Source organism: Haliotis rubra, unplaced genomic scaffold (assembly GCF_003918875.1).
Source record: "Haliotis rubra isolate DU_JTF1 unplaced genomic scaffold, ASM391887v1 Scf109, whole genome shotgun sequence".
Taxonomy (NCBI): domain Eukaryota; kingdom Metazoa; phylum Mollusca; class Gastropoda; order Lepetellida; family Haliotidae; genus Haliotis; species Haliotis rubra.
This window is the reverse complement of record NW_025764992.1, coordinates 3538-291895: the sequence shown is the minus strand read 5'-3', so window position 1 is coordinate 291895 and position 288358 is coordinate 3538. Positions and strand designations below refer to the sequence as shown.

Here is a 288358-nt window from a genome sequence, read left to right as displayed (position 1 = left end):
CTTCTTCATAATTTTGATAGTAACAAATAAACCCATTTAATTGAAAAGGAGCCCCAGTGAATTAGGAGATTAGTCCCTGAATATATATAATTTTGATAGTAACAAATAAACCCATTTAAATTGAAAAGGAGCCACAGTGAATAAGGAGATTAGTCCCTGAATATATATAATTTTGATAGTAACAAATAAACCCAATTAATTGAAAAGGAGCCCCAGTGAATTTGGAGATTAGCCCCTGAATATATATAATTTTGATAGTAACAAATAAACCCATTTAATTGAAAAGGAGCCACAGTGAATTAGGAGATTAGTCCCTGAATATATATAATTTTGATAGTAACAAATAAACCCATTTAATTGAAAAGGAGCCACAGTGAATTAGGAGATTAGTCCCTGAATATATATAATTTTGATAGTAACAAATAAACCCATTTAAATTGAAAAGGAGCCACAGTGAATTAGGAGATTAGTCCCTGAATATATATAATTTTGATAGTAACAAATAAACCCATTTAAATTGAAAAGGAGCCACAGTGAATTAGGAGATTAGTCCCTGAATATATATAATTTTGATAGTAACAAATAAACCCATTTAAATTGAAAAGGAGCCACAGTGAATTAGGAGATTAGTCCCTGAATATATATAATTTTGATAGTAACAAATAAACCCATTTAATTGAAAAGGAGCCCCAGTGAATTAGGAGATTAGTCCCTGAATATATATAATTTTGATAGTAACAAATAAACCCATTTAAATTGAAAAGGAGCCCCAGTGAATTAGGAGATTAGTCCCTGAATATATATAATTTTGATAGTAACAAATAAACCCATTTAAATTGAAAAGGAGCCCCAGTGAATTAGGAGATTAGTCCCTGAATATATATAATTTTGATAGTAACAAATAAACCCATTTAAATTGAAAAGGAGCCCCAGTGAATTAGGAGATTAGTCCCTGAATATATATAATTTTGATAGGAACAAATAAACCCATTTATATTGAAAAGGAGCCCCAGTGAATTAGGAGATTAGTCCCTGAATATATATAATTTTGATAGGAACAAATAAACCCATTTATATTGAAAAGGAGCCCCAGTGAATTAGGAGATTAGTCCCTGAATATATATAATTTTGATAGGAACAAATAAACCCATTTATATTGAAAAGGAGCCAGAGTGAGTTGGGAGATCCTGAACCTGGGGAAATCTAGACTTGCTTTATTTAGGGCTTTAGCACTGCGGAGAGGTCAAGGCAGTAGGGAACATAATGTGATTCAGGGTCTGTGAGACAGACAAGTTGACAGGCTGTGAAAAACTGAAATATTGTTCAAGGTGGCGTCACATCAGCATAAACATCTGAGGAAGCTATGGAACGTTAGTCGCGGAGAGGTCTTATATGGGAGAGCATGTTCACTGGCCACTGAGAGAGTTTCTAGGGACGGCCCTGTTCCACGTTGTTCCACATACAATGCAAATGGTGTCTCTCTAGGCAATTGAATTTGTTCGAAATATGCCTCTGTTCAGCCAGATGGGATCCAGGTAGAATGAGATGACAGTATGACTCAATCTTCCAGCACACCAAAGGCACTGGGACTGAGAATGAACGGGGCAAAAAAGGGCTTCGAACGTATTATTCTGCGTGGAAAAAGAACATAGAAATGGACTGTTATCATTATTATATACCAAACGATGAATTCGCTTTGCAAAGTGGCTAGAAACCTGTACTCACTCACTCACTCACTGTCTTGACATCCTTTTCAATGAAACGAGGCTTTGGGAGCTTGTGAAATTGGCAAGGTATTTCGCGACAATATGTTTAAGTCTGTTTTTCAAGTCTTATTTGAATCCCATTTAATTGATCCTGGACATGTCTGATTCACAATACATTGATGCATCGACAAAATTCTCAAATGATACAAGACTAACGGGATCGGGTGGTCAGGCTCGTTGACTTGGTTGACACATGTCATCGGTTCCCAGTTGCGCAGATCGATACTCACGCTGTTGATCACTGGATTGTCTGGTCCAGACTCGATTATTTACAGACCGCCACCATATAGCTGGAATATTGCTGAGTGCGGCGTAAAACTAAACTCACTCACTCATTCAGATGATACAATACGCGATACACATGTACCTGTATCGACTGATATTTTAGTCCGTTTAGTCTCGTTTCATAGACCTCTTCAGTCATTATATTTTTCATCAAAATTGCCAGTAATTAAGTATCACGATACAGGTATGGTGTCGGTAGATCTCCGTATCATAACATTCCTGCCGAATACATCACACTTCCAACAACCCTTAACCCTTAACCCACAGACTTGGCTCTTCACGGCTACATGTATGCGCATTTATTATTCGAGTTCGATCCCTGACTATTTCTGTTCTGCTGAATTTCAAAATTTTGCGCATGGCTGAGGTAGATTGAACTCAGAACAACTCAGTGCCAAGACGGGTCAAAAATATTTTGAAATAGATATATGCAAAACATCCAAAGCTGTAAAATCTACTACACCTAAACCGTCCCAAGGAAGACTTCACTATGTGGGTTCTTCTGTCCTCTCTTTGTCCGTTGCCAGTCTGTCCGTCTAACCGACCTGAGGCCAATGAAGCTATAATTTCGTAATGATCATCGTATCAGTGATATCCGGACACAACATGGCTGCCATTGGTAGACACGTTGCTTTTGGCATTGTTTCCCAAAAACTAAACCATGTGTGCATGAATCACTACGAAATGTTCATGCCTTAACTCCATCGAACTTATTCCAGTCTCACATAAACACATGCATACTGCGTAATATCTCAGTAACTAAATATTTTTAAAACAACAGTGTTGCACTAAATCACATTTGGGACCATCACATTTATGCGCGCTGAAAACTTACTTCTTTCTCTTTGGTTTGATTGGTCGTCGCCAGCCCAGTTCGTATAAACGCGCGCGCAGCTCATCAGTACATGCCACCGGAAGGAACAGTTTGGGGCCTTTCATCGGGAAAGCGTGTGGTTGTACTTGTCCCTCTGGGTCGGCCATGCCATCCCCGGTGTCAGCCACGCCGTGCACTGCGTCGGACGCCAGGCTCACAAGATCTGTTGCCGCAGCTGCTGACGCAACGTCAGTGTCAACAATATGAAGCAGCGGTTGTGAATGTGGGAGGCCCGACTGGAATCTATCCTGGGGGTCACACACCTTTACGTTACTGTCAAATCTGACCACAGGTCGCTGGAACATGGCCACGGCACGTGCGTCGTCGAGGACGTTGATGTTAACTCGTCTTAACAAGGAAAAACCTGCATTGTTTACCTGAACGCCGTCGTCTGAGACGACGGCAACTGTTGTATCAACGTTCAAACCTCCCTTCCTGTTTCGCGAATCTGACTCCGGAAGTCTGTATGAATCCCGGTCATGCGCAGTATGAATAGTATCGTAAGTATTGCGCGGAGAGAGAGCGCCTTCAACGGAGTCCATACACTGTTTCTGGAAGGTTGTCATCTCACGATGTCGGTCCAACCTCCTACTGCTCCGGGCAACGACTGTCGAAATCCGGGTGGAGATAGGGTATCGACGGTGACCCAAAAATGCAGATCCCGTCCGTTTTGGTATGTCTGGGTCGGGTGCAAGCAAGCCTGGGTCGCCAGCTGAATGGCAAACAGTTGCACGTGCATTATAGGACGCGTGGGTGCTTTTCTGCCTCTCCCGTGGGTCGTGGCTGGGCGCTCTGAAGACCGGGCGAGGGTGGGTGTGAGATGCCCTGTGGTCCGGGGCTGACTAGCCGTGACGGAAGCGTTGTTGGTGGCGATTGCAGGGTCAGCGGTTACCTCGGGTGTGGTCGTTTCATCATTGTCCCCCTCTGGTGTGTTGTCGCTCAGGACATAGGGGTTGTAGGACCTCCGGGAAACCAGGTTGCTGAGAATCAAACACTGACTAGCTGTCGGCATGTTGGACAACAGTCTACACACATCTAGATCTGATATTCCAGTGATAGCGGTCAGCTGTACAAATCAGGGGCAACACTACCATACCCCAACAGTAACTCAGATTTAGAACATGCCGTGATTCCGATGTAACATCCCTCCCCAGTGTTTAAGCATAAATGAATGACACTTACACATGGTGCCTAAATACCAACACCATTGCCTGACTGCAATTAATTATTGTTGGGGCCAGATTGGTTTAAGGGAGGTTAGAAGTGCCCAATGAATGATTCACCACGCCGCGTGTGGAAAATACATCTCTATTCGGCGGCGGGGATGGGCTGCGCATATTACTCCATCAATTATACATTGGATAATATAAGTACCTTACCTTAATGGCTAAATACGACAGGAAAACAGGTAAAAAATTGCCTGTGGTCCGTCTCCCCAAAACAAGCAATATGGCGATGTCCGATCCCGTGACGACTGCATCCTGATTGGTTGACTCATTAAAGAGGCTAGGTAATTGGCTGTTGCGTTTGTGCATGTGACGGTTTTCCCTGCAACGTCTGTTGCGTGACGTTGGGTTCTTGACGTAAATTATTTATTTCACGTTGGCACCTGGTATTGATTATAGTGGCGTGAAACGTGTCTGCCCCGACCGTATGCAGGGCAGGGGAGGGTCCAACTGCCCGGGGTATTGCGTAATTACACGTGTTGAAAACACACACGCGCTGATCAGACAATTGGAAAAGGGAGTTTCCATGTCTTTGAGTCTAGCTTTTGCATAGTCTTTGTCATAAGTTGAATACAATCAACTACTGGTCGAAGAAAACTAAAGTCAATACGTTGGACACAAAGAACATGCCTCGACTCACGGCAGAACAGAGAGACGAGCTATTGGGATGTTGCAGCTGGGTGCTTCTCACAGTCACGTTGCAAGAATCATGGAGTTGCAGCAAGAAAACCATCACCAGACTGATGACACGCTTCAGAACAACAGGTCGGACTGCAGACAGGCCTAGGACAGGAGACCACCCGTAACCACCCCTCAGGAAGACCGCCATTTACGGGTGCTTCACTTGCGCAACAGATTCCTGACTGTGACGTCATCAGCAACAACCAGCCTTACCCATCCAGTCAGTAGAAGGACCATATCCAGACGACTCAGAATCAATCAGCCGATTCGGTGATCAATGGAAACATCGACGTCCGATACAGACCATTCCGGGGCGTGACGTTAACGCGTGAACATCGACGTCGTCGATTGGCAAAATACTCCAGTGGGCAAGCGTAGAGTTCGGCAGTGGAGATTTGAAGTTGTTCAGCCGCGGAACTGGCGCCGGGTACTCTTCAGTGACGAGAGCCGCTTCCAGTTGAACAAAGCTGATGGTCGGGTAGGAGTCTACAGACGTCGGAACGAACGCACACCACGTTGTTGCGTTCAGGAAGTTGAGACGTTTGGCGGCGGTAGTGTGATGGTGTGGGGGGGAAATTGTGGCGAGAGGAAGACTGACTTGTTGGTGATAGAGGGAAACCTGAATGCCCGTCGATACATTGATGTTGTTTTACGACCTGTCGTGTTACCCTTCCTCCAGCAGAATCGAGGCGTGTTGTTTCAGCAGGATAACGCTACTCCCCACACTGCTGTTGTTACCCGGAACTTCCTGAACAACAACAACGTAAACGTCATTCCTTGGCCAGCAAGATCCCCGATTTATCACCTATTGAGCACCTATGGGATCATCTCGGCCGTCAGGTGAAGCAACGTCAACATCCCCCACAGACAAGAAACGCTTTGGCTCAAGCTCTACAGGAAGAATGGCGTCGCATCCCACATCACGTGATCAGACGTCTTGTGCACTCTGCACGACGTCGTGTGTGGCAGCATGTATCGCTGGAGGTGGACACACTCGCTACTGAGGAGTTGGACACTCAAAGCCACTCTGTCAGTACTGATGTGCATGTGTTGTCATGATCGAAAACCGGACATTTGAACCTCCTGTGAAAAACGTCACAAAAACTCTACTTACAGCAAATTGTTTCAATTGTTCTGTAATGACAGTCTGCATAATATGTTCAAAAATTATATCAAACATTTTAACATTGAATTGCACGTGTTTGTATCATTTTATGATACAAAAATGATCGGGGACGTTTCTTTTGCCCCTCAGTTTATTACGTTATGTACCATAAGATCACATCCCTATACACTTCGCGATGTATTTGTTTCTTTGTTGTATAACGCCGCACTCAGCAATATCCCAGCAATATGGCGGCTGTCTGTAAATACTCGAGTCTGGACCAGACAATCCAGTGATCAACAGCATGAACATCGTTCTACACAATTGGGATACGAATACATGCGTCAACCAAGTCAGCGAGCCTGACCACCCGATCTCGTTAGTTGCCTCTTACGACAAGCATGGCTTACTGAAGACCAATTCTAACCTGGATCTTAGAGTGGTTTCTACCCCATGCACACATGCATTTGTGTTTACAAGGGACGTCTAGCCTGTATACTGGTGACAATAATCTACATACACTATTTCAGTGCCTATGTATGCACATGTGTTTAGATTATACCAACCCCTTGCACTAAGAAACCCAACTATAACAAGAAGTTTGTTAGCGTATGTCTACGCAGCCAAAGCAAAAGCGTCGACGATGGCACGAGGGGGTTGGAGAAGAGTGTAGGTGTGAACGATACAAAGACAGTCTGAAAACACACACCGAGTTTCAGTATTCCGTTTAAGTATTGGTTCTGTTGTCACCACAGTTAATTGAATCATCAACTTATACCAGTAACACGTTTATATAAATTTGCCAAAGGCGTTAAAAGTAGGGGTATACAAATCCCAAATATTCTGTCTATATGTCTAGACACAGTATATAAAGCCAGCCACACCTCTCAATACACGCAGCTAGGGAATAAAAACACTATCAAACATATACACAAGACGCGACAAGCCCAGCACACGTCGCAGTGTGGAGTGAGTCAACAATATCTTCTTTGCATGATCAGAATCGCCTGCTGGTTTAGTGGTACCTGTCGTAGACGGGTGTTAGCATGGCATAACTTCAGGGACGTCTGCAACTACTACCAGCACCAACGACATCGGAAACACTGTTGGCATACTACGGCGGTATTGGCGTTAAACGTGGAAGAAGCGTCACTTTGGATGTACCTATTCCTGGTAGCAGCACTTTAACAAAGGTAAATTGGTAAAACAATACAGGGCGAGTCTGCGTAAGGCTTATATGGATGCATTGTTCTGTATATATATATTCTGTCATATATATTTGCATCCTTATGCAACCATTGGCGGTGTGGTAGCCTGGTAGTTAAAACGGGTTCAATGTGTGAAGCCTATTTCTGATGTCCACGTCGTAACATTAGGGGTATGTTTCTGAAAGTAAACAATACAGAACACCACACAAGAATTACGTCCCTTGAACAGATGACGTCAGTTTCTGCATTCCCCCTGTGCCTGCTGGGTAAAATACTGTTTTATCATTTCGGTTTTATATTGGAGGTTATGTGAATTAAGACAGCGTTGTCTGTCACGAAAGTGAGTAGTTACGCCGCTTTTAGCAATATTCCAGCAATATCACGGCGGGGAACACCAGAAATGGGTTTCATACATTGCGCCCATGTGGAGAATCCAACCCAGATCTCCGGCGTGACGAGCGATCGCTTTAACCACTAGGCTACCCCATCGCCCCTTCACGAAAGTAATGATGTGACGTCGTCTGTGATCGTGCATCCTCTGGTATTAAGGGCATTATATCCTCACTCATTATATTGAGTCTATTTGATACTGAACTTCATCCGACATTGGAAGCACAGTACCACAAGCTCCAAAAGGCCCGTATGAGCACACTGAGATTTAACCGTTCAAAACTTAATTACAGGATGCGACTTGGTCTGACAGTTGGCCTATATGTTACCAAATACGTTACTATGTATGATATGGTCGTTATGGATTCTCGCCTTTTCATCATCTATTTATCCTACATATGTGTGAATACTGTGCCACTTTCGCTTCTTGTTTTCCTGAATTGGGTACCGATACAACATGAACTGTCGGGGAAAAGATAGACCAATGATCGGTGGTGACTGAGAATTAAACGAATGGTTATACAAAAGCTTATTTGATGCTGGTATTATAGTTTTGTTTGGGGCCTGCATTTTTTAAATTAAGTAACGTTTTGATAACATTTTATTTTGGGTGTCAAATCTCATTTTAAGCGTAAACTATTAAAAGCATTGAGACTACTTAGGGTTTGGCCATTTGATGGCTGTGGGATTTGTTTATATTTGGTTCCTCCTCCAATCTAAAGCGCATGTATGTTTTGAAGCAGTAGCACAAACATTCCCCAAACCACGTATTTTCACCAAGAGCAATAAATGCTTTTATTGAGATTGTGACTTGTACTGGCTAGAGTATACACAGTGGAGGGGTCAGGTGGTGTTGTGGGTGGAGCTGTAGGACAAACACAACACATGTAACTCTTGTCCGAGGCGGTTTGTACAATCAGATAATCAGGCGTCACGGGTCGCCCACAGCAAACAAGTCCTCGCTGATGACAGGGTTCAGCAAAAAGTGGGAATCAATAACACAGATGAATACATTATCCCTTCTGTGCTTAATGTGGTGTTAATGTCTGACCCTCATTATAAAGCGATCACGCCGTGAGTCGCCTCCCAGTGAGAGACCCATTAAGGGGTTATGTAGGACTTCTATGGAATCCATGGTGACTGCGAGTTATTGCTCTCGAACTCTGTACCTGAAGGACAACCACCATAAACTTTACTGCAGTTAGAGTGCTAGCAAAATGTACACAAGTTGTCCTAACTTTTAACATCGGACTCACTTCAGGTGAGAGCGGCTATAAGGTGAGAGTGTGCTTTGGATAAAAGGCTGATTGAAATGTTACCTGCCGTTTAATGACAGGTAACCAGGTGTTGTGTAGGTATAGGTGTTTGGTTTGTTTGATGTTTCATTTTATCGGAACTTGTACACAAGAGCAATCAAGGGGAGTATGTGAAGAATTGTGATGTTAACCGTTAAAACCCATCTACAGGATGTGAGTTGGATGAACAGTCGGCCTCTACGTCACCTGCTGCGTAATTACAGGTGAGCAGATCCAGCCAGGTGTCAGGTGTGTTGACGTTTGTTTACAATTTATTTCAGTGAAGCAAACTGATGGTTCGAAACGATATACTACTAATGCATGTATTGCGACAGACATTGAAATGGTGCAATCTGAAGTGCTGAATTTATTCGTGGCGGGTTGCAATATTCGTGTTCCCGCGGACGGTCCACATCAGTTGCAACGACACGCAAACAGACAGGAGGACATTGATGATTATAGTTTGACACGAGACTCTTCACCTTTCACGTTGTAGACATGGCTAAGTAGACATGAGAAAATGCTTATGATAGAAAGTCAGACAAACTATTATTTGATATAAGACCTACGACCATAAATATATTCAAAGCAAATGTTTTATATGACATTGCTTACATTAACGATTCCTGGTGTTAAACAGTTCGTTTACCTGGTGTAAATATCAGGCAGTGGTTCAAATCAGACCATGTTATTGTTCTCTGTGACTGAACGGCTTGTTATAGTGGGTTAGTTTCTACTTATAATAACATTCAAAGGTTGTGAAAAGGTCCAACTGTCTTCAGGGTTGTTAGGTGTATCATAAATTGATTTCTAATCATTGACCGTGTTAGGTAAATATGGTGCGGATTCCTTTGGGTACTCTGTGGTAATGAATTATCTGCAGCTATGGTGATGATTTGGAATTGGTCCTTAGCAATCTATATTGATCTTGAGGCGCGACTAAATGGATCGGGTGTCGATCACTGGATTGTCTGGCCTCGATTATAGAGACCAATTATAGAGACCGACATCACATTGCTGGGATATTGCTATTTGTCGTTACACAACAACCACCGTCAAATATGGCTATTTGAAAATAAATGAATTGTAATTTATTGCATGGCTAACCTAGGAAATGTTTTGTGTTTGTGTTTTTAAACCGACAAATATACGCCGCAGTCACTCAGGTCTCCTTCCTTTCTGACAACAGTATGGGCGAGGCTTTCGTGTTGGTATCAGCAGGTTTACAAATCAATACAAATTACTTCATTTATAATGGCAGTACGTTTTCGAGGACAGGGCAATTACATTTGCAGGATAAGATATGAAATCAGTGGCGATGACAATAAAGTCAGTGATGATAATATTTACCAGCCGTAACACTAGTCAGGCGTCAAAAAACAAGCCTAGGCTGGATAATAAAGACGACTTTTCACTCCCAGTTTAATAAGCATTTATGTTGTTGAAAATGTCTCATTTTGTTCATTACACAACCTGTCCCTCAACGGGACGATTCCAAGCGATTTCCAGGAAAAGGGCCCCTTCGCGCCTTGTGTTCTTGCGCGCCAAACAGTTCGGTTTTAAAACGCTTATCAGTCGTGATGGAATGAAGATAAAGCTACTCTGTTTTCAATTTTGCGGTCCTTTATCTTCTAATTTAAGACCGCTAAATGTTTAATTTAACACCTCACGCTTACGCGTTCGGTTTATAAATTACATTTAGCGGTTTTAAATCAACGATAAAGGACCGCAATATTGAAAACAGAGTAGCTTTATCTTCTAAGTGCATCATAAGCGGATGGAATGAAGTATCCTTGGTCTCGGTTGATGGTGGGCTTTTGACGTTTGATGTGGATGGCTTCGGTGAACTTGCGTTTAGTGAAGTCTGTTTGTTTGTTAGCGAGAATGGTGATGTCAGACCACTCTATTTGATGATTGGGGCTTGCTTTGATGTGGTCGGAAATGGCTGATTTACTGTCGGAATTGGTAACAGAGGTCTTTCTGGTTACCTCCTGCATCCAACTCCAGACCACTGCATATATACAACCTACCCATACGGATCAGTACATCCACTACAACTCCAATCATCCACCTAAAGTTAAGACCGGCATCATCTCCACATTAACCAGAAGGGCCAAGAACATCTGTTCAACTAAACTACAAGATGAAATCGAACATCTCAAGAAAGTCTTCGTAGAACTTAACCACTTTCCATCCCAAATAGTCAACAGAACCATTGCTGCAACCCTGTCACCTCCTACCAAAAGACCCAAACCAGATTCAGCCCCCATCAAGATATCCATCCTCTACATTGGCAAACCGTCACATCAAATCAGCCGTCTCCTAAAACAACAAGCTGGCATAGATACCACCTTCTCCGCGTCCTCCATCCTTAACGACATTCTCCATGCCAATGGAAGAAAACCAGCCACCGTCAAGAACAACAACCCAAAATGTGTCATCCACAAAATAAACTGTGATTGTGGGCAGAGCTACATAGGCGAAACTTCCCGACCCATCAACACCCGAGTGAAAGAACATCAGACCTCTGTTACCAATTCCGACAGCAAATCAGCCTTTTCCGACCACATCAAAGCAAGCCCCAATCATCAAATAGAGTGGTCTGACATCACCATTCCGCTAACAAACAAACAGACTTCACTAAACGCAAGTTCACCGAAGCCATCCACATCAAACGCCAAAAGCCCACCATCAACCGAGACCAAGGATACTTCATTCCAACCGCTTATGATGCACTTATCCACCAAGCCCAATCTACTGTATAAACTCTGCTGTATAAACATCTCATTATTATTTGTACATCATTGGCTTCCACGCCTGTCCTTTGTCTGTCTCTGGCTTCATCAGCTTTCTGCCTAGCCAATTATATTAATTATGTTGTTTTTTTGTTACATTGTTACATCCAGTATATATATACTTCTCCCTTCTACATGTTCCATTAATGCTTGACAACGGTACAAGAATCTGTATCGAAACGTCCCACTCACGAATAAAAAGAAGTTGTTATCCATAACGTTTGTTCTATAAAGATACAATGTACTACAATTACAACCTTGTTCAAAAGTACTTCAGTATGTGTTTGCGTTTAAGGATTCTGTTTAATGTAAAGAGGTGTAAACGTGATGTTTTTTAACGTTTTCTCTCCATTTAACGTAAACAAAATATATATGACTTCTAGAACGATACACGGTGTTTACTATTCGTCACTTAAATATGACGTCACAATAGTAATGCCTCTATGACGTCACACCATTGTCGCAGTAACATATAGTAGAGAGGATCACGGTGTTACGGGTAGCTAGATATGAGGCTGTTGTCGTTCTTAGGCATGTAGTCTACGTGTTTGTTACAGATGCCGACGTCCAGCCAAGCCCTCATCCTCATCAAGACGGACAGTGGGCGGCTGTCGAGCTTCTACAAGACCCGAATCACGCCAGATGTGACCCTACCGCTGTCCCGGGTCAACCTGACTGGAGACCCTGCTGCCCGTGTCCCGTATACCAGCAGACCAAAGGGGATGGTTCACAGTCACAGCGAGCCATTCACGCCAAGCAAACCCCTTGAGGGTGTAACAGTTAACGGTTTCCGTGGGGTGCTGTCCTTCGACCCCATCCTGAAAGCATTCAGGTGGCAGTTGCTTCCCGACCCCACGGATCGTAAGGTGGGTGTTCCTGCACCGTGCAGTAACCAAACGTCTCCGGATCTGGACGAGAGTCATGTGAGGGAAGAGGTAGTGCTTACCAACCTGGACGACCCCCCGTCACCGATTCCCCCATCCCCCGGAGGCTCCATCGACAACTCCTACCGTCGGCTACTCAATCTCGGCTTCCCGACATCGTCATTTCGGGGACTGAACCCATCTCCGAGCCTAGAGCCTTGGGATAGCGGGATGTCGGGGCTCGACCTCAGGAGAGCCGCCTCTCACAGACCGATCACAGGCCGGGGACGCTCCCCAGAGCATCTTGCCGACAGACACATGTCAGCTCCAAGCATGGACGTTCAGTCTCGATTGTCACGGGATGATCGTGATCCAAGGTAGGTTCAGATGATTCTTCAAACGCCCGACACAACAAATATACCGAAAATACAACGGCATGCAAATAATCGAATCAGGGCCAGACAATCCAGTGATTATGAAAGCCACGGCTCACGCCGTCTGCAGCCAAGAACAATACTAATCCATCCATAGATCGACTAAGGTTACCATACACAAGACTTATTGGGGACCAGTTCTAACCGGTTCTATCTCGTATAATATACTGGGAACCACTGACATGACACCGAGTTATCCGTATTTCGAGGTTGGCGGAGTTCCCTTATTACACCTTAGAATATGATTCCTGCAGTCAGAAGAGTAATGTTTCGTTGTTGTGTGGCTGTTACTACGAGTTCTGACAATTGTTTTGTTTTTGTTGACACATGACAATTTGTAAAATCTCTGACAACATTTCAGTGAATTTTCAGCAAAATCGTGAGTAGCAAGAGACAAACACGTGACACAAAGGTGCCAAGCATCCTGCACCATACGTTCCCCACTGATCTACCTAACATTGTCTGACTCAAACAATTGTACGCGTCTTGCCCTTAGACCTAACCACGTCGTCATATGAGCGAAATATTCTCAAGTACGACGTTAAACCCAATTCCACCACCACCACCTTAGACCTAACCTACACTTACATGTTTACAGATTGTGCCTGGCTGTTTGTTTAACGCCACACCCTGCAATATTCCAGCTCCATGATGTAAATAATCTGGACCAGACAATCTAGTGATTAACATCGTGACCATCGATCTACACATTTGGCATAAACTAACATTCTGGGTAACACAGTAATGTTGTGTGATATAACCCACTCCCACTGCGACCGCCTCCGTGGTGTAGTGGTTAGAGCGTCCGCCCGGAGAGCGGAAGGTCGTGGGTTCGATCCCCGACCGCGTCACACCAAAAGACGTTAAAATATGGTACTTGTTGGTTTCTGCCTGGCGCTCGGCATTAATGGGTACAACAAGGACTGGTCGGCTCGGAGTCAGTATAATGTGTCTGAGTGGGGTATTCATGCTTCACTGCGGCATGGTATCTCAGTGGGCTAGCGCTATAAAACCAGCTTCAGTCTGGGCTAGTACAAGCAGCCGCACATACACATACACACGCATGCACGTCGTCATATGAGCGAAATATTCTCAGGCACGACGTTAAACCCAATTTCACCTCACCTCACTCCTACTGCCAGTAAGCTCCTGCAGTTATGGGCTCCAAGTTTCACATCAACACCCCGATCCCCTTCCATAGGTCTCAGTCCTCTCCGCTACCTGTATAATCACAGCGACATGGGAATTGCCTTCCAGGAATGACACTACTGAAATAAATACTACCTAAATGCAATACCACTAACGGACTTGTACATTACCTTAATGTTTAACACAAACGAACTTTTCACTGCTTCCATGAAAAATGCTAACGACATCTGTACTGCCTCAATGCATTAGCTAATGACATATCTACTGCCTCCATGTATAATACTCACGGAATGGAAAGGTAGCCTGGGTTAAAGTGTTCGCTCGTCACACCGATAGTCTGAGTTCGAGTCCTCACATGGGTACAATGTGTGAAGCACATTTCTTTTGTCCCCGCCGAGAATGTTAGTAAAGGCGCCGTAAAACCCAACACACTCACACACACTATAATACGAATGGCCTGTTTGCTGTCTCCATGTAAAATATTTACGGCATATTCACTGTTTCCAGGTGTAATACTTACAGCATGTGTTCTGCCTCCATGTATAATACTAACGGCACATGTACTGCCTCAATGTATAATACTAACGGCACATGTACTGTCTCCATGTATAATACTAACGGCACATGTAATGGCTCCGTGAATAATATAGGAACGACATTTGAACTGCTTCCATATATGATACTAAAGGCACAAGTACTGCCTCCATGTATTATACTCACGACAAGCGTACTGGCTCTATATATAACTAATGGCATGTGTACTCGCTCCGTACAGAACATTATCATCAAAGTATCAGTGACTCCATTTATAACACTAACGGCACGTGTACTCGTCAAAATTCATTAAATAACTTGTTGCCCAAATCTAGTAACGTTGTTCTTCTACACGCTTTCATTATGTTTGATTTCTACAATAAAGCCTAAATTATCTGGAATAGAAACCAATAAACGTACGTAACAGTAAAAGATCAAAATGTAACTGTAAGATGAGACAAAGACTTCCAATGGGGTCCGGACAACAGATACTATCTAAAGCTATCAATGTATAAATGGGTAATGTTTGTAACGCTTTGTAACGCCACCTGTATTGACCTGTATCTAAAGTCAAAAGTCACAATTGATGCTCTCTGATAACATATCGCCCAGTAGTTTCTCACTCCCGCCTGTAGCTCGCTCAACCAACTGACGGACACAAGGACCACAAGACGAAAGATAGCAATTCCATCTGTAGCTTCCAGGTACCAACTGTCATGGAAACCAGACTCCAGCACCACGCCCGAGCACCCCTTTGCGTTGCCTCATCGTCGTTACCACGTGATCTTACCTCCGATTGAGGAAAGGAAGCGTAATTTGTTTGGGTCAAGGTCACGTCGGACCCGACCTGCAAGGTTGGCAGTGATTAAGACGTATTATACTGCCAGTCCATGTAGAAATATTGAATGTTGGTGAATGACATTTGTCGCTATGACGACCTGGCGTATTTTATTTTTCTCCTATATGAATTGGTCTGCATTGATTTTGTCATTCATAAGGTGTAACGTTAGTCCGTTATAACAACTTGAACAGAAGCCACGATCTGCGCCCATAAAGTGGACCACCTGTGGCAGAATCCGTATAGTGTGTATTCAGGCGTCGGTTAGTCAGGATGTGGGTTAAGCTAGGTCAAATTCATGCTATGGGGCTTATTGTTATGCATCTCACGTACAGCAAGCGCTTTGTGTCGATTCTGTCAATACTACCGGCACGGTACGACGACCCTTCAACATGAAACAGATTTGCAACTTATCATTTATATCCAACATACAACACTTCTTAAACTTCATTTATGTTACGTCTTGTTTATAATAAGTATGTTTTCACACTGTCGTGCGGGGTTGCGAGGTTGCGGTGCTGTGAACAGTACTTCAGCCATATCATGTTGTCCTAGGAAATTACAAAGTGACGAAGGTCAAAGACGAAACCAATGAGCATGGTAATGTGCTGACAGAACGAGGATATCTGGCAGCCCGGTCTACAGCCTCAAAGTAAAAAAAACGATCAAGAGAAACGTTAAACCCGGAAAGATATATATTAATATTTGTTGCGCCTAAGAACAGCTACCCCTGCTTCCTTAAATATTTCAGGACGTTTATGATGAAACTATTAATCTTGTGTTACAGATCAGACAAAGACGTCACACCAGAGCTTTCTCCAAGCAAAGAAAAGGCGTTCATTGACAATGTCAAGAAGGCACAGAAACGGAAGAAATCGAAGTTGCCCTTCATTCGCATGCGGCGAGAGTTGCCGCCACCCGCACCAAATGCCTTGTGTTTCTGTCTGAAGAACAAACGTAGCTTCTCCCATGAAGAAATCAAGACGATTTTAGAGAATCAGCTAGGTACCTCCATAACAACCCTGATGTTTGATCCCCTCTACGTCCACCTAGGAGTGGAAAATACCGATGGTGCCTGTCTATGGGTCTTCTCACTAGCAGATGACTCGCTCAGAATCCACTTACTGCATCAAGGTATAATATTCGAAGAAAACCGTTTGCGCGTGCGTCGCTATGACGACGTGTTGTTCGATGAACATGAAGCTTACCGCCTGTACCGCAGCGTGGAAGAGGAACATCAACGTCTGCAGCTGGTGCCATCACAACGGCGGCACTCACAAAAATCGCTGGGGAGTGAGCTCAAGATCCAAAAACATGTTGCCTTCACAGGCTCTTTTTGAATTACCGTTATGTATTATCCTTTAATGGGTCATTAATCACTTCATATTTCAGGTTCTGTTGAAAATGTATGAATGTTGAGTTTGCATAAAGATTTGTAAATGTACCTGTTCAACCAAAGTTCTATTGCACTGCATCATTATAGTCCCTAATCAACACAATAAAAGTATGCTATTCGTACTTCATGTTTTCATGTTTATCTAAGATCATGTCTCACATGAGGTGCCTCCCTGCACCTGCGATTGTGGGGATAAAAAATTAGCTGAACTTGGGGGCCCCATGTACTTGGCACCCATTTATAAGTGCTGGTGTCATGGTAACTTGAACCAGGTAGTAAAGTTGTCTATCAGATCTGGACCCCTGGGTTACTTGCACTGGACCAGGGTTGCACAGAGACTTAGTTGCTTACCTGACAGAAATAGTCAGATCAGTAGATGAATGGTGATATAGTTAAATTTGCTGCCAGAAATGGGCATCACACATTGTGCCCCTGTGGGGAATCGAAGCCAGGTCTTCAGTATGACGAGCGAATGCTTTAACCACTAGGCTACCCCCACCCTTGAACAAGATGAAGTGGCCTGATGGAGACATTACAGCAGCTCCATCTACTCCATACCATACAAACACAACACAAATGACATAGTACACCATTTTATTTTCACAAAACTAGAACCATCTGTTTTTTCTTCAATAAATTAACTAAAATCACCTGCCTCTAGCAGAAGAATAAAATTTGTACCATTGCTAAAACAGTGCATACAAACAGAAACATACATTCTGAACATACAGATGACGATGATGGTAAGATGTTAATGATGATATGAGAGCCAGTTATCAGAGCTACAACTGCTTGTTACCAAAGTTGTTCTCATTCCCATCGGTAACAGGGTCACAGTTCTGTAGTATTTGGATAAAAGAATCTGTCTCAAAGTTTGTTCTATTAAAAATTCCTAAAATGGTTAAAACATGAACATTTTAGTTGTATTTTTAGGTAAACAATATGAAATATTTTTGTCAAAATTGATTTTAGAATATCCGGAATGAATAAACTTGATGTTTCCTTAAAAATATGTACATTTCAAGTTTCACTTAGACACTAATTTGTAAACGTATCCTGATAACAATGATATTACATCTGTATTTGTTATCCATCTACCCTCTCTTGGTACAGGAAGTATGATAAACATGAGATCTATCGAGACACTCCACAGTAGACAGTAAACATGTGACACCTAGCCATCAGGGGTATCATACCTATTCCCTAATTGATTATGCTAACCCGATAACCAAAATGAAGGAAGAGAGAAACCCAGAGTTGAGTGATACATTATGCTATAAATAATGAGTGAACACTCTCACTACATCACACCAATATGTACAATTGAAACATTTCTTTTTATAAATACACAAATGATTTATGTTAAATTTTATGTGTTTTCATAAAGAATAAAAGTAAAATTTGAAACGTAATTCAGTAAACTAAAACCATGACTTTCAAGATAATATCTGTATGAAAATGATAATTTAAATGATACACGATAAAATGGCCATTAAACTATTTCTTTGTTAAATATGTCACATTTAAAGGAGCGACTCTCATGCCAGTGTTGATAAAATTATAAATGCAGGATGTTAAAACTGTGATAAAACGTGCCCGGTTTCATCAAAGCCATACATATTTGTGGCTAGTTGCATAAGCCATGGCAGATACATCACTTTCAACTTACTGGGATAAATAAATTCCAGTCCTGATGGCTATAGCTATCTATGTATGACAGAAAAGTAGCACCAGTTGGGTGCTGGTAAGTTAGTAAGAGTTAGCTCCCCTGATAGGGCAACATGCCATCTGAGAACCAGTTGACACTGTTAATTTAAGCATGGCACATATCTCAAGACAGGCGTTACTGAAGATGCAGGATATTTTGGTAAATTGCCAACTGTCACATAAAATAGAATTATACAGGATGCATTGAGTAAAAACTTTGCATTTGATGTGCACGTTCATAATATCCGCCAAACCATATGGTTTGTATGACAGCAATGATAAATGTAAAAAACAGTTAACACATAAAATATAACACCTGTACATCTCCACTGCATCACAGTCAAACATGGCTCTTCAGATCTATCTCACCTACACACACTCTGACCCCACCTGCCTATCAGGGCATTTCACGTGGGCCACGTGGTTGGCTGGTGTGCGGTGTGTCTAGGTATCTGCTGGACGTCTAGCTACCTGGTTTACTCATGTCAATCCTCTTTCACGAACAGCGCTCGCATGTCATTGAGGGACCTCCTCAATTCAATGCCAAACTTCTGAGAATTCTGTAAATATGAATAAGAAATTGATAATCTTCTATTCATCTAAACTGCCCACTACAAACCTGTCACACATAAATCTTTTTTGAGAATTATACAAAGGAAGATCTGTTTCAACTATCATACAGATTCTCTCAGTCTAATACTTACAGTAAGTGGACAGGACTTCTTGGAGGATATATGGAAGAAGATAGTGTCCTCTCCAGCCACAACATACGATACTCCATATCCATCATCAGCAACCTGTAACATGAAACACATGTAATAAATACATCTCAAATACATACAGACTTTTACATTTCCACACATCTGCTCTTGTATTTGGCATTGAAAGAAGAATACAAATATTTTCACATATCACAGAAAATTCTTTTCTGGCTTGCCTTCAATGTAACAGCATTAGAACTAGTTTATAAGGTGCTTCAAATATTCAAGTAAGTTGACATACCGGCCCAAAGCCACCTCCTGCACAGATTCTGTCTGGGAATTTCTTCAGGTCCAGCTTGTCTGTCTGCTGGTGAGGAGTCTGCAAACAACACTCACATTTCAGTCTCCACATGTACACACTCTTATAATGTCCTTAGGTTTACAATGCTGACAACATAAATAAGGCATACTCCTGGCCCACCTGCACATACACATGCTTACCTGACTTGTGGACAGCCTCCAGGGCTCACTGAGAACTTCAGCCAGGAATGGAGAGTCAACACCAAGGTATTTAGAGACGACATACAGACAGAAGAGATGCCTGTCAATACCAAGTCCGGTCATGCACTCCCTGTATGCATGCTGATGAACCTCTGCTGCCTGCTTCAGCAGGTTGATACGCCCAGCATTCTGGAAAGCAGAAAACACTAATTATCATCTATTTCTTTATAGGTTCTGGGCACTGATATAGCAATATATGTAACTGCACTTACAGTGTTATTCTTGTCATCCATTGCTCTCACAAATGCACAGGACTCCACAGTGCATGATCGGACAGTCTCAGTCCGTCCTTCTCTGAACAGTCGGGTCATGGAGGACTCGTAGGTAAGACAGAACTTGTTGGTAGACTGTAACATATTCAAAAAGTTTTTAATGAAACCCACTGCTTTAAAATGTTCCTAAAAGGATATTACAGATTTCTAACTGAATGGCAAAGGAAACTGTACTTGGCATAGATATTTTACTCTGGTATAGGAGCTGCAACCCTAGATAAGATTTTATCTCGTGGTTGATATTGAGTTTTAGAGCAAGTCTTTACCATACAATGCATTGTGTGATTGAGTAAATGATGCATAAAGCTATAGTAAGCAATATCATAGTAGTCTGGACTGATCAAACCAGAGACTAAAACTCTGAGCAACAATTCATGTTTATAGGTTGTAACTACACAGGAAACAGCTTAAGTTACAGAGCCTAATCACTCATTCACTTAAGTTGATTTTGTAAAAATTTCAGAATAATTGAAAAAATTCGCCACAGGGTTATACGTGAACTGAAGAGCTATTCCAAAATCTTGTAGAAAAGGCCTACCCTGTGATATGTGAGCTGCAGAGCCATCTGAATGAAGGCATCAGGAGACACTCTGCACTTCTTGATGAAACCTTTACCATAGTCTTTGAACATGAGCACATTGAGATCAACATCACTGATGATCTGGCGGGCAATCTGCAGGCTGTTTTCTATCACTGAGTTTGCCTGTAATTGAATGCAACACATAATTACTGATTGTCATTTCTGATGAGTAAAATTGATATTTTATACTTATCCTGACTCATGCTCTTTTTGCTTGTCTTCTTCTTCTTCAAGTTATATTTCTGACATAGTGGAACACTTGTATCTCCCTAATTGAAGCTCCTTCAATTTAAAATCACTAATTAGTATTCACCACGAGTTACCTCCCTTTCCACAAGCCTTCGGGCGAGGGAACCACCTCCCTCTACCCATGTGCCTCACTCTCTCCTCATATACTGAGCCCAACATTTGAATTTACAGGGAAATCCAAAGTGTTATTTGGGGAGGATGGGAGGGCTGACCTCATGAGTCAGGATAAGTATAAAATATCAATTTTACTCCAAAAATTACATATTTTTCCTTATCCTGACTCATGCTCTTTTGCTTGTAGCATCCTACACAGAACGGAGGTGGGAATATCTAATACTTTGGATTTTTAATAATTAGTGATTTGAACTGTGATGATTGTAATAACCCTATGGGAACTTCATAAAGGCACTGAACTGATGAATTCCTGCTGCTAACTTATCAGCTGCCATATAAAAGGTTATTACCATGTACTTATTATGATAAAGTATATATAACATTAATACAATGCTTAAGACTAATAGACTTAAGCTTGTTAATATGCTAGTATAAACTCCTTAGAGTTTGTTAGCTAAAATACTTTAAGATATAACATAGTACTAAGCTTAAGATATGATTAAACTTAAGCTAATTATATAATAGCAAACTCTTTAGAGTTTGTTAGTTAATATACTTATATGATATAGATATAATGCTGAGCTTAAGATATGAATAAGCTTTAGCTACATATATAATAGCAAAAACTCTGTAGAGTTTGTTAGCTAATATTGTTATAATAATATATTTTTATAATATGAGTATATATACTCTGTAGAGTTTGTTAGCTAATATATTTTTATAATATAAGTATAGTACTGTGCTTAAGCTATAATTAACTTAAGCTACATATATAATAGCCAAACTCTGTAGAGTTTGTTAGCTAATATATTTTTATAATATTAGTATAGTACTGAGCTTAAGATATAATTAACTTAAGCTACATATATATAACAAAACTCTGTAGGGTTTTGTTAGCTAATATATTTTTACAATATGAGTATAGTAGTGTGCTTAAGATATAATTAACTTAAGCTACATATATAATAGCAAAACTCCGTAGAGTTTGTTAGCTAATATATTTTACAATATGAGTATAGTAGTGTGCTTAAGATATAATGAACTTAAGCTACATATATAATAGCAAAACTCCGTAGAGAGTTTGTTAGCTAATATATTTTACAATATGAGTATAGTATTGTGCTTAAGATATTATTAACTTAAGCTACATATATAATAGCCAAAAACTCTGTAGAGTTTATTAGCTAATATGTTTATAGTGTAACCATAGTACTAAGCTTAAGATAAGATTAGACTTAAGCTAAATGTATATAGCAAAATAAACTCCTTAGAGTTTATTAACTAATATACTTTTATGTTAAAAACATAGTACTGAGCTTAAGTTATGATGAAACTTAAGCTATATATATATAATAACAAAACTCCGTCGAGTTTTTGTTAGCTATCTGCCTTTATAATGTAAACATACTGCTTAAGATATGATGAAAACTTAAGCTAATTGTATAATAGCGAAAACAACCCTTTAGAGTTTGTTAGCTATGATATAAACCTAGTATTGAGCTTATGAAGGAAAACTTAAGCTACATATATAATAGCAAGAACTCCGTAGAGTTTGTTAGCTAATACATGTTATAATGTAACCATAAAGCTTAAAATATGATGAAACTTAAGCGAAATATATAATAGCAAAACCCTCTTTTAGAGTTTTGATAGCTAATATACCTATATGATATAAACATAGTACTGCTTAAGATATGAATAAGCTTAAGTTACATATATAATAGCTAAAACTCTGTAGAGTTTGTTAGCTAATACATGTTATAATATAACCATATTGCTTAGAAATATGATGATACTTAAGCCAAATAGCAAAAAACTCTTTAGAGTTTGTTAGCTAATCTACTTATATGATATAAACATAGTACTAAGCTTAAGATATGAATAAGCTTAAGCTACCTATATAATAGCAAAACTCCTTAGAGTTTGTTAGCCAATATATTTTAATAATATGAGTATAGTACTATGCTTAAGGTATAATTAGCTTAAGTTACCTATATAATAGTAAAACTCCGTAGAGTTTGTTAGCTTAATTAACTTAAGCTATGTATAAAATAGCCAAAAACTCTGTAGAGTTTGTTAGCTAATGCATTTATCATGTAACCATAGTATTACTCTTAAGATATGAATAACTTAAGGTAAATATATATAATAACAAACTCTGTAGAGTTGTTAACTTATATATTGTATGATGTAATAATCATAGTACTGTGATGATAAAAGGAACTTAAGTAAATTATATATAGCATGAAGCTATTTAGTATTGTTATAAGATAAGTAAAAATCTGTTAGATTGACTTATCTTCTCCGAGGAACTGTCAGCTGTTGTGCGAGGACCATGGGATCGAATTGGTGTATACCTGAGACGTCCTCGGTGGTGATATCTCTCAGATAATGGTTTGCAACCACCATATCGGATTTCCAGAAATAAACCCTCCATTATTTCAATCACATTTGTGTAGAACAATTGTAGAAGTTAGCGCTATAATATCATGAGTATTAAGCTCATGGAGGGTCGGAATAGGTCCATCCGCATATGCACGTAGTATGACAGTTCTGATCCAAATGGAGATATAGTACATGAGACTTCACTCTGCGTAAGTTGATGATAGAGGAAATAATCTGTTGCATTTTTTCCTCCTGTTTGGTTTGGTGGAGATAAATTTACAGTGCTCTTGCTGGCCATCTTGATAGAATCATCGTATCATGGGGTCCAAGTATGTCATCCAGGCGTGTTCATAAACCTCACTTGTGAGGTGTTGGAGCACTATATTCATATCCCCAGGTTGGGCGTGAAATTTCCGTTTTATTCTCCAAACAGAAGTTTAGTAGGTTTACTAACCATCTAGTTGTGTTAGTCGCTTGATGAAATTCAGCTGTAGTCTGAAACGCTGTGGATTTAGATCCACTTGTATCTTTCGTCTAGGTAATTCGCTGCGAAGTCCTTGACGATGTAGGTGCACAACCAGGTGTGTCTGTCCTCGTTGAACTTTATGTAAAATCGCCTGACTGCCGATCCCTCGTCTTAACTTGACAGGGGAGGTCTCTAACTTGAAGAAAGGCAGTCTAATCATGAATGTTCAGGTTAACTGGACTGTAATGAGGCTTGCTCGTTCACTGATATATAGTTGTCACTTGTGACGTAAGTCTTGAACTGTGAATAGAGATCGACCTCTGTGTAGGTCGTTGTCCCTCGCGGTCCAATCAGAACAAGGCATTTTGATTCTGTATAATACCCGCGCTGTGATGTCACCGGTGTAGCGGGAAAAAACCCACCTTGAATAAATTCTTGTCGTCGTTGATATTAGCATAAACGTCGGTCTTCACCGTAGCTTCCCGAAGTTATCCGAGTGACCACGTGTTTCGAGGGTTAATGGTAATCGCGCGAAAACCTCCGGCGCGAAATATCTCGCTCTGTAATTTTATGCTGGGTAGGTTATTTTCCTGGTTGTCGTGAAAGTAATTTCAGTTTTGAATATAATTCCGACTTCCTTATATATAAGGGTATAAACAACTTGCAAGTTGTGAGCTTGTAGACTGTATACATGAATGTATCGTCATAATTGTAGAATTAACGTTGAACTTGTTGTACATATTTCTTCTCAGAAACTTTGACGATTAAGAGTTATACTCGCTGTAACAAGGCTGCTGTTCAATTTCGATATTGAATTGTCTGCAGATATGCGTAATGGTCACGCATGTAGATAATCGTATCGTCGTCCGGGATTGTATATTAGCAATTTATACGGAATAGTTGATTTCTGTGAAGATCTATGAAATGTCGTTGACTAATAATACAGCGACGTTCTGTGTTGTAAATAGCCTGAGCAATTATCTTCGCGTAGGCTTATAGACGGCATCTGGCATACAGTTGATAATCAACTTATGCGACGTCTTGAACGGACTGACGAGTAGCTATATATGACGAGTGGCTAGTATATGGAAACCTTGGAGGAGACTTCCTCGGTGAACGCCGGAGACTTCGCGAAGTTCTCGAAGTATCCCTTCTAGATCTTCTGGGTGAAGTAGACTTGGAGCCACTTAGCCTTCGCGACCATCGCGAAGGTGTCGAGTCAAAGCCCGATTAGTATATATATATATATATAAATATATATATGAGCGCTTGCTTCGTGAACAGCCTCTGTGTTTAACAGGATGTGGGATCGGCGAAGCGCTTGCCTAAGTAGGGCCGCATGGATCATCTTATCATATTCAGAAGTCGTGTTACGAAGTCTGGTGATAAGTGTCTAATTGATCGTTCTAGATCTATTTAGGCCAGCGAACATACGTCTCGTCATGGATTCAACAGAACCAATATACGATTGTAGTTCTTATACTTGATATCGATGATCAACTTGTCTATGGGTTGATCTTCTCGGAGACTTGTGAGGGGAACGTTGATAGTTTCGCGAAGCTCTTGTATAGTCCCTCGATGTCCTTCTAGATGATGATGATCTGGATTCAGGTGTCCTTCGCGCATGCCTTCGCGAAGCTTCCTCTGCGTCCGGTCCGGGGGGAACGACGATATGACCTTCGCGAAGGCTTCCGTGATGTCTGATGGTCGAGTCCACATCTAGGGATGAAACCGCATAAGGTGATGATCTATCCTGCCTTCGCGAAGTCCTTCGCGAAGGCTGTACATCTAGGTTCTTTCCGCCTTCGCGAAGGCTGTACATCTAGGTCCTTTCCGCCTTCGCGAAGGCCTTCGCGAAGGCTGTACATCTAGGTCCTTCGTCAAGGTGGTCCGTGACTTCCTTCGCGAAGGTGACATCGTCCTGGCTGCTACGTTGACGGGGGGTGCCTCTGGGGTGCTGTCTACGTTGGAGCCTTCGCGAAGGCTCGGACCCTGCTACCGCAGATATTGGTCCTCCATGATGTTCATAATTTGTCGCATCATGTCTTCTGGGATGGTCTGCGACGAGGTCGTCGGTGCTTTATCTGCGGTGTTAATGGAGGGGTCCACCGGAAAATCGTCCGACATCAGTGTAGAGGCATCAGGCTGCATGGTGATCTCTGCTGATGTCGTTGTAGCTGTCACCGGTCGTTTCTTGTGGCGTACGTCGGGGATGATGATCAGCTGATCATCGTAGAGGTCCAGGTCATCGGCTGGAACAATCTCGGTTGAGAAAGTCCTAGTAGACTTCGTTGATTTTCCCTCAGAGGTCGACGCTGCCCTGGGTGTGCGACGTCTGCGTTGAGTGTTGGTAATGATGGGACCCTCAGGACGATCATCGCATATCTGCGTTGGTACATCAGGCTGCATGCTGATCTGTGCCGACATCGGTCAATCTTTGATGTACATCCGGTATGATGACCGGCTGATCATCATACAGGCCCAAACTTCGATGGGAACGGTCTCGGTTGTTGAGATGTAGTAGAAAAACCCTCTAGTCTTCTGCTGCGACGATGGGATGTCTGGGGAAGCAGGATGCTTCTTGGAGATGGCGGACTACGTCCCACACCTCTCCACCACTCTAGCGGAACACCACACGGGAGGGGAGTCGGCCAACAGCAGTAGACTGGCGAGGGGTTCCGGTGTATCAGTCATACTAGACTCTGCATACGCGACCTATCTGCTGTGCGTGCCAAACGCAAAGTAAATATTAATAAAAAGGTAGAATTGGATAAATTAGTACCGCAACTGCAATGTGAATATAATAAACATGGCGCCGTACATCATATTAAAGGCGGATCAGCAGCAGCATAAAAAACGTAATCTGCAATAGTACAGAATTTTCATCAACGTAATCCACTGAAACAAACACGGCGTCCCGTGAATAAACTGTAGAAAAACGACTAAATATCAATATATAATCGTTGAAGGATACTAGCTAAACCTCTATAGATGTCTATACGAGGTAACTAACTAAATATAATTCAAAGGATATAGTGTGTCGGGAGACACAGGCGCTCTCACGTCCAGCTCACTGGGCGAAGAAGGAGAGAGTGAGGCACATGGGTAGAGGTGGCGCCCTCGTTCCCGCGCTTGTGGAAAGGAGGTAACTCGTGGTGAATACTAATTAGTGATTTTAAATTGAAGGGAGCTTCAATTAGGGAGATACAAGTGTTCCACTATGTTCGCAAGAAGAAGAAGACAAGCAAAAAGAGCATGAGTCAGGATAAGGAAAAATAAGACATTTACACTTAATTCTATCGATCTGTTAACAACTTATTCACATTTCATTGATTACCAAATTTATAAATATCTGTAGTCTATCAAAAGGTTTTATATTTCTGTATTGTTGGTATGAAACTGGGATGATGTTAGACAAGTTAGTTATGTGTAAGCACTGACAGTTAGTAACCTTGTTAGTCAGAAACTGATGACTGTGAGTGTTTGAATTATTAATACATAGAACTAGCAATGCAGTGAACATCCATATCAACTGCAGCAAGCTTGACAACACCAATGAGACACATGCACTCAACCCACTTGCCAGTCTGGCAAACATTAAAGCATCATGTGTCACACCAAGTATCTGAGAGGAAGAACGATGTACCATCAGGATTATATTTGTAGTAAGAAAAGGAACATTAATTTTCTTGTTAAGAAGACTTTATCTGATTAGAAAGTTCTTTTACATCCTTGGTCTAGGTGTCCCTTTATGAATAACTAGCCTACAGCTTTGGCTCTCTATAAGTTTCCTATGCGAAATTTGTTACTGTCTTACGTAACTGTTCTTCTAGGGCATGTCCTTGCCTGTCCTGACCTGGTACGGCTAAATATTTCAGCGGTCCTTTCTTATGGTTCACATGATGACTTTGCTTTCAAGCGAAAGATCAATATAACCTTTACTTCACTCAATACGAAATAAGCACATCTTTCCTTTTGATCATAGATCATACATATGAACAGCATACATATACCTGGTAAAGACATTCCAAATTATCCATCTATTAAACTTTTGTTTGCAGTTTACTGAATTTCATTGTTTAACAAGAAAGCTTTATTAGTGAATATTTTGAATACATATTTGAAAGGTTACATTAAACAGGCCTCTTCTTATTATTAAAGGGGCATTGATCCAGAGCGAGTCAACAAATTTATTACATGGTCTAGCTGCCAGGTGGGCAGCACAGGGACTGGGCAGCTGTTTACCTTGGCAGAATATCTTCAACCTAAACATTGAAAGAATAAGAACGGTGGATGCCCATCAGATGCAGTTATTTGAAAATGTCCCCTGTAGTTATAGTCTGATTGTAATAAAGTATTCCAGCAGTGTGAGCTTTTTTGGATTTTCTGATGAGTTGATGGTATGATGACCGTACAAACTGTTCTGTTCAAATCCTCAAAACAGCATCAACCTTTAAGGCAAAAATATATAGGCGTACATTGACTGTTTTCTTTCAATCCTAACATTTTTACCACTGGCAGAAGAAGAAAAACTTCAAATTGTTTTCATTTTTTATCACGATAATGAAGATGGAAACATCAATGGGTACAAAGATGACTTCAATTTCCAATCAATTCCAAGATGAAGTTGTATTTCATTTATGTTGATCAACATAAGGATACGCTCTATACTACCAATTGCGCTTGCAGGTTGCACAGCAGAGATCGAACCCCAGTCAAGAATTCTGGGATATCCTATGGGTAGTCATGGGGGAAAAACAATAACAAAAGCAACAACCAGTCCCGGGGAATTGCTCTGGATCAGTGTCCCCCAGACTGTTACACAGGGACAAAATCACTAGATAGATGCAGACAATGACCAACACAACCAACCATCTGTTGTTTTCACCCTCTTTGACTGATTAAGTAATTCAAAACTAAAAGTATATGCTCCCCATCTGAGAGTAAGGATCAATTTATACTCAAAGGCAAAAGTTATTGTGATTGACTTTTAGATATGTGAATTAACAACAGATATTTATTTTATGAGACTTTTTATTATTGCAAGAAAACTCATTCCACAATAGGATTGCAAATGGTACACTTTAAACTTTTCTGGTGGACACATGCTAATGAGGTCACAGAGAGATGCCGGGCAAAATGAAATTAATCCACCATGAGCATTGATGCATGCTTGACACCTGCGCCCCACAGAGCCAAACATCAAACATCACAAGTCGTCTTGTGGAATGGCATTCCATATCTGTGGGAGCGCCTGGCAGAGCTCCTAAAGCGTGACTGGGGGATTTAGAACATCTCTTCTCCTCTCCTGTCTCCTCTCACATGCTCTCCACCACAGATGTTGTCAGCACCACTGCAGTGGTAGACGTTGGTGATGCAATGTCAAAATTTGACGTCTGGAAGGACATCTAGCATGTATCCTGTGTGCAGCCCGACGTGGGCGAATGGTCCTTGGCGATATCCTGTTGACACCAGGAACACCGGGCTGTCAGTGTGGCTGATTTGGGATCTTTGGTGTGGATGGGTGGTTCAAATCCAACAATCATTACATTGGTTACAGGTGGAGGACCACTTTTGGGGCAGTCTGCAACGACAGTGTTTCGTTGATAACATCTCCACAAGTGGCATATGGTGTTCCTGTGCACGTTAAACTGCTGTGCAACGTTGTGCTGGGGTGTTCCGTTTTCAAGCATCCCAATGGCTCACCATCTTTCATTTTCAGTTAGCCGTAGCATAGAGAAATGCAAGCAGATTCTTCCAAATTTGTGTTTTACGGACCCATCAACATCTAAACAATGATTTGGGTGACAATGATTCAAGGTGTAGAGTCACACTGTTTAAAGGGCACGTTTTATGCCTTTTCTCCACAGACTTCTTGAAAGCATGAAAAACGCATGCAAAACAAAAACTACCGACAGTGCCCTGTTTGGGTCATGAACTATGTGTATTATAAAGAATATTAAAATGCATTATAAAAATGTTCCATTTATATAAACAAATATGTTGATCACAATAACTTTTGCCTTTCAGTATATATAGGGTTACAGTAATATACACTTACAAAAAAAGTAGGGTAACTTCATTTATAATTTACGATTGAAAAAATTGGGAGATAAATCGGAGTCAATCAATGTTGATATGATAATAATGAATGTATTGAGAATGCATCACCAATTACACTTCCTTATGACCATAGTTGTTTGTACAGTAATCGCTCTTGAAAGATTATTGGTGTATGACGTGAAATTTGCATGTGTACGATTTTCATTTTCAAACAAACAAAAAAGCTAGAAAAAACACTAAGAACTGTGTGATGCAAGATGATTGTCAAAATTAATGGTCTACAGTGATTTATCGACCTTCTTGAAAACCATCAAAAATTAAGAGTGGCACCTTATGCACATGTATGGGGCTACAGAGTTGTGCATGTGCATCCCATGCATTGTCATCATATATAAGATGTCTGTCTTTGAAAAGTTTGTTAACGCTTACACTTCCTATCTAAAGTGAAAGTTTAGGTTCCCCTACTTTTTTTTTCAAGAGCATAATAGACACTTAGACATAGAAAGCCATGTTACCCGAGGTTCCAGACTTCCGCCAGCAACATTTCCCACAGCTGACCCATGATGGGTGCATCAGCCCTGTTGTCACGGTTACAAAACGGTCACATTACAAACAGAGGGTTGACAGGTTGAACACACACCGGGTTAGTTCACAGAGGAGTGATTGGGTGGGGAAAGGAACAGACAAACAAATAAGACAATACAACAATAAAAAAAAAGAATACAACATCCATAAGTGAACAAGAACCACAATGCGCATCAAAGCAACTTCATCCAACCACATACAATTTCCAAAATGGCAGAAGCCAGGGACACAGTGACCTTGTCATGTAGATGAGCCATGGGGGACAGACACAGCTGTTAGAGGCTTAAAGATATCTTGGTACATCTCCTACCATGAAGGCAAAGGGGAGCATCAAATGTTTCCCTGTTCAGGCACATCTAAATGAGCAAGGTCACCATGGTCATACCTGTCAGCTGAGCCAGCCAACATGCACCTAGTGAGGTCACAAGCAACCAGCAGACAAGTGATGGAGTGAATACAGATATTGTAAGCAGGTGACAATGGTGATGCCGCTGATGTTAAAAAATTACCCTGCATAATGTACTTCGCCACTGATTGCGTACTCCCACATATGAGCCATGATTGGGGCATCAGCCCTGCAGGAGGAGAAGTCAGTCAGAAGATGCAAGAATACATTAGCTGCTGCTGCTGCTGATGGTGGCACCGACACCAGAAACAATACTTACCAGGTCAATAACTGCCATATCATACTGCTGTATCTCAACAACTATAAGAACCCTTGTTGAGATACACATTGAAGGTCTACTACCATTATTGTGTTACACACATGGGCAGTGTATATGATACATTGGAAGTCTAATAAGCAGCAGAAGACAGTAGGACATAGTTTTCATGTTTCACAAGCATACACTTTCTCAACATGATGACATAGATATGATCAAAATATGCACTAATAGTGCTCACTTGACAGAAGGCACACTCTTTTTCCAGAAAAGTCCAGAAGTCAAGGCATTGTGAATGTTTTGAACACATTTCTTCCAAAGCATCCTCCTTTAATGACATTTATGTCCCATGCCTCCTTTCTGAATCATGTTTATAGGCTGGTATATCCAATTCTAATGGAATGACCAGGACCCTTAATTTCAGTTACTTAAATTACTCATTATTTCTAGTTGGAAACATGGTTGCAATCACAAGACTTCAAAATAATCTGAAAGACAAAGCATTGTCAAACATACTTCATGATCAACCCTCACTGTGACATTGACATTAAACACATATATCACTCAACCTCTTCCTATGATGATAGGAACCAAGTTTCAATTGCTTTGAGAGAGTGTGAACAGTTTTACCGTCCAGATGAAGAACTTACCCTTGACATAACTGATTAATGTCTCAAGAAAATCTCCCGCAACCAAGCATAGATACAAACGATATGATATCCCTGAGACATCCAATCGATTTACACAGTGATGGCAAACACCAACAAAGTCATCAAGTCTGACCAGCTGATCTCCCTTGTTGCCGTTCCACAAACATGGGTTGGTGAGGACCAATTCCAACTCTAAGATGTGCTATCGTGATTTTCAAGATACAAAATCTTCATTCTACTTAGATGACTATCAACAGAAATGTAATAAATTTTATCTACATTATATTTTTTTTTTAAAAATCAAGATTTTTCAGTGGCTACTGCCACTGTACCCATAGTTCTACAGAAACAGTGTTACTACAGCAGAAGGTAGGGGTGACTCACCAGGAATGTTCTGCATTGAAGCCAATCTGCAACAACAAGTAGGATCACATTACTCAGTAGATGTCTTCACTAAAACACTAGATCCATAATGGATAGTGTTGGTACACATTACATGTTTTATCAAAACTACTTCAGTGGGTTTTTTTTTATGTTTCTGTTTTATTCCCCTTGAGTGTGTGAGTGCTAAAGTGTGTGAGTGAGTTTAGTTTAATGCCGCACTCAGCAATATTCCAGCTATATGGCAGCAGTCTGAAAATAATCGAGTCTGGACCAGACAATCCAGTGATCAACAGCAAGAGCATGGATCTACACAATTGGAAAACGATGACATGTGTCAACCAGGTCAGCGAGTCTGACCACCCGATCCCGTTACTCGCTTCTTACGACAAGCATAGGTTACTGAAGATCAATTCTAACCCCAATCTTCACGGGTATATTCTCCTATAATTATAGACAAATTATCAAAACCAAAACACATATGTGAAAAAAGGAGAATTGAATGTTGTGATATCAAAATGGCCAGAACAATGGGTGTGCCCTCCCTCCATTACTACTTACATGTCCATTTGAACACACAACCAGAGTGAAAGACTTGTCAAACCACCGGTCATAGCCTTTTCCATGAAGCATAGCTTTTCCAAACCTGTCCAGACTGGATGGATCATTCTGCAACATACAGATGTTGTTATAGTCAAACAAACCCACCTGTGACAGGCAGGAACAGCTACAAGAAATCTATACTTCACTTCTTTTCAATATTCTTTAGGGATACAGCTGACACACTTATCTTAGGTGATGCAAATAATCATAAAGAGTTGCATCCCTTACTTGGCCAATAATGAATCCAAGGATGATGGGATCAAATCACAGATTTGTCTTATAGTCTTTCATGGTTTCTCATCAGCAAACACTGCTGCATGTGAATGTCAATGTCAAAGAGATGTATCACTTTCCTCCAACATTGATACAATTGACCTACTGTTCAAACTTAATCAGTGTCTCACTATCTTTTTCTTAGACACTTCAAACATGACAATGAACAAATCCTACATATACAGTCGTGCCTAGTGTATCCGGACACTTGTGTTTTTCTTGAAATTGTCCGGATAAACAAATTTTCGGATATCTGAATACGGACCATATGTAAAAAGACATACAAAGAAACGAACATAATAGACCTAAGATGTAATCTTCATTGATAAGACATCAACATAAATATCATCTTGTCAAATAAAGTAGTCAAGTCAGAAACACTTGCGAACATGACTGTACATGCATCTGTCTGTGAAATGCTAGCAACCAATCACGAAACAGTTCTGATGTCATCCATGCATTGCATTGTCAGGGCTCGATTTTGTGCTTTGTTACTTGCACTGGTGCAACCCAATGTAACAAAGTGCAACCCAGTAATTTGTCTAACTTGCACCAGGTGCAAGTCAATTGTTTAGAATTTTATCAACAAAAAATATAACATTTAAGCATAATTATGTCAGCTCATTTTTCTTCTAAACTTTAAATACTTCACTAACATATTTCTTTCATTACATATTGCAATAAGAGCAGTGCAGCTGGAATTTGGCTGGTTGCATGTAGGTTTTTTATCTCAGGTTGCACCTGGTGCAAGTAGGTTACCATCTCTTAAATCGAGCCCTGATTGTTCCTGGACCTAACATAAACTTCCAGATTAAAGTCACTACCAAAACAATGGGGACATCTAGCCTTACCAATCACAACTCCAAATTAACTCAGTGTCACCTTGCTAATTACAGGTAGTTAATCCTCTCACGCTTCAAAGACTGACGATTTCTTTTATATAAGGGCACGCAAAGCCACTCAGTAAAATGCGCGTGTAAACATACTGACAGGTGCTCAGCCATCCGGATATATGAGCAAAAAATGCATATAATTTAGCGTTTTGTATGTGAAAACGACCGTCCGGTTACGGAAACCGGATTTCCAGATAAGTGAGTACTTTAACATTGTGAATTCGTTTTGAGGAATTTTCGTTCGGAAGGCTGAGTTTTCCAGATATCTGAGGTTCGGATAAACGGGGCACGACTGTAAATCCATACGTTTAGCATAGTTGTCTTCGCAGGGATATGCATCATCATAACTCCTCATATCTGGAGAGGAGTCCTACACAATTCCTCATCAACAACACTTAAAACATCTCACCGCTTCATAGCCATGTGGTTCTTCATCCAATGCCACAAAAAAGGCAGCCTGAAAGTAGAGGAAGGATTATATCTTGTTCCACCAGACATTAACAGCACCAACAATTATCCATGTGTGAGCCATGTACACACACTGTTAAAACAAATAGAACATAATATTCCTCTTCTCAAGCGATCAACTAGAGGTGGTGGTTTGCAAGTGAGCATCAGGGATGAGTGGTTCCCAGTACCTGCCACTAGTGCCAGTTCTTTCGGTGTGACACACAAACTCCAAATAAAGATGAACGATTGGTATCTGGCAAGTCTGTAGTCTCACATTTACCAGAATGTATCTAGGGTATTGTATTGTGACACACCTACCTTCTCAATAGCATCCAATGAAGCTTTGTTCTTGCCCTTTGAGAAAAACTCCTTTCTTGCCTTAGCCCAGTTGACCCTCTCCCCGCAGTCAGGGCAGCCAGATGCTCCTCACCATATGATGGCTCAGAGTTGTCATCAAAAATCTTCTGCAGCATTCTGCAGCACAATCTCACCATACAGTTTTTAAAAGCACCAGTCTGTCAAGACTGTGTAAGCATTTAAGCACAATATGTGCTGACGAGAAACAAACCTTTAACCATAGGTTACACACATTTCTGAGGTTATCAAACTTGCTATATGTCACTTAACCTATGATAGTTCATTATGGCAAATTCATTACAGCAGTAATTCCAGTGTCTAGGATAAAACTTTGTGGCATGGGATATTATACAATGTCTTATGTCAAACAGGTGATCAGTTTTACCACTTGGATCTATATCTTTCAAACAAATCAAGATGTCTTATTTGATGGGATGATACCAAACAATTAAATCCAGATATCAAACAAGTCTTCATTTCCTTTATCACAAGCACTATATCATGAAACTTACGATTCAATCTGAATGGGTTTGAGTAGCCTGCCCTTATGCCTGATGTAGACTTTAAAGTATCGGCCACGGTAATACACAGCTATGTGGTTACTGTCCTTGTGATGTACCAAGGTGTCTGCAACACAAATGTCCAGTTAGTCACTTACTGGCAAAACATTAATCTACAAGCATCTGTCTTAAAGTGTTCACAATATCAGAGTGTCATGATATCCATCTTTCATTAAATCATAAAATGTTGCATTATGTGCATCAGTCTCTAAGTCTTTCAGGATCAGTCTCATGAACTGACAATCATATGCTAAAACAGAGTGAGTGAGTGTAGTTTTACGCCGCACTCAGCAATATTCCAGCTATATGGCAGCGGTCTGTAAATAATCGAGTCTGGACCAAACAATCAAGTGATCAACAGCAAGCTAAAACAGAAGGTGGGACAGTAGTGCAAGGGATGATGACGATGATGATGTCGATGAAGACGGGGTGGAGGAGGAGGAGGTTTATCTTGCATTAATTGCATTTATCTCTAATTTGTACAGTGATAACCATTGCACCCTTCCTTTTCGAAAAGATATGTAAGTGTTTTGCAGTCTAAAGCATGAATCTCACCTGTTTCGATGCCAGGAATACGTGTCGTGTTGAACTGCCTCTCGTACTGTGCGGAACACAGTGGAATAGTCTTGTTCAATAAAATCTACAACACAAACAAAAATCTTTGAAACTCTTCACAAAATTGTTTTGACAAAAGCAACAAAATATATACAAATAAAACATGTGACAATGATCACATTCATGGAATGCCAATATTCCATCTGCAATCTATAAGTACAGAAATGATACAATCTCACAATGCCACATGTACATGGATCGAGAAAGATTCCACCCTATATGCCATCTATTTTCCTGATGTGGATCACTAAGAATGTGTTTTGTATTGGCACAACCATTTAGAATCAAACCCAGAGTGGGCATTCATACCCACACACCCCTCATACCCAACATATAAAAGAGTTGATAGCATCAATGGAGAGTTACCGGCATGAGCTCCTCCCTGTCCACCTCACGTCTGTACTGCAGGATGGCGTAGATGATGTTGGCTGCACGTGATACCTGCACACCTGTTGGTTTCTCCAGTACAGCATCCTGGGAAAATTGTATGGAGCATGATCAAGCTTTTAGTGTAAAATGTACTCAGATCATTTATATCACAAAGACTATTTCACAGTAATTTTTTGTGATGATCACACTAACAGTTTCAAAATTTCAAAAAATCTCTCTGTTGGTGGGAGTAAAAACCAAACTGAATTCAACAGCCAGAATTATGATTTCAGGTATTCCGATTAAAGTTTTCCTTTCAGCTATTTTTTACTATTTATTTTAAATAATTCAAATAAAAACTGTGTATTTTTCATTAGTCTTTTGTCATAAGTGCTATATTTCAGGTGCTCATTCATTTACACTATTTAAAAGGAAGTCACACTGGACTTACGATTCCATAGAAGTTGCTGTTGATCATGATAGGTGAACGTCCACGGAGGTAAACATACTGTTCCCACCAGTCAGACACATAGTTTGCAGACCACCATGACTTGAGCAATAGGTAGCGCTGTAGTTTAGTCCCAATTCCATTACGGAACTCCTTCCCCAACTTTTCCATACGAGCATACTTCTCATCATCCAGCAGAGGTTGAACCGACTTCAGGTACTGTAAGGCAACAGTGTCATGTTACATACCATTCAGTAACTGTACTCTTGTGTCTGTTCGGCATCAAAGCAAAGATATTCTGGTGTTGTGAACTGATGGTAATTCTAAAAGATAGTTTAAAAATTAGTAATGTTTGTTGCTTAAATCCACACTTAGCAATATTCCAGCCATATGACTGTAGCCAGTAAATAGCTGAATGATGACCAAACAATCCAGTGAACTATAATATTATCAACTATCCACACAGACAGAACATGACGACATGTAATCAACCATGTCACTGAGTCTGACCATGTGATAGATGTGTCACCAGTATAGGTTGGTGGGAACCACTTGCAACAGAGACTCCCTATTTGGTTAACCTCCTTGGCCAAGATGAATGATGACAGTGACTTCCATGTTAAACTTACCCTTGACAATGTGCCATCCAGAGGTGGGACAAACAACTTTGGCAGAGAACCCTGGTAGCTGTTAAGAAGAGGGTTTCGACCTCCAAACACTCGCACTAGGCCCTGAAACACAACAAGCATAACAAACTTAAACAAGGGTACTTTGCTTTCCTTGCCAACTTAACAAAAGATGCCAAATTTTACTTCTCATCCATAATCATCAAAATACTATTTCTGTTGCATTGAAGGGTGCAACATCAAGCATATGACTGAAAACAGAAGTAACAGCCTATAGCATTTATTATGATTATTGATCTCAAACTATATTGCAAATTTTACAATAAATTTAGCTAAACCTGTAGAGGTTTCCAATTCTTTGAAGAGAATCGGCCTTGGGGTACATATATGCATTTTCTGCGGCTGAAAATGTCATGTGACAGTTGTATCAATGTTTTAATAAAATATTGTACAATAAATAAAAATCTTTTTATTTATTATACGGCCCCCACCATGTGGAGTTACCTCCCTGCTACGCATGCGCAGCCAACCAGGTAAGCACCTAGGCCCGTATCATCATTCCTTCTGCTGAATAAATCAGTGAACAGAATTGCGGGGAGGTGGGTGGCCCTACCCCAAGGATGATTCTCTTCAAAGAATTGGAAACCTCTACAGATTTGGCTAATTCTTTTTCATAGAGATCGTCCTTGGGGTACATATATGCATTAACTCAGACTCCCAAAGACCGGAGGCTAGGAGGAGGGAATTCCATCAAAGTACACATAAATAGCGATCGTTAGGAAGAATGAAACAGACGCCACAACGCTCACCTGTCACGTGTTCCAAAACTTCCGCAAGAGGCATGATGGGAGGGTAACCGACAGGGAGGAAAGTACTGAGACCCGATCTCACAGGTTAAGCAAAGCAATACGCACACTGTGCGAAAGTAAAAAACCCCGCCCACATCGTGAAATCTATTAAAGAGCACTGTAAGGGGGAAAACCAACTCACAACCGACTATAATCTCATGAGAGAAATCGAAAGTAGTTAGATATGATAACAGCGGATATATCAATTATACACAATTGAAAGCAGTGTCAACTGTCCAGATAACCAAGACTCACTAGGTCAGGGTGGCAGGACACTGTACACTGGAGAGAACAGAACGGCCAAAACGTGCACGATCACGAGAATGTGTATCGAGCTGATAGTGCCTGATGAAAGTGCTAGGCCGGCTCCAAATAGCGCCAGAGCATATCTCTTCAATGGGCAGTGCCGATGCAAAAGTCTTTGAAGTGGCCACTGCCCTGACCGAGTGAGCCTTCAACCCCTCAGGGAGAGGCTTGCCCTTAGCCTGATAAGCAGCACAAATGACCGATACAAGCCAGCGTGATAGGGTCTGTTTGCTAGCCGGCATGCCAGCCTTCCCGCCACCGTAACAGCAGAACAGATGGGTACCCGTATGACAGCAGGTCGAACCCAATCCACGCCAGCTAAAAAGCGCTGCATAAGAGGGTGCTGCCCCAGAAGAGCACCATCGACAGGGGTGTGGAAAGTGGAAATAGTGGTGGAGTAGCCACGAATGGTTGAAGCCGCCAAACCTTCTTCCAAACGACCTTGCAGAAACTCCAATACTCAGACTAAATCAGCAGAAAAGGGATCTGCAATCCCCCTATCTGAACACCAGCGCGCATAGGGGGACCACCTATCCTCATATTGAACATTTGTTGAATCCCGCCTGAAGCCAGAATTGTGTCTGGAGGAATTCCGCATGCTTCGAGGCTAGACCAGACAGAGGCCAAGCCACCCACTGAATCCTTGGATTGGGGTGTGGCGCCGTTCTGAGTGAGAATGTCAGAACAGGAGGCTGAGCCAGAAACCTGAAAATTACCGGAAACCAGCTCTGTGATGGCCATAGCGGTGCCAGTAGCACAAGTAGCCAAGCTGGCTGGGTGGACAGCTGGGAGAGGACCCGGGGAATGAGTGGTACAGGCGGAACTCCCACAGCACCTCGCCCGTCCACTCCAGCAGGAAGGCGTCGGAAGCCAACGCCCTCTGGTCCGGTATTCAAGAGCAGAACACGATCGAGCATCCACTCGAGCGGGGCCAGGATCCGGCGAGAGAGAGCGTCTGCTCGCACGTTCTCCAGCCCCGGGAGATAAACAGGAATCACCTGACAGTCGCACTGGTCGCACCAGAGGAGAAATTCCCACGTCTCACGAAGGAGCTCTAGGGACACCGTGCCGCCTTGCTTCAGGACGTATGTCATGGCCATACGGTTGTCCAACTGAAGACAAACCACGTTGCCCTGGACATGCTCCCGGAAGCGCTCGAAAACCAACCGCACAGCTCTCAGTTCTAAGACATTGATGTGAAGGCAGGCTTCGGCTTCGGACCAGAGTCCGGACACCGACAGACTGCCCAGAACACACCCCCAGCCCGTGAGGGACGCATCGGTTTGAGGTGTAAGAGCTGGCGTCGGGATTTCCAAAGGGACCCCCTTGGAGAGATTCCCGACATTGGTCCACCACTGAAGGTGAGGAGACAACCACCCGGGGACTGTGAGACACTTCTCCAGATCCTCCGAGTGAGCCCACAGACTCGCCAAAGCTTGCTGTATTGGGTGCATCCTCAACTGCGCCCGCCACACGACAGAGATAGTTGTCGCCATATGACCCAGTAGACGGAGCCAAGTCCGCGCTGGTGCCTGGGGTTGGGAGAGGAACGAAGACACCATCTCCCATACTCTGGTGACCCGGCTGGGCGACAAAGAGACAAGACCCTTGTGAGTTGTGACCCGCACCCCGAGAAAAACCAAGTCCTGGGTGGGTACCAGGTCGCATTTCTTGAGGTTTATGATCCACCCCAGTCGAACTAGAATTAGAGCGCTGAGCAACCAGTCGTCGAGGTAAGGGTAACAACGCTTTCCTTGTGACCTTGCGAGGGTAGCCGGCAATAACATCAGCTTGGTGAACACCCTGGGGGCAGTGGATATGCCGAAGGGGAGCACCGTGAATTGGTAACACATCCCGTCGTAAGAGAACCGGAGGTACTGCTTGAATGATGGATGAATTGGCACTAGTAGATACGTATCCTTTAGGTCGATTGACATAAGCCGATCGCCGGGCTGAACAGAGGAGATCACTAAGCGAAGTGTCTCTATCTTGAAGGATGGAACCTCTAACATGCGATTCAACCCCTTGCGGTTCGGAAAGAGGAAGTACGTGGAATAAAACCCTGCCTGTTCTTCGCCCGGTGGTATGCGCTCTATTGCGGACTTGTCCAGCAAAGCCTGAACTTCGGCTCGCAGTATACCCTCCTTGACCGGACAGGACGGCACCGGAGTGTGTCTTATGCCGGTGAACTCTGGCGGGCCTCGCTTCCACAGTGGTAGATGACCGACTCTGACGGTGGATAGCACCCAAGTGTTGCTGGTAGCCTTTTCCCACTCTGGTAGGAACAGAGAGAGGCGGCCCCCCACTGGGACATGTGGTAAGAGTAGAGTGAGTGAGTGGTCCCCTGCAGATGAACTGGCTGGGACAGACCCACGGCGACAGCCTGCAGGTTTTACGGGAGGTCGGGGCGGAACCCCGCGACCGCTAAAAAGCTGCTGGGAACCAGACGAAGGGGCCTGCTTCTTGCCCTTACCTTTGTCAGGACGGCTCCTCCTCCTACCTCTACCCAGCGGCGGAAGCCGGCCGGCAGACTCGGACGTAGGCTGTGCCCCAGAGGAAGAACCCGCTACAGAAGTGCGAAAGCGAGAAGCCCGCTGTTGCTCCAACAAGGCCTTAGAGTCCTTGAAGGAGGTAGTTGCTGCAGCAGCCTCCCGTATGACCTGCTGAGCCCCCAGAAACAACGTTGCTCCCAGCTAAAACGGAAGGGCCAGCAAGGTCTGCTGTGTTGTTGCCGAATAACGGGATGTAGACAGCCACAGCTTGCGCATCCCCATGACTGCGCACATCACCGTAGACGCGGCAGTCCGTAAAGAGTCCCGCGTCAGGTGGGCCTGTACTTCGGATAGTTGGCGGAGCAGAACAACATTCGGGGAAACGTCACCAGTGCTCCCTTCTGCCTCCAGAGCCAACCTTTGTATCGAGGAAAGGTATGCCTCGTGGACCACGACCTGCACCTGCTGCATGGCATTCCCGTAGACTTTCTCGTAAGTCTGGTATGCCTGCTGCAGTGGGGTGTCTGCTAGGGCAAACGGTGGTACTAACCGCCTTTGCTTGGCAGCCGGGGCTGCACCTGAGGAGCCGAGCTTCCCCCGAGGGCGACCGAAGTAAACACGCACTCGTCAACCACCGGCACAAAGAACAGAGAATCATCTCCAGCTGATATCTCTTAACAAATTCGGGTAGATCGAACCGTAGGTGAGAACCAACCAGGAGGGGGTCCATCACGTCCTGCACCAGGGAAGGCAAGATACGGAGCTGTGTCTGAGAGGGTTGCCTAGGGGCAAACGCCACATCCGGCAGGCGGAACTCAGTTGAGTCCGAGCAACATGTCGGCACCGCGGTTTGGGGAATATACTCAGCAATATGTTGCCTAACCTCCCAGAGAGCTGACGAAAAATGGAAAGTACCCTCCGACTCCTCGACCTCCCCAACCTCCATAGACTCGGCACCTGAGCCCGTGTCAGAATTCGTATCTCCACGTGAAGAGGAGCCGGACCCCGACCCAGCTGGGAGGCCAAGCCACAGATGCCGCGGGAAGGGAAGAGCCAAAGGAACTCTCAGCTCCGGCCACCGACACAACAATCTAACCCCGGTCCCGAGACACAGGAGGAAGGCCGGACAGAACCGGCTCCTCCGCTCTCATGGGGCGGGGCGGCGCAGGGACCGGAACCCCAGGAATCCTCAACGGACCCTGAACCCTCCCCCTCCGGGGTAGCCGAGGCATCCGGACCCAAAGCCAAAGGCAAAGGATCGACAGACGCCTCCAGGACAAGGGATCCAGCCGAGCTCGCCGATCCCACACCCGGACTTCACAGAGTCCATATGCTGCTGAAACAATTGAGTGATAAGTGACATATCAAAACCACTGGACTAGGGCTTCCACGGGTACTCGAGTACTCGAGGACGAGTCGGGTTTAGCTGGACTCGAGTCCATTTCCAAGGACTCGAGGACTCGAAAAGGGGAGATAACTCGAATTATTGACGTTGACGGACTGTCTGCCATGTGCTAAGCATGAGCGACCGTTAACGTCTAATATTAAGATAAGATATAACTTTATTATCCCGGAGGAAATTCTCATACATCCAAACTGTCTCAAAATGAATATATACACAGTTCACAAAAATATACACAATAATTACATGCTCAAAACGAATGCTATTTACAAATAAAACTGACATGATATAATTCAATTAACAACATAGGTAAAGAGGCTGAATAATTCTCGTTCTAATCACATGATGGTGATTCAAAATATTTGTTGCATTCACGAATACTTGATGGTATGAAAGACTGTCGAGCTCTGTTTTGAGGGAAGGTAATCGACAGCAGCGCCCAGAAGGAAGTAGTTCAAAATGGTGAGATCAAATATGTCAACTATCAAATCTAAGTTTAGCTGCCTTTTGACTATACTCGAAATACACTTCAGAAATTTTGCAAGCAGTATTAACAATTTTGAAAAGTCTGTTTTTGTTGCGATGAGACAGATCCCCATACCAACATAGAAAATTGTAGGTCAACACACTTTGAATGAAGGTTTGATAAAAAACTGTCATTACGGTTTTGTCAATGCTTTGACGATAATACTGTTCAGAATCAGAAATTAGGCCAGTAACAGTGGCGTCATCTGCAAATGTTACAGTAAACAAGTCATATATTGACAAGTAACAGTCACCGGTATACAAAACGAAGAGTACGGATGAAGGAACACAGCCATGTGGATCTCCAGTAGAGGTTGAGAGAAAAGACTGACTGAGTTTGGTTTTACGCCGCTTTTAGCAATTTGAGAGAAAAGAAGATTGATAGCCATTGACACTGACAAACTGAGTTCTATGTACCCTGAATTCTTTAACCCATCTGATAATGTTTTTATTAACACCTAGATTAAATAGTTTACTCCTCACAAGGTGTGGCTGTATGGTATTAGTTGTTACAAGTCTGCAGATGAGAGTCAATATTATACATCGATTGAGATTTCACTTCTTAAAATGATTAGGTAACTATCTTGACAATTGATCGTTTGCTTGAAAGGTATGAATTTCGAGTACTCGGGTCCGAGTCGAGTCTCACCCCTCGAGTACTCGAGTCCAAAAAAATGGACTCGTTGAAGCCCTACACTGGACGGAGGCGGAGAGTGTGACCTATGTGAAGACTTAGATCTAGTTTGCTTAGCCTTTTGGGCCTTGGACGGGGGAACCTCCTGGGTCAGGTCCCCTCCCGCCTCCCGTAATTCCTTATAAAAAAGGAAGTCAGCCGCCCGTCTCTTCTGGACCCAGGGGGAGAAGCCCATGCACAACTCACAGATGTCAGGGTTATGCCCTGCCTTCTCCAGACAGCATCAAATCAAAACGAATAAAGACCATACATACAGTTGTTGAAGTCTCAGACATTCTTCTACAAGAAGTAAATCAGCTAGTAACTCTTGGGTAAATACGTGTGAACGCTAGAGTGACAGCAGAAGGAATGATGATACGGGCCTAGGTGCTTACCTGGTCGGCTGCGCATGCGTAGCAGGGAGGTAACTCCACGTGGTGGGGGACGTATAATAGATAAAAAAGATTTTTATTTATTGTACAATATTTGTATTAAAACATTGATACAACTGTCACATGACATTTTCTGCAGCAGAAAATGCATATATGTACCCCAAGGACGATCTCTATGAAAAAGAATGTATATTTATAATAATTTTCCAGACTCATGTTCTGCATTAATCACTCCACAAAGTTGTCCAACGATTATTCTCAGTGGCAAAATACTGGATAACCTGTATTATTGACAGCAGTGACCCAACTCATCACACTTAATTGTTAGACAACTTGGCAGAGTGAATGATGCAGGAAGACAAAAAAACATCATTAATAAACTAAGATATACTGTTTGAAAATGTAATCTTTGGATGTTTTGGAAAAATTAAATAATCTTTTCCAGTCTGAAAATATTTGCCTATGTTTAACCTCTTACATAATCTTATCATTTGACAGGAAGGACAGATTCTGCAATCAGTGTTCAGTGATGAACAACATTTTGCATCTTACTGATAGGCATACATACCATCCAGATTTTGGTCCTGAGTGAGATGGGTCCACGCACCTCATATATCCAGTTGTGGTAGGTAAGGAGCAGACGCAAGGTGTACTGTATGGCAAAGATTACCACCAGCCACAGAAGTGTAGAGAACAACACACAACTCACATATAGGCACATGGACGTGCTGGCTACACCCAGGCTGAAGCATGAATCATTTAGCAATCATAAGGTTACCAAACGAAATAAAGGTCTTGTCACACAGACACAAAAAGGTAACATCAATATCATGGTACATGTTATCCATTTGATGTCAACGACAAAACCTATTGCAGAGTTTGAGGAAAATGTTGGATTTCATTTCCATACACAAATATTCAAAATTACTTGCATCAAGTGACCCTGTAATTTACAAGCATGTGTGCAAACTACTGTCAGAGTTTGGGATTGGCATATTAAAATAGACAGGGATGGGTCAGAATATACCAGCCTCTTCAATTGTTTTGGACCTTGTTAAGATAATAGCAGGGATAACAAGAGTCAACATATGATGACAAATTACCCCTGCCCCAACATATTTGAAATAACAAATCATCTGACAGTTTAAGTCCAACTTGATTGTTTTTAGACTAAGTCCAAATGGTTTCTGTGGAAATCATGAAAGATATAACAGACTGTAAATAGCAAAAGGCACCACTTTGGGATCTGTCTCATATATCTGCCAAGTTCTGTTGAAAGATACTGAAAGGTTTTCGAGTTGTGCTCCACAAACAAAGCCCACCCCTCCCTTTTGAGACAAAGTCCAAATCGTTTCCATGGAAACCAAGAAAAATATAAATGACAAAATCTGTAAATACAAAAGGCACCACTTATGGTTCTGTTTGATATATATACCAATTATTGTTATGTATCAAATCTGTTTCAAAAACTATCACAAAACGCTACATTTGAACTGCGACATAAGTTTCACAATTGTGAGTAGAGTGAGTGAGTGTTTTTTATGCCGATTTTAGCAATATTCCAGCAATATCACAGTGGGGGACACCAAAAATGGGCTTCACACATTGTACCCATGTGGGGAATCGAACCCAGGTCTTCGGCATGACAAAGGCTTTAACCACTAGGATACCCCACCACAACTTCACAAATTCCTGTGATATTTCAGTAAAATTTGAGGTAAATAACTGTGAAAGGTACCTAGACAACACTTACAATGATCTGGAATGCCATATTATGCAAGCTTTGTGAATTCTATATATTTCTTATGATAAGTACCATATGAAAACAGCAAATTTCTTGATGTTTGTTGATTTCATGTGCTTTAAAGCCAGTGCCATTTTTATCTCCAACCTGAGCCCAAACCTCTACAGGTCCTAACTCACAACTCCAGTTTAGTACATTTTATGCTATTATCATGAAGTTGATTAAATGGGCTATTATCAGCGGTCCCAGTATTAGTAGTGGTTACCAACCTCAACAGAATTTCAGTACAAGTACACAGGTACAAGTTTACCATTTATATAGTTGACATCAAAGCTTCTCTTCATATAATGTTTGCATAGGGCAAAAAGGCCCAACGGTTTGATTAGTATAACATAACATTCGTAACTACTCATGTCATTATGGCAAGCCAGATGGCGAATCATACCCCTCTCGTGGCCATGTTCACGACTGGGCCTTGTCTAAGCATAAACGGGCACCAAGATTAAAATAGTCTTGGACTATTTCCAAACATGTCTACTACTAGAAAACACCAATTAATTTATAATGCAACACGAAAGTCACTTTAAGTAAGTTTCTTATGTCGTTAAGAAATATCAGTAACAACATAATTTTATAGTCACGGAAAAATAAGGAAAGTCGATAACAGCAAAGAAAGTATTTGAATTCATTTCACATTTTACTATGCACAATTTGATTGGTTTGCCACAATTCTTGGCAATAATGGCGTACTATACAGGTACAAGTCTTCTTGTAGGTCACGGAAAGAGGTGAGTAGTTACGAATGTTAGGTTTGTATGATTTTCGTTGAGGGAGATCAAATATCTGATCAAATACATGGACAGGAGGTAACCTAACTTTTGCAACTAAATTCAAACAATATTGTTCCTTTAAGTACATTTATTGTTTGTAGTTGTTCATGCTGTTTCAATCCATTCTCAGAAATCCTGGAGCTATGTACCATAGGCCTGAATATAATCTAGTCTGGACCAAGAAATCCAGCAATCCTCAAATGGCATCAAAAGTTTAACACATGCAAAGTCTGTGAGTCTGATTTCCCAGTCTGTTTATCTGCCTCTTATAAGCCTAGGTTGATGGTGCCCTGTATTCAACCAATTAACCTTTATTCTGTACAGAGGCCGAAAGAGGCCACAGGCCCATTGTACATAAAATATACATACATTTATATTCGCCCAAGTAGTAACTTTTGCATTGTTTCAAATATTACTATTTTTCTTTCTTTGTAATGTTGCATGGAATATAAATATTGATAAATTCTGAAGTATTAAAATGTTTGTACTTGTTAGTAATGATATAAATTAAATAACGTTTGGATATCTATAAAAATGATTTGGTAAATATTTTCTTCTAAGATCTGAGTACAGTGGACAAACAAAAAGGAAATGGTACTCATCCTCAACAGTATTTAAATCACATTGTTGCCATAGTCTCTCTTGTCGATAAATATTAGTATAGCGTCCAGTTTCTTTAAATAAATCATGATGAGATGACCATTGAAAATGTGATAATGCAACTCGGAACTTCTTTACTATTAATAGCGTTATCTTAGAGAAGTGCCACTCCAAACTTATTTGCGCTTTAAAAAGTTTGTAATAGAAACATTTGCTTGATAAAGTCAGTGATTCAAACCATGTCTGCTCATAAATATCTTTAAGTCTTTGAGTCAGTGACATGATAAAATTAGGGTAGCAGCTAACGTTCAGTCATACCATGCGTTACTAAAACCAGTTTTAAACAGAAATGTTTTGATATTCGTTACGCAATTATTTTTCCATTATTGCCATAAACTATCATTATGCTGTAACACATTTTGGGAAATCTATGTGCAGGCATGATCAACAATCTTAACCAGTCTTTGATAGCCTTAACTTGAGAAAATATATGTGCCCTGTATTCTTGATCCTTAAAAGTTAAAAACAATAGTATATTTATTAACCAGTCAAAGAGACAATATCAAGACTTACAGTGGTATATGTGCCTGGATGTAGGAGATACAGCCATAGGAAGGGTCATATCCTCCAAGGACAAGAGCCAGTATCAATGTAAGGGTGAAGATCAGTGAGACCGGGGATGCTGGGTAAACGCCATTATGGAAGTTGTTCTGAAGTTACAACAGTCATTTCAGTTAAAAACACTCACAAGCCAATAGGCATGTCACGATACATAAGTTTCATGAATCGATATGTATCACGATACCCATGTCATGATTCAATATGTATCACGATACCTATTTTCGCAGCATTATTGCCTAAATTTAGTTACATTTTGAACATTAATATTACAGATTTAATAGTTGTCCATGAAAAGATTAACATTTTTTTATTCTCAGAGATTATAAAGTTCTAATTTCTCATCTTTGTGCATGAAAAATAATCATTTATAACACTCATAACATAAAAAAACACGATACAATTGCAAAATGTAAACGATGCAAAACAATATTTATACCAATACTTTGAAAACTAAATATCGATACAGTTTTGAATGAAACGATAATTGTATCGTCTTAGAGAAATGTATCGATGTATCGTGGAATCCCTACAAGCAAAGCTTGACTTCCTTTGTTTCTTTATCATTAATAATGTTCATCTCAATCTAAAAACTCTTAAATTAAATGCAGTGATTATTGTACTAGTGGTCGCATCAATCACTTTTCAAATCTACATCATTACTTTACAATGCTTATTTCACAACTATTCGATCAAACAAGAACAAGAAACATTATATAACCCCCAAAACCAATTTCATTAACACCCTGTTGACAAGGATGTAACTTCATGTAAGAATGTGATCTGTGAACCATGAACCAAATTAAGGCTATTGTCAGCTGATAATTTAACCGTAGAAAGTGACTACTTTTAGTCTGTGCCTTCAGGCTACATAAACAACAATCCTATGTCACTACGGTCCTGGAGTCTGTTGCTGAAGGCCAGCTATTATCTCCTGCACATTGACAATGACTACAAACAACAGCCAAACCCTTTTACACTGATTTTTACATATTCTGGAAACCAAGCAACAGGGCATCCTATCTATTCATGTTATATTCAGTTCATATTTATGCACTGTTAATTTCGTATGCTGGCCTGAATAATTGCATTTATTGTATTGTCACAATACCACTTCTATTCAACACCTTTTTGGAATCCACATGCTCATACTATAGAGTGAACTTACCTTCATACGTCCCATTCTCTTCTTCCAGGACAGTAAGCCACTGTCCCACACTGCCTTGATAGCCTCATGGTTGAGGTTGACATTGACTCCATCTGGGGTGACAGTGAAGGAGAAGGCAACAGCGGCATGAGCTTCCGCCATTATCACAGCGCAGAAACCAAGATGTTATTGCCTGAAAGACAAGGAGCATCACATTTTACTAGTAAAATAACAGTATCAGTATAATAAGGCAAGAGTAGCCTGTCTGTCCATGAACCTTTCAAATCTATATGCTCCACTAACAGGACCACAAGTTAATATTCCAAGGAAATATATTTTGCTGTTTGTAACAAGCCCAAGGAACTTCATACTTACTGATAGAAAAGATTTGATTGAAGAATGGACTTTGGGCTGATGAGTTGAGGCGCATAATCATGATAACAGAGATGGAATTTGACATAAATGCTTGCTGGAGTCGCGAGAACATGTCATATACATTATGCATAATTAATCCATATGTCAATGATACTTTTAACGCTAGATAAAGAGACTTTGCAAGCAGGATATTGCATATTTTACCCTAAGATAAATTACCATGAAAAACAAACAAGATACTGCTAGTGGGAAGCAATTACCACAAACATTATTTTCATGGAGAAAACAGTTGTTGCACTACAGATGTGACATATTCAGTGATACACTTTTAAAGTAAATGTAACCAAAACACTTCAGAGGGCAGTATTCCTTTTGTGACCTTGATCCAGTGACATTATTTATTGTCATATCATCAGAAGGAACATTCACATCAACTCAGGTTATCGGTGAAGTAGGGTCAGAGGAGGAGATATCTCTGAGAGAGATAAAATGGTAATATTGACAGTAATGGTGACCTCGTCTAGATGAAAACTACCAAGCCAGCTGTTGTTCATTTCCCATGATTGAGCGTCAGTATGTCACATGATTACATTGGCAATTCAGCTGAATGTTACAGAACCTTCAATATTTTGCTCATCATGGAATTTGTTAATGTGAGGCAATGTCATCATCACTTGATGAACATCAACATATACAATCCTTAAATACTGACACTAGTGACAGGAGGAAGTGACGTTGCCTGGATGAACACTACCAAGCCAGCTGTCATTCATTTCCCAATGAACATCAGCATGTTTATGGGATTACGTTGTCAATCAATCAGAGAGTAACAGAATTACATTTGGGGAATCCCTCAATTCAAAAAATTAATGTCTGATTGGGACAATATCATCATATCACCTTCAAATAACTCATACACATGAGCATTTATTAAGCAGCACCTGAATTCAAGGGCAATCATACCTTAGCTTTTAAGGACATAAAGTTGTATTTGTTGACATTCTGAGCTAATTCCATGATGCCCTCGTGTGATTCAAACAGGCCTCAAACGTTTGCAGAAAGATCCATTTTCAACAAAAAACAGGTCTAGATTTCATTCCAATTCCATTCCAATAACACTAAGGGATGTCACCGTTCACACATCTCCTAAATGATGCTATAACCATGTTCCTGTCCATGGGATGCTTGGTTGCCATAGAAACCATATTTGAAAATCTCCTTTTATCCATCTTTTTTTTCACCATTTTTTCACCATCGTTCTAGTGTATGAAGAGGATTGGATAAAATAGGATTGCAGGGTAATATGTGGTTGGATCTACACATGTTTAATATAACTTTTCCAATTTGGAACACTCAAAAGATGTCATCATTACGACTAAGAGGAACACATCTGCCCTATTTCAGCAACATCAGTCCAATAATTTCACAAATACAGATGTCATCTACACTACCAAAAGACTGAGTTACCTTCAGGTACTTGAGAAATAATCAGTTTTAACAAGAGTCAAGGGCAGGTTAGATATCATGTAACACATATAACATCAGGATGTCCATACGGAAGCTACTACCAGTACCAGATGCTGCCATCATGTTCATAGTCATAAAACTGGAGTGGCAACTGTAGCAAACATCTACATGACAGTGCCTGCTTATCAATATGATTAATGCTTGTACACACCTAACATATTGTATAACATACTGTATGTGAGTAAAGACCAGGAAGCGACATGTATGCCAAGCAATACAGATACAGTCAGAGTAGGAAGTGGTCAGCTAGTCACGAACTTACATCACACAAGGTTCAGCTATTTACATCATCACACAATACATGGGTGTCCATGTGACCTTGCCATAATTCATGGGACTGTTTTTCCACATCAGATGCAAGTGACATTCAATGAGTCAAGTTATGATGTTTTCCAAAGGTGGCTGCATAACACACACATCCTATCACTGCTGTTCATGACCAAAAATGGCTTATCTCAGTCAATTTGATTTGTGTTCTATGATTATCAGCTGCACTGTGTCATGTATTGGTAATAGAATGACTTCATAATGTCCCTAAAGCACTTCCCACACACAAGAGTTCAATGTGTAGAAACAGATTTATACTGGCACAGTGGCAGACATGAGTTAAAGAAACAATGTATCAGTTTTACACAGGCGCTTTCACAATATACCTAACAGACTGGAAACTGGCACCAGAATATAGGAACATAAGGACTCTTTAACAAGGTTGTGCATTAGTATAGTTTAAAAAAGTTTCCAAACAATTTCAGACACCTCACAGAATTCACTTAACAGCTTAATCTTTCAGACACTCAAGAGTAGTAGTACAGGATATCTGTGGCCCGAATACCACTATTACCAGTTTATCAGGCATCACACAGATGTCGGTGACTTCCTTGACCTACATCAAAAGGCAAAAACTGTCCAGTGATACATTTAGCCTCATGTCACAGAAAAACACCACTGAAACTAACACATACATATCTGATGTAATTACGCAGACGTGGAGAGATAGTTAACAGACTGAAGGTCCTTCTGTAGGTTATCAACATCATCAAGCTGTCTAGGTCAGAGTAATAACGCGCACTTACTGATAACATTCACTTGTTACAGCACACCTGAGTGTCCGATACACATTGATACAAGCCAACACACTCTAGTACAATGACCTGATTAAAGTTACATTGAAGTGACATAATTGTCTACTAGTGCCAAGTAACATTCTGGTGAAAAAAGTTCAGGTTTCCTTAATTTGCTGCCCCAAACAATCAAATATGTAATACCACATAGCTCTGGTAATACCTACTGTAATAGTGAGTGGGTGAGTATGGTTTTATGCTGCTTTTAGCAATATTCCAGCAATATCTTGGCAGGGGACACAAGAAATGGGCTTCACACATTGTACCCATGTGGGGGAATCAAACCCGAGCGGAAGCTATAGCCATTAGGCTAGCCCACTCCTTAAAGAGGACTGATACAGACATTGACAAAATCTTAAGAACAAGCAGAAAGTATAGATTATGACCAGTCTGTTCCAAGTGGATTCATTTTCTCAGTTCCATGGAAAAACATTTTCAACATTAATTGACAAGGAAGTTGTAATTAGTTTATTCTTTAGCCTAGTTCTTTAGTTCTTTTTCTGAAAAAGGGATGAAATAGGCTTGGTTTCCTGATCAAGTTGAGACGTCATCTCTGTTACCATGGTGACTATATTACTGTGAGGTCATCAACAATGGATGTCTCACCATAAACCATCAGCAACAATCTGTTCATAATGTTCACATGGCATCACAATGCAGTAGAAAAAGTCAAACAATGAAACAAACATTGTAATCATAATGCTTCAGGAAAGCCCAAAGTGGAGATTCATATTTTGCTTTGGTGAAATCCACTAGCATGGGCATGCTGCTAACAAACCTAGAAACACAATCAAGGGGAACCAGCATTCGAACCCAGAATTACAGGTTCCTAGTATGCAAAGTAAATAGTTTCGCCACAAACTGACTGACTGAGTTTGGTTTTACACCATTTTTAGCAATATTCCAGCAACATCACAGCGGGGGACACCAGAAATGGGCTTCACACATTGTACCCTTGTGGGGAGTCGAACCCGGTTTGGGCGTGACGAGCCAACGCTTTAACCACTAGGCTACCCCACCGCCTTCGCCACAGACAACTGGGCCACCCATGCACACTTGTATCAGGAAAACGTATTGGTTCACTGAAGTTTCACAAACACTCAGTATCACATAGAGCCCTGTTAAATTTTGATTACTACATAGCAATATGATACACTGAGCTGTCAGCAAGGATCCTCAAAATCTTTTCACAGGAAAATATATGAAAAGAAACAACAATCAGGGCAAGCTGAGGAAGTCCAGTAAAACTTTACAGCAATATGATACACTGAGGTGACCCTGATACACACAGTGACCACCTGGACAGTTATAAAATTCCCCTTATCAGTACAACAATACTGCACTATGGACTCGGTAAGCAAGTGTCAAGGAATGTGAACAGGGAAACCTGGTCAGTGATGTCATGAGGGCCTGTGATCATGGTGATAGTGAGGTATAGAGTTGACTGTCATTGCCATATGATGGGACTTGTAACGCTAGGGTCATTCAGTGATGGACTGGTCACAGGTGTCATTCAGTGATGGACTGATAACAGACAATATCATGATCATGAGCTGATGGACTGCTCATCAACGTTATGTGCTGACAACTGTAGTGGTCAGTGATGAACAAAGTCCATCCAATAAATCTTTTTGATCACTACAGAACTACAGACTTCAAAATTTGCACTGGTCACTAGCTTGTGGTGAGGACAAGTAAATATCCGATGATGATATAGACTATTAGCATTTGAGGGCTATAATTCCAGTCTGTGCCAAAACGTTGTGAGTCTGTTACTTGTGTTAGCCTGTTCTTTTCATTTCGGCATCATTAGAATATTACATAACTTAGGCTTCGGACAATTGAATCAGACTGTAATTCTGAACCAGCTCAAAAGACTTCAATTTTGTAACAAATTGGAACTTAATACACCTGATAAAAAAATGTAAACATTGAAAACATATTTATCCTGTTTAATCATGACTCACAACAAACTAGTCCTTAAATAAAAATAGACATTAACAGGTGCATAATCAGTTTCCACATAATGGAGGTAATGGAAATGTAACAAAAATGTCATTTTATGCCAGAACTTTCCATTTTCTGTAGTGAAAGTCAACATTGTATGATGCTGATCACCTACAAAGACCAAGAAATAAGATACTACCGGATTAGTTGTTTTAGGGTGGGCAAGCTAGTGTCAAATTCATATCCTGGTACATGATAAACAATATGCAACAGAAGTAACTTCACACTCTTAAATGTAAATCCAGTCTCATGTATTCACATCCCATGAACCTCCCCGATGGGCTACACATAATTTCTAAATTCACATTTTTTTAAAAATGGAAAACTTTCAGTTTTATTGCTTTAATAGAATGAGATCAGTGTCAGTCTTTCATATGTCCACAAGATTTATTTTGTGCCAGTATGATTTATTCTGAGGTCATGATCATAAGTTGATTTATGTCTCCGAAAACATTGCACAAAGAAGTGACAACAGGAAGCAGGGATATGTAAAACTGTAAAAAGAAAAAGGATTTATATCAGATATTTATAGATGAATGATACAGATCCATGCCTTTAACATGTTTACTAATCTCATAAAGTTGTGAACTAAAATACACAAATAACATTTTGTTTAAATCTGAAACCTGGAAAAAATATCCTGTTCATATTGGAACACAAGCAATTTCACTCACTGATCATTTTCCTAGATAATTGCTGTGATTGTTATTTTTCCGGATCAGTAATCATAATATTGGGTCTCATACCAGGACCTGTTAATGGGCAGACATTCAACCCAAAGTCTGCAGCATTCAGGAGAGTAAAATCCACTAACTGAATTACCGATTTTCAAATTTCCCAGAATTACAAAAACGGAACATTCATAAATCCAAATTTGGACATCACAATAGTTTTCCCAAATTGCCAATCAAAGGCACAAACCTTCAAATCCTTGATCAAATGTTGTGATAAATCCCTGAACACAATACCACGGTAAAGAAAATAATGAAAGTCAAGTTAGGGTCAACTGATCTTGAGACTCAGGGAGCCGGATACTCTTGTCTGAATCAACTGCTATCCATCAAATATAAGGATTCATACTGAGATGTAAAACCAGTAATACATCCCAAACAATGAGCCAGAGCAACCATGGCAATTGTGGTGATCACCAAGCACAATCATCTACAAAACTTATACATGTATGTTGTCACCAATATTTAAGCAAAATCTTGAAAATGACTCACGATTACTCAATAACTTGAGTAACCATAAGCTGACAGTTTAATGTTTTACTTCCATTTCGATAAAAGAGGACATATGAAAGTAACCCTGTGCCTACCTGAGCTTATGTGACCGACTGGTAGGTGTGCTGGTCTGAATGCAATTAAATGAGGAGAGTGAGGTAACAATCAGGTATATAGGCCTTCAAGGGGCAAAGTCCACTATGCAGGCGAGATCAGTGCCTTTACTGGCTCACTGACTGGGACGGAAGTAGGTCATATCTCACTATTTATATCTCAGAGGTAAACACTGAGCAGTGGGGCGAAAAAGTCCGGACTCCTAGCAACAACACACATGACTCCTCTACAAGGTGTCACGCTTCAACTAATATCACAAATTAATTCTGGACACAACATAGAGCTAGTATCATATTCGTTCAAGAGATATGTCCCCGAACTACATACAGCAAATATTGCCGATATGTATCTTCTCAAAACAACCTAAAGACATCTCAGAACTCTGAATAATAGAGAATGTATATGATAATACATACAACAAAATGCTGTGGATTCTAACCGTTACAAGTCAGTTCTAACCTGAGTTGCCGGAACTGAATCTTGTCCCAGTAAACTGAAATTGCTGAAATTCCACACCAGACATTCAGAAAGTAGGTGCTCTCTGTGACACTACAGAAATATCGATATTAAACTGAACAATATACAGGACACATTGATCATGTTGATGAGGAGTTGTTGTGACATTCTGGTTAATTATTGTTTTTATGTGCATCATTTAGTCAACCTGGCAGCGGCCATTAGGAGGAACACCATGGCTGAACTGTTGACCATACACTTAATAAACATTTCCTTTTGTATAACATGTTAATGATATTTTGCTAACAGCTGGTTGGTGGGTGAACACAAAATTTAACAATGAAGTAAAAAACATGGAGTAACATAATGACTTTGCTGGACTGTCAACCACTGACAAAACTGTTGGTTTTTTTCTGTTTTTTGGTTGTTTAACGCCACACTCAGCAATATTCCAGCTATGTGGCAGTGGTCTGTAAAAAAATCGAATCTTGACCAGACAATCCAGTGATCAACAGCATAAACATTGATCTACGCATTTTGGATATGATGTTTACAATCCAAACTCCAAGTTAGGTCGAATTTATGATAGTCCTTATCATCACGCTACACTAATGACAAAGTACATGTATCAGGTTTCTTATACTATAAATCATGACATCAACTAATCTTTTTCAAGCAGACATAATACCATACATACCATAAGCTTACTTGCCTCTACAGTCTTAGTGAATTCAAAGTTCGACCTGTTTAGTTGGGCTGACAACATAGACCCACATATATGCCAATTACAAAGAGAAGTAACTTTGACCAAAGAAATAGTCCCTGCCTGAATAAAGACTTAAGTTTGTGTTTTGTAAGTGTAAACTGAAACTGTATTTTATCACAAGTTCATGAAAGATATTATCAATGAAACAATTTTCATATCAATAATGGTCAATCAGGTCAATAATTCTTGAAACACGATCATTTTAGCCAGTCCTATTGTTTAGCATGTTCAATGAGTAGATACACATAATATAAGGTCCACATATTGCTAAATTACACTTCATATTAGGCCACGTGACCCATACTCATAAAAGTCTGTGTGAGTGGAAGTGTGGAAAATCAGCCTTGTAAAGTAGTGGTGGTCTGATTTATTAAAATAATCGAAGATTGGTCACAGTGACCAAACGACCAAGCAATCGATCGTGTTTTCTCATAATCGAACACAAACAATTTTGGAACACTTGTTTGCATTAACAATATTTTTCACAAGGTTGGTTTTGTGTCATTAAATTTACATTTCATAAGCACTACAAGCTTGTTCCAAGTCATGTAGGATTGAATTTATCTCAAAGACTCCAAGAAATTTATGTTCCTAACATACTAGTAATCCTTTAAAGATATGAAAATTGCATATGTATTTTGTACAATTTGAAAAAAAAAAAATGTTTGTGCATTAACAAACATAACAGGAAAATTTGATAAATGACGCAAACCAATTATTTTCGATGATTGATCGGTTGTAATGAACCAATCATCAGCTATGAGATTTTAACCAATTCCCAACACTATTGTAAAGGATGTTGTTCATCTTTGTCAAACAGAGACTAGACCTTACTTTTTTAAATGATGAAAATTAACCCAAGTCAATTTTAATAGAGATTACCACCACAATTAATAAGAATATGAACCATCCTGTGTCTTGATGGACTGTACAGAGAAATTCTTCACAGGCATTTAGAAGTTGGTAAAGTGATACAAGATAAATGTTATGGATAACAACTTTTTTATTTGTTTCTCACGACATTTCTGGGCTAGTTCCTGCCCCTTCTTCAGCTGGGATGTACAGAGAAATTTGCAAAGGAACATGAAGGTTTTCTAAGGAGGATGCAAAATACAAACCCTCATAAGAATTTTGACAAACTGGATGATAATCTGTGGCCAGTATTATCAGGGCACTTCCCTGATGATAATTACCCTTTCCAGGATGACAATGCTCTGTTTATCGGGGCCCATATCATTAGTGAATACAAGGAAAAGAAAAATGTCAGGTGTCTGACCTGGGTCAGCACAGTCACTGGAAATATCATAGAAAGTATTTGGCTAAAAAGGAAAAGAGCAATTCAAACCAGAACAGTGGACATGAGGACAAAAGAATTGTTTGACGCAATCAGGGACATATATGTCAACCTGACCTCGGATTCTATTCAGACACTGTATATGTTGATACTGGATCACAGTTTAATAAAGCGTGACCTGTTATGCAAAATGACATCACCAACTCAGAAGTGACGAATACTTTTGCCACAGGTCTGTATCTGGCAGATGGATTATTTATACTAACCCAATGAAACACAAATTCTAAGTATTATTCAGTTCATTTTAAATGTATAATTGGGTTTCAACACACACCACATGAACTTAGTACTTTCGTCAATATAAAGAAAATAACATCCTTTGAAAATATCTACAGCTGCTTATAACTGAAAGTGATGTCAATGTCTCCCTGGATAATTGAGTGAGTATGGTTTTACGTAGGGATGTCACGATACATAAGTTTCATGAATCGATACATATTACGATACCCATGTCACTATTCGATATGTATCACAATGCCTAATTTCAGGGCATTACTGCGTAAATTTAGTTACATTTTGAACATTTATATTTCATATTTTATAATTGTCCATGAAAGGATCAACATTGTTTATTCTCAGAGATTAAAAAGTTCTAATTTCCCATTTTTGTGCATAAAAAATTATCACTTATAACTCTCATAACATCCAAAAACATGATACAATTGCAAAATGTAAACGATACATAAACATATTTAAACTGATACTTTCAAAACTAAATATAAATACAGTTTTGAATGTATCAATAATTGAATCGTATTAGAAAAAGTATCGATGTATCGTGGCATCCCTAGTTTTACGCCGCTTTTTGCAATATTCCAGCAATAACGCTGCAAGGGACACCAGCAATGGGGTTCACACACTGTACCCATGTGGGGAATGGAACCCGGGTCTTCAGCGTGACGAGCGGAGGCTTTAACCATTAGGCTATCCCATCGCCCTCCTTGGATAATATGAGACTACACGATGTACCAGGAATAGTAGGATGCAAGCCATATTTGTACCTCATCTAATGCTGATAAGCACAATTAGTAATATAACATCAGTGATGGATCTAGAAATAGGATGATCTGGGACATTTGGGGCCATGTGTATATGTATGAAGAGAAATTTGTAAAAAAACCATAAAACTAAAGCATTTTTTCTATTTGAAATCATTCTTTTTCTAAAAAAAATTTCAGAGAAAAAAAGGAACAAATAAATACTGTGAAAAGGGGTGTTTCTTTCAACACACAATTCATCAGATAAAAGTGATAAATAGGGGGAAGGATCACAGAAAATACATGTTTTACATTCAAAAGGTATGAGTCATGAAAATGTTTTGTCAATAAAATAATTCCATTATAATTCTAAATTAAGTCAGTGCTGTGAAAGCACATTTTGTAAAATTGTCCTCTGATTTAAGTACAGGTAATATGATGCATTGCATGGTTATTGTATTAAGTGGAGTTATTTGGATTCAGGGTACACTTATTTGAAAAAAATATTGTGCCATCTATGACTTGTATGAAAATATTTTGGGAGCATTTTACAAAATTGTTGTCAATGCTGGTATTCCACCTCATGTAAAACCTTGATATGGGGGAACATATGGGGCTTGTGGGAATGAAATTTACAGGATATTTTATATTTCAGTGTGCCATTGACAGAAGGCGCACTCTAGATGCATTGCTGTAATCTGTAATAAAACATTTTCAAGTATGGGTAAATAGTTGCATATGTTGCAACAGCAGCATTGGTGAATACAAGAAGCTTAACAAAAACATGCTTAATTACATGACAAAACTGTTCACACTAGGGCTGCAACGAATACACTATGTGGCGAATATGATACGTATCATGAACACTGGGTAACCAATACGAATAATTATTCACAAATACAATATTGTAGTTAAGTGATTGATGTAGAATATGGAATGCCCATGTTGAAAGTTTTGATATGTCACAGCAATAACCAGTGATGTCACGACACTCGAATTTGGTTTGTAATAGTTATATACAACAGTACCTTGTGCTGTCTTGGCAAACTAACTTGTCACTACTGCAATGCTAGTACGTATTCGATTCTTGCATATCTCACTTTGGAAATGACATAAGGGTTCAAGTAAAACATGCTCCCTTAAAAAAAAATCGTAAATATTCATTGATATTCGGTTCTGGTGACCACGAATAACGAATTGAATTCATGAAGGGCTACGGTTCGATTCACCGAATATGCGAGTGAATCGTTACAGCCTTAGTTCACACAGATGGCCTGTTTGATTAATGCTTAATCTTAAACAGGGCGACAATGACTTAGATTCACCTACTCAGAAGGTACTAGATCCTACTCACTTTAGGGATTGAGTTAGTAACAAATAAATAATGCATAAATATTAACATATAAATGTTACAAGACATATTTAATTTATTTGTGACCAATTTGAGAAAACCGAACAAAGGAACTGCGTGAGACATCATGATACAACCAGGCGCATTCCATGTGGTCCCACACCTGTAGACTTTGACCCTAGTGATCCAAAATGTGGCTGGTTTAGACTGGGCATCATGCGATTAGTGTGTCTGGGTTATCAATGTTAGGTTAAGCAATAACACATTCATTGTATTCCAATGTGGGTATTCAGAGTGAGAAAATAGGCCTCCAGCAACATATTAATGTTGTAAGAGGTGACCAAAGTCACCAGGTGGTCAGACAGGTGACTTACAGGATTTAGAATTTAACACAAGCCCCTGAGTTCTGGGCTGGTTCAAATTCTTGCAGGACAGTACTAATTTCCTAATTTAACAACTGTTTTAACATTACAAGCGATTTTCATCTATATCAGGACTAGTAAAGCCTTGGAGTTGATTTCTACCCCTGATGTGGGCAACTGCTTATGAAATGTATCTTGGTTAAATATTATGACTGAAATATCCACTTTCAAGACAACAGAACATTTCTAGGAGCCCATTTGTCACAAACGACCAGTCCATGTCCTAGAAAATTAACCATTTTGAACCCTGTACAGCCCATTCTTGTCCCATGATCTGTTTTGGCTACTATAGACCACAGAATTCTTTATCATGTAGATCTATAACTGATGTGTATATTGACTCAGAGTACAATGACAATACAAGAACAGTAAATATAAGACACATCAGCTGACCTTAAAATGACCCTGGACATGGCTGACCATGAAGGGTTGCTATGCATATATATTTGAGAGAAGGTACATTTAGGCAAACACGTATAGATTCTATTCACGTCTTTGATTTAGGCCTACAATGTTACATGACAAATCTGATTTTCATTGGTGATTGGAAGTATTGTTCTCAGAAGTGCTAATTTCATGATAAGGTTGCTAATACTGTCAACACAGCCTATAGTGTCTTGAAAGAATAAGGCTATATATAATCCCAGAGCCCAAAAATAAACTGTATCTCATCAGCTGCCAGGTTTATCGGTACAGTACTCTAGAATCGATAGGTATCTGCATGTTGTTAGCTTCTGGGTTGAATGAAATGTGCAGAATGATTGTTGTCTTGACGCAGTACGAAGCTGACAGAATATGGCACGGATGTTTATGGAATTACAAGTATGATGCAATCAACATGTTATACATGTCTCACTACTTCACTCTGCCAATATATTTCCGGATAGAAAATAGATTTCTAGTAGGCCTAGCTGTACCGCTGAATCAACGGTAGGCCAAGTCATCGGTCCGAGGGTAGAAACGCATGAAATCTTTTTGGGCTACCAACAATATTGACAAAACACGTATTCTAAATCGTAATAACAGTTTATGTAAGATATTTGGAAGGACAATTGGTCAAAACTGATTCATCTGTAAATATAACTGACGTGTTGTCTATGCAATAAATATAAGCCAGCAACCAAGCAGCCCAACATGCCTTCCACAACACCTGAAACAGGCAGAGAGAAAATATAAAATGTTCTCATCCCTACGACGGAACAAGATGATCTACAACTGTATGATGCTTACCAAATCTTGATGTGCGTTTTGTTTTCAAACGTGTGCAGTCCAAAATCAAAGCAATAAGCTATTTATTCCGACAACAACACGACGTGAATCAAAACGAACCAGCGTCCGAGTGATCTCGTTCTGGCCTTTTGCCAAACTAGGAAGTCATGTGATCAAGATGGTCACGTGACTGGGGGTGTGTCCTCTGTACCACGAAACCTAAATATCAACTCGAACTTCTGTTGAATTTAACTTTTGCCCAACCATATGATATGTTTTGGCAAATGTTTGTCTGGAATTTTAATGTTATATTTATATAGATTTATTGTATTTCTCAATTGGAGATTTGTTTTCCCAAAATTTCCGGAACGGATGCAACATTATTTCATTATTCTTAACACGTGGGTCATCCTGAATAGTATTTCTTTCAAATGCCTCTGTCAGAGGGTACCGGAGTGAGTGACAGGAGTGAGTGAGAGATTGAGTTTAGTTTCACGCAGCACTCAGCGATATTCCAGCTATATTCAAATAATCGCTGCAGACAATCCAGGGATCGATATCTACGCAGTTGGGATACTGACATGTGTCATGTCAGCGAGCGATCTGTTAGTCGCCTCTTACGATGGGTAACTGACGATCAATCGTCTAACACGGATCTTCCCGGGTCAGAGTGACAGGGAGGCACATCAACATTGGTGCATGCAACAGCATCTAGAAAACACTTTTAAAATCTGATTCAAAATTTTACGTCAGTTAGATAGTCAGAGGACGATGACATGTGTCAACCATATGTCAGCGAGCCCAGTGACCACCCGGGAATCCCGTTAGTCGCCTCCATCAAAATATCTATTCCACGACAAGCATGGGTAATCAAGACCAATTCTAACAGTTTCATATTGAGATCGGATCTTCACTGGTTGAGGATATCATTCAAGGTTTCCACATATTAACCCCGTCAGCAAGCTCACAAGGTAAGCATCTGTGGGATGACTCCACGCCCTGCTTGGCAATATAGTGAAACCAAGTCAGCGAGCCTGACCACCCAATCCCGTTAGTCGCCTCATACGACAAGCATGGGTTCGTTCTAACCCGGATCTTCACTCATTCATGCTATGAACCCCTCATGCTACTCTTTGACGATAGCATGACACTCTTTGCAAGGAGGGATAGATTATTTATTTGCAACTTTTATATTTTAACGTGGCGTCCACTCGTCACCCGGGTTATATTCCCTACATGGGTACAATGTGTGAAGCCCATTTCTGGTGTCCCCAGCCGTTATATTGCTAAAAGCCGTGTAAAACTCACTCACAATAATGTAACGTTGACACTTCCTTCAAACCCAAATTATCAACATGAATCACTCTGAACTGATTCTGTGTACTTAATGTGTAGCATGGTTCAGTTCAGTGTGCCCCTTCCCTTATCTTTAAACATGTGGACTTTGACCAGTCCTTGTCTAACTTACTGAATTTATTATGTTGTTTTTCAACTTAAATATGCATACCCAGTATTTTTGTGTGTGTGTGTGTGTTGTTTTATTCATAAAGAGACCAGTTGTTGCCTGGACATTCCAATGGTTAGCCTTGACATTTTAACTGAAAACTGTAATGTCAAATGCTCTGAAGCAAAAATAATTCTATTTTCAAGTTCAAGCTTCCAGATTTGCTATGAATTAGGTTTAAACTCACTTATAGTTATTCACTCGTTTTTTGTCATTCATGTAAACACTGTTGATTGAAATGTTTATAAATGTAACAAATAATTTACAAACATAAGTCTAGATATATGATTAACATGTATATATAACCAGTATGGGTATCGAGTAGATGAACACAGATTACATCATCCCTTTGATGGTGGTAGCGGAGTGACCCAAAACAAACAAGCATGGGTGTTGTCGGGTAAGTGGGACGCAGTACTGCAAGTGTATTTTCCACTGATGGTAACTGGAATACACAGAAGCTGGATTTCCGGGTTAAAAGAAGCATTTAATGTTGTTGTTTGTTTTGTTTTGTTTTTGTAAGCATTTAATGTTGTATATATTTCATTTCACTTTTGTCCAAAATGTGAGGTTTCTGAATAAGTAGGGTTCCACTGTACGGATATGGTTGTCCCTTTTAGAAACACCACAGCTATTATTATTCACCCAGTGTTTCAGCTTAATAAACCTTGTTTGAGATGTTGAAAACTAAACGTGGTAACAGACCTACTCTACTGGAACAAAGTAACTGCATTATTTGATGTTATGCTATTTTTTTAATGCAAAAGGGTAATAACATGATTTGTGGTGGTTTCCATAATCACTCTTTAACTGTTGACAGGATAATACCAAAATCTGTATGATTTGACACTAGGCATCATGACATGCCCTTGAAGAGATGTGTCAAAGTCAGTTCACAAATTCAGTATCCAGTATTCAAATTGTCCTGTTGAACAGGTTCCTGAACTTCTGTAGTGAACTTCAGTAACTCATGCTTGTCGTAAGAGGCGACTAACAGGATCAGGGTGGTCAGGCTCGCAGACTTGGTTGACACATGCCATCGGTTCCCAATTACGCAGATCGATGCTCACACTGTTGATCACTGGATTGTCTGGTCTAGACTCGATTATTTACAGATGGCCGCCATATAGCTGGAATATTGCTGAGTGCGGCGTAAAACTAAACCTACTCACTCACTCTGTAGTGAAGCCACACAGTGGTGAGAACAAGATTACAATGAGATGAGGTTGTCTGATATATATAGTGCAGGTTCATTGATCTGACCTTTTGTCTATGACAAAGTATGTCTTTAAAGAAACCCAAATAGACAGCATGTTGACTTGTGCTGTTTTGAGTTTTTGGAGTTCTATTATCAGGGTATGAAACTCCCATAAATTTCAGCCAGACCACAGGGCTGGCTAGATGTAAAACTTGCCAGCCCTGACCAATACTTACCTGCCCACAAAATATCTTCATATACATGTCTAAATTTTAACCCAACTGTCCGGCAGGTGAATTTGAGAATCTGTCAGTCTGTGTTGAAAATAACCCGTCCTGGGCGGTTGGGCAGGCAGGTATTTCGAACAGCAACTTTTACCATCAAGATGAATATTACATGAAGACTTGTGTCCTAACATTTTTAATGGAGAACTGAACAAAAAACAAAAAGACCCATACAGCTAACTAAGACTGACTTTATTGACAATCATCAGTATTGCCATGTTATACAAAAATACAGAGGCTTGCTACTCACTCACTCACTTACTCATTAAGCTGGTCAGGCCTAGAGACTAAGTCAGTGCTGCTCAGCTACAGTTTACCAGCTCCACACTTTCCTGTATTTCATGATGACAGCTTATGGAATTTTCTTACTGACAGAAACAGACATTTTCTCGCATAGCCAGACATGACCCAATGACTTTTACAAGCTTACTCCAATCATAACAGCTACTTATAGACAGATACGTCTGGGGAGATCTGGCAGTCCAAGATCATCGGATAACATTAAAACCCCACTTTGTTAAAAATGTACATCAATCTAGGACATAACAAGCCAATAGGAAAAGACAGCCTACCAAAGAAAAACAGCAGAAGGCTCTCAAAGTTATGGAAAATGTAGAAAGTTTAAGAAGAAATGGCCACACAACTTACAAATGAAACCATAACTTCAATAAAGTTTGCAACATAATGAGAGGTACCTGGTCTACATGTCATTGTTACCTAACACAGTATCATACAGACTGCCAAAATGTTTTAATGATGACACAAACTTCATAGGGAGTTTCGCCACATGATACATTCTACCGTTTGTCAGCCTTCTGCTGGTATTCTTTGGTGGCCCTAGAAAAGGAGGCTAATACGTCCAACATTTTATACAGTTTGGGAGCCTTATTCTGGTATTAATGGATAACCTGGACAAGGAAGCTAATACAAGCCACATTTTTACAGTTTGGGAGCCTTCAGCTGGTATTCATGGGTAGACCTGGACAAAGAGGCTAATAAACCCCACATATTTTACAGTTTGGGAGCCTTCAGCTGGTATTCATGGGTAGACCTGGACAAAGAGGCTAATAAACCCCACATATTTTACAGTTTGGGAGCCTTCAGCTGGTATTCATGGGTAGACCTGGGCAAAGAGGCTAATAAACCCTGCATATTTTACAGTTCGGGAGCCTTCAGCTGGTATTCATGGGTAGACCTGGGCAAAGAGGCTAATAAACCCTGCATATTTTACAGTTTGGGAGCCTTCAGCTGGTATTCATGGGTAGACCTGGGCAAAGAGGCTAATAAACCCCACATATTTTACAGTTTGGGAGCCTTCAGCTGGTATTCATGGGTAGACCTGGGCAAAGAGGCTAATAAACCCCATATATTTTACAGTTTGGGAGCCTTCAGCTGGTATTCATGGGTAGACCTGGGCAAAGAGGCTAATAAACCCCACATATTTTACAGTTTGGGAGCCTTCAGCTGGTATTCATGGGTAGACCTGGGCAAAGAGGCTAATAAACCCCACATATTTTACAGTTTGTACACTTGTGCACTGGCCCAAACTATTGCCTTTACATTTCCAGTATATATCACACAACACATATAAATGACCCAAAGCCACCTGTTTTTTCTAGACATGGTGATGGCAGTTATAAATATGTTGGAGATAGAGGTTGCTAGAGTAAGGCAAGGTGGAGGACAAACACCCTAAGTTCATAGATACACTCCTGTCAGGGGGCAGTGACACCTTATGAACTGCAAAGGATATGCATATACATTGGGTTTTCACACATATAAGAGACACAACTGAGACAACTAATACCTATATTTCTACCAGTGTCTGATGCAATTACTGCCCTTAGTCTGATGAGATGCATGATCTGAATAGAGCTTCACTATCTGAATCATTATATCAATAAAGCTTTATCACATGATCCTTGAGAGCACAGGATATATCTTAGGGTGCCGTTGTACAAAACAACCTTAGTGCTAAGGCCACCTTAAGCCTATGTTAAGGTATGGCAGTTACGGTCACCTTAGCGCTAAGATCGCTTTGTACAACGGTACCATGGTCCTCTCTAGTCAATGAAATCAAGGACACTCCACTTCCTCAGAGGAACTTTCATAATTTGTCGCTGGAAAATAACTTAGATCAGACACTAACTTGCTACATAGAGAAATCACCTGAGTGAGATATCAAACATATCAACATCTGTGAAAACTCTTCATCTTCAACTCTGAGGCTTGTTGATGAGTGTTGATATATTTGACATAGAAAGACACTCAGGTTGGATTCTATTAACTAAAATTATTCTTCCAACATTTTCAATTTGTAAATAGTTGTAACTATTCTCAGGAGTGATAAAGTACAACTAACCAGCTCTAATGTCATAGAGTTGGTGATGTGATTTAAGTGTGATGTCATGGTAACCAATGACATCACAATGAATGGTGATGCGATTTCATTGTAGTCATATATCCTTGGAAATATTGCTTGACATTTCTGGAAGCCAGCATTGGATAAAGTATCCACACTACCATCATTTAACTACACATATACCATGACTTTTCATATGATGTACCACACAAGGGAATGAAGGGCAACTCAGCATGCTTCCATGGCCCCTATTCATAGAACGTTAATGGTGTTAGGATATTCATAAGCCTATGATAAACTAATAGCATCAAGAGAGAATGTAAAGCTTTGTGGATCGAGAAGCCGAGCTCTAACTTGCAGTAAACAAAGAACAGGAAACTTGACTATTTTGTCTGTAATGCCATAATGTTCAAGAAAGGGCAGTTCAGAATGTATATTGAAGGGGGTGATATGGAACTTTTGTGTCAAAGTCTGACTGGTTCATGATGCCACTTACCTTCTAATACAAAACCCTCAATTATCTTAACTTTAACATTTCAAATGAAACAAGGTAGGAAGTAAAATCACCAGACACTTTGATTATTCCTTGTGTGATGGAGTGTGCGGGTGAGTTAGTATGGTTTTACAGCATTTTAGCAATATTCAGCAATATCATGGCAGGGGACACCAGAAATGGGCTTCACACATTGTACCCATGTGGGGAATCGAACCCGGGTCTTCAGTGACGAGAGGACGCTTTAGGCTACCTCACCATAGGCTACCCAACCGCCTCTATGCAATGGAGTTGACAGTGTATTTATGCAAGTTCTCAATTTGTACTATCAGGGCTTGACTGGCAAACCACAAGATGGATGTCAGGAGGGAAACAGAGGAAACTGGGCTCCTGTATGGATACAACCTTACAGTTGTCAGGTAGCAGGTCACTAATACCATGTGTTTCCGAAGCAGCCAGTTTAGTAGTTAACACAAGCCACTTGTTTATCATAACCATGTGACATTGCAGAATAAAGTATTCATAAAACCATTGTGTAATACTTTCGTGTACTTACAAGCAAGCAGGAGAATGTGACAGAATATTGGGACATACCTACACTTACAAGATCATGTATACCAGAATGACGTGAAGGCATATTAGAGGTTCCCATGCTTACAACACAATCTTCTTTCTGTACAGCAAAATGATTTGAAGACATTTTGGAGGTACCAAAGATTACTGCAAAGCTATTGTACAGCAGAATGACATGATGACATTTTGGAAGTGCTCATGCCTACATCACAAGCTTCTGTAGAGAAAAATGATGAGAAGACATTTTGGGGTACCCGAGACTACAACACAAGGTCCTGTATCGCAGAATAATGTGATGACATTTTGGAGGTACTCTAGCCTACAACATATGGCCCTGTATAGCAAAACAAAAAGACATGGTCATCAATATCCCCCGCCATAGTGTTCTGTTCCTGTTTGGTTCCTGTTTTTTAACTCCACCATGACATTCATGTCCTGATGTCAAGAAATGCAGGACAAGGGCCATAACTCTGTAACAAATTGTAACAGTTTCCGTTTTCGAACTCCATCAAGGCATTCATGTGTTGAAAACACATATCAAATTTGGTGTCTCTCTCTTTAAGGTTTTTTGAGAAAATCTGTCCCCACCATCTCGGGCGGATGGAGCTCAAACCAATATCACCCTCCCACTTTGTAGTGGGGGATAACAACGTGATGATATTTAGGACATGCCCACACCTAGACAGGGCTCCAGATAATTTTTCATGATCAGGTGTACGCAATCCGTATTTTTTCAATACAGGAGTACTGGAAAACAATAAGAGTACATTTAGAGTACTGAATAGAATTTAATGGAATATAAGTAATCCTGTGTTTCGTTTCATACATGCACCACAACATTGCTACTCTTGTGTGAACAGGTCAATGAACAATAAAACAACACTTTTTCAGATAAATACGTCTGTGATTCTAAGACCGTACACCATTGCTGTGGTGCGTATTTGCTACGTTTTATATATTATTTCCTACCATATCATACTTATTTTATATCCGTACATACGCCGATACAGGCCCTTATCTGGAGCCCTGCCTAGAGCACAAGCTTCTGAATGATGTGAAACAATCACTGGTACCTATGCCTATGGAGTAAGTTTTTCCACTGCAAGACGATGTTCAGGTTCACACAGCTAGAGTTACTCCATATCAAGAGAAAAATGTGAAGGCATCCTGGAGGTACGAGGTAGGAATATACAAGCACTCTCAAATACATACTTTCTAAAGCCTCAAATAATATTGAGAACAACACATTCAATCTTCCAACTTACAAAAACTGTCTGACCTTTAATCTAAATACACATATGTTAACAAGCAAAAACATGGACACCAGTCATACATACTCCTAAATTCAGCCATTCACGCAATCTTTCATCAAAACATGTTTTTCAGATCAGTTATTTACAGATGGGGAAAGCACCCTTCAGCACCCTGACTACATAATCAGATTCATTCTGTCCAAAAATAGATGTGCTATGTCTGATGGGTTGGTCGTGACATCAGGGAGCTGCTGTAAGTCAGGCTCCATGCAGTGTGAGTGTATCCCTGTGATGAGCCATGAGGTCAGGGGTCAGCGAGTCTCTGCCTTATGTTTGGGGGGACGGAAAGCACCCTTGGCTTTCTTGCTCTTGCTGCCCTTCCAGCTTCTCCAGCTGTCCACTCTGTCTGTGCGGCTTTCCTGAAGATAGTGAACAATGGATCAGTTGTACTTTGTATAATTATAGATAGATAAGTACAATGGCCTGATTGCAACATTATCACAGAGCGTATTTAATAACATGTATTTATGATAGAGTGTGGTGGTGGTGATATAAATTTAGCTAAACCTTAGAGGTTTCCAATTCTTTGAAGAGAATCGTCCTTGGGGTACATATATGCATTTTCTGCGGCTGAAAATGTCATGTGACAGTTGTATCAATGTTTTAATAAAAATATTGTACAATAAATAAAATCTTTTTTATTGTACAGTATTAACAGTATGCTTTCCCACCACATGATTAACCCCCTTACTACGCATGCGCAGCCAACCAGGTAAGCACCTAGGCCCGTATCATCATTCCTTCTGCTGAATAAATCAGTGAACAGAATTGTGGGGAGGTGGGTGGCCCTACCCCAAGGACGATTCTCTTCAAAGAATTGGAAACCTCTACAGGTTTAGCTAATTCTTTTTCATAGAGATCGTCCTTGGGGTACATATGTGCATTAACTCAGACTCCCAAAGACCGGAGGCTAGGGAGGAGGGAATTCTGTCAAAGTACACATAAATAGCGATCGTTAGGAATAATGTAACTGACGCCACAACACTCACCTGTAACTTGTCCTGAAGCTTCCGCGAGAGGGAGGAGAACCGATAGGAGAGCACCGAGAGCTGACCTCACAAGTTGAGCAAAACAATTCACACACTGTGCGAAAGGTAAAACCCGCCCACATCGTGAAATCTATAAAAGAACACCAATAGGGGGAAACCAACTCACAACCGACTATAATCTCATGAGAGAAATCGAAAGTAGGTAGATATGACAACAGTGGCTATATCAATTATACACAATTGAAAACAGCGTCATCTGTCCAGATAACCAAGACTCACTCAATCAGGGTGGCAGGACACTGTCCACTGGAGAGAACAGTACGGCCAAAACGCGCTCGATCACGTGAATGAGTATCGAGCTGATTGTGCCTTATAAAAGTGCTAGGTCGGCTCCAAATAGCGGCAGAGCATATCTCTTCAATGAGCAGTGCCAATGCAAAAGCCTTTGAAGTGGCCACTGCCCTGACTGAGTGAGCCTTCAACCCCTCAGGGCTTGAAGCCTGATAAGCTTACAAATGACCGATACAGACGCGAGAACGTTTGGACCGGCACAGCTTCAATCATAGCAGCAGAATGACAAATCCTGTATGAAGTTTGGCTGGTTTGACAGACAGGGTCTTACGGAACCAACGGTGATCCATTGCCAGCCCGGATGTGAAGCCGCCAGAGTAGGAAGGTGCTAGCCCTGTCACATGGAGCACCATCGACGCCAAGTGTGGAACCGCCACCAGAAATAGTGGTGTTAGATGAATGGAAATAGCCGACGAATGAGTCGAAGGACCGACAGCCAATCTTCCAATCAGGTCGAGCTTGCAGAAACTGCAATACTGCTGACTAAATCCGCAGAAAAGGGATCTGCAATCCCCTATCTGAACACCAGCAAGCATAGCGGAACCACCTATCCTCATATTGAGCGTTTGTCGAATCGAAGCCAGAATTGTGTCTGCAACTGCTGCAGGAATTCTGCGTGCTTCGAGGCTAGACCTGACAGAGGCCAAGCCACCCACTGAATCCTTGGATTGGGGTGTGGCGCGCCGTTCTGAGTGAGAATGTCAGAACAGGAGGCTGAGCCAGAAACCTGAGAATTACCGGAAACCAGCCCTGTGACGGCCATAGCGGTGCCAGTAGCACAAGTAGCTGAGCTGGCTGGGTGGACAGCTGGGAGAGGACCCGGGGAATGAGTGGTAGAGGCGGAAACTCCCACAGCACCTTGCCTGTCCAATCCAGCAGGAAGGCGTCGGAAGCCAACGCCCTCTGGTCCGGTATTTGAGAGCAGAACACAGGTATCTGATTCGTCCTGCTGGATGCAAACAGATCCACCTGGAATGATCCGTACAACTGGGAGATAACTCCGAATATCTGCCGGTCGAGCATCCACTCGTGCGGGGCCAGGATCCAGCGAGAGAGAGCATCTGCTCTCACGTTCTCCAGCCCCGGGAGATAAACAGGAATCACATAACAGTCGCACTGGTCGCACCAGAGGAGAAATTCCCACATCTCCCGAAGGAGCTCTAGGGACACTGTGCCGCCTTGCTTCAGGATGTATGTCATGGCTGTACGGTTGGCCCAACAAGACAAACCACCTGGCCCCACCGTGCTTGAAAACCAACCGCACAGCTCTCAGTTGTAAGACATTGATGTGAAGGCAGTCCTCGGCTTCGGACCAGAGTCCGGACACCGACAGACTGCCCAGAATACCCCCCAGCCCGTGAGGGACGCATCGGTTTGAAGTGTAAGAGCTGGCGTCGGGATTTCCAAAGGGACCCCTAGTGGAGAGATTCCAGACATTGGTCCACCACTGAAGGTGAGGAGACAACCACCTGGGGACTGTAAGACACTTCTCCAGATCCTCCGAGTGAGCCCACAGACTCGCCAAAGCTTGCTGTATTGGGCGCATCCTCAACTGCACCTGCCACGTGACAGAGAGAGTTGTCGCAAGTCTGAGATATGGCCCAGTCCTGTAGACTGGAGGGTCCTTGTGAGTTTGGAACCGCGCCCCGAGAAAAACCAAGTCCTGGGTGGGTACCAGGTCGGATTTCTTGAGGTTGATGATCCACCCCAGTCGAACTAGAACGTCTATCACTGTGTGGGTAGAATCTCGGCTCGCTGGCTGAGTTAGAGCGCTGAGCAACAGGTCGTCTAGGTAAGGGTAACAACGCCTTCCTTGCGACCTTGCGAGGGTAGCCGGCACTAACATGAGCTTGGTGAACACCCTGGGGGCAGTGGATATGGTAACCCATGCTGTCCTAAGAGAACCGGAGGTACTGCTTGAACGAGGGATGAATTGGCACATACGCATCCTTTAGGTTGATCGACGTAAGCCAATCGCCGGGCTGAACAGAGGAGATCACCGAGCGAAGTGTCTCCATCTTGAAGGATGGAACCTCTAACATGCGATTCAACCCCTTGAGGTTGAGAATGGGACGGAACCCGTCGTCCTTTGGAACGAGGAAGTACGTGGAATAAAACCCTGCCTGTTCCTCGCCCTATGCGCTCTATTGCAGACTTGTCTAGCAAAGCCTGAACTTCGTCTCGCAGTATACCCGCCTTGACCGGACATGACGGCACCGGAGTGCGCCTTATGCCGGTGATTTATGGCGGGCCTCGCTTCCACAGTGGTAGATGGCCGACACTGACGGTGGATAGCACCCAAGTGTTGCGTGTAGTCTTCACCCACTCCAGTAGGAATAGAGAGAGGCAGCCTCCCACTGGGATGTTCGGTAAGAGTGCGTGAGTGGCTCCTGAAGATGAACGGGCTGGGGTCGGGACAGACCCCGCGGTTTACTCCAAGGCTGCTACCCAGCGGCCGGGCCAGGGACGGCAGAGGCCTGCTCCTTGCCCTTATCTTTGGCGGGACGGCTCCTCCTCCTACCTCTACCCAGCGGCCGAAGCCAGACGGCAGACTCGGGCGTAGGCTGCGCCCCAGAAGCCCGCAATAGCCCCAACAAGGCCTTCGGGAAGATCGAACCTGAGGCGAGAACCATCACGTCCTGCACCAGGGAGGGCAAGATGCGGAGCTGTGTCTGAGAGGGCTGCCGAGTCAAAGCTACATGTCGGCACCGCGACTTGGGGAATATACTGGGCAATACGTTGCCTAACCTCCCGGAAAGATGACGAAAAACGGAAAGTACCCTCCGACTCCTCGACCTCCCCAACCTCCTTAGACTCAGCACCTGAGCCCGTGTCAGAATTCGGATCTCCACGCGAAGAGGAGCCGAACCCCAACTCGGTGGGAGGCTGAGCCACAGACGCCGCGTGAAGGGAAGAGCCAAAGGAACTCTCAGCTCCGGTAACCGACACTACACTCGAACCCCGGTCTCGAGACACGGGAGGAAGCCCGGACAGAACCGGCTCCTCCGCTCTCATGGGGCAGGATGGCGCAGGGACCGGAACCCCAGGAATCCTCAACGGACCCTGCGCCAACACCGAGAGAGGGACTGGGAGCGAACCCTCCCCCTCCAGGGTAGCCGAGGCATCCCGACTCAAAGCCAAAGGCAAAGGATCGATCAGCCCCCCGATCAGAGTGGGTGAGGAACTCCTGCCGGAGACCTACAACCGACTCGTGAACGAGTGACTTCACGGGGTCCATATGCTGTTGAAACAATTGTGTGATAACGGACATATCAAAACCACTGGATTGAGAATGAGAGTGTGACTTATGCGAAGTCGACTTAGATTTAGCCTTTTTGGCCTTGGACGGCCTCCCGCCTCCCGCAAATTCTTGTAAAAAAGGAAGTCAGCCGCCTGTCTCTTCTGGGCCCGGGGGGAAAAGCCACTACACAATTCACAGATGTCAGGGTTATGCCCTGCTTTCTCCAGACTGCATAAGCATTTATCATGCTTATCTGACCGAGGGATATTTTGCAGTACACCCCGTAAACGCCTGAAAGCAAACACGCAAGCATGTAGCTAACGGTGTAACACAACAGCATAACTATACACGTACAAAACATTGAAAATTACGTGAATGCGACAACGCGACATGAAATACTTAATAACGCAATATTTCAACCACGTGGCACGCTAAACTTCCCGCCATGGAATAGCAACACGTGCGTAAACCACGGGAAAGCTAGCGTAAAAGTTTAATATAAAGTCACATAAATGAGAAATAACGGACTGCAAAGTCCAGAAAACTTTTCTCAAGAACGAATAAAGACCATACATACAGTAGTTGAAGTCTCAGACATTCTTCCGATAAGAAGTAAATCAGAGTGACAGCAGAAGGAATGACATGTGTAGCAGGGGGGTAACTCCACGTGTTGGGGGGCCATATGATAAATAAAAAAGATTTTATTTATTGTACAATATTTTTATTAAAACATTGATTCAACGGTCACATGACATTTTCAGCCGCAGAAAAATGCATATATGTACCCCAAGGACGATCTCTATGAAAAAGAATGGTGGGGGAGGGCTCCGTACAGGATGAATATAACCTGTACAATAGTGGAGCAGGGCAGCAGGGTGGTAGTACTCTTTTGAAGATTTATGCCACAAGTGTCTAAAAGGTACATTTACCTCATAGTTCTTCTTCCATTCAGCTTCCACTTTCTTTTTCTCTTCATCATCTGCCTCTTGTTCTGCCTTTCTCTTCCTGGAGACAAAGATTGCAAGTTACATTGAGCAGAGACCGCAATATCCCTAGTGTGAGCAAGAGAAACGACCTCATTATCCCCAGATTCAGCCTCATTACCCCAAGTACTGGAAAGAGATATGACCTCATAAACCCAAGTATTACAAGAAATATGACCTCAATGTCCTTGATATTAGCAAGAGATACAGCCTTATTATCCCCATTGTTACAAGAGATATGGCCTTATTATCCCCATTGTTACAAGAGATACAGCCTTATAATCCCCATTGTTACAAGAAATATGACCTCAATGTCCTTGGTATTAGCAAGAGATACAGCCTTATAATCCCCATTGTTACAAGAAATATGACCTCAATGTCCTTGGTATTAGCAAGAGATACAGCCTTATAATCCCCATTGTTACAAGAAATATGACCTCAATGTCCTTGGTATTAGCAAGAGATACAGCCTTATAATCCCCATTGTTACAAGAAATATGACCTCAATGTCCTTGATATTAGCAAGAGATACAGCCTTATAATCCCCATTGTTACAAGAAATATGACCTCAATGTCCTTGATATTAGCAAGAGATACAGCCTTATAATCCCCATTGTTACAAGAGATATGGCCTTATTATCCCCATTGTTACAAGAGATACAGCCTTATAAAGAGATCCCTTATTATCCCCATTGTTACAAGAAATATGACCTCAATGTCCTTGGTGTTAGCAAGAGATACAGCCTTATAATCCCCATTGTTACAAGAAATATGACCTCAATGTCCTTGGTATTAGCAAGAGATACAGCCTTATAATCCCCATTGTTACAAGAAATATGACCTCAATGTCCTTGATATTAGCAAGAGATACAGCCTTATAATCCCCATTGTTACAAGAAATATGACCTCAATGTCCTTGATATTAGCAAGAGATACAGCCTTATAATCCCCATTGTTACAAGAAATACGGCCTCACTGTCCTAGGTATTAGCACGAGATATGGCCTCATTATCCCCACTATGAGACACTATTATCCCCACTATGAGACACTATTATCCCCACTATGAGACACTATTATCCGCACTAACCTCCTCTCGTGCATGTCTTTGGCCTCTCTTTCCTGCCGCATGCTCTCCAGATCAGCAAACAGTTTACATGTCTGCACATACACAGAATGCTTGTACTGAAAGAAAAGGCAGTCAGTGACAGTGACCTGGGGTTAATAGTATATTCATTGAGTGAGTGATACATACAACTTTTAAATTGTTCAAAGTGTACTTTCTACTATTTGGACACACACACTCACACACGCGCACGCAGGCACACACGTGCACACAGGCACACATGCACACACACACACACACACACACACAGAGCAAATGTGCTGTAAACCTTACCTTAACATTATCATCCTCGGGGACCGCTGTTGGTTTGCCTTCTTTCTTTAATTGTTTTCTCTTCTGCCGGAGCTGAAACACAAGACACACACTAATTCAACCCTAAACCTTTACACTCACTAACCATATCACACTGCATTTATTATGTAAAGAGCAATATTTCAGCTATATACAACAACAGCCTGCAATTCTGAGTAAAATGAGAGAGTGAATTTCATTTTATGCCGCTTTTAGCAATATTCCAGCAAGAAACACCAGAAACGGGCTTCACACATTGTACCCATGTGGGAAATTGAACCTGGGTCTTCAACGTGACGTGCGAATGATTTAACCACTAGGCTCTAGGTAACATGAATACTACCAGGACATAATAACACGAAATTAGCAATGTCACTGCGTATGACCACCTGAGGCACTATTACAGTTGGTTCTTTGTAAAAGCTAACAGAGTACAGAGCCTGTAACAAACATCCTGTGTAAAGAAGTTTTCATAACCATAGTTCATTTCAGTTGTCCCCCGTTATAATGTCACTGGAATATTGCTAAAAGCGGCGTAAACCCATACTGAAAGAATAACACATTCGCATCTGAGAAAACAACAAGCAGTCTTTCACCCACAACAGGCATCATCACCCACCATGTCATCTGTCCTTATTTGGGCCTCCTCTACAATCTCTTGACATCGCTTCAATCCTTCCTCATTCTCCAGGGTCTTGTAGGCTTTGTTCAAAGCTGAAAATAAATTCAGTGATTTTGACAGAGACATTTCAACAATGCATAAGTTCGAGTGCACCAAACAGTTGCCTGTCGGCAAGTCTTCATTCTTACATCCAGGAAATTTTGAGAAATAAATGGATAATGATTGAGTGGGTTTATAGACAGTCAGCAATATCACAGTTGCCCTCCCAGCAATCTGTAAACTGTAGACCCATGAAGATCTGGGTTACAATTGGTCTTCAGCAACCCATGCTTGTCATAAGAGGCGACTAACGGGATCAGGTGGTCAGGGCTTGCTGACTTGGTCGACACATGTCATTGTATCCCATTTGCGTAGATCGATGCTCATGCTGTTGGTCACTGGATTGTCTGGTCCAGACTCGATTATTTACAGACCGCCTCCACATAGCTGGAATATTGCTGAGTGCAGCGTTAAACAACAACCAAACAACCAACCAACCAACTGTACACTGTCAAACCAGAGGTGGATAGTGTGAGCATCTATCCACCCCTTTGTAGTATCGGAGACAATGTTTCTTTCCTGGCTGGACTGGCATGCTTAAAACAAGACAGCCACCAGCCCACCACATGTGAATACTTGCAAGCGTACAAATGACTAGTCTCGCAAGACATGTGGATGAACAAAGAAAATCTGATAAGGTTTACTATAAAAATTTACTATAGAATTTGAGATCTATCTTCAGTGATCTACATAAGATCAATCATTTTTGTCCACATCATATTCTGTATTTTACAGAAAATAGTAAAATTGATGAGATTCATAATTGCCCACTAACTGTTATTAAACCATTTCAGTTTCACCATGTTCTCTGACATCTGACACAAATGTATTTATGAATGAATTGTGTCTAACACAACTGTCAAATGCTCCAGGTCTGTCACACTGGTCTTAATAAGTCTGGGCAAGGCAAAGCAGAGCTTGACAGTATGAGAAAAAATCCTGTTGATAGACTACCTTGTTTCTACAGAAAGGAAGACAGTCTACCATATAAAGGGGGGATGGGTGGTCATAACATCTGTCATAGCAGCCTGAGTACATAAATTAATATACAGAATATTCAGATACCTATAAATTATTACTATATTTATGTGACAGAATGACATAATAACACAGACTGGTAGAGGGGGGCTTACCCCATCTTCTGGGTGAGCGGATCTGGTGCATGAGTACTTGCAGTTGAGGGTGTATCAACAAATCCCTAGTTGTACAGAGACATGAAGGAAGTAGGAAGACCAAATATGGTCGACAGGCTTGCTAATGTCCTCAGCCCATCAACTGAACATGATTGAAACCTTAAGTATGCTAGTACCTGTATCTATTGCCAGGGGAAAGGGTCTGTGTTCTGCTCGGCCGAAATAAAGAGGGTCAGACTTATGAAATCCAGTCGCACATTCTACTGACAGTAGTATTTCTTTGCAAATATGGAAACCGAGCTCCAACAACAGACCAGTTTATAGCAGGCATGGCTCAAATTGGTGATTTGATCATTTGAGCACTAAAGCAATTGTGCATTAAAGAATGCAGGACTCTCGCTGATGTTTGTTCATGAAGTGTTGATATTTTACCGTTGAAAAGGTAAAAGGCTGACCACAAGTTGGACTTCAAGTTGATGCCCAAACCTGGGAGGAGACGATATTCCTTATGCTGTGGGACATTCCATACTAACCAAGACCCACTGAGTAGGTGTGAACTAAATACAAAAAGGGCTTTCTAAATCCATGTCTTTTATGGGGTAGCCTAGTGGTTAAGGCATTCACTCATCACACTGAAGACCTGTGTTTGATTCCCCACATGGGCGCAATGTGTGAAGCCCATATGAGGTGTCCCCTGCCATGATATTGCTGGAATATTGCTAAAAGCGGCGTAAAAACTAAACTCGCTCACTCACTTCCATGCATACATTGTTAGTGTGAAACAGCATGTTGAGACATGGTGATGGAAAATTATAAATTGTATAATTCAACATGACTTGTAACTGGTGTAAACTTACAAACCTTCAAATGCCTTCTGGGATCGGTCCTTGTCATCCAGGTTCTTGTCAGGATGAACCAAGATGGACATCTAAAACACTCATCAGATTATTGCACTTATAAACCAGTGTGTGTGCGTGGGGTCGGGGGAGTCAAGCTAACCAAGATACCAGTTTGTCAGTAGACAAGCCAGTGATGGAACTGACAATTCCAATATGGTCAAAAATAGGTGACAGGAAAAGTCAAGCCCCATACTGCCCTATGGTGTATTGCCCCATACTGACCATTGCTGACCCTATGGTATATTGCCCCATACTGACCACTGCTGACCGCATGGTATATTGCCCCATACTGACCATAGCTGACCCTGTGGTATATTGACGTGTATTGCCATGTACTGACCCTATGGTGTATTGCCAAATATTGACTCCTCTGTGCATTACCACAGACAGACCATACTGTGTATTATCATCATAGTCCTTACTGTGTATTACTACAGTCTCACCCCGCAGTGTATTGCCCCAGTCTGACCTCCTGGTGCATTGTCATACACTGGTTACAGCCAGTGATGCTCACCTGTCTGTACTTCTTCTTGACATCTGCAAGGGGAAGGTCAGGGTCAACTTGAAGGACCTGTGAAAGACAGCATCAATGGAGATCATGAAGAACCCAATTAATGAACCTTGGAATATCACTTCGGGAACACACTCAGAGGGGCAACCACTCATCAACAAATTATTCTCACTTTCTTGATGGTATGATCTGATTTTCACTATTACCTGGTGATAATACAGATGGCATTACAGATAGTATCACATGTTTATCATACAAATATGTCATAAATAAAATTAGTATCAAGTGAGAGTGATTCATAAACACATGCTTCAGATACACATTCATTGGAAATCATACAATGGAATGTTTCATATGACAACAGGAAGGGTTATGTCACTTTGACTAAACATAATAGCATGAACTCAGAAATGTCAATTTCCAGATTGGGCCACTCAGAATTACTTTTGACTCAGGGCTGAATATCAGCCAATAACATAATAACAATGTGTCCATTTATATAGCGTAGAACTCCACACTAGGTATGCTCATAGCGCTAACAATCAAGGCACAGCACATTATTACCCCGGATAACCCAAGCTGCCTGTTAGGCGCTAGAAGGTTATAGTCACATGACTTTTTCCACTGGGTACCCATTTTCCTGCTGGGTGAACAGAGGCAATTTCGAACAAACTCACTTGCCTAAGGTGAGACTACATGTATCACATGTGCTTCATTGTGGGGCAGGACTTTAGTCCTAGAAACTCTCATGAGTCAAGCCGCCAAACACGGTCACCCATCCAAGGACTCTCCGAGCTCGATGCTGCGTAACTTCACTTATTTGTGACCTGAGCTTTGTGCACAGGACCATGCACCACCACCAACCTGAATCCCTGCATAGCTATGGTGCTGACATGATAATGGTCTTAATCAGGATGACTTGTACTCAAAAACAAATAGTCCTGGCTGAGCTTTTTTCAACACACCCACATCCACCCTCAGTTTACTCACAGAACATGATATTATATACATGAAATTGATGATTGGTACATTGCCACCGATCAATCATCGAAAATAATTGGTTAGCGTCATTTATAAAATTTGTTAATGCAAAAATAAGGAAAAAATCATGTACTTTCTACTTAGGTTTGTTTTTTGGGGCAAAATTTCACATCTTTAAAGGATGACTAGTATGTTAGGAACTTAAATTTCTTGGTGTCTTTAAGATAAATTCAATCATGATTTGGAAAGAGCTTGTAGTGCTTATGAAATGTAACAGACAAAACCAACCTTGTGAAAAATGATGTTGATGAAAACAAGTTTTCCAGAATTGTTTGTGTTCGATTATGGTCACTGCGACCAATCTTCGATAATTTCAATTAATAGGACCACCACTAGTTACCATGACAACAAATTTTACTCACATAAAACCTTATTGCTTGTAGAGCTATGGCATTATGGTTTGGTTCATGAAAGAAACATACAAACAATAATGAAATTTTAACCAATTCCCAACACTAATGGTAACCGGTGTATATTTACATCAAAAGGGTTGAGGTTGAAGTATGTGGAGCCTGGTCTGTTGAGGCGGTCTATCTGCTGCTTTGGGGTGAGCACCGAGTCTCTGTGCTCTATGGCTTTAACCTGCAAAGCAAATACATGAACAAATTATAACCTCTTGTAAACAAATGTCAACTTGAATATATGGATAATAAACTATTTCAGTCAAACGTACAATGAGTATTTGTCCAACACATAGTGAATTTGTGTTAAAGAGGCGTTGATCTATAGCTCCAACATGGAAGTCTAACACTGCAACCTAGGTCATATAAGCTGCTGTGAGGCGATGTGCCAGTGGAGTGAGTGAGTGAGTTCAGTTTTACGCCGCACTCTGCAATATTCCAGCTATATGGCGGTGGTCTGTAACGTGCCAGTGGATGCAACTGAGTGTGACATGAGACTGAGCTACTGTCTCTAAGGACAACTGACATAAACTTTGAGACAATGTTTATACACATATATGCATAGCATAATTAGTTTCGTCAATCTAAACAAGAAGACAAAAAGAACAGTGGAAGCCCATTGAAGCCGTTATTTGGAAACATCCCTGATGGTTCTTTCTTATCTTAATAACATATCCTAGCAGTGCAAGCCTTTTCTGATTCCAGTGCATGGATGGTGTGATGACTCATATGCATATGGATCCCATTTTGTGTTTAATCATATCATGAAATAATGTCATGCCAAATGGCCTACAAAATTGATACCACAGATTTCATGTATTTGAAGATGTAAGTTGTAACCTACATAACACCCATTTTGACATTGCTATTATTTCAGAATCCACTTTGGTAAATATAAATATACAATAACTAACTTGGTTATTATAGCAAATGCATTTAGATGTTATTTATGCAACAATAAAGTTCTATTCGTATCCCCAAAACAGTAATAACCCTTTTTAGGCAACTAATTTCCATACCATACAATAATTACTACTCCCTTGTTGTCATCCATGTTTGGTGGTATGAATCTACACCTGTATACTACTATTTGTCATCAATCATCTGATGCTCAGTTAATGAATTTGTAACAGGCATAGTTAGTGGTAACCCCACTTAGATTAATTGTCAAAAATTCCCATTTGTCATTTTTTATGTCTGGGGTAATCACTCACATTTATAAATTCAGGTCTGATGTTGCAAAGGTACATGTTATATAATATGCACATGGAAAGATTAACCAATAATACATAGATTAATCACTGTAACCTAACACAGTGGATTTGTTAAAAGTGTTTATATATGAGGTTAACTACACACATATCCATATCAGAACATACCCAAAAAGTTGTAAAGTGCCTTTGTAAAAAAACATCCTTTGTTTAAATGATTTCTGGTGTACACGTGTATCTGTACAATATGATTCACTTAGGCAATTTATATGCCTTGATCTTTCTGCCATTTCACACACTGACTGAAATAACAGATTCACTAAAATATTAAGTTCCAAAGTCCACAAAAACATGATAATAGATTAATTAATATTTTTTTTACAAATTGTGAAAGATGGAACATATCTGTTGACTACTGATTTGAACCTTGGACTCAGGTGAATTCAGGTGTTATCACTGAGGGAACAAGCAAGTAACGATTAAGCTACATTGATCCTATGGTTTCAGAGATGATGTTGACAATGAACATGGTGAAAGGAAATGTAATTGGAGACAATCTAGGAGAAATGGTCAATGTGCAAAGGTCAAATTAAGGTAAACGAAAGGTAAACAAGGATATTCTCATATCAGGAACTATGTCTAGTAACAATGCTTTGTTCTCATCGTGGAGGAGGACAAGTCATCAGTGATGATGTCATCAGCTATGTCATTGCCCGAGCTAGCTTGTATTGTTTACTTTGGAACTAATCACAATGGCAATCTACTGCAAGATTCATACATCTTGAACACGTTGAACAATGTTAGGTGCAATCATTCATGGTAAAAGGTACATGAAGTTTTGATGTCATGAGTCTAATGGTTTCAGAGATGTTTAATACTCATGATACGCGATAGATGCCACGCAAACAGGCTACACTTAGTTTACACTTCTGTTACTATTACTTGGTGTAGTCAAATAACACATTTAAAATGCAAACACACATTTTTGGTCTTTACAGTATTCCATGGTACAAAGAGTTATTTTGAGGCATGGTTTAACATGATCTTCTGTCTTTCTTTGCATTTGTATACGGATTAAGCTGTACACTCAATAACAAAGCTTTTGTCATTCTGACCTATAAACATACTGCAAAGAAGTTTAAACAGTCTATATTATGACTAAATCTTCTTCAAATGATGCATTTCACAGGCCAACTCTTGTCATATTGATACGAGTTTCAGCTCCTTCCTAAATAATGGTTTCTAATTTGTACATGTAGTAGGATGTAATTTTTACCAATCTTTGAAACAAACCATCTGAGCATACATTGGCTTGACCCCAAAAGTAAATCTTAGTAAGTTTTCTTTTTAATTACCAAAGTTCACGAAAAATGATGCCAGAGTAAGACCCTGGCTAAAAACCGGTCAACATGATATATGTGATAGCCTGAATCTACTTCTGAAAATGATGCCAAGGTTTACTGAAACAGGGAGGCCATTTTGTCACGACACTGGAGTCATTTCTTCCTCAAAGAGTGAAACAAGGCCCCTGATCTCACTAACAATCTGGTAGATTGCATCTGAGACAGTCTCTGCTAATTTGAAAGTGTAAATGACAGTGACCAACCAGCTGACGAGGTAATTCATACGAATTACCTTGACAGGTCTGGATCAAAATATGCAACCAGCAAGTATATGTTTACCTGCTGGTAAAAGTCATCAAATATTTCTCCTGTTTGTCCTGCGCCCTCGGTAGGATTAGGGGGCTCCGCGGGCGGTGTTTCAGAAGGTGGCTGCGAAGTGGGTGCCGCCATTTTCACTGTTTGTAAATAAATTTTGGGAAACAAACTGCACGCGATGATACCAAGGGAGGTAAGTTAGCACGAAGAAGTAACCGCGAACATACCACTAAAAATTAAGCCGTTCTGGCCTTGTTTTGTAACAAAAGACGAACCGGTATAAAATACTGGTTACTGTCAAACTACAAGTTAACATCAACACATGTTTCTGATTTTGTTCCATAGATATTTAAACGTGTCAAAGGCATTTTAAAAGTGTGCTTCCACATGTCAGTTAAGCGCCTGTCGATCGATACTCGTAAGAGGCGACTAACGGGATCCAGTGGTCAGGCTCGTTGACTTGGTTGACACATGTCATCGTATCCTATTTGCGTAGGTAGATGTTCATGCTGTTGATCACTGGATTGTCTGGTGTAGACTCGATTATTTACAGACCGCCGCCATATAGCTGGAATATTGCCGAGTGCGGCGTAAAAGTAAACTCACTCATTCTTTGTAGATACAGGGAGAGATAAATGTGTTTGTGTTGTTCTTTACTGGCGTTTGTCTGTTTGGGATCCCGTGTTTTTTAGATAGTTTGTTGAGATACCCGTGTGTTTGAGTTGGTTTGTCCAGGCACCTGTGTGTTTGAGATGGTTTGTTCAGATACCCGTGTGTTTGAGATGGTTTGTTCAGGCACCCGTGTGTTTGAGATGGTTTGTCCAGGTACCTGTGTGTTTGAGATGGTTTGTTCAGGTACCCGTGTGTTTGAGATGGTTTGTCCAGGTACCTGTGTGTTTGAGATGATTTGTTCAGGTACCTGTGTGTTTGAGATGGTTTGTTCAGGTACCCGTGTGTTTGAGTTTGTTTGTCCAGGTACCTGTGTGTTTGAGTTTGTTTGTTCAGATACCCGTGTGTTTTGAGATGGTTTGTTCAGGTACCTGTGTGTTTGAGATGGTTTGTTCAGGTACCTGTGTGTTTGAGATGGTTTGTTCAGGTACCTGTGTGTTTGAGATGGTTTGTTCAGGTACCCGTGTGTTTGAGATGGTTTGTCCAGGCACCTGTGTGTTTGAGTTGGTTTGTCAGGTACCTGTGTGTTTGAGATGGTTTGTTCAGGTACCTGTGTGTTTGAGATGGTTTGTTCAGGTACCTGTGTGTTTGAGTTGGTTTGTCCAGGCACCCGTGTGTTTGAGATGGTTTGTCCAGGTACCTGTGTGTTTGAGATGGTTTGTTCAGGTACCCGTGTGTTTGAGATGGTTTGTCCAGGCACCTGTGTGTTTGAGATGGTTTGTCCAGGTACCTGTGTGTTTTAGATGGTTTGTCCAGGCACCCGTGTGTTTGAGATGGTTTGTCCAGGCACCTGTGTGTTTGATGGTTTGTCCAGGCACCTGTGTGTTTGAGATGGTTTGTTCAGGCACCTGTGTGTTTGAGATGGTTTGTTCAGGCACCTGTGTGTTTGAGATGGTTTGTTCAGGCACCTGTGTGTTTGAGATGGTTTGTTCAGGTACCCATGTGTTTGAGATGGTTTGATTGTACAGGTACCTGTGTGTTTGAGTTGGTTTGTTCAGGTACCCGTGTGTTTGAGATGGTTTAATTGTTCAGGTACCCGTGTGTTTGAGTTGGTTTCTTCAGGGTTTCTTCACCCGTGTGTTTGAGATGGCTTTTGTTCAGATACCCGTGTGTTTGAGATGGTTTGTTCAGGTACCTGTGTGTTTGAGATGGTTTGTACAGGTACCCGTGTGTTTGAGATGGTTTGTTCAGGTACCTGTGTGTTTGAGATGGTTCGTCCAGGTACCCGTGTGTTTGAGATGGTTTGTTCAGGTACCCGTGTGTTTGAGATGGTTTGTTCAGGTACCTGTGTGTTTGAGATGGTTCGTCCAGGTACCCGTGTGTTTGAGATGGTTTGTTCAGGTACCCGTGTGTTTGAGATGGTTTGTTCAGGCACCTGTGTAACCCATTCACTGTTAGTAAGCTTAGTCATCATGCCATAAATGACGCTTTTTTCGGCCACAATAAATTTAGTTTTGGTTTTTAAGATTCTGCAAAGGACTTGTATTTTCATCATACTCATATCATTACCTCGTCTACAAACGAACGTAAATGTGAAAAGGTATCGATATTTGACAGTATGCTTTACTTTCGAAGTAATCTGTTTAAGGAGACACCACATTTGCTGCTTATTGTGATATAAAATAATTTAAATTCCTTCTTCCTATTTCCAATTTAGTGGGCTAAAATAATAATAATATATTGTGAGGTGGTAGTGGCCTAATTTACTGATCTGTCAAAGTAACTCCATCAGACTACAAGCATAATGGTAATACATGGGCGGATACAGATGTTTTGAGGGTGTGTGTGCATACTCTTGAGAAAGGGTGGGTGGGGTGGGTGCAAACTTCATTTTCACATTTTACGAGAGTTTATGTGTAGTTTGTAGCTAGATTGGGAGGGGGCGCACCCTGCTCACACACCGAACATCTCTCCCCTCCCCACCCCCCCCCCGATCATACTATGTATTAGTGGCATATCTGATGTGCTGATTTTATAGGTTTTTAAAACATTCGAGCATATATTTCCAAGAAAACAAAATCCAAGATCCAAAATCCAGATATAATTTCAATATAATCAGGGCATTTATGGACCCTTCGGTAACCACCATTTTGATTCCTTTAAGGAAGTAAGAACTTCAATGCATTCATGATGCAGTTTGTATAAAAATCAGCTTTTTTGTTATTGTCCACTCATTCTATTCCAGTATTTTTTGTTCTTCATAAAATGCCAACCCAAATTGGAGGAACAAACTGAGAGAGAAACTCTATTCCACCGCGTGCTACGTTCGCTTTCCTGTGACAGTGCATGGAGTTTGGCTTGCCAGCAACCAATGTAAGCTCTTTTCATTGCATAGGCCTCGCATCCTCGACAATGTTGTGCATACACAATAATATACAGCGCTTAGAGCTTTGGGAAGCTTGTTTCAAAATGGCGGAAAGTTTAAGACAAGCACCGACACATTTTTAGTTTCGTTGAATTGTTTGGAGTTAAAATCTTGTATATATTTTCAAACTTTTGTGTCAAATAGTAAAGGAGTCATGGGATACACTCAGCTGGAACGTATTTAAAACACTCACTCATGGAAATAATTCACCAAGCTCTTTTGTGCTGTGAAATTCACGATTTTGACATTTTCGTATAAAATCAGAAAATAAATAGATTCACCATGTCACGAAGATTCACAAAGGAGGAATTAGACGATCAGTTTGAAGCTTTCCTGAAACAGGTACGCCTTATACACGATCATGTCATAGTACTGAGGTTAGATACTGTTTACGATAACAATTATATACAACTTTGAACTTACAAACATTGGTGGCAAGGGCTGCATAGTGAGATATGATTAATGTTTTTTGAAAACCTTTTAGGGTAATTCTGACTAGGTACTTAGTACTCTATCGTATTGTAATGTAAATAATGCTCTTTTATTTAATCATTGTTTATTGACTGTTTTGCAAGAACATGGCAATAAAGCTAAGAACCATCCCCACACTGAAGACATGATATTTTACTGCCATCTGATAAACTGCTCATCCACCGCATTTCATAAATACACAAACACATGATGGATTTATCAATCACATATGTATTTACAACAGGATACATATATAGTTTAGCCATTCATACCCAGGACAGTGTGTTTTATTGATTTGAATTTCCTTTCAACAGATGATTCACTGGCTAGATGAACAATATACAGTGATAATGCCCTAACCATGTTAATTGTAGTAAGGAAACACTTTTGATATTCATGATACTACCAATTTTGAAAGGAAACGGAGGTAATTAAACTGAAATGTGACTGATAATTACAAAGCATTTTTGCAGTATCTGGAAACATTACTTAGTATCAGCTTCTCCAATTTTCAGCTGATCAAGCTAATGTCCCAAACATTGTTTTTGTTAATTTAAGATAAAAAGTGAGCCTGTCAAAACATATACTTTGTGAAGACAAAATCTGACTACTGTTTAGTCGTCTATTGCAATAATGTACAATTTTGCAAGTTAAATATGTTAAATCACTGTCTAACAATGTTGCTTACCAGGATAAGTATTTTTGACATACATGCAAAACTGTCTGTGGAGGTATGTGTCACTTCGTCATGCAAGGAACTTCGAATAATTGCTTGAAATCAGATTTACCTAGAAGTAGAACCTTTCTCTGGCAGCATGATGCCCAGGCTATTTCAGTGTCACTGAAGGGATGAATGTCTGGCCTGTCTTACCTTGGTCTTCCCTTCAACGATATGCTGACATGCCTTGACTTCAACCCTGTTCAGGGGCGGTGGGGTAGCCTAGTGGTTAAAGCGTTGGCTCGTCACGCCGAAGACCCAGGTTCGAATCCCCACATGGGTACAATGTGTGAAGCTCATTTCTGGTGTCCCCGGCCGTGATGTTGCTGGAATATTGCTAAAAGTGGCGTAAAACCAAACTCTGTCAGTCAGTCAGTCAACCCTGTTCAACCCAACTCAAGTTAAACCCAACTTTTTCATTTTCAGTCTGTTTCGTCAGATGAGTCATTTGAGACCTTGCAGAAGAAGTCTGCCAAGATAGCTGAAGCGAGGAAGAAGAGGGAAGTGAAGCCATGGTGGCTGGATGATGATGACCAAGACAAGAAACTTGGCTCAGGTCATACACAGGATACTGTTTCTCTGTACTTTTGATACAGTATTGTATCCCCATAAACACAAAATAAACTGATACAAATTTCTCAGATTTGATAACCATTCATTCAGGGTTTTGATTCACATGCAAAAGAACATGTGATCAAATCATCACATAGACATACTGTAGATCATGTTGTGACTCATGTTGCACCTAATGCTTCTCTTGCCAGGATTTCATTGTATCAATATTAGTATCATTACAACTCTAGTGATGTGTGAATGGAATTTATCTGTCAGATGGAGTAACTGTAGAAAATCTGTGATCTTATCTGTGACAGTCAAAATATTTAAAGAATCTGCTGTCCCTTTCTGGCTTCAGTTTTAGTATATATTAGTCCAGATGATACTCATTATCCTGATTTAATAATTATGGTATTAACTGTAATTAGATGCTTTGTAATGATATGATATATAGTAAGGTTAGGATACCTTACATGATAAATGAGAACTTCATTTCAGAAATTGTATACTGGAGTGTCATTTTCAAAGGTCCAGATTTGAACTGAAGCCTACCCAAACTTGCAGAAATGGCTTGTGAGTCACCACACACAGGCTTGACTTATATCCTCCACACTACAATGCATAGTTCTAATAGCTGACTACTTTGTGTTATTAAGGAGTATTATCACTTATAGGATTGACATCGAGTGGGAAGAGTTTCCTGAAGACAAAGAAGAGTTCAGATAAAAAGAAAGTATCTGAGAAGTCAGTGAAAGGTACGAAGGCCGGAGTTGGGAAAGTGAAAGTGAAGTCCAAACAAGAGAAGACATGTTAGAAAGAAAGATGTGAGTTTTTGTGTACATATGTTTTAGCTTATTCATCAACATCCTTGTGCCTGGGAGAACCAAAATTATAAACTGTCATAGTCATGGTAGTTTCAGTTATGAAATTTTATGATAAAAATAGAATATGAATACATGTAAACTATTAAATGGTATTGGTAATACAAGTATTCTGCTTTAGGTGTCCCCAAAACGTGCTGGTCGAGGGAGGACAGAAGCTTCTATGAGTAAAGACAGTTTGGAAGACAGTAAGTGTGTATCATGTTTAGCGAAAAACATTACCCTCACTATAAGTTGGTCTTAATTACACACATGACATGAATATGGTGTGGTGTTCATATGCTGGTCAGTTGGCTGGAGTAGCCCAGATGTCACGTCAATGACCCAAGTTCACTTCCCTCCATCATACATGGATGGGTACAAAGTCTGAAGCTGATTTCTTGTGTTGAACATGCTGGTTTATACTTGTGGTCCTGACATCCTCATCTTGTTTACTTGAAGCCATGCCTCATCTCATCTCATTTGTCAACATGACTCTGTCAGTGCTGTGTATTTGCTCATAGTTACTTCTTCAGAGGTATGGGGCGGTGGGGTAGCCTAGTGGTTAACGCGTTCGCTCATCACACCGAAGACCCAGGTTCAATTTCCCACATGGGTACAATGTGTGAAGCCCATTTCTGGTGTCAACCACCGTGATATTGCTGGAATATTGCTAAAGGAGGCATAAAACTAAATTCACTCACTCGCTCTTCAGAGATACTAAACATGTTGAAAGAGTCATTTGTGTCAGCTTGTTTACCATTAGACATGTCCAATAATGATACATGTTGTTAACTTTAGCTAACAGGAAAAAGAAATAATTTCATACTATGTTTACAGTGTAAACAGATGAAAGAGAAAGGCCTTACAGTTTGTAGCTAGGTGAAAAATTTGTAATCTTGTTTCAGTATCGGAGAAGTCCGAGGAGAATGACGCAGGGGAAGCTGCCAGGTGAGTGTGTTTTCAGGACTACATAAAGTTTTTGATAGTTTAACAGTAATTGCTTAAGACAAATACCTTGAACATTTGTACCTAATAATGTGTTCTTTGTAGGATTGTTGGCCTTGATTCCAGCCTGGACACAACACGAGAGAGTTACACAGCAGGTGAGGCGTGTGCATATGCTGTCATACTTCCTGTAGACCTTGTTATTGCCATATACATTTACAACAGATTTATTGCAACCCTCCTGGACAGGATCATAAAATATAGTTTATTTTTCCTGTACACCTTGTTATTGTATATATACAATAAATTTGCTGGTAGTATTTCAAATTTTAGGTGTATATTATCATTTAAATATGTTTCTTTGACAGTATGTCTAATTGGTGGCCTGCCATTGATATTGTAAGTTGTATTTATGAATGAAGCCAGATCGCCATGGTAACAGGTGACTCTGTAAGTCATGTCACTTTAAACAAACTTACATGATAAGTCAAAGGGATTGTCCAGACAAAGTATGGGCCACTGTACCAACTATATTTTCAGACGGGTAATTATGAAAGTATTAGAGCATGGTCCCTGTGTATCTTGCGATAATAGCATGCATCTTCTTCAGATATGTTAACTGACCGACAAGACAGCCCAGAAAAACTTGGCATGGACACCCTTGATGAACTAGCAGATAAACAGAGGTTCTATAATGTGAGTAATCCCTGCTGGTGAGATAATGGGTAACAGTGGCTGATCCAGGCTTCACAAACATTGTATGATGTTGTGAGTTACCTCCATTGATGAGTTTGTGGACATACAGAGGTGCTATATTGTGATCACAAGTTGTGGTGAACTTCAAATGATACAGCAGGCATTGTTTGTTGCAGGAGGTAGAGACTGATGGTACAATAGATTACGGACAACTGAACCGTGATCTGAGTCAAACAGCAACAACACTGTCCCCAAAGTTAGCTGGTGTTCAAGTGGATGACTCTCGCAATACAGCCATGCACGATAACTCCAGGGTGTCTGGTAGCCAGGGAGGTCCAACAGAGAGGGTAAGTCTTCAATCACTGTTATGCCTGAGAGACATCGCCATGCGTGTTGGTAGACATTGTCATGCTTGTTGGGAGACATTACCATGCTTGTTGGGAGACATTGCGATGCTTGTTGCTAGACATTGTCATGCTTGTTGAAAGACATTGCCATGCTTGTTTGAAGACATTGTCATGCTTGTTGGAAGACATTGCCATGCTTGTTTGGAGACATTACCATGCTTGTTGGAAGACATTGCCATGCTTGTTGCTAGACATTGTCATGCTTGTTGGAAGACATTGCCATGCTTGTTTGGAGACATTGTCATGCTTGTTGGGAGACATTGCCATGCTTGTTGGGAGACATTGCCATGCTAGAACATTATCATGCTCGTTAGGAGACATGTTGGGAGACATTGTCATGCTTGTTGGGAGACATTACCATGCTCGTTGGGAGACATTGTCATGCTTGTTGTGAGACATTGCCATGCTTGTTGAGTGACATTGCAGTTTGCATGCTTGTTGGGAGACATTGTCATGCTTGTTGGGAGACATTGCCATGCTTGTTGGGAGACATTGCTATGCTCGTTGGGAGACATTGTCATGCTTGTTGAGAGACATTGCAATTTGCATGCTTGTTGGGAGACATTGCCATGCTTGTTGGGAGACATTGCCATGCTTGTTGGGAGACATTGTCATGCTCATTGGGAGACATTGTCATGCTTGTTGGGAGACATTGTCATGCTTGTTGGGAGACATTGCAATTTGCATGCTTGTTGGGAAACATTGTCATGCTTGTTTGGAGACATTGCCATGCTCATTGGGAGACATTACCATGCTTGTTGGGAGACATTGTCATGCTTGTTGGGAGACATTGTCATGCTTGTTGGGAGACATTGCCATGCTTGTTGGGAGACATTGCAATTTGCATGCTTGTTGGGAAACATTGTCATGCTTGTTTGGAGACATTGCCATGCTCATTGGGAGACATTACCATGCTTGTTGGGAGACATTGTCATGCTTGTTGGGAGACATTGTCATGCTTGTTGGGAGACATTGCCATGCTTGTTGGGAGACATTGCAATTTGCATGCTTGTTGGGAAACATTGTCATGCTTGTTTGGAGACATTGCCATGCTCATTGGGAGACATTACCATGCTTGTTGGGAGACATTGTCATGCTTGTTGGGAGACATTGTCATGCTTGTTGGGAGACTTTACCATGCTTGTTGGGAGACATTGCAATTTGCATGCTTGTTGGGAGACATTGCCATGCTTGTTGGGAGACATTGCTATGCTCGTTGGGAGACATTGTCATGCTTGTTGGGAGACATTGCAATTTGCATGCTTGTTGGGAGACATTGCCATGCTTGTTGGGAGACATTGTCATGCTTGTTGGGAGACATTGCAGGTTGCATGCTTGTTGGGAGACATTGTCATGCTTGTTGGGAGACATTGCCATGCTCATTGGGAGACATTACCATGCTTGTTGGGAGACATTGTCCTGCTTGTTGGGAGACATTGCCATGCTTGTTGGGAGACATTGCCATGCTTGTTGGGAGACATTGCCATGCTCGTGGGAGACATTGTCATGCTTGTTGGGAGACATTGTCATGCTTGTTGGGAGACTTTACCATGATTGTTGGGAGACATTGCAATTTGCATGCTTGTTGGGAGACATTGTCATGCTTGTTGGGAGACATTGCTATGCTTGTTGGGAGACATTGTCATGCTTGTTGGGAGACATTGCAATTTGCATGCTTGTTGGGAGACATTGCCATGCTTGTTGGGAGACATTGTCATGCTCATTGGGAGACATTGTCATGCTTGTTGGGAGACATTGTCATGCTTGTTGGGAGACATTGCAATTTGCATGCTTGTTTGGAGACATTGTCATGCTTGTTGGGAGACATTACAATGCTTGTTGGGAGTCATTGTCATGCTTGTTGGGAGACATTGTCCTGCTTGTTGGGAGACATTGCCATGCTTGTTTGGAGACATTACCGTGCTTGTTGGGAGACATTACCATGCTTGTTGGCAGACAGTGTCATGCTCGTTGGGAGACATTACCATGCTTGTTGGGAGACATTACCATGCTTGTTGGCAGACATTGTCATGCTTGTTCGCAGACATTGTCATGCCTGTTGGCAGACATTGTCATGCCTGTTGGGAGACATTGTCTTGCTTGTTGGGAGACATTACCATGCTTGTTGGGAGACATTGCAATTTACATGCTTGTTGGGAGACATTGCCATGCTTGTTGGGAGACATTGCTATGCTCGTTGGGAGACATTGTCATGCTTGTTGGGAGACATTGCATGCTTGTTGCATTGCCTTGTTGGGGAGACATTGCCATGCTTGTTGGGAGACATTGTCATGCTTGTTGGGAGACATTGTCATGCTTGTTGGGAGACATTGGGGAGACATTACCATGCTTGTTGGGAGACATTGCCATGCTTGTTGGGAGACATTGTCCATGCTTGTTGGGAGACATTGCCATGCTTGTTGGGAGACATTGTCATGCTTGTTGGGAGACATTACCATGCTTGTTGGGAGACATTGCCATGCTTGTTGGGAGACATTGCCATGCTTGTTGGGAGACATTGTCATGCTTGTTGGGAGACATTACCATGCTTGTTGGGAGACATTGCCATGCTTGTTGGGAGACATTGCTATGCTCGTTGGGAGACATTGTCATGCTTGTTGGGAGACATTGCAATTTGCATGCTTGTTGGGAGACATTGCCATGCTTGTTGGGAGACATTGTCATGCTTGTTGGGAGACATTGCCATGCTTGTTGGGAGACATTGTCATGCTCATTGGGAGACATTGTCATGCTTGTTGGGAGACATTGTCATGCTTGTTGGGAGACATTGCAATTTGCATGCTTGTTTGGAGACATTGTCATGCTTGTTGGGAGACATTACAATGCTTGTTGGGAGTCATTGTCATGCTTGTTGGGAGACATTGTCCTGCTTGTTGGGAGACATTGCCATGCTTGTTGGGAGACATTACCGTGCTTGTTGGCAGAAAGTGTCATGCTCGTTGGGAGACATTACCATGCTTGTTGGCAGACATTGTCATGCTTGTTGGGAGACATTACCATGCTTGTTGGGAGACATTGTCATGCTTGTTGGGAGACATTACCATGCTTGTTGGCAGACATTGTCATGCTTGTTGGGAGACATTACCATGCTTGTTGGCAGACATTGTCATGCTTGTTGGGAGACATTACCATGCTTGTTGGCAGACATTGTCATGCTTGTTGGGAGACATTGCCATGCTTGTTGGCAGACATTATCATGCTTGTTGGGAGACATTGTCATGCTTGTTAAGATGAATGCATCTGTTGTTACAAGTTATCATTGCTGAGGTACATTGCTATGATTCTTACAGTTACAATAATGGTTGAGTCGTAACAGATGTTTGTCTAGTTTATAAATTGTACTTTGTCAAGTTTACTTGATCATAGTTTGTTTAACAATTATCTAAAGGTGATAATGATTAATGAGATTACATTGTCATGATCATTGAGATTACTGTCATGTGTTGAGACAGATTCTAATAATTGTTATACCAGTTGTGATAAGCTTTGTCTTTTCCCCAATTCCAGGACTCATCACAACAAAAGCCCAGTATGCTGTCCAAAGGTATGTTGCTGATCGCTTGGTATTCAAACTGATGTGTAGAGTGAGTGAGTGAGTTAAGTTTTATGACGCACTCAGCAATATTCCAGCTATATGGCAGTCTGTAAATAATCGAGTCCAGACAATCCAGTGATCAACAGCATGAGCTTCGATCTTCGCAATTGTGAACCGATGACATATGTCAACCAAGTCAGCGAGCCTGACCACCCCATCCCGTTAGTCGCCTCTTACGACAAGCATGCATTACTGAAGATCAGTTCTAACCCGGATCTTTACAGGTCTGAAGTGTAGGGACATTTTTAAGTCATAAACTTTGTTGATATGTGATCACATGGAAGTGTATACAATGCAGTCAGTGAATCTGATGATAAATATTAGACAGCTGTCACCAACCACCATCTCCACATGCTTTACATGCTGTATATCTCGTGTAATGTGTCTTCCCCTGCAGTTTCGCTTCTTGACTCCCTTGACTCCACCCTCAACACCACCACCTCTCCAAAGGCCAGCGTGCCATTTGATGGCAGCAAGGATGGTAACCATGACAACCTGGGTCAGACATTTCCTGACACGCTGAAGACACGGACAGGCACCGGTAACTACTAACTGTGCACATTCCTTGACTGTTGATGTCCAATGAATTGATTTGTTCTATGGTGGTATGTTGTCTAGATACAAACAGAGACATGGTGTTTACAGTCGACATGATCTATAGTGTTATGCAATGTTTAGTGAGATTGAATCGTGATTTATGACATGTAATGACATGCATGCGTTAGTAACAGTACACAAAATATAGGAGAACTAGGGCTGTGTTGAAAAATTTGACACAAAATCTTGCCTTTCGAAATAGCTCTTCAAAAATCAACAAACCAATATTCTCCATCACAGGACTATAGCAGTGAAAGCAGTGAAAGCCGGTAACATAAATGTGTACATAGTGAACTCAGAAACAGCTAATCGAATGGTTTTCGAACTCCATGCACTGCATGCGTCATATTATGACGTCATACGATTGTTAGAAATATAGCTTCTCGGTGGAGAGTTTGGCAGTTACCGTGGCAGCGGGTAATTTTTTTTCCAGTTGTCACCCTCCTGGGAGGGGAGACATGGGGGAAACTTGTTACAGCTCCATTGATCAATGAAACTGAAGTATTTTAGATGAAGGTAAGATAAGGAATGATACATTGTAGTGACATGTAATGGGAGCAAGATAGATACATGCTGTTGTGTATCTAGGTATAATGGGCACCAACACCAGCAGAGAGATGGAGGCCCTTCAGGAAGCGCTGCGAGAGGTAGGAATGTCTCCCACCATCAAACAAGACGACCCGCTTACCGGCATCCTGGGACAAGGCTCTTACTCTGGGATCCTGGAACATGACTCTCACGCCAGGAACCTGGCAGACCAGGTTGAAACAAGGCAGCAGCAGGAGGGGAGATCAGGTACTGGATTGTATTTCAATGTAGGACTAAATACTGGAATAAGGTGCATTTGAAATAATGAATGTAAGCCATGGAGTCCTTCTAGTAATCAGAATAATCCTATGGTTTATGTAAAGACTTAAAAGTTGCCAAGATTAAATTTCTTAGGTCCATAACAACACAAGTGTACCAGATAGTTAATCATACAAGGGGTTAGCATACTGGTGTCTGTTTGAGGGTAAATCTGTTCTTGTCATAATAAATGAAACCGGTTTTAGTGTCACCTGCTGAGGTTGTATGTCCACAGTACTGCTGAACATGGGCTATGTTCACCCCTGTGAAGTAGGAAGAATGAGTTTGTCGATCATTGGTTGCAGACCGGACAGTGGATGATATTTTTCGGGAGATGGGTGAGCTGGAGAAACAAGTCAAGGAGAAGGAGCACAGAGACGATGATGTCCGACTTATGAGTGACTACCGTAGTCATAGCTCTGGGAGCCCCAACAGTCAGGGGAAAGGTGAGTACAGAGACGATGATGTCCGACTTATGAGTGACTACCGTAGTCATAGCTCTGGGAGCCCCAACAGTCAGGGGAAAGGTGAGGACAGAGACAGTGATGTCCGACTTATGAGTGACTACCGTGAGGTCAGCTCTGAGCCCCAACAGTCAGGGGAAAGGTGAGGACAGAGACTGATACTTATGAGTGACTACCGTAGTCATAGCTCTGGGAGCCCCAACAGTCAGGGGAAAGGTGAGGACAGAGACAGTGATGTCCGACTTATGAGTGACTACCGTAGTCATAGCTCTGGGAGCCCCAACAGTCAGGGGAAAGGTGAGGACAGAGACGATGATGTCCGACTTATGAGTGACTACCGTAGTCATAGCTCTGGGAGCCCCAACAGTCAGGCGAAAGGTGAGGACAGAGACGATGATGTCCGACTTATGAGTGACTACTGGAGTCATAGTTCTGGGAGCCCCAACAGTCAGGGGAAAGGTGAGGACAGAGACGATGATGTCCGACTTATGAGTGACTACCGTAGTCATAGTTCTCGGAGCCCCAACAGTCAGGGGAAAGGTGAGGACAGAGGGGAGGATGTCCGACTTATGAGTGACTACCGTAGTCATAGCTCTGGGAGCCCCAACAGTCAGAGGAAAGGTGAGGACAGAGACGATGATGTCCGACTTATGAGTGACTACCGTAGTCATAGCTCTGGGAGCCCCAACAGTCAGGGGAAAGGTGAGGACAGAGACGATGATGTCCGACTTATGAGTGAGTACAGCAGCACCCAAAATATCTACTGTATCTACAGTTGTAGTTTATACCTAGTTCATGTCAGCATTATTCTTGTTCTCTCAGGTCTATCACGTCGACAGACTACGGAGGAGGATACCAGACAAGGAGGCTTCGACCACTCCCACACTGACGACACAGAGGTGTATCAGCCTGTCACTGCTGTTGTAAGTTGCTCTGTATTCAACAACAATCTTAACATGATAGAACTTGTAGATGACTGTTTTTGTTAACGATTATTTGTTTACAATATTCTGTTATATGTTATATCTGTTTGTTTACTGTATAAACCCTGTGAATATTGAAGGGACCGAGGGGCCGAAGTATCCAACGCCTGTATGTAAGTACTGCATGTGTCGCCAGAAGCTTCATGTCTGTGTGCAATGCATGGGTTTTACAACACTGTCCCCATCATGTCTACATACCATGTGTGCGTGACCAATGGGTGTTGGTTGTTTAACAACACTTTCATTCATGAAATGTTTAAAATTTGCAATCGTGTGATGTTTAACATTATTTTCATCGTGGAATGTGCAAAATTGGCATCGTGTGTTCTTTGACATTCATTTTATTGTGGAATGTGCAAGATTAGCAAGTGTGGGTTGTTTAACATTTAACATTGTTTTCATGTATGGATTGTGCAGGATTATCAGCATGGGTTGTTTGACATTCTCTTTCTTGTGGAATGTGCAAGATTAGCAAGTGTGGGTTGTTTAACATTGCTTTCATTCATAGAATGTGCAAGATTAGTAAGAGTGTGTTCTTTCACGACATGTTCATTCATGGAATGTGCAAAATTATCAAGTCTGGGTTTATAATTTTTGTTCATCTGTGGAATGTGCAAGATTAGTAAGAATGTCTTTTTAAACATTCTTTTCATATATGGAATGAAAAGGGTTAGCAGCATGGGTTGTTTAACATATTTCTTTTTTTCATGGAATGTGCAAACTTAGTAAGAGTGTGTTGTTTTACAATTTGTTTCATTTGTAGAATTTGCAAGAAGTAACGGTGTGGGTTTTATATTACTATTGTGATTTGTGGATGTGGTTAGTTCAAAGGTCATGAGGTCATTGTAGGGAATGTGCAGTACATAACATCACCTGAATTTGAAGGTGTTTATCTCTGTCAGACATCCCTCTATCCATGAAATCACCAGGAGTGACATGAGATTACAAACATGTATATACCACATCTGCATCTTTCCATCATATTTCAATGGAAAAGTTAAGAAGTCAAGACTTGTATGGTCCCAGTATGAATTGGCTACTCCATGTCTTTATTGCAGATCATTTTTGTAAAAGTTGCATGCTGGTGCATGCTATCAGAAGAATAATTAAGGTCATATCACAAATACCATCTAACATTAGCTCAACTGACCAGTCAGCTTCAAGAAGGTGCAAAAGTCACAATGACTCACAATCGTTCAAGTATTATGATTATTTTGTAACATGCATGCCTTCCAATATGATGTGACATATAAATGCAGTCTAAGTAAACTTAGGCTCATTATTATTCGTTACACTGCTATACGGAGTCTAACAAACCCTAGTAGAAGGTCGTGTCAGGTAACCTTTGAGCGACCTATGACCGTCCAATCAACTGCGAGATGGCCAACCGGATTTAACCAATCAGATGACTACTTGTTAGTGTTCGGCAGGACTTACAAAACAGTTTTGGATTTTCTCTTCCCTGGTCGCTGACACTGATCTATCAACAAACGAAAATCTGCATAAAACACAGATATTTGACCTGCAGTATATACACTTAGGGGTTCCTAATGACATGGTTACTGTTAGCTTATACTGAATATTGACAAAAACGCTATGTTCAACTCTATTTACTCATTCAGTCCTCCATGTGTATCACTCGGAAGTGATCATGCGGAAAATAGCATTCGGAATCGTTCGAGTTTTTTAGGTAAAAGTTCAAACGGTATGTGCGAATGTTAACTTTAGCGATTTGGTAAGCTGTGGTCAGATTGGTCAGTCCAAAGGGTTAGCTGACGTGACCTTCTACTAGGTTTTGTTAAACTCAGTATAGTAGTGTAACGAATAATACTGAGCCTAAGTTTACTTAGACTGCATTTACATGTCATGTGACCTGAGGTCCATGTATGTCATCCAGTATGTTAGCCTCATATGCCATGCAGCACATACCTTCAAGACTATATACTACATGTCTTGTATAGAACCAATAGACCATGTTTAATATCCTGTATAAAGCATGTGTGCCAGATAGAGTAGATAGTGTCTTCGAGCCTATAACCTGTAGAACAAACACAAGTAGTATATGCTATCCACTGTATTACCTTTTGTCCTGATATATACCATCCAATATATCATTGACCTGGGCAAAGTTATCTTACTGCTTTGACTGTCGTAAATCTATAGGAGTTACGATCATCTTAGTGCTAAGATGGCTTTAATTTGTATGGAGCCATGATCATAGCGACCAGTTCCAAAGTTCAATGTTGGATACAAATCTTAATTCCTTAAGGTTAGGAGTTGGGGCATAGGTGGATCCAGAGAGATCCAGGGGGGCGTTCACACACACACCCTTTTAGTCCTAAAAGTTTATTAAGTGACCATTGAAACTCTTGTGAAAATGGGTGAAAATAAACTGTGAACTGAACTGTGCACCCGTTCCTTTCTCAAAAAGCTGTATCCGCCCCTTGTGGGGGATTAATGACTCAGCAGGTTTTCAAAAATCAACTTACCGGTACCTTACTTCTGTGTCTTATCACCTCACTGACTCCATCATCAGAATATTTTTACACCATCTATACAGTGGTATAGAAAACATATAGAATAGAAATAAAATATTTTTGTCATTTTTTTTACACCATCTATACAGTGCTATATTGAATCGTATAGAATAGAAATAAAATATTTTTGTCATTTTTGTTTTTTAGTATTACAAGGAATGCAACTTTTATAGAATTAGGTTTTGGGTGGGGGAGGACCTGGTATGTCTCAGAACCTTAAGGAATTATTTTTTTTATCCTGTACTGAACTTTTGTATTGTTCCCCCAGACTCATGCCCCATGACTTACGTCACATAGGCCTCACTGAACCCTCACATGTATTGTCACAAATCTGGTTTGCTGTGTATTGTTTGCTAATGTCAGCAGTTGCTGTCTAACACGACTAATGTGTGTCATTGATTAATGTTGTCTATCAAATCATGAGTGAAATAGCTGGTTAACATGACATTATGATCTAAGACACGTCTCCTATATGAGCTGTTGCCACCTCAGAGTACAAACATGAAGGCTGGTTCCTAGTCTAGTATATAAGGATTCAGGATGGCGGTATGCAACAGGGTTACACATGGCTACTCGTCCTTAAGCTTGAGACCAGTGAAAATATGGTGAGACTACTGAGATTCACCCCAAATCAAGTTGTTGTCTTTAGCCTCTAGGTAAATAATGGGCTGTGGACTAGCTGTATTTGATCAAGGGTGTCTAGACCTGAAAAAGGCAAATGCAATATGAACAATGTAAAGTGAGATTAACCTTGTTCTGATGCTTGCTTCTATACAACATATTCATGTTTTATTAAACCTGAGATGAATGAGTAGAATGTAGTCTAAACTTTAGGAATATTTTAGCTGAATTTCTTATTGGAATTGAGTCCAAAGGTTTTCGTTCTGGACTAGTGGTTACAGCCACATGCACACAGAAAGTAGTGGTAGGGTCAGACGTGGTAGTGCTTACAATGTGTTAATCACTCACTATGTCTGGTAAGTTTGGTTAATGTATCATGCTTTAAACTTGTATGATCTGTCTTTAGATGTGTTAACTAATACAATTATCTTGATCACCAATGGCAACCTTTGAAACTCATGCTAGTCTGCTTGTCCAAGACTGCTAGTCACTGTGAGCACCATTGATTACTAGCAGTTGAGGGCTATAATTCTCTTCCCAATGCTTCAAGTTTGCTGCAAATTGGAGCTGAATAAACTGACAAAATTGTAAGCAGAGACAGTTTTGTATCTTTCCAGCAGGGGGCGGTGGGGTAGCCTAGTGGTTAAAGCGTTGGCTTGTCACGCCGAAGACCCGGGTTCGATTCCCCACATGGGCACAATGTGTTAAGCCCATTTCTGGTGTCCCCCGCCGTGATATTGCTGGAATATTGCTAAAAGCGGCGTAAAACTAAACTCAGTCAGTCAGTCAGTCAGTCTTTCCAGCAGGATAGTCCACCGACAGCAGAGCTAGTGAAGTAAGGTTTACAATCATCCCCTGGACTAGTCTTGACCAACACAGCTTTATGGACGGAACGACATATGACAAAGTACACTTGTTCAATGATAGAAACTGTATCTATGTAACACTACATGTTGTGTCTTGTGTCTTGGCAGTCTGTGCAGGAGAAAACAGATGGCCCCAGTGGTGACTTCAATTCCAGGACAACTGAGGTTAAAGGTCAGTTAGGTTACGAAAGTTACTGTCATGTTTAATCTCAATATTTTTAAACTTATCCTATCTCACGGTATGCACCTCTCTTCTTCTACGACCATGTGTGGAAACGTGCTGTAGGCTAAGTTGAATCAAATCTTACTGAACTCTGACCCCACTCCGATATCAGCACATGTCAATCATCTCCATAAGTGTGCAGCTCGCTCAGATGATCACGTGACTACCTGTGCCTGTCATTCTCTTTCTTGTCGATACGTCATGTGGACGTGTGCTTGTCTCTAAGAAAGTTTGATTGTTGTTTCAACATGGGTAAATCGAATCGTAATGGTTCTAAGAAGCGCAAACATTGTGACAATTGTAACAGTAATTTCTCGGCGGCAGATCCACATGCTTTATGTGTAGATTGTTTAGGTCGTTGTGATTGGTCTCAACGTTGCACTTTTTGTGCTGGCCTCGATGACGATGCTTTCTCTGAATATCGCCAGGTAGCTTGTAGACGCATGTCAGATAGGGATCGTTGCAAAACATCTGAGGGTCCGTCTTCGTCTAAACGTCCTAAGGCAGAACGCCATAAGAAAACTGCAGTTCGATGTTCGAAGTCCCCGTCTCCTAAATCTGCGTCAACTTTTCCGTCCACATGCATCCAGCCCTATCACTTTAGAAGACTCCTCACCACCTAGGGTTGTCGTTTTATCTACATCTGCTGTTCAGCCCCGTCCGTCTTCGGTGGTAACTGTTCCTCAACGCCCCTATGTTCCTTCGGTGGGAGTTTCTCATGCGGCGCTTGGTATGATTCCTAACATTACCTCTCAAGCGACGCTTGCTTGTAGTTCGGCGCCTTCCACTTCGGTGGTTGATTCTACATTTACTTCCCATTCGGTGCTTGTGTCTCATGTGACACTTGGTTCTGGTACAGTGGATAGTTTCGGTTCGGCGCTTTCTCATCCTCCGTTGGGGTCGACAAGTTTGCTGATGATTCCCAGTGCGACTTTTTCCACATATATCCCTTATCCTGCACCATTTGGTTACAGACCACCACTTTATTCTAGTGCGTCGTTTACCTCCGAAGCACCGCTTACATCGGGACAGGTACCTGGTTGCAGAGCGCCGCTTGGTCATGATTCCACGCTTTCATTCAGAGCGCCACTTGTTTTCCAGTTCGGCGCTCTTGCTTGCCCCTGGTTCGGCATTTACTCACAGTGCTCCCGTTTTGGTGCTTAGTGTATCCAGTCCGGCGCTTCCTCATAGAGCACTGGCTTCAGTGCTTCCTCACAGTGCATTCGGTTTGGCGCTTGCTCAGAGTTCAGTGCTTACTTCCAATGTGTCTGGTTCCAGTCGCTTACACTCAGCTCAGCTCTTGCTTTCAATGCTTTAGTGTAAAGTTCGGCTTGCTACCTGTTCGGCTTCGCTTGTTTCTTCTGCTACATTGGTTCCTCATAGTGCCTGCTTATTCCCAGTGCGTTTCAGTGCTTATTACACCTTGTGTTTCCTCATAGAGCTTCAGTGGTGGGAGCACTCACTTTCCATGAAGTACTACTGTTTCTTCCTGTGAAACTGCTACATCTTCTTGGTTATTCCCACCACCTCCTATGCATCTTCAGTGGTGGGAGCGCCACTTTCCATGAGTACTACACTTCCTGTGAAACTGTCACAGCGGGCTTTTTACCGGTTTCCTGGAATCCGGGGCTGAGGGTTCGACTTCTCAACCTGTTGATTTTGACTCTATTGTACAAGTGGTAGCCTCGGGCTTTACGACATCAGACTCCAGCATCTTACCTCTCGCTATTCAGTCATCTGGTCCTCGACCACTCCAGCTCAACACTTGGAGGAAGTCCATCATTCGCCACGCATCTTGCCTCTTCAGATGAGTGCGTCGCTTCGGATGTTAGCGTTGATGCTGTTGACACACCTCAATTGTTAGTTTGGATTGCCGATAGCCTCCGACTATAGGCGTAGTAGTTAGTAGGTTATCCAGTTTTGAAGACTGATGGATTACCTTATGCTCCCAACTCAGGGTGAGGCGTTGGTAACCTGAGGAAGAAGGTTAAGGATGGGTTAGCGACCATCTTTAGGCAACCCTGATGATCCAAACAGAAAGCCTCCACGTTGTCCAAGGGGTTTCAGCTGCCGATCATCGGGGATCCACCTCTGACTTTCTTTTAGTGACGTCACAGCTATATCGCTGTAGGGGCCTTCGGATCACAGAGCCACCAGAGTTGAAGTCAAGATATTCCAAGTGTCTCCAGCAAGCGGCTGTTCTCCAATCCACAATAGACACCTTCGGGCTCCAGAAACTTGGGATGACTTGCTGGACAATCCCTGGGTCATCAAGGATCCACCCTCACAGAACGTATCCCGCTCAGCAAACGGCTGTTCTCCAATCCACAATAGACACCTTACTCCCAGAAACTTGAGATCGAATCCCTGGGTCCGGCCCCGATCGGTTCAATTCTCAAATCTTTCTGGTTCCCAAGAAGGATTCGACACAAGTTGAGACTAATTTTCAACATGAAGGTCTTCAACGAGATGTTTCTGCAGCTCCATTTTCGCATGGTGTCGGTGTCTCTACTCAAGACCATTATCAAACCGGGAGACTACATGGTCAGTCTCGATCTCCAGGATGCGTACCTTCACATCCTGATCTTCCCGGCTCATCGCAAGTTCCTTCGGTTTGTCTTCGAGGGCACCCACTATCAGTGGCATGTCCTCCCGTTTGGAATTTCTTCGGCCCCGTGGCTGTTTACACGGGTGACAAAGCCTATCACCAGCTTCCTCCACCGCAAGGGGATAGCTTTTGAAGCTTACATTGATGACTGCATTCAGGCGCAGACCGATCATGCCCTTCTGCTTTGTCAGATGCAGTTTGTGATACAGCTTCTTCACCAATTAGGCTGGTTAATCAATCTGCAGAAATCGGAACTTCAATTCATTGGAGCAGTGTTCGACACAGAGGTCAACAAACTGTTTGTCCCGAGGGATCGTTTCTGCAAGATACAGCACTTGGTGTCCCTTGCATTGGCGCAACCTAGGACGCTTTGTCAATGGCAGGAGCTCCTGGGCCTCTTGACGTCAGCTCAGGCACTGACCCTCAGGGGTCAACTGCAACTTCGACCCTTGCAGCTCTTTCGAGCGCCTTACATTAGAGTGGGCGATCCGGTTGCCTTGATCGCTCTACCTCCGGAGCTCCATCCCCATCTCCTGTGGTGGATGGAAGAGTTGAACGTTTGCGGCGGAGTTTGCTTAGGGCCGTTTGTTACGTCTCACCACCTGTATGTGGACGCGTCTCAACACGGGTGGGGAGCTCATCTTCTCAATCAGCAAGTGGCAGGGCAGTGGTCTCTCACAGATCGCCTGTCACATCAACGTTCTGGAGTTCAGGGCAGTGATTCTTTCAATCATTCACTGGCAAGATGTCCTACGAGCAACTTCCCTCATGGTCCGATCGGACAACGCAGCAGTGGTATGGCATATCAACAGGATGGGGTCAACAGGGTCTACTCAGCTCCTGCAGTGGACTCAACAGTTCTTCGATCTGGTGGACTCTCTCAACATCTCTGTGCGAGCCAACCACATTCCGGGGATGAAGAATGTCATCGCAGATTCCCATAGGCCGAGTCGTCCCTCTCCAACGGAATGGAAATTACATCCACAGGTGTTTCAGACCTTCTGCTTTCCGTTGACACCGCCGACAGTGGATCTATTTGCCACTCGGTTCAATCATTAGCTGCCTCTGTTTGTGTCACCGATTCCGGACCCTCTGGCTTGGGATCACGATGCTCTAGCCATTCCGTGGGACGACCTGAACGCTTACGCGTTTCCGCCAGTGGCCCTTTTCTCGCATAGTAGTGAAACTGCGCGCAACTCAGCGGATGACACTACTTTTGGTCGCACCCTACTGGCCGGCCAGAAGTTGGTTCGTAAATCTTCAAGAACTAGCCGAACCAAATCCTGTACCACTTCCCGATCGGCTCGATCTACTGGTTCATCCGCACTCCGACCAACTACATTGGTCCCCGCTCACGCTTCATCTTCACGCTTGGTGCATTTACATCGGTCGCTAACGGCCAAGGGCTATTCGAAGCGTGTTGCTACTGCCATCACTACAGCGCATCGCACCTCCACTAGGTCACTCTATGATGACAAGTGGAAGAATTTTGAAGCGTATTGCAGGAAGAAGGGCATAACATCTCCCACTACGGCATCCCCGCAGATGGTAGCAGAGTACTTTCAGCATCTTCGAACCTCCAGAAAACTCAAAGGTTCTACGCTATCTACTTACCTGGCTGCCCTTAACACGGTTATTGCGTCGGCCTCGGGTGTGAAGGTGTCCACTGTCCCTGAGCTCCAGTCTCTCCTCAGGTCTTATAAACTTGCTGACCAATCCCGGAAGTTCCGGCCTCCAGCTTGGGATCTTTCCGTTGTACTTGCTCATCTCACGTCAGCTGATTATGAACCTCTGGAGGAGAAAGATTTCGAACATGTCTCCTTTAAGACCTTCTTTCTCCTGGCCTTGGCCACTGCTCCGTATTTCGAAGTTGCACTTGCTCTCGATGTCTCTCAGGTACAATTTGAGAGGTCTAGACATGCTAGAGTTTTTCTTGTTCACGATTCGCCCGTTGTCCACTATCTTGGGCCCAGATGACATAGAAGATCTTTCCTTAAGCCCGGTTCGAGCATTACATGGATTTATCTAGCTGCCTCGCGAGCAGGGATCGCCGCGAGACTGCGTAAGAGATCGTTCATTCCATTATCTACTGTCTCCGCCTCGAAGTCTCTCACACTACCTTAGCGTTTTGGATGAGAACTACGATCCTGCGTGCTTATGCCTTTGCTGACCTGCCTCCACTGTCGGCGGCGAAGCCTCATGAGACTCGGGCTCTCGCTTCCACCATGGCGCTTCACAGGACTTGTTCCCTCCAGTCCATCATGGAGGGATGTTTTGTGAAATCAGATAATGTGTTGGCCTCACACTACCTGCGGAATCTCTCGGTTACGGACGTGGAAGGTCTACATCAATTCGGCCCCCTGGTCCTGGCGCAGCAATTGTCATTCTCACCTTTGGTAAGTTAGGGGGATTGGTACTGAACGTTAAACTAGTTGAGCAACCGGGCTATTCCCTCTTTCACGCCTTCCAGCGTGTGTCTGTTGGGGGTAGTTTCAAGCAGGGACTGTCCAGATTAAGGTCTTCGACTTTAATTCACTGGGGTCACCTGATAAATCGCAGGGAGGCGGGGCCTACTTGCCAAACTGTGTCCTTTTGCTTGTCAAAAGTTGCGGCTGAAAACCACATTAATTCGGGGGCGCCCACTCCCTAGAGTATTTGTGCTGTGTAAGCCAAGGGGTTACCTGAAAAAAAACATCACAAGTTTGGAGTCGGGAGTTGGTGCTTTCTCCTGGTCTCCTTGGTTTATGCGTCTTCACGGTTGTAAGTATTGACAGGGTAATCTGCAGCCCTCCTACCAACCGTGGGATTATGCACACCGTGAGATAGGATAAGTTAAAAAATTTGAAAATGTTACTATTTATTGTATATTTATATACTTATCCTATCTCACGCGTTGTATACCCACCTGCCCTGCCCCACATCACAGATTACTGGAAGCTCCAAGACGAGAATGACAGGCACAGGTAGTCACGTGATCATCTGAGCGAACGCACGCGTATGGAGATGATTGACAGGTGCTGATATCGGAGTGGGGTCAGAGGTCAGGGGTGTCAGAGGCCAGAGGCCAGTAAGATTTGATTCAACTTAGCCTACAGCATGTTTCCACACATGGTTGTAGAAGAAGAGAGGTGCATACCGTGAGATAGGATAAGTATATAAATATACAATTTATAGTAAACATTTTTTTGGTAAACATGGTAAATGGGGCGGTGGTGTAGCCTAGTGGTTAAAGTGTTTGCTCATCACACCAAAGACCCAGGTTCGATTCCCCACATGGGTACAATGTGTGAAGCCCATTTGTGGTGTACCCCGCTGTGATATTGCTGGAATATTGCTAAAAGTGGCATAAAACTAAAGTCACTCACTCACTTTCTGGTAAATCCTTAATCAATTCAGAATACGCTGTGTAAAACACATCACTTTTCTTATCTTGTAAGATGTCGTTCTGATATGACTCATAAGAGATGTCCTCAAATATTTGTTTAGCAGCAGCAAAACCTAAAATGTGGTTTCTTTTAACAAAATGTAATGTAAGTCAAAACAAAATAGACGATTGAACATCTCACAAAGATTTGAGATCACGTTGCAGGGACATTTGTATAAAGAAGAAAATGTGTAGGTGCACTACTATGTGTAAGAAGATATTCGACATGGAACCACGGTATCATGACTGTCAACTTCTGTGATTTGTTGCAGGTAAGAAGTCTCGATCCAGATTTTCCCACATCCAGAGTTCAGGCTATGGAAAACGTTCCACCAGCCGTTCACCTTCACGTTCACCGTCAAGGTCACCTGGCAAACCAACAAGACCTGGCAGCAAGACCTGGTCCCCAGCAGACGTCAGCAGACACAAGTCAGGTAATGGTGGTGTGTCAAGCATCTTTGTAGCTCTGACTTCCTCTTACAAAAATCACAGGTAATGGTGGTGTGTCAAGCATCTTTGCTGGAATATTGGCTCTGACTTCCTCTTACAAAATGAGAACATCATTACATGCAATATTTCAAACTATGTTTATTAGACATTCTCAGTGTTCTTCTGTATCTTCAGGCGGCGTGTGGGGTAGCCTAGTGGTTAAAGCGTTGGCTCGTCAGTTAAGATCCAAGTTTGAATCCCCACATGGGTATAATGTGTCAAACTATTTCTGGTGTCCCCATTGTGATGTTGCTGGAATATTGCTAAATTTTAAAAACCTAACTCAGTCAGTCAGTCAGTCTGTATCTTCAAACTAACTTCCATACATCCATGATATGTTAACCACCTGAGTAAGTTTACTGAGTAAGTTAAGTAAGGCAGGGTCACACTGTGCACTTTTGGATCTCTGTTGCTGCTGTTGTGTAACTACCCGTGAAGGTCCGGGTTAGAATATTGATCTTCAGCAACCCATGCTTGTCGTAAGAGGCAACTAACGGGATCGGGTGGTCAGGCTTGCTGACTTGGTTGACACATGTCATCGGTTCCCAATTGTGCAGATCAATGCTCATGCTGTTGTTCACTGGATTGTCTGGTCCAGACTTGATTATTTACAGACCGCCGCCATGTAGCTGGAATATTGCTGAGTGCGGCATCAAACTAAACTCACTCACTCACTGTAGTGTAAATGTTTCTTCAAGATGGGATCAATAAGGGGTATCATAGCATAGCATGAATCAGTATCCTGAAACTGAATCAGTTTAAGTCGAGTGAGTGAGAATGGTTTTACCACTTTTAGCAATATTCCAGCGGGGGACACCAGAAATAGGCTTCACACATTGTACCATGTGGGGAATCAAATCCGGGAGTTTGGCGTGATAAGTGAAGGCTTTATCCACTAGGCTACCCCACCTTCCCGAATCAGTTTAGAAAGCTGATGTCTAATTTGTTAAAGAACAAACGCTCCTATCATTAGATTTGTTCATGTTCTAACGGGTGTCCTCAGATCCTCACACAGAGAGTATTATTGTCGTTAAATTAGTCAGAATAGGTCCCCAGCACCTCATGGTGACTAAAACTCAGGTTTTCTCTATTCTCTGACGTGCACTGAAACAAGCTGGACTGAGTTTGTACCATGTTTTTTGTACTGCCAGGCACCCAGTCTCCAAGGACTGCTCGCCACAATCTCCAAGGGAAAGTGCCCGAGACGCGTCTGCTGCAGTCTGTTGAGTCCTTTGCAAGTTACATACGAGACCATTTTACAGGGAAAGGAGTCCCAGAGGTTGGTTTGTAGTCCTGAATTTTGAACTAGGGCTCCATACTTGTTATGTTAGTAAGTGGCTAGTGCTCTGCTCTCCACTCCACTCCACTCCAATCCACAATCCACACCCCAATCCACACCGCTCCAACTCCAATCCAATCCAGTTCAAGTAGACCCTCCTGCTGTAGTGTTTTAGCTGGTAGTGTTTCGATCGGAATACCAAATGGTATGAATGCGTGTTGGTCCCTGCCTGCTTTCGACATGAATGGGTACAACAAGGACTGGTATCAGTATCATGTGTCTTAACTTCAAGCTTCACTCATGCATGGTATCTCAGTGAGCTAGCACTATAAAACCAGGTTAAGTCTGGGCTAGCAAAAGCAGCCTCACATACACACGCCTGCACGTCATCATATGAGCAAAATATTCTCAAGTACGACGTTAAACCCAATTTCACCTCACCTCACCCAATTCAAGCAGAACCATCTGATGTTGTTTAAAGAGGCTAAGAAGGAAGCTAGGGATCCACTCATGTAACAGGGAATTACAGTTCCATGTATGTAGTAGTAGGAAGTTAGCTCTCCATTAGTGTGGTACATAAGCAGTTATTGCTCCATACAAGAATGTATTAGAATGTTGCATGTTGCTGGTATGTGTTTAAGACATTTGGATGGGTTATGATAATCAAACATGACCTGTTATCCACTGCCTGCTACAATCGACATGCACACATACACACATACACACATCAACATACAGCTATCACCTGTTGTCAGGTGAAGTACTCGTCCGACGAGCCTTCAGTGTCAGCCAGTTTGCGGGTAGAGAAGACATCCAGTGTGGAGCGGCAGCTGCAGCAGGAGCTGGATGAGGAGAGGAAGAAACTGGCACAGCTGCAGGGTAAGTCCAGGTTCCCTGCTTACCCATGTGAATACAGGTTATAATTACCTGTTATCCCTTCTTGTCATCCTGGTTATATAGCCCTCCTTGTTCAAGTGAAATATCCTTGAATATCATCCTGGTTAAATATCCCATAATGTTATCCAAATTATTAAGCCTCCATATTATCCAGATGCTCATCATGCTATTTGGGTTAAATATCCTTCCATGTTATCCAGATTATATAATCCCCCCAAGTTAACAGTTAACATTTCCCATCACATTATCCATGTAATACTTATCTCAGTGTTATCCAGGTGATATTTCCTGTGTTATGTTGTCATCTCTGTTACCAAGGTGATATATCCCTTGTGTTGTTATCCAGGTGATATTTCCTGTGTTATGTTGTCCTCCCTGTTGTCAAGGTGATATACCCCCTGTGTTGTTATCCAGGTGATATTTCCCGGTTATGTTGTCCTCTCTGTTATCAAGGTGATATATCCCCTTGTGTTGTTATCCAGGTGATATTTCGTGTGATATGTTGTCCTCCCTGTTATCTAGGTGATATATCAATCTGTGTTGTTATCCATGTGATATTTCCTGTGTTATGTTGCCTCCCTGTTATCCAGGTGATATATCAGTCCCGCTCCCACTCCACTCCAATCCACACCGCCCCAATCCACACCGCTCAACTCCAATCGCTTCCATCCAATTCAATCCAATCCAGTTCAAGTGTTTAAGAGCCCGGAGACCACCTCCGCTGTTGGTCCCTGCCTGGTGTTTAGAATGGGTACAACAAGGACTGGTCGCTCGGTCAGTTAATGTGTCTGAATGGGATATTCATGCTTAACTGCGGCATGGTACCGCAGTGAGCTAGCACTATAAAACCAGCTTCAGTCTGGGCTAGCACAAGCAGCCACACATACACACGCCTGCACGTCATCATATGAGAAAAATATTCTCAAGTACGACGTTAAACCCAACTTCACCTCACCTCACCCAATTCAAGCAGAACCATCTGATGTTGTTTAAAAAGGCTAAGAATGAAGCTAGGGATCCACTCATGTAACAGGGAATTACAGTTCCATGTATGTAGTAGTAGGAAGTTAGCTCTCCATTAGTGTGGTACATAGGTAGTTATTGCTCCACCATACAAGAATGTATTAGAATGTTGTACTTGCATGTTGCTGGGATGTCTTTAAGACATTTGGATGGGTTATGATAATCAAACATGACCTGTTATCCACTGCCTGCTACAATCGACATGCACACATACACACATCACACATCAACAGCTATCACCTGTTGTCAGGTGAAGTACTCAAATCGAGGAGCCTTCAGTGTCAGCCAGTTTATGGGTAGAGAAGACATCCAGTGTGGAGCGGCAGCTGCAGCAGGAGCTGGATGAGGAGAGGAAGAAACTGGCACAGCTGCAGGGTAAGTCCAGGTTCCCTGCTTACCCATGTGAATACAGGTTATAATTACCTGTTATCCCTTCTTGTCATCCTGGTTATATAGCCCTCCTTGTTCAAGTGAAATATCCTTGAATATCATCCTGGTTAAATATCCCATAATGTTATCCAAATTATTAGGCCTCCATATTATCCAGATACTCATCATGTTATTTGGGTTAAATATCCTTCCATGTTAACCAGATTATATAATCCCCCCAAGTTAACAGTTAACATTTCCCATCACATTATCCATGTAATACTTATCTCAGTGTTATCCAGGTGATATTTCCTGTGTTATGTTGTCATCCCTGTTACCAAGGCGATATATCCCCTTGTGTTGTTATCCAGGTGATATTTCCTGTGTTATGTTGTCCTCCCTGTTGTCAAGGTGATATACCCCCCTGTGTTGTTATCCAGGTGATATTTCCCGGTTATGTTGTCCTCTCTGTTATCAAGGTGATATATCCCCTTGTGTTGTTATCCGGGTGATATTTCGTGTGATATGTTGTCCTCCCTGTTATCTAGGTGATATATCAATCTGTGTTGTTATCCATGTGATATTTCCTGTGTTATGTTGCCTCCCTGTTATCCAGGTGATATATCAGTCTGTGTTGCTATCAAGGTTATATATCAGTCTGTGTTGTTATCAAGATGATATATCAGTCAGTGTTGTTATCAAGGTTATATATCAGTCTGTGTTGTTATCAAGGTGATATATCAGTCTGTGTTGTTATCAAGGTGATATATCAGTCTGTGTTGTTATCAATGTGATATATCAGTCTGTGTTGTTATCAAGGTGATATATCAGTCTGTGTTGTTATCAAGGTGATATATCAGTCTGTGTTGTTATCCAGGTGAGATGCGGACACTGCAGCAGGGGCATCAAGAGGAGATGGACCAGATCAAGGTGGAACACGAGCAGGAGATGTTCAAACTGAAGCAGGAAAACTTTGTCCTGGCTGCCAAGGTGACATGACATCCTGATTCAACTTATATTTAACCTGTTTAAGCTCCGACATTACATATTTCAGCTTCAATATCCCTTGGTTCAGTTTAGAACTCCAAGTTCAGCACTGAGACCTCCAAGTTCAGCATTAAAACCCCAGTTCAGCATCAACCAACCTATATCGGCTTTAAAAAACCCTAGTTCAGCATTTAAACCTAGTACCAAATTTCATCATTGACACCCAAAGTTCAACATTGAAACCTCCTACTTCATTATTGAAATGCCCTTGTACAGCAATGTCCTAACCTAGTTCAGTCTTGTATGTGACTGTCACATAATAATGAGGATGTATATGAATACATTCCTATTTCCCCAGCTAAATGAGGGTGATGGGGAGAGCACTGCCAGGAAGAAGCTGAGTGAAGTATTGAGTGGTGATGCTGTTACGAGGGAGCAACTGACCATGTTGGAGCGGGAGATCAAGGACCAGGAGTCTCTCATAGCGGGCTTCCAGACAGAGAACCAGCGACTGTATGGCGAGATGAAGGCTCTCCGTGCTAACACACGCTCAGCAGAGGAGAAAATGTTCTCAGAGAATCAGAGACTTATCACGGAGGTCACCAATCTAAAGTAGGTTTGAAGAGACATCTGTTGATGAGACAGTCAAGTTGTGTGGCCTATGTGCCTGTTAGACATGTAGAGTTAACTGTGGTCTATGTCTTTATAGTCAAAAATGTCTTTCAGTCCTGAAGAGACATCAGACAAAGCCTGTCAATCCCAGTATGAACTATGAGTCTAAGAGCCCAAAATGTCTTTCAGTTCTGATGAAGCCCATTTCTGGTGTCCCCGCTGTGATGTTGCTGGAATATTGCTAAAAGGGGCGTAAAACCAAAACTCAGTCAGTCAGTCAGTCAGTCAGTCTTTCAGTTCTGAAGAGACATCGGACAAATCCTGTCAATCCCAACATGAACTATGTGTCATAGAGCCTAAAATGTCTGTCATGTTTTGAAGAGACATCAAAGTCTGTAGATCGATATCCCAGTGTATTGTTAACACCTGTAGTACATGCACTGTCTGTCATCAGTCGTTGTGTTACATGCTCTGTGTGAATTATCCCAGCTAACCCTTGCAATCTGTGTTGTAGATCCCAGCTTGAGCAGAAGGACCTTGCATTGAGGAACAAAGGCATCATTACAAGTCTCGCAGCACAGCAGCAGATAGCTGCTGGCAATGCAGATGCCAAGCTCGGTGCCAACAAGCTTGTCCAGCTACAGGCTGAACTGACGGAGGCTAAGGTGAAAACACATTGAGAGCATCCTGTTAGACATGTTAATGAGATCAGTCATTATCAGTTAGATGATGTGTGAGCTGTACTGTGACCCAGTGTGTGCTGAAGCACTGTTTTATGAGCCTGTGTTTATACTTATAGACAGAACTTGCTTCTTCAAGTAAACGTTATTTGTAAGCATTCATTAACATGACTGACACATTCCAATCTCTTTCACACATTATGACAACAACACATACCTGCCACACAAAACGACACTATACTTACAGCAGACACAGGTCTGATTAACGATAAGCTTTAAAGAATAGGTGTTTCCTGAATGAGTTATCTCCCTTACCACAATACTGTCATGTCTGTGATCAGAGGCAGAGTGAAATGCAGCAGAGGGAGATGAAGGTGTTGAAGCAGACCAAGCAGGAGCTGGACCACCACATTCACCAGTTGGTGCGGGAACGGGAAGATCTCAGTCGTGACCTCGACGCTGCAAAGAAGATCACCCCAGAACAGGCAAGGGTGAGTGGGTTGATGGAAGATCCCTTTGTGGGTCTTGCTAGAAAGATGTTCTTTGAATTGGCCAAGATGAGATGGTTGGAAAGACATTAGTGAGCGTCTTTTGAGAACTAGACCTGGTAAGATAAGTCAGGGTCTTGTGAGAAAATTGTTTTCCTGGAACTGGGCATGGTGAGATGGGTTTGGAGGAGGTCTTTTGAGAAAGATTTTTCTAAAATCATCCAGGGTGAGATTGGCTTGGAAGGATATCAGTGAAACAGGCAAGTGAGGTTGGAAGACCTTCTTATTGGGAAGTCTACACAGGTTAGTTGAGTTTTGGAGGACATGTGAGGGGCTTGTGAGAAAGGTGTTGCCAGGTTAGCTGAGTTTTGGAGGATATGTGAGGGGCTTGTGAGAAAGGTGTTGCCAGAACAGCATGATACTGTGAGGACATTAGTGATGGTTTAGGGGATGAAGCTCACAGCAAATACGCCTGTTCAGGCAATGATGGATCTCAGTCAGTGTATTTCTAAGGAAGGTCTTACTAGAACAGCCAGGGTTATTTCGGGGGGGTGGAGAGATCTTGCCATTAGGATCACAGAATGTCGTTTGTGAGTTAGTGATGTGAGCTGCAAGTAGACCTCTGTTGTATAGGAGCTGAAGGCCCAGCATGAGGAGGAAGTGACTCCAGTTGAAGAGGAAGCTGAAGTGGTATGCAGAGAACCAGGAGCTGCTGGACAAGGGAGCGGCAAGCATGAAGAAGAAAGAGGAAGAGATCAGGCAGCTCAAGCTGAGACTGGAAGGGCTCACAACAGAGGTGAGTGATTACAGTGGGAAGATAATATAGAGGACATACTATAGGGCATTAGATGAGGATCACGGTTGTCCTAGTTGACAGACTGTAGGTGAGGACATAGTGGAGAGATTCATAGAGGACAGAAGGGCCTGAGAGGACAAAGGTGACAGACTATAGGGGTTGATTGGTAGGTAAGGACAGAGGACTGACTGAAAGGAACTGTTTGGATGTGGAGGACAGACTGGATGAAACATGTCAGATGCGTGAGGAGCAATGAGTGATGGACTGAAAGGGACAGATTGTTGGTGGTGCCTCAGCGGACAGTCTGTAGAGGATTTTTAGGATGGTGAGGACAGTCGGGTCAGGCAGAGGTGAGGTGAAATTGGGTTTAATGTCGTGCTTGAGAATATTTCGCTCATATGACGACATGCATGCATGTGTATGTGTATGTGCGGCTGCTTGTACTAGCCCAGACTTAAGCTGGTTTTATAGTGCTAGCCCACTGAGAAACCATGCCGCAGTGAAGCATGAATACCCCACTCAGACACATTATACTGACTCCGAGCCGACCCGTCCTTGTTGTACCCATTAATGCCGAGCGCCAGGCAGGGACCAACAAGTACCATATTTTAACGTCTTTTGGTATGACGTGGTTGGGGATCGAACCCGCGACCTTCCGCTCGGGTCAGGCAGAAAGGCGCAAATGCCGTCTGAGTGAGGACAGTGCCTGTAGGGAATTAACTAGGTTTGTAGATAAGGGAAACAGATTGGTTAGTGAGTTACGAATGCAAAGTGGAAATGTGGAAATAGCTTCAATGTATCTATGTGTGTGATAGCCTTGTCTTGTTTGTAGACTGGGCGCAAGTTAGAGGAGAACAAGCTGAGAGCCAGAGAGCGAGCCTCTGATGCCAAGAAGATTCAGGACCTCCAGAGACAGGTATGTTTCAATATATGTCTTTATTACTGGGTAGCACAGGAAAACTTCATCAATTTTGATATCTCTAACAGAGTAGTTGGTTCAGGTTCTGTTTTGTTAAGTTGGCTCTAGCCAAGTCAACAAAAACAGGCAGATGTATCATATTATCCTCAGATGGAAAATAACAAAGCTTTTGTCATTCAGACTAATCAGCATTAACTGGTTACTCTATGCCCTGCTTTGTGTTGATATTATTATGTGTCTTTGTTAAACCAAATGTGTTTTGTGAGTCCTGATTGTATGTCACTGCTGTTATTCCAGCTGGATTATTCAGAGTTTTCAGCAGTAATTAAATGTCTCTGTTTCTGTTGATGTAGGTGAAGGAGATGGAGCAGATCATCCGACGCCGCCACCCCAACTCCCTCCCTGCCCTGATGATGGCGGCAGCTGCAAGCGTGGGTGAGGAACAGGCTCCCCCTGTGAAGTCAGCGAGTGTCACAGTGCTGGAGAAGCGCATCAAGAAGCTGGAGGAGGAGCTGGCCAGCAAGGACGAAGCCTCCAACACCCTGCTGCGGGCCATGGAGCAGAAGTACAACAACATCAAGGTAGTGTTCTTCAGAAGATCCTGTTGTTGTTTAACATTGTGGTGCATTGGTAGAATGCAGTATTCAGATACAGAGGTGGACCATTTACATTTAAGAAACAGCCATGTGCATTGAATTCTGAATCTTTAACTTCACTGGTGTGACTGTATGTGTGAATGTTGGTGATTTAGTATGTATGTGTGTGTGTGTGTGTGTGTGTGTGTGTGTGAGAGAGAGAGAGATGTGTGTGTGTTGGTGAATGTGTTGGTGAATTAGTATTGTTTGGTGTGTGTGTGTGAGAGAGAGAGAGAGACTATGTGTGAATGTGTTGGTGATTTGGTGTGTGTGTGTGTGTGTGTGTGAGAGAATGTGTTGGTGGATTTAGTGTGTGTGTGTGTGTGTGTGTGGTACTATGTGTGAATGTGTTGGTGATTTAGTGTGTGTGTGTGTGTGTGAGTGTGTGTGAGACTGTGTGTGTGTGAATGTGTTGGTGATTTAGTGTGTGTGTGATGTGTTGGTGGTTTTAGGTGTGTGTGTGTGTGAGAGACTGTGAATGTGTGTGAATGTGATGATTTAGTATGTGTGTGTGTGTGTGACTGTATGTGTGAATGTGTTGCTGATTTAGTATGGGTGTGTGTTGTGATGTGTGAATGTGTTGGTGATTTAGTGTGTGTGTGTGTGAGACTGTATGTGTGAATGTTGGTATGGTGTGTGTGTGTGAGAAGACTGTATGTGTTGGTGATTTAGTATGGATGTGTGTGTGTGTGTGTGTGTGTGATGTGTGTGTGTGATGTGTGTATGTGTGTGTGTGATGTGTGTATGTGTGACTGTATGTGTGTGTGAAGTGTGTGTATGTGTGAGATGTGTTGGTGATTTAGTATGGGTGTGTGTGAATGTGTTGGTGATTTAGTGTGTGTGTGTGTGTGAGAAGTGTATGTGTTGGTGATTTAGTGTGTGTGTGTGTGAGATGTAAGTGTGTGTGTGTGTGACTATGTGTGAATGTGTTGGATTTAGTGGGTGTGTGTGTGTGTGTGTGAGAGAAGAGAGAATAGAATGTGTTGGTGTGTATGATGTGTGTGTGAATGTGTTGGTGATTTAGTGTGTGTGTGTGTGTGTGTGTGTGTGAGAATGTATTAGTGATGGTGGTGGGACATTGGGATGTTATTGTCAGTCACTCAGACTTCTTTTGTTTGTCATATATCCATGTTATGGCTGCACTCAGACTTCTTTTATTTGTCATTTATCCATGGCTGCACTATAACAGGGCTGTATAACATATTTGAATCTGGGCCACACAATACAGTCACTGACATCATGATCAAATCAGGATATGATGTCATGCAATCATCATGTCACCATATCATACCCTCCAACAGATGTTTTGTTCCTTTAGAGGTTAAACCATATGAGTTATCTTGGAGATTCTGGTGAAGAGAAGGTTCCAGGTCAACCTATGCTTGTATTCAGAGTAGTGGTGTTCCGATTAATTGAAATAATCAAAGATTGATCGCAGTGACCAAACGACCACGCAATCGATCACATTTTCTCATAATCGAACATAAACGATTTTGGAACTACTGTTTTAGTCTTTGAAATACTTGACAATGGAACATATCGTTGAAGTTGTCAGGGCATGAAAACGTGTTTAATTCTTAGAAAACTCACTTCACTAACTGAAAAGCCATGACTGAATGTTTCTCTAAGACTCAAGGAAGTTTATGTTCATGATATATTAGTCATCACTTTAAAGTAGCAAGCTGCATCATGTTATACATATCTGCAATAACAACCTGGATAGGAAAATCTGAAAAAATGACGCTAACCAATTTTTTTCGATGATTGTTCGTTGGTAATGAAACAATCATTAATTGTGAGATTTCAACCAATTCCCAACACTAATTCAGAGTGGATTGAGTGGTTCAGTGACTTGATGACTGCATGCCATTGTTCTGTAGCAGAGTACATCATTGCTTATTATATCTATTTCTGGATTGCCTGTTCTAGATTAGATTATGTACAGGACACCATCAGAAAGCTGAAATATTGCTTAGAGCTGGTAACTAGCTTTCTGGATGCACAGGTGGTTCGAGTACAGAATACTGAAATACTGTCAGCACGTTTTCATGTAGTGAGATCATTTGTCAGTCTCCATGGAGATCATGTGCCAGTCCCCATGGAGATCATGTGCCAGTCCCCGTGTTGCAGTACAAGTTTGAGTCAAGAGTGTCTGACCTGGAGAAGCAGCTGTCCATCTATCAGCGAGTGGATGGAACAAACGGTGATCTTCCCATCACCCACGCTGCTGCGATGGAGTTGGAGCTGAAGGAGGTGCGACAACGGTATACACGACAGGTAGCCGAGCTGCAGGCACAGGTGGATCGTCTCACCGGGGAGCTGACCAAGATCAACAAGAACCAGCACAGTTAGTACCAGTACTTCCACAGCCTCACAGAATGTTACACACCCAGAGCAGTTACATGCAGAACATAACACTCACACAGTCTTACACATAGTCTCACAGAGAACTACAGACACAAAGCATTACAGTGAGACCCCAGATAACCAGACACATTCGTTTTTGCATAAATCGTGTAGTAACTTAATATCTGGATTTTATGTCATCCAGGCTTAGGTGTTGAAACGGTAGCGAGCATACACTTCTGGTTTAAAATCACTTCTAAAACAGCATGGTCGTTTTGATTTGCCAATTGCAATTCACTCAGTGTCAGGTAGGCCTACTAATCACCACCAATACCCTGCTGATCAGTCATTAATCCGTATTAGCAGACCTTGTCTTGTGTCAAGAAACGTGGGAATTTCGTGCTTCACTTCACACGGTCAGCAGAAGATCAAAGCTTCGTGCAGATAAGAGTCAATTTTGTGTTGATTTAGCTGGTTGGTTTGTAATATTTACCGTCCGGAAACGGACTTTAATAGAGTTTTTGTGAAAAATGACCGGAAGGTGAGGTTTCCCGATCCGGGGTCCAGGTATCTGGGGTTTTACTGTACGTACAAAAGGATATTTCTTGTGTTGAAGAAGGGGCATGTTTTGTCATTGCTTTATCCCTATTTAGACCTGATGAAGAACGACATCCCTCGACCCCCCTGAGTCTGAACTCAACCAGCAGGTGGCCCTGCTGCAACAGGAACTGGATGAGAAGAAGCATGACCTCCATGTCCTCCACACATCCCTGGAGAAACTCCGCAAGGAAAAGAATGGTGGTGAGCAAGGCTTACTTATAAAAATGAGTGTTAAGTTTTATGATGAGGTCCGAGGAGCAACATCCAGTAATATCTTTTGAGCTTAAAGAGCCATCAGTTCTTGTGGTATAATATGATCAAATAGCATTGAGCATTAGCAGTGGAGTGAGGTTAAAGGAGTCATTAGCTTGTGTAGTAGAGGTGGATTTTTTGGATAAGGTTAAAAAGGGCCATCAACATTTTTGGTATAAGTTAGGAATTTTAATCAGTATATTTGGTATGATTAGGTTAAAAAACACCAGCATTAGCAGTATGATGAGGTTAAGGAGCCATTAGCATTAGCAGTATGATGAGGTTAAGGAACCATTAGCATTAACAGTATGAAGAGGTTAAGGAACCATCATTATTAGCAGTAGTATGAAGAGGTTAAGGAGCCATTAGCATTAGCAGTATGAAGAGGTTAAGGAACCATCAGCATTAGCAGTATGAAGAGGTTAAGATTAAGTATGATGAGATTGGCATTAGCAGTATGAAGAGGTTCAGCATTAGCAGTATGAAGAGGTTAAAGAGCCATCCATTAGCAGCATGAAGAGCAGTTAAGGAGCCATCAGCATTAGCAGTATGAAGAGGTTAAGGAGCCATCAGCATTAGCAGTATGAAGAGGTTATGAAGAGGTTAAGGAAAGGAACATCAGCATTAGCAGTATGATGAGGTTAAGGAGCCATTGGCATTAGCAGTATGAAGAGGTTAAGGAACCATCAGCATTAGCAGTATGAAGTATGAAGAGGTTAAGGAGCCATCAGCATTAGCAGTATGAAGAGGTTAAGGGAGCCATTGGCATTAGCAGTATAGTGAAGAGGTTAAGGAACCATCAGTATTAGCAGTATGAAGAGGTTAAGGAACCATCAGTATTAGCAGTATGAAGAGGTTAAGGAACCATCAGTATTAGCAGCATGATGAGAGGTTAAGGAACCATTATATGAGCAGGTTAAGGAACCATCAGGTTATGATGATAGCAGCCATTGGTGCAGTATGAAGAGGTTAAGGAACCATCAGCATTAGCAGTATGAAGAGGTTAAGTATGAAGAGGTTAAGGAACACCATCAGTAGCATTAGCAGTATGAAGAGGTTAAAGGAACCATCAGCAGTATAGCAGTATGAATGAGGTTAAGGAGCCATCAGCATTAGCAGTATGATGAGGAGGTTAAGGAACCATTAGCATTAGCAGTATGAAGAGGTTAAGGAACCATCAGCATTAGCAGTATGAAGAGGTTAAGGAACCATCAGCATTAGCAGTATGAAGGAACCATCAGAGGTTAAGGAAGGAGCCATCAGCATTAGCAGTATGATGAGGTTAAGGAACCATCAGCATTAGCAGTATGATGAGGTTAAGGAACCATCAGCATTAGCAGTAGCAGTATGATGAGGTTAAGGAACCATCAGCATTAGCAGTATGATGAGGTGATGAGGTTAAGGAGTTTAATTTAGCAGTATGAAGAGGTTAAGGAACCATCAGCATTAGCAGTATGAAGAGGTTAAGGAACCATCAGTAGCATTAGCATTAGCAGAGGTTAAGGAACCATCAGAGCAGTTAAGGTTAAAGAACCATTAGCATTAGCAGTATGAAGAGGTTAAGGAACCATCAGCATTAGCAGTATGATGAGGTTAAGGAGCCATCAGCATTAGCAGTATGAAGAGGTTAAGGAACCATCAGCATTAGCAGTATGATGAGGTTAAGGAACCATCAGCATTAGCAGTATGAAGAGGTTAAGGAACCATATTAGCAGCATTAGCAGGTATGATGAGGTTAAGGAAGCCATTAAGGAGCATTAGCAGTATGAAGAGGTTAAGGAACCATCAGCATTAGCAGTATGATTAGGTTAAGGATCCATCAGCATTAGCAGTATGATGAGGTTAAGGAGAACCCATCAGCATTAGCAGTATGAAGAGGTTAAGGAACCATTAGCATTAGCAGTATGATGAGGTTAAGGAACCATCAGCATTAGCAGTATGATGAGGTTAAGGAGCCATCAGCATTAGCAGTATGATGAGGTTAAGGAACCATCAGCATTAGCAGTATGATGAGGTTAAGGAACCATCAGCATTAGCAGTATGATGAGGTTAAGGAGCCATCAGCATTAGCAGTATGAAGAGGTTAAGGAACCATCAGCATTAGCAGTATGATGAGGTTAAGGAACCATCAGCATTAGCATGAATTAAGGAACCATGAGGTTGAAGAGGTTAAGGAGGAACCATTAGCATTAGCAGTATGAAGAGGTTAAGGAACCATCAGCATTAGCAGTATGAAGAGGTTAAGGAGCCATCAGCATTAGCAGTATGATGAGGTTAAGGAACCATCAGCATTAGCAGTATGATGAGGTTAAGGAACCATCAGCATTAGCAGTATGATGAGGTTAAGGAACCATCAGCATTAGCAGTATGAGAGGTTAAATTAGCATTAGCAGAGCATTAGCAGTTAAGGGTTAGGAACCATCAGCATTAGCAGTATGATGAGGTTAAGGAACCATCAGCATTAGCAGTATGATGAGGTTAAGGAACCATCAGCATTAGCAGTATGATGATGAGGTTAAGGGAACCATCAGCATTAGCAGTATGAAGAGGTTAAGGAGCCATTAGCATTAGCAGTATGAGGTTAAGGAGGTTAAGGAACCATCAGCATTAGCAGTATGATGAGGTTAAGGAACCATCAGCATTAGCAGTATGGTGAGGTTAAGGAGCCATCAGCATTAGCAGTATGATGAGGTTAAGGAACCATCAGCATTAGCAGTATGAAGAGGTTAAGGAACCATCAGCATTAGCAGTATGATGAGGTTAAGGAACCATTAGCATTAGCAGTATGAAGAGGTTAAGGAACCATCAGCATTAGCAGTATGATGAGGTTAAGAGCAGTATGATGAGGTTAAGGAACCAGGCATTAGCAGTATGATGAGGTTAAGGGGAGCCATTAGCATTAGCAGTATGATGAGGTTAAGGAGCCATTAGCATTAGCAGATGATGATGAGGGGTTAAGGAACCATTAGCATAAGCATAAGCAGTATGATGAGGTTAAGGAACCATGAGCATAAGCAGTATGATGAGGTTAAGGAGCCATTAGCATAAGCAGTATGGTGAGGTTAAGGAACCATGAGCATAAGCTGTATGATGAGGTTAAGGAACCATCAGCATTAGCAGTATGAAGAGGTTAAGGAACCATTAGCATTAGCAATATGAAGAGGTTAGGGAGCCATTATCATTAGCAGTATGATGAGGTTAGGGAGCCATTAGCATTATCAGTATGAAGATGTTAAAGAGCCATTAGCATAAGCAATATGATTAGGTTAAAGAACCATCAGCATTAGCAGTATGATGAGGTTAAGGGAGCTATGAGCATTTGCAGTATGAAATATTTTATTCACAAGGCTGATGATTGGTTTGTTCACAGATACCACAAAGAAGTCCAAAACTAAGGGCAAGGGTACCAGGAAGAAGCTGAGCCCACCTGAGTCACAGTTTGATAGCTTCCCGCCATCTGTGGACAGGAGCTATGAACCCCACACGTTCGCAGACTCGGACATCACACAAGTCTTGCATGAAAACCAAGATCTGAGAACTACAGTAAGAATGGTGTTGCAAACAGAGGTTGACTAACATTATAAAATAAGTCCACTTATATGGCACTGAATTCCACGCCGCACGGGCATGCTGTAAGTGCATACAACTAAAAAGCTGATCAGTTGTCAGCAAAGTAAGGAAAAGATGGGTCTTTAGGCCAGATTCAAAGGCAGTCATGTGAAGTAAAGGGGAAGAGAGTTCCATACCACAGAGTGTTTGAATATCTGTGTCATCTTTCAGGTTTGTTCAGGATACTTTGAATATTGCTCACTTATAACATATATTCTCTCCAAGCCAGTAACCTTTGATATCTCCTGCATTAGGTGGAGAGACTACAGCTGGAACTAGACCAGCAGAGAGTGGATCTCCGTAAGTCTCTAGCAGAGACCGAGGCTGTGGCCCGTAAACACAGTGAGGACTACCAAGATCAGGTGAGCATGTCTTCATGTCTTCTGTCAGATGTAGCATGACCTTTAGGGGAGGGGAGGACATGCCGATACCTTTCACAAACACCGGGTGTCACCACTGGTTGTCAGTTATCTGTTCACATAATTTGAAACTGTTTTGCCTTTTACGCCCAATGGAATCTGTTTCTGAAGGTGATCAAGGCAGAGTATTCTGTGATGTTGATGTTCTGTATAGTTTGTTATACATTCTTTGATTTAAGATCTGATATTATCATTGGTAATATGATGTAGTAGTAGTAGTAGTAGTAGCAGAAGCAGTGTTAGAATTTGTAGTAAATTTTAAGTGTGGATTTAAGGTTTTGTATATTTTATAAAAGATTCTTTCGTTTAAAGTCTGATATTACCAGTCATGTTATGATATACTGTTAGTGATATAGTAGTAGTAGTAGTAGTAGTAGTAGTAGTAGTAGTAGTAGTAGTTAACTTGGGCCACAGACAGGCCTATTGGAGCCCAAGTTTGTTCCTTGTATTTAATGAAGAGTTAACTCCCTTGTTTCAGATTGACAGTCTGCGGTTGTCCCACCAGCAAGAGATGCAGAGAGTCCTCAGTGACCAGGTATTTCAGCACTCCTCCTCCAAATTGGCTCAGCTACACAGCAAGTGTGACAGTCAGGAGGTATGCCCATCCTTCAATACATGACATATTCGAACGTGTACACCAAACACCTCACCTTCCAAACTTCACAACCATAACCTAGTGTTGACATCCCAAACACATTCAATCCACTGAGCACTCCCATAAACAACTCTCTACCTGCAAAACTGAACACTCCACTAAACACTTAACTACTTTTAAATCTGAAGTGCATCCCTCTGTTGCACAACACATGTATTGATCAACGTCTTCCAGGGCATGGCACAGTTGTCTCCCCTGTTATTTGAGTTGTTCAAGAACACTGCCTCAATCTCCCTTCTGTTCTAGGTGATGATCCAACACCTACAGCAGCAGCTGGCCAAGTCAGAGGTTGATGCTGAGCAGATATCCATCCTCAAGATTCGAGAGGCTTCCAAACAGAATCAGATAGAGAAGCTCCAGGATCTGCTTCAAGAGGCCAAGAAGAGTCACTCACCTGTAAGTCATGGGCACTGTAGCAGTGAGGACATCAGTGAGGCAGATCAGGATGACATGTCTAGCTGGTTGCTGGTCCACCATCGACCGCCTCCGTGGTGTAGTGGTTAGAGCGTCCGCCCGGAGAGCGGAAGGTCGCGGGTTTGATCCCCGACCGCGGAATACCAAAAGACGTTAAAATATGGTACTTGTTGGTCCCTGCCTGGCGCTCGGCATTAATGGGTACAACAAGGACTGGTCGGCTCGGAGTCAGTATAATGTGTCTGAGTGGGGTATCCATGCTTCACTGCGGCATGGTATCTCAGTGGGCTAGCACTATAAAACCAGCTTCAGTGTGGGCTAGTACAAGCAGCCGCACATACACACGCATGCACGTCGTCATATGAGCGAAATATTCTCAAGCACGACGTTAAACCCAATTTCACCTCACCTCACCTCAGATTTGACTAGATTAGGCTTCTGGGTGTGTCAGCACCTTACCATTGCTTGAGAGTTTCACAATACATAAGGAGGCACAGGTGGTCGGTCCAGTCAGCTAAGGCTGTGCTTTTCAGTGTGCAGAGTTGTGTCCCTTGGAGGGAAGCAACCTATGATTGTGGTTTGAAGCACAAATGCCAGGATCATGTTTATAGATTTGTCAGTATCATTCCTATATGTGGGTTTAACAAAAGTGGTAAATGTCCATTGCTTGGGGTTTTACTTCCACATTAGGTGTACATGCCATGATCTAACCAGAATACTGTTCAAAATGGTGTAAAGCCCAACTCACTCACTAGAGTGGTAAACATCTGAAACCTGAATGACTTCTTGCTGTCCTCCTTCAAAGGAACATTTAACCAAACTCACTATGCTATTTTGATCACCTTTGACCAATTCCCCCACTGATGCTAAGATGGACAACAACTAAAATATGATGTTTTATCTGTTACAGGAGATGCGTCATTTTGAGTCCCTGCAGGAAAAGATTATTCAGATGGAAAATCGCCACGAGCAACGAGAGTCTGAGCTGAAACAGATCATAGCCAACACACAAAGAGTTGCCTCCCTTGAGCTTGGTCAGGAAGAAGAAAAATGGAAGAAGATTGTTGAACTGAAAAACAAAGAGATTGAGAAGTTTCGGGCAGAGCTGGACTCAATATTGGACGTTCTGCGTCTCCTACAGAAACAGGGTGTCATGTTACCTGTCAGCTCCATCCACTCATGACATCCACAGACAAGTCATGACATTAGCTCAGGGTTTGATGACAAGGTGTTCTGAGGAATACCAGACTTTAATCTGTGATAACAGGTGCAACACATAATCTCAGGCAGCCATGGTACGCAGTCAGTTCAGTACCATGGAAGGGAGATAATCATACCTCTTGCTGTTACCAGCTGAATGAAATTCTGACTCTCAAAGTGCTGCAGTAGCTGGTAGGGACTTGCCACACTGCTTGTATCAACAGACAGCAGTGTGTTAGATGTCTTCAGTGAGAAACTGCGAGTGAATGATGATTAACACCAAGTCAAGGATAGTACCTATATCATGGTGGCATGGGGTTTTGAGATCTCCCATTGTATGAGGGGCGGAGGGGTACCTTAGTGGTTAAAGCCTTCACTCGTCACACAGAAAACCCGGGTTCGATTCCCCACATAGGTACAATGTGTGAAGCCCAATTCTGATGTCCCCTGCAGTGATATTGCTGGAATATTGCTAAAAGCGGTGTGTGAAACTAAACTCACTCACTCCCATTGTATGAAAACCATGTCACATGATGTTATAACAGCAGGACGGTCAGTGGCTGGGTACACAGACTGGGTGGTAGATGATATATATTGCTGCTTACCAACCAGTCCAAAGTTAATGGTATTGATACCATAAGACAAGTCTTTACAATGATAAGGCAGTTGATCCTGATTAGCCAAACTCAGTATGTATATTACTAATATATATTATGTATTATATATAGAACTATATTTATTTTGTTATAATAAGCATTTATAAAGTAAACATGAAAACCTATTCCGTTTCGTGTTATTTGTACAAATTATATATGTATTATTGAGTAACATTTAAAGTCTTTTCCAGTTATAAGTAACATATAACTTTATAAGCCATGTGTCTCTAGATGAGCTTTATCAATATATAGTTGTATTTATAACCAGTGAGTGTTGGGGGTGCAAATCTTGTCCCTCCTGTAATTCCTGTCCATGTGAAGAGGTGGATATAAAATAACAAGTCTACTAATTAGAAACAAATCTTGGTTTATTGCAGCTCTCAGGAATGTTAGAAAGCACCTAAATTTCAAGAACATGATTTACAAGATCTCAGTATTTTTCAACAATTATGGAACATGACATTTTGGAAATATCTTTAACAATAAATACTGCGATACTGGAATGTTATTTTTCTCATGCTTAACATCAAGATTGCAGACTGCATTCAATCAAAATATTAACAAGATATTTGTGGAGAACAGTTTCAAGGCACTTATCACAAATTGTAGGAATGAGGTAACATTGAAATTACATGTACCTTAGCAGGGGTGGAAATAACTTTAAAATTGATAGTGTACTCCGGTACAGTAGCACATGTAAAGTCACTTGCCCTGATAACTTTTCCACTATACCGACCGTTTTCTTGCTGATTTTTTTAAATAAACAACATAAATAACATTGGAAAGTCAACTGGACACCGGTACAGTTATATACAAATTTGCTTGCCCGACAGAAATAAAAACTGGACTCGGACGTCGTGCAATGGGTTATTTCCACCCCTGGACCCTGAAGCTGTTATAGGTGTTACCATGGTTACAAGGCTGTCTGGGATATGGTTTATCTAGCTAATTTGTAGACAATATTACAGTAAATTTGAACAATAAATAAACTGCAGCAACAAAATAAAAACTTCACTATGAAAGTGGACGGAATGATACTTTGGCTTACAATAAGACAACTAGAATTGATTCATAGAAACAATCTGTCAACAACATAAATATGGACAAACTTGGGAACGTAACAATGTAAAATAACATGGACGGAGTAAATCTGTGATATGATCTAAGCTGATCATGCTGTAACTGCAGTAAAGCTTGATTATGTAAATACTTTGTACATTTTAAATTAATCAGAAGTAGAGCGCTTTTACCCCTGACAACAAATGTGGTGCTTCAGTCAAGGGCATCCATGATCTGCCCTGCACAGTGTTGTATCAAGGAATATCATGGAACCATCTTGAAAGTAGCTTCTAGTGCCTGAATCATTGTCAGAATGTCGATAAATTTGTTTGGTAACTAGTAAATTCATTTGGTAACTAGTAAAATGGAAATAATGAAATAATATTAATAAATTATCACAGATCTTGGCCTGATGTACCACAGCGACATCAGCCATCTTGAACAAGCCTACCACAGTCATGTGCTGATAATGGACATGTACAAAAGCAGCAGTGTCCAGCTAATTAACAGTGGCATCTTTACCGTTACAGTAGCTCCAGCTCCTAGACAAATACTGCTGTATTTTACAGAGCTACTACAAGGTATAGCACATTACCAGGTCACATGACCATGGATCCAAAAAACATGAACCATGAGTGGTTATAACGTGGCTGAGTTTTATAGGAATGTCCATCCTAATAGCCCCTTTAATCTCATCTGGAGAACTAGTCAGCTACAGCGTGGTGGATGCAGTGGCACGCTCTAGTGGTAGTGTCTGGCTGATTGGACCCTCTGTCGTGTACTGTTGCCAGGAGTGTGTCCACGCTGTGGCTGCGAAATTGGTAGATGACCTCGAAACCCTCCAGACTATAAAAGAAAGTTGTTGATTAGGACCATACATACATGGATTACACAACAAACACCAATAATGATGAACACACAACATACAATTATCTGAAATATTGCCAGTATTAATCGACTGAAGTGAAAATCACAGCTCACAATCTGGGCATCAACTCAAGCTCTAAGTGAGATAATATGCTCCATGCTGATATCATACTTCAATCATGCTTCATAATGATGCCCCTTCGATGTATAGCACGCTTCACAATGTGTGGAATTGAATCCAATGGTTTAAATAGAACCTTTCTGCAAAATGTATTGAATTACATCAAGCTTCATAAAGTATTGATGTGTATCATACTTAACAGTGTATTGAAATGAACCATTCTTCATAATATATTGAAATGTCATGCAACATACACAGTGTACTGAAGAGAGAAAGGTTTCCACCCATTCCGTCACCTCCTTTACTCCTCCGTTACCCATTCCATCCAATGTCCAACCCCTTCCATCTCTAACCCGACCCGTTTCCTCCATCTCCTGCCCCATCCATTCCATCTCCTCTTTTACCCTACCATCTCCTTGCCCTACCATCTCCTGCCCCATCCATTCCATCTCCCTTTTACTCCTTTCATCTCCTTTACCCTACCATCTCTAACCCCACCCATTAAATCTCCCCTTTACCCTACCATTCTCAAACCCCATTTCATCTCTCTTTTACTCCTTTCATCTCCTCCTTTACCCCTACCATCTCTAACCCCACCCCTTTCATCTCCCTTTTACTCATTTCATCTCCTCCTCTACTCCCTACCATCTCTAACCCCACCCCATTCCATCTCCCCTTTACTCTCTTTCCATCTCCTCCTCTACCCTCCTTTACCATCTCTAACCCCACCCTTCCATCTCCTTTATACTCCTTTCATACTCTCCACATAATGATCTTTACCCCTACTTAAAACTACCATCTCTAACCCCACCCCTTCCATCTCCCCCTATATTCCTTTCCTTAAAACACACTACATACTACATACACTCCTCCTTTATCCCTACCGCCTCTAACCCCCCCCTTCCATCTCCCTCCCCTATACTCCTTTCTCATCTCCATCTTTACCCTACCATCTTACTCCATTCATTTCCTCCTTTACCCCTACCATCTCCTGCCCCACCCATTCTATCTCCCTTTACCCCTTCCATCTAATGTCCAACCCATTCTATCTCCACCTTTACCCCTCCATCCTTCCAAACCCTACTTTTAGCTGTGAGGCAGGGGCATGTGCACCAGAGTGACTACCTGATCCATCAGCTCACACTACACACTACATACACCACATAAAACACACACTACATACACCACTTAAAACACACACTACATACACCACTTACAACACACACTACACACACCACTTAAAACACTGCATACACCACTTAAAACACACACTACATGAACCACTTAAAACACACACTACATACACCACCCTACATACTACATACACCACTTAAAACACACACTACACACTACATACTACATACACCACACAACATACTACATACACCACTTAAAACACATACTGCATACACCACTTACAACACACCACATACGACATACACCACTTACAACACCCTACATACTACATACACCACTTAAAACAAACACCACATATGACACACACAACTTACAACACACTACATACTGCATACACCACTTAAAACACACTACATACTACATACACCACTTAAAACAAACACCACATACGACATACACAACTTACAACACACTACATACACCACTTACAACACACTACATACTACATACACCACTTACAACACACTACATACACCACGTAAAACAAACACCACATACGACATACACAACTTACAACACACTACATACACCACTTAAAACACATACTACATACATCACTTAAAACACACTACATACTACATACACCACTTAAAACAAACACTGCATACTACATACACCACTTACAACACACCACATACTACATACACCACTTAAAACATACACTACATACTACATACACCACTTAAAACACACACTTCATACTACATACACCACTTACAACACACTACATACACCACTTACAACACGCTACATACACCACTTACACCACACTACATACTATATACTCCACTTAAAACACATACTATATACACTACTTAAAACACACACTACATTCTCTACAAGAAACCAAACACTACACACATGCTAGAATGTTTCTACAATTCTCTTCTGTGCACACGCATCTAGCCACACGAAAACACCTGTAAAATAGCAGAAAGCAGATGCCCTGTCACAACAACAAGCAGTGTGATCAGTGCAGACACAGACAGAGAGGCAGTGAGAGAGACAGAGAGACATGTGAGGAGGAGAAGTAGCGACACAGACAGAGGACATGCAAAGACATACTTGACATCAGACAGGGGGGCGACCATGGACCTGAGAGAGAAATAGGAATCACTAGGATAATGATTACATTTAAGAACTTCAGATCACTGTAACCGGTACAACATGCTTGACTGTAACTAGAGAACTTTCTGATAGAAACAACTGACTAAAAATACAAGTAAAATGGTTTTGAGTATGAAACTATTGGACATTACCTGAAATGTACCGGTAGCCTGAGTTCCGTCATGGACAAAGTGATGTTGACCGTGATTGGAGTGACCATGAGAGGCTGTGCTGCCAGGCTTGTGCTTGCTCTCTGAAACTATAAACAGAACATCACATATATACTTATGAAGAAAGATTGTCCTCAAACAAAATGTTATCTTGCACTGTATACTGATGTTACACAAACCAAGAGTCATCAGCTGATGTTATATTCCCTGAATCTAAACATGTAGACGGTAGGTATCCCCATAATGTTAACATCTGATATCCTGGAATCAGGTTAACAAAGAGAGTCTGAAGACAGAGGGGATGCCAATGTCTCAACTGTTTGGAAAATATTTTCCTGGTGGTAACTGTTTGAATGAAGGACTAGGTTCAGGCATACTGGCAGCACTAACAACTCCATCATACAACACTTCGTAGGTCTAAAAACTCAAATTATGCAATGCATACTAAGATGTGGTTTAAGACACCCTAACTAATTCATATGATGATGGTTAATCTGTAATGTCCACGAGTTTTACTATATTCAGTCATACCTTTATCTACTTTCAAACTGTATATATCAATCTACCAGTTAAAGTTTTGCTTTAAACATATTTTATTCATTCAAGAAAAGGACTGGGCACAAGTTATCCAACTTAGAAAAGCCCTCTCCCAATAATTACACAATTCATCTTACAACAAAGTACACAAGTGACAGACATAGGCTGTGATATGTACAACAGAAGTCTGACAAAACGTTTTGTTTGAGAGATATAGATATGTACATATTTGAAAACATTCTGGTTTTCAGTGAATGAGATATTAATATCAATCAGTGTTCTATTTTTGACAATATGTTCTAAAGATTTTTACAGTTTATGTCTTTGAATAGTATACAATGGAGTTAAAGTTTAACCTCATTTTAAAGAGACAATGTCAAATATTAATAATATATGAAGCTTCAATGTGTTGATCTGGACAGAAGAAACAAAGCATACAGCATGGTCCCTCTTCCAACATATTAAACATCAACTAAACACTGTTGAGAATGCAGATGCTGCTGTGAGATACCTACTTTGGAGTTTATCATCCAAATGTTCCAGAGACTCCAGCAGCTTCTGTTCCTCTAGAGACAATGCTGACGGACCTGTTCGAGATAAGACCATACCTACAGTCCTGTACTACTGTACACATTTCTGACAGTGATAGCTAAAAACACTTTAGAATTGTCTTACAGATACAACTAAAAGCACTGTATATACCACTGGTTTAGTTATAATTACAACACTTCATAAGCAAAATGAACACATATGAACACTGGAGACTTAGTTATCCAACACTTGTGTTACCTGCGGTGCCTCGTGATATAAGTGTGCGGATCTCCTGCTGCCGTCTCTGTGCCTCCTCGAGAGCCAGCTGCACCTGACTGTCAGACATGCTCTTCCCAGCAAAGTGCTCTGCAGCCAGAAACGTTGCCATACTCTCGGTCACTGGAGGAAGATCATGCAACTATTATACCAGTGTGTGTTGTTTTGGTTTGGTATGTTGTTTTATGCCGCACTCAGCAATATTCCAGCTATATGGCGACGCTTTGTCTGGGCCAGACAATCCAGTGATCAACAGCATGGGCATCAATCTTATACCAGTGGGACACAATGAACTTATCAATAATGTTGATGTGCACAGATATCAGTGAAATTATCTAAAGAATGTAATCATGTACAACAATCTTAATCGATAAGAATGCTTTGCTTTTTGTTGTTATTTATTATGATAACAATTGTAATTTTGTGGATCTTAGTTACCACCAAAACTAAATAACAAACTAATAGACTAGATTACAAACATAAGTCCACATATGCAAACATGTCTAATTACAAGACAGTGTAACTACAGGATTAACGTGCATAATTCCATACAGATTTGTTGATGTTCGCTATCTCCTGTGACATGTACGTTGGTTTCTTAATCTGAATGGAAAACAGTTCAAAACTCTAGCTCACAATTTTGTCTCTTTAACATAGTACCAAAGTTCTGTAACAGAAGCAAATAATGTAACAGAATCTATAGAATTGTGCCATGGATTCCTTCAGTGACTGCAAGAATGACACAAAAGAATTTTCCAATAATCGTGGTCTGTACTCACCATTAGGCTGGACTCTGTCACTCTCCTGTGGCTCCAACTGGCTGAATGTAGGCGGCTGTGTGTTCCTCTTTGCCGAGTTGGACTGATTTTTCCGCTGCTGCAACATACCAAACTTGCGCATGTAGCCTCCGTTGTTAGCACTAGCCGGCTTCTGTCTGCTGGCCATGTTGTTGATGGCTCGGTGCTGCACTGTGTTACTGAACAGAGCGGTGTTCACCCGGGTGTTGCCGGTCAAACCAAGCGATTGGCCATCTATGTACTTGTTAGAGACAGGTGCCGCCTGGCGACTCAGGGAAGGATCAGCAGCTATGAGACTCGCAGTCGTCTTCTTCTCTGATGGGGTCGGTTCACGGTTCAGACATGTCCTCACCTTCTCCCAGAGCCAGTTAATTTCATCATCAGTGGGAGTTCGATCAATACGGAGACCGTTCTCGTTGTAAACTGGCTGGTTTTTGTTCAAGGCATCAGATGCGGGTGTCTGGAGTCAGGTGGCTGTTGATAGGAGCTGCCACATACTTGGTCTGGTAGGCAGCAGCCACGCTATCAGCCTTCTGCAACACACTTGTCACATCTCCGGTCAGTTCAGTGTAGGCATTGGTAGCTGTGTAGATGACACCCTGGGAGGAAGCGGACGTTGCTTGTTTTGGTATTGCCACAGGGACCTTACCCATGAAGTTGTTGGTTGTTACTGTAACCTTCTTGCCTTGGTTGCCACTGAGGTAGTCGTTTCCTTCTATTGAGTGAGCTATGATGTGGGCCACAGCTCGGGGTCGATCCTGAGCATGTTGTTGCTGGCCGGGTCTAAGAGTGCCGGCACTGGCTGCCCGAGTCAGTCGGTTTACCCTATTGGATCCTGAAACCTTGGCTGAGACTGGGCGTTGCCGCAGTGCAGGCTTAGAGGCACCTTAGATAAAGGATCGTTTTGAACATTAACACATTGATCACATTGATTTAGATGTGCATGTACTACAAACAATGTGAGCATCACATGCAATATGTGTACCTATCACTATCACTAAGGAACATTAAACTGTTGTTACACTTAGAAAATCAATTACTCATGTTTTTGATGAGTAAATATTATGAGGCCTCACGTGAGTTTCAATGGTCATTTAATAAACTTTAAGGACAAAATGGGGGTGCGCACATCTGCACCCCCTCTGAATCTATCTATGCCAATAGACACATAACCTTAACAGGACCAATGATTTATGCATTTCACATGAAATAGAGGATATTATATGAGTGCCAATGTCATACTATGTTTACGACACGAGTGCCTAAATGTTGGTATTTCCCGAGCGAAAGCGAGGGATATACCGATATTTAGGCACGAAGTGTCGACACGAATATAATATTCTGTTTATTACCGAGTCGTTAAATTGAGGAAAATAACTCAAATCTACTTTCAAACATGTAGAACGCAACGTCACAGAAGAAACGTGATGTCATAGCATTGTTCATGACGTCACGTCACCATGGCAAAGTGATATTTTGCCCTAGAGCATCGTATGAAAAATATTAACCCCGATATGTTCGCCCTCTGTAGGTAATAAATGTCTTTACAATATTTTCTACCAACCCTACCTGACGTCATTAAGTTGTTGAGAGACAGTTGCTTGTACCTAAATGTTATATATTCAGATAACATGCCCTGTTTGCTGCCTGCCTACCTTGTCCAGTATTTTCATTGTTCTGGGTGACCTTCTTGACTGGTGTAGCATTGTCGGTGTTGCTGTCTACACTGTCATTGTCCTCGGGGACATCTTCGTCATAGTGCAAGTCAGCAAATCTCACGCTCTTCTTTCCTGACTGCAACAATCAGGTCATCACAAAATGATTTCCTTTTGCACGTTTCATGTCACTATTGTTGGCTTAAGGAAACTGTCTGCACTAGTGTGACTCAAAGATTTTCAGATATAACAAATTGATAGTTATAAAGATCTTATAGAGAGAAAGGACATGAAGGGTGACACGTCCCACATCTCCAGGCAGGTGATGCTACTTATATACATTATACCATGAATACCATTATACCACATACTACCAGTTGAAGCAGGAGTCAGTGAACGTAGCCTCTACTGTATAGAACATAGAGTGAGAGGACTCATTATCACTTGCTTGATAACGGTGTTAGTACCTACGCCGAAACGTCGCATTCATTGCAATAAAGAAGTTGACTATCTATAGAACTTGGTTTTCCTTCAGGACTCATTATGTTGATACACCTACTGTGCAAGTTCAAGGGTAAAAGTGCCATGGTAATACAAAAGGTCAGCTTCAAAAAGATCACTCACCCCTCTGCCATTTCTGCTTTGATCAGATCTGCGGTTACCCCTGGCAATCTCGATGCTGTCTTTCACTCGTAATCCAGTGGTATGCAAACTGCCTGTGGATGCCACCTTTTTCAGTTTGCTGGATTCTGGCCTCTTTAGAATGCTCTTTACCTCCCTAGGTTCAAAATCTGATGCAGATTTCTTCGGCATTGTTTTGGATCGCTGGGTGGCTTGTTGCTTGCTTGGCAAGTTATCATTGGCTACTGCTTCAATATTAGCAAGAATTGCCAGCTTACCATGAACCAGTCCAAGAGTTCCATTAACAATATTCCCTGATTCTGTGCCCTTTGATGGTGCTGTGTTGTTGACGTTGTCTTTACTTCCTGTTTGTGTGACAGCTGGAATGGGTCGTGGGCGTGAACTTGTAGTGGACACAGTTGCTGCCAATGTACAGGAAACCGTCGCTGGGTTTGAAGGTAGAGAGTTGGCAGTGCTGGCAGAGATGGCTGCAGGTGGAAGGGTCTGCTTGGAGACAGTTGCTGGGATGTATGATGGACCGGCCTGACTGATGGGATTAGTGAGGGAAAGTGTTGACAGAGTGGTAGCTTGGGAGTAATCACGTTTCTCCTTCACACTTGAAGGTAGAACATACCCAGCACTTGTACTGGGCTCGGTCTGCACCCCTGTGTTATCAGGCATGGTGGGTTGGGTGTAGATGGGAAGGTAGGGGGGCACATGGCTGGGGAACTGGGACAGCTGTCCTGGGTAACACCCTCCATTTGCTTCATGCGCCATCTGATGCATCTGTTGTTGCTGCCCTATCTGATGCATCTGTTGTTGCTGGCTCATCATCCCTGCTGAGGAATGAGGGGCTCCCTGGAGATGAGAATGAAGAACAAAAGACTGTTCCTGATTTATATTACTCACAATAGGCCCAATAATTGCACCTCTGTCATAATTCGTTGTAGGAGGTTTTGCATCATGATACTCCACTTGGAATGGTTTGGACTCTAAGGAGTCATCTGTCATAGTAACGCTAGCACTATTCGGAGTCACTCTCCCAACAAGGGGTGTGGCCTTAGGTTGGACAGGTCTAGGATAAGAATTGGACCTTGTGGCTGTACTCGCTGTCTGAGGTCTGTCTTTTCCAAATGACTCTCGTGAAGCATCTAGACTGTCAACACTTGACAAACTGTCACTACGATTCATCCAAGACATTTCTTCTCCAACTTCTTCAGTGCCCTCCAGTTTGGCATCAGCATCCATCTCACGCTGAATGGCCTGGTTAAAGATGTGGAGGGACTTCTTCTGATCCTCCAAAAGAAGCTGTTGATGCTGCTCTAGCTGCTGCTCAAACAGAGTCCGGCTGTCGGTGTAGTTCCGCAGTGACTTGTCACGCATATCTGCATGTTCCTGGGCACGATCAGATGTAGACTGTGGCCTCAAATGCCGACTTGAGTACTTGTTAAAGTAGGGTCTACTTAGTGGATCATGGTTGTATGTCCCGAAAGCTCGAGGAGAGGTTCTACCTTTATGACTGCCAGTGGATGAGAGGCTGTTCTGTCGTGACAGAGGTGGGGTTCCTCTGATGAGCCTCAAGGCTTCTTCTATCCCAGTTGTTGTGTGTGGGTGGGTGAGGACCTGCGACTGCTGGATCTACTGGAGGGGATGGTAGATCGCTGGTACTTCTCTGTAGCCTTTTGCTGTTCCTCATGACGTCGGTGTAAGATGTCCTGTCTCCTTTTCTCCTCTCTTTTTAGTTCATGTTTCCTTCTCTGGGCCTGCGCTCTGCAATGCAAATAATGGTAACATAACAAAGGTTACTGCAATGAAATTGCTGTAACACAAGTTTTTGAAAAAGGAAAACTGAACTCTTGTGTCAATATTACCGACAGCTTGCCTTTCAACACCAGCAAGTAATGATAGGTCTGGTGCTGCACTGGGCCATGGGATGTTAATTACACTGTCTGGTCAACAACAGTCCTGTTCACTGTCTGGTCCTGAATCAGGATCCCATCCCACATAGCCACCATAGAGATAAGACCATTAATATCATGATTACTACCCCACTGTAATCATCAAATTGAGACAACCATAGGCTGACAGCACTTAACATGATACTCCTGTAATGCTCATTTATCATACTATTTAATGAGCGACTAATGTTACAATGCCTTAATTCATATTATTTTTGCTATAATTGAAAAATTCAGCAAAATTCCACCTTAATCGAAATAAGTGCTATTATATCTACTATTACTTGTTTCAGCAAACTAAACAAAACAGAAGTATAATAGACTGACTTTGGAGTAGTGTAGTGGCCTAAATTCACTGACAAAACAAGCCATGCTGTTGGTATGCAATGACACAATAAATTCACATACTGTAACCATTCAATTTATGACAAACTTTTATGACAAACATGGAATACTAGAAATTCTTTAAATGGCATTTAGAAGCCGTTATGACGAAGAAGAACAATTTTTATGGATAAACAACCTCTTGTTGCTATTGATGTGACATTGTGGTGAAGATGCTAACACTGTTATCAAGCAAATGATTGCTTGATGTTTGATAATGGTGTTAGCATCTACACCTTTTCATGGAATACTAGAGACAAATTTAATTGTAATCATGATAATGGAATCATTTCAATTCATATTTGCATATTGTCATGACAAAGCTGGGTACTGTAACACACTTGCTGACACAGTTGACTTACTTCCTCCTCTTGTTGGTCTCCTGAGTAAGTCTTCTGGTACGAGCGATGATGTCTCCCTTCTCCACCTGCTTCATTGTCTTCAAGTGATCAACCTGCTCTCTCTCCAGGGTTTGGTAACGCTTTCTAGCAGAGTAGTTAAGGTGATGACAGTGGTAAGGTTGTTATGACAAGAAACTAACTGGTCTCAAAGACTTTTGGCATTAGATCTTTACCTGAGGACCAACAAATTCTTTACCCACTTGTCAACCTGTGCTACCATATTTGAATTCATGTTCTCCTTATTTAGTTCAAAAGTTTTATTAAAATACTTTGAATGCATCCCTTCATGAACTCAATAGTGTTTTTTACTTGAACTTGTCTGTTTAGCAAGATATACAACAAGGAATGTACACAAGCCATGAAGTCTTGAAACTTGTGTCTGATGGGATGACTTAACACTCTATTACATCCTGTTACACTTACAAGTCTCATTAAGTGTGTGATCAATGCTTATATCCATCTGTGGATGCCTGCCACTCTAGCTTTACACTTGGTTAGGCGTGACAGCTGCACCATCAATTAATTAATGACCATTGTCAAATAGCTACAATACTGCTAGGGCAACATTAATATGGTTAAACCACAAACACACAAAACAAGACTTGAAAAACACCATTATCCCCATATCACCAGACTCACTTACACACAGTCACACTAAAAGAGTTACAGATTCAAGATCTAACACCTTTACCTAAACAGGGTCTGGCTCTGTGTCTGACTAACAATATAATGTATATGTAGTCTATAGTATGAATTGTTCCCCAAAACTGGAAAAGATTACTTCTTTTTCTTGAACTTGGATAAGGTATCAATCAACCTACACTGTGTGTTTAGTGGAAAGATAGTAAGAGCTAAGATGGCAATATTATAACTTTATAATGTGCGAAATGATAAAGGGAAAATTACTTGTCAATGGGATGAACTACTAACCGATGATCCTCATGACTTATGAATGGATTTCATTCACTATCAACACCATCGAAGACTTGTAAGGATACGAATAGCCACCGGCTAGCATATCTTCTGTTTTGCTTCTATGTGGAATCCAAAAGAAACACAGAATTCGAAAATGTCAGTGGGTTTCCTCATCCGTTCGCTTAAAATCCCATATTTCACACGTCAACTCCATCGCCGTTGCTTTCACTGGAAACTAAGGTCCGCCATTATTGTTTTGGGTAACAACATGCGCAGGCATGCGCAAAAATTATTCAGGTGCGCATAGACTGGATTTGTCTACCTTGCAACGTTTGCGCTCCACACAGCACACTGGACTCCGTCTCTCATCGCGAGCTGACGACATAAAAGGGAGCCGGGAACCAAAACTGTGGAGCTCAAGACAGGGTACCGGTCTAATGTGCAGATCGGATAACTTCGATTTCGAATGAATATTTGGAAAATATGTCATAATGATATTTCACCTCTAAAAAACTCTATATATAATAAGACCAAACTGACCACACAGAGATGGAGTGTTTCTGTTGTTTAATTCTTCTTCTGACTATTTACAGATATACAGATGTCCCCACTAACATCAGAAACATTCAAGATGTTGCCACTTTCCAGAAACATCTCAAGACATATATGTTCACCAAAGATGTGTTTGAATAGACTCCAGTCAATGTAGAATTCATAGAAGCGCTTTTGAGCAGTGATAACTGGATACCAGCGCTATATCAATCCAAAGTTATTAATATATTATTATTATTTGCTAATTCTATTTGCTTGCGGGAACAACAGGCAGGCTAAATGATAGGTATCCATTAAAAAGAGCACCCATGTTTATATTGTGTTAATTAGTATCTTTATTGGTTGCCTTTGATAGTGTATTCCATTCCTTGTCTCATTGTTTGGGTAATTATTGTTCACGTAGTGTTCCTCCCAACACACTACTGAAACAAGGCACAAACTTCTAATTAATCGCTTTCAGTGTGGCATGATATCAAATGTTGAGAAATAACCAGAATGATATTTAAAAGACATTGTCTCACTAACGGAAACCAGGAGGAAACTGTCACTGATTGGTGATATGTAATGGAGAACAGAAAGACGGGGAAAGTATATATAGTACTGATTTTAAATGGCAATAGATATATTTCTGTCTTTCATTTGTCTATGGTAACCAACAACCTGAAAAACACACATTACTGTCGACGCACTGCCCCTTTAACTGTGGGCTTCAATTCGTAAGTTGCCACCCGTGTTATCTTATTACATTTGTTGTTCCCACTCACTCACTCACTCACTCACTCACTCACTCACTCACTCACTCACTCATTTCATTCATTCATTTATTTATTTCACTCGATGAATGAACTTGCATATAATTCAAATGTTGTGTTCCTGGATGATAAAGAGGTAGAGGTAGCTGGCCTGCTTAGGTAGTACACAATTTATGTAAAGTCCTTACAACACATGCTTTGTCAATGTGAATACGGAATACATGCTTTAGCGTGTTTATAGACCTAGCCTCTTGAATACATTGTAATAGTCCTCTACTTAATAAGCGCCCTTTAGTGTCGAATACATATACCATAAAGCCACAACAGAATGTAAGTAAACCCACAACACTATTTCCATTATCATGCTGAATCTCTGACAAAGGCAGAGTCCATTGTACGATTCCAACGATATATGAAGCATGAACCACTATCAAATGGTGACGATACCACATGTAAAATGGAGCATATCCCACCCACCGTTAGCAACAGCCACAAACACACGCTAAAGACAAGTTATTTGTTCATCTACAAGCATACACAAACGGAAGCCAAGACAGGGTCATCAGTTCCGTCGTTGAAGGGACAAATTTGTAATGTCCTCCACAAGGCTACCGTAAAAGTTTTTGAAAGCGTTACAAAGGCCTTGTATGTTCACTATGTTGTAGCCCTGATCAAACAACTATTATATAACAAATACAGAGTTTGTAGTCTTGGCTCAACATACATTGGTACAATCACTCTTTACAACAAACCCTGCAAGACGCCCCACCCCTCTGTGTCACCCCTACATTTAGGCCTGTGTACATATGAACAGAAGTCTCTTGGTGTATACTCCTGATATATATGTTGTTTGTTTGTCGCTTAACTGTACTCAGCAATATTGCAGACATATCACCGCGGCTTGTCTGGATAAAATAGACTGTCTCCCAGACTCTTGAGAATCAATAAGGAGTCCTACTCACGTCAAGAATACTTGGCAAGTGTAGATTGCTCCAGAAATTTGGTTTGGTAAAGAAATACTGTTAAATAAGATAACTAAATGTTACTCTATGGACAACACAAAGAAGACGGATACTTTGTGTACAGGACTTAGTCTATTCCAATCTATACACATGGAAAAAGTATAGCAACACTTTGGATTACTAACCCCTATATAGCTATTAATATTTAGATAATTATGTTTGTTGGAGTGATTATTTTGACCCTTCTGTCGCACCATATATTCATTTTAGATATCACATGCTATCACAGGCGATCATCACATGCAATACGTGTACCAAATATTTGATAGCACATATTAGTTTCAGCTCGATAACCTGAAAAATCAATTGATTTCTCCTCAACTGCATGACAACTGCTCAAAGATGGCAAGCCATTAACTGTGCGGATTGCTGTTATGTCATTGAGGACTATCAGCCGATTGGCCAGGAAACATCAGCAATGTATTAACATTAAGGGCAGTCAGCGTTCAGGCCGACAATCTTGGGGGTGATAGAGCCCATCTGAGAATCACAAGACTTCATTCGTTCATGTCAAGTGGCTTCCACGTCGTCGTTTGTCCAACAAAACGGTCCGAAATTGTCCCAAAGCGGCCGCAGAATACGCCAGAGAATATCGTGGTTTATCGGAATGATGTTCAAGAATGAAACGCAGTACCTCAACGTCAATTTCAACGACGGCTACGGTCAGTGATGAGGAGGGTGAGGGATGTTATTGCAGTTTGCGGGCATTACACCAGATATTGGTATTATGCTCGCCTATTGATACTTAGGGACCGTTCATAATTTATGGCTGTGTGTGTATGTGTGTGTGTGTGTGTGTGTGATGATGATTTTTATGGAGAAGCATGTACAATGTGAATGACCCCCCTAAAATTCAGGTACAAAATAAGTGATCCCCTGCATGTCATGTACAAAATCAATGACCCCCCCCCCCTTCCCCTTCCCATCATTTCTAAGCATAATTGTAAACATATTTCTATGTACAAAATTGCTGACCCCTAGTATGTGTGTACAAAATTGCTGACCCCCTTTTGCTCCCCAGAACAAAATGGTGTCCCCCTAAAATCATCAACCCCCACCCCACCACCCTTAGCCATAAGTTATGAACGGTCCCTTATGTCATTTCTTGAGGACTATTTGCCAGAATCTTGAAAAATCTTGAAATCGCACTTGTTAACGTCATAAGACCATAGTTATCAGCACAACAAAATTAGTCAAGTTAAACTGAGGTTTGCATAAGATATTTGCTGTGGATAACGGTAATATATTGAGATTGTGGTTAATATGGAGCGTTGCTATACTTCTTTCCATGTGTATATTACGTCACCGTTCCTGGCATTAAGTTGTTAATTTCCAGAAGCATCGGCTTCTGGGTGGAGGTTCACTGCCCCCTTAAGAGTTTGCTGTAAAACGTACATTGCCATTACTTGCAGGTTGCATTTAAACCACCTACACAACAACGCAGCATATTTTTGCAGGGTTCATATGGACCAGGTATTCTCTGCTGATGAGAGGCGGTGGGGTAGCCTATTGGTTAAAGCGTCCACTCGTTACGCTGAAGACCCGGGTTCGATTCCCCACATGGGTACAATGTGTGAAGCCCATTTCTGGTGTCCCCCGCCGTGATATTGCTGGAACATTGCTAAAAGCGGCGTAAAACCATACTCACTCGGTCTGCTGATGAAAATCGACATCGTTTTCATCAAATACCACTTGCAGCCATCCACGCCAATATGGTGTCAACTTTGTTACTGTTAAGAGATGAAGAAGGGGAGAGCAACATAAGAGGTGAGGTGAAATTGGGTTTAACGTCGCGCTGGAGAATATTTCGCTCATCTGACGGCGTGCATGCGTGTGTATGTGTAGGTGCGGCTGCTTGTACTAACCCAGACTTAAGCTGGTTTTATAGTTCTAGCCCACTGAGATACCGTGCCGCAGTGAAGCATGAATACCCCAAACAGACACATTATACTGATTCCAAGCCAACCAGTCCTTGTTGTACCCATTAATGCCGAGCGCCAGGCAGGGACCAACAAGTACCATATTTTAACGTCTTTTGGTATGACGCGGTCGGGGATCGAACCCGCGACCTTCCGCTCTCCGGGCGGACGCTCTAACCACTACACCACGGAGGCGGTGCAACATACGAAGAACGAGTTTCGAGGTAGAATGAAAATCAGAGGCCCTTCAGCTGTCAACACTAAAGAAGACATTGATAAAATACATGGCGTGTTTATAGATGCTCGACGTCTGCCTGGTGTCCAGCAGCCAATATGGTAGGCATCTGTAGTGAGACAGTCCTGAACATTCAGAGAAATGACTTGTGTGTAAGAATGGGGCTCCGGATTCCAAGATTTCCGACTTCTGATCAGGACACGCGCATGATTTATCATCAGTCGTCAGAAATTAGGCCCTTTTTAAGCTGACCTGTGTTGAGCGATGTGTAACTATAGATGTGACTGTCAGCCAGAGATTACACAACGGTCACTGCTCAGTGGAAACATCGGACATCTGCTCCACCAAAGACAAAGTTTGTTCCATCGTCTGGTAAGGTGATGACTTCGGTTTTCAGGGATTCCGAAAGAATATTTCTTCTGGACTAATGTGTGTTTGTGGTTTAAGCCGTGCAAAACACACTAAATACTTTCTGATAAGACCAACTGTGCACAAGGCTTCTTGTCGTCATGGCTGCAATGAAAGTGGCTTTGAAGTTATTAAATATCCTTCGCATTCACCAGACTTAGGACTTAGATTTCCACCTCTCCCCAAACCTGAAGAAATAACTGTGTGACAAACATTATACAAATGATGATGATGATGTAATTTCCTCTTTTAACCTTTAAAAGGATGAAACGGAATTGGGTACTGGTCTCAAATGTTCACCACTTTGGTGAAACCAAGAGTGAGTGAGTGAGTTTAGTTTTAAGCTGCTTTTAGCAATATTCCAGCAATATCACGATGAGGACACCAGAAATGGGCTTCACACATTGTACCCATGTGGGGAATCGAACTCGGGTCTTTGGCGTGACGAGAACCACCAGGCTATCCCACCGCCCGCGGAACCAACGAATATAAGTATGGTTGTGATAAACCTCGAAACAGAATCTGGGTTAACTGGGATTTCAAATTATCATCGCAGGTTTCATGGCTGGTAAAAGGTAGGCAACACCACCCTACAAAATGTGGAGATTTGTATGACTGGTCCACCCATATATAGGATGAAGAAAACAGCATTTTTCAAGTCACAGATATGGAATAACATACAGAGGTTCCTCTGTTCGCCATTTCAAATAATTTACAAGTCCAACGAGTTCAATTGTTTATTCAGCCAATTCACTCATAGTGCCATCCCTTTGTACAACACATGCACAGAAGCATTGGGAGAAGGGCTCTCGCACAGTGCTGGAGTGTACAGTCATACATAAACATGTACAAGAATAATCAAGTGTAATAGTAACAAAATCTTAAACAGTATAGTAGTCATCAGAAGGCGCACATAAAACTGATATAACTCCACTGCAATAGTGTAGGATATATCCCAACTACCCAGCTTACAGAAACCTCCATTGTTCCACTGTCTTGAACAATCCACAGAACCAGGATACTGTATCACCTTCTGTGGGGGACAATGGCAACTGGTTATGATGCCAACCGAACCTGCTGGAAAAGGTCCCGGAGAGTGTTCAACAAAGTGATATCAGTTCTAAGATGATCATAATTCCCATACCAATGAATTATGACAGTCAAAGCCCTACAATCGTGACCCAAGGCATTATTCCATATAGTTACAGATTTATGTTAAATAACTGCTTTCAGGGATGGCAACAGGAAAATCTATTTTCAGCTGAAAACATAATATTGTGTCATCGAATGGCGGGTTCAGAATGCTCAATTTGAAATAAAATCGGCGGAAATCAGCGGATCCACGGAAAATTGCCATCCCTGCGCTTTTCCAGCAATATCAACTGAGTCACAAGGGATTCTGGGCAATCTCCAACTTCACCTGAAGGAAATGCTTCCACTACAATGCTATCCCATCCCCTGCAGAGGGGACAGGGGTTGATACAAAATACTCTTCAGGCAGGCACGACTCAGGCTATAATTGCCTTACACCTCACCAAGCTGTGCTGAAAAGCAATACTATTTGTATATACAGGCAGGGCAAAGCCTCATAGTTACAAACACCTTATTGGAAAGAGCCTAGAATAAACCTACAACAATACACAGATATAGTTGTCATATCACATGGTGACAAAAACATGGTTTCAAACGGAGATCAAATTATTAAGATACATTTTATTAAAAAATAATTAAAAACTCCTAATACATACAAAACACATTGGGACACATCATGACACTAGACATGTTTATAGACATGTCTCATGACACCGACACCTACTCAGATTTGTTGAGTGAGTGAGTGTTGTAAAGTAGCTAAAGGAATGAGACCAAGACAGAGAAATGGAGTAGACTCCCTTCAGGAGTAACAATGTCAAGCTCCTCACAGCAATATCTTGTTCCTGAGCTCTATACTGAGAGGGCAGCAAAAGCGTCATATGCTGTACTGGAGCTTGGTACTCACGCATGATCGTTTGAATGGGTGTTCATGCTGCTAATTAGAGTGGACAAACATTATTACTTTGGAAATTCATCCTACTGGGCAACGGACTACAACACTGCCTCTCAATACTGGGGCTTCTCAGTCTCAAACATTGTGTTTTGTTTACAATCAAAATCTGAATCAATCATTTTTGCAACATGCAAAATAAGATGTGAAGCATATAATTTCTAAAAAAATACCAGGTTAGATAAAACTCCTTATTCTTATTATGACATGAGATGATTGAGCACCTGCAGTCCTCACAGTGACTGCAACAACTACAGCATGGTTTACACCACCATCAGCAATATTTCCCAGTATCAAGGTGGACCAATGTGATATTTGTGGGGAATTAAACTCTGAATTTTGCCATGACCACGAGGTCACATTTTCCTCTGAAAACCATTTCAGTCCGAAACAACTAAAGCATAGAATTCCTTGCTGACTAGTATTACTTGTGGGATACAAATCGAGATCATGTAAAAATGCTTAAATTTTGCTACTAATGAAAAACATATCAGAATAAAACTGAAAGAAAATGTAGGCTTAGTAAACAATTCAACCAAGACTAGCTTAAAACCCTGGGCCTAAATTTACGAATTTCTCTAAACGCTAAGATAGTCGTAAGTGTCATACATTAACATACGACTATCTTAGTGCTAAGAAAACTTAAAAAATCTAGGCCCTGGAGAATAGTCTAATCAGGTCTCCACTACTCCTCTGGACTAAGGCTGCTTACAGCAATGGCTACAGTTGTAACTACTGTAGTTTCAGAACCTGTCCAGTCATGTCAGCTGCAGCATTCGCAGCATTCACAGCAACAACAGTTTCATTAACTACTGCAGCAACGTTGACCACATCAGTCACAGCAACAGCGTTGATTCCAGCTACTACAACAGCCACAGCAAACAAAACCTGCTGTAAGCCATTACATGGCAGCCAGAGACAAATGGGTGTCACATTGCCACAATGAGAAGCAAACAGAGGCCAACTGCACTGACAAGCACATGTCCCACTGAGCTAGGATACTGATCTACTGCATCACATGACAATCGTGGTGAGTCAACAGCAATCTGATGAGTGTATACAAAAGTTTTTCTGGGAATATATAAGTGAACTATACCTCCATTTAATTGACAGATTTTTACAGCAGGTGACAAAATACAAAATTATATATGGTAAATATACATGAACAAAGCTTGGAAATCATATCTCATTATAGATCTAAAACACAATAAATAAAAAAAGTTGCTTATAGGTACATGTATATGTAACAGATCATGGTGCTTAAAGCATAGCTTCTTACTCATGTTTGGCATGTGATAACAATGGACCTGACAAACATCTAAATATATGGTAATATTTACAAGCTGTACAATGATTACAAAGAAATCATCAGAATTTTCAAAACACCTTTATCATTATTGAAATCAGTCTTGAAAACAATTCATTCACTTTTGTCCTTCAACTGACAGTGAACCATGTTAGTTCCTCTCTTTATACAGGAGTGAGTGAGCTTTTAGCAATATTCCAGCAATATCACAGCAAGGGACACCAGAAATGGGTTCACACATTGTACCCACGTGGGGAATTGAACCTGGGCCTTCGGAGTGACGAGCAAATGCTTAACCACTAGGCTACCCCACTGCCCCACAAGGAATAAAAACATAACCTTTTTGCATAACTTTACGCAAGGAGTAAGAACCCGTTAATCTGGAAACTGGTTAAACCTTGATGATTTTACTGGGAATGATACCCCAACTTATGGGGTGATTCACTATAGCTAGGATTTGTTTGTTGTTTAATGCCGCACTCAGCAATATTCCAGCTACAAGACAGCAGTATGTAAATATCAAAGTCTGGACCAGACAATCCAGTGACTGACATGACCATCGATCAACACAACTCTGATACAATGACAAGCATCGACCAAGTGTGTCACCTCTCATGTTAGTCGCCTTTTACAGTAGTGAGTGAGTGAGTGAGTTTAGTTTTACGCCGCTTCTAGCAATATTCCAGCAATATAACGGCAGGGGACACCAGAAATGGGCTTAACACATTGTATCCATGTGGGGAATCGAACTCAGGTCTTCGGTGCGACAAGCGAACGCTTTAACCATTAGGCTACTCAACCGCCCGTTTACAGTAGTGAAAAATAGAAGTACAGTACATAACTCCCAATGAAACTTTATTTACAACCATCTGTACATTAGTTATATACTTAACAACCCTTTCATCGTCATCTTCTTGGAGAGACTGTTTCACCTGATCAGTATGGACATTGGCTTGTCCGAACTGTCAATATTGCATATACATTTGTATATGCAAGAATGGAGATTTTATTCAGATTTTCAGAAAACAACAATGACATATTTTTTCCCAATTATTAACATCATAAAATATTTTTATGATAATAAACATACCACAGATCGGTAATACTTCAGTTTGGTAATCTTGAGACTAATTGTGATGAGGAGGTTATCCTGTGACTCGCAGATCAAACAGACTGATACTCGCTGTGTCATAATGACAGTGTATCACTATAGATATCGATAACCACTTCTTTTCATTAGGTGAATAAGCATAATGGACCACAGTTATGGAGAGGATCAGGTTAAGCCAAGGGAGGTAATCCAGCCTTTTCTCTACATTTCTGAATCAATGCTCGTAGTAGGAACTGTTTTCTTGACAACTCTCGGACTTGCTGTAAGAGAATAGATAAATAAATAAACATTAGTAAACATATAGATTAATACACCTATAGAAATAATGCCAGGGCACTTTAGCTAACCTGTATACAGTCAACAGATTTTTATGTCAACAACCACGGAACAAAAGTTACCAGCATTGCATTCAAACAGTTTCTGCATAAATATTGAGGACTTCAAAATATTATCACCAGGCTGACATTGTAGAAACGAATTCAGCACAAAGGTGATCCTAATTTCCATACCTAAACAATGGCTTTTGTGAGTCAAAGTGCAAAGACTGCTTTGCAATATTATACAATTACCAAAACAAGGTAAATGTGCTTTTACTACAGCATAACACACAATAAAAAACATCTCTTATGATCCTGTTTTTCAAAATAAGATGTGATATTTATTGAAACAAAGGGTTCAAATTATTTGCATTTTAGGAAAGCTATACATTATTATCCTCTACCAGTTCCAGGGGACTTTGATTATCCTGACATTACCTTAAGAAAGACTTCTAAATCAACTACATTATTATCCTCTACCAGTTCCAGGGGACTTTGATTATCCTGACATTACCTTAAGAAAGACTTCTAAATCAACTACATTATTATCCTCTACCAGTTCAAGTGGACTTTGATTATCCTGACATTACCTTAAGAAAGACTTCTAAATCAACTACATTCTTGCGCAGCGCCTCTCCCAGATAGTACACTGTGTCCTCTATAGCTTGCTCCTCAGCAAAGGCATTCAATAATCTGCAACACACAGAGATATGTCGAGATTTGAACAAACAGTTCTACAGTATGTTTCTTGTTTAAAGCCAAACTCACCAATATTGCAGCTGCTTGACTGAGGCCTGTAAATGTAGAGTGTCGAACAGGTAACCCAGTGGTCGATATAGTAAGCAACAATCCACAGTGTCTGGCAACAATGCTGGCTGTGAACCAAGTCTCCATGCCTGACCAACCAATCCACCTGGTCACATTTCACAACCAGCATAGGCCCATTATAACAGCTTGTATGTTTGTTTTTAACGGACTAAAAATATTCCAACTTTTTTACAGCAATCTGTAAATAATCAATACAATACGGTGATTGACATCATGACTACTGATGTATGCCATTGGGACGCGATGACAATGGTCAACGAAGTCAGCAAGCCATGTGATCCTGTTAGTCGCCTCTTATGACAAGCATGGGTTCCTAAAGATGAATTCTAACCCAGGCCTTCATGGGTAGAGACCTACAGGATCGCTGTTAAATGATACATAACTTTATGTGTGTTTTCATGCTACAGTGTTGAGACATTGCTGATTCATAGTTCTGTCTTAAGACATTGGCTCTTTAATACACTTGCATAGGTGTCGTTACAGTCTGTGACGTCAACTACCAGCTGGAGTCCAGGTACAATTAACAATCGATTTGTTTCGAACTTAAGCTTTCATAGAAACAAAGATAGTGAGTTTGGTTTAATACTTCTTTGAACACAATTCCGTCATATCATGATATGTTGGCTTAAAGTGGGAGGAACGTCAGAAGGGTGCAGTTTTAAAATGTTTACCACTTCTGTGAAACCCACAAGTAAGAGTATGGTGCTGACAAGACTAGAAACAACACTGGGGCTACCTAGGATTTGAACCCACAAACAGGTTTCTGGACAGCCCAAGGGATGTAACTCTGCAAAAGTCATTACAGCACCTTAGACAACTTGGCCACCCTTACCCCCAAAATAAAGGTGAGCTGCAAGACTTTGAGTTTTGCTGCAAGTTGAGAAGGATTATCACCATGATGGAGCAGTTCTTGCCTTTGAGGACACAAGGTAATCAGGAGACCATGTAGGTATAATTCATTTGCAGAGTTATGTCCCTTTGTGGAAACTGGATCTGCCTGGCCACGGATGGCAACTACATCACTTGTAGCACATCGCTTGATGTCTGCGTAACGTTTGTTGTCATGGCATCAATGATGTCATCAGTGCACACTATCAGTGTATTGGTGCTGCCATGTCAACATCTTTCACTGCACAATCATGTAAGTGTGTGTGTTGTCATGAAAATATTCTCAATAGCTAGTGGCAAACAAGGATAAGCTGGACCGGCGCAGAGAACGTGTTTACGAGAAGTAGGCGGTGCACGGCAATGAGCAAACCCATTTGGTTTGTGAAAGGTAGAGCAGATGTAGGCTAGTGCACGTGCAGTGCATGACAATGAACTTGATTCCGAGCGTAGCTGCACACGCCTTGCTCATAAGACTCTCATGTGGTCGGTGTAGCACTACACTTGATTGCAGACAACCTGGGGCCCCTTCGCTCACAATGGCAAACGCCAGTGGGCGGCACTCATACATGCTAATACAGGTCAATTGTCAGGTCGGTGCTCAACTTATCCTTGTTTGCCAGTACATATTTCATATTTTTTCTATGAATAGACAATAACCTTGACAGTAAAATGCCCTTATCCATACTCACTGTCTGTATAGTGGTGTTGTCGTGACAACAGCATCGTCTATGTCTAGTTGATCATTGGACTCCAGTTTGCGCAGAGCTTCCTTCACCTCACCATCCTTCTGGTTCAGGAGCTGGACATTCTGATCAATCTCTTCCTACAAACATGGACACATTAGAAGATTATTATCTATCATAATTAATCTCATCAACTTATACTGTGTGTGTCTCTTCAAATAAAATATGAACCCTTGTCATATTTGGTCACTTTGTGTTTATACACAACATCAAACACACATGTCAGAAAACATGGCTGATGTGACCTACTCTGTTGCCTTCATCACTGAGTGAGTGAGTGAGTCAGTATGGTTTAAAGCCGCTTTCAGCAATACTCCAGTTATATCATGCCAGGGACACCAGAAACTGGCTTGACACTGGATTCAAACCTGGACATTTGGCCTTCTCCTTAACCACTGTGCCATCATTGTCAAGACATGGACCCCAACACAAAGCCATATTGGTGCTTATGTTAAAGTTAGGGTATAATGAACTTGGCACTATCTGCAAGTAGCTCTTGCAGCATGTCTGATGGAAGTCACAATATGGCTGAAATATTGCCGACATGACTATAAATGTTAACTCACTCTGAGTCACAACTTGTTGCTGCACCTGTTGGTCATTTACATGTACTTGAGAGTCATGTGACATAGGAGACCAGTATATAGGGTAGATATAAAGTTTGAGAGAGACTGTTATCAATGAAAGTATTCCATAAATGACTGACTGACTGACTGAGTTTGGTTTTATGCCACTTTTAGCAATATTCCAGCAACATCACGGCAGGGGACACCAGAAATGGGCTTCACACATTGTGCCCATGTGGGGATTCGAACCGGGTCTTCGGCATGACGAGCCAACGCTTTAACCATTAGGCTACCCCACGGCCCCCCCATAAATGAATGACATGCAGTATTCACCTTCTCTGTCTCAAGGTCTCGCACCATCTTCTCCAGCCTCTCCTTGCCAGTCATCAGGTCTGACTGTGTCTTCTTCAGCACCTCCATCTCCGCCTGCAACATCAACAAGGATACTTGTGTAGTTCTACACATCAGAAGATATTCCTCTACTGACGTATGCTACTATGATCATCATTATGACAACCAGCACCGACAATGAAGTTTCTTTTAGCCATGTGCATCTTGCTTATCAAAGCATGGGTTGCTGAGGACCAGTTTCTTCTTTAGCCCTGTGAGCAAAGTTTCCCTCAGCCTCCTGCTATCTTGTCTTCCACTCAGAGCATGCCCGGATGTGAGCCTCCGAGGGTGCAGTCCCGGTACCTAGCTGTGCTAGATCTTAACATACACGGACATTACATACATACATACAAATACTTGTATAGCCAATATCCGTTCCCTCAAAGGCGCTCTGGCTCTAAGATGGTTAAGATGGTCTAGATATCACATAGAGTTCAAATGCTTCAGCAAAGAGACACGTCTTCAGATTTGATTTAAAAACAGCTAAATCTGGTTGTGTTCTGAGGTGAGATGGAAGTTTGTTCCAGAGATGAGGGCCAGTCGTCTCGAGTGACCTGTCACCATATGTTTTTGTCCTAGTCACAGGAATTGTCAAAAGACACTGGTCATTTGATCGGAGTGAACGTACAGGAGTATACTGAGGAGCTAGACCATGTAAACTTTTGAAAACAAGGAGTAGAGTTTTATATTTTATGCAGTAGTGGACGGGAAGCCAATGAAGTGAGTGCCAATTAACGAACATTAGCGTGAGCCAGTTCGTTCAGGAATGACACAGAAATAGGAACAGCCTTCTGGATTCACTTTTCTGATTCATCTAATACCTGAACAATCTAACAAAAAGGGAAAAGTCAGAAATGGGTTTGTAAAATTTCCATCTTTCAATCTGGATGAACCCAATGTAATCAGCAAAAGAAATGCAATTACTTATGACTGGAATAATAATCTGTTAACATCCAAAATGGATTTGAAGATAAATAAGCAGTTTTTTTATTATTTGTTAATCAGTTTTACACAATTTACACAGAACATGTCCTGAGTAACATGGCAGATCCTTTTCTAAACAGGGGACATAATCACATATACAAAGTATTTGACTCACTTGTCGCTGCAGATGTTGCTGGGTACCCTGCTGTTGTGGCAGGGTAGGGAGGGTTGGAACTGCTGCCATATGAGAAGGGGGGATACTGGCCTTGACTCCCACCCATATAACCCTGTCCTTGGTTGGGGTAGCCCTGGAACCCCCCGTAGTTCTGCCCACCCTGAGGGGGGTATCCTCCACCCCCTGCTGGAGGATATGGGGGGTAGCCGGTACTTGGGTAGCCGGGTTGCGCACCTCCGTAGTTGGGGTAGGGGGGATTGCTCCCTCCATGAGCTGCACCAGGCATTGGCATGTTCGCTACAAAATCACATTACATCACCTTATGCTATGGTTTAACAAGCAATGTTATGCAGAAATACTTGACTCTAATTTCTACTTTTTCAAAGTTTGGTTCTAGAAAGAGGGCATAATCCCCATAACAACACACAGTAAACTGTATCATGCACATAACAAACAGAGAGAAATAACGGAATATTTTCAGGTGTTTACTACTTGCATTATATATTAATCAAAATGTATATATAACGAACTATGGTTAGAACAACCTACAGTTGGTGGTGAGTTTGAGTTTGTCAAAACCATAGTTTAATGTGCAAGCTATTTCCTGGTTACATCATGGGTGGTGGCGTTATACATACCTTGACCTGTGGGGTATGGGGGTTGCCCTCCCATCATAGGTCCTCCCCACCCTGACCCATGGGATATGGTGGAGGTTGTGATGGGGCATGTCGTGAAAACACTGGACACTCCTCTCCGAACGTGAAGATAAGAATCTGGATGAGACTCAGCAGATCAGATCCCGTCTGGAGATTAAACGTAAAACAGACCTTAGTGACAGCCTCGACTGTAACATCCAGAAATCAATTCACTACTGATATGGGCAGGTGGGTTAGCCTAATGGTTAAAGCATCTGCTCGTTAGGCCAAAGACCCAGGTTCAATTCACCACTTCGAGACAATGTGTGAAGCCATATCTGCTGTCCCAGCCGTGATATTGCTGAGAATACTGCGAAAAGCGGCATAAAACCATACTCACTCACTACTGATATTCACGCTCATGGCAACACTGAAAAGCAGCTTAACAGAAAATAGTTGAGAGAATATAATCAGGCAATATAATCAATGAGTAATCCCATGCATTCATGGTGGGGGACACTAGAAGTGGATGGCTTAACCACAAGGCTACCCACCATCCCTGTTCATAATGAACTCCCAGCAGAGACAAACATTTTGTAACGTCCATACTTTAACAGCCTGTGAACTTAGGTACTTGTCTGAAGCCAAGTCTTGCAAAATGTCTTGTGGTGTGGTAAAAATATGCTTATGTAGCTCATATACTGATTGGGGTTAAACTATTCAAAACATTACAGCCAAAATACAATTTACAAGGACAAGTTTTTGGCACAGACTGCTTTAATGACTAAAGCAAACAAGCAAGCCTATGTATTTCAGTTTTGAAGTTTGTTTTGAAGTTCCACACTTTCTTTCATTCTCCTCAGTATCTCAGTTCTGAAAATAATACATGTACAATTACAGTGAAACATGACAAAACAAAACTTGGGAAATAACTCAGAGCATGAAATTCATTCACTCACATATTTCCACTCCCTGAGGTAGGGTAGATCCACCTTGCCATTGGCATCCACGTATCTGTTGGGTTTGATCTGCATGGCGCTGGTAGGGCGGACATACGCCATGGGTGGGTTGTAGGGGTGGGTGTCCATGATCCAGATACACAATGGGATGTTGTACGTGTTTCCTGTACACAAACAAGGTAGATATAATCCTCTTATACCGCTAGAAGTTTTAAGTCCTTAGTTTCAGATATTGGGTGGATATTCTTCGTAACGCCCCCTACACGTGACTTCGTAACGCCCTTGAGTTTGAAAGATTTTATTCAGATGACAGTGGCGAAAGCATTGGTTCACAGTTTTGTACAATCTTGTAAAACACATCATTTTTATAGCCCACATTATAAGTTGGTTAGCACCTCCAGGTGATATGGACTTAAAAGCTCTTGGATAATGTCTTAACGCTTTTTGTTTAAGTGTGTGAAAGTCGGCATTTCCATTTAGAAGACAGGAAACATACATAACACAGTTCAATGATAACATCCCTTTCAACAATATTCCACCAATATCACTGTGGTCTTTAAATAGTTGAGTCTGGATCAGACAATATAGTGATCAATATTAGGAACAACATTGTGAGGATATGATGACATGCTATTAACAAAGTGACCATCCTTGATGCCCCAATTTCTCACCCTTATATTTTTTCACACCCCTTCCATCACACTCACCTTTATATGACACTGGAATCGTTCCCTCCAAGTTGAGCAGCTGTCTCTGAGTGCCATCGTTGAACACTGAAACACAAAGTCAAAATCAGTTCATAATGTTCTTGTTTTTCAGTTTGGCGGGAACAGAATGTGACATATATTGCTAATGGCACCTCACTGTGTGGTATCTGTGTTTGATGGTCCACAACTTACCAAAGTTGTCATGGCTGGGTCGGAGGTCACGGTATTGCCCAAGGACATTGGTCACCTCCCTCTTGGTGGCATCTGGGTGCTTGTACTGAAATACATATATAATGCAGTGAGGATCAGAGGGAAATGCCCAGCATTCTCAACATCACTAGTATTCATTACAGTCCGTTTGAGACAAAATGATACTGATGAATTGCAATTTAACACGAAAACAAATAGACATAAAAGAATCAAACCAACGTGGACTGCAATAAAAACAACAGACCAACTGTAGAATAAAAATGCATAATTTTTGTCAGAAAAATAAAAAAGTTGCTTAAGAAACTGTCATCATTTATTTGTGCGTTTTCCAAGTTTGTTACAAGGGTGCAGTGGCAACTAAAGGAACAGCGCGAAAAGCGAGATGCACGCATTAGTGAAGTTAGAGACATGTGATTACTGCTGATTGACAAAGTGAGAGAAATGAAAGTCTATAATTTCAAGGATGAAAATGACAGGGGGTGACCCAAGTATGCAGTTACTAAGTACATACAGCACCCTGCCTGTGCAGCTGGCGTACGTGTCATCTCTCCAGCTCAAAAAACTTTTGAGAACCCGTTGACGCTCGTTCATCTCCCTTTTTCACTGTTCCTTTAGGTGCCAATGCGCCCTTGTAACAAACTGGGATAACTCACAAAGAAATGATGACAGTTTCTTAAACAACTTTTTTATTTTTATGAGACAAATTATGCAATTTTTTGCTAGAGTTGGTCTGTTGGTTTTTTGCAGTCTGCGTTAGTTTCATTTTTTTGTGTCTATTTGTTTCTGTGTTAGATTGCAATTCATCGGTATCATTTTGTCTCAAACGGACTGTACACATGTGAGTGAGAAAATTTTACGGCGCTTTTAGCAATATTCCAGCAATATCACGATGGAGGACACCAGAAACGGGCTTTACACAATGTACCCATGTGGGCAATAGAATCCGTGTCTTTGGCGCGATGAGCAAATGCTGTAAATACAAGGCTAAACCCCCCCAGTACATATGTACTAAGGGGAGGAGGTAAACAGGATCATGAACATGTAACACGTTTTGATTCATAGGAAGCACAAAACCTTCTTTTGTTTGGATTTGGTTCTGTCTGGACACACAAATGCTGGAATGCTTTCCCTCAAAATTTAGTACCATGGTTACATACATCATTATCATGATTATTCAGGACATGTGTCTTTGCTATCTCTCAACAAGGTCAAGCCAAATCCCTGATTATTACTGCTAAAAAAATATCATTTCTGAATGTGGCCATAAGGCAACAGGACCTTATTTCACCTGTTAAATTTAACAATAACTGTAAACTAACAATTAATTCAAAGTCTGATTGGTGGTTATTCTTTTGTGAACAAAGTTCCCTTTCAAAAGTTGATATAGCATTTTGGAAAAGAGGGGCACATTTAACATTAAGCAAGCTCAATGAATAAACAAAATAAAAATAAAAGTCTACCACCAAATGATCAACTATTGTTATATATCTTCACATGATCTGCATGTGCATGAGTGTACTTGTTCTGTTCTGCACTATTACTCTCACTGATTTTACGAAAGAAAAATGGCAGTAGGACATTTTCATGAAATTATCAACAGGTGATTCTTCAGGAAGGTCATGACAGTACAGATGGCAATTGGGTATGTTTGAAAGATAATATGTTACTTGTTAGCATTTACTCTTTATGAAATGTACAAGAACACAACAAATTGTGATTACAGGCTATGTTATATTGTCAGATCATAGGTTATTGGAAGTCCAGGGGTGGAAATAACCCATTGCCCAACATCCGAGTCCAGTGGTTTTTTCTGTCGGGCAATCAAATTGGTATATCATGCTGTACCGGTGTCCAGTTGACTTTCCACTGTTAATTATGTTGTTTATTTTAAAAAATCAACAAGAAAACGGACGGTATTGTGGAAGAATTATCAGGGCAAGTGATTTTACATGTGCCACTGTACCGGAGTACACTAGCATTTTAAAGTTATTTCCACCCCTGAAGTCATACATATATGACAGCAATAATCATTTCTGCTGGATTGTCTGGTGAAGACTTGATTATTTACAGACTGCTGGCTAGCTGGAATATTGCTGAGTGTGGGGTAAAACTAGACTCACTCACTTCACACAAACATTGTATATTCTTGAATCATGGCTTTTGTTTAGGATAAAGTTATCTTTTATAAGCTAGTGACATGTTTTACAATTGTTCTAAATCAAATGGACAGCGACAACAACAGATGTTCCTAAGAGCCCAAACCCATAACAGCAGGATAAAGATATACCAGAGGAGAATCAAACATTTTTAACAATGTCATCGTGGAAAAGGAAACCGTTGATTGACATGAGGGAAAAGGCCATAATCATTGATAATTATGATGCATGTTGGGAGGTAGAACGGAAACACTGGTTTATTACTTCTGTCCTTACTGTCATTTACACAGATTAGTTGATAATATGTTGTCAAACTGAAACATTGGAAAATATTAACAATTCATTAAAACAATTTGAACACATATTCAAAAGTCAAGTGTACACTTACGTGTATGACGTCTATAAGCTATGTTCTTTTATCCACAAACTCTCCCGATTAGCACAAATTCTCAGTTCAGTCAAAACATTATCGAGACAAAAAAATAGGCCATCAAAACTTACCTTAGCCAGATAGGTTTTCAAGGAACTTTCGTAATTTGTTGTCATTTTGCTGGAAGAGTCTTTCAAACATGTAATGGCTGTAAGAAATTGTCCCGGGCGTTATCCTATCGCCCGCAGGTGATCATTTGTTGCTCAATATTTGTCTGTGACGAAAACTTTTGTCGCCGCCATATTGGAATGAAACATTTCCTCCTTCCGTCCTGAAGAGTAACGAGCACTTGCACTTGTTGAATGATCACAATAGACACAAGAGTGGTTATGTTTCACTCCGATTGTAGCAGTGAAGAGATAACATATGTTACGAAGCTTGCAATCAGATAAGATCAAATCTAAACAAATTGTTTCAGTGTGTCATTTGCATGAAGTCGTTGGTCATGTTTCTATAAATAGACCTCATCCCGATGACGTCAAATGCCATTCGGGGATTCCCCTCACAGTTTCTTCAGCATATCAAATGACGAAAAGATTTTCTTGAAAAGTTTATTTACTTTAGATTTTAAGTTTTTGATGGCAACAAGTTTATTTACAAAATCTTCACGTATATATTACGAGATTACGTGAATGATAACTATATTGCACCTACTGACGCAAGTTAAAAAACAACCATATATGCACTATAGACAACTGCTCCGTGTTCTCCCTTCAGGGAATTGGGAATACTCTGAACGCCCATACTGCTGCAGTTATCTCAATACGCCGATGTCAGATAAGTATATTAGTCATACAGCGAAACAGACCTCTGAGCGTTTGTTTGGGTTTTTTTTATATCTTGAACCAAATACATTTCAATGGAAATATCACGGTGCATGTACATGTAAACATGCATCCTAAAAAGATTACGGCCTAATCCGTCCAATTTTGAACAGTCAGCAGTGCCGATCCGTCGAATCATGCTTGAGTGGTTCTGTGCTATTCGGTCGAATTTCAGACCGTGTTACACAGGGGACACCTCACTGTGCCCGCTGCTTTTGTTTAGGTTACTAGTGCAAGCAACCATGGTTAACAGGCAGGCAATAGAGGGATTAGTTAAAGTCTGTTCTGAAAATACTTATAAGTTCAAAAAATTCAAAAATTCACAGACCTACAAAATTACACGCAACATCAACATATGCAAACAAAGTCTTTCTGTAGATTGTCCTTCTCTTACAGGGAACCATGGAAATCCTGAATCTTGCCAATAGATTCTTGTATTCTTCCTGGCCTTGATACGAAATATGTGTCCATTATAAACTAAGTTCTGTCCACCTTGAGAGTTGGCAACAAATCTCACATTAGAATAGTAGTTCTAAATCGTCGAATTCTGTATCATACGGGGAATGTGGAAGCTATCCACTTTATGTTTCCTGTCATATTAATTGTATTACGTATTGGCTACGATTGATAGAATGCAACGCCAAAGATATGCTTTCCAATGTTTTAATATGTCGTTGTCCATTTTTTAGAGAAAAAGGCCAAGTTGATTGTTAAATCTTGCTAAATTTCTTAAGGCCAGACCAATTTTATTTCTTGTTTTTCGGATCAGCCTGTCGTATTTTTTCAAGAATAAGAAAATATATATATATTTTTTCCCGCTAAAAAATAAATCCTAATGTTTTTATTGGCCAAAAATGTAAACATACAAGAAATTTTGTTTTTAGATTGTTTTTTTTTCCTATATACATTTCAAAATTTGTCAAAAGTAACATAATTTGGGTATTTAGAAGGAATATTACTTTGACTGGTGATTTTTTTTCCCCTCCTGCCTTTAGGTTTTCTGAGGACAAAAATCCGTAAAACAAGAAATAAAATTGGTCTGGCCTAAACATGTATTGAATGTATAAAACAAAACAAAAATAACTTTGCAGCATTGTATGTTATATCATTTGTACTTTTGTACAAATATATTTCTTAAATATTTAATCTTGAATATTCACTCATAGGTTATATTCAGTTATAACATAGACATGAAGAGCTTGGATCACAACTCATGTCTACTGTGAACAGACTATAACTACTCGTGGGCGACCGTTAATCCCTTGTTAAATCCTCAAAACAACATTTAGGGAGCGGGCACAGCGAGGTTAAACCGTTACACACTGGGAGAGTCTAAGTTCATTAATTAAGGGGCCGGCTTGTATTGGATTAGACTACATGTTTTCGTAAATAGTTTGGCGTCCACTGTGTGCCAAGCTTAGTTTCAGCAAACTTATTTGTCAAATTTGACAATATCATCAACAATTTCAGGACAGACATACAAAGTGAAGGCTTCCACTGGATTTCGATTGATGACTTTTCCATTCAGCTGGCGAATAATATTTCTCTGAGGCGTTCGAGCTAATGGCATTTGGTCCTTGAACCACTGTCCTCCATCACGGCTGTAATACCTGTCAGGAGCTTGTCTTTGTTCATCAGTCTCATTGTCACAGTTGGATTCCGTGCTTTCAGGATCCTTCAGATGGTTGATAGGTTCATTCGCACGAAGGCGAAGTTTTTCGGCGTGTATAAACATTGAGCGAATTTCGTTTTCGCCTTCATGCGAATGGTGGTCCTTTCCCAATTAACACGAACAATAGGGGACTGAGTGTTTGTTTAAGCTCCCTCGATGAGGGCGAAGGGATAATTCGAACAAGTTGAAAACCAAACTACTATTTAGTTAAGATATTTTATTCAAGGTTACAGATCTTCATTTGTTCACATATTGTACAAATTAAACTACATACATATACAAGCACACACTCACAGATCGCCATATTTATGTTATGATATATTTGATATATATTATGTTATGTTACATTGATTAAAAAATGGACAAAATATTCTTACTTATTAAACATATATACAGATGACTAGATTAACTTTAAAGATTGGAAATACTAAATGGACAAATATTCTAACCATATACTCATTTAACAATGTACAAATCACAATATTTAAGCAAGTTTAAGAGCATAAGATGCTCTGACAGCGTAGTCGAAGACGGCGAGGTCTTGGGAGTCCAGCCTGGTTTTGGGGTTGGAGGCGTTGCCCTGCCATGTACTGAACCAAGTGCACAAGTTTCTTAACTCGCCCATGCCAACCCTCCAAATTGTTGTTGGTTCTTGGGCCGAGGGTCAGGTAATGGTTCCATGATGTCATCGGGTCGTCGGCCAATTGATGACATCGGTCGTCTTGCGGCATATCAGCTAGGGTTTGGAGCCATACATCTTCAACCTAAAATAAAAACAATGGTATAAGAAAAACGACCTTGTAATGTAATAAAACGTCATTATTTACAATACGTATGAGAATTTGAATAATACAGTTTATTATAATGCTATTACTAGAAGATATATCGAGATGAAACTACTTACATAAGCCAATGGCACCAGAGGCAATACAGCACAGAGTCTGAGGAAGTGGTTGACGTCGGGCTTGTTGCTGTACTCAACCTGCAGTCCAACTTGTTGCGTCTTCCTCCATATGCACTGGGTAAAGTGGAAAAAACAACCTTTCCACTCTATACCCGGGAAAACGACCTCCACGGCATTCTTAGCTGCCACTTATCATATATTGCATAATTAATATGGCAATTCAGTTGTTCACCAACAACAGTTCACCAACATGACAAGATGAGAACTGTTCACCAACATGTTCAGGTGGGTAAGGCGTTAATCCTTCCCTAATCCCTTGTGCCAACAATGTAAAAACAACACCAATCATCAAAGAGTACCGCTTTTCGCCTTCCGGCGAATAGCCGAAATTAAAAATTCGACTTCGTGCGAATACCCCGGTTGATAATCTTCATCAGATCCACCCGTTGCTCCAGTTGCATAAGTTCAAATTACAGTACAACCAGAAATTATTGAGAATTTAAAGATTGTAAATTTTTATATATTTTTTCACTCATTACTCACGTATTAAATGTGAATATTAGCAGAACATAACTCCAGATTCAAAGACAGGTGAACAGTTAGTATTTTGTCAAGTCACCATGGGCAGCAATGCAGGCTTCAATGCGGCGGGGCATACTACTGATCAAAGAAGTTAGAAAGTCGTAGTCCATGCTGTCCCAATATCGGACCACCTCTTCTTTCATTTCAGCAATATTTGTCAGATTTTTCTCATTGACACTTTCTTTCATAAGTCCCCAAACATTTTCTATTGGATTTAGGTCAGGGCTATATATAGCTTGGCCAATCTAATAATGTCATATTTTGGGTCCGAAACCAGGCCTGTGGATGCTTTGAACGATGTTTTGGGTCGTTGTCCTGCTGGAAAATCCAAAATTTCCATAGAACACGTGAGCAGATGGAAGTAAATGTCCCTCGAGAAATATCTGTGTACCGCTCACTGTTCATATTCCCTTCAAATACACAGAGGGGCGTTGCCCCTAACACAGATATGCCACCCCACACGTTAAATTTCGGACTGTACTTTGGGCGCTGATACAAAGGTTTTTCAGTTTGTTTGGTCCAGAATGTCAGTGTATTAGGAAACAAAATCACGTTGTCCCAGTTAAAATTTCTATGCTGTAAGCACCAGTTCAACCTTCGCTCCTTTTGTTCAGGTTTCATGATCGGTGATGCAATTCCTCGACTTTTCTGCCAACCCATTGCATGGAGCTCAGTTCTAATTGTCTCCCTACAGACAGCCACAGTTCCTCTATCAATCATATCCAGCCTTAAGTTTTCTAAACTCCTTCGTTTGTTTTTAGAAACAAGAATGCCAAGCCGCCTCCTGTCACCGACAGTCAATTTTCTGGGCCTACCTGCGCCTCCCTGGTGCTCAATGCCATATCCATTTGCAATATTTTTCAAAACACGATAAACAGTGGACAAAGGGATGCCTGTTCTACTTTAAATCACTTTGGCTGATCTGATGACCTTGTTATAATTCTCAAAAATCAACTTCCTCTTCTCTAAATCATCCATACTGAGGATCACTGAAAATGTCGTCTGCTAGCAAGTAAACAAAGGGGATAACTCTTCACAAACTAATGAAAAAGGATTAACGGAGTTGTCTCTCTTGAATGAAACCAAGCACTTGATAGCTGGTCAAGGTTGTTTATACTAGAAATCCAATTAAACATATTCCTAACATCCTCAATAATTTCGGGTCATACTATAGAATGTGCTCTAGGCACACAAGTCACAGAAGACCCCAAAAAGGTTCAATGATCTGAGTGATTCTATCACAATATTTATAGCCTTGGGGTCCATTTGGACCCCGCTCCATAAGACAAGGGTTAATGCATCAATTTCAATTTTTTACAAAAGTACAAAAATAAAGATTGTCCAAACATATATTCATGCATCAATTTCTCATTGTATCATATGAGTAGGCAAAGATAAGTACAAAAGTACAAAAATAAAGAGAGTCAAACCATCCAACACCCCTTGCATCGTTTTCTTGTTATGATCCAATGTTTTGATAAGTAATTAGTAGTTAAGATCACAGTGCTCATCCGTCGAATGCATTTTAGTACTTTGAAAGCAGAAATTCGACGGATCGGTACAATCGCCAATGAATCTTTTATGAGTTACTGTGCTGCTGCCTATAAACGATGATGATAGTATTACGCAATGTCTTTTAGAAAGGTGCCTGATCGGTACACTTTTGTGAGAGTACACATTCTAGTACTATTTATGTGTTTCAATAAGTGAAGACTGTCTTTAGACTTCATTTTATTACAATTTATAGAGATGATTTAGGAATTGCCTTTTTTCTACAATGATATGTTCATTTCAGAGGCAAGACGTTATTCTAGGAGCAGGGTAGGATACGATTATCGCAGCTACCAAAGTGCCAATTAAAGACCCCTGGGAAAACATGTGGCTCTACTAGAAGTCTACATAGGGATTCGCCGTTATGCATAAATGTCGGATATTAAGCGTAAAAGATAAACCATGTTTTAGGATAGTTGGTGATACGGTAGCCGCGGTATCCGTTGTGATAATAAGCCTATATACACAGTGGTTGTGGATGCGTCAGCAGGTGTAATACATAACCATATCTATATATACCGAGATAAGACATGACGTGTCCGCCCTTATCGAGTATAGAGTCTCTTATATGTCGCAACGAGCAAACCGTCAACACGTGGGCCTGGTGTTGGGATGATCGTGGTGTATAAACCGGCGGTGAATGTTCATTTGTGAACGTGCTAACTTCTAGTTAATAACTATGCAAGAATAGACCCTTTATACCATCCCTGATACGTGTGGAGGCTGACCGAAACAGAGAACACGAATTGTGGACGGAATAAAATGTTTTTCGTGGAATTATACCAAGTTAGACTTATACTTCCAGTTACGTCATCCTATTGTTTCCCAATCAGGTTTCCGTACAAATGTAACCTGCGAATTTCCCTCGCTAGTCATTTACTAGTATTTTGCATTAGAACACATTGTCGATTAGGAAATTTTCGGAATGGTGTAAAATCAAACGAAGAATGTTTTCCTAATATTTCAGTGTCTGCCGATAAATCCCAATGTATTGAAGAATTTCATGTTCAATCCGTGTACAGAAGCGGATCCAGGAATTTTCAAAGAGAGGGGGGGTGTCTTTGCGCCAACAATGCAAAACATTAACTTCAAGATGGGCTTTAGTCATTTTCAAGGGGGTGGTGTGTGTGTGTGTGTGTGTGTGTGTGTGTGTGTGTGTGTGAACCACACACAGTGTGTGTGTGAGTGAGAGAGAGAGAGAGAGACAGAGAGAGAGAGAGAGAGAGAGAGAGAGAGAGAGAGAGAGAGTTTACGCCAGAGAGTTCCTAGAAGGTTCATGAGGTTCGAGACAGTATGTGCGAAACATAAAATTACTGATAAATATTCTTTCAAGTTCTATTTCGGTTTACAAGTTTAAAGTCTTCCTTGGGATACAACCTCTCAGCTGATACCAATCGGTTTATGTTTTAATTCTGATGAAAATCATGCTCATATTTTAGCCTACACACGGCTGCCCCAGAACTCCAAATTCATATCAGCATCTGTCTGGGATCATCACATCAAAGGCAAAATGCTGTATATATTACATACCATATCCTTATATCAGGTTTCAAGCTGTCTTTCTCACAGTAAACAAACAAACATCAGACAAACATCACTAACGTTACAGGCATGTGGGACATATCAGTGGTTTACCAGAACGTGAATACTATAGCCAGTTGTGGCTTTGTGGTAGTCAGATAGGTAGGCTACCTGATTCAGCTTTACAAGTGAGTGAGCGAGTTAATGTGATTTTACACCGCTTTTAGCAACACTGCATCACTGGCATCACGACGGGGAGAATCGGATAAAACCTTCTCACATGTTAGCTCTGTGGGGAATCGAACCCTGACCCAAGTCGTCACGAACGATTGCTTTAACCACAAGGCTACCCATTTGCCCTCACATGCAGTAAAGATAAGGAGCTCGCGTACCCAATGGACAATTCTCGACTATGCAGTGTTCGTCTCCACTCTGAAAGGAGTGAGTGAGTTGTACGCCGCTTTTAGCAATACATTTGTAATCCAGCAACATCACGGCGGGGGACACCAGAAACGGGTTTTACACATTGTAACTATGTGGGGAATCGAACCCGGGTATTCGGCGTGACGAGCGAACGCTTTAAGCGCTAGGCTACCCCACCGCCCCATCTGAAAGGAAGAATAACAGAATGGAGATATATCAGACGGGATCATCGGGGCTGTCATTAAATCAACTCATGTGTCAGTCCGACAGCCGTGGCCATGCACTAAATTATTTGATTCCTTGATCCCCAGTGACATTTTCACCGTGTCCTGCTCTGTACAAGGATGCGCTGACAGAGATATGAGACGGGCGTCACGGCGTATTTAGGAGAATGTAGTTGTCGGTTTACCTGTACAGGTAAATCAGCCACATACAAATGTCAGCCTGTGGCTGCTGACCTCCCTACCTGACGTCGGCGTCTGTCTCCTCCAACATCCTGGGAGACGTGGCGTGAAATATACTCGTCCTGAATAATACAGGCGGGAAATAAATGCTTTTACATTGTTCTCTAAGGCAGACATTATAATTATATTCTCACAATATGTGGAAATTCTGTTTAACAAACGGAAAATACAACTGAAATATCATTAATACTCCCTGGAGAGTTATGAGTGTGTGAGTGAGTGATTGAGTATGGTTTTACGCCGCTTTTAGCAATATTACAGCAATATCACGGCGGGGGACACCAGAAATGGGCTTCACACTGGAGAGGTTAGTCTGTCTCACAGTCCCTGAACCACATTAATTTCCCTACTGCCAAGTCCTCTCTGCAGTGCTAAAACCCTAAATAAAGCAAGTCTAGATTTCCTCAGGTTCAGAATCTCTGGTCTCCCTGGGGCTCTTTTTCAATTAAATGGGTTTGTTTGTTACTATCAAAATTATATATATTCAGAGACTAAGCTTTAGTCTATGGAGAGTTATGTGAAACAGTTTATTGAAAAGTATTAATTATATAGGGGTACATGAGCTGATATATGAACACACATACTTCCTTCGTCTCAGTAACATTGGTTTTGGCGGAAAGAAAACGCAGTTTAGAACAACCGAACAAAAAAGTCCTGTTGATGCGCTGTAAAACAGGCTATGTGAACATTCATTTGTGTCGCTTGCATCAAAGCAAAACAAAAGTATATTCCCAGTTTCAATGGTGTATAAAACTTAAACAAACAGGAATGGTTCTTCGATCGTGATGTAAAGTATGCGAAGCCTCATTCTACTGCTGAAAGATCCTGAGAAAAATGCAGCATCTCCCAATGGTTTGATATCTTCCTTATGTATGACAGGACACGCGAAGATCCGGGTTAGAATTGATCTTCAGCCGCCCATGCTTGTTGTAAAACAACAACGGGATCAGGTGGTGACACGCTGACTTGGTTGACACGTCATCGTATTCCATGTAGATCGATGTTCATGATGTTCATCTCTGGATTTTCTGGTCCAGACTCGATTATTTACAGACCGCCCTTATATAGCTGTAATAGTGCTGAGTGCAGTGATAAACAACAAACAAACAAACAAATATGACAGTAAATCTGTTTTGTATAGTAAAAATACTGTAGCCTATATGATCACACAGGCAGACTGGTCACACCAGGGCTCCAGATAATTTTCAACATCAGGAGTACGTACTCCTTATATTTTAAATATAGGAGTACTGGAAAAACTTTAAGAGTACTGAATTAAAACTTAATGGTGTATGCGATCTTGTGTTTCGTTTCACATATGCACCACAACATTGCTACTCTTGTGTAAACAGGTAAAAACAATAAAACAATACTTTTTCAGATAAATACGTCTGTAAATGATTCTAAGACCATACACCACTGCTGTGGTGAGTATCTGCTACTGTTTCTAAATTATTTCCTACCGTATCTGTACATACGCCGATACGGCCCTTATCTGGAGCCCTATCACACATAATGATTATGTGCATGGATCAAATCCTATGGTGTCCACAATGTAATCCTGGAATATTTACATACAGTCAGGGCGTTATAGCCTTACTTACACCTCCTGTTCGTATACACCTGGAAATGTCAGTTGGCTCATATTTGCTGGTGTAATTAGTACACGCGAGTTTGGACTGATATACATTCACATTTAAATAAGTTTTGAACTTTATAATATGTATACAAGGCGCGAACGGCAACCAACGAGATGACCAAGTCAGCACAAACACGAGTTGTGTTTGAAGTGTTCGTAAAAGGTTCTGTTTGAATTAGGAGTTGTGTAGGAAACAATCATTGCGTGATTGTGCCACACGATTCCTCACTCCCATACCACGTACCACCCCAAAACAGGCAATGTACCTCTTCACAACCAGTCCATATACCACCTCCTCATCAGTCGATGCACCCTGTCCTACCAGACCTTGTACCACCTCTCACCAGGCGATACACCCTGTCCTACCAGCCCTTGTACCACCCAAAACAGGCAATGTACTCCTTCACTACCAGATAATTTACCATCTCTCACGAGCCCTCGTACCACCTCTCACCAGGCGATGTACCACCTCCCACCAGACCTTGTACCACCTCTCACAAGGCGATGTACCATCTTTCACCAACCTTGTACCACCTCTCACCAGGCGTTGTACCATCTGCCACCAGATCTCGTACCACCTCTCACCAGGCGATGTACCATCTCCCACCAGACATCGTATTACCTCTACCAGGCAATGTACCATCTCCCACCAGCCCTTGTACCACCTCTCACCAGGCGATGTACCATCTTTCACCAGACCTTGTACCACCTCCCACCAGGCGATGTACCATCTCCCACCAGACCGTGTACCAACATACGATTTACCACCCCCCAACCAGACCACATATCACATCCCACAAGCCCATGGCCGAATTCCCCAACCACCATGTACCACGTACGTCTAAGCAGGCGATGTACCGCCTCAATTCTATTATAGAAAAAATACCTATACCGCTTCATTAAGTCCATGCACATTTTTCCATCAGGGTCATTTTCCTCTTCCCTAAAACTACGGGAACATTTTTCATCAAATACCACATACCACTTTCCATAAGCTCTTGGTGCCACTTCCCTGAAAATCCCACAACAGTATGTATCACTACATAAGAGCACTTCACTTCTCGCCAAGACGATGTACCATTTCCAAAGAAGGCCAATTTCCGATGGGGACCATGTACCCGGGTGCCGTTGTACAAAGCGATCTTAGCACTGAGGTGACCGTAACTCCCATACTTTAACATAGACTTAAGGTAGTCTTAGCGCTAAGGTTGTTTTGTGCAACGGCACCCAGGTCAATCTACCATTTCCATAACTTCCTGACCACCAACTAGCCAGCATCCTCGATAATCTCCAGGGTATACGTTCCGATAAATCTCCACTATACCCTGGATGCATCTGAGGCTCCCTTGGTTGGCTTGTTATCCAATCAGGTGTCTACGCTGGGAAGTTGACCGTACCAATCACAACTCACTTTCGCTTTTTAAATTATCTAACCGATTAAACTTGGCAACACCTGTCAATTTGTCTGTATGTTTTTCCCCAAAATCTGAGTCGCACTGCGAACAAACTTTCGCGGCTGCGACCGCTATCTTTGTTGATAGTGGCATGCTCGGTTGTAACGGCGGCTTATCTGATTGGCTACTGTGAGAATGCGGAGCCAGCAAAGGGAGGTAATAAAATCATCGGCTCGAGCCGTAGATGCATCCAGGGTATAGTGGAGATTTATCGGAACGTATACCCTGGAGATTATCGAGGATGCTAGCCAGAAGCAGCATGCACAATATCCCTATATGTACATGTTTTCCCACTTTCAAACAAGATCATGTACATTTCCCCCATGCACCATTAGCCCAAGTCTGTCTCACAGTCCCTGAACCACGTTACTTTCCCTACTGCCAAGTCCCTATTACTGCAGGCCCAGCCCAAGTCTGCAGTCCCTGAAAGCCCTAAATAAACAAGTCTAGATTACTTCAGGTTCAGAATCTCTGGTCTCCCTGGGGCTCTTTTTCAATTTAAATGGGTTTGTTTGTTACTATCAAAATTACATATATTCAGAGACTAAGCGTTAGTCTACATTAGCCCGTGCATCACATGTAATAGTTTCCTATCTAGACCATGTATAGGACGTCCTTTAAGATTATAATGAGCCATTTCCCCATTAAGACTATGTACCTTGTACTAAAATTATGTACCATTTCTCCACTTGGAATATGTATCAATTTACCAGAAGGCCACGTACGATTTATTACCCTAATCACGAACCACTTCCTTAGATATAATGCATCTTTTCCCAAAAGGGTCCGTGTATCATTTTCCCATCAAGACCATGCATCACCTCCCAAGGTGACTTTTGTACCATTTTACCTTCTTGACCACGCATCACATCCCTAGACGACAACTCCTAGAAGTCTTGTACCATATTCCCCACCTAGATCAACCAGCTCTTCCCTAGAAAACCATGAACCATTTTACTACCTAGACCATGTACCAGTTCCTAGAAGACCTTGTTCCACTTTACCTCCAAGACCACACACCACATCCCCAGAAGATCATGTACCATTTTACCTCCTAGACCATGTACCATACTCATAAAAGACCATGTACCATCTTACCTCCTTGACCATGTGCCATTTTCCCTTCTAGATCAAGCTTCACTTCCCTAGAAGACCATGTGCCATATTACCTCCTAGACCATGTACCACATCCCCAGAAAACCATGTACCATTTTCCCACCTTGATCAAGCATCACTTCCCTAGAAGACGATGTACCATTTTCCCACCTTGACAACAGATCACTTCCCTAGAAGACGATGTACCATTTTCCCACCTTGATCAAGCATCACTTCCCTAGAAGACGATGTACCATTTTCCCACCTTGATCAAGCTTCACTTCCCTAGAAGACGATGTACCATTTTCCCATCTTGATCAAGCATCACTTCCCTAGAAGACATGTACCATTTTCCCACCTTGATCAAGATCACTTTCCTAGAAGACGATGTACCATTTTCCCACCTTGATCAAGCATCACTTCCCAAGAAGACGATGTACCATTTTCCCGCCTAGACAACAGATCACTTCCCAAGAAGGCCACGTACCATTTTCCCACGTAGACTTCTCACTAATATTACGCCCAAGAAGACAAATATGGATCTAGATGCTCCATTTGCCAGAAGACAATAAAACCTTTTCTGAAGAAAACCATTAACTTCTCTCGACAAGACCATATGTGCGACTTCCTTTGAAGACCATGTGCCTCCTTTCGCCGTGACTTATTACTCTCACCATGTTTAACTTGAAGCAACAAGGGTCTGTCAGCTCACTGATTAGTTTCACAACACATTCAATAAACCACGAGTGATTACTTTAAAGTATAACATGATTATCGGCAGAAAGGTGTACCACGCTGGAGTTGACTTCGGTCGCCACACTATAGTCCATCAGTGCCAGAGCGAACGAGAAAGATCCATACCACATTTATCACGATGAATGACAGAAGATAAACCATATATATTTAATGTCCAAACCTATCTCCTGAGGCGCGCTTTAATCTCACTGAACTTTCTAGGCATCAAAGCGTTACACCGGAGAAGCCAAGATAATTTCAGGTCATTTCTACTTTTAGTGATATGCTGTCAAATCTGATTCCGCATTCCGCATCCGGTGTGAACCCCTACTGTTACGGGCGCGGACACCCGATACGGTGAAACTCAGACACACAGGCCGTTACTCTCAGAGTAGATAACGCTCGATGCGGCAGTCGCTGTAACAGAGGGATGCTGCTTGGAAACTAAGCTCTTTAGAAAGGTAAGCGTTGTGTTGTGGAATCTGTATGCAAGTATTGACGGTGGCATTTTACTGTGTCTTGACAGAACAAGTGACAGCGATCAGCTGTTTACCAGCTGATTATCCACACTTGTGGAATCAACAGCTCTGTTTTGTCCGTGACTGAAAGATTGAAAACCAGAGTCGGTCAGAAGGATTCTTGACCGCACGTTGCATTCATTACAAAGCAACATCATAATTCTTTAGTTTAATTATTAATACCAACTATATTATCTTACATAGTTATTCACACATAATTTTCGATTATCAATAGTGGTTCATAAGTGCTGAAAAACTACTTAAATGCTTACTCTATAACATCTGTAACATGAAGAGATGTGGAAGAAGCTTGTTTTCACTTGGCAAAATGAAGAAAATCTCAAAAGTTTATAATACATCGCCACCATGCTTATCAATGTTTATAAAAGCTGTAAACATTTGATGCTTGTGAGGTTATATTTGGAACAAGCACACTGTTTTTGTTGTGGTAAGAATTGCAGTGTGAGATCCAACCACATCTGCAAATCGGGCTTATCAGGCAGGCCTGATTGTAGTCTTTGTTCTGATGCAGCTGAGGAAACATGAGATGGAAGGGGGGTCGGAGGGGGTGGGGGGTGGCCAATGATTGAGTAACACCATGACATAAGAGGATGTTTGTTGAAACAATACCACATGTTAGATTTCCTTCAAGTGTGAAGTATCCATTAAGTGATGACACGCGTCACTTGCAGTGTACCTGGTATCTTAGATCTCTGAAGGAACAGCAAGTTGCATTTCTAATTTCCTGTCTTTAGAGGTCTGTATATTTGGAGAATTTAACTGTTTTTAAGAAGGTAATTTAAAAATCTTGAAGATATCATCTTAATTTCCAGTTAAAAATATTTAGGGGTTTGTTTGCATTCTTTTGCACTTGATGCTCTTATTAAATGTCATGCCAGTTTCGTGCTTTGCTGACCCTGTAGGGAAATCACATGTCTTCTCAACAATTGTCCATTATTGTAAACTGCTTGGTAAAAGAAAGTATTTGGACTCCATAAAAAGATTGATAATCAGTAGTGTGGTAATGGGAAGAATTATTAATGATTATCAATTGAAAATTGTGTCTATGATAATATAGTACCTAACCTTTTGTGATTGAATAGAATGTTAATTTACTTACACAATATACAAAGCTATGTCAATATTCATGGACTGCTTGTAAATTATGATCAGGATGCTGTTTTGTTTGTATCCAAGTATGATTATCATTGATTATGTTACCACTCACCAGTGATGTGAAATATGCCGATTCTTTCAGATTTTTTTTTTTTTTTTTTCATTGTGGCCCTAAGTCACTTCTACAATGTTTATGGGGCGGAGGGGTAGCCTGATGGTTAAAGCGTTGGCTCGTCACGCTGAAGACCCGGGTTCGATTCCCCACATGGGCACAATGTGTGAAGCCCATTTCTGGTGTACCCCGCCGTGATATTGCTGGAATATTGCTAAAACTGGCGTAAAACCATATTCACTCACTCACTCTACAATGTTTATTGTTAACAATTATCAATATCCATGATCTCTATCGATAGCCAGCCCAAGAGAGTATAGACCCATACAGTAAGTTCACGAAACAAAAGCAATGGTTATCCAATGGTGATGTATTTGATATTTGATGTGTGTCATTTTGTTTTGGGACCCGTGAATGTCTGGGTTAGAATTGATCTTCAGCAACCCATGTTTGTCGTAAGAGGCGACTAATAGGATCGGGTGGTAAGGCTCACTGACTGGGTTGACACATGTCATTGTATCCCAACTGCGTAGATCGATGTTCATGCTGTTGATCCCTGGATTGTCTGGTCCAGACTCAATTTTTTACAGACCAATTATTGTTCACCAATCCCAATTCATCTTCATGAATAGAAATATGTTTAAATCAATTATTTACAGACCGCCGCCATATGGCTGGAATATTGCTGAGTGCAGCAGAAAACTAAACTCACTCACTCACTCATTGTGTTTTGAACACTGTTTAAGTCTTTTTCCGACTGTTTTCAACAAACTAGCAAAATTTTGATGGTGTTTGAAATATTTTGGTCAGTTACAATTGTAGGTTTGTGTTCTTTTGCCCTAGAAATTATGTGAAGCCACAGACATCATAGGAAACCATTTAACCTATATTGGAGAGGCACATGAAAACTGATGACCTTCTTAACTACTTGTCCACACACCCCACTGTATGAAAATAATGAAAAGGAAAAAATGATGTGTTCTAAATTACTTCTGCCAAGTCTGTACTTCATGGTGAAATGCCATAGGGTTGGAAGATAGCCCCCAGCCAGGGTCTCTCGATCTTTAGCGGTAATTTCATCAATGGAACTGGTATGGTTGACTGATGTGTTGGGGAAGCTCAGTGAATCACAACATTAACTGCAAGAATAAATAACTTTATAAGTGCTCATTTTGCTCGCTCACTTTGGTTCCAAAGAGCACACTCATCTTTCGAAAAGCCCCATGCCTCAGCAGAGAATTATTCATTTATATCCCACACATTGAGGTTATGTTGTACATTGTACACATGGAGCATGTTGTATATACCTCTTCACTGGTGTACTGTTGTACATTGTATCTTTATCTGAACTATTATATGGTATAGATAGTAGATACTAATGGTTAAAATGTCCGATATTCAGGCTGAAGCCCTGGGCTCGATTCCCCATTTCTGGTGTCCCCTGCCGTGATATTGCTGGAATATTGCTAAATGTGGCATCAAACCAAACACACTCACTCACTCATTTTACAGTATGGTCTGTCTGTATTGTCATTGTAATTTATTATGTTTTGAAAATTCAGACTGTACACAATATTGTAGTTATTTTTAAAATTGGTAATTGAGTTATTAAATGTGTTCATCATTAATCTCATCATGAAAGGATACAATGTGTGAAGCCCATTCTAGTTCCCTAGACTTGTACAAGTCTCTGAGGTAATAATTAATAGTTTAAATGATAATTTCTAAAATATTATAAATTAGATTAATACATTGTCCCACCAACAGACTGGCATCCTTGTACTGTCTGCTTTTCTAGACTTGCCTCTTTAAGAATAGAATTACTATATATCCATGGGTTTAAAATTCAGTACAGCCTTGGAGCAATTAGCTACTCCTTCCCCTGATATTGCTGGAATATTGCTGAAACTTACTCATCATGAAACGCACTAATGACTAGAGGTGTGACGATACAGAAATTTCACGATACGATCCGATACGTATTGTGATATCTTGGAACGATACGATTTGATTCGATGCATATCACCATATGCTACCTTTAGTTATTTTCTTTCAGAATGTATATTTTGATAGCAAGTAACAGTGTAAATTATGACATAACCATCAATTTCTGGTGAAAATTGATAATTTTAAGGTCAACAATACATATAACGATACGAAAAAAAGTATCGATTAATTTATCGTCAGATAAAGTATCACAATTATCGATATATACTACGATATATCGTCACAGCTCTACCAATGACTCCAGTAATGTTGTTTAGTGTTAGAAGATGACAAAAGACTTGAATATTTTACACCCAGAACATGATGTGTACTACATATGAATGTTATGTAAACCTACAGAATCTGTGTACTTTCAGGTGCAAGTTGTGAGAGTTTTGGACCCAGTGTGAGACAATGTGTTGCTGGGTGTCCCCTGGATACCTTTGGGGGTGTGGCCTTACCCTAGTGCTGGCTGTGCTGCTGTGTGGGGGTGAACAGGAAGATCAGAGGAGTGCAGGTCAGTTGGTGGGGAGGGGGAGAAGAGGGAGGTGGAAGGGAGGTTGATGGGTCTGTGTCCATTTCATTTGTGCTAGTCAGTCTGGACCAGACAAACCAGGATAGCAGTTGATTTGAAATTTTAGTATTCCTATCAGTCAACAGCAGGATTAAATTTGAAATTTTAGTATTCCTATTTGAACTTAAATATTCATTATATATCCATGCTCAATAATAATAACATTATCAATTACCTATATCAACCTGCAAGTTGGGTGAGAGAGAGGTACAGGGAGGTCTAGGCAAGGGTGAGAGGGGAGGGTAAGTGGGCACCGTCAGGTCGAGGTATAGTTTGTCTCACAGCCCCTGAACCATATTATTTTCCCCTTCAGCCTGGCCCTCCATGCAATGCTAAAGCCCAACATGAAGCAAGTCTAGATTTCCCCAAAATCTCTGGTATCCCTTGGGCTCCTTTTCAATTTAAATGGGTTTATTTGTTACAATCAAAATCATATATATTCAGAGACTAAGCGTTAGTCTAGTCTAGGTAAGATGTGGGGGATAGGGGAGGCAAGATAGTTAAGGGGACGTCCAAGTTTAGATGCAGGGGTGAGAGATAGGTACAGGGGGGTCAAGGTAAGATGTGGGGGTGAGAGAGAGGTATGGATCAGGGGGTTCTCGTAAAATGTTAGGATGAGAGACAGTTGCTGTGATGGAATAAAGGAGACAGTGTAGACCATTTGATATGACCCAGTGTTTGGGCCTTGTTCCATGACCCGGTGATAGCACCACCTCACACAGACTCCCATACATCAGTATGTCAAGGAGGACAGGCTGAGATGCTGTTAACACTTAATGGTTTATGTGACTGCTTGTTGGGTATCCATAAACACCAGATATTGTGACTGGTGCTAATGGGTTAATGGCCTTTGAGGTTCCAATGTGGCCAGAGATAGGGTCATAACTGTCTAGTTGGTCTTAGATCAAAGCAGATTGGTGGCAGACCGTGTGGGTGTGTGTGATGTAATGAGGGCTTATGGCTCCACATGTTCTATGTTGACACTCTACCTCATCAACTGTGAAGTCAAACATTATATAGAAAGATGTAGTCTGTTTCACAGTCCCTGAACCACAGCATGCACAATATCCCTATATGTACATGTTTTCCCACTTTCAAACAAGATCATGTACATTTCCCCCATGCACCATTAGCCCATGTCTGTCTCACAGTCCCTGAACCACATTACTTTCCCTACTGCCAAGCCCTCCCTGCAGTGCAGCCCTAAATAAAGCAAGTCTAGATTTCGTCAGGTTCAGGTTTTGAATCTCTGGTCTCCCTGGGGCTCCTTTTCAATTTAAATGGGCTTGTTTGTTACTATCAAAATTATATATATTCCGAGACTAAGCATTAGTCTAAGAAAGATGTTATGTCTTTGAATTTCCTGTCCTACAATGGATCTGTATGGAGTTTGTGCTTCAAAATATATTTCAAGGAATGTGATGATTCTACAAATTCTTGTCTTCATTGTCAGTGTAGAAACTGTTATCTGTATGCTGGTCACTTTCATGCTAGGGTCTGGAGTCACTTTAGTCAAGGATCTAGAGTCCTTTTCAGCCAAGGTTTTATTGTCACTTTGTGCATAGAGTCAAGAATTACTTTTAGTCAAGGGTCACCTTAGTCAAGGATCTGGGGTCACTTTAGTCGAGGTTCTAGGGTAACTTTAATCAAGGATCTAAGAGTAAAGAATCACTGGGGTTAGTCAAGGATCTAGGGCATAGAGTAACTTTAGTCAAGGATCTAGGGTCAAGGGCTAGAGTCACTTTAGTCAAGGATCTAGAGTCCTTTTCAGCCAAGGTTTTATTGTCACTTTGTGCATAGAGTCAAGAATCACTTTAGTCAAGGGTCTAGGGTCACTTTAGTCAAGGATCTAGGGTAACTTTAGTCAAGGATCTAGGGTTACTTTCAGTCAAGGGTGTAGAGTCACTTTAGTCAAGGATCTAGAGTCCTTTTCAGCCAAGGTTTTATTGTCACTTTGTGCATAGAGTCAAGAATCACTTTTAGTCAAGGGTCACCTTAGTCAAGGATCTGGAGTCACTTTAGTCGAGGTTCTATTGTCACTTTGGCATAGATCGAGGAAACATTTTCAGTCAAGGGTCTAGGGTCACCTTAGTCAAGGATCTGGAGTCACTTTAGTCGAGGTTCTATTGTCACTTTGGCATAGATCGAGGAATCATTTTCAGTCAAGCGTGTAGTCATCTTAGTCAAGGATCTACAATCACTTTCAGTTTCTACCTTAGCTTCATGGAATGATCCTCCCCCCTATCTGAACACTGGACAGTGTGAAGTATATCTGTGACACTGGCAGTGTGACACTTAGTCTGCCCATGCCACTGCCTGTGCTCAGGTGTTTCAGCTGGGTTGGTCCTGTCTGTCTTCTCATTAACTCTATATGTTACCATACAGTGGCAGTCTGTTTACAGAGATCATTTCTAACCCTGGGGTTTGAGATAGGCTGGGGAGACCAGGTGGTTCTGATTATAGTGAGCAGGGCTAATTGGTGAAATATGTTTACACACACTTGCAGAACTAGGGGAGACACAAAGATTATGTGAATGCCTGGATGATGAGTGGATATTAGTAGGGCAGCTGGATATTAGAGAGGGTTGAATCAGGGTGCTTAATAGTAACTAGCAGCTTGCAATGGGAAGTGGATTGAAGTGAGTTGAATCTTGCAGTAGTGAGAGTGGCTTGTGTGTGGATTCAGATGGTAGAGGCTTGTGTGTGGATTCAGATGGTAGAGGCTTGTGTGTGGATTCAGATAGTAGAGGCTTGTGTGTGGATTCAGATGGTAGAGGCTTGTGTGTGGATTCAGATGGTAGAGGCTTGTGTGTGGATTCAGATGGTAGAGGCTTGTGTGTGGATTCAGATGGTAGAGGCTTGTGTGTGGAGGTTCAGATGGTAGAGGCTTGTGTGTAGATTCAGATGGTAGAGGCTTGTGTGTAGAGGTTCAGATGGTAGAGGCTTGTGTGTGGATTCAGATGGTGAGGTTCAGATAGTAGAGGCTTGTGTGTGGATTCAGATGGTAGAGGCTTGTGTGTGGATTCAGATGGTAGAGGCTTGTGTGTGGATTCAGATGGTAGAGGCTTGTGTGTGGATTCATATGGTAGAGGCTTGTGTGTGGGATTCAGATGGTAGAGGCTTGTGTGTGGATTCAGATAGGTGTGGATTCAGATGAGAGCTTGTGTGTGGATTCAGATGGTAGAGGCTTGTGTGTGGATTCAGATGGTAGAGGCTTGTGTGTGGATTCAGATGGTAGAGGCTTGTGTGTGGATTCAGATGGTAGAGGCTTGTGTGTGGATTCAGATGGTAGAGGCTTGTGTGTGGATTCAGATGGTAGAGGCTTGTGTATGGATTCAGATGGTAGAGGCTTGTGTGTGTGGATTCAGATGGTAGAGGCTTGTGTATGGATTCAGATGGTAGAGGCTTGTGTGTGGATTCAGATGGTAGAGGCTTGTGTGTGGATTCAGATGGTAGAGGCTTGTGTGTGGATTCAGATGGTAGAGGCTTGTGTGTGGATTCAGATGGTAGAGGCTTGTGTGTGGGATTCAGATGGTAGAGACTTGTGTGTGGATTCAGATGGTAGAGGCTTGTGTGTGGATTCAGATGGTAGAGGCTTGTGTGTGGATTCAGATGGTAGAGGCTTGTGTGTGGATTCAGATGGTAGAGGCTTGTGTGTGGATTCAGATGGTAGAGGCTTGTGTGTGGATTCAGATGGTAGAGGCTTGTGTGTGGATTCAGATGGTAGAGACTTGTGTGTGGATTCAGATGGTAGAGGCTTGTGTGTGGATTCAGATGGTAGAGGCTTGTGTGTGGATTCAGATGGTAGAGGCTTGTGTGTGGATTCAGATGGTAGAGGCTTGTGTGTGGATTCAGATAGTAGAGGCTTGTGTATGGATTCAGATGGTAGAGGCTTGTGTGTGGATTCAGATGGGTGTGTGTGGATTCTTAGGAGAGTGTATGGAATCAGATGGTAGAGGCTTGTGTGTGGATTCAGATGGTAGAGGCTTGTGTGTGGGATTCAGATGGTAGAGGCTTGTGTGTGGATTCAGATGGTAGAGGCTTGTGTGTGGATTCAGATAGTAGAGGCTTGTGTGTGGATTCAGATAGTAGAGGCTTGTGTATGGGTTCAGATGGTAGAGGCTTGTGTGTGGATTCAGATGGTAGAGGCTTGTGTGTGGATTCAGATGGTAGAGGCTTGTTGTGTGGATTCAGATGGTAGAGGCTTGTGTGTGGATTCAGATAGTTGAGGCATGTGTATGGATTCATATAGTAGAGGTGTGTGGATTCAGATTAGAGATGGTAGAGAGCTTGTGTGTGGATTCAGATGGTAGAGGCTTTGTGTGGATTCAGATGGTAGAGGTGTGGATTCAGATGGTAACTGGTGTGTGTGGATTCAGATGGTAGAGGCTTGTGTGTGGAATTCAGATGGTAGAGGCTTGTGTGTGTGGAATCAGATGGTAGAGGTGTGGATTCAGATGGTAGAGGCTTGTGTGTGGATTCAGATGGTTTGAGGCTTGTGTATGGATTCAGATGGTAGAGGCATGTGTGTGGATTCAGATGGTAGAGGCATGTGTGTGGATTCAGATGGTAGAGGCTTGTGTGTGGATTCAGATGGTAGAGGCTTGTGTGTGGATTCAGATGGTAGAGGCTTGTGTGTGGATTCAGATGGTAGGAGAGCTTGTGTGTGAATTCAGTGAATGAGAGCTTGTGTGTGGATTCAGATGGTAGAGGCTTGTGTGGATTCAGATGGTAGATTGTGTGTGGATTCAGATGGTAGCTTGTGTGTGGATTCAGATGGTAGAGGCTTGTGTGTGGATTCAGATGGTAGAGGCTTGTGTGTGGATTCAGATGGTAGAGGCATGTGTATGGATTCAGATAGTAGAGGCTTGTGTGTGGATTCAGATGGTAGAGGCTTGTGTGTGGATTCAGATGGTAGAGGCTTGTGTGTGGATTCAGATGGTAGAGGCTTGTGTGTGGATTGTAGATGGTAGTAGAGCTTGTGTGTGGATTCAGATGGTAGAGGCTGTGTGTGGATTCAGATGGTAGAGGCTTGTGTGTGGATTCAGATGGTAGAGGCTTGTGTGTGGATTCAGATGGTAGAGGCTTGTGTGTGGATTCAGATGGTAGAGGCTTGTGTGTGGATTCAGATAGTTGAGGCTTGTGTGTGGAATCAGATGGTAGAGGCTTGTGTGGAGATAGTAGCTTGTGTATGGATTCAGATGGTAGAGGCTTGTGTATGGTGGATTCAAGATGGTAGAGGCTTGTGTGTGGATTCAGATGGTAGAGGCTTGTGTGTGGATTCAGATGGTAGAGTCTTGCAGATGGTAGAGGCTTGTGTTGAGGGATGTGGTAGTGGATGGTAGAGGCTTGTGTTTGAATGGAAGCTTGGAGTTGTGAGGAAAAGACTTGTCTCAAGAGTCTTGACATTGTCATAAAATGAAGGGTTTGAGAGTGAGTAGAGTCATATTGAGGTGGGAGATTCAGCCCTGAACCTGAAGAATATCTGGGCTTGATGATTTACGGCTTTCACATTACAAAAAGGGCTGGGCAAAATGGAAAATGATATGGTTCAGGACTATGAGACTAGGAAAGTTACAGTTCCATGAGAGTGCAAGGGGGCTATCAGAAGACAGCTTGAGTCCTGCAGAGGTAACCCAGTACGGGAGGTGAAGTGTGGTCAGCTTGGCCACTCAACACCTGGCACATGTAGACTACCTCCGACCAGGAAGTGGGAACAGGCTAACAGGATCTCTGCAGGGGAGGGGGATCGCACACTGGACCTCTTAGGGGAGGGGGAGGGGGGTTGCACACTGGTCCTCTTAGGGGAGGGGGGATCACACACTGTTCCTCTTAGCTCCCCCCACACTGGTCCTCTTAGGGGAGGGGGTCATACACTGGACTTCTTATGGGTGTGTGTGTGTGTGTGTGCACACTGGGACCTCCTAGGGGAAGGGGAGGAAGAAGTAGTTCACTTGTATCTCCGGTAGGAGGTAGAGGAGGGGTCTGTCTGTTCATTGGATCTCTATGGGGGAGGAGATGGTACTCTAGAGATTTATTGAAACAAGCTGGAGAAATAGGCAGAGGAAATTTTTGTTTACATTACAGTTATAGTGTTTACAGTTGAGAATGTGGAAATGTTAAGTTGGTATTGCCTGTCAATGATGGTAATCTTGGTTGAAGTTCCAACTAGGGATTGACTCTCCTGGGGTTTTATATATGTCCTGATGATAATGTTTTTGTACATATATCATTGTGTAACATAGAATGTATTTGTTTCACCTATTCCTGACTACCGGTATATTAACTTAGTTTTAATATTCATGCATTATTTGGCTCTCATCAGTAAGATTAACACATTTTTCACTGTTTATTGAAGACAACAGAAAATAGGCTTGAGTTATTAGAGATCTATTTCTTCCATCACTATGAATAATATCCGGAGAATGGCAGTTTACTTCATTAATTTGAGATGCAATATTTTGGCTGGTATGTCACACATATGTTGTGAACAGTTAGTTTTGTGGGGAGATTATGAAAAAGGTATTTGATGTTCGTATGGTACATTTAAAAAAATCTAATATATCTCAGCCAATCAGAATCTGCCAGTTATTTGTAAGGTAATGTAAAATATAATCTGACCAAACAGTAGATTGAAGGTAGTAACAGTTTGATGTCCTTTTTTGTAAATATGGCTCCTCCTTGTGTGGTTGACAAGAACTCTACTCAGATTGCAGTTGGGTACCTGGACACAGAGTAACTGATGTTAACAATGGTACTTGTTGTTTCCCTGCCTGGTCCGGTGTTTGAAGGGACTGGCCAACTGGAAGTCAGGACACAGATCTCCTCATATGGTGTCCCTGTTGTGATATTTGGGGAATATACTAAAAGCGACATAAACCTCACTAACTCACTCACTAACTCACTCACTCACTCACTCACTCACTCACTTGATACACTGGGGGTGGGATTGAGTGAGGTATCTATGTTTAAGTACAGCACAGTATCTCAGTGGGCTGGCACTACAGAAAGGCGCCGCAGACACATGTATACAATTCACTATATACGTAAAACAATCGTGAATGCAGTATTAAACCCCATTTCACCCCACAACATAATCTTGTTCTAGTATGAACCTTCATAGTATCAGCACCATCCTGGTTATATATAAATATATATATATGACACTTCACTTTATTCAGAATTGAAGGCCATGTGGCCAAGAGTACAACAGGTAATACAACATTTTAATAGCACATGATGCAGTTTTTTTACTGAGTAACAGAAATCTTTTATAGTACTCACTATGAACCTTTTCAATACACGTTCCATAAGTATAGCCCCAAATTTCACTTCCATAGGTTAGAATTGGTAGTATTTTACTGACAAATATATTATTAGCAATAGTTAAAGACATACTTTGATACTTGGTGAACAGTTGAAACAGAGGGAAACATGCACGTTTGGCTTGTAAAGATAGCGTTTCACATGCTTTGGACCAAACTAAACGAGATGAAAATACAATTCCTAAATATTTATAATAAGGGGTGGCCTCTACAGGTAGACCTTTAAAACCATTTTTCATTTCTCTTAGCGTCCTCCGTTTGAAAAACAACCACCTTAGATTTATCCAGATTTACTTCAAAGCCCCGTGTTACAAAAATCTTCAAGAATGTCTAATTTTCTTTGTAAATCAACAATGCTATCTCCTAGTAGTGCAACGTCATCCATGAACAGTAATATCTTAATAGCTTCTATGTATTCATTTACATAAATTCCACGAGTATTGCCATGATGGAGATCGTCTGCAAGTTTATTGATGAATAGGATAAATAGTAGCGGACTGAGCATGCAGCCCTGACGAACACCATTATTGGTTGAAAAGAAATCTGTTCTAGATTTACCAGAACGAACGGAGGCACATACATTTGAGTACATGTTCTCAATGATTTTATACATCTTGCCGTGTACACCCTTTTCAAGTAGAATATATAACATTTTTTTTTCTATCAATAAGATCGAAGGCCTTGCGGAAATCGATGAAAGCTACATAAAAACGATGTTTTGCTTTACGCAGGTACTTATGACATTATATGTTGTAGCATTATGGTGAGGGTATACAGAGTTTCAAATAAATTATTTATTCTTCCTCGAAAATATTTATACCCTGTTTGGGTGGTGGTGTATGGTCGTGCACAGGGCATACATGGTAATTTGTTCAAGGTCGCTTGAGCCAATCAGAGATGGACATTGTTACATGAGGTAGGAAAATGCCCTTGGAGATAACGCTACCATGTGTTACCATTGTGATATCATTATTTCCATGACATCACAATCAGATCACTTCACCAACCCTGGTTAGCTGTACTGTTCACTGTCATGATGATTTGCGAAGTCAAAAAGTTGGATAGATGATTTTGACTGATAAATAGAAGCTCACCCTTACTGGCATGTCTCGTAGGATATTTCATGAATTATGTAATATGATTACATAATTATATGATTATATCATGAAATGTAATCCAAAACCATATTGCAAAATTTTCCCCCAAACAAACTATTATGTTCGGGTTTCTCAAACCATCTACAGTAATACCCTTTGTACATGGTGTAGTGTGGTTACAACAAATAGATTTTAGTGATATTCGACATAATACATTGATTAAAATGATCAACACAAATTGGAGGGATTTCCAAACTTTCGTCCCTGAATGTGTGACGATTAAATTTTCACCATTGCTGATGGCTTGGGTGATTACTGAAAGGGGATAATAAAGATGTGATTACACTGGTTGAAGTGACTTCCTAAATCATTGCACGGTGTGGGTGACGGCCACTGTCTTGGCACGTAGTTCCCGTGGGCATTCAGATAGTTCACAAGGATGCTCCTTTGAAGGCATTCTATCATGGACATGAAACCAAGACTTTGACATTTTACAACGTATGCAGTGATCTCATTTCCAGGTTAAATTGTCAGTGTAATCATAAACATAAAGATTCTGTATTTATTCACGCAAAGGAATCCCAAGAGGTTTCTCAGGAATATGGAAGTAGTTTTATATGATTTATAGAACACAATCTCATGGAAAAAGAATGAACAGCAGCAAAGCGTTTGTGATCATGTAACCATGGTGACCAGATTCTCATCCACTATCAAAGGTGTATGGTTTAAAATTATTTTGATGTAACATCATCTATGAAATAAGAATACCAGATTGACAAGGCATGCTTTTTTAAGATTTAGTAGTGTACCTAACTCATTTTCTTTCTTAAAGTGAAAGTAGGTTAAATATTGAATAAGCCAATGAAAGCCCGGAACTATGGCTGTTGCTTCTACAATGTTGCACATTCCTCAACAAATCCCTGGAACTTTCATCATTCATTCACTTGGGACAGATACCAAATGTTTATTGTCTGCTGCAAAAAGCTTTCCGTAATCTGGTGATACTCTCTATTGTATAATTTATTGATGGATGAATATTCCATATTACATTTCATTTGATGTATTGATACTAAAATCAATTACAACCCTAAAGCTATAAACGCAATAACATTCAGCGAAAGGCCAGATGATAGATAACAGGGTTGTTATAAATCAACTGGTAGAAATAAAAGTATGTGCTGAGATGAAAGTGTTCATTTTAGTAAGACAAATAACAATTCAACGAAGCAATACAGACCATTGACCAGTTTACGTATGTGCTGCTAGCCCCTTTTGCTTGTTAGCAGAAGGAAAATAAATTTTCAAACATAAAAAATGGACATCTTGATCAGATTTAATCTCAGCAGCAGTTGCTGGTGAAAAAAAATTCAGAGTAGAAAAAAGGACCTGTTTGACCAGCAATCATTGCGTCATTCATTTGTCGTCAATTATAGAAGCTTGACTTCAGCTGCCAAGTACCTCTCTGTTTCATTACAGCGGAGTGTTATTCAATGTGCCAGCTGAGGTGATAGTGTTATTCAATTGTCCAAATGGACATGGTAAGAATGGCTAGATAATGCGGGCGTGTTTGGCTCGGCGTTACACGAGCGAGCTGCATGCTGCACCTGATCAATAATGTGTGCTGGTGTACATGCTGGAGGTGAGGAGAAAAACTGTTAACACTTTATGAGTAGCGTCTGTAAGTGGAAGACAGAAGGAGAAATGTTCCAAGGGAGAGATTGGCAGAGAGAGAGAAAGATAAATGGACAGGGTGACCCTAGACTGAGATATTGTGACAGACAGATACACAAACACAGACACACAGAAAAAGCTTGTTTAAGACAGACATACGATAGACAGATAGTAAAATAGATAGAAATCATGGACAGATTTTGCAAAACATGCAGACAGACATTGTGCAAGAGAAATTGAGAGAGAGAGAAATTGAGTGACAGAATGTGCAAGAGAAATCAAGACAGATTGTGTGTGACAGAGATTGTGCAAGAGAGGTCTAGAGAGATTGTGTGTGACAGAGATTGTGCAAGGTAAGTCAAGAGAGATTGTGTGTGACAGAGATTGTGCAAGAGAAATCAAGACAGATTGTGTGTGACAGAGATTGTGCAAGAGAGGGCAAGAGAGATTGTGTTTAAGACAGACATACGATAGACAGATAATGAAATAGATAGAAATCATGGACAGATTTTGCAAAACATGCAGACAAACATTGTGCAAGAGAAATTGAGAGATGGAGAAATTGAGTGACAGAGAATGTGCAAGAGAAATCAAGACAGATTGTGTGTGACAGAGATTGTGCAAGAGAGGTCAAGAGAGATTGTGTGTGACAGAGATTGTGCAAGGTAAGTCAAGAGAGATTGTGTGTGACAGATTGTGCAAGAGAGATTGTGTGTGACAGAGATTGTGCAAGGTAAGTCAAGAGAGATTGTGTGTGACAGAGATTGTGCAAGAGAGGTCGAGAGATTGTGTGTGACAGATTGTGCAAGGTAAGTCAAGAGAGATTGTGTGTGACAGAGATTGTGCAAGGTAAGTCAAGAGAGATTGTGTGTGACAGAGATTGTGCAAGAGAAATTAAGAGAGATTGTGTGTGACAGATTGTGCAAGGGAAGTCAAGAGAGATTGTGTGTGACAGAGATTGTGCAAGAGAGGTCAAAAGAGATTGTGTGTGACAGAGATTGTGCAAGGGAAGTCAAGAGAGATTGTGTGTGACAGAGATTGTGCAAGAGAAATTAAGAGAGATTGTGTGTGACAGAGATTGTGCAAGAGAGGTCAAGAGAGATTGTGTGTGACAGAGATTGTGCAAGAGAGGTCAAGACAGATTGTGTGTGACAGACAGGAATTGTGTCAGATAACAGAGATTGTGACAGACATTGTGAGTTTGTGCAAGAGCATTTGGAGGAAACTGTGCATGACAGAGACAAACAGACAGACTGACAGAGTTTGTGCATGACAGACAGATTCAGCTTTATCATATCAAGTCTATGGTGGAATGAGACTATGCAAAAAAGTAATTCATTCCAGTTTGCCCTTCACTAAAATAGTCTAATGGTTTAAGTAGGGACTCTGGTGGGATGTATGTGGTGAATCATTTAGATTGATGTATATTTCAAATTCCAGATTAATTTTGTTGTGTTTTTTTGAAGTGATGAATGTCTGTGACATTCATCACTTCATCTTTCCTTCCACACTGACATACAGCGATATATATACCGGAAATAATATGCAAAACAGAGCTGAAGTCAACTCATTCATTCAAAGGACTTACACAGTAGAGAATCAGAGAGCATGTAAATGTACTGTCCTTTATGACATATCTGTTGTAAGATATACCAAAAGGGACTTGGGGGCAGTGGGGTTGCCTAGTGGTTAAAGCGTTCTCTCGTCACGCCGAAGATTCGGGTTTGATTCCCCACATGGGTACAATGTGTGAAGCCCCATTTCTGGTGTCCCCCGCCGTGATATTGCTGGAATATTGCTAAAAGCAGCGTAAAACCATACTCACTCACCCACTCAAAAAGGACTTAATGGCCAGACTAATTGACTTAACGTGATCTATATAAGACAAGTATATGGATGACCACTTCTTCTTTATTGTATAACACAACGTTTCTGGGCTACTTATTGCCCCTTCTCCAGGTGATATAAAGACAGGAGTACAAAACATACTATATATACCAGAATTTACAGGAAGACAGAGAAGTACATGTATATACAATGAATGAGAGGACCGGTGAAAAGCAGTTATAAAAACAATGATAATAGGGATAAAGTAAAGCCAGTTGACACAAACAATGAGGATAAGGAGATGTGAATACAGCTAATGAAGTGATAATTAGATTTACAGGAAGCCAGAGATGTGCATCTATATACAACCAATCAATGACGACAGATCAATTAGAAGTTATAAAAACAATGATGATAAGGAGATGTGTACACAAAAGAGTGATATACAGCTAATTTAATTACAATAGAGGCGGCTTTTGTGATGTTCCAGGCACTAGGGAGATATACACCTTCAACTCTATTAATCTCTGGGGTTAATCTCCTGATGTTGATGGCTCCTAGTATTTTCCTTTTGCGCCAATCGTGAACATTGGTAGCCAAGATGCTAGTCTGTTGCCAGTCAATGGAGTGGGTGGGGTTGTTAGTTATATGCTCTGAAAGGGCTGATTTGTTGTCGGCTTTTTCAACAGATGTTTTGTGTTCTTTGAGTCGTATATCAAAGATGCGTGATGTCTCTCCAATGTAGCTACTGCCACAGTTGCAGTTTAGTTGGTATACGCAGCCTCGGGGTTCGTGCATAGTCTGGTTGCTGGTACCTCATCATCATTTGCCTTTAGGATGGTCTTCAAAGTTTTGTCCGAATAAAATGTCACGTCTATGCTTGCAGTTTTTCTGAGAAGCCGGCTGATGTGATGACTAATCTGACCTTGGTAGGGGATGCTGATCCTGATTGGCGATGGTTCATTTTTGGTTGGCGCATTGGTTTTGCTGGTTGAGAGTTTTAGCTATGGTCTGCTCAACAAGGTTTTTGGGATAGCTGTTTAGGGTGATGAAAGTTCTCTTGAGGTGATCTATCTCAGCGCATAGTTTGTTGGGGTCACAGATGGATATGGCTTTTCTTGTTAGAGTTGATATTATGGCGCATTTAATCTGGGGGTGATGATTGGACAGGTAATGGCTGTATTGGTCGGTGTGGGTTGGCTTTCTGTAGACTGATGTAGTGATCTTGTCATCAACTTCTAAATGCCTCTCAAGAATCTTAACGTGATCTGTTTGGCATTTTGGAAGCTGAGAAAGGTAGGATACTTTATGAATAACAACGACTTTTGTTTAAGAGTGTAATCATGTCCCAGTTGCTCGGAGTGATTATCATCATGTCAATCACTGGCTTGTAATGCCCAGACTCAATCATTTATATTATCATATGGATGTGTGTTGAGTGAGTGAGTGAGTTGGGTTTTATACCGCTTTTAGCAATATTCCAGCAATACACCAGAAATGGGCTTTGCACATTATACTCATGTGGGGAATCGAACCAGGGTCTTTTCCATGACAAGCCAATACCTTAACCACTAGGCTACCCACCGCTCCTGCTGAGTGTTGTGTTAAACAAGAAACAAACAAATATAATACATATCATTTACATTGTTTATGATTAATAAGGACAGAACAACCAACATAGTTTCACTGGACAGTTTTACTGGCTCAACATGGTCTAACATTAGTAGTTGATCCAATTTGTGCTTATGTACAATCCAAGATGAGGCGCCCTTATTTCTGGTGACTTGTTGTTTTTAATGAATATAATTTTAGACATAGGATAGACTTGAGTTTTATGCCTTGTTTGATTAAGATATAAATGTTTTTCACAACTTGTGTCTTCTCAAATATATACTTGGCTAATGAACTGTCATGTGCATTAACCCTGCCGTGATATTGCTGGAATATTGCTAAAAGTCGCTTAACACCATGTTTGCTCACTCACTCACTCACTCACTCAATGCACTCACTCACTCAATGCACTCACTCACTCAATAAGTGTTTAAAATCATCCTTAAATCACATATGGTTATAAATGTGAATTTGATCAAGATTTTATGTTTGAAAATTTTATTTTAGACAGGTGAATCTGAAGTTTCAAATTACCATTACCTTCTTATTGAAACAGCTGATTTGGCTGTATATTTGGTTTCAAATACATTTTGAACAATCAAATATACTACTATCATGGTACTACATATGCAGAACATTAAAACACCAACATTTACATGATGTTTTGTCAAACAACCTTTCCCTTACTTCATGCCCATGTCTGAAATTATAGTGATGATGTGATACAGGAAAAACACAAAAAACTTTCATGCAATTTAAGATGATTTGTTCCTTTCAAATGTATTTTAGGAGATAATTTTGAAACACATTTTTACAGTCATTTTAATCTTTCTTAGCCTAATAACCTCAAGTTAAGAGGATATAGCTTCAAAACAAGTAATTAAGATGGGCAAACATGCCATCACTCATGATCATGATTAGAAAGCCAGCATCTGTTCCTGACATCAATTACAACCATCCTGAATGTACCCACAGGCAAGCACCTGCTCAGTCTCTGACCATGGCAGAAGGTGAGGGAGGGCAGTGGCCGGTGGTCAGATGGGAAGGGGTTAACTCGACTGTAATTACTGCCAGCCGAAGTATGGGTTCCAACAAGGAAGGGTTTCAGCAGATAAAACATTTGAGTCATTGCATAACATTGATGGTTCCAGCATGGATCTGGTTTGAAAGGGATTCTGGCCAGACCTCTGACTCATCCTATGCACATTGATCTGTGAAGAAGACAGGCAGTAGGGTTGTTAAAGGGGCTATGCCACTACCTGACAGAGAGTGATTTGTAAAGTCTTCAGTGTCTTTACTTCTTTGTGGGTGTTAAAGGGGCTGTATCGCTGCCTGATTGAGATTGTTTTGTAAAGTCTCTAGCATCTTTATCTTTTGAGGTAGGGTGTTAAAGGGTCTGTATCAAGTACTCACTATAGTACCCCACCATGCTGAAACATGCAACCACCCTGTAGACTCACCCGACCACCTTCTAGACACACCCTACCACCCTGTACACACACTCTAGGCACACACCATAACTCTGAAGACACATCCCAAAACCCTGAAGACACACCCTACCACCCTAAAGACACACCTGACCACCCTGTAGACTCACCCCACCAGCTTACACACACCCTTACCACCCTGTAGACATACTGTGACACAATGTAGACACTCCTTACCACAGTGTAGACACACCTCATCACTTTGTAGACACAACTCACCACTGTGTAGACACACTGTAGACACCATGTAGACACTCCTTACCACAGTGTAGACACACCCCATCACTTTGTAGACTCACCACCATGTAGACACACTGTAGACACCATGTAGACACCATGTAGACACCCCTTACCACAGTGTAGACACACCCCATCACTTTCTAGACACAACTCACAACTGTCTAGACACTGTAGACACCATGTAGACACCCACCACAGTCACTTTCACTTTGTGTAGACACAACTCACACTGTAGACACCATGTGACACCCCCTTACCACAGTGTAGACACACCCCACACTGTAGACACCATGTAGACACCCCTTACCACAGTGTGTACACACACCCCATCACTTTGTATACCCCATCACTTTGTACTTGTAGACACCATGTAGACACCCTTACCACAGTGTAGACACACCCCATCACTTTGTAGACACAACTCACCACCACCTTGTAGACACACTGTAGACACCATGTAGACACCCCTTACCACAGTGTAGACACACCCCATCACTTTGTAGACACAACTCACCACCATGTAGACACACTGTAGACACCATGTAGACACACCATACCACAGTGTAGACACACCCCATCACTTTGTAGACACAACTCACCACCATGTAGACACACTGTAGACACCATGTAGACACCCCTACCACAGTGTAGACACACCCCATCACTTTGTAGACACAACTCACCACTGTGTAGACACACTGTACACCATGTAGACACACTTACCACAGTGTAGACATACCCCATCACTTTGTAGACACCATGTAGATGCACACCACAGTGTACACTTTGTGTAGACACAACACACCCCACCACACCATGTAGACATACTGTGACACTGTAGACACACCCCATCACCCTGTAGACACACCTCATCATTTTGTAGACACAACTGACACCAGTGTAGACACACACCCTGTAACCTGTACACAGTGTAGACACCCCCATCACTTTGTAGACACAACTCACCACTGTGTAGACACACCCTCGACACACCCCACCACACTGTAGACATACTGTGACACAATGTAGACACCCCTACCACCCTGTACACACACCCCATCACTTTTTAGACACATCTCACCACAGTGTAGACACACCCTACACAACCCACCACACTGCAGACATCGTAACCACTTTGTAGACAACACCCCAAAACTAGTCCTGTGTACACCCTTCACCCTTTAGCAGGGGTGGTTGGGTAGCCTAGTTGTTAAAGCGTTCGCTCATCACACCGAAGACCTAGGTTTCATTCCCCACATGGGTACAATGCTTGAAGCCCATTTCTGGTGTCCTCTGGTGTGATATTGCTGGAATATAGCAAAGCAGCGTAAAACTAACCTCACTCACTCAACCCTTTAGCAACAAGTATTTTGTTGACAACATGCAGCACAACATATCACAGGTTCATTAAGATAAAACATTATACCTGGCTTGTCAGGCTTGCAGTACCATCACTGATTACCCTGATGTTTGTCCAGCTCACCCTCTCTCATTAAAGTAGCTGATGCTAAGCTGGGGTAATCCCTGCATATAGCTGTGGCTTTATCCCTGATATCAACAACCCAGGCTCACTGCATCAAGCGCAATTAGACCATGGCCTCTCATTGGCTGAGACTCTGGCAGAGGTTGTATATCAGTTTGTTAATCCCCTTGAATATAATCCTTGTGTGATTATGGTGTCACAGTGTCCAGCTGGGCTTCAGATTAGAGGTATAAGATTGTGGTCGCTGTGGCAGTAGCTGTTGGCAACTGTAGATTTGTCCTATCCTGAACTTGGTGGGGAATAAGTACCTCGAAGGACATCTTGTGAAAATGTTTACTTAAATGGTTTAAAAACTTTGCTTCTGGAAAGAATTCCCCAATAAATACACATGACATATTTGGGATGTCTTTGATAATTTGTTATTTTCATTATAAGACAGGTGGCAGTGATACTGTAACTTATTTCAATCTCAATCAATTTCTTCAATTTCAATCTCAATGTACTTATGATGAAATAGACTTTGGATCGTATCCAAGTGAAGATATGTCTTAAGATTGTGAACTCGTTCTGTGAACCACACAGGCTGTTTTTGATCATTCTGTCTTTGTGACCCTCAGATTGAGCTATTAGATCATCTACTCTGTGAAGTCTTCCACATGGAGGTCGTTAGATCATGCAGTCTTTGTCATGCTTCAGTTGATGCCATTAGAGCATCTACTCTGTGTAATCTTCACATGGAGGTCGTTAGATCATGCAGTCTTTGTCATGCTTCAGTTGATGCCATTAGAGCATCTACTCTGTGTAATCTTCACATGGAGGTTGTTAGATCATGCAGTCTTTGTCATGCTTCAGTTGATGCCATTAGAGCATCTACTCTGTGTAATCTTCACATGCAGGTCGCAGATCATGCAGTCTTTGTCATCCTTCAGTTGATGCCATTAGAGCATCTACTCTGTGTAATCTTCACATGGAGGTCGTTAGATCATGCAGTCTTTGTCATCCTTCAGTTGATGCCATTAGAGCATCTACTCTGTGTAATCTTCACATGGAGGTCGTTAGATCATGCAGTCTTTGTCATGCTTCAGTTGATGCCATTAGAGCATCTACTCTGTGTAATCTTCACATGGAGGTTGTTAGATCATGCAGTCTTTGTCATGCTTCAGTTGATGCCATTAGAGCATCTACTGTGTGTAATCTTCACATGGAGGTTGTTAGATCATGCAGTCTTTGTCATTTCAGCATGCCATTAGAGCATCTACTCTGTGTAATCTTCACATGGAGGTTGTTAGATCATGCAGTCTTTGTCATGCTTCAGTTGATGCCATTAGAGCATCTACTCTGTGTAATCTTCACATGGAGGTTGTTAGATCATGCAGTCTTTGTCATGCTTCAGTTGATGCCATTAGAGCATCTACTCTGTGTAATCTTCACATGGAGGTTGTTAGATCATGCAGTCTTTGTCATGCTTCAGTTGATGCCATTAGAGCATCTACTCTGTGTAATCTTCACATGGAGGTTGTTAGATCATGCAGTCTTTGTCATGCTTCAGTTGATGCCATTAGAGCATCTACTCTGTGTAATCTTCACATGGAGGTCGTTAGATCATGTAGTCTTGTTGTGCTAGGACTTATTTTGTTAGATCATGCATTTAGTCAAAGAAGATACATTACAGTTAAATTAGTCCTTTCATCATTATTCTTGTCTGTTCCAGGTGTTGACGTCCTGTCTGATGTCGGCGATGTTGCAGCAGTGAGGGGGCTGCGGAAATTGTCACCACAGGGCATGCAGGTCACAGAGAATTTCCCAGGGTTCAACATCAGTCAGCAAGTAGCATCAGAGTTCCTGAAGAGGATCTATGGCGAGATCAGCATATCCTTCACAGCCCATGCAGAGGAGGCCCACAAGATTCGTCTCCTGGAAATATACCAACCTGGGAAGAAACTGCCATATTTGGAGTCGTATCTCAACTTGAAGAGCGGGAATGTGGTTGTCCGTTATCAGGGAACCAAATCGTTCCAGCGGGTTGTGGTCAAGAAGGTTCTCCCTGCATGGAAATGGAGTTCTCTAGAGCTGAAGTTAAACAGAAGCAGTTTACAGGTGTCTGTTGACTGTGACAACACACATGTGGCGTCGCTACGGCAACCACTTGCGCCACCGCCAGAGGAAGCTGAAGTGTGGGTTGTGAGAAAAACGGAGACTGATAAACAGATGAAGGTACAGTACCAATATGGATTTGTTGTGTCACATGTTAGTTGTGGAAGGAAAGTCTGTTGGATTTGGCCATCTTTTTTATGTTAATCATTTTATATTTAATGTGTCATCTGTGTTTGATGCGTCAGGCAGGTAGTGCTGTAACTGTGGATCAAACTATCGATGGATTGCAATTGTTGAGTCTCCGATAGCAATTAATCAATGGTAGAAATGAAAAACTATCAATGCGCTGATAGTATGTGTGTGACCATCTATAGTTTAGTAATAGACTTCCGTTGATAAATGCGCAGAGCAAAATACATGAAGTACCAGATTTGTTATCCCCCGCAACGCGTTTTGTGGGGGGTATTAAAATGGTAGTGCTCTTTTCTGGAGCAGAAGTTTAAAACCGTTCAATATTTCTTCACCAAACTTGGCACATACATAGATCTGATGGTGTACTGGTGCCTTTTGGTAGTTTTGGTATTCTGAATTAAATATTTTTGGCGTTTCCATGGCAACAAGTTTGACTTGGACTGAAACTGGTGATAGTGCTCCTTTCTGGAGCAGAACTCTAAAACCGTTCAATGTTTCTTCACCAAACTTGGTACATACATAGATCTGGTGGTGTACTGGTGCCTTTTGGGAGTTTTGGAATTCTGAATAAAATATCTTTGCATTTCCATGCCAACAAGTTTGACTTGGACTGAAACTAGTGATAGTGCTCCTTTCTGGAGCAGAACTTTTAAAACCTTTCAATACTCTCCTTCCACTTTTCTATATACACACCAAAACATATGACATAATCATAACTCGTAGGCATATTCATGAAGAGTATTTTGCCATTGCGGGGGATATTGATGACTTTGTCTTCTTGTTTACTTTGATTTAGAGTTATCCACCCTTGTTACCTCTTAAACAAGCATTGCGGCAAACATGGCATGCGACTTGGAGTTAACAATAGGTTTATGTGTTAACTGTTTACTTGATCTGGGTTTCAAGTTTCTTGTCAGTTATTAAAAGAGTCTGAAACTACTTCAACTTAGGTGCCTGACTCTGAGGGTGTGGGTTCGAATCCTGGATGGGACTCAACCCAACAAAAAGTACTAGAATCTGTACTTTACAAAGAAAGTGTAATCCCAAATATAACATATGTTACATTTGACCACTTTCTAAATGGCATTGTGTATTTCCTAGCTTTCGGATGTGGCAGCCGTGCCAATTAACTTTTATCAGAGGGGTACACAAAGTCTGCAGTGTAGACTACCAGTTGTCCGTTTCCATGTGTCAGGTGTGGCTGAATGACTCAGGTATGTGACTTTGGTGCTGGCTATCATGTGCCTGACTCTGAGGGTGAGGTTTACTTGCCTGTCTGACTCAACTTGTCTGTCAGTACTAGAATCTGTACTTTACAAAGAAAGTGTAATCCCAAATATAACATGTGTTCTTCAACTTGTTTATAATCATATAAACTATACATTCATTTGTCAAATGACTTCAAATGTCAGGTCAACTTTCATGGAGAAAAACACTATTGCAATAGTTGTCACAATAGACTATCGCTATTGCAATTTGTCTGTGATATTCAATAGTTGGTCACAATAGACTGTCACATCGAATCAGGTGTTTTGTCTCAACAATAGTCACCCCTTTGTCCGCGATGTCCAATGTGTCAGATGTTTCATGAATCAGGTGTGTTTGTCTTGTCAGGTGTGTTTGATTTGTCCGTGATGTTCAATGTGTCAGATGTTTCATGAATCAGGTGTGTTTGTTTTGTCAGGTGTGTTTGATGTGTCTGATGTGATGTTTCAGATGCCATGTCAGGTGTGATTGTCTTGTCAGGTGTGTCAGATTTGTGTTTGTTTTGTCAGTTTCAGGTGTGTTTAATGTGTCCATGATGTGTCAGATTTGTCCGTGATGTCAGATGTGTTTCATGAATCAGGTGTGTTTGTTTTGTCAGGTGTGTTTGATTTGTCCTGTGATGTTCAATGTGTCAGATGTTTCATGAATCAGGTGTGTTTGTCTTGTCAGGTGTGTTTGATTTGTCCGTGATGTTCAATGTGTCAGATGTTTCATGAATCAGGTGTGTTTGTCTTTGTCAGGTGTGTCAGGTGTGATTGATTTGTCCGTGATGTTCAATGTGTCAGATGTTTCATGAATCAGGTGTGTTTGTTTTGTCAGGTGTGTTTGATTTGTCCGTGATGTTCAATGTGTCAGATGTTTCATGAATCAGGTGTGTTTGTTTTGTCAGGTGTGTTTGATTTGCCTGTGTTGTTCAATGTGTCAGATGTTCCATGTGTCAGGTATGTTCGATGTACCAACTATGTCTGACATGTTTTGATGAGTTGTTTATTGTCCCTCTCCCTGAGTGACCTTTTCTCTTTCCCCTACAGGGCATTGTGTTTGATGTGAGGCTGTACCCGTCAACAGGTGATCACACAGACAGGTGTAAAGACTTCCTCCACACAGGTGAGACAATATGGCTGTTTTGTAATGACCAGGTCTTAATTCATATCAGCTGTGACTGGTACATTTCTCCAAACACATCAAATACTCAATTCCTTCTTTTAACATAGGAAACTGAGAATTCAAAATGTGATGCTCACAACTTATAACCATGAATTGCAAGTTTTGATTGTCAGATACTTTCTAGGTACATGTATTTACATGACTCACATGTGATATGCACATTGTAGTGAATCTAACATGTTTTGTATGGTCTACAGGTATGCCACAAATGCATGAAGATGTAACAAGTCCCTATCTGATATGTCATCTGTTATTTACAGGTGTGACACAGGTACAGCCAGATGTAACATGTTGTTGTGTTATTTACAGGTGTGACACAGGTACAGCCAGATGTAGCATGTTGTTGTGTTATTTACAGGTGTGACACAGGTACAGCCAGATGTAACATGTTGTTGTGTTATTTACAGGTGTGACACAGGTACAGCCAGATGTAACATGTTGTTGTGTTAATTACAGGTGTGAGACAGGTACAGCCAGATGTAACATGTTCTGTTATTTACAGGTGTGACACAGGTACAGCCAGATGTAACATGTTCTATTGTTTTTTACAGGTGTGACACAGGTACAGCCAGATATGACATGTTCTATTAATTGTTTACAGGTGTGACACAGGTACAGTCAGATGTAACATGTTGTCCTGTTATTTACAGGTGTATTTACAGGTACAGTCAGATGACACAGGTACAGCCAGATGTAACATGTTGTTGTGTTATTTACAGGTGTATTTACAGATGTAACATGTTGTTCTGTTACAGGTGTGACACAGGTACACAGGGTACAGCCAGATGTAACATGTTAACATGTTGTGTTATTTACAGGTGTGACACAGGTACAGCCAGATGTAACATGTTGTTGTGTTAATTACAGGTGTGACACAGGTACAGTCAGATGTAACATGTTGTTCTGTTAATTACAGGTGTGACACAGGTACAGTCAGATGTAACATGTTGTTCTATTATTTACAGGTGTGACACAGGTACAAGCAGATGACAGTCAGGGAGCAGGCCGCAGCAGGGGACCCAGTGTCAGGCGGGATGACAACATGGAGGATCGGGTGTTGCTGCTTGAGAGACAGCTAGCACAGATTGTCATCACCATGGATACACTCAAAGCTCAGGTATGATGTTGTTAATTATAAATAATGAGTTATGTTTGAATCTATAAGTACTGAAATATTTATGGCAGGTGTGTTAGAAAATGTTTATTTTTACATGATTAAATTTTGAATGTGCATTTTTTCGGACCTAATTTGAGGAAATATAAGGAACGGTCTAAGATGTGATGGCCTGTTGTGTGATGATTGTAATGTTCTTTTATCTTCAGAATGTAGACCTGAGTAATCGCGTGGGGTACCTGGAAACATGCGAGTGTCGCCCTCTATGTTCCCACGGTGGAGTGGTGTATGGTGAAGGACAGACCTGGTCACCTGACCTGTGTACAGTCTGTCAGTGTGTGGTGTGTACTTCATTCTCAACATAGCTAAATACTTATTACGAAAATGTCATTTGAGTCATAATGATACATAAAACAAACATTTGCTTTTAGATTGGAAAAGTTAAATTATTTGTAAATATCTATGAAGTTCAGCTGCATGTCTTTTTGTTGTCGACCCTTGAACATCTGGGTTAGAGTATTGATCTCCAGCAACCCATGCATGTCGTAAAAGGCGACTAACGGGATCGGGTGGTCAGGCTCGCTGACTTGGTTGACATGTCATCGTATCCCAATTACGTAGATCGATGCTCATGCTGTTGATCACTGGATTGTCTGGTCCAGACTTGATTGTTTACAGACTGCAGCCATATAGCTGGAATATTGCCAAGTGCGGCGTAAAACTAAACTCACTCACTCACTCCAGTTGTCTCCCTTTGTCCTGTTTGCAATGTAATCTCAAGAAACATGTTTGTGTTTCAGAGTGGCCGACCGGAGTGTAGTGTTCGCCCAGACATACCATCCTGTCAGAGTGAGTGAAGATAATTCATACTATCGCACATGTCACCTCAATCCATTCTTAGCAAACAGTAGATATCTGTGAAGTCCCTAGCTGCATCAGTTTATGAATTAAATTTTTCTTGAAATTTGAATTTGGCTTTTTGTTTTTAATTTCAATATTTTTTAGCACACTTTGTCAGTGTGAGCTTATGTTATGTTTCTATATCTTTTGTCCCGTAGCTCTGAAAATTGAAATAATTTTCATCTCCAAATCTACCAAACATATCAACATTGTTTTCACTTGTTCAAAATGTCTCCAGCTATACAAAGTAAACTGTTGATTTTGGAAAATTTAAAATGTTTGCCACAGTGTCTGGATTAGTAATGAAACAGCTTCTTGCAGTCTGGTCTCCTAGGAAACCATTGGCCATATTTTTTAAATACTGAGAGGATGTTATGAAGTCCTTCTTTACAATGACGTAAGGTTTCTCATGGTGTTTTTAATTCTCTCTAGTCCTTACTGTGTGTGTCAGAATGTACATGCTCGGGAAGGGCCAGTCATCAACAGTTCTGGGTGTTTCTATTTCATGTGGGTCGGTGGGGTAGCCTAGTGGTTAATGGGTTCGCTCATCACGCCGAAGACCTGGGTTCGATTCCCCAACATGGGTACAATGTGTGAAGCCCATTTCTGGTGTCCCCCACCATGATATTGCTGGAATATTGCTAAAAGCAGTCATAAAACCATACTCAGTCAGTCAATTTCATGCAAGAAATTTTTACTGAGTGTGACCTCACATCTGGTGCGTGCGATTTACACTTCTCGAAGTGGAAGTGGACTCTTCCGGAATGTTCGATTTGCACGCTTCTCTTCTCGGAAGTACTTTCAGCTCTTCTCATTCACGAGCAGAAGAGCGAGCATCAGAGCAAGCAGAAGAGCGTGGTCTTTGGCTGTTCGATATAAAACCCAGAAGACTCCTCTTCTGGAACAGGTTTCTCTTCCGAAGACGTATAATCGCAAGCGCCTATGTTCAGTTCAAGCAGTTTTCAATTCCCAAACCAAAACAAGAGACCTCCACAACAATCCAAGCACTGGTTTCCATCATGCCTTTCATCAGAGGCAAACAAGAGAAAACTTGTGTGCTGTTCTTGAGGATGAGTTCAAAACACTCATTACAACACTGGCTTAGAAGTCAACGTTTATTTAGCCTATATGACAATATACTCATATAATGCTATGGTCGTATGAAGCAATTGACCCTCCCAGACAGAGTGCCTTGCAGCCATCTAGTTGCTCTGTCACATCACATCTTGCACAGTCAAAAACAATATTGCAGCTGTTTTTCATTTGTTACATTTCTGACGAGTCTGCACATTTTGCTGAACATTCATTTTGCATGCTTTTTGTTTATAAATTCCATAACTACACATATTGTGATATGATATCCACCCAAAGAGGAACACCTGACTTCACCTGAACCAGTGTTATGTGATGTTGATGAAAGTTAACTCATGATAGATATAATGTTGCATACAGCAGTAATATGACTGGTGCTGTGTACTGCAGTGTAATAGCTAAATATTGCATACTGTTGTCATATGGCTAAAATGTTGCAAACTGCTGTGATATAGCTAAATGTTGCATAGTGCTGTGATATAGCTAATTGTTGCACAGTGCTGTAATTTAGCTAATTTAGCCAAATTTTGCATACTGCTGTGATGTGGCTATAATGTTGCACATTCTGTGATGTAGTTGAACATATGTTGCATAATGCTTTGATATAGATATGATTGCTGTGATACAGGTATAATATTGCACACTGCTGTGATGCAGCTATAATATTGCACACTGCTGTGATGTAGCCAAAATGTTGCACACTGTTGTGATGTAGCCATAATGTTGCAAACTTCTATGATGACTGTATTATTGCTAAATCTGTGATGTAGCTACAATGTTGCCTAACAATGTCACGTGACTACAGTTTTGAATGCTGCTGTGAGTGGGTGAGTGAGTGACAGCGGGGGACACCTGAAATGGGCTTCACACATTGTACCCATGTGGGCAATCAAATCCGGGTCAGCGTGACATGGCTACAGTGTTGTGTACTGCTATGACTATGCTGTAATGTGGAAACTGTAGGCAGGCTACTGTGATGCCTATATTATTATTATAGGATATTTATATAGCGCACATATCCATGCACTAGTGTATGCTCAAGGCGCTGGTATTTTTCTCTCGATAATTGGATGTCAATCTAAACGGCACATCGCATTATCAATCTCAACTCCCTGGGGAGTATACAACTCTTTCAGCCACTAGGCGAACGAAGTTATTGTGGCTATATAAGTGTTGCTGTAGTGATACAGGGGCGGTTGGGTAGCCTAGTGGTTAAAGCGTTCGCTCGTCATGCTGAAGACATGGGTTCGATTCCCCACATGGGTACAATGTGTGAAGACCATTTCTGGTGCCCCCTGCCGTGATGTTGCTGGAATATTGCTAAAAGCGGTGTAAAACCATACTCACTCACTCACTGTAGTGATACAGATGTGCTGTAGTCAATATTCCGATCTTCAACATCTAACTCTTGCTAATCACTGACACAGACATGCAAGCTTTTATTGGACATTGTAGGCTGTCGCTCAGCACGGCACTCACATTCTCTCAAGTGGTACATCTGAGATGTAGACATATTCAAAACTAAGGGTTCCCTTAATGCCACCAAACATCCATTATTTCTGGTTATGATTTAGCAACTATTGAACATTGCAATTTCTAATACCATATATTTTATGATATGTGTCATAGCTAAAAACAGAATCTGACTGCCAGTGTTTGCCACTTTGACATCACAATGATCATTGTGACATCACCATGACTGTGACATCCCAGGGACTGTGATACCATGAGCATATAATGAGACCCCCAAACAGGACTTTAAAATGTGATACTGACAGCAATGGCTACAAATAAGGAAACATTGTAGTCTCTTGAGACGAATATGTCAGATTTTTTACGCCTCTTCATGTGGTTAGTTTGTCTGCTTTACCTCTGACTTACTGTCTCCACAGCTCCCTGCCTGAGTTCTCCTTGCTCTGCACACGGCTCCTGTCATGACCTTGACCCCACTGCAGGCACCTTCCAGTGTCAATGTCAGCCTCCGTATGATGGCCCAACATGTCAGACTCGACGGAACCCATGTGTCTGGGGCCCAGAAATAGGATCCTGCAACCAGTCCATCCCACGCTACTTCTACAACAGGTTCTCCCAGGGATGTGACACTTTCAACTACACGGGTAGGGATTTTATACCTTTAAGTACACAGGTAGGGATATACACCTTTAACTACATAGGTAGATATTTGCACCTTTGACTATAAAAGGTAGATATTTAACTACACCGGTAGATATATACACCTTTGACTAAACAAAGGTTGGGATTTATACCTTTAACTACAAAGGTAGGCATTTATATCTTTAACTAGACTGGTAGGGATTTACACCTTTGACTAGATAGATAAGGTATTATACCTTTGACTACACAGGTAGGGATTTACATCTTTAACTACACAGGTAGGGATTTATGTCTTTAACTACTCAGGTAAGGATATATACGTTTAACTACAAAGTTAGATATTTTCACTTTTTACTACACAGGCTGGGATTTTAATCTTTAACTACATCGGAAGGGTAGTGAGGCACAGGTAGTGACTTTATTCCTTTGACTCCACAGGTAGAGATTAAATATCATCAACTACATTGGTGGTTATGTAATACCTTTAAATAAGAAGGATTATGACAATTCTCCTTCATCTAATATATATTTTGTCATTTGTAGTTATTGGTTTTACACATGTACACATGTATTGTGTATTACACTAAACATGTTATGTAGTGGAAAAACGTCATATGACTATAACCTTCTAGCGCCTAACAGGTAGCTTGGGTTATCCGGGGTAATAATGTGCTGTGCCTTGATTGTTAGCGCTATGAGCATACCTAGTGTGGAGTTTGGCGCTATATAAATGCACACATTATTATTATTATTATTATTAGTTTACACAGATGCATGGTCTTGGTAATGAGGGTTTGCTGTAGTGGAAACACGGGCTTTTGTTTAAGGTTGTGGAGGCAACATCAACAACTACCCCACCATGGATGAGTGCAATGACACCTCAATGCATGGTGCCTGTTGCTATCGGCGATATTCTACAACACTGGAAGACATTGTGCAGAGTGACCAGCAGTTAGAGATCAGATGTGAGGTATGTATAAAGACTAGACACCTACTGTGAGGTATGTATAAAGACTAGACACCTACTGTGAGGTATGTATAAAGACTAGACACCTACTGCGAGGTATGTATAAAGACTAGACACCTACTGTGAGGTTTGTATATACTGTACATCGACAAAGTTCCCCGTCGTCAATGTTTTGCGTGATCAACAACCCAGCCAGTTCTATGTCGTGTTTGTTTTGCGAGTCCTCCTCTTGTAACAACAAGTCGAATTGTTGACAATACATAATATCACTTCGCGTGGACGAACATACAAGAAAAGACCAAAGACGCGACAAATTTGCAATTAAACATCGCCAGAAAAGATTATTTACCTATTCAGTTCTAATTTGTTTTTGCTAGGCATTGTCTTATATGCAGTGATTATGATTACCATGTGTAATTGTCTCGTTTACAACGCTGGAAATAGCAATCAGCTGTGCAGTGCACATGTTCCCCTACTGATGATTTGGTTAAAACGTACCCGATAATATACCGAGATGAATTGTGATGCAGTGATCTTAAAAAGATAGTATCTAAAACTATTGTTTTATAAAGAGAAATACATTCTAGTATTGTGTCATTTTCATTGCAGGTTGTGCTCTATAAATGTAAAATATTTATAATCATAACTAAGGTAATGCGGCAGTTTTTTGGTGTATTGACGGATAGTTTTTTTGCATGGAACAATTTAACCTGTGACCGATGAGGTTTCTCGCGATGTCGCTATTTCCACTGTGAAAGCAGTTTGTTGAAATGTGATCGTCCAGCTACACTAATTATGGCTTTTGGTGAAACAAAATGTATCCATTTACTGTCAACTACACTTCATTTCGAGACGTGAGTAGACGCAATATGTTAGTGATTGCTGTGAAGTAAGTACATTGTGGTAAGGAATATTACTGGTAGACGAACATCTGGACTTCTTGACATTGTTTGATCACATAATTACTTAACAAAATGAGAGACGCCATTATGCCTGGAAAGTTTTGCGCCCAAAACTTTGTCGATTTACATAGGTGTTGAAGGATGAAAAAGGCTTAGTAACAGAGTGTGTGTTTTTCAGAAACTTCATATTGGCGCCTGCAAGTCTCTGCATCGTCAACCAGATGGAGACTTTGAGACGGAAGTGATCAGCTTCTACCCCGGGATGACGTGTGAGGAGGCTGGGTGCATGACAGCAGGTGCTTGTGTGGTGGGAGGGCTTATTGAGGCGCTGGACTCGCAGTTCCCTCTTGGATGTGAAGACTGTTCCTGTAAGCCTGGAGGAAGGGTGGAGTGCAGGTGAGTGGCTACAACAGGTAGGACACACAGGAGTGAGTTAGAGACAGGTGCTTGTGTGGTAGGAGGGCTTATTGAGGCGGTGGACTCGCAGTTCCCTCTTGGATGTGAAGACTGTTCCTGTAAGCCTGGAGGAAGAGTGGAGTGCAGGTGAGTGGCTACAACAGGTAGGACACACAGGAGTGAGTATGAGACAGGTGCTTGTGTGGTAGGAGGGCTTATTGAACCTGTAAGCCATGAGGACAGGTGGAGTAAGTTTGAGGACAGGTAGAATTTAGCTGAGTGGATGTTGAACAAGTGCACTTCAGGTGAGTGGGTACAACAGGGAGAGCATACATAAGTGGATGTCGGTATGTGAATGTAAAAGCTGGTAAAGTGGAGTTCAGTGGGCCTGAACACAGGTAAAATGGAGGTGAGTGCAGGTAGAATACATGTGATTGTGTGATGGACATGTTGCCAGTTAATCATGTTCATTACTCAGAAATGGATCTGGAGATAAGGTGAGATTATTGTTTGATGAATCATTTGACAAAATGAATCTGTCCTCACTAAAGTACCACAGAATTGCAAGCATGAGCATGTAAATGTTTTGCGTAAAGCTAAAACATGCACAACAATAACTTTGTTCGTATGACTTCAGCTGTAAGCACCGCAGTGTGAGGAAAGAGATCCGGGACATGACCAGGATTGAGATGGTCCATTTCCAGAATGCAGTCCGCATCCTTCGCGAAGACAACACCACCAGCGTGTGGGAGACATTTCGTGACCTCTATATGACTCACAGCATGCATGCCAGTGGCGGCGCCTACTTCCTTCCCTGGCATCGCTACTTCCTGCGCGACATTGAAAGGAAGCTGCAGGAAGTTGACTGTGACATCAGCATCCCATACTTCGACTTCACCACAGATATTGGCAACATGGCCAACGCAATTGTTTGGCAGCCAAGTTACTTTGGCGGAGATGGTGAAGGGTTAGACAACTGCGTGTCAGACTTACCGTTCGGTGACCGTGGGACGTGGCAACCATGTGTAATGAGGAGTTTTAACACAAGTGTCAATCTGCCGTCACAGCTAGAACTGGCATTAGCTCTGGCCAGTGAAGACTACATGGAGATGAGCCTTTGTCTGGAGACCTACATCGCCTATCTCCACACCTTCATTGGTGGCGACATGGCGACCACATCCAGTGTGTATGATCCGGTGTTCCTTACTATTCATGCTTACATCGATCACCTCTACTGGACCTGGCAACTGAAGGATCAGAATATGTTCAAGTTCCCGGCAGCCTTTGGGAGCATTCCCATGATTCCTTTCAATGTAGCACCTCGGGATGTTTTTGACCTTGACAATCTGTGTGTGACCTATGCTCTCCCTACTAAAGGTCACCCATGTAACAAGACTGACCTTGTCCTGAGACCATCAAGGTCAGGCGTACAACGAGGTGACATCAACCCTGAGCTGGCCTATGGTGTTGACAGCTATGACCAGTTTGGCTACAATGAAGATGGATATGACAGAATAGGATATGACATATTTGGTTATGACCGAGATGGTATGTTTACAAAAGATGACTTTTGCATGGCTTGACTAATTGTCTTATTTTCATTTTATCAAAATTCTTATTCTTAGAGTTTGATTATGATAAGGAATAATTTTTGTAGGATACACTTTAAGAATAAATAAAAATAAAAAATAAAATATATATACTATTTATTACCCTTACCTGTGAAAAGGTATTCGTGAGATTCTTTGTTGCTGAAAACCAACATTATTCAGGCCTTATAATCCAAAGAACATGAGAAATACAGTCAATGGTTTCAGGATTTGATGCCTGATGGTTGTGTTATATTCTTCAGGGTTTAACAGAGATGGTGTCAACAGATACGGATATGATGTCGATGGAATTGGAAGGTTTGGCTTTGACCGTGATGGATATGATCTCCATGGTTTCAACATTGACGGCCTAGACAGGAGTGGTAACCCAGACACATCAGGGAGGTTTGGCAGGGATGGACTGAACCAGTGGTGTCTGACACGTGGAGGTGAGGGCTGTACTCACCTCTCACAGAGGTTGGGAAGAGGGAGATATATGTTTGCTGTCTGACGTAGTTGAGAGGGGTAGATACATACTTGGCTTCTTATAAAGGTTTGGAAGGATCAGAGGTATACACTGCAGCTCTAAAGAATTGGTTTGGGAGAGAACGTTCTTGACCCCTTAGGGGTGGTCCAGGTCTATGCACTGTCATGTGAATGGAGATTCTTGAGAACAAACTCAACAAGTGTCATGAAGGAAAGATAATGTAGTGAAGTGTTTTTCATCTGAGGAGACCTATCACAATGAGTACAGCAAAAGATCAGAAGTATTTAAAGCTTGGAGTCTTATGGTAACAGAAATCAGAGCCCCTAATAAGCTTTTGGCCATGTGGGTATCATATCCATACTTTTGAAACTAAGTGGGTATTTCCAATTTCAAGTGGGTATCTATCCTTTTACATACCCACCACCGGGTATTCAGTTCAAATAAGTATAAGTGGTGTGACATTATTTTATTTGATAATAAAATAAGACAAAATCCTCCTAACAGTGCTAAATTATAGCTAATAGCTATAATACTTTAAGTTTGATTGGCTTGAATTGATACGATGATCAAGATGATTTTGATGTACTTTATCCACTTGTGCTGTAAGAAATAATACATGCCTTACTCTACATCCGATGTAACACCCATTTCTTCACTCTAACAGGGAATTCTGATTGTGAAACACAGTACTTGCCTATTAATTCATCTAGTCCTCTAATGAAGTTGTTTTCTGTTTGTAAAGCATAAAAAAATACATATTTTACTTTGAGCATGTTGAAGCTTTCGACCACACTTATTGATTTGTTTACAGGACATGCAGAAAGAAAACAGCTATTTGATTGGTCGCTGTTTATAGATGGGCCAATCAGTTAAGGGTTAACAAAACTATGATTGGTATTCTATCTTCGTTGCACATTTTAATTGCGTTTAGAATTATTCAAGATTGTTTTAATCGCAAATATTCAGAGATGGAAAAACTTTAAGTTTGAATGGCTTGAATTGATACGATGCTCAAGATGATTTTGATGTATTGAGTAAATACGCATTGTTATTTTGACATAGCGTAAATATAAATATTTAGTGTTTTTTCATACTGTGGCATTTATTTTTCTTGCGTGTTTCATCTTTTCTATAGCAAATTATATGCAAATACGCAGCTTATCTGGAGCTCTGGAAATATTACATGGTACTTCATTTCCTGATAGGTTTGAACCCAGATGGCTTCGACAAGTATGGCTTCTCTGTACATGGGTACGATGCCGAGTACTGCAACTACCTCAACAATGGCCCATATGCCACCATCTATTCCCTGAAGATCTTTGACATACTCAAGCGACAAGGGAAGGGATTCTTGATGTCTCTGCCACGGATCTGCCCAGGACTCGAACCCTTGCCTTCCCAGTGGGTTGAGCAGTATTGGGCCACCAACATCAAGGATGTCACAGGTAGTTCATATTACCATATATTCAAGGAATAATCTTGTATTAGTTTCAAATTATGGCAAATGCTTCAGATTGCTAGCCCTTCACCACCCAGAGATTTACAATAATTGTTGTGTTGTATACTGTACAAGGTAGCTAGTGTTTCCTCCATAACAAAATAACTGATTTGATCAAATGTTTCTCTCCTCCAGGAATGGTTCCTGTCAACATGTCTATTCAGACATCATTGCCATCAGCACGATTCTGTTTTGACGTGGACCAATTCATCAGCCCATGTCCATGTGACAGGCCCATTGCGACGTGCACCTCCAACCCCTGTGCAGGAGCCACGTGTCGGGCATTCCCTGGGGCCCAGTGTCATGTCAGCTTTTGTGGGGAGTGTTCTGCCCAGTGGCTCTACAACAACATGGTGGTGGACTGCCAGGAGGAGAGAGGTAGGGAACATGTGCAGGTCATCACTGACCAAGGGGATGACATAGTGAGGCCATCACTGACCAATGGGTCATGACTGAACTCACAATTAAGATGCTAGTGAGGCCATCACTGTTGAGGTCATCTGACAATCATCACCAAAGAAAAGTTATGGTGGGGTGGTCACAGGTAACCTAAAGGAAAGTTATGGTGAGGTCATCACACTTAACCCAATGGAAAGTCAAAGGAAAGTCATGGCAGGTATTCACAATTAAGCCAAAGGAAAGTCATGTCATGGCAAGGTATTCATTAAGCCGAGGTCATCTGCAATTCGCACTAAGCCAAAAGGAAAGTCATGGCAAGGTCATTCACAATTAAGCCAAAGGAAGCCAAAGGACTGACTGACTGAGTTTGGTTCATTACGCTTTTTAGCAATATTCCAGCAACATCACGGAAAGTCATGGGGGACATTGTACCCATGTATGGGATTCGAACCCTGGAAAGTCTTGGCGGTATGATGAGCCAACGCTTTAACCATTAGGCTACCCCACCGCCCTCCAAAGGGAAAGTCATGGCAAGGTATTCACAATTAAGCCAAAGGAAAGTCATGGCAAGGTCATCACAGTTACCCTAAAAAGAAATGTGTCATCATCATCACAGTTTCCCTAAAGGAAAGGTGTCATCATCACCCTAAAGGAAGTTGACTCCAGGGATTGTTCTGGCAACTGACCCTACAGGCAGTGTTTGTAGTTTACTTAGTCAGTGGAGATGTATGTACATGAGCCTCTCCTTGCAAGCCTCTCTGTCGGCCTCTGTATCAGACTGTCAGGGAGCCTCTACAAATCTTTCACAATGTATGATTACAAATCTTTACAATGATGTGGACTTTTTTATAACATTATTTATTCCAGATAAATCAAATTTGTTGTCTTGATGCATGCTGTTGAATGTCATTGATAGCATATCCAGCAGTGTCTCACATATGCTATTTTATCTATCACATATGATGTTTTCCAGATTTCTGCAACCCAAACCCATGTGAACATGGTGGAACCTGCATGGAGTCCATCTGGATCAACGAGCCGCACCAGGTCACGTGTATCTGTCCCCCGGGATATGATGGCCATCTTTGTCAGTATGAAGTGGAGGACACCTGTACACTGCCCATCTCTACTGGTAGGTCTCCTGTTTACTGCAATCAATAGTACAAGGTCTCTTGCAGAGTGTCCTCAATAGTACTGGGTCTCCTGTTCACTTGCCATCTCTACTGGTAGGTCTCCTGTTTACTGTAATCAATAGTGCAAGGTCTCTTGCAGACTGTCCTCAATAGTACTGGGTCTCCTGTTCACTGCCCATCTCTACTGGTAGGTCTCCTGTTTACTGCAATCAATAGTGCAAGGTCTCTTGCAGACTGTCCTCAATAGTACTGGGTCTCCTGTTCACTGCCCATCTCTACTGGTAGGTCTCCTGTTTACTGCAATCAATAGTGCAAGGTCTCTTGCAGACTGTCCTCACTAGTACTGGGTCTCCTGTTCACTGCCCTACACTACTTGGTAGGTCCCCATAGACTGCCTGCAGTACTGGCAGGTCCCCATAGACTGCCGGTACTGGCAGGTCCCATAGACTGCCCGCAGTACTGGTAGGTCCCTCATAGACTGCCTATACTTGCGCAGTACTGGTAGGTCCCCATAGACTGCCCTTCACCACTTGGTAGGTCCCCATAGACTGCCCGCGAGTACTGGTAGGTCCCCATAGACTGCCCGCAGTACTGGTAGGTCCCATAGACTGCCCATTGCTACTACGGGACCCATGGTAGGATCCACTTAACACCTGCCCGCAGTACTTATAGGTCCCCATGGACTGCCCGTAGCCTGGTGGTCTCTTTTTACTTCCCATTACTACTATCAGGACCCATGTAATCCCCATGTATGGGCACAATGTGTAACACCATTTCTGGTTTCCCCCAGTTGCTGGAATATTGCTAAAAGCGGCGAAAACCAAACTCACAGTCAGTCAGTCAGTCAGTACTCTCCACTGCCCCTATATACCAGAAGGTACTAGATATTGGTACACTATATATAAGTCTCTTGTAGACTGCATACAATAGTGGGAGGTCTACTGTAAACTATATATATATACTGAGAGAAACAAATAAAGGAACACAGGAATTTTCCAGTTTTCATCACCAGCTTTGAATAGTGCGGTGGAGGAATCTGAGAATAAATAAAGGAACACTGCCATGAAGTGGTGTTCCCTTATTTGTTTCCCTCAGTATATATATGTCAGAATGTTCTGTGAGTTAAATTCTATCTGTTCCATTATGATTATTGTACAAAGAATGGAAACGCTGTATGTATGTTAGTGAGTACCATCAGACTCCTTGTGCTGTTGTCCTGTATAGCTGAGTTCCTGTAAATACTTCCAGGTGGCTGCAGTGCCAGAGAGACTCGCTGGTACTTCGACTACCGACAACAGAAGTGTCTGGAGTTCATCTACACTGGTTGTGGCGGCAACAGTAACAACTTCGCCAACATCAACTCCTGCCAGGCGCGTTGCCTCATTGGTGCATGCTGCTACCGTGAACCCCTCTTTCCAGAGAGGATCATCGGCTACGACAGACAGGGATATGACAGGTCAGGGGATACCTGCTTCATAGGTTAAAAGAACTTTCAAAATGCCTATATGTTGAATGATGTTTGTTTGATGGGGATTATTTGCAGTGCTGTTCATGTGAAATTAGAATATACTTTCAACTTACTGTTTCAGATATGGCTTCAACATTGAGGGACTTGACCGAAGTGGGCGCCGACGGACAGTCAACAATGGCATTTTCACAGCCCGTGAAAGATATGACACTGAGGGTTTTGACTTCCAAGGTAGGAGAACCCATCATTGCAAGCAGGGATTATACTGTGATTCTATTACAGTTAGGACAGTGTCTCAGAGACGCATTATGTCATGTATAAATACATTGATTTCATTGATGTAGATGCAAGGATCTGTTTTGGAGTGAGTGAGTGAGTGATGTCAGGGTGGATCACCATAAATTGGCTTGACACATAGTAACCATGAGGTGACTTGATCCTAAACCTTCATCAACCTTTAACGAATAATGTGTGAAACGCATTTCTGGTGTCCCCCATTGTGATATTGTTGGAAGCTTAAAGCAGCATAAAACCATACTCACTCACTCGTAACGAATAAATGTTTTAACCACTAGGCTACCCAACTGCCATGTATCATTAAGTATTGCTGATTGAAGGTGTGGTGATGAAATACTATATGTCTGAAAATTAATTTTTTAGTTTGAATGTTGCATTTAGCAATTTTATTTGTATTATCTAGTTATTTGATTTTATTTCTTAAATTTGTTCAAAATATATCCATGTTATGAAACAGTATTTTCCCACTAAGACATTTTGTGTTGTCCAGGCTATGATCTCTATGGATATGACGATGAGGGCTATGACCGCCAAGGGTATGACAAGGATGGATTTGACAGGGAGGACTTCAACAGGACAGGGTACAGCCGCATCGGCGAGTACGACGGTATCATTGACTACAACATGGATGGTTACGACCCGGAAGGATTTAACAGGTGACAGAAAGTTTTGTCCTTGTTGTTAATGATTGTGTCAAAAATGAGTGAGTGGGTGAGTTTAGTTTTACGCTGCACTCGGCAATATTCCAGCTATATTGCATCGGTCTATAAATAATTTAGTCTGGGCCAGACAATCCAGTGATCAACAGCATAAGCATCAATCTACACAATTGGGATACAATGACATGTGTCAACCAAGTCAGCGAGCCTGACCACCCGATCCCTTTAGTCGCTTATTACGACAAGCATGGGTTACTGAAGATCAATTCTAACCTGGATCTTCACAGGTTATGTGTCAAGAATGATAAGTTCCACATTAACTTCATCCTGAATAAATATTGACACTGAAAAGGAATTGTGGAAATATTTCCTAATAAAAGCTGCAGGATGAACTACATCAGACGAATATGGTACAAAAATAACAGTTTCACTTTAGAAACACCTACTTTTTGACAACTGTGTTTCTGTGTGTCAAATAGCATTCACAAGCAGACATAATTGTCAAATATTACTCACAGAAAAACTATATAGGTGCACTTATTTTCAGTAATTCTCATTGTGCATTGTCATTTTGGCTTTGTGGTGTTTGGATAAATCATTCCAAGTGTTTCTATTGGTTGGAAAGCAGCCAATAGCAATGTGCCGTCACATCAACGTATTGTCACATTCAAGTTCATGATGTAATAGATTGTTTTGGATATGTTGTTTCAACGATAGCTGAATATATCCATGTCAGAAAACGGTGACTATTTATTCCAAAATATGGCTATGAGTAATGAACAGAATAACCTATCTACTTGTAGATAACAGATTGTCTGTCCTTCACGAAATAGTGTTAAGACTACCCTTAAACAATAATTCAATTGGGACGGATAATCCGTATTTGCTGGTTATTTTCTGTAATTTCACAGAGCCCATTTTGTTAAAGAAACTGCATATTAAACGGAAATTTTGCCAGAGTACTATACAGATGATCCAGACAGGCAATATTCACGGCAGCTTCATTTATTGATCAAACATCAAACATGTACATCAAACTACTTTGACATATTTCCATTGTAGGATTAGGGTTAATGAGAAAATTCTTTGTTGAGAATATCTTGGAATCCTTAATGAATGGGAACATATTAGTAACTGCAGTGAAACCTGTCTAAACCGGCACTCCATGGGCCCGAAATGAAATGCCGGTTTAGGCAGGGTGCCGGATTAGACAGTGACGATCATTTTCCACACATGGCTGCCATTTACACTCATCAATCTCTTTATCTCTATAATGCTGTGCGTGCCGAAAAGAATGTATTTGATTAAGGGACCTTGACTGGACCGCTCATACCCATGCCGGCTTAGAGCGTTTGATTCACCGTGCAAGCAATCACTACTTCCTGATTATCTTGCGTGCCAAGAGGATTAATTAGTGTATTGGATTATGGGTCCTTGATTGGACTGCTCATACCCATGCCGGTTTAGACAGTGTTAATTACAGTTAAAATTGCTTGTTGGGACTGGAAAGTCGTGCCGGAATACTGAATAGACAGGTGCCGGATTAGACAATGTTTTAATGATCATAATATCATTGTAAAATGGCGGGACCAAAATTTTATGCCGGTTTTGACAGTGTGCCGCATTAGACAGGTGCCGGTGTTGGCAGGTTTCACTGTATTTCCTTTTTGTTCCAGAGCTGGCTACAACTGTCATGGCTTTAACCGAGAGGGCCTGGACATCTACGGTGTGTCTGCTGGATTCATGTACAGCTGTCGGTCAATGACGCTTCAGAAGTGTCAGGCAACGGAGGCCCGCAAATGTTCAGGTGGTGCAGTTCACGCCAGGTAAACGCTGTGAGGAGGTGACCTGTGGGGAGACCTGCGGATGTATGTACAACAACCAGACCTACAAGCCAGGAGACATGTTCCGGTCCGGCTGTCAGACGTGTTCCTGCACGGAGAAGGGAGTGGTGGTCTGCGTGTGCGACACCCCTGTGAGGAGGAAGGAGGTGAGGGAACTGACCCGAGAGGAGCGGGAGAGATACCAGCTGGCCATCCGGAAACTGATGGTTCAGACTGGTCGTCCATCCAAGTGGCTCCGTCTAGCCCAGATGTATGCTTCACATCTACCGCAAGCTGTGGGCAATGATGCCTTCCTTCCGTGGCACCGCTACTATCTGTGGCATGTAGAGCAGTCCTTGCAGGACATTGACTGCAGGATAGCCATACCGTACTACGACTGGACAATAGATGCTGGAAAACCTGAGAGATCACTCATCTGGGGCGCTAACATGTTTGGCGGTAATGGCATGAATGCTTCCGACTGTGTCACATATCATCCTTTCAAGAACTACTTTCCTCCTTACTGGTCTCCATGTCTCAGACGTAGATTCGACACATCCATCAACTTGCCAGACCTTGTCAACGTCCAGCTGGCACTACGGGAACCATCCTTCCAGAAGTTCCGGCTTCGGATGGAGGTGTACACCAAACTATTCCAGACGTTTGTTGGAGGTCACATGAGCACGGCCATGAGTGCCTATGATCCAGTCTTCCTGTCTCTCGTGGCCTTCATCGACACTTTGTGGGACACATGGCAGCAAACACACAGCGATGGTTTACTCCGATACCCTCAAGGTCGTCGGTACCTTCCCATGATTCCCTTCAAGGTCACCCCAGACAATGTGATGGACCTCCGCATTCAGATGTGTGTTGAATACCTCCCCCTCACACAAGGGGCTCCATGTAATGAGACGGAAGTGCGTAACTATGGATATGATGTAAATGGATTTGATCGCCATGGCTACAGCAGAGCAGGATATGACGTAGATGGTTACGATGTACATGGTGTTAGTATAGACGGTAATCTTGATGATCGAGGGATATATGATATTCGTGGTTATAACAGACGTGGATATGGTCGCTCGGGGTATGATATGTCTGGCCTGGATGAGTTCGGTTTCTATGTTGACACATACAACATGGATGGCTTTGATGCGCTTGGATATGACCGATCAGGGTATGACAGATATGGTTTTAACAGAAGTGGATTAACGCCATTTGGCTTCCACAAAAATGCCTCCTACCTGGGCATGCAGGAGATCAATATGGATGCATTTGACTCCTATGGCTTCAACAAATATGGGTACGACAAGTACGGCTTTGATCGCGAAGGATATGACCGTTTTGGATTCGATTCAAAGGGCTATGACCGTCGGATATGCAACTTCTACAATCTGGGTCCTCTGGGCATTGTGGTCAGCCATTATGTCAGGAATAAGTTGAACAAATTCGACAACGAGACCCTCCGGGACATCAAGCGTATATGCCCACCAGTGACTTCACTACCAGACTGGCAGGTGACTAACAATTGGCTAGATCGAGGAGACCAGGTTCAGCTGATTGAGACGATAGAGAGATCGGATGCTCGCTCCCAGGAGCCTGGTGTTATAGTCAGGAACTACACTGTGGATAAGGACTTGATATGGGTGCCATTGCCACCTGATGAACAGTGAGTACAGTCTTGGTCATGAGAGCAGATTTGAGTGAGTGAGGATGGTTTTACACCACTTTTAGCAATATTCCAGCAATATCACAGTGGGAGACACCAGAAATGGGCTTCACACATTGTACCCATGTGGGGAATTGAACACTGGTCTTCAGTGTGACGAGTGGATGCTTTAACCACTAAGCTACGCCACCTCCCCTCAAAACTAATTTGAACTATTTTTAAAGTTTTTTTATGGCTAAAATAATAACATTATTTGTACATTTATTAAAATGATTTGTTGAGAACTCATTTAAATAATGCCTAGCTCTTTGTCAGTTAGGATATAAACATCATGTGTTGGCCAATTTCCGGGTGTTATTGACTATTTGAAGCAGGGGAATTCATTTGGAACTGACAGCCTTAGCCTGCATTGACCAACACATGATGTTTATCGACATTGTAAACACAAAAGTAAACCAAAAGGCCCACATGGGTTTTACTGTCTGCACTCATTGACATCGAGTACAGGTACAGCAGTGAAGTGTCATCAGCTGGCCGTTTTAGCTGGTTCCCATGGTAGCATCTTGAACTGCTCATTTGTGATGTCATTCCGACTTAACTTCACAATATGATTTGAATGACGTCACCACTGCTGACGATGAACAATACGTAGTGAATAGTCTTGCAATTTCCTGGAATCGAATACCATTTGATCATGTTTTTCAACCAATCAGATTAAAGAACATGGTGACTTTTGGTTTACAATGTTTCTTTAACTCACTACATGACCTACATTATCTCACCATTGAGACCTGACATATTTTACTTTTTAAATATACTGTTTGATTTTGCTTCATGAAAGGTCTGAAACATGTCAGTCAGTATTATTAATTGTGCAGTGTTTACTGAAGCGTCTCTTGTGAGAAGCTTCCAGGTGATGTTAAGCAAGAAAGTATCAGAAGGTCGTGACATACTATCATGATTCTGTTTTTCAAAATATCCACCTTGCTCTGTGTCTGAAAATGGCAAAGTGAGTGTGTGAGTTGGGTTTTATGCCGCTTTTAGCAATATTCCAGCAATATCACGGCGGGGATGCCAGAAATGGGCTTCACACATTGTACCCATGTGGGGAATTGAACTTTGGTCTTTGGCTTGACAAGCCAACACTTTAACCACTAGGCTATCCCACTGCCCCAAAAATGGCAAAGAAAACAGAACCTTGACCAAGGCCTATCACCTTCTCTTATCCACAACCACCCACCCAGAGACTCCCACCCTCGCTGTTACAGATTGTGCCTGGTGACCCATGTGTACAATGACTGCCCCCTAGACAACCCTGCCGTCCTGTGCCCAGATGACCTCTGTGAGGCGCGTAATTGTCCAGGTAGGATATCACGAATATCGTGCAACCACCTTCACAAGGGCAACCTGCTGCCCTAGGGCAACCATAAAGAACATAACACTTATTCTGTCTTAAATATAGTACTAAAGGACTTCAAGAACGCCTGATATTTACACATGACTATAGCTCATGTGTCTCGGACATGACACACAAGGTGGTATGTATAGTAGGGGTGGGTATTGCACAGAATTTTCATATTGCGATATATTGCGATGCAAAAGCATATATTGCGATATGTATTGCAATATATTGTAAGAAGTATTTTTTAACAAAAAAACTACGTATAATCGAGTTAATGGTTGATTTATAAAGCATGAACACAACAAAATCACTATGCTTGATTAAGCTTTAATAAAAACTTTTAATCATGACAAAATAATAATGTAAATAATATTTAGCATAAATGAAACAAGGAAATATCTGAAGATTTCCGAGTGTTTGTTTTCCGAATGCAAGTCAAAATACCGGTTTTCAATCAGCGTATCGCAATACGTATCGTTTTCATGTCTGAACCGGTAAGCCAGTTATATTGCGCAGCCCTAATATATAGTCACATGAAAGAATTAAGTGATGTTAACTTCTTTGGAGAAGAATGGATCTTTAGCTATAAGATTCAGGGCAGAATCTTTGGTTATAGTTTATAGTTTTCCAGTTGACTGATCTTTGCTTTAAGAATGGGACAAAATATACAAAGGACAAGACTTCAAATATTATGTTGCTCTTTAGGTGGTTATCTGAATTTGTCGATGTGTGGGCTATGTTAAGCTTTCCATGTCTCTTTTACAGTTCAGTATATTGTATACACACTAGCCATAGAGAACATGTAAATTTGTATAAAGGGTAATGGTAAGACCTTACCTTCCATAATGTATTTTGTACAAATCAGTTTGATTTGGGTAGATATGGCCTCATTCCACTATGCGATCTTAACAATATGGGTCTTTTAAGCCTCTGTTGAACTATGAGATATGTAATCTAAAACCATTTTGTTTGGAAAAGGGATGCATTGCATTCTCGGTGTGAATGATTGAGTAATTTCTCATGTTTGTTATGTATGTCTGTTTCCTCACAGCCCACCCGACAGCCGTTTGTAGGACAAGCAGTTGTGGTTACTGTCATCATGAGTGGTACGATGGTGTCACCGGCAACATGCTCAACTGTTCTGGTGGGTAGCTCTCCTCTTTATGGCTTTCTAGCTTTCTGGTTTGACATTTTGTAAATTGGACATGATTAGCTTTATATTCTATGCAAAATAATTTAAAGAACACTCAAATTTTTGTTTGACAGTAGTAAATCTGTCTGGCTTGTTGGTATAGCAACAACCTTATAACTGTGGTGTATACTGTACTGTAAGCTCAATAATGCAGCACAAGCCACACTCATTGTATTATCAAGGAAACAGCAGTTTCTCATTGGGTCTAGCTTAATTGTTTTTAGCTTTATGGAAATGCACATACATTGCTAGGTTAGGCCATCAAATGCCCTGGAATCACTCACAGGCTTTCTATTTACATGTGTTCATGATATGGCTGGAATGTTGATGGACAAATATAGCATTGTGTGTGTTTAATTGGTACAGGCTGCTATGATGAGGATATCCGTGGACGACGTGAGGGTGAAACTTGGAGTAATGGCAGGTGTCAGATCTGTATCTGTCTGGTGAGAACAATGGTTTCACATCCGTTTTGTGTCATGAGAACAATGGGGTCACATATGTGTATGTGTCAGATGAGAGCAATGAGGTCAGATGTGTGTGTGTCAGATGAGAACAATGGGGTCAGATGTGTGTGTGTGTGTCAGATGAGAACAATGGGGTCAGATCTGTGTGTGTGTGTCAGATGAGAACAGTGGGGTCAGATGTGTGTGTGTGTGTCAGATGAGAACAATGGGGTCAGATGTGTGTGTGTGTCAGATGAGAACAATGGGGTCAGATGTGTGTGTGTGTGTCAGATGAGAACAATGGGGTCACATATGTGTATGTGTCAGATGAGAACAATGGGGTCAGAAGTGTGTCAGATGAGAACAATGGGGTCAGATGTGTGTGTGTGTGTGTGTCAGATGAGAACGATGGGGTCAGATGTGTGTGTGTGTGTCAGATGAGAACGATGGGGTCAGATGTGTCTGTGTGTCAGATGAGAACAATGAGGTCAGATATGTGTGTGTGTGTGTCAGATGAGAACAATGGGGTCAGATGTGTGTGTGTGTCAGATGAGAACAGTGGGGTCAGATGTATGTGTGTGTGTGTGTCATGAGAACAATGGGGTCAGATGTGTGTGTGTGTCAGATGAGAACAATGGGGTCAGATGTGTGTGTGTGTGTGTCAGATGAGAACAATCGGGTTAGATGTGTGTGCTTGTGTCAGATGAGAACAATGGGGTCAGATGTGTGTGTGAGAGATATATGAGAACAATGGAGTCAGATCTGTGTGTGTGTGTCAGATGAGAACAATGGGGTCAGTTGTGTGTGTGTGTGTGTCAGATGAGAACAATGGGGTCAGATGTGTGTGTCAGAAGCAAACAATGGGGTCAGATGTGTATGTGTGTATCAGATGAGGACAATGGGGTCAGATGTGTGTGCTTGTGTCAGATGAGAACAATGGGGTCAGATGTGTGTGTGAGAGATATGAGAACAATGGGGTCAGATGTGTGTGTGTGTCAGATGAGAACAATGGGGTCAGATGTGTGTCAGTGTGTGTGTGTCAGATGAGAACAATGGGGTCAGATGTGTGCGTGTGTCAGATGAGAACAATGGGGTCAGATGTGTGTGTGTGTGTCAGATGAGAACAATGGGGTCAGATGTGTGTGTGTGTCAGATGAGAACTATGGGGTCAGATGTGTGTGTTTGAGGTGAGGACAGTCAGGGTAAGTATGTGTAGTGTGAATGCCATTTGAAAACAATTTGGTCAGATGTGCATGTCAAATCAGGACAATGTGTTATGTACCAACATATCAGGTGTGTCTAGTCTTAAAAATGGTTTCATGTCCGTGTAGTGGCAACAGTGGGGTCAGATGTGTGTGATGTGTGTAGAAGGGTGTCAGGTGTGTATACTGAGAACAGGTGGCTCTGATGTGTGTATGTATGTGTTTTTATCTGTTTCTCTCTGATGGGTCAGTAGATCAATGCTCTTGCTGTTGTTCACTGGATTGTCTGGTCCAAACTCAATTATTAAAACTAAACTCACTTACTCACTCACTGATGGGTCCCAGATGGGACTTAACTCAAAACAAGTACTGGAATCTCTTCTCTATTCAGAAAATTTAATCCTTAATATAACATAGGTTGTAAGATCCTCCTCTATTGAAATATGGTGTTTCAGGAAGGACTGATTGAGTGTACACCCAAGGAGTGTCCGCCCGCCACATGCCAGCATCCCATCACCATGACAGATGCTTGCTGCCTATCGTGTGAAGGTAGGTATTGCACTCTCTGTGAATTGGTTTGTAATAACTGATGCAATATTTGTACTCAGTGAAGGTTATATGCTTTCCATAAGTTTCAAAGGATGTGTTCTCAGTGAAGGTGTTTTGTTCTCAGTGAAAGTGTTTTATGTTCAGTGAAGGTGTTTTATATTCAGTACAGGTGTTTTCTTCTCAGCGAAGGTGTTTTACATTCAGTGAAGGTGTTTTGTTCTCAGTGAACGTGTTTTGTTCTCAGTGAAGGTCTTTTATGTTCAGTGAAGGTGTTTTGTTCTCAGTGAAGGTGTTTTATGTTCAGTGAAGGTGTTTTATGTTCAGTGAAGGGGTTTTACATTCAGTGAAGGTGTCTTATGTTCAGTGAATGTGTTTTGTTCTCAGTGAAGGTGTTTTATGTTCAGTGAAGGTGTTTTACATTCAGTGAAGGTGTTTTATGTTCAGTTAAGGTGTTTTGTTCTCAGTGAAGGTGTTTTATTCTCAGTGAAGGTGATGTCCTCAGTAATTCTTTTTTGTTCTCACTGAAGATATTGTTTCCTTGATGAAGATGTTTACAGTGAATCTCTTGTTCTCAGTGAAGGTGTTTTACATTCAGTGAAGGTCTTTTGTTCTCAGTGAAGGTGTTTTATGTTCAGTGAAGGTGTTTTGTTCTCAGTGAAGGTGTTTTATGTTCAGTGAAGGTGTTTTATGTTCAGTGAAGGTGTTTTGTTCTCATTGAAGGTGTTTTATGTTCAGTGAAGGTGTTTTATGTTCAGTGAAGGTGTTTTGTTCTCAGTGAAGGTGTTTTATTCTCAGTGAAGGTGATGTCCTCAGTAATTCTTTTTTGTTCTCACTGAAGATATTGTTTCCTTGATGAAGATGTTTACAGTGAATCTTTTGTTCTCAGTGAAGGGTTTTATATTCCGTGAATGTGTTTTGTTCTCAGTGAACGTGTTTTAAAGATTTTGTGAAGTTTTGTTGTAGGATATGTGTACACAACTCTCAAGTTCTTAAAACCCCCCAGGAAATATGTCTTCAGCAAAATGTTAAAACATTCCCCAAATATACAGGTTTGAATACCCAATGCCAACATAAGATTGTTGATAACAGTGTTTGAAGCCCATGTTGTTTCTACCTGTACCATGCCGATTGCAGCTGGTTGCAGCTTCAAGGATGGCAAGTACCTGACAGGGACCCGCTTCCCGGATCCAGAAGATGCCTGTGTCAGTTGTGTATGTGAAAAGGGCAACGTGAGCTGCACCGTGGCCAGCTGTCCGAACCTGGGAGACTGTCAGAGTCCCACCCAGCTGGAGGGGGAGTGTTGTCCTGTGTGTCTTGACTGCGGAGCTCACGCTAATGCAACCAAGTGGTACCCAAGCCGATGTCAGGAGTGCTCCTGTGTGGTAAGTGCTGGCTTTTTAAAGTTTTATTTATCTTTATGGAATTGACTGAGTGTCGACATGACACATAAAATATGTATATATGTATATTGTTCAGTTTTAACTATTTAAAAGACCACACAAAACATTGCATATATTGTAATAATGAAGTTGTATATCCACAGAGCTATCTCCCTTGTTGAAAATGTAACTGTTTATCAAAGCATTCTCTGATAGAAGTAGATACTTTCAGTGCTTCTGTGAAAGTATCTGCTATGACTGTGAAAATATTCATTATCTTTTCATTATTTTATTTCACTACCGTATGTATAACCTTCTTCTGGGACCTATAGCAAGACAGTTGCCTCCCTTTCAGAATGGTGAGGTGTCTTGTCAGCGAGTGAAGTGTACTGATGTAGAATGTCTGTTCCCTTACACCCCTGATGGTTCCTGCTGTCCAGTTTGTGTGGGTAAGGCATCACTTTCATACACTGCGGTATGTCAAACTTATGTACGAGATTTAATTACAAGTCTGTGATTGGGTACTCCATGGTGATGACCTGAGGTCAGATTAGGGACAGTTTATAAATTACAGCAAGCGGGGTTGATGATGATTTTTATGCAGAAGCATGTACAATGTGATTGACACACCACACACGCACGCACACGCACGCATATCGCATACGCGACCTGCGCACACGACACCCCTTGATCGTTTATAATGGACATGTTCCTGTGGAGGGTACCTAAGAGTTGCATCCCTTTGTTCTGACAGAATCTTGTGATCTCACATTTGAATTCCAGATTTGCCCCCTTGTAAATCTCTACAAGAACAATTTGCTAGAAAAGCCTTTTACTGTAAGTGTCTGTCACTAGAAGGATCTGTCACTATAAAGATCTGTTGCTATAAAGGATCTGTTGCTATAAGGATCTGTCATGCTGTCACTATAAAGATCTGTTACTAGATCTTTTTAGGATCTGTTACTAGTAGGATCTGTCACTAGAAGGATCTGTCAAAGAATCTGTCACTATAAAGACACTCATCTGTTACTAGTAGGATCTGTCACTTAGGATATGTTAGAGTCGATCTGTTACTGCTAGAAAAAGGATGCTTTTTCTCACTATAAAAGATATTATATTTAAAATTCAGAGGTATTTCATTATTAAATAACAAATCATCTACCTAATGTAGGCCGAGGGAATAAATTTTGAGACATGCTCTAAAATGTGTTTTTACTGATTGATGAAAATACCAAAACTTAGAAAAATAAGGGTAGTGGGGCGTTATTTGATACAAACATTAACTGCCTGTGTTACGTCATTAGCATGCCACGGTATCGACGGGTCAAATTGACACCTGAGCTTAAGAACCGTTCTCAATAGATGTCTTTGCAAAATGTTGAACCTAGGTTCATCATAGTATAAGAAAGGTCTAAGTAAGGATCACCTTTGTGTATGTGTGTTTGTTTTGACTTTCATAAGCATACCTAATTACTGTAGATGATCTCAAGAACCGTTCACTGGATGTTATCTTATCGATTGATTGTAGAAATGTGCAGCTTTTAATAAATGTTTTGCATGTCAACAGTATATTTCATTGAAAAAAATATGGATGTAATTTGGTCAGTTTAATTTAGTTGTGAACATTGGCCAAAGATTTAGCAAAGACTGGTGTAGCATCTTCGAATATATATATATTCTTCTTCTCATAAAGTTTGGTAGACAGCCCGTCTAAGCACTCCCTTGTCAAAGTTGTCAAGGATGGTTTTATCGTCAGTAAGTGTTGCTTTTGAGAGCGGTCCCTGTCTTGTCTGATTTGTTTACAATATTGTAAACTTGTTGGTAAGACATACCAACAGCTCTACAAGATTCTGTAATAAACCCTTTCTAAACTAATGAAAGGTTTACCTCTGTCTTTTCAAGCAGAAACAAATTATAAACCTTTGCAACAATCTATTACAAATGGGTTGGCCATAGTGGACGCTGTGATAAAGATGTGCATGCATATGCATGACGGGAAACTTATTTATCAAGACTTAACATTTATATTAATTTTTCTTTAATAAAGAAACGATAATTAAGTAAAGTAACACAAACATTCAACGTTTATTTTGTTTAGGAAAAACATTAATTCATATTTTTACACCACCTGTATTATTAGCATAAATGTAAAGACTATTTCAGATTTCTGTTGTTGAACTCTGAAAAAATCTTAAGTTGCTCTTTTGGTACCAAATTCTCTCCTGTAAACTGCCCTTTGAATGCATGGGAATGTTAAACGATTGAAATAAAAAATAGGTACACTATAGGCGAGTTGATATATTGACAACATAGTACATTTATCACCTTTATAAAGATATTACGGCTAAAAAGCATTTTTCTAGCATTTCCGACAGTACTTTAGTAGGATCTGTCACTAGTAGGATCTGTTACTAGTAGGATCTGTCACTAGTAAGATCTGTCACCATAAAGATCTGTTACTATTAGAATCTGTCATTAGAAGGATCTGTCACTAGAAGGATCTGTAACTGGAAGGTCATGTAAGGTATTTTCAGCCTTATAAAGCTGACATGTCGCGAAATACATCCATTCACCCAGAGGCAGTTAATATCAGAGTCCACCAAGACAATCTGTAGGTGGTGACAATGAGTGTGTTGTACTAGTACCATCTTTGTTATTTGTTTGGGGCCATAGTTAATAACATTCTGACACTCATCATTATGGTGCATTTAAAGAGGCCAGATTTGATTTTCTTATTTCATTATTTCTTATTTCTTGGGTACAGTAGTACCTTTTCTTCATGGTGTTGGTCAAGATGTTCTGTATATTTTCCAGACTGGGCCAGTAAGTGTTGTTTATGTTCCTTACATGATATTTTGTAGCCTGTTTCTATGAGGGTGCTATCTACCAAGATGGAGAGAAGTTCAATCCTGATGCCTGTCAGACATGTGGTTGTCACCGTGGAAACATTATCTGTGATGTCAAGGACTGCCCGGCAACCAACTGTCCTGCTCCAGTTACTCCGGCCAATCAGTGCTGTGCTGTTTGTGATAGTGGTTAGTTATTACCCTTGCCTGTGTACAGGATCCGCATCTGTATGTGCTTCTTATCACAAGGGTCTTTAGCAACTAAATCTGACTTTTTGATAAGGGTATAGAACCTATTGGGTCATTACTACTGAATCTGTTATCTGTTACAACGCGTTGTATTGCTAAATAGTTAAAAGCAACAACCAGAGTCTGTAAATCCTAGGGATCGTTGCTACAAAGATCTGTTACTAGAAGGTTCTATCGCATATAATGTCTGCTACTTCAAAGGTCTGATACGAGAATTATCTGTTACTGCAGTAGTCTATGAGAAGAAGTGTACTTCGATCCACTCTCTTACTACATATTAGTGTTGGGAATTGGTTGAAATCTCACAATTGATGATTCAGCGTCATTTTTTAGATTTTCCTATTCAGGTTGTAGTTGCAGATAAGTATAAAGAAAAACATTTGGTTCTCTGTTGTTGTTTTTTGAAACTGCACAAATTACATTTTCAAATTTCACATCCAGTGTAAAATGATTCAGTTCCAGTGTAACATAAACTTCCCAGATTCTTCAAGAAATATTCAGTCATGCCTTTTCAGAAAGCGAAGTGAGTTTTCTTAGAAATAAACGCGTTTTCAGGCCCTGACAACGTCCTAGATATGTTCCATCATCAAGTATTTCAAACTCTATTACAGCGGTTCAAAAATCGTTTGTGTTCAATTATGAGAAAATGTGATCGATTGCTTGGTCGTTTGTGCCACTGCGACCAATCGATTATTTCAATTAATCGGAACACCACTACTACACTTTCAGATTGTGAGTATGAGGGTTCTGCTTATAAGCACAGGACGACCTTCACCCCATCGTACAACCCCTGTCTCCAGTGTTCCTGTGACAACTCCATCGTCAGGTGTAACTCCATCTCCTGCGCACCACACAACCTTCCATGTCAACGTCCACTCATCGCCCCCGGAGAATGCTGTCCATCTAGGTGTCCTCGTATGTATCAGGTTCTCTTGTCCCATAGTGAAAACAAGATTTGCTGATAATTAACAGTGAATAAATATTAACGTTTTAATGGTGCCATGTCAATGATATTGTCTCACCCCACTTGGTTTCTGGGTCTTCATTGACCTTTGCTGGTCAAGAAGTGGCATAATGCGTCAAGGACGCTTTGATCATTCAGATGAAAAGTCATTTTGACGTGACTTGTAATGGGATTTCCTCAGTTAATGGCCATTATTCCTAATTAATACTAACTAATTTAATATAATTGAATGCCATGCTGATAAATATTTTGGACAAACTAGAGATTGATGTTATGAGCAGTGTCCATGTGCAAACAGACAAAGACCTATCATGGAAGACAACTGGTTATAAAGATTAATTTGCTGTCTTGGTCTGTTTCTAGAGTGCAGCCATGAAGGTTCTCAGTACAATGATGGAGAGACCTGGTCTCCAGCTGGCATCCTGTGTCAGGTGTGTCATTGTCGTAACGGCATCGTCACGTGTCGCACCCGTGAAACCTGTGCCTTGGAGTGTACCCACGGTCTAGTGAGGGATGGAGCTTGCTGCTCTGCCTGTACAGGTAGGAGTCATGTGACACATGAGTAGGCGTCACATGACATCATGTGGGGGATGAGGGCTGGTTGAGGACACATGAGGGTTAGGTCACAGGACCTCTTTTAGGGGTCAGGACTTGGTAATAATAATAATAATATTAATAATAAATAATAATGGCACTTATATTGCGCTATATCCACGCCATGAAGGTATGCTCAAAGCGCATTGCCTCAAACGATGGAAACAGAGGCAGTTGAGTTCTCCACAGTGGTATGAGTTATGTATCTTTTAGGTATAGTGCTTGAAAAGGTAGGATTTAAGACTGGATTTAAAAGTTTCAAAAGATGGAATCAACTTCAGTGATTTGGGTAGAGAGTTCCACAGAGTAGCGGCTGAGACAGAAAAGGTGTGTGTGTTAACTGGTGTGTTAAGGTAGACGGTATGTATGCCGTCTGTTTATGTACTGTTTGATGTCATCTATTTTCAGACTGCATGTATGACAGCAATAGCAGACCGTATACATGACACCTATTGATGGACTATGTGATGGCATCTATTTTCAGACTGCATGTATGACATCAATAGCAGACCGTATACATGACACCTATTGATGGACTATGTGATGTCATCTATTTTCAGACTGCATGTATGACATCAATAACAGACCGTATACATGACATCTATTGATGGACTATGTGATGTCATCTATTTTCAGACTGCATGTATGACATCTATAGCAGACCATATACATGACATCTATTGATGGACTATGTGATGGCATCTATTTTCAGACTGCATGTATGACATCTGTAGCAGACCGTATACATGACATCTATTTATGGACTATGTGATGTCATCTATTTTCAGACTGCATGTATGACAGCAGAATAATCCAGGATGGAGAGACGTTTGTGAGGAATGGGTCGCCATGCCAACAGTGTCAGTGTAAAGAGGGGAACATAGAGTGTCAACTCGGAGGGCTTTGTCCCCTGCTGCCCTGCAAGAAGACTGAGACACCACAGGACCAGTGCTGCCCTCGCTGTGCAGGTCAGTAGATCATGTGACCTTGTCATGAAATAATGAAAGCATCAGGTGGCCATTGTAATGGTAGTGACTCCTGTAAGCATTCAAATTGGATAGGATCCTGGTTATCTGGTAAAATGTTCCTGTCACACCCAACATAAGTGCATGAGATACTGCAAGTAAGATGCTGCTGTTTATATAAGACATCCAGGAGTAGGAGTTATATTTAGGGTGAAATATATTTAGTGACAGGATTCTTACATTGTTACTGGTCCTGACTCCTACGACCGCCTCCGTGGTGTAGTGGTTAGAGCGCGTCCGCCCGGAGAGTGGAAGGTCGCGGGTTCGATCCCCGACCTCGTCATACCAAAAGACGTTAAAATATGGTACTTGTTGGTCCCTGCCTGGCGCTCGGCATTAATGGGTACAACAAGGACTGGTCGGCTCGGAGTCAGTATAATGTGTCTGAGTGGGGTATTCATGCTTCACTGCGGCGTGGTATCTCAGTGGGCTAGCACTATAAAACCAGCTTCAGTCTGGGCTAGTACAAGCAACCGCACATACACATACACATACATGCACGTCGTCATATGAGCGAAATATTCTCAAGCACGACGTTAAACCCAATTTCACCTCATCTCACCTGACTCCTAGACATGGCCAAGGTATTTGTGCATCAGTAGGTCTTATAGTTGTGTAGTACTGGTACCAACAGTAAACCCAACAGCGACCCCAACAGTGACCCACAACAGCATCAGAGTCACAGTGATTGAGGAATTCTCCTTTCTGATGAAAGCTATTATCTGTCTGTGCTCATGACTGTGTAATGGCTGAGGCATTCTTCATGGTTTCAGAGTGCACATATGAAGGGCGGACCTATCGCTATGGGGAAATGATCACGAAGGACAAGTGCTCTCACTGCGTGTGTCGTGAAGGTCAGTATTTGATTCGGGTCGGTGGGGTAGCCTAGTGGTTAAAGCGTTGGCTCGTCACGCCGAAGGCCCGGGTTCGATTCCCCACATGGGCACAATGTGTTAAGCCCATTTCTGGTGTCCCCCGCCGTGATATTGCTGGAATATTGCTAAAAGCAGCGTAAATCTAAACTCAGTCAGTCAGTCAGTATTTGATTCAATTAAGTAAATATTATTTTTTTAATTTGCTGCTTCAGTTTGCAAAAATCTTGCACGAAAAACTACTGAAAATAAGTATATTATTTCCTACACTTGCAATCATGGTGTATAAAACCTGACTCTCTCCTTGTTGTAGGCCAGGTGACGTGTGATCGAGTCCCATGCCCCCAGTTGCGGTGTTCGGACCCACAGACAGTTCCAGGAGCGTGCTGTCCTGTCTGCTCCAGATGTGAATACTTCTCCAAGTTCTATGAAGATGGACAGACATTTGTCTCACCTCGAGATCCTTGCGAGTCTTGCCTGTGCAAAGTAAGTTGGGTTCTTGTGTGAGCAAAGTAAGGTGATGATCCCATTCTTGCAACTTTGATTAAGTGAAATTCTGCCTACGTGAATTGATGTCACATCCTTTTCAGGGCCTGCACTGGCGGACCCAGAGAGGGGAGAGGGTGGTTCAGTCCCCCAAAATGACTAAAGACCTCTTTGACGATTTTTTGTTGCATTGGCGGAGCCCCCCCCCCTGTATGTTCTAAATATGTGAGATTAACATCGTTGTTACATCTTTTCAAGTTCCACTCACACACTAAAAGTAACAGAAATGTTATCTTCCCATATTGAGGATGATACGACTGAAGCTCTAGTATATATGTGGTGCTGTCATTGTGTAGGATGGGCAGGTGGCGTGCCGCAGCATCAAGTCGGACTGTCCGGCCGTGCAGTGTACACATCCTGGGTCTGTACGCAACCAGTGCTGCCGACAGTGTGACAACTGTATGTACCTACGTCGCATGTTCCGTAACGGCCAGAAGTTCACGCCCCCTGGTGGGGACCAGTGTCAAACCTGTGTATGCAGGGTAAGTTTCACATGTCTGTGTGTCTGAGTCTTGGGGTTTGCTGATTGTAACTAAAGAATTGAATTTGAATTCCAAATTGTGCCTCAAACTCCATCCACAATTAGTACTATAGGCATAAATTATCACTTCTGATCTCTCTCCTAAGCTTTTACCATATCTTAGTGTTAAATGTGACCTGGTTGTTTGTGGTCAGGCAAGTTCTCCCATGTCTCAAGTGTGTTTGTATGTCAAGCAAACGTTTCTTAGGAATTTGTTTGTGGAGAATAGTACTTGATGACATGTATTGTTCAAAACAGTGAACAAATGATGATGATGATGATGATGATGATGATGATGATGATGATGATGATGATGATGATGATGATGATGATGATGGTGATGCTGCTGCTGCTGCTGATGATGATCAAACGTTTCGTAGGAATTTGTTTCTTTGGAATTTGTTTGTGGAGAATAGTACTTGATGACATGTATTGTTCAAAACAGTGAACAAATGATGATGATGATGATGATGATGATGATGATGATGATGGTGGTGATGATGATGATGCAAAATTGTCATTGATTAAAAGATATTTTTGCCAGAATTCTATGATAAAGGGTTCAGATTCCAAAAATTTGTCATGATTTGCTTCAAACTTTGTCACTACCATATCTGTGCACATGGATTTCACCTGTGGTAAACAGGTAAACATCTGAGATATGTGAAACAATGGCCAAGGCAATGTGAAAGTCCCTCACTCACTCAGAGGGAAGTGTTTGCAGTGTTACATCATGTTGTTGATCGTGTGGTGTTGCAGGATGGGAGCGTGACGTGCAACAAGCTGGAATGTCCAGAGCTCAACTGCCTCAACTCGTACACCCCTACAGGCCATTGTTGCCCGATTTGTCGCATGTCCTGTGAGTATGGAGGCCGAGAGTATCGGGAGGGTCAGACATTCCCCAACCCCCGGGACGAGTGTTCAGTGTGCACCTGTAGGGTGAGTAAACAACAGTTGCATATGTATTTAATCGTGTGATATATAGCATCCTTCTTATTTGAAAAGAAAGCTTGTGTTTCCACAGAAATCCCTACATCCTTGAGAACAGAGTTTTTATGGTTTCTGTACATATCTTTTTCCCATTTTAACTTAATAACCACATATATTAGTAGTTTGTCCCATGTATTCCATTAGAGCTGTTAAAGTGGTGGCAGGTCACTAGATATTTTACAGGTGCTTCATTGAATTGCTGCCACTAACAATGCCTGCAACAATGTCTATAATGACATTACAGTGTCACTAATATAACTGCATGGGTATATTTTAAGAAAGGGAGAATAGATTTTGCATCTGGAAGGAATATATAGGATGGGAGATTTAGGGAATGTCCAAATATTTTTCACAAGTGTTGATCTAAATGATTGTGGTTTTCAAAGATTCTTGGAGGGAATCGATGGAATGGGAGATTTAGTCAGTCAGAATGTTGGCAAAATATTTTGTAATTACAAGTTTGATAAAGGTTGAATGATGGTAATATCTATTAATGTGTCCCATACCAAAAACTGATCTCATCTTTTCCAGGACAGTCGTGTAGACTGTGCGAAGCGCAAGTGTCCATCGTCCATGTGCCTGAGCCCTGCCACTCTGCCCGGGGACTGCTGTCCCAGCTGTGAGTTCTGCCTGTATGACCGCCGCATCTTCCTCAACCATCAGCACTTCATCCACCCCAGCAACCTGTGTGAGGAGTGTGTGTGCAACGTGAGTCTACTGGTTACTTATTTACTGGCTCCTCTTAGGACATGCTTACAATACATCACTGGTCGCAGGAGGCAAGATGGTTGGGTGACTTGTTTTTATTTAAGTAAAGGAGAATATATTTTACATTTGGAAAGAATGGCTATCCACCTGAAGAAGGGGCAAGAATTAGCCCAGAAACGTTGTAAAAAAATAAATCAAGAAGTTGTTATCCATAGGATTTGTCTTATAATGATGGAAGGATTGGAGATTTTTGCAGATGTCCAAATGTTTTGTTTTTATGTTTTGTTTACAAAAAGAATTGTTTGTATTTTAGTATGCAAACTTTCATTTAGCTAATCACAATGACATGTTTCTGTCGATTATTTTAGAATGGATAATGAAATTTTGTGTTAAATACTTTTGAAATGATGCTTAATTATTTGATGGCACTGGAGTCAGTATATTATCCAGAGTATTGTATTTATTGTAAGGAGAGTTATGATATTGATTTCGTTTTCTGACAGAGTGGGTCTGTGATGTGTACAATGATAGACTGCCCCAAGCCCCCGTGTGACAACCCAATGCCCATGGCGGGACAATGCTGTTTTGTGTGCCCCAAGAGCTGCACGTACCAGGGTCTATCCTACGAGGATGGACAGACGTTCCGCAGTCCACGAAACAAGTGTGAAGAGTGTCTGTGTCGTCAAGGTCGTGTCCAATGTCAGCGTGACTCGTGTGCACGAGTGTCATGCCGACATCCAGCGGAGGAGGGTTGTTGTCGTGTGTGCAACAGTAAGTGGGGGAGACTACACTCAGTTTACAATCTGTTACTGGGTAAAGTGGAGGAATAATATATCTTTGAAAATAAACTTTAGTTTCTTTGAGTTTTCGTAAAGTGTTCTGGCTTTCTTAGGAATTCATTCATGGAGAATAATATGTATGGTATGTATTGACCATATTTGATATGCAACTGAGGTCGCAACCCCAAGTTTACCCAGCGTATCAGTCTGTTACGAGAAATACCCAGGACAGATTTACCACATTAGCCTATTTTTGAGGCTGCTTTTAAACTACCGAAGTTAAATGTGCACTGTTCTTTCAACTCTCAATCTGCACACTGTGTACTATGGACAGAGTATATGAAACCATTTCTCCATGCTTGTCCCAATCCAGTTAATGTTGGGACCAGATGGTTTCAGTGTGTGAGTTTGTTGATTGTATTTTTTTGTCTCCAAATGCCCTGGATTTCACCTGACATTTGATGTTTGATACTACCAAATAGTATGTTCAAGGCACCACAATTTTAATATTGTTGACAACTTAAAAAGAACAGATTCTTGTTTTTGCAGTTCCAAGTTTCTTCAAAGAAAGCAGCCATATTGTAGAAAATGAAACATTATGAGCCATTCATAGTTTTGATAATTTCCTCAGAAACCATTGAAGCTGAAATACACATACAGTACTTATTTCGACCAATGAAGACACCCAAATGTGCAAGCGGTTCAACTTTTTAAAATAATATTCATGACCAGTACACTGTCATTTTTTTTCAGAATATACTGAAATTGGTATGTTTTAGTCATTTGTGGGGTCCATCACATATACAAACACTGTTCTGTTGAAACTGACGTCACAACTGAAAAATCATAAATAAAATAAACTGTATGTTTGATACATCAAACAAAGGTGTTTGACTTCTGTTTTACATGATATTAAATGTTTTTCTTTGCAAGCTTGTAAATGTTTTTGAACAGAGTCATCATCTTCACAGAAAAACTGAACAATTGAAGTGGAAACATCACATGATTGTTTCCAACAATGATGACACCTTAATTTGTTTAAGAATCCAGTTGGAAAATCAGTGGAATGGTCTAAAAAAATATAATATAGTTAGTTCATGTATAGTGAGTTGAGTTAGAAGTGAGATTTGACTTAATTGTTCTAGAATTTTAATTCTTGTCCTTGTTTGACCTGTTATTATATTCTCTGTAAGTATATTTGCACCTGATTTCATGATTAGAATATAGTGTTAGATCAGTGTATGAAATAAGGCCCGTCCGACAGCCCGAGACGGGCAAGATTTCTGATGGATGGTCTAAATTTACAGCTAGCCAGCCCGATGGACGGGTGAAAAAAACCATTCCGATAACATGCCCACTTGCACTGACTGGTTAAATCTCTTCCGGGCTGGTAAGTTTTAGAAGTTACCGGCCCAGATGTCTGGCTGGGTTTTTGGCTTATTTCATACACTGGTTAGATGTGATGAATTTATCAAGAAAATATAGACGTTTGTTAAGTATCAGTCTTAAACTGTTGACATTTTAATCAGTTGACTGCATATCCAGGTAAGCTATTAATTTTCAACCACTGATATTCTTGTTCCAGACTTGAATATGTAAAGGTTAGTCTGATATAGCTGGAATTAACTCAACATTAAATCACCTACTCATCTGCTAGGCATCAATCAGTACTTCTTTATGTTTCAATTTCCTGTTCCATAATGTCCGCTGACAGTTGGAATATTTTAACAATTTCAGATTGTTTCTTCAAAAATCAGTTATGGCGCAATGGGCAGAAGTTCCCAGACCCTCAAGACGAGTGTTCAAAATGTCGATGTCAAAATGGAGAAGTGTCTTGCCAACGTCAGCAGTGTCCGCCGGTATCATGTCGAAACCCTGTTATTGAGAACTGCTGTCCTGTTTGTAGGGAGTGTGAGTACCAAGGGCGGAGAATCGGCAGTGGTCAGACATTCACCCGTGTTGGTGGGAGCTGTGAGACATGTGTCTGTGTAGAGGGAAACGTGGAGTGCCAGCGGAAGATGTGCCAGGAGGTAACATGCCAACACCCAATCGAACGTGACTGTTGTAAAGAGTGTACAGACTGTTTCTACCACGGCCGGCCCTTTAACAATGGGCAGTCATTCCCAGACACCCAGGATCGGTGCAAGGATTGCCACTGTATTTCCGGAAGCGTCACGTGTGTAAGCAGCGTGTGTGCCCCCGAGCGCCGTGTAAGAACCCAGTGAAGACTCCAGGTCACTGCTGCCCCCGTTGCTCTGACTGTGAACACGAGGGTCAGCAAGTGCGGAATGGTCTTCGAGTGCCACATATATCAGATCCATGTATGGAATGTGAGTGCCGGCGAGGCAATATGGAATGCTTTAAAAGAAGATGTCCTGATACCGTCTGCCGGAACCCTGTTACACGAGGCTGTTGTCAGGAATGTGATGACTGTTTATATAATGGCAAGGAGTACAGCAACAGACAGACATTCCTGGACCCGACGGACCGCTGTAAGGCCTGCAGCTGTGTGGATGGCAACATCATCTGCTCCCCGAAGCAGTGCCCTCGTGTCACGTGTTTGAACCCAATGCAAGGGGAGTGTTGTCAGGAGTGCTCCAACTGCCTCTTCCAGGGTGCTGTGTACGACAACGGTCAGGAGTTCCCCGACTCAGCCGATACCTGCAGCTCCTGCTACTGCAAGTCAGGAAACGTGGAGTGCACAAGGAAACCCTGTGCCAATATTGCATGTTCCCATCCAATGAGAGACGGCTGTTGTCCGGTGTGCGATCGAGGATGCCGGTTTGAGGGCAGGGATTATCGTGAGAAGGAGAAGACGGAGCGTGACTGCCAGGTGTGCACGTGTACGGATGGGAACATGCGGTGTTTCCCCAAGTACTGCCCACCGGTCAAATGCTCCAACCCGGTCACTGTGGACTGCTGCCCGGTCTGTGGAGACTGCATGTTTGAAGACAGGAAGTTCCGCAATGGTCAGACGTTCCCCGACGTGAAGGATCCGTGCAGTGAGTGTGTGTGCAGGGTGAGGGCATGTTGGAAGGTCAATTATGATGTTCAGAAGTAGTCTGTTTGTTATAGATCAGTCACAGCGTTCAGATGTAGTGTCACAGTGTATGTGTTAGATGTATGTAGTGTCTCAGAGTCTGTGTGCAGATGTATGTAGTGTCACAAATTATGTGTTCCGATGTATATAGTGTCACTGTTTATGTATGTGGTGTCACAGATTATGTGTTCAGGTGTATGTAGTGTCACAGAGTATGTGTTCAGGTGTATATAGTGTCACTGTTTATGTATGTGGTGTCACAGATTATGTGTTCAGGTGTCTGTAGTGTCACAGATTATGTGTTCAGGTGTATATAGTGTCACTGTTTATGTATGTGGTGTCACAGAGTATGTGTTCAGGTGTATGTAGTGTCACAGAGTATGTGTTCAGGTGTATGTGGTGTCACAGAGTATGTGTTCAGGTGTATGTAGTGTCACAGTGTGTGTTCAGATGTATATAGTGTCACTGTTTATATATGTTGTGTCACAGAGTGTGTGTTCAGATGTATGTAGTGTCACAGATTATGTGTTCCTATGTATGTAGTGTCACTGTTTATATATGTTGTGTCACAGAGTGTGTTCAGATGTATGTAGTGTCACAGAGTGTGTGTTCAGATGTATGTAGTGTCACAGATTATGTGTTCAGATGTATGTAGTGTCACAGATTATGTGTTCCTATGTATGTAGTGTCACTGTTTATGTATGTGGTGTCACAGATTATGTGTTCAGATGTATGTAGTGTCACTGTTTATATATGTAGTGTCACAGAGTGTGTGTTCCTATGTATGTAGTGTCACTGTTTATGTATGTGGTGTCACAGATTATGTGTTAGATGTATGTAGTGTCACAGATTATGTGTTCCTATGTATGTAGTGTTACTGTTTATGTATGTAGTGTCACAGAGTATGTGTTCAGACGTATGTAGTGTCACAGAGTGTGTGTTCAGATGTATGTAGTGTCACAGATTATGTGTTAGATGTATGTAGTGTCACGGAGTGTGTGTTCAGATGTATGTAGTGTCACAAATTATGTGTTCAGATGTATGTAGTGTCACAGAGTGTGTTTTCAGATGTATGTAGTGTCACAGATTATGTTTAGATGTATGTAGTGTCACAGATTATGTGTTTAAATGTATGAAGTGTCACAGATTATTCATTTAAATGTATGAACTGTCACAGATTATGTGTTTAAATGTATGAAGTGTCACAGATTATTCATTTAAATGTATGTAGTGTCACAGATGTATGTAGAATAATTTATTGTTTGATGTTAATGACATCAGATACTACATTCAGCTGTTCTCAGTTATTATCATAGAGTTTGAATGTATTTTGTGTGCAATCAGATTAGACGTAGATGATTATAGGCACTGTTTATACCAATGCGTAGTCACAGATTATGGCAACCTCTGTAGTCACAGATTATGTCCAGCTGTGAAGTTACAGATTGTTTTGTTTTGGTCATTTGTGAATCACACATAAAGTGAAGGCTGCGACCTGTCCTAAGGCACATGTGAGTGAGTGAGTTTAGTTTTACGCCGCTTTTAGCAATATTCCAGCTATATATCACGGCGGGGGACACCAGAAATGGGCTTCACATATTGTACCCATGTGGGGAATCGAACCCGGGTCTTCGGCGTGACGAACGAACGCTTTAACCACTAGGCTACCCCACCACCCCCCTAAGGCACATGTGCAGCCATTGTCAGGACATCAGTAAATACAGAGGATATACATGTAAGCATGAAGCAGACTAATATGCCTCCATGTCAGACACCTCACAATGTTGTTGTCATTCAGGATGGAACATTCAAGTGCAGCAAGAAGTCATGTCCGGCTCCCAAATGTCAAAACCCAGCACAAGGTCAATGCTGTCCTGAATGTCGGAACTGTGAACTGAATGGAAAAATATTGGCACATGGTCAGCGATTCCCCCGCTGAGACAGATCCATGCAGTACGTGTGTTTGTCAGGTGAGAATAGGTCACATGACTTAGTTGATCACCTGAATATATACATTGGCTGCAAGATGGGGTTTGCAAGATTGGGGTTTGCCAGAATATATCTCACCTATATAGGGGGGAGTGATTGATTGAGTGAATAAATATGGTTTTATGCCGCTTTTAGCAATATTCCAGCAGTATCTCGGCAGGGACACCAGAAATGGGCTTCACACATCGCACCCATGTGGGAATCAACACAGGTCTTATGCATGATGAGCGAATGCTTTAACCACAAGGCTACCCTACCACATCCATAAGGGGAGTTGGGGATGCCATGAAATAATGATGCACCTCGACATTTTCAAATTTGGACGATTTCTGGTTTCCCCACTGTGATATTGCTGGAATAATGCTAAAAGCGGCATAGAACTAAACAAACTCAAATTTGAACATTATTGATGGATTGGTCATTTGATTTTTGGAAGGGTATGTTATGAAAAATATTTAGGAGTAGGCCATGAACTAATGTTAAAATGAAGGAAGAGTATGAGACAGTCCTAAGACCAGTCCTTTTATTGAATTAATAAAAATGACAGTTCCTTTATATGTTGCCATTCGGGTTAGAATTGATCTTCAGTGACCCATGCATGCTTGTCATAAGAGGCTACTAATGGGACTGGGTGGTCAGACTCACTGACTTGGTTGACACATTTCATCGTATCCCAGTTGCATAGATTGATGCTCATGATGTTGATCACTGGACTGTCTGGTCCATACTCGATTATTTACAGACCGCCGCCATATAGCCGGAATATTGCTGATTGTGGCATAAAACTAAACTCACTCACTCACTTATATGTTGCCATGTCCGAGAAGTTCATCAAGCCTCAGTTGTTGGTGTTGCAGTTTAGTGTACATGTATTGTATATTGTATGATTGTATCTTGTATTGTCATTATTTATTCAACAGCTTGGAACGATCAGCTGCGACCGTCACACATGTGACAAGGTATCGTGTGAACACCCTGTGATTGATTCATGTGGATGCTCAACTTGTCGTCAGTGCAGCTACCGGAACACCACATACAGACACAATCAAGAATTCCCAAACCCTGAGGATAAATGTTCAACCTGCCAGTGTAGGGTAAGTTCTCTTCCATTGTTGCGGGAAATATAATGTGACATGTCTGTTTGTTGTATAACACCTCGCCAATATTCCCACTATATGGCTACGGTCAGTAAATAATCAAATCTGGGCCAGACAATCCAGTGATTAACATCATAAGCATTGATCTACACAATTGGGATACGATGACAACCGAGTCAGCAAGCCTGACCACCTGAACCCGTTAGTTGCCTCTTACGACAAGCATGGGTTGCTGAAGACCAGTTCTTTCTGGTGAAACAGGCAGTCATCAGTAGTCGTCACTGGTGTACATTTTGGAGAAAGGTTACAGTCTGATATGAGATGCTGATTGAAGAAGTATCGAGATGATTTAAATTACTTTGAATACATGCCCTGTGACATCATAGACATGATCTCTGTGGCAGTTCTCACAATATAAAGATTTTCAACACACTTTTCATCTTCACTGTCAGCTACAACCCAATCCAAATACAGATACAGTAAACTACGTTCATAATGAATCCACTGACAATTAATCCATAATTATGAACTTTGAAAATGAAGATTGGTAGTCCTTTTGTGTTTGTAGTTTACTGTAGTGTACTCTTGCCAAAACATACTCTGCACATGTACAACCCTGGGAACATGTCTCTTCTTCTCTGACTAATTATTTCCCCAACAATTTAGATTCACAAAAATAGGTTGATCTTCACACTAGTGATTTCTTTAAAGATAGTCATGTCTAGTGTTTATTGGGTGCATATGTGTTTACTACTGAATGACGTATATTTTGTGAATGCGTTGGGAGTGGATTCCCTGCGACGTTGCCCAGGCTGTAGATGCCATTAGTTACCTGTTATCCTTCATCTTATTCTAAATGCATGGAAGCGTTATGTACTGTGAATTTCAGATCAGTGTGTTGTTTATTATTGAATATACACTTTCAAAACTTGCTATGAAATCACAAAAGATTCATCAAATAAGATGAAGTCAAGGAAGCCTCCTGGTTTTGAGAGCAAGGAGCAAGGTTTGTGTCTTTCCACCAGGAAGAAATGGAAAGATGGCAAGAGCTCAAAAGTGTAATGTCCACAAGGCTTAGGATCCTTCTGTTGCCGTCTGCTCACTTGCCCATGGATAAGGAGTCGGTGTAACACCAAGCACACACTTACAGACTGGTCATCCCGGCAAGATAGACATGTCGCACAGCCCCAGACAAATGGTTATCTTGAAGCATGTCCCAAGAATGATTCCAATTTCCAACCATAATCCAGGGGTAGAATCCAAAAGGCAGAGCAAAGGAGGTAACTGACAACTTACTAGAATCAACTGTTGCTCTGAACCTTCTTTGTTGATGGGCCTCATTTCAAGGCAAGGATTTGATTGAGTGGGAATATCAGACTGCTTGTCACTGGACCAGACACAGACTTCTATTTCATCAATGTGCGGTTCATAGATCCTGGACTTCAAACTGATGATTACGTTTTATAGAGCATTTCCTTTGGCCAGTCTTAGGATTCTACTCCTTCTTATTCTAGCCCCTCAAAGAAAGAAATTTGCAGATACTGCAGAGCTCATAGATTATCTAGTATGTTAACCCAAATTTCAAATGGAATCACGAATCAGTAACAGCTGGCGCACCTTGGGTTTGAAGCAGTGTTTGACATCTGAAATCAAGTAGTTCCTTTTCCGACAAGTATCAGTCAAGATTCCAGTTTTTCTCTCTGGTCCTGGTATCGTCTTGTGCAAGTGTAAAAAGCCATTAGCACTTTATGATGCTGGGATTGGAAGAGAAGCACTCCTACAATTCCTTGATCAGCATCAACATTTATTCCTCTGTTCTCTCGTATCTTTCATGTGCTGACTACTTCAGTGCTATCACAGTTTGGTACTGGGTTGCATTTGTATACTTTTCTCCTACCCAAACTTGCTTACAAACAGATGGTCCTAGCCAGCCATTCCATCAGATCTTTCCTTCTTGTTTGAGAACTGGAAATTTTGTAGTTGCCAGTTCAGACTTTGCTAAATTCTGTATCACCTTGCCTTCATTGAGTCTTTCAAAGAAGGCTCAGATCTTCTTCAGGTGTTCTTCCAATTCCATGGAATGAATGATGGTATTATCAATGTAGACGCCAACTCCCACTAGATTGCTGGTAATGTTGTTGGAAGTGGCTGGAGTGTTCTTGAGCCCAAATGGCATGACTTTGTATTGATAAAGTCCATCTGGAGTCACAGAAGCTGTAACCCACTTGGCACACTCTCTCAGTGGAATCTGCCAATACCCCTTTATTAAGTCACACTTAGTGATGTTCTTGGCTTGACTGATTCTGTTGATGGCAGTCACTGATTCTTGGTATCGGGTAACAGTCAGTTCTGAAAACAGCATTCACTCGTTTCATTGCATTTCAGCATCTGTAACTACCAGCGTTGGCACAAGAATACGAGATAAACTATAACTATCACTATGACTTGGTCAGTGATGTCAATATCCAGTATGTATTGAACTTCCTTTTTCAAGGCTACAAGTTTGATTTGATTCATCTGACAGGGATGTTCTCAGTCACATCTTCAACCTACATGTTCATCATGACACACTAAATCTGTAAAGCAATGAGTGTGTGAGTGAATATGGTATTACACAGGTTTGTGCAATATTCCAGCAATATCACGTTGGGGACACCAGAATGAACATCTGAAAACAAGTGAGGGAAATCTTGAATTAACTCTTTTTGCTAAGGTGGCAAATGAAATATCAACTAGGTTAGCTAAAATTTCAGAATTGCATAGCTAAAGACTATCATAGTCAGCAATACATACCATCATACTTTACAAAGTCACATCTCTCATGTCACAATCTGATACAATATCTGCATGACCAACTGTGGCAAGATATCAGTGTCATTTCTTTCATGATACATTCTAATAATGATTTCATGGCGAAGTTGTGTCTTTCTGAAAGCCTGAATGTCATTATCACTGACTTTGCTGGGGTACAAATTGTCCCCAGCAACACAATTTTTTTTCGAAAGCATAGTCCAAAATGATGGAACTTGGTCCAACAAACATGTTTAAGACCTATGATTAACCCGTTGCTCCTTAAAGTGCTGTAGAAGTCCCTGAACAGTATGGTCAAAGACATTGTCAAAAGGATGGAAAATGGACTCCCTTACAACACCATATGAATGTGTCAATCCCAAACCTGTCCTTATCATGTACCAGTGAGTGCTGTCCTGGTGTCCTGGATTTCAGATGCATTATCTACATGACCAACTGTGGCAAGATATCAGTGTCATTTCCTCATGATAAGTTCTAATCATACTGACATGGTGAAGTTGTGTTTTTCTGAAGCCTGAATGTCATTATCACGGACTGGGATACATTTCAAATTGTCCCCAGCTACACAATTTTTTTCGAAAGCATAGTCCAAAATGACAAATGTGAATGACGATCACAAGAAGGATACCAGAAAAGTCTTGTGCTTGTTGTATTTAAAAATGTGGGAAATGGTAACTAAGAATCCTAGCATCAAAAAGTGCTAGTAGTTGTGTTCAACTGGCACTGGATGATACAAGGTTCCCAAGTAAGCAAGTTTGGGCAGGGTGAAAGTAGCCTCTGTACCCCAGTATCAAACTGTGATAACATTGAAGTAGTCATCACAAGAAAGATACAAGAGAACAGAAGAATAAAAGTTGATGCTGCTGCAGGAATTGTAGGTGTGCTTCTCTTCCAATTCTAGCATCATAAAGTGCTAGTTGCTTTTGACACTTGCACAAGACGATACCAGGACTAGAGAGAAAAACTGAAATCTTGTCAGAAGAGGAACAACTGGAACTCGGATATGAAAAACTGCTTTGAACCCCAGCATCTGGAAGTGCTATAGTACTGTCGGAAATAGAAAAAAACTGTATTTTCTCATTTATCTCTACAATTTATGTAGTTGATATGTGAAAGTGTGAAATATCTGTTAAACTAAGTTCAGCCTAACTACAGTCTAAGTGGTAGAGAGATAGGAAACGGAAAAGGACTTTACTGAGGGGAAATTAGTGCAGAAATGAGCAATGACCAATGCGGTTTTGCGATGTGAAAACTGCTTTGAACCCCAGCATCTGGAAGTGCTAGTTGTTAGAATACACAAGCACAATCAGATACTTGGATATGGGGCAGTGGTAGAAAGTGATGCTGTGGAAAGGATGAGAATGACACTTCCCTACCCCAGTATCAAACTGTGATAACGCATGTGAATGGTGATCACGAGAATGATACCAGAGAAGAGAAATGTGCTGGTGGCCTCTTGCTTGTTGTCTGTAAGAATGTGGTATATGCTAACCAAGAATCCTAGCATCAAAAAGTGCTAGTAGTTGTGTTCAACTGGCACTGGATGATACAAGGTTCCCAAGTACGCATGTTTGGGCATGGTGAAAGTAGCCTCTGTACCCCAGTATCAAACTGTGATAACATTGAAGTAGTCATCACAAGAAAGATAGTGGAGAACTGAGGATTAGATAGTTGATGCTGATGCAGGAATTGTAGGTGTGCTTCTCTTCCAATCCTAGCATCATAAAGTGCTAGTTGCTTTTGACACTTGCACAAGACGATACCAGGACTGGAGAGAAAAAACTGAAATCTTGTCAGAAGAGGAACCACTGGAACTCAGATGTGAAAAACTGCTTTGAACCCCAGCATCTGGAAGTGCTAGTTGTTAGAATACACAAGCACAATCAGATACTTGGATATGTGGCAGTGGTAGAAAGTGATGCTGTGGAAAGGATGAGAATGACACTTCCCTACCCCAGTATCAAAACTGTGATAACACATGTGAATGGTGATCACGAGAATGGTACCAGAGAAGAGAAATGTGCTGGTGGCCTCTTGCTTGTTGTCTGTAAGAATGTGGTATATGCTAACCAAGAATCCTAGCATCAAAAAGTGCTAGTAGTTGTGTTCAACTGGCACTGGATGATACAAGGTTCCCAAGTACGCATGTTTGGGCATGGTGAAAGTAGCCTCTGTACCCAAGTATCAAACTGTGATAACATTGAAGAAGTCATCACAAGAAAGATAGTGGAGAACTGAGGATTAGAAAGTTGATGCTGATGCAGGAAATGTAGGTGTGCTTCTCTTCCAATCCTAGCATCATAAAGTGCTAGTTGCTTTTGACACTTGCACAAGACGATACCAGGACTGGAGAGAAAAACTGAAATCTTGTCAGAAGAGGAACCACTGGAACTCAGATGTGAAAACTGCTTTGAACCCCAGCATCTGGAAGTGCTAGTTGTTAGAATACACAAGCACAATCAGATACTTGGATATGTGGCAGTGGTAGAAAGTGATGCTGTGGAAAGGATGAGAATGACACTTCCCTACCCCAGTATCAAACTGTGATAACACATGTGAATGGTGATCACGAGAATGATACCAGAGAAGAGAAATGTGCTGGTGGCCTCTTGCTTGTTGTCTGTAAGAATGTGTTATATGCTAACCAAGAATCCTAGCATCAAAAAGTGCTAGTAGTTGTGTTCAACTGGCACTGGATGATACAAGGTTCCCAAGTAAGCAAGTTTGGGCATGGTGAAAGTAGCCTCTGTACCCCAGTATCAAACTGTGATAACATTGAAGTAGTCATCACAAGAAAGATAGTGGAGAACTGAGGATTAGATAGTTGATGCTGATGCAGGAATTGTAGGTGTGCTTCTCTTCCAATCCTAGCATCATAAAGTGCTAGTTGCTTTTGACACTTGCACAAGACGATACCAGGACTGGAGAGAAAAACTGAAATCTTGTCAGAAGAGGAACCACTGGAACTCAGATGTGAAAAACTGCTTTGAACCCCAGCATCTGGAAGTGCTAGTTGTTAGAATACACAAGCACAATCAGATACTTGGATATGTGGCAGTGGTAGAAAGTGATGCTGTGGAAAGGATGAGAATGACACTTCCCTACCCCAGTATCAAACTGTGATAACACATGTGAATGGTGATCACGAGAATGGTACCAGAGAAGAGAAATGTGCTGGTGGCCTCTTGCTTGTTGTCTGTAAGAATGTGTTATATGCTAACCAAGAATCCTAGCATCAAAAAGTGCTAGTAGTTGTGTTCAACTGGCACTGGATGATACAAGGTTCCCAAGTAAGCAAGTTTGGGCAGGGTGAAAGTAGCCTCTGTACCCAGAGTATCAAACTGTGATAACATTGAAGTAGTCATCACAAGAAAGATAGTGGAGAACTGAGGATTAGATAGTTGATGCTGATGCAGGAATTGTAGGTGTGCTTCTCTTCCAATCCTAGCATCATAAAGTGCTAGTTGCTTTTGACACTTGCACAAGACGATACCAGGACTGGAGAGAAAAACTGAAATCTTGTCAGAAGAGGAACCACTGGAACTCAGATGTGAAAAACTGCTTTGAACCCCAGCATCTGGAAGTGCTAGTTGTTAGAATACACAAGCACAATCAGATACTTGGATATGTGGCAGTGGTAGAAAGTGATGCTGTGGAAAGGATGAGAATGACACTTCCCTACCCCAGTATCAAACTGTGATAACACATGTGAATGGTGATCACGAGAATGGTACCAGAGAAGAGAAATGTGCTGGTGGCCTCTTGCTTGTTGTCTGTAAGAATGTGTTATATGCTAACCAAGAATCCTAGCATCAAAAAGTGCTAGTAGTTGTGTTCAACTGGCACTGGATGATACAAGGTTCCCAAGTACGCATGTTTGGGCATGGTGAAAGTAGCCTCTGTACCCCAGTATCAAACTGTGATAACATTGAAGTAGTCATCACAAGAAAGATACCAGAGAACTGAGGATTAGATAGTTGATGCTGATGCAGGAATTGTAGGTGTGCTTCTCTTCCAATCCTAGCATCATAAAGTGCTAGTTGCTTTGACACTTGCACAAGACGATACCAGGACTGGAGAGAAAACTGAAATCTTGTCAGAAGAGGAACCACTGGAACTCAGATGTGAAAAACTGCTTTGAACCCCAGCATCTGGAAGTGCTAGTTGTTAGAATACACAAGCACAATCAGATACTTGGATATGTGGCAGTGGTAGAAAGTGATGCTGTGGAAAGGATGAGAATGACACTTCCCTACCCCAGTATCAAACTGTGATAACACATGTGAATGGTGATCACGAGAATGGTACCAGAGAAGAGAAATGTGCTGGTGGCCTCTTGCTTGTTGTCTGTAAGAATGTGGTATATGCTAACCAAGAATCCTAGCATCAAAAAGTGCTAGTAGTTGTGTTCAACTGGCACTGGATGATACAAGGTTCCCAAGTACGCATGTTTGGGCAGGGTGAAAGTAGCCTCTGTACCCAAGTATCAAACTGTGATAACATTGAAGTAGTCATCACAAGAAAGATAGTGGAGAACTGAGGATTAGATAGTTGATGCTGCTGCAGGAATTGTAGGTGTGCTTCTCTTCCAATCCTAGCATCATAAAGTGCTAGTTGCTTTTGACACTTGCACAAGACGATACCAGGACTGGAGAGAAAACTGAAATCTTGTCAGAAGAGGAACCACTGGAACTCAGATGTGAAAAACTGCTTTGAACCCCAGCATCTGGAAGTGCTAGTTGTTAGAATACACAAGCACAATCAGATACTTGGATATGTGGCAGTGGTAGAAAGTGATGCTGTGGAAAGGATGAGAATGACACTTCCCTACCCCAGTATCAAACTGTGATAACACATGTGAATGGTGATCACGAGAATGGTACCAGAGAAGAGAAATGTGCTGGTGGCCTCTTGCTTGTTGTCTGTAAGAATGTGGTATATGCTAACCAAGAATCCTAGCATCAAAAAGTGCTAGTAGTTGTGTTCAACTGGCACTGGATGATACAAGGTTCCCAAGCACGCATGTTTGGGCATGGTGAAAGTAGCCTCTGTACCCCAGTATCAAACTGTGATAACATTGAAGAAGTCATCACAAGAAAGATACAAGAGAACAGAGGATTAGAAAGTTGATGCTGCTGCAGGAATTGTAGGTGTGCTTCTCTTCCAATCCTAGCATCATAAAGTGCTAGTTGCTTTTGACACTTGCACAAGACGATACCAGGACTAGAGAGAAAACTGAAATCTTGTCAGAAGAGGAACCACTGGAACTCAGATGTGAAAACTGCTTTGAACCCCAGCATCTGGAAGTGCTAGTTGTTAGAATACACAAGCACAATCAGATACTTGGATATGTGGCAGTGGTAGAAAGTGATGCTGTGGAAAGGATGAGAATGACACTTCCCTACCCCAGTATCAAACTGTGATAACACATGTGAATGGTGATCACGAGAATGGTACCAGAGAAGAGAAATGTGCTGGTGGCCTCTTGCTTGTTGTCTGTAAGAATGTGGTATATGCTAACCAAGAATCCTAGCATCAAAAAGTGCTAGTAGTTGTGTTCAACTGGCACTGGATGATACAAGGTTCCCAAGTACGCATGTTTGGGCATGGTGAAAGTAGCCTCTGTACCCAAGTATCAAACTGTGATAACATTGAAGTAGTCATCACAAGAAAGATAGTGGAGAACTGAGGATTAGATAGTTGATGCTGATGCAGGAATTGTAGGTGTGCTTCTCTTCCAATCCTAGCATCATAAAGTGCTAGTTGCTTTTGACACTTGCACAAGACGATACCAGGACTGGAGAGAAAAACTGAAATCTTGTCAGAAGAGGAACCACTGGAACTCAGATGTGAAAAACTGCTTTGAACCCCAGCATCTGGAAGTGCTAGTTGTTAGAATACACAAGCACAATCAGATACTTGGATATGTGGCAGTGGTAGAAAGTGATGCTGTGGAAAGGATGAGAATGACACTTCCCTACCCCAGTATCAAACTGTGATAACACATGTGAATGGTGATCACGAGAATGGTACCAGAGAAGAGAAATGTGCTGGTGGCCTCTTGCTTGTTGTCTGTAAGAATGTGGTATATGCTAACCAAGAATCCTAGCATCAAAAAGTGCTAGTAGTTGTGTTCAACTGGCACTGGATGATACAAGGTTCCCAAGTACGCATGTTTGGGCAGGGTGAAAGTAGCCTCTGTACCCAAGTATCAAACTGTGATAACATTGAAGTAGTCATCACAAGAAAGATAGTGGAGAACAGAGGATTAGATAGTTGATGCTGATGCAGGAATTGTAGGTGTGCTTCTCTTCCAATCCTAGCATCATAAAGTGCTAGTTGCTTTTGACACTTGCACAAGACGATACCAGGACTGGAGAGAAAAACTGAAATCTTGTCAGAAGAGGAACCACTGGAACTCAGATGTGAAAACTGCTTTGAACCCCAGCATCTGGAAGTGCTAGTTGTTAGAATACACAAGCACAATCAGATACTTGGATATGTGGCAGTGGTAGAAAGTGATGCTGTGGAAAGGATGAGAATGACACTTCCCTACCCCAGTATCAAACTGTGATAACACATGTGAATGGTGATCACGAGAATGGTACCAGAGAAGAGAAATGTGCTGGTGGCCTCTTGCTTGTTGTCTGTAAGAATGTGGTATATGCTAACCAAGAATCCTAGCATCAAAAGTGCTAGTAGTTGTGTTCAACTGGCACTGGATGATACAAGGTTCCCAAGTACGCATGTTTGGGCATGGTGAAAGTAGCCTCTGTACCCCAGTATCAAACTGTGATAACATTGAAGTAGTCATCACAAGAAAGATACAAGGAGAACAGAGAGGATTAGAAAGTTGATGCTGATGCAGGAATTGTAGGTGTGCTTCTCTTCCAATCCTAGCATCATAAAGTGCTAGTTGCTTTTGACACTTGCACAAGACGATACCAGGACTAGAGAGAAAACTGAAATCTTGTCAGAAGAGGAACCACTGGAACTCAGATGTGAAAAACTGCTTTGAACCCCAGCATCTGGAAGTGCTAGTTGTTAGAATACACAAGCACAATCAGATACTTGGATATGTGGCAGTGGTAGAAAGTGATGCTGTGGAAAGGATGAGAATGACACTTCCCTACCCCAGTATCAAACTGTGATAACACATGTGAATGGTGATCACGAGAATGGTACCAGAGAAGAAATGTGCTGGTGGCCTCTTGCTTGTTGTCTGTAAGAATGTGGTATATGCTAACCAAGAATCCTAGCATCAAAAAGTGCTAGTAGTTGTGTTCAACTGGCACTGGATGATACAAAGGTTCCCAAGTACGCATGTTTGGGCAGGGTGAAATTAGCCTCTGTACCCAAGTATCAAACTGTGATAACATTGAAGTAGTCATCACAAGAAAGATAGTGGAGAACTGAGGATTAGATAGTTGATGCTGATGCAGGAATTGTAGGTGTGCTTCTCTTCCAATCCTAGCATCATAAAGTGCTAGTTGCTTTTGACACTTGCACAAGACGATACCAGGACTGGAGAGAAAAACTGAAATCTTGTCAGAAGAGGAACCACTGGAACTCAGATGTGAAAACTGCTTTGAACCCCAGCATCTGGAAGTGCTAGTTGTTAGAATACACAAGCACAATCAGATACTTGGATATGTGGCAGTGGTAGAAAGTGATGCTGTGGAAAGGATGAGAATGACACTTCCCTACCCCAGTATCAAACTGTGATAACACATGTGAATGGTGATCACGAGAATGGTACCAGAGAAGAGAAATGTGCTGGTGGCCTCTTGCTTGTTGTCTGTAAGAATGTGGTATATGCTAACCAAGAATCCTAGCATCAAAAAGTGCTAGTAGTTGTGTTCAACTGGCACTGGATGATACAAGGTTCCCAAGTACGCATGTTTGGGCATGGTGAAAGTAGCCTCTGTACCCCAGTATCAAACTGTGATAACATTGAAGTAGTCATCACAAGAAAGATAGTGGAGAATGGAGGATTAGATAGTTGATGCTGATGCAGGAATTGTAGGTGTGCTTCTCTTCCAATCCTAGCATCATAAAGTGCTAGTTGCTTTTGACACTTGCACAAGACGATACCAGGACTGGAGAGAAAACTGAAATCTTGTCAGAAGAGGAACCACTGGAACTCAGATGTGAAAAACTGCTTTGAACCCCAGCATCTGGAAGTGCTAGTTGTTAGAATACACAAGCACAATCAGATACTTGGATATGTGGCAGTGGTAGAAAGTGATGCTGTGGAAAGGATGAGAATGACACTTCCCTACCCCAGTATCAAACTGTGATAACACATGTGAATGGTGATCACGAGAATGGTACCAGAGAAGAGAAATGTGCTGGTGGCCTCTTGCTTGTTGTCTGTAAGAATGTGGTATATGCTAACCAAGAATCCTAGCATCAAAAAGTGCTAGTAGTTGTGTTCAACTGGCACTGGATGATACAAGGTTCCCAAAGTACGCATGTTTGGGCAGGGTGAAAGTAGCCTCTGTACCCCAGTATCAAACTGTGATAACATTGAAGTAGTCATCACAAGAAAGATAGTGGAGAACTGAGGATTAGATAGTTGATGCTGATGCAGGAATTGTAGGTGTGCTTCTCTTCCAATCCTAGCATCATAAAGTGCTAGTTGCTTTTGACACTTGCACAAGACGATACCAGGACTGGAGAGAAAACTGAAATCTTGTCAGAAGAGGAACCACTGGAACTCAGATGTGAAAAACTGCTTTGAACCCCAGCATCTGGAAGTGCTAGTTGTTAGAATACACAAGCACAATCAGATACTTGGATATGTGGCAGTGGTAGAAAGTGATGCTGTGGAAAGGATGAGAATGACACTTCCCTACCCCAGTATCAAACTGTGATAACACATGTGAATGGTGATCACGAGAATGGTACCAGAGAAGAGAAATGTGCTGGTGGCCTCTTGCTTGTTGTCTGTAAGAATGTGGTATATGCTAACCAAGAATCCTAGCATCAAAAAGTGCTAGTAGTTGTGTTCAACTGGCACTGGATGATACAAGGTTCCCAAGTACGCATGTTTGGGTAGGGTGAAATTAGCCTCTGTACCCAAGTATCAAACTGTGCTAACATTGAAGTAGTCATCACAAGAAAGATACAAGAGAACAGAGGATTAGAAAGTTGATGCTAATGCAGGAATTGTAGGTGTGCTTCTCTTCCAATCCTAGCATCATAAAGTGCTAGTTGCTTTTGACACTTGCACAAGACGATACCAGGACTGGAGAGAAAAACTGAAATCTTGTCAGAAGAGGAACCACTGGAACTCAGATGTGAAAAACTGCTTTGAACCCCAGCATCTGGAAGTGCTAGTTGTTAGAATACACAAGCACAATCAGATACTTGGATATGTGGCAGTGGTAGAAAGTGATGCTGTGGAAAGGATGAGAATGACACTTCCCTACCCCAGTATCAAACTGTGATAACACATGTGAATGGTGATCACGAGAATGGTACCAGAGAAGAGAAATGTGCTGGTGGCCTCTTGCTTGTTGTCTGTAAGAATGTGGTATATGCTAACCAAGAATCCTAGCATCAAAAAGTGCTAGTAGTTGTGTTCAACTGGCACTGGATGATACAAGGTTCCCAAGTACGCATGTTTGGGTAGGGTGAAATTAGCCTCTGTACCCAAGTATCAAACTGTGCTAACATTGAAGTAGTCATCACAAGAAAGATAGTGGAGAACTGAGGATTAGATAGTTGATGCTGATGCAGGAATTGTAGGTGTGCTTCTCTTCCAATCCTAGCATCATAAAGTGCTAGTTGCTTTTGACACTTGCACAAGACGATACCAGGACTGGAGAGAAAAACTGAAATCTTGTCAGAAGAGGAACCACTGGAACTCAGATGTGAAAAACTGCTTTGAACCCCAGCATCTGGAAGTGCTAGTTGTTAGAATACACAAGCACAATCAGATACTTGGATATGTGGCAGTGGTAGAAAGTGATGCTGTGGAAAGGATGAGAATGACACTTCCCTACCCCAGTATCAAACTGTGATAACACATGTGAATGGTGATCACGAGAATGGTACCAGAGAAGAGAAATGTGCTGGTGGCCTCTTGCTTGTTGTCTGTAAGAATGTGGTATATGCTAACCAAGAATCCTAGCATCAAAAAGTGCTAGTAGTTGTGTTCAACTGGCACTGGATGATACAAGGTTCCCAAGTACGCATGTTTGGGCAGGGTGAAAGTAGCCTCTGTACCCCAGTATCAAACTGTGATAACATTGAAGTAGTCATCACAAGAAAGATAGTGGAGAACTGAGGATTAGATAGTTGATGCTGATGCAGGAATTGTAGGTGTGCTTCTCTTCCAATCCTAGCATCATAAAGTGCTAGTTGCTTTTGACACTTGCACAAGACGATACCAGGACTGGAGAGAAAAACTGAAATCTTGTCAGAAGAGGAACCACTGGAACTCAGATGTGAAAAACTGCTTTGAACCCCAGCATCTGGAAGTGCTAGTTGTTAGAATACACAAGCACAATCAGATACTTGGATATGTGGCAGTGGTAGAAAGTGATGCTGTGGAAAGGATGAGAATGACACTTCCCTACCCCAGTATCAAACTGTGATAACACATGTGAATGGTGATCACGAGAATGGTACCAGAGAAGAGAAATGTGCTGGTGGCCTCTTGCTTGTTGTCTGTAAGAATGTGGTATATGCTAACCAAGAATCCTAGCATCAAAAAGTGCTAGTAGTTGTGTTCAACTGGCACTGGATGATACAAGGTTCCCAAGTACGCATGTTTGGGCATGGTGAAAGTAGCCTCTGTACCCAAGTATCAAACTGTGATAACATTGAAGAAGTCATCACAAGAAAGATAGTGGAGAACTGAGGATTAGAAAGTTGATGCTGATGCAGGAATTGTAGGTGTGCTTCTCTTCCAATCCTAGCATCATAAAGTGCTAGTTGCTTTTGACACTTGCACAAGACGATACCAGGACTGGAGAGAAAAACTGAAATCTTGTCAGAAGAGGAACCACTGGAACTCAGATGTGAAAAACTGCTTTGAACCCCAGCATCTGGAAGTGCTAGTTGTTAGAATACACAAGCACAATCAGATACTTGGATATGTGGCAGTGGTAGAAAGTGATGCTGTGGAAAGGATGAGAATGACACTTCCCTACCCCAGTATCAAACTGTGATAACACATGTGAATGGTGATCACGAGAATGGTACCAGAGAGAAGAGAAATGTGCTGGTGGCCTCTTGCTTGTTGTCTGTAAGAATGTGGTATATGCTAACCAAGAATCCTAGCATCAAAAAGTGCTAGTAGTTGTGTTCAACTGGCACTGGATGATACAAGGTTCCCAAGTACGCATGTTTGGGCAGGGTGAAATTAGCCTCTGTACCCAAGTATCAAACTGTGCTAACATTGAAGTAGTCATCACAAGAAAGATAGTGGAGAACTGAGGATTAGATAGTTGATGCTGATGCAGGAATTGTAGGTGTGCTTCTCTTCCAATCCTAGCATCATAAAGTGCTAGTTGCTTTTGACACTTGCACAAGACGATACCAGGACTGGAGAGAAAAACTGAAATCTTGTCAGAAGAGGAACCACTGGAACTCAGATGTGAAAAACTGCTTTGAACCCCAGCATCTGGAAGTGCTAGTTGTTAGAATACACAAGCACAATCAGATACTTGGATATGTGGCAGTGGTAGAAAGTGATGCTGTGGAAAGGATGAGAATGACACTTCCCTACCCCAGTATCAAACTGTGATAACACATGTGAATGGTGATCACGAGAATGGTACCAGAGAAGAGAAATGTGCTGGTGGCCTCTTGCTTGTTGTCTGTAAGAATGTGGTATATGCTAACCAAGAATCCTAGCATCAAAAAGTGCTAGTAGTTGTGTTCAACTGGCACTGGATGATACAAGGTTCCCAAGTACACGCATGTTTGGGCATGGTGAAAGTAGCCTCTGTACCCAAGTATCAAACTGTGATAACATTGAAGTAGTCATCACAAGAAAGATAGTGGAGAACTGAGGATTAGATAGTTGATGCTGATGCAGGAATTGTAGGTGTGCTTCTCTTCCAATCCTAGCATCATAAAGTGCTAGTTGCTTTTGACACTTGCACAAGACGATACCAGGACTGGAGAGAAAAACTGAAATCTTGTCAGAAGAGGAACCACTGGAACTCAGATGTGAAAAACTGCTTTGAACCCCAGCATCTGGAAGTGCTAGTTGTTAGAATACACAAGCACAATCAGATACTTGGATATGTGGCAGTGGTAGAAAGTGATGCTGTGGAAAGGATGAGAATGACACTTCCCTACCCCAGTATCAAACTGTGATAACACATGTGAATGGTGATCACGAGAATGGTACCAGAGAAGAGAAATGTGCTGGTGGCCTCTTGCTTGTTGTCTGTAAGAATGTGGTATATGCTAACCAAGAATCCTAGCATCAAAAAGTGCTAGTAGTTGTGTTCAACTGGCACTGGATGATACAAGGTTCCCAAGTACGCATGTTTGGGCATGGTGAAAGTAGCCTCTGTACCCCAGTATCAAACTGTGATAACATTGAAGAAGTCATCACAAGAAAGATACAAGAGAACAGAGGATTAGAAAGTTGATGCTGCTGCAGGAATTGTAGGTGTGCTTCTCTTCCAATCCTAGCATCATAAAGTGCTAGTTGCTTTTGACACTTGCACAAGACGATACCAGGACTGGAGAGAAAAACTGAAATCTTGTCAGAAGAGGAACCACTGGAACTCAGATGTGAAAAACTGCTTTGAACCCCAGCATCTGGAAGTGCTAGTTGTTAGAATACACAAGCACAATCAGATACTTGGATATGTGGCAGTGGTAGAAAGTGATGCTGTGGAAAGGATGAGAATGACACTTCCCTACCCCAGTATCAAACTGTGATAACACATGTGAATGGTGATCACGAGAATGGTACCAGAGAAGAGAAATGTGCTGGTGGCCTCTTGCTTGTTGTCTGTAAGAATGTGGTATATGCTAACCAAGAATCCTAGCATCAAAAAGTGCTAGTAGTTGTGTTCAACTGGCACTGGATGATACAAGGTTCCCAAGTACGCATGTTTGGGCATGGTGAAAGTAGCCTCTGTACCCAGTAGTATCAAACTGTGCTAACATTGAAGTAGTCATCACAAGAAAGATAGTGGAGAACTGAGGATTAGATAGTTGATGCTGATGCAGGAATTGTAGGTGTGCTTCTCTTCCAATCCTAGCATCATAAAGTGCTAGTTGCTTTTGACACTTGCACAAGACGATACCAGGACTGGAGAGAAAAACTGAAATCTTGTCAGAAGAGGAACCACTGGAACTCAGATGTGAAAACTGCTTTGAACCCCAGCATCTGGAAGTGCTAGTTGTTAGAATACACAAGCACAATCAGATACTTGGATATGTGGCAGTGGTAGAAAGTGATGCTGTGGAAAGGATGAGAATGACACTTCCCTACCCCAGTATCAAACTGTGATAACACATGTGAATGGTGATCACGAGAATGGTACCAGAGAAGAGAAATGTGCTGGTGGCCTCTTGCTTGTTGTCTGTAAGAATGTGGTATATGCTAACCAAGAATCCTAGCATCAAAAAGTGCTAGTAGTTGTGTTCAACTGGCACTGGATGATACAAGGTTCCCAAGTACGCATGTTTGGGCATGGTGAAAGTAGCCTCTGTACCCAAGTATCAAACTGTGATAACATTGAAGAAGTCATCACAAGAAAGATACAAGAGAACAGAGGATTAGAAAGTTGATGCTGCTGCAGGAATTGTAGGTGTGCTTCTCTTCCAATCCTAGCATCATAAAGTGCTAGTTGCTTTTGACACTTGCACAAGACGATACCAGGACTGGAGAGAAAAACTGAAATCTTGTCAGAAGAGGAACCACTGGAACTCAGATGTGAAAAACTGCTTTGAACCCCAGCATCTGGAAGTGCTAGTTGTTAGTGCTAGCACAATAGTTGGATATGTTCAATGGCACTGGATGATATCACGAGAATGGTACCAGAGAAGAGAAATGTGCTGGTATTTCTTGCTGTCTTTGGGCAGGGTGAAAGTGTGTTCAGCCTCTGTACCCTAAGCACGCATGTTTGGGTAGGCATGGTGAAAGTAGCCCTGTAGTATCAAACTGTGCTAACATTGAAGTAGTCATCACAAGAAAGATAGTGGAGAACTGAGGATTAGATAGTTGATGCTGATGCAGGAATTGTAGGTGTGCTTCTCTTCCAATCCCTAGCATCATAAAGTGCTAGTTGCTTTTGACACTTGCACAAGACGATACCAGGACTGGAGAGAAAAACTGAAATCTTGTCAGAAGAGGAACCACTGGAACTCAGATGTGAAAACTGCTTTGAACCCCAGCATCTGGAAGTGCTAGTTGTTAGAATACACAAGCACAATCAGATACTTGGATATGTGGCAGTGGTAGAAAGTGATGCTGTGGAAAGGATGAGAATGACACTTCCCTACCCCAGTATCAAACTGTGATAACACATGTGAATGGTGATCACGAGAATGGTACCAGAGAAGAGAAATGTGCTGGTGGCCTCTTGCTTGTTGTCTGTAAGAATGTGGTATATGCTAACCAAGAATCCTAGCATCAAAAAGTGCTAGTAGTTGTGTTCAACTGGCACTGGATGATACAAGGTTCCCAAGTACGCATGTTTGGGCATGGTGAAAGTAGCCTCTGTACCCAAGTATCAAACTGTGATAACATTGAAGTAGTCATCACAAGAAAGATACAAGAGAACAGAGGATTAGAAAGTTGATGCTGATGCAGGAATTGTAGGTGTGCTTCTCTTCCAATCCTAGCATCATAAAGTGCTAGTTGCTTTTGACACTTGCACAAGACGATACCAGGACTGGAGAGAAAAACTGAAATCTTGTCAGAAGAGGAACCACTGGAACTCAGATGTGAAAAACTGCTTTGAACCCCAGCATCTGGAAGTGCTAGTTGTTAGAATACACAAGCACAATCAGATACTTGGATATGTGGCAGTGGTAGAAAGTGATGCTGTGGAAAGGATGAGAATGACACTTCCCTACCCCAGTATCAAACTGTGATAACACATGTGAATGGTGATCACGAGAATGGTACCAGAGAAGAGAAATGTGCTGGTGGCCTCTTGCTTGTTGTCTGTAAGAATGTGGTATATGCTAACCAAGAATCCTAGCATCAAAAAGTGCTAGTAGTTGTGTTCAACTGGCACTGGATGATACAAGGTTCCCAAGTACGCATGTTTGGGCATGGTGAAATTAGCCTCTGTACCCAAGTATCAAACTGTGCTAACATTGAAGTAGTCATCACAAGAAAGATAGTGGAGAACTGAGGATTAGATAGTTGATGCTGATGCAGGAATTGTAGGTGTGCTTCTCTTCCAATCCTAGCATCATAAAGTGCTAGTTGCTTTTGACACTTGCACAAGACGATACCAGGACTGGAGAGAAAAACTGAAATCTTGTCAGAAGAGGAACCACTGGAACTCAGATGTGAAAAACTGCTTTGAACCCCAGCATCTGGAAGTGCTAGTTGTTAGAATACACAAGCACAATCAGATACTTGGATATGTGGCAGTGGTAGAAAGTGATGCTGTGGAAAGGATGAGAATGACACTTCCCTACCCCAGTATCAAACTGTGATAACACATGTGAATGGTGATCACGAGAATGGTACCAGAGAAGAGAAATGTGCTGGTGGCCTCTTGCTTGTTGTCTGTAAGAATGTGGTATATGCTAACCAAGAATCCTAGCATCAAAAAGTGCTAGTAGTTGTGTTCAACTGGCACTGGATGATACAAGGTTCCCAAGTACGCATGTTTGGGCATGGTGAAAGTAGCCTCTGTACCCCAGTATCAAACTGTGATAACATTGAAGTAGTCATCACAAGAAAGATAGTGGAGAATAGAGGATTAGATAGTTGATGCTGATGCAGGAATTGTAGGTGTGCTTCTCTTCCAATCCTAGCATCATAAAGTGCTAGTTGCTTTTGACACTTGCACAAGACGATACCAGGACTGGAGAGAAAAACTGAAATCTTGTCAGAAGAGGAACCACTGGAACTCAGATGTGAAAAACTGCTTTGAACCCCAGCATCTGGAAGTGCTAGTTGTTAGAATACACAAGCACAATCAGATACTTGGATATGTGGCAGTGGTAGAAAGTGATGCTGTGGAAAGGATGAGAATGACACTTCCCTACCCCAGTATCAAACTGTGATAACACATGTGAATGGTGATCACGAGAATGGTACCAGAGAAGAGAAATGTGCTGGTGGCCTCTTGCTTGTTGTCTGTAAGAATGTGGTATATGCTAACCAAGAATCCTAGCATCAAAAAGTGCTAGTAGTTGTGTTCAACTGGCACTGGATGATACAAGGTTCCCAAGTACGCATGTTTGGGCAGGGTGAAAGTAGCCTCTGTACCCAAGTATCAAACTGTGATAACATTGAAGTAGTCATCACAAGAAAGATAGTGGAGAACTGAGGATTAGATAGTTGATGCTGATGCAGGAATTGTAGGTGTGCTTCTCTTCCAATCCTAGCATCATAAAGTGCTAGTTGCTTTTGACACTTGCACAAGACGATACCAGGACTGGAGAGAAAAACTGAAATCTTGTCAGAAGAGGAACCACTGGAACTCAGATGTGAAAACTGCTTTGAACCCCAGCATCTGGAAGTGCTAGTTGTTAGAATACACAAGCACAATCAGATACTTGGATATGTGGCAGTGGTAGAAAGTGATGCTGTGGAAAGGATGAGAATGACACTTCCCTACCCCAGTATCAAACTGTGATAACACATGTGAATGGTGATCACGAGAATGGTACCAGAGAAGAGAAATGTGCTGGTGGCCTCTTGCTTGTTGTCTGTAAGAATGTGGTATATGCTAACCAAGAATCCTAGCATCAAAAGTGCTAGTAGTTGTGTTCAACTGGCACTGGATGATACAAGGTTCCCAAGTACGCATGTTTGGGCAGGGTGAAAGTAGCCTCTGTACCCCAGTATCAAACTGTGATAACATTGAAGTAGTCATCACAAGAAAGATAGTGGAGAACTGAGGATTAGATAGTTGATGCTGATGCAGGAATTGTAGGTGTGCTTCTCTTCCAATCCTAGCATCATAAAGTGCTAGTTGCTTTTGACACTTGCACAAGACGATACCAGGACTGGAGAGAAAACTGAAATCTTGTCAGAAGAGGAACCACTGGAACTCAGATGTGAAAAACTGCTTTGAACCCCAGCATCTGGAAGTGCTAGTTGTTAGAATACACAAGCACAATCAGATACTTGGATATGTGGCAGTGGTAGAAAGTGATGCTGTGGAAAGGATGAGAATGACACTTCCCTACCCCAGTATCAAACTGTGATAACACATGTGAATGGTGATCACGAGAATGGTACCAGAGAAGAGAAATGTGCTGGTGGCCTCTTGCTTGTTGTCTGTAAGAATGTGGTATATGCTAACCAAGAATCCTAGCATCAAAAGTGCTAGTAGTTGTGTTCAACTGGCACTGGATGATACAAGGTTCCCAAGTACGCATGTTTGGGCATGGTGAAAGTAGCCTCTGTACCCAAGTATCAAACTGTGATAACATTGAAGAAGTCATCACAAGAAAGATACAAGAGAACAGAGGATTAGAAAGTTGATGCTGATGCAGGAATTGTAGGTGTGCTTCTCTTCCAATCCTAGCATCATAAAGTGCTAGTTGCTTTTGACACTTGCACAAGACGATACCAGGACTGGAGAGAAAAACTGAAATCTTGTCAGAAGAGGAACCACTGGAACTCAGATGTGAAAAACTGCTTTGAACCCCAGCATCTGGAAGTGCTAGTTGTTAGAATACACAAGCACAATCAGATACTTGGATATGTGGCAGTGGTAGAAAGTGATGCTGTGGAAAGGATGAGAATGACACTTCCCTACCCCAGTATCAAACTGTGATAACACATGTGAATGGTGATCACGAGAATGGTACCAGAGAAGAGAAATGTGCTGGTGGCCTCTTGCTTGTTGTCTGTAAGAATGTGGTATATGCTAACCAAGAATCCTAGCATCAAAAAGTGCTAGTAGTTGTGTTCAACTGGCACTGGATGATACAAGGTTCCCAAGTACGCATGTTTGGGTAGGGTGAAATTAGCCTCTGTACCCAAGTATCAAACTGTGCTAACATTGAAGTAGTCATCACAAGAAAGATAGTGGAGAACTGAGGATTAGATAGTTGATGCTGATGCAGGAATTGTAGGTGTGCTTCTCTTCCAATCCTAGCATCATAAAGTGCTAGTTGCTTTTGACACTTGCACAAGACGATACCAGGACTGGAGAGAAAAACTGAAATCTTGTCAGAAGAGGAACCACTGGAACTCAGATGTGAAAAACTGCTTTGAACCCCAGCATCTGGAAGTGCTAGTTGTTAGAATACACAAGCACAATCAGATACTTGGATATGTGGCAGTGGTAGAAAGTGATGCTGTGGAAAGGATGAGAATGACACTTCCCTACCCCAGTATCAAACTGTGATAACACATGTGAATGGTGATCACGAGAATGGTACCAGAGAAGAGAAATGTGCTGGTGGCCTCTTGCTTGTTGTCTGTAAGAATGTGGTATATGCTAACCAAGAATCCTAGCATCAAAAAGTGCTAGTAGTTGTGTTCAACTGGCACTGGATGATACAAGGTTCCCAAGTACGCATGTTTGGGCATGGTGAAAGTAGCCTCTGTACCCCAGTATCAAACTGTGATAACATTGAAGTAGTCATCACAAGAAAGATACAAGAGAACAGAGGATTAGAAAGTTGATGCTGATGCAGGAATTGTAGGTGTGCTTCTCTTCCAATCCTAGCATCATAAAGTGCTAGTTGCTTTTGACACTTGCACAAGACGATACCAGGACTGGAGAGAAAAACTGAAATCTTGTCAGAAGAGGAACCACTGGAACTCAGATGTGAAAACTGCTTTGAACCCCAGCATCTGGAAGTGCTAGTTGTTAGAATACACAAGCACAATCAGATACTTGGATATGTGGCAGTGGTAGAAAGTGATGCTGTGGAAAGGATGAGAATGACACTTCCCTACCCCAGTATCAAACTGTGATAACACATGTGAATGGTGATCACGAGAATGGTACCAGAGAAGAGAAATGTGCTGGTGGCCTCTTGCTTGTTGTCTGTAAGAATGTGGTATATGCTAACCAAGAATCCTAGCATCAAAAAGTGCTAGTAGTTGTGTTCAACTGGCACTGGATGATACAAGGTTCCCAAGTACGCATGTTTGGGCAGGGTGAAAGTAGCCTCTGTACCCCAGTATCAAACTGTGATAACATTGAAGTAGTCATCACAAGAAAGATAGTGGAGAACTGAGGATTAGATAGTTGATGCTGATGCAGGAATTGTAGGTGTGCTTCTCTTCCAATCCTAGCATCATAAAGTGCTAGTTGCTTTTGACACTTGCACAAGACGATACCAGGACTGGAGAGAAAAACTGAAATCTTGTCAGAAGAGGAACCACTGGAACTCAGATGTGAAAAACTGCTTTGAACCCCAGCATCTGGAAGTGCTAGTTGTTAGAATACACAAGCACAATCAGATACTTGGATATGTGGCAGTGGTAGAAAGTGATGCTGTGGAAAGGATGAGAATGACACTTCCCTACCCCAGTATCAAACTGTGATAACACATGTGAATGGTGATCACGAGAATGGTACCAGAGAAGAGAAATGTGCTGGTGGCCTCTTGCTTGTTGTCTGTAAGAATGTGTTATATGCTAACCAAGAATCCTAGCATCAAAAAGTGCTAGTAGTTGTGTTCAACTGGCACTGGATGATACAAGGTTCCCAAGTACGCATGTTTGGGCAGGGTGAAAGTAGCCTCTGTACCCCAGTATCAAACTGTGATAACATTGAAGTAGTCATCACAAGAAAGATAGTGGAGAACTGAGGATTAGATAGTTGATGCTGATGCAGGAATTGTAGGTGTGCTTCTCTTCCAATCCTAGCATCATAAAGTGCTAGTTGCTTTTGACACTTGCACAAGACGATACCAGGACTGGAGAGAAAAACTGAAATCTTGTCAGAAGAGGAACCACTGGAACTCAGATGTGAAAAACTGCTTTGAACCCCAGCATCTGGAAGTGCTAGTTGTTAGAATACACAAGCACAATCAGATACTTGGATATGTGGCAGTGGTAGAAAGTGATGCTGTGGAAAGGATGAGAATGACACTTCCCTACCCCAGTATCAAACTGTGATAACACATGTGAATGGTGATCACGAGAATGGTACCAGAGAAGAGAAATGTGCTGGTGGCCTCTTGCTTGTTGTCTGTAAGAATGTGGTATATGCTAACCAAGAATCCTAGCATCAAAAAGTGCTAGTAGTTGTGTTCAACTGGCACTGGATGATACAAGGTTCCCAAGTACGCATGTTTGGGCATGGTGAAAGTAGCCTCTGTACCCCAGTATCAAACTGTGATAACATTGAAGTAGTCATCACAAGAAAGATAGTGGAGAACTGAGGATTAGATAGTTGATGCTGATGCAGGAATTGTAGGTGTGCTTCTCTTCCAATCCTAGCATCATAAAGTGCTAGTTGCTTTTGACACTTGCACAAGACGATACCAGGACTGGAGAGAAAAACTGAAATCTTGTCAGAAGAGGAACCACTGGAACTCAGATGTGAAAACTGCTTTGAACCCCAGCATCTGGAAGTGCTAGTTGTTAGAATACACAAGCACAATCAGATACTTGGATATGTGGCAGTGGTAGAAAGTGATGCTGTGGAAAGGATGAGAATGACACTTCCCTACCCCAGTATCAAACTGTGATAACACATGTGAATGGTGATCACGAGAATGGTACCAGAGAAGAGAAATGTGCTGGTGGCCTCTTGCTTGTTGTCTGTAAGAATGTGGTATATGCTAACCAAGAATCCTAGCATCAAAAAGTGCTAGTAGTTGTGTTCAACTGGCACTGGATGATACAAGGTTCCCAAGTACGCATGTTTGGGCAGGGTGAAAGTAGCCTCTGTACCCAAGTATCAAACTGTGATAACATTGAAGTAGTCATCACAAGAAAGATAGTGGAGAACTGAGGATTAGATAGTTGATGCTGATGCAGGAATTGTAGGTGTGCTTCTCTTCCAATCCTAGCATCATAAAGTGCTAGTTGCTTTTGACACTTGCACAAGACGATACCAGGACTGGAGAGAAAAACTGAAATCTTGTCAGAAGAGGAACCACTGGAACTCAGATGTGAAAAACTGCTTTGAACCCCAGCATCTGGAAGTGCTAGTTGTTAGAATACACAAGCACAATCAGATACTTGGATATGTGGCAGTGGTAGAAAGTGATGCTGTGGAAAGGATGAGAATGACACTTCCCTACCCCAGTATCAAACTGTGATAACACATGTGAATGGTGATCACGAGAATGGTACCAGAGAAGAGAAATGTGCTGGTGGCCTCTTGCTTGTTGTCTGTAAGAATGTGGTATATGCTAACCAAGAATCCTAGCATCAAAAAGTGCTAGTAGTTGTGTTCAACTGGCACTGGATGATACAAGGTTCCCAAGTACGCATGTTTGGGCAGGGTGAAAGTAGCCTCTGTACCCCAGTATCAAACTGTGATAACATTGAAGTAGTCATCACAAGAAAGATAGTGGAGAACTGAGGATTAGATAGTTGATGCTGCTGCAGGAATTGTAGGTGTGCTTCTCTTCCAATCCTAGCATCATAAAGTGCTAGTTGCTTTTGACACTTGCACAAGACGATACCAGGACTGGAGAGAAAAACTGAAATCTTGTCAGAAGAGGAACCACTGGAACTCAGATGTGAAAAACTGCTTTGAACCCCAGCATCTGGAAGTGCTAGTTGTTAGAATACACAAGCACAATCAGATACTTGGATATGTGGCAGTGGTAGAAAGTGATGCTGTGGAAAGGATGAGAATGACACTTCCCTACCCCAGTATCAAACTGTGATAACACATGTGAATGGTGATCACGAGAATGGTACCAGAGAAGAGAAATGTGCTGGTGGCCTCTTGCTTGTTGTCTGTAAGAATGTGGTATATATGCTAACCAAGAATCCTAGCATCAAAAAGTGCTAGTAGTTGTGTTCAACTGGCACTGGATGATACAAGGTTCCCAAGTACGCATGTTTGGGCATGGTGAAAGTAGCCTCTGTACCCCAGTATCAAACTGTGATAACATTGAAGTAGTCATCACAAGAAAGATAGTGGAGAACTGAGGATTAGATAGTTGATGCTGATGCAGGAATTGTAGGTGTGCTTCTCTTCCAATCCTAGCATCATAAAGTGCTAGTTGCTTTTGACACTTGCACAAGACGATACCAGGACTGGAGAGAAAAACTGAAATCTTGTCAGAAGAGGAACCACTGGAACTCAGATGTGAAAAACTGCTTTGAACCCCAGCATCTGGAAGTGCTAGTTGTTAGAATACACAAGCACAATCAGATACTTGGATATGTGGCAGTGGTAGAAAGTGATGCTGTGGAAAGGATGAGAATGACACTTCCCTACCCCAGTATCAAACTGTGATAACACATGTGAATGGTGATCACGAGAATGATACCAGAGAAGAGAAATGTGCTGGTGGCCTCTTGCTTGTTGTCTGTAAGAATGTGGTATATGCTAACCAAGAATCCTAGCATCAAAAAGTGCTAGTAGTTGTGTTCAACTGGCACTGGATGATACAAGGTTCCCAAGTACGCATGTTTGGGCATGGTGAAAGTAGCCTCTGTACCCCAGTATCAAACTGTGATAACATTGAAGTAGTCATCACAAGAAAGATAGTGGAGAACTGAGGATTAGATAGTTGATGCTGATGCAGGAATTGTAGGTGTGCTTCTCTTCCAATCCTAGCATCATAAAGTGCTAGTTGCTTTTGACACTTGCACAAGACGATACCAGGACTGGAGAGAAAACTGAAATCTTGTCAGAAGAGGAACCACTGGAACTCAGATGTGAAAAACTGCTTTGAACCCCAGCATCTGGAAGTGCTAGTTGTTAGAATACACAAGCACAATCAGATACTTGGATATGTGGCAGTGGTAGAAAGTGATGCTGTGGAAAGGATGAGAATGACACTTCCCTACCCCAGTATCAAACTGTGATAACACATGTGAATGGTGATCACGAGAATGATACCAGAGAAGAGAAATGTGCTGGTGGCCTCTTGCTTGTTGTCTGTAAGAATGTGGTATATGCTAACCAAGAATCCTAGCATCAAAAAGTGCTAGTAGTTGTGTTCAACTGGCACTGGATGATACAAGGTTCCCAAGTACGCATGTTTGGGCATGGTGAAAGTAGCCTCTGTACCCCAGTATCAAACTGTGATAACATTGAAGTAGTCATCACAAGAAAGATACCAGAGAACAGAAGAATAAAAGTTGATGCTGATGCAGGAATTGTAGGTGTGCTTCTCTTCCAATCCTAGCATCATAAAGTGCTAGTTGCTTTTGACACTTGCACAAGACGATACCAGGACTGGAGAGAAAAACTGAAATCTTGTCAGAAGAGGAACCACTGGAACTCAGATGTGAAAAACTGCTTTGAACCCCAGCATCTGGAAGTGCTAGTTGTTAGAATACACAAGCACAATCAGATACTTGGATATGTGGCAGTGGTAGAAAGTGATGCTGTGGAAAGGATGAGAATGACACTTCCCTACCCCAGTATCAAACTGTGATAACACATGTGAATGGTGATCACGAGAATGATACCAGAGAAGAGAAATGTGCTGGTGGCCTCTTGCTTGTTGTCTGTAAGAATGTGGTATATGCTAACCAAGAATCCTAGCATCAAAAAGTGCTAGTAGTTGTGTTCAACTGGCACTGGATGATACAAGGTTCCCAAGTACGCATGTTTGGGCATGGTGAAAGTAGCCTCTGTACCCCAGTATCAAACTGTGATAACATTGAAGTAGTCATCACAAGAAAGATAGTGGAGAACTGAGGATTAGATAGTTGATGCTGATGCAGGAATTGTAGGTGTGCTTCTCTTCCAATCCTAGCATCATAAAGTGCTAGTTGCTTTTGACACTTGCACAAGACGATACCAGGACTGGAGAGAAAACTGAAATCTTGTCAGAAGAGGAACCACTGGAACTCTGATGTGAAAACTGCTTTGAACCCCAGCATCTGGAAGTGCTAGTTGTTAGAATACACAAGCACAATCAGATACTTGGATATGTGGCAGTGGTAGAAAGTGATGCTGTGGAAAGGATGAGAATGACACTTCCCTACCCCAGTATCAAACTGTGATAACACATGTGAATGGTGATCACGAGAATGATACCAGAGAAGAGAAAATGTGCTGGTGGCCTCTTGCTTGTTGTCTGTAAGAATGTGGTATATGCTAACCAAGAATCCTAGCATCAAAAAGTGCTAGTAGTTGTGTTCAACTGGCACTGGATGATACAAGGTTCCCAAGTAAGCATGTTTGGGCAGGGTGAAAGTAGCCTCTGTACCCCAGTATCAAACTGTGATAACATTGAAGTAGTCATCACAAGAAAGATACCAGAGAACAGAAGATTAAATAGTTGATGCTGATGCAGGAATTGTAGGTGTGCTTCTCTTCCAATCCTAGCATCATAAAGTGCTAGTTGCTTTTGACACTTGCACAAGACGATACCAGGACTGGAGAGAAAAACTGAAATCTTGTCAGAAGAGGAACCACTGGAACTCAGATGTGAAAACTGCTTTGAACCCCAGCATCTGGAAGTGCTAGTTGTTAGAATACACAAGCACAATCAGATACTTGGATATGTGGCAGTGGTAGAAAGTGATGCTGTGGAAAGGATGAGAATGACACTTCCCTACCCCAGTATCAAACTGTGATAACACATGTGAATGGTGATCACGAGAATGATACCAGAGAAGAGAAATGTGCTGGTGGCCTCTTGCTTGTTGTCTGTAAGAATGTGGTATATGCTAACCAAGAATCCTAGCATCAAAAAGTGCTAGTAGTTGTGTTCAACTGGCACTGGATGATACAAGGTTCCCAAGTACGCATGTTTGGGCATGGTGAAAGTAGCCTCTGTACCCCAGTATCAAACTGTGATAACATTGAAGTAGTCATCACAAGAAAGATACCAGAGAACAGAAGAATAAAAGTTGATGCTGATGCAGGAATTGTAGGTGTGCTTCTCTTCCAATCCTAGCATCATAAAGTGCTAGTTGCTTTTGACACTTGCACAAGACGATACCAGGACTGGAGAGAAAAACTGAAATCTTGTCAGAAGAGGAACCACTGGAACTCAGATGTGAAAAACTGCTTTGAACCCCAGCATCTGGAAGTGCTAGTTGTTAGAATACACAAGCACAATCAGATACTTGGATATGTGGCAGTGGTAGAAAGTGATGCTGTGGAAAGGATGAGAATGACACTTCCCTACCCCAGTATCAAACTGTGATAACACATGTGAATGGTGATCACGAGAATGATACCAGAGAAGAGAAATGTGCTGGTGGCCTCTTGCTTGTTGTCTGTAAGAATGTGGTATATGCTAACCAAGAATCCTAGCATCAAAAAGTGCTAGTAGTTGTGTTCAACTGGCACTGGATGATACAAGGTTCCCAAGTACGCATGTTTGGGCAGGGTGAAAGTAGCCTCTGTACCCCAGTATCAAACTGTGATAACATTGAAGTAGTCATCACAAGAAAGATAGTGGAGAACGGAGGATTAGATAGTTGATGCTGATGCAGGAATTGTAGGTGTGCTTCTCTTCCAATCCTAGCATCATAAAGTGCTAGTTGCTTTTGACACTTGCACAAGACGATACCAGGACTGGAGAGAAAAACTGAAATCTTGTCAGAAGAGGAACCACTGGAACTCTGATGTGAAAACTGCTTTGAACCCCAGCATCTGGAAGTGCTAGTTGTTAGAATACACAAGCACAATCAGATACTTGGATATGTGGCAGTGGTAGAAAGTGATGCTGTGGAAAGGATGAGAATGACACTTCCCTACCCCAGTATCAAACTGTGATAACACATGTGAATGGTGATCACGAGAATGATACCAGAGAAGAGAAATGTGCTGGTGGCCTCTTGCTTGTTGTCTGTAAGAATGTGGTATATGCTAACCAAGAATCCTAGCATCAAAAAGTGCTAGTAGTTGTGTACAACTGGCACTGGATGATACAAGGTTCCCAAGTAAGCATGTTTGGGCATGGTGAAAGTAGCCTCTGTACCCCAGTATCAAACTGTGATAACATTGAAGTAGTCATCACAAGAAAGATAGTGGAGAACGGAGGATTAGATAGTTGATGCTGATGCAGGAATTGTAGGTGTGCTTCTCTTCCAATCCTAGCATCATAAAGTGCTAGTTGCTTTTGACACTTGCACAAGACGATACCAGGACTGGAGAGAAAACTGAAATCTTGTCAGAAGAGGAACCACTGGAACTCAGATGTGAAAACTGCTTTGAACCCCAGCATCTGGAAGTGCTAGTTGTTAGAATACACAAGCACAATCAGATACTTGGATATGTGGCAGTGGTAGAAAGTGATGCTGTGGAAAGGATGAGAATGACACTTCCCTACCCCAGTATCAAACTGTGATAACACATGTGAATGGTGATCACGAGAATGATACCAGAGAAGAGAAATGTGCTGGTGGCCTCTTGCTTGTTGTCTGTAAGAATGTGGTATATGCTAACCAAGAATCCTAGCATCAAAAAGTGCTAGTAGTTGTGTTCAACTGGCACTGGATGATACAAGGTTCCCAAGTACGCATGTTTGGGCAGGGTGAAAGTAGCCTCTGTACCCCAGTATCAAACTGTGATAACATTGAAGTAGTCATCACAAGAAAGATACCAGAGAACAGAAGAATAAAAGTTGATGCTGATGCAGGAATTGTAGGTGTGCTTCTCTTCCAATCCTAGCATCATAAAGTGCTAGTTGCTTTTGACACTTGCACAAGACGATACCAGGACTGGAGAGAAAAACTGAAATCTTGTCAGAAGAGGAACCACTGGAACTCAGATGTGAAAACTGCTTTGAACCCCAGCATCTGGAAGTGCTAGTTGTTAGAATACACAAGCACAATCAGATACTTGGATATGTGGCAGTGGTAGAAAGTGATGCTGTGGAAAGGATGAGAATGACACTTCCCTACCCCAGTATCAAACTGTGATAACACATGTGAATGGTGATCACGAGAATGATACCAGAGAAGAGAAATGTGCTGGTGGCCTCTTGCTTGTTGTCTGTAAGAATGTGGTATATGCTAACCAAGAATCCTAGCATCAAAAAGTGCTAGTAGTTGTGTTCAACTGGCACTGGATGATACAAGGTTCCCAAGTAATAAGCATGTTTGGGCAGGGTGAAAGTAGCCTCTGTACCCCAGTATCAAACTGTGATAACATTGAAGTAGTCATCACAAGAAAGATACCAGAGAACAGAAGAATAAAAGTTGATGCTGATGCAGGAATTGTAGGTGTGCTTCTCTTCCAATCCTAGCATCATAAAGTGCTAGTTGCTTTTGACACTTGCACAAGACGATACCAGGACTGGAGAGAAAAACTGAAATCTTGTCAGAAGAGGAACCACTGGAACTCAGATGTGAAAAACTGCTTTGAACCCCAGCATCTGGAAGTGCTAGTTGTTAGAATACACAAGCACAATCAGATACTTGGATATGTGGCAGTGGTAGAAAGTGATGCTGTGGAAAGGATGAGAATGACACTTCCCTACCCCAGTATCAAACTGTGATAACACATGTGAATGGTGATCACGAGAATGATACCAGAGAAGAGAAATGTGCTGGTGGCCTCTTGCTTGTTGTCTGTAAGAATGTGGTATATGCTAACCAAGAATCCTAGCATCAAAAAGTGCTAGTAGTTGTGTTCAACTGGCACTGGATGATACAAGGTTCCCAAGTACGCATGTTTGGGCATGGTGAAAGTAGCCTCTGTACCCCAGTATCAAACTGTGATAACATTGAAGTAGTCATCACAAGAAAGATACCAGAGAACAGAAGAATAAATAGTTGATGCTGATGCAGGAATTGTAGGTGTGCTTCTCTTCCAATCCTAGCATCATAAAGTGCTAGTTGCTTTTGACACTTGCACAAGACGATACCAGGACTGGAGAGAAAAACTGAAATCTTGTCAGAAGAGGAACCACTGGAACTCTGATGTGAAAACTGCTTTGAACCCCAGCATCTGGAAGTGCTAGTTGTTAGAATACACAAGCACAATCAGATACTTGGATATGTGGCAGTGGTAGAAAGTGATGCTGTGGAAAGGATGAGAATGACACTTCCCTACCCCAGTATCAAACTGTGATAACACATGTGAATGGTGATCACGAGAATGATACCAGAGAAGAGAAATGTGCTGGTGGCCTCTTGCTTGTTGTCTGTAAGAATGTGGTATATGCTAACCAAGAATCCTAGCATCAAAAGTGCTAGTAGTTGTGTACAACTGGCACTGGATGATACAAGGTTCCCAAGTAAGCATGTTTGGGCAGGGTGAAAGTAGCCTCTGTACCCCAGTATCAAACTGTGATAACATTGAAGTAGTCATCACAAGAAAGATACCAGAGAACAGAAGAATAAAAGTTGATGCTGATGCAGGAATTGTAGGTGTGCTTCTCTTCCAATCCTAGCATCATAAAGTGCTAGTTGCTTTTGACACTTGCACAAGACGATACCAGGACTGGAGAGAAAAACTGAAATCTTGTCAGAAGAGGAACCACTGGAACTCTGATGTGAAAAACTGCTTTGAACCCCAGCATCTGGAAGTGCTAGTTGTTAGAATACACAAGCACAATCAGATACTTGGATATGTGGCAGTGGTAGAAAGTGATGCTGTGGAAAGGATGAGAATGACACTTCCCTACCCCAGTATCAAACTGTGATAACACATGTGAATGGTGATCACGAGAATGATACCAGAGAAGAGAAATGTGCTGGTGGCCTCTTGCTTGTTGTCTGTAAGAATGTGGTATATGCTAACCAAGAATCCTAGCATCAAAAAGTGCTAGTAGTTGTGTACAACTGGCACTGGATGATACAAGGTTCCCAAGTAAGCATGTTTGGGCAGGGTGAAAGTAGCCTCTGTACCCCAGTATCAAACTGTGATAACATTGAAGTAGTCATCACAAGAAAGATACCAGAGAACAGAAGAATAAAAGTTGATGCTGATGCAGGAATTGTAGGTGTGCTTCTCTTCCAATCCTAGCATCATAAAGTGCTAGTTGCTTTTGACACTTGCACAAGACGATACCAGGACTGGAGAGAAAAACTGAAATCTTGTCAGAAGAGGAACCACTGGAACTCTGATGTGAAAACTGCTTTGAACCCCAGCATCTGGAAGTGCTAGTTGTTAGAATACACAAGCACAATCAGATACTTGGATACGTGGCAGTGGTAGAAAGTGATGCTGTGGAAAGGATGAGAATGACACTTCCCTACCCCAGTATCAAACTGTGATAACACATGTGAATGGTGATCACGAGAATGATACCAGAGAAGAGAAATGTGCTGGTGGCCTCTTGCTTGTTGTCTGTAAGAATGTGGTATATGCTAACCAAGAATCCTAGCATCAAAAAGTGCTAGTAGTTGTGTTCAACTGGCACTGGATGATACAAGGTTCCCAAGTATGCATGTTTGGGCATGGTGAAAGTAGCCTCTGTACCCCAGTATCAAACTGTGATAACATTGAAGTAGTCATCACAAGAAAGATACCAGAGAACAGAAGAATAAAAGTTGATGCTGATGCAGGAATTGTAGGTGTGCTTCTCTTCCAATCCTAGCATCATAAAGTGCTAGTTGCTTTTGACACTTGCACAAGACGATACCAGGACTGGAGAGAAAAACTGAAATCTTGTCAGAAGAGGAACCACTGGAACTCTGATGTGAAAACTGCTTTGAACCCCAGCATCTGGAAGTGCTAGTTGTTAGAATACACAAGCACAATCAGATACTTGGATATGTGGCAGTGGTAGAAAGTGATGCTGTGGAAAGGATGAGAATGACACTTCCCTACCCCAGTATCAAACTGTGATAACACGTGTGAATGGTGATCACGAGAATGATACCAGAGAAGAGAAATGTGCTGGTGGCCTCTTGCTTGTTGTCTGTAAGAATGTGGTATATGCTAACCAAGAATCCTAGCATCAAAAAGTGCTAGTAGTTGTGTACAACTGGCACTGGATGATACAAGGTTCCCAAGTAAGCAAGTTTGGGCATGGTGAAAGTAGCCTCTGTACCCCAGTATCAAACTGTGATAACATTGAAGTAGTCATCACAAGAAAGATACAAGAGAACAGAGGATAAAAGAAGAATAAAAGTTGAATAAGAGTTGCTGATGCAGGAATTGTAGGTGTGCTTCTCTTCCAATCCTAGCATCATAAAGTGCTAGTTGCTTTTGACACTTGCACAAGACGATACCAGGACTGGAGAGAAAAACTGAAATCTTGTCAGAAGAGGAACCACTGGAACTCTGATGTGAAAACTGCTTTGAACCCCAGCATCTGGAAGTGCTAGTTGTTAGAATACACAAGCACAATCAGATACTTGGATATGTGGCAGTGGTAGAAAGTGATGCTGTGGAAAGGATGAGAATGACACTTCCCTACCCCAGTATCAAACTGTGATAACACATGTGAATGGTGATCACGAGAATGATACCAGAGAAGAGAAATGTGCTGGTGGCCTCTTGCTTGTTGTCTGTAAGAATGTGGTATATGCTAACCAAGAATCCTAGCATCAAAAGTGCTAGTAGTTGTGTTCAACTGGCACTGGATGATACAAGGTTCCCAAGTACGCATGTTTGGGCAGGGTGAAAGTAGCCTCTGTACCCCAGTATCAAACTGTGATAACATTGAAGTAGTCATCACAAGAAAGATACAGGAGAATAGAAGATTAGATAGTTGATGCTGATGCAGGAATTGTAGGTGTGCTTCTCTTCCAATCCTAGCATCATAAAGTGCTAGTTGCTTTTGACACTTGCACAAGACGATACCAGGACTGGAGAGAAAAACTGAAATCTTGTCAGAAGAGGAACCACTGGAACTCTGATGTGAAAACTGCTTTGAACCCCAGCATCTGGAAGTGCTAGTTGTTAGAATACACAAGCACAATCAGATACTTGGATATGTGGCAGTGGTAGAAAGTGATGCTGTGGAAAGGATGAGAATGACACTTCCCTACCCCAGTATCAAACTGTGATAACACATGTGAATGGTGATCACGAGAATGATACCAGAGAAGAGAAATGTGCTGGTGGCCTCTTGCTTGTTGTCTGTAAGAATGTGGTATATGCTAACCAAGAATCCTAGCATCAAAAAGTGCTAGTAGTTGTGTACAACTGGCACTGGATGATACAAGGTTCCCAAGTAAGCAAGTTTGGGCAGGGTGAAAGTAGCCTCTGTACCCCAGTATCAAACTGTGATAACATTGAAGTAGTCATCACAAGAAAGATACCAGAGAACAGAAGAATAAAAGTTGATGCTGATGCAGGAATTGTAGGTGTGCTTCTCTTCCAATCCTAGCATCATAAAGTGCTAGTTGCTTTTGACACTTGCACAAGACGATACCAGGACTGGAGAGAAAAACTGAAATCTTGTCAGAAGAGGAACCACTGGAACTCTGATGTGAAAACTGCTTTGAACCCCAGCATCTGGAAGTGCTAGTTGTTAGAATACACAAGCACAATCAGATACTTGGATATGTGGCAGTGGTAGAAAGTGATGCTGTGGAAAGGATGAGAATGACACTTCCCTACCCCAGTATCAAACTGTGATAACACATGTGAATGGTGATCACGAGAATGATACCAGAGAAGAGAAATGTGCTGGTGGCCTCTTGCTTGTTGTCTGTAAGAATGTGGTATATGCTAACCAAGAATCCTAGCATCAAAAAGTGCTAGTAGTTGTGTACAACTGGCACTGGATGATACAAGGTTCCCAAGTACGCATGTTTGGGCATGGTGAAAGTAGCCTCTGTACCCCAGTATCAAACTGTGATAACATTGAAGTAGTCATCACAAGAAAGATACAAGAGAACAGAAGAATAAAAGTTGATGCTGATGCAGGAATTGTAGGTGTGCTTCTCTTCCAACCCTAGCATCATAAAGTGCTAGTTGCTTTTGACACTTGCACAAGACGATACCAGGACTGGAGAGAAAAACTGAAATCTTGTCAGAAGAGGAACCACTGGAACTCTGATGTGAAAACTGCTTTGAACCCCAGCATCTGGAAGTGCTAGTTGTTAGAATACACAAGCACAATCAGATACTTGGATATGTGGCAGTGGTAGAAAGTGATGCTGTGGAAAGGATGAGAATGACACTTCCCTACCCCAGTATCAAACTGTGATAACACATGTGAATGGTGATCACGAGAATGATACCAGAGAAGAGAAATGTGCTGGTGGCCTCTTGCTTGTTGTCTGTAAGAATGTGTTATATGCTAACCAAGAATCCTAGCATCAAAAAGTGCTAGTAGTTGTGTACAACTGGCACTGGATGATACAAGGTTCCCAAGTACGCATGTTTGGGCAGGGTGAAAGTAGCCTCTGTACCCCAGTATCAAACTGTGATAACATTGAAGTAGTCATCACAAGAAAGATACAAGAGAACAGAAGAATAAAAGTTGATGCTGATGCAGGAATTGTAGGTGTGCTTCTCTTCCAATCCTAGCATCATAAAGTGCTAGTTGCTTTTGACACTTGCACAAGACGATACCAGGACTGGAGAGAAAAACTGAAATCTTGTCAGAAGAGGAACCACTGGAACTCTGATGTGAAAACTGCTTTGAACCCCAGCATCTGGAAGTGCTAGTTGTTAGAATACACAAGCACAATCAGATACTTGGATATGTGGCAGTGGTAGAAAGTGATGCTGTGGAAAGGATGAGAATGACACTTCCCTACCCCAGTATCAAACTGTGATAACACATGTGAATGGTGATCACGAGAATGATACCAGAGAAGAGAAATGTGCTGGTGGCCTCTTGCTTGTTGTCTGTAAGAATGTGGTATATGCTAACCAAGAATCCTAGCATCAAAAGTGCTAGTAGTTGTGTACAACTGGCACTGGATGATACAAGGTTCCCAAGTAAGCATGTTTGGGCAGGGTGAAAGTAGCCTCTGTACCCCAGTATCAAACTGTGATAACATTGAAGTAGTCATCACAAAGAAAGATACCAGAGAACAGAAGAATAAAAGTTGATGCTGATGCAGGAATTGTAGGTGTGCTTCTCTTCCAATCCTAGCATCATAAAGTGCTAGTTGCTTTTGACACTTGCACAAGACGATACCAGGACTGGAGAGAAAAACTGAAATCTTGTCAGAAGAGGAACCACTGGAACTCTGATGTGAAAACTGCTTTGAACCCCAGCATCTGGAAGTGCTAGTTGTTAGAATACACAAGCACAATCAGATACTTGGATATGTGGCAGTGGTAGAAAGTGATGCTGTGGAAAGGATGAGAATGACACTTCCCTACCCCAGTATCAAACTGTGATAACGCATGTGAATGGTGATCACGAGAATGATACCAGAGAAGAGAAATGTGCTGGTGGCCTCTTGCTTGTTGTCTGTAAGAATGTGGTATATGCTAACCAAGAATCCTAGCATCAAAAGTGCTAGTAGTTGTGTACAACTGGCACTGGATGATACAAGGTTCCCAAGTAAGCATGTTTGGGCATGGTGAAAGTAGCCTCTGTACCCCAGTATCAAACTGTGATAACCTTGAAGTAGTCATCACAAGAAAGATACCAGAGAACAGAAAAAAAGTTGATGCTGCTGCAGGAATTGTAGGTGTGCTTCTCTTCCAATCCTAGCATCATAAAGTGCTAGTTGCTTTTGACACTTGCACAAGACGATACCAGGACTGGAGAGAAAAACTGAAATCTTGTCAGAAGAGGAACCACTGGAACTCTGATGTGAAAACTGCTTTGAACCCCAGCATCTGGAAGTGCTAGTTGTTAGAATACACAAGCACAATCAGATACTTGGATATGTGGCAGTGGTAGAAAGTGATGCTGTGGAAAGGATGAGAATGACACTTCCCTACCCCAGTATCAAACTGTGATAACACATGTGAATGGTGATCACGAGAATGATACCAGAGAAGAGAAATGTGCTGGTGGCCTCTTGCTTGTTGTCTGTAAGAATGTGGTATATGCTAACCAAGAATCCTAGCATCAAAAAGTGCTAGTAGTTGTGTACAACTGGCACTGGATGATACAAGGTTCCCAAGTAAGCAAGTTTGGGCAGGGTGAAAGTAGCCTCTGTACCCCAGTATCAAACTGTGATAACATTGAAGTAGTCATCACAAGAAAGATACCAGAGAACAGAAGAATAAAAGTTGATGCTGATGCAGGAATTGTAGGTGTGCTTCTCTTCCAATCCTAGCATCATAAAGTGCTAGTTGCTTTTGACACTTGCACAAGACGATACCAGGACTGGAGAGAAAACTGAAATCTTGTCAGAAGAGGAACCACTGGAACTCTGATGTGAAAACTGCTTTGAACCCCAGCATCTGGAAGTGCTAGTTGTTAGAATACACAAGCACAATCAGATACTTGGATATGTGGCAGTGGTAGAAAGTGATGCTGTGGAAAGGATGAGAATGACACTTCCCTACCCCAGTATCAAACTGTGATAACGCATGTGAATGGTGATCACGAGAATGATACCAGAGAAGAGAAATGTGCTGGTGGCCTCTTGCTTGTTGTCTGTAAGAATGTGGTATATGCTAACCAAGAATCCTAGCATCAAAAAGTGCTAGTAGTTGTGTACAACTGGCACTGGATGATACAAGGTTCCCAAGTAAGCAAGTTTGGGCAGGGTGAAAGTAGCCTCTGTACCCCAGTATCAAACTGTGATAACATTGAAGTAGTCATCACAAGAAAGATACCAGAGAACAGAAGAATAAAAGTTGATGCTGATGCAGGAATTGTAGGTGTGCTTCTCTTCCAATCCTAGCATCATAAAGTGCTAGTTGCTTTTGACACTTGCACAAGACGATACCAGGACTGGAGAGAAAAACTGAAATCTTGTCAGAAGAGGAACCACTGGAACTCTGATGTGAAAACTGCTTTGAACCCCAGCATCTGGAAGTGCTAGTTGTTAGAATACACAAGCACAATCAGATACTTGGATACGTGGCAGTGGTAGAAAGTGATGCTGTGGAAAGGATGAGAATGACACTTCCCTACCCCAGTATCAAACTGTGATAACGCATGTGAATGGTGATCACGAGAATGATACCAGAGAAGAGAAGTGTGCTGGTGGCCTCTTGCTTGTTGTCTGTAAGAATGTGGTATATGCTAACCAAGAATCCTAGCATCAAAAAGTGCTAGTAGTTGTGTACAACTGGCACTGGATGATACAAGGTTCCCAAGTACGCATGTTTGGGCAGGGTGAAAGTAGCCTCTGTACCCCAGTATCAAACTGTGATAACATTGAAGTAGTCATCACAAGAAAGATACAAGAGAACAGAAGAATAAAAGTTGATGCTGATGCAGGAATTGTAGGTGTGCTTCTCTTCCAATCCTAGCATCATAAAGTGCTAGTTGCTTTTGACACTTGCACAAGACGATACCAGGACTGGAGAGAAAAACTGAAATCTTGTCAGAAGAGGAACCACTGGAACTCTGATGTGAAAACTGCTTTGAACCCCAGCATCTGGAAGTGCTAGTTGTTAGAATACACAAGCACAATCAGATACTTGGATACGTGGCAGTGGTAGAAAGTGATGCTGTGGAAAGGATGAGAATGACACTTCCCTACCCCAGTATCAAACTGTGATAACGCATGTGAATGGTGATCACGAGAATGATACCAGAGAAGAGAAATGTGCTGGTGGCCTCTTGCTTGTTGTCTGTAAGAATGTGGTATATGCTAACCAAGAATCCTAGCATCAAAAAGTGCTAGTAGTTGTGTACAACTGGCACTGGATGATACAAGGTTCCCAAGTAAGCAAGTTTGGGCAGGGTGAAAGTAGCCTCTGTACCCCAGTATCAAACTGTGATAACATTGAAGTAGTCATCACAAGAAAGATACCAGAGAACAGAAGAATAAAAGTTGATGCTGATGCAGGAATTGTAGGTGTGCTTCTCTTCCAATCCTAGCATCATAAAGTGCTAGTTGCTTTTGACACTTGCACAAGACGATACCAGGACTGGAGAGAAAAACTGAAATCTTGTCAGAAGAGGAACCACTGGAACTGGATGTGAAAACTGCTTTGAACCCCAGCATCTGGAAGTGCTAGTTGTTAGAATACACAAGCACAATCAGATACTTGGATATGTGGCAGTGGTAGAAAGTGATGCTGTGGAAAGGATGAGAATGACACTTCCCTACCCCAGTATCAAACTGTGATAACGCATGTGAATGGTGATCACGAGAATGATACCAGAGAAGAGAAGTGTGCTGGTGGCCTCTTGCTTGTTGTCTGTAAGAATGTGGTATATGCTAACCAAGAATCCTAGCATCAAAAAGTGCTAGTAGTTGTGTACAACTGGCACTGGATGATACAAGGTTCCCAAGTAAGCAAGTTTGGGCAGGGTGAAAGTAGCCTCTGTACCCCAGTATCAAACTGTGATAACATTGAAGTAGTCATCACAAGAAAGATACCAGAGAACAGAAGAATAAAAGTTGATGCTGATGCAGGAATTGTAGGTGTGCTTCTCTTCCAATCCTAGCATCATAAAGTGCTAGTTGCTTTTGACACTTGCACAAGACGATACCAGGACTGGAGAGAAAAACTGAAATCTTGTCAGAAGAGGAACCACTGGAACTCTGATGTGAAAACTGCTTTGAACCCCAGCATCTGGAAGTGCTAGTTGTTAGAATACACAAGCACAATCAGATACTTGGATATGTGGCAGTGGTAGAAAGTGATGCTGTGGAAAGGATGAGAATGACACTTCCCTACCCCAGTATCAAACTGTGATAACGCATGTGAATGGTGATCACGAGAATGATACCAGAGAAGAGAAGTGTGCTGGTGGCCTCTTGCTTGTTGTCTGTAAGAATGTGGTATATGCTAACCAAGAATCCTAGCATCAAAAAGTGCTAGTAGTTGTGTACAACTGGCACTGGATGATACAAGGTTCCCAAGTAAGCAAGTTTGGGCAGGGTGAAAGTAGCCTCTGTACCCCAGTATCAAACTGTGATAACATTGAAGTAGTCATCACAAGAAAGATACCAGAGAACAGAAGAATAAAAGTTGATGCTGATGCAGGAATTGTAGGTGTGCTTCTCTTCCAATCCTAGCATCATAAAGTGCTAGTTGCTTTTGACACTTGCACAAGACGATACCAGGACTGGAGAGAAAACTGAAATCTTGTCAGAAGAGGAACCACTGGAACTCTGATGTGAAAACTGCTTTGAACCCCAGCATCTGGAAGTGCTAGTTGTTAGAATACACAAGCACAATCAGATACTTGGATATGTGGCAGTGGTAGAAAGTGATGCTGTGGAAAGGATGAGAATGACACTTCCCTACCCCAGTATCAAACTGTGATAACGCATGTGAATGGTGATCACGAGAATGATACCAGAGAAGAGAAGTGTGCTGGTGGCCTCTTGCTTGTTGTCTGTAAGAATGTGGTATATGCTAACCAAGAATCCTAGCATCAAAAAGTGCTAGTAGTTGTGTACAACTGGCACTGGATGATACAAGGTTCCCAAGTAAGCATGTTTGGGCATGGTGAAAGTAGCCTCTGTACCCCAGTATCAAACTGTGATAACATTGAAGTAGTCATCACAAGAAAGATACCAGAGAACAGAAGAATAAAAGTTGATGCTGATGCAGGAATTGTAGGTGTGCTTCTCTTCCAATCCTAGCATCATAAAGTGCTAGTTGCTTTTGACACTTGCACAAGACGATACCAGGACTGGAGAGAAAACTGAAATCTTGTCAGAAGAGGAACCACTGGAACTCTGATGTGAAAACTGCTTTGAACCCCAGCATCTGGAAGTGCTAGTTGTTAGAATACACAAGCACAATCAGATACTTGGATATGTGGCAGTGGTAGAAAGTGATGCTGTGGAAAGGATGAGAATGACACTTCCCTACCCCAGTATCAAACTGTGATAACGCATGTGAATGGTGATCACGAGAATGATACCAGAGAAGAGAAATGTGCTGGTGGCCTCTTGCTTGTTGTCTGTAAGAATGTGGTATATGCTAACCAAGAATCCTAGCATCAAAAGTGCTAGTAGTTGTGTACAACTGGCACTGGATGATACAAGGTTCCCAAGTAAGCAAGTTTGGGCAGGGTGAAAGTAGCCTCTGTACCCCAGTATCAAACTGTGATAACATTGAAGTAGTCATCACAAGAAAGATACCAGAGAACAGAAGAATAAAAGTTGATGCTGATGCAGGAATTGTAGGTGTGCTTCTCTTCCAATCCTAGCATCATAAAGTGCTAGTTGCTTTGACACTTGCACAAGACGATACCAGGACTGGAGAGAAAACTGAAATCTTGTCAGAAGAGGAACCACTGGAACTCTGATGTGAAAACTGCTTTGAACCCCAGCATCTGGAAGTGCTAGTTGTTAGAATACACAAGCACAATCAGATACTTGGATACGTGGCAGTGGTAGAAAGTGATGCTGTGGAAAGGATGAGAATGACACTTCCCTACCCCAGTATCAAACTGTGATAACGCATGTGAATGGTGATCACGAGAATGATACCAGAGAAGAGAAATGTGCTGGTGGCCTCTTGCTTGTTGTCTGTAAGAATGTGGTATATGCTAACCAAGAATCCTAGCATCAAAAAGTGCTAGTAGTTGTGTACAACTGGCACTGGATGATACAAGGTTCCCAAGTAAGCAAGTTTGGGCATGGTGAAAGTAGCCTCTGTACCCCAGTATCAAACTGTGATAACATTGAAGTAGTCATCACAAGAAAGATACAAGAGAACAGAAGAATAAAAGTTGATGCTGATGCAGGAATTGTAGGTGTGCTTCTCTTCCAATCCTAGCATCATAAAGTGCTAGTTGCTTTTGACACTTGCACAAGACGATACCAGGACTGGAGAGAAAAACTGAAATCTTGTCAGAAGAGGAACCACTGGAACTCTGATGTGAAAACTGCTTTGAACCCCAGCATCTGGAAGTGCTAGTTGTTAGAATACACAAGCACAATCAGATACTTGGATATGTGGCAGTGGTAGAAAGTGATGCTGTGGAAAGGATGAGAATGACACTTCCCTACCCCAGTATCAAACTGTGATAACGCATGTGAATGGTGATCACGAGAATGATACCAGAGAAGAGAAGTGTGCTGGTGGCCTCTTGCTTGTTGTCTGTAAGAATGTGGTATATGCTAACCAAGAATCCTAGCATCAAAAAGTGCTAGTAGTTGTGTTCAACTGGCACTGGATGATACAAGTTTCTAAGTACGCATGTTTGGGCATGGTGAAAGTAGCCTCTGTACCCCAGTATCAAACTGTGATAACATTGAAGTAGTCATCACAAGAAAGATAGTGAAGAATGGAAGATTAGATAGTTGATGCTGATGCAGGAATTGTAGGTGTGCTTCTCTTCCAATCCTAGCATCATAAAGTGCTAGTTGCTTTTGACACTTGCACAAGACGATACCAGGACTGGAGAGAAAAACTGAAATCTTGTCAGAAGAGGAACCACTGGAACTCTGATGTGAAAACTGCTTTGAACCCCAGCATCTGGAAGTGCTAGTTGTTAGAATACACAAGCACAATCAGATACTTGGATATGTGGCAGTGGTAGAAAGTGATGCTGTGGAAAGGATGAGAATGACACTTCCCTACCCCAGTATCAAACTGTGATAACGCATGTGAATGGTGATCACGAGAATGATACCAGAGAAGAGAAATGTGCTGGTGGCCTCTTGCTTGTTGTCTGTAAGAATGTGGTATATGCTAACCAAGAATCCTAGCATCAAAAAGTGCTAGTAGTTGTGTACAACTGGCACTGGATGATACAAGGTTCCCAAGTAAGCAAGTTTGGGCAGGGTGAAAGTAGCCTCTGTACCCCAGTATCAAACTGTGATAACATTGAAGTAGTCATCACAAGAAAGATACCAGAGAACAGAAGAATAAAAGTTGATGCTGATGCAGGAATTGTAGGTGTGCTTCTCTTCCAATCCTAGCATCATAAAGTGCTAGTTGCTTTTGACACTTGCACAAGACGATACCAGGACTGGAGAGAAAAACTGAAATCTTGTCAGAAGAGGAACCACTGGAACTCTGATGTGAAAACTGCTTTGAACCCCAGCATCTGGAAGTGCTAGTTGTTAGAATACACAAGCACAATCAGATACTTGGATATGTGGCAGTGGTAGAAAGTGATGCTGTGGAAAGGATGAGAATGACACTTCCCTACCCCAGTATCAAACTGTGATAACGCATGTGAATGGTGATCACGAGAATGATACCAGAGAAGAGAAATGTGCTGGTGGCCTCTTGCTTGCTTGTTGTCTGTAAGAATGTGGTATATGCTAACCAAGAATCCTAGCATCAAAAAGTGCTAGTAGTTGTGTTCAACTGGCACTGGATGATACAAGGTTCCCAAGTACGCATGTTTGGGCATGGTGAAAGTAGCCTCTGTACCCCAGTATCAAACTGTGATAACATTGAAGTAGTCATCACAAGAAAGATACCAGAGAACAGAAGAATAAAAGTTGATGCTGATGCAGGAATTGTAGGTGTGCTTCTCTTCCAATCCTAGCATCATAAAGTGCTAGTTGCTTTTGACACTTGCACAAGACGCGATACCAGGACTGGAGAGAAAACTGAAATCTTGTCAGAAGAGGAACCACTGGAACTCTGATGTGAAAACTGCTTTGAACCCCAGCATCTGGAAGTGCTAGTTGTTAGAATACACAAGCACAATCAGATACTTGGATATGTGGCAGTGGTAGAAAGTGATGCTGTGGAAAGGATGAGAATGACACTTCCCTACCCCAGTATCAAACTGTGATAACGCATGTGAATGGTGATCACGAGAATGATACCAGAGAAGAGAAATGTGCTGGTGGCCTCTTGCTTGTTGTCTGTAAGAATGTGGTATATGCTAACCAAGAATCCTAGCATCAAAAAGTGCTAGTAGTTGTGTACAACTGGCACTGGATGATACAAGGTTCCCAAGTAAGCATGTTTGGGCATGGTGAAAGTAGCCTCTGTACCCCAGTATCAAACTGTGATAACATTGAAGTAGTCATCACAAGAAAGATACCAGAGAACAGAAGAATAAAAGTTGATGCTGATGCAGGAATTGTAGGTGTGCTTCTCTTCCAATCCTAGCATCATAAAGTGCTAGTTGCTTTTGACACTTGCACAAGACGATACCAGGACTGGAGAGAAAATCTGAAATCTTGTCAGAAGAGGAACCACTGGAATTGGATGTGAAAACTGCTTTGAACCCCAGCATCTGGAAGTGCTAGTTGTTAGAATACACAAGCACAATCAGATACTTGGATACGTGGCAGTGGTAGAAAGTGATGCTGTGGAAAGGATGAGAATGACACTTCCCTACCCCAGTATCAAACTGTGATAACGCATGTGAATGGTGATCACGAGAATGATACCAGAGAAGAGAAATGTGCTGGTGGCCTCTTGCTTGTTGTCTGTAAGAATGTGGTATATGCTAACCAAGAATCCTAGCATCAAAAAGTGCTAGTAGTTGTGTACAACTGGCACTGGATGATACAAGGTTCCCAAGTAAGCAAGTTTGGGCATGGTGAAAGTAGCCTCTGTACCCCAGTATCAAACTGTGATAACATTGAAGTAGTCATCACAAGAAAGATACCAGAGAACAGAAGAATAAAAGTTGATGCTGATGCAGGAATTGTAGGTGTGCTTCTCTTCCAATCCTAGCATCATAAAGTGCTAGTTGCTTTTGACACTTGCACAAGACGATACCAGGACTGGAGAGAAAAACTGAAATCTTGTCAGAAGAGGAACCACTGGAACTGGATGTGAAAACTGCTTTGAACCCCAGCATCTGGAAGTGCTAGTTGTTAGAATACACAAGCACAATCAGATACTTGGATACGTGGCAGTGGTAGAAAGTGATGCTGTGGAAAGGATGAGAATGACACTTCCCTACCCCAGTATCAAACTGTGATAACGCATGTGAATGGTGATCACGAGAATGATACCAGAGAAGAGAAATGTGCTGGTGGCCTCTTGCTTGTTGTCTGTAAGAATGTGGTATATGCTAACCAAGAATCCTAGCATCAAAAAGTGCTAGTAGTTGTGTACAACTGGCACTGGATGATACAAGGTTCCCAAGTAAGCAAGTTTAGGCAGGGTGAAAGTAGCCTCTGTACCCCAGTATCAAACTGTGATAACATTGAAGTAGTCATCACAAGAAAGATACCAGAGAACAGAAGAATAAAAGTTGATGCTGATGCAGGAATTGTAGGTGTGCTTCTCTTCCAATCCTAGCATCATAAAGTGCTAGTTGCTTTTGACACTTGCACAAGACGATACCAGGACTGGAGAGAAAAACTGAAATCTTGTCAGAAGAGGAACCACTGGAACTGGATGTGAAAACTGCTTTGAACCCCAGCATCTGGAAGTGCTAGTTGTTAGAATACACAAGCACAATCAGATACTTGGATACGTGGCAGTGGTAGAAAGTGATGCTGTGGAAAGGATGAGAATGACACTTCCCTACCCCAGTATCAAACTGTGATAACGCATGTGAATGGTGATCACGAGAATGATACCAGAGAAGAGAAATGTGCTGGTGGCCTCTTGCTTGTTGTCTGTAAGAATGTGGTATATGCTAACCAAGAATCCTAGCATCAAAAAGTGCTAGTAGTTGTGTACAACTGGCACTGGATGATACAAGGTTCCCAAGTAAGCAAGTTTGGGCAGGGTGAAAGTAGCCTCTGTACCCCAGTATCAAACTGTGATAACATTGAAGTAGTCATCACAAGAAAGATACCAGAGAACAGAAGAATAAAAGTTGATGCTGATGCAGGAATTGTAGGTGTGCTTCTCTTCCAATCCTAGCATCATAAAGTGCTAGTTGCTTTTGACACTTGCACAAGACGATACCAGGACTGGAGAGAAAATCTGAAATCTTGTCAGAAGAGGAACCACTGGAATTGGATGTGAAAACTGCTTTGAACCCCAGCATCTGGAAGTGCTAGTTGTTAGAATACACAAGCACAATCAGATACTTGGATACGTGGCAGTGGTAGAAAGTGATGCTGTGGAAAGGATGAGAATGACACTTCCCTACCCCAGTATCAAACTGTGATAACGCATGTGAATGGTGATCACGAGAATGATACCAGAGAAGAGAAATGTGCTGGTGGCCTCTTGCTTGTTGTCTGTAAGAATGTGGTATATGCTAACCAAGAATCCTAGCATCAAAAAGTGCTAGTAGTTGTGTACAACTGGCACTGGATGATACAAGGTTCCCAAGTAAGCAAGTTTGGGCATGGTGAAAGTAGCCTCTGTACCCCAGTATCAAACTGTGATAACATTGAAGTAGTCATCACAAGAAAGATACCAGAGAACAGAAGAATAAAAGTTGATGCTGATGCAGGAATTGTAGGTGTGCTTCTCTTCCAATCCTAGCATCATAAAGTGCTAGTTGCTTTTGACACTTGCACAAGACGATACCAGGACTGGAGAGAAAATCTGAAATCTTGTCAGAAGAGGAACCACTGAACTCTGATGTGAAAACTGCTTTGAACCCCAGCATCTGGAAGTGCTAGTTGTTAGAATACACAAGCACAATCAGATACTTGGATACGTGGCAGTGGTAGAAAGTGATGCTGTGGAAAGGATGAGAATGACACTTCCCTACCCCAGTATCAAACTGTGATAACGCATGTGAATGGTGATCACGAGAATGATACCAGAGAAGAGAAATGTGCTGGTGGCCTCTTGCTTGTTGTCTGTAAGAATGTGGTATATGCTAACCAAGAATCCTAGCATCAAAAAGTGCTAGTAGTTGTGTACAACTGGCACTGGATGATACAAGGTTCCCAAGTAAGCAAGTTTGGGCAGGGTGAAAGTAGCCTCTGTACCCCAGTATCAAACTGTGATAACATTGAAGTAGTCATCACAAGAAAGATACCAGAGAACAGAAGAATAAAAGTTGATGCTGATGCAGGAATTGTAGGTGTGTTTCTTCCAATCCTAGCATCATAAAGTGCTAGTTGCTTTTGACACTTGCACAAGACGATACCAGGACTGGAGAGAAAAACTGAAATCTTGTCAGAAGAGGAACCACTGGAACTCAGATGTGAAAAACTGCTTTGAACCCCAGCATCTGGAAGTGCTAGTTGTTAGAATACACAAGCACAATCAGATACTTGGATACGTGGCAGTGGTAGAAAGTGATGCTGTGGAAAGGATGAGAATGACACTTCCCTACCCCAGTATCAAACTGTGATAACGCATGTGAATGGTGATCACGAGAATGATACCAGAGAAGAGAAATGTGCTGGTGGCCTCTTGCTTGTTGTCTGTAAGAATGTGGTATATGCTAACCAAGAATCCTAGCATCAAAAAGTGCTAGTAGTTGTGTACAACTGGCACTGGATGATACAAGGTTCCTGAGTACGCATGTTTGGGCAGGGTGAAAGTAGCCTCTGTACCCCAGTATCAAACTGTGATAACATTGAAGTAGTCATCACAAGAAAGATAGTGGAGAATGGAAGATTAGATAGTTGATGCTGATGCAGGAATTGTAGGTGTGCTTCTCTTCCAATCCTAGCATCATAAAGTGCTAGTTGCTTTTGACACTTGCACAAGACGATACCAGGACTGGAGAGAAAAACTGAAATCTTGTCAGAAGAGGAACCACTGGAACTCTGATGTGAAAACTGCTTTGAACCCCAGCATCTGGAAGTGCTAGTTGTTAGAATACACAAGCACAATCAGATACTTGGATACGTGGCAGTGGTAGAAAGTGATGCTGTGGAAAGGATGAGAATGACACTTCCCTACCCCAGTATCAAACTGTGATAACGCATGTGAATGGTGATCACGAGAATGATACCAGAGAAGAGAAGTGTGCTGGTGGCCTCTTGCTTGTTGTCTGTAAGAATGTGGTATATGCTAACCAAGAATCCTAGCATCAAAAAGTGCTAGTAGTTGTGTACAACTGGCACTGGATGATACAAGGTTCCCAAGCAAGCAAGTTTGGGCAGGGTGAAAGTAGCCTCTGTACCCCAGTATCAAACTGTGATAACATTGAAGTAGTCATCACAAGAAAGATACCAGAGAACAGAAGAATAAAAAGTTGATGCTGATGCAGGAATTGTAGGTGTGTTTCTTCCAATCCTAGCATCATAAAGTGCTAGTTGCTTTTGACACTTGCACAAGACGATACCAGGACTGGAGAGAAAACTGAAATCTTGTCAGAAGAGGAACCACTGGAACTCTGATGTGAAAACTGCTTTTGAACCCCAGCATCTGGAAGTGCTAGTTGTTAGAATACACAAGCACAATCAGATACTTGGATACGTGGCAGTGGTAGAAAGTGATGCTGTGGAAAGGATGAGAATGACACTTCCTACCCCAGTATCAAACTGTGATAACGCATGTGAATGGTGATCACGAGAATGATACCAGAGAAGAGAAGTGTGCTGGTGGCCTCTTGCTTGTTGTCTGTAAGAATGTGGTATATGCTAACCAAGAATCCTAGCATCAAAAAGTGCTAGTAGTTGTGTACAACTGGCACTGGATGATACAAGGTTCCCAAGTAAGCAAGTTTGGGCATGGTGAAAGTAGCCTCTGTACCCCAGTATCAAACTGTGATAACATTGAAGTAGTCATCACAAGAAAGATACCAGAGAACAGAAGAATAAAAGTTGATGCTGATGCAGGAATTGTAGGTGTGCTTCTCTTCCAATCCTAGCATCATAAAGTGCTAGTTGCTTTTGACACTTGCACAAGACGATACCAGGACTGAGAAAAAAAACTGAAATTTTGTCAGAAGAGGAACCACTGGAACTCTGATGTGAAAACTGCTTTGAACCCCAGCATCTGGAAGTGCTAGTTGTTAGAATACACAAGCACAATCAGATACTTGGATATGTGGCAGTGGTAGAAAGTGATGCTGTGGAAAGGATGAGAATGACACTTCCCTACCCCAGTATCAAACTGTGATAACGCATGTGAATGGTGATCACGAGAATGATACCAGAGAAGAGAAATGTGCTGGTGGCCTCTTGCT

The 288358-nt window shown here is 41.6% G+C and overlaps 13 protein-coding genes and 1 long non-coding RNA gene across 14 annotated transcripts in view; 8 read left to right on the top strand and 6 right to left on the bottom strand.

Moving 5' to 3' along the window:
* LOC124283130 overlaps positions 1-4065 on the bottom strand; it is a 5996-nt gene extending 1931 nt beyond the window's left edge. Inside the window, exon 1 of the mRNA XM_046719163.1 lies at positions 2887-4065. Coding sequence (XP_046575119.1) covers positions 2887-3491 — 605 coding nt within the window. The 5' untranslated portion in view covers positions 3492-4065. The remainder of the gene's footprint in view (positions 1-2886) is intronic.
* Positions 4066-12086: 8021 nt separating this feature from the next.
* On the top strand, positions 12087-16942 carry LOC124283123. Its single transcript, XM_046719156.1, has 2 exons — positions 12087-12865; positions 16231-16942. The coding sequence occupies exons 1-2, from the start codon at positions 12183-12185 to the stop codon at positions 16781-16783; spliced, it is 1236 nt and encodes a 411-aa protein (XP_046575112.1). The 5' UTR covers positions 12087-12182; the 3' UTR covers positions 16784-16942.
* A 474-nt stretch (positions 16943-17416) lies between these two features.
* Positions 17417-62034, bottom strand: LOC124283002 (carnitine O-palmitoyltransferase 1, liver isoform-like). Its single transcript, XM_046719033.1, is given in 21 exon segments — positions 17417-19106; positions 19251-19343; positions 19549-19626; positions 19749-19937; positions 20021-20155; positions 20619-20809; positions 30451-30515; positions 32219-32244; positions 32777-32884; positions 34394-34441; positions 34753-34832; positions 34835-34908; positions 35304-35418; positions 35907-35991; positions 36333-36440; positions 36787-37002; positions 37413-37514; positions 44616-44790; positions 47795-47931; positions 49008-49179; positions 61910-62034. Coding segments are annotated over 20 exon segments (2241 nt in total). The 5' UTR covers positions 49149-49179; positions 61910-62034; the 3' UTR covers positions 17417-19031.
* A 6966-nt stretch (positions 62035-69000) lies between these two features.
* On the bottom strand, positions 69001-84361 carry LOC124282447 (dnaJ homolog subfamily C member 8-like). Its single transcript, XM_046718436.1, has 9 exons — positions 84194-84361; positions 81380-81481; positions 79862-79918; positions 79310-79376; positions 77214-77308; positions 76577-76648; positions 76271-76362; positions 75126-75201; positions 69001-69974 (listed from the first exon to the last, which is right to left on the bottom strand). The coding sequence occupies exons 1-9, from the start codon at positions 84302-84304 to the stop codon at positions 69867-69869; spliced, it is 780 nt and encodes a 259-aa protein (XP_046574392.1). The 5' UTR covers positions 84305-84361; the 3' UTR covers positions 69001-69866.
* Positions 84362-87237: 2876 nt separating this feature from the next.
* On the top strand, positions 87238-128093 carry LOC124282985 (centrosomal protein of 162 kDa-like). The gene is made up of 34 exons (XM_046719032.1): positions 87238-87545; positions 88819-88948; positions 89622-89756; positions 89853-89857; positions 89950-90016; positions 90716-90758; positions 90861-90913; positions 91366-91451; positions 91628-91798; positions 95387-95423; positions 95872-96015; positions 96660-96866; positions 97223-97523; positions 97563-98083; positions 98204-98304; positions 98445-98477; positions 102497-102560; positions 108916-109077; positions 110284-110411; positions 111167-111290; positions 113578-113690; positions 114046-114299; positions 114814-114964; positions 115321-115470; positions 116138-116263; positions 117096-117179; positions 117536-117763; positions 119948-120159; positions 120828-120964; positions 124386-124558; positions 124879-124986; positions 125522-125638; positions 125945-126094; positions 127023-128093. Exons 1-34 carry the CDS (start codon positions 87486-87488, stop codon positions 127293-127295), a joined length of 4848 nt encoding a protein of 1615 aa, XP_046574988.1. The 5' UTR covers positions 87238-87485; the 3' UTR covers positions 127296-128093.
* A 225-nt stretch (positions 128094-128318) lies between these two features.
* LOC124282436 lies at positions 128319-140834 on the bottom strand. Its single transcript, XM_046718424.1, is given in 12 exon segments — positions 128319-128606; positions 128854-129873; positions 132472-132578; positions 133542-133613; positions 133816-133956; positions 134613-135093; positions 135095-135516; positions 136286-136424; positions 136910-138519; positions 138522-138676; positions 139611-139733; positions 140648-140834. Coding segments are annotated over 11 exon segments (3375 nt in total). The 5' UTR covers positions 140668-140834; the 3' UTR covers positions 128319-128606; positions 128854-129768.
* Positions 140835-146174: 5340 nt separating this feature from the next.
* LOC124282972 (tumor susceptibility gene 101 protein-like) lies at positions 146175-160295 on the bottom strand. The gene is made up of 11 exons (XM_046719029.1): positions 159913-160295; positions 157238-157322; positions 157046-157111; positions 156339-156502; positions 155418-155547; positions 154745-155041; positions 153914-153963; positions 153589-153681; positions 152636-152769; positions 150821-150923; positions 146175-150173 (listed from the first exon to the last, which is right to left on the bottom strand). The coding sequence occupies exons 1-11, from the start codon at positions 159955-159957 to the stop codon at positions 150084-150086; spliced, it is 1257 nt and encodes a 418-aa protein (XP_046574985.1). The 5' UTR covers positions 159958-160295; the 3' UTR covers positions 146175-150083.
* On the bottom strand, positions 153855-155038 carry LOC124282418 (annexin A7-like). The gene is made up of 2 exons (XM_046718409.1): positions 154745-155038; positions 153855-153963 (listed from the first exon to the last, which is right to left on the bottom strand). Exons 1-2 carry the CDS (start codon positions 155034-155036, stop codon positions 153887-153889), a joined length of 369 nt encoding a protein of 122 aa, XP_046574365.1. The 5' UTR covers positions 155037-155038; the 3' UTR covers positions 153855-153886.
* Positions 160296-164880: 4585 nt separating the features above from the next.
* LOC124282427 lies at positions 164881-171920 on the top strand. The gene is made up of 3 exons (XR_006900153.1): positions 164881-165000; positions 167212-167213; positions 171910-171920. It is a non-coding gene; the product is annotated as an uncharacterized LOC124282427 (long non-coding RNA).
* A 1129-nt stretch (positions 171921-173049) lies between these two features.
* LOC124282411 (protein NEL-like) lies at positions 173050-200508 on the top strand. Its single transcript, XM_046718397.1, has 7 exons — positions 173050-173166; positions 176815-176954; positions 195464-195966; positions 198336-198411; positions 199437-199588; positions 199795-199926; positions 200386-200508. Exons 2-7 carry the CDS (start codon positions 176852-176854, stop codon positions 200440-200442), a joined length of 1023 nt encoding a protein of 340 aa, XP_046574353.1. The 5' UTR covers positions 173050-173166; positions 176815-176851; the 3' UTR covers positions 200443-200508.
* A 1857-nt stretch (positions 200509-202365) lies between these two features.
* On the top strand, positions 202366-209983 carry LOC124282962. The gene is made up of 9 exons (XM_046719019.1): positions 202366-202396; positions 203470-203694; positions 204520-204662; positions 205740-205857; positions 206020-206104; positions 206595-207505; positions 207810-207995; positions 209239-209478; positions 209667-209983. The coding sequence occupies exons 1-9, from the start codon at positions 202366-202368 to the stop codon at positions 209981-209983; spliced, it is 2256 nt and encodes a 751-aa protein (XP_046574975.1).
* A 136-nt stretch (positions 209984-210119) lies between these two features.
* Positions 210120-216983, top strand: LOC124282953. The gene is given in 7 exon segments (XM_046719008.1): positions 210120-210147; positions 210904-211062; positions 212312-212519; positions 212653-212762; positions 213319-213484; positions 215164-215269; positions 215271-216983. Coding segments are annotated over 7 exon segments (2490 nt in total).
* Positions 216984-221664: 4681 nt separating this feature from the next.
* LOC124282941 (kielin/chordin-like protein) lies at positions 221665-235472 on the top strand. Its single transcript, XM_046718997.1, has 14 exons — positions 221665-221770; positions 222905-223152; positions 223505-223598; positions 226011-226184; positions 226974-227159; positions 227572-227748; positions 228591-228770; positions 229601-229681; positions 230013-230185; positions 230542-230727; positions 231525-231704; positions 232287-232463; positions 232967-233234; positions 234980-235472. The coding sequence occupies exons 1-14, from the start codon at positions 221665-221667 to the stop codon at positions 235465-235467; spliced, it is 2718 nt and encodes a 905-aa protein (XP_046574953.1). The 3' UTR covers positions 235468-235472.
* LOC124282932 (kielin/chordin-like protein) lies at positions 235472-236303 on the top strand. Its single transcript, XM_046718986.1, has one exon. The coding sequence runs from the start codon at positions 235566-235568 to the stop codon at positions 236301-236303; it is 738 nt and encodes a 245-aa protein (XP_046574942.1). The 5' UTR covers positions 235472-235565.
* Positions 236304-288358: the final 52055 nt, after the last annotated feature.

Coding starts and splice junctions, on each gene's coding strand:
- LOC124283123 (XM_046719156.1), top strand. CDS start 12,183: ATGCCGACGTCCAGCCAAGCCCTCATCCTCATCAAGACGGACAGTGGG. Junction 12,866..16,230: donor CGGGATGATCGTGATCCAAG/GTAGGTTCAGAT, acceptor CTTGTGTTACAG/ATCAGACAAAGACGTCACAC.
- LOC124282447 (XM_046718436.1), bottom strand. CDS start 84,304: ATGGCGGCACCCACTTCGCAGCCACCTTCTGAAACACCGCCCGCGGAG. Junction 77,309..79,309: donor ATCCCAGAAGGCATTTGAAG/GTTTGTAAGTTT, acceptor ATTTATTTTCAG/CTTTGAACAAAGCCTACAAG. Junction 69,975..75,125: donor AATGGAAGAAGAACTATGAG/GTAAATGTACCT, acceptor CACTATCTTCAG/GAAAGCCGCACAGACAGAGT.
- LOC124282985 (XM_046719032.1), top strand. CDS start 87,486: ATGTCACGAAGATTCACAAAGGAGGAATTAGACGATCAGTTTGAAGCT. Junction 111,291..113,577: donor GAAACTGGCACAGCTGCAGG/GTAAGTCCAGGT, acceptor GTTGTTATCCAG/GTGAGATGCGGACACTGCAG. Junction 117,180..117,535: donor TTCAGGACCTCCAGAGACAG/GTATGTTTCAAT, acceptor CTGTTGATGTAG/GTGAAGGAGATGGAGCAGAT.
- LOC124282418 (XM_046718409.1), bottom strand. CDS start 155,036: ATGCCAATGCCTGGTGCAGCTCATGGAGGGAGCAATCCCCCCTACCCC. Junction 153,964..154,744: donor AGCAACATCTGCAGCGACAA/GTGAGTCAAATA, acceptor GTGTATGTTAAG/ATCTAGCACAGCTAGGTACC.
- LOC124282972 (XM_046719029.1), bottom strand. CDS start 159,957: ATGACAACAAATTACGAAAGTTCCTTGAAAACCTATCTGGCTAAG. Junction 155,548..156,338: donor ACCTCAGGGAGTGGAAATAT/GTGAGTGAATGA, acceptor TTTAATCTCCAG/ACGGGATCTGATCTGCTGAG. Junction 153,964..154,744: donor AGCAACATCTGCAGCGACAA/GTGAGTCAAATA, acceptor GTGTATGTTAAG/ATCTAGCACAGCTAGGTACC.
- LOC124282411 (XM_046718397.1), top strand. CDS start 176,852: ATGTGTTGCTGGGTGTCCCCTGGATACCTTTGGGGGTGTGGCCTTACC. Junction 199,589..199,794: donor TGGATACACTCAAAGCTCAG/GTATGATGTTGT, acceptor TTTTATCTTCAG/AATGTAGACCTGAGTAATCG. Junction 199,927..200,385: donor GTACAGTCTGTCAGTGTGTG/GTGTGTACTTCA, acceptor TTTGTGTTTCAG/AGTGGCCGACCGGAGTGTAG.
- LOC124282962 (XM_046719019.1), top strand. CDS start 202,366: ATGTCACGTGACTACAGTTTTGAATGCTGCT. Junction 204,663..205,739: donor AGTTAGAGATCAGATGTGAG/GTATGTATAAAG, acceptor TGTGTTTTTCAG/AAACTTCATATTGGCGCCTG. Junction 206,105..206,594: donor GGAGGAAGAGTGGAGTGCAG/GTGAGTGGCTAC, acceptor GTATGACTTCAG/CTGTAAGCACCGCAGTGTGA.
- LOC124282941 (XM_046718997.1), top strand. CDS start 221,665: ATGGTGTTTCAGGAAGGACTGATTGAGTGTACACCCAAGGAGTGTCCG. Junction 223,599..226,010: donor CTGCTGTCCAGTTTGTGTGG/GTAAGGCATCAC, acceptor GATATTTTGTAG/CCTGTTTCTATGAGGGTGCT. Junction 227,749..228,590: donor TTGCTGCTCTGCCTGTACAG/GTAGGAGTCATG, acceptor ATCTATTTTCAG/ACTGCATGTATGACAGCAGA.
- LOC124282932 (XM_046718986.1), top strand. CDS start 235,566: ATGGAATGTGAGTGCCGGCGAGGCAATATGGAATGCTTTAAAAGAAGA.